Genomic DNA, 243,793 nt, shown 5'->3' with positions numbered 1-243,793 from the left:
TCTTCTTTTGCTTTTTTTGTTTCTTATTTTCTAATTGTTCTTTTAATGATGTTAATGTTAAAATGGTCGAGTATTGAGTTCGCCTGCTTCTAGTTTTTGTATAACTACTGACTGGTAGTGCCGATAGAGGGCATAGTTCACTGAAAGATATACGAGATAAGCTTTCATTTTTTAGCTGCACAGATATATCCTTAGCATCGCTCAGATCGATGTCTGAAACTTCCTCTAATTCTGATTCAGATAAAGAATCTTCTGATGATGGTGCTGATTTTGGTCTCAGTTTTTTTTTTATTTTGGACTCCATTGGGCCCTGGTAGTTTATCTAGGGGAACTGATGTTGGCGATGGTGTTTGATGTGTATTGGACAGAAAAGACACATTATCTTGATATTGTTCAACTACTGGTATAGATATTAATTCTTTTTCACAAAAATCATCGGGATTGAAGGGAAAGATCCCTGTGGTTCGAAAACCATTTACAGCCTTCTCAACAGACGCAGCCCTATTAAAGGCATTTTTAACAAGTTCCGCAGCGTCTGTTGTATTGATTTTCTCATATGTTTTCTGTTTTATATACTTGTCACATTCTTGGTAGTAAGCTGTCTTGAATGGAGAAAAACACATGATATCTAGAGGCTGGAGACGGTGGGAGGTCTGCCCCACTCCGCAGGGCAAAGTGGCCATTTGTTCATAAGTATATGCATTTGTCTTACTAGGTGTTCGCCGCCTAGTTTATATAGCTTAGAGGGGACATTGTCAATACCTGGAGCTTTATTATTCTTCTGTGCTCGTATTGCTTGTTTTACCTCTTCCATCGTCGGAGGTTCTTCCACTCTGTATGCGAAATCCAGAAAAACGGATGACATCTACCAGTAATTTTTTTAAACCCTTCTTTCTATTCGAATTGCCGAATATAGGCCTCTCTTAATTCTCGCCATTCATCTCTGTTATTTGTAAGACGTTTCCACATTGGTCCTGCAGTTCTTTTAATATCATCGCTCCAACGCATTTGCGGTCTTCCTCGTGGTCTTTTGGCTTCATATGGTCGCCAATTTCCGATTTCTTTATTCCACCGGCCATCCTTAAGACGTTCGTTATGTCCAGCCCATTTCTATTTAGCTGCCTGTTCGACAGCATCTTTTCTTCTATTACGAATGTCTCCATTGGTTTTATGATCTTTGAGTGAGATACCCAGCATCTGTCGTTCCAAACTTCTGGGAGTTTTTCTGATCTTCTCCATGTTTATTTTAGTGAATGCCCAGCTTTGAGCTCCATATGTAAGTACAGGTAGGATACAGGAATTAAACACTTTGGTTCGCAGTCTTTGATGTATATTTTTATTTTTAAGTACGTATGAGAGTCTTCCGAATGCTGCCTATCCCATTTTTACACGTCTGCTTATTTCGGTAGTCTGATTTTTTTTGCTTACCTTAACATTTTGACCCAGATATGTATATTCATCTACGTGTTCTATCTCTGTCCCTTGGATGTTTATCATCTTTGTTTGACATTAGTTTAGTTTTGCTGAAATTCATTTTCAGTCCTTTTTTAGAGATTCTGAGTGTAGCTCCTCAATCGTGTCGGCTATTAGTACTACATCATCTGCGTATTTAAGATGGTTCAAGTATCTTCCGTTAATAGGAATTCCCTTATTTTCCCAGTTTATTGACTTAAAGATATCTTCTGGGGCAGCTGTAAATAATTTTGGAGATATTGTGTGTCCTTGTCTTACGCCTCGGTTGATTTTTACTGGTCTTCGATTCCATTACCTGGAGTAGATCCGGTTGTTGACTAATGCTTCTTCTATTGCCCACAGTTCTACGCTATCAAAAGCTTTATCATAATCTATAAAAGCCAGATATAATGGGAGATTGTATTCGTTAGTCTTTTCTATTAGGAGTTTCAAAGTATATAGATGGCCACAGGTGCTGTACTCTTTTCTAAATCCGGCTTGTTCTACTGGTTGATATCCGTCAAATTTAATTGTTAACCTGTTTGTAATAATCTTTGTAAAGTTGTGAAATTGGTCGATAATTATTCAAGTCTGTTGTGTCTCCCTTTTTGTGTATTAGTATTGTTTTAGCAGTATTCCATTGTTCGGGTATGTTTGGGTATACCAGTAATACATATATTTAAGTCCAGAATATATTGAACAAACTTTTGATTAATGCAGTGTTCTTAAATAAGGAGAGAATACATTTCACCTTTTTCATTCTAAAGGTTACAACTTGAAGACTAAGGCTTACCTCCCCCTCTAACACTGGACACGCCACCACACACAACATCTCAATGTTCAATAAAAAAACAACTATATAAATAAATATTTTATTAAAAGCATAGAAAATAACAATCTTCAATAAATAAAATCTTTACATCGTTCCTGATTTATCTGACCATCCCTCAACAAGGCACAATTCAGTTCATAAAATTACAAAAATTCAGTTAGTCTTGAATCCTAGCTAGCACAGCTGCTCTCCTATCAGTATTCTGAAACAGAGCTCTTATGAGCGTCTTCAACTCCAGCGGCTTAAACTGCAGCGCCAACGGACCTTTACTGTCTGCCCAACGGTCACTGATGTCCATTAAACTTGCTCCCAGAACAAAATTGAGCTCATTGAGTTTGTACCATGAGGGAACATATATACTTATTTCTTTGCTGTCAGTGAATAACTTTGGACCCCTACTGAGTATAATTTTTATGAGCTCCACTAACTGCTCTCCTAAATTAGTCGATATATCTTCCAAGCTGATTATAGGTGTGATAATATTGGTACAAAGAGAGTTGAGTATAATACCTAATGTTTCATTATATATCCGGTACGATAGAACTTTGTGCCATACAGTTTTCAAGAGTTCTTGTTGTCTAATGCACTGCCGGACACATTTTTCTGTAACTGCCTGTAATTCCCCAGCTAAAGCAACTTCTTGCAGCCCACTATCTTTCATTATTTCGTTTATTTGTTTCATCTGTCCTTTAACATAATTATTAAAAATTTCAGAGCCCACTTGTCTCAACTGGCACACCTCTAGCTCGAAACCTGTGCTGGAAATGTTGAGAGTAGAAGGTAGCTTGAATAAATACGTCCCATTCCATTCTATCAGCGTGTGAGCTATGTAGAAACAGTTATTATGGAACAGTGCTACTTGTTGTGGTATAGTCTTCAACAACTTATTGTGGTATTCAGGTACAAACTTTGTGTAATTCCTAAAGATATTCTGTATCGTTACCAAAATCCTACCTGCATTTACGTCAGTACCTTTAACAGATTGTTGCAAGATTTTTTCACAAAAATTCAGCAGTTCTATCACATTTTTTGATATACAACATTGTAAAAATTGTCCAACTCCACAATCCAACGGATTATTTGGATTGTAAGGCTCTCCAACTTCTATCATATCATGTAAATCTTTTTTCATTATTTGCTCTGACTGCACACAATACTCGCTACATTTCTTGTTAATGAACAATATATCAATGTTATTTGCATATTCTATTAAAGGTGTAGCATCTTCGGAAAATAGTTTAGAGTCTTTTAAGGCTTTTTCCAGCTTTTCAGTCTCCTCAATTACTACTTTGTAATTTTTTAAGCCTTCGACTGTAGAAGGTATAGTGTCCTGTAAACAATGCTTTATTAGTAGCTCCGATAAATTATCTCGGATATCCAGACCAACACATTCCAACGTTGTTAGTCCATTATCTGAAGTTGTTAATGGAAAACTAAAATGCTGCTCTAAAAAACTTAAAAGAGTCTTTATATTGGAAAAAACTACACCATATTCTGATTTCTTATCAGCTTCTTTAACAACTAACTCTATTAATGAATACTGCCCATTTTGATCTATTTTAATATCTACAATATTATCAACTATAGGAACAAAAAAGTTGTTCCACAAAAACCTATTGAACTCACTTAATTTGGGATTACATTTAAGTGTATCAGTCTCATTATAAAACATAGCCAGTAAGGCTTGTTCTAAAGTACTAATATTTGACGAAATTTTAATACTAGCTGTACTATCTTTATGTTGTGTGATTATATTTTCTTTAAATATGTTTTCGACCTCATGGGCTAGACCTATTGACTTCTCCTTGACTTTGCGTTTTAATTCTTCAATAACTGCCAGTTGTTCATCTTCAGGTATGTCTGCCAGGGTTTTTTCTAAACCAGTAATGATTTGCTTGCATCTTAGGTACTCTCTGTAGTCTAATTGAGTGGTAAACTCAACTAAATTTTCATTGACCTGGGACATTTTCAGCAGTACCTGCAAAAGTAAAGGCATACATCAGTGTTTGCACCAATCACGATGTTACACTTTATTAGGAATATCACACATTACCAACTTAATGACCATGGTACCATAGTGACATTATAGAAACTAAAAATATTGGTGTTCTTTCCAATTGGCAATTATTCAGTTTAATACCAAAGTCATATTTATCAAAAATTGATGTAAACAGTACTTTTAAAGTTAAATTAATACAAAATTTGACCAAAAACAGTTAAGCTAACAGACAATAGAAGCTGCTCAAACTGGTAAAAGCACTTCAAAAAATAAAGAGAAGTAAAACAATTGAAACAGATGATATTTCTGGGGAAATATGGGACAGCTTTAGAAGAGTTTGTTTAATAGAATTATGACACCCAACCCAAAGGTTAGTACAAATCATGTTCAAAACATACTTTGATATGTTTCTATGTATTGTGGACTAATTGTGGAAAGAATGGACTTAAGATGAAGCCTTAGCATTAGATAAACAACAGATATGGAGAAATACACATTTAGAAATTAAATGTTTAATAGTAGCAATCAGATTCTCAATACAAAATAATAAATACAAGGTCCTGGAAACTACCGTTTGGAAATAATTAACGAAACACATTTAACAGTAGATTTTGGGAACTTTTTATACTGCTAAAGGCAACTGTTAATAATCTAATAATCACAAAAGTACTACCTGCAAGGAAAAATCAATGGTGTGTAAACTATCCACATGCTCTGTAAGCTCGTTATTGGCCTTTAACAGTTGCTTCTTAACGGCATTTTCTGCATGCTTTTGCAACGTATTTATCTCGTTTTCAAGATTTTGGGCCGTTAACAACATTTCTTTATTCTGTTTGGGCCTACCACTGTACTTGATGTACACATTCTCTGTGTATTGCACTAATTCACTCTTAAGTTTATCTATAGATAGTTTTAATTCGGGAACCTTCTTATTGATTTCGTCCACTTCGATTTCTTCGGCTGAAGATATAACTTCTGCAAGATAATTCATTGTTACTTTACAGTTTTAATAACAATTACAAACCAATACAAAACAAATCTGACATTTAGGTGTAACGTTTAAAATTGTCATCCTCTTTTTTTTTAAGGTGTACAGATTACGTGACTTGTACTCTGTAAGTATACAGCAATTTATTTTTTTCGTATTGTACGAGAGGTATCTAATATAGCTCGAAGTAACTCGATGAACTATATTCAGACGTTAACCAGGGGCGGCTTTTGGAGGTAGGCAGGATAGGCCGGGCCTACCCAATAATTTTAAGAGCTTTAAAATTGAAAAACATATATTCAAAAATTATTTAATGCTTGTAAATAACTTTTAAATGTACAAAATCACTCAATATATTAGCGTCCGTTCAAACAACTATGTTATTATATTACCACAGAAAGCATCGAATCGCATTCAGGCGTTTTAAATATCATTAATAGGCCCGATCGGAAGTGGCCGACCCAGCTCACATAAGATCCCCGTACAAAAAGCGTTTGAAGTTAAGCAGCTTGCCGGACAACGATTTATATTGTCGTGTTTATGCTTGCTGTTTAGGCACCAGACGATCGGGCCTACGGCTACCATCGTTGTCACTTGTAACGTAATTATTGAATTGTAATATAAATTTCCTTTTAAATTATGATAAAAAAATATGTAACATAATATATAATTGTAACATATTTTTAAACAAACCTTAGAAACAAACAACACAATTGCAACTCTCACACAAAAAAAATATGTATTACACACACTGGCGGGTACAGAAATTTTTTTGGGGAGGTCATGGATCTTAAGGGTGATTACTTTTCTCTGATGCAAGGTTACTTTTAATCTTACCACCAATAGGATAAGTGGGTTTTCAAATATGTTTAACGGGAGGGGGATGGTCATGACTCCATAACACCTCCCTCTGGATCCGCCACTGATTACACATAGCTATATGTAATTTGCTGGCTTGGCCTACCCAAAATTTTACCACACCAGCCGCCACTGACGTTTACATACTAAAAGAAATAAAGTTCAGAAGAAGAAGTGGGCAGGACACATTGGAAGACATTCTGACGTGTTCTGACGAAGGAATAATATCGCTGGTATGGAAAGAAGTCCGTGGAGAATTGGATGGGCAAAGAATGGTTAACGAATGAATATATTTCATGTCCTCAGAATTCTTTTAAGCCGGAACTATTACAGTTAGTTAAGAGGAATGAAAACCCAAAAATAGTTATAGTAGACAAGATTATACATAGTTTTGGACATAATGTGATAAGACTGCCTGTTACCATTGTGAATTCAATGCCATTGAATGTATTTGAGAAATATGCAAAACTTATTACGATAACTATATTGGATGTAACATTTACAGTGGTGCCGCAGTTTTGGAAACATGGCAAGAAGCACTGAATACTGCTATTCCTTCACTATTTACAGTCCAAATGAATATACCGACGACAGTGATGAGTATGGATCTAATTCCTTATTACACTGTAAAGTAAGATGTTTTTTCTCATTTTCTCATTAAGAAAAATTTTGGGCGTTTTTGATATTATTTTATCAGTAAATATTTACCACTATAATTTACGCTACAACCAATATACCAAATCTGTTTTCTAAAGAGTGAAATAAAGCTGGTAGAAAATGGCTTAAGTTATTCCTATGTGGGCATCTAGACGTAGCTAGGCGAAAAGCTCAACAAATAAATATCGTCGGTGTCAACACGTAAAGGCGTATCTCAAAATTTGACGAAATTGAGTTAGGACCGTATTTGATATCATAACTATAGGTCCCATGATGTGAAGAAGTGGCGTAACTAAATCTTATACCGTTCACATTAAAACCTAATGCTTTTACTGAGGCGTATCTTAAAAAGTTAAAAAAAAAATTTAAACGTATGGGAGCATCTTAAGATACGCCTTAAAACTATAATTTTTTAACCGATTTTTGGGGCTTATATTAACATACGCCCTATCGTATTTACTTCATGAAAAGGTAAATATGTTTATACAGGCGGATCTTTGCAGGTCTATGCTTGTATAATTTTGCTATTGGCCGTTTAAAACCGAAAGAAAAGAACAGTTCACCGTATGTACTTATCCAGAGCGGTTGTTTCTTGTAACTTAATACGTTTGTTTTGTGTTCCAAAAAAATCTAAGTAAACATTGGTAAGTACGTGGTTCTTTTATTTAATAAATGACTTTCGTATATTAGGTATTATGAATGAATATTATAACGAGTATTTTTACTTGTTGTTTAGCTGAATAATTGTAGTCCTAGTATTTTAAGTTGATTTGTGACTATTAGAAAGAGAAGGTTTGTTAAAAATAAAAACATCTTACACATTGTAAGTTGCTAAAAATAAAGAATACTAAAAACTAGATAAAATCTAAATAACTACATTTAAAACTATCGTATTCAAAACAAAATTGATTGATTAATAGACGTATTTTAATTACAGGTACACTATGATGGAAGTTTTGGTGCAATGGAGGGATCGCTCAATATGTTTGGTATGTACAAATAAACTAGAGGTGGTAAACAAGGACGATACGTTTAAAAACGGTACACGTGTTAAAATGCTACATAATGAAAGGTGGTATTTTGGAATCATCCTTGATATGAAAGGATATTGTGGTGGCAGTTCGAGTGAAGAAAATGAACCTTTGACAAACACCGAGATTGGATCGGAATCAGATAATACAGATAATAGTGAAAAAAATAATAAAAAATCAAGTGACCATTTAAACAACGGCGATCCCTACTCGGATATAGACTTAAGCGATACAAACGATCCCACTTATACTCAGTGCTGTGAAGTACCAAAATGCAAAGGAGAAGTGTTCAGTTCCTGTTTCCGTTGTCAAATCCTTCTCTGCTGGAATCATTTCATGGAGGATTTGCCTACTTGTGATAAGCATCGCAACCAAGATTCCAGTGATGATTCGTTTGTGTCAAAAAGGAGATATCGCAAAAAAAAGAAGATCGATAATCGAAAGCCCGAAGATTACAACGTAGAAGGTGCATCAAAGGAATATGAAAGGGAAGTCTTGACGAGAACAAATAAAAAGAGAGTTGCTCAAGTTTTACGACGAAGTGGTGCTCAATATGTTTCAGTAGACACCAAAAAGACTGTTAGCGGACGTAAACTAGGTTCATCCTGTAACAGTGAGTGGTGTAAAAAGGGCGGTAGGAATTGCAGTAAGTTTAGTAAAGAAGTTAGGCAATCAATATTTGATAACCTCTATAAATTGGCTAATGTACAACTCCAACGCGAATATATTGCGCGGCACGTTAAACAAGTTAAAAAAAAATTTGCACAACTTCAAATCTCAAATCTAGGCGTGAGAACACTAACTTATTTTTTCTTCCTTTGGATGGAAACACTGTCCAGGTGTGTCGTTCATTTTTTATGAATACGTTAAATGTAAGTGAAAAAGCCATTCGTACTGTACTAACTAAAATGGATAGTACTGGCTTTATAGAAAAAGACAATCGTGGTGGTAGATGTGCTAACGTCGTTCTAAAGGACGAAGCTAAAAGAAAACTAATCGAAAATCATATTAATCGTTTTCCGCGAGTAGAGTCGCATTATTGTCGCAAAGATAGCACTCGGGAATATCTTCATAGTGACTTAACTTTAAAAAGGATGTATGCAATGTTTATTAATGAATCGGGTTTCGATGAAGACAAACCGTCTTTTACGACATATCGCGCAGATTTTAAGGCTAAGAATCTATCTTTCCATAGGCCCAAAAAAGATTTATGTAGTTTATGCAAAACGTATCACGGAAGTTCTAAAGAAAAAAAAGTAGAAATGCAAACGACTTACGATAAACATACAAAGTCGAAAAATGCTATACGAGAGTATAAAAGCCTTTGTAAAATTTCAGCTGAAAGTGATCCTGAAAAAACGGTGTGCTTATGTTTTGACCTACAACAAGTAATACACTTACCTATATCGAACGAAAATGCGATTTTTTACAAAAGAAGACTTGCTTGTTATAATTTAACATTTTATAACTTGGCCTCTCGCGACTGTCATTGCTTTACGTGGAACGAATGCGATAGTGGACGAGGGAGCTGTGAAATATCTACAGCCTTATTTAAAATCCTTTTAAAATATGACGAAAAAAAAGTTAAGATAGTTAATTTATTTGCAGATGGCTGTGGAGGACAAAACCGCAATACCATCGTAGTAGCGGCTCTTTTGTTTATCGTTTCTAAGTCAAATCACATTGGCGAAATTAGCCTGTGCTTTTTTACTGCAAACCACGGCCAAAATGAAGGAGACTCTGCTCATAGTGCCATTTCGTATGCCATTAAAAAAGCGGGCGAATTGTTTATTCCGTCCCAGTTAACACCTGTTATTCGTCTTGCAAGACTTGCTAAGCCCTATGAGGTACATACCTTTAGTTTTGGGGACTTTTGGGATTTTAAAACTTTAGGCGAAAATCTTCGAATAAGGTCATTGCGAATAGATGATCAAGGTAATGGCTTTAAATGGACAGAGGTAACAGAGTTCAAAGTTACTAAAAACGATTTACAAAAAATTTTCTTTAAAACAAGTCACCTAGAAGAAAATTATCGATCAGTCACTCTAAAGCGACAAAATACTCCTTTCCTAACTAAACCACTAAATAAATTAAACACAGAGCCCCGACCTATATCGATGGCAAAATATAAAGATTTGAACACTCTCTGTACCGGTAACACACCAGTGATACGGTTACCAGAACATATTAATTTTTATAAATCTCTGCCTCATACAGCGGAATGAAATTTAAAACTATTTTTTTTTAAAATATGTTTTTGTTTTTAAGACTAAACCCTTTAGCTTCGTCCTTTTAGTTTTAGTCAAGTGTTTAATAATGGTTATTTTGATACAGTTTTTGTTAAATATAAATTTTAGTTTTCTTATTATTGATACTCTTTTTTGTGAATTATAATGTTTTTTTTGGAATGTATTTTCAACTATGTTTCCTTTACAATAATAAATTAATTTTTTATTGTTGTTCAGTCATCTTAAATCCTATTCAATAAAATATATATTATTAAAATATATTTTTTTCATTTCTAAAACAGTTTTTAGTAAAAAACATCCAAATCGACTGGTTGTTTGCGGAAGGCGTATCTTAAGAACCCACATCAAAGCTATTGTTGCTAGCTCTACAAAAGGGCGTATCTCAAACTAACCCCAAAAATAATAATAACAATAATAATTTAGTCAATATTTAAATGATAGAGTACTATTTCTTAGTCATTGTTCTTTACTATCACAAAGAAAGAACTTTATATTCAGTCCAGTTTTTCTGAAATGGAAGCAAATAGAAGTCGGAGATCCGTTTTTTCGCTCTAGTAAAAAGTTGCAAAAATCGAGATACGCCTTTACGGATTTTCATCGACGATATGGCAAGTACAAGCGTATATCAAGTGCCTGAGAAAACTAATAACAAAAAAAGAAGCGTTTAATTACTGTCCCAAGTAGCGAATCATTATCAGATTTTGGTGATGGCTCACTTGACGATGACTAGTGAAAATGAACCTATAAAAAGATCTAAGAAGAGCAGCAGCTGAAGATGACAGTCAACTAATTGAATTAAGATATAAACAGAAAGGCAATACAGTTACAAAAAAAAACAACAAAATGTAATCCGGAGTCTAATCAAGCAAAAACTTCTGACTTTAAATGCTTAAACAGTTCTGCTTTATCTCTCAAATAAAGATTTGTCACCAATACCAAAATTATATAATTCATTCAAAGTTGTCAAAAAATCAAAGAGCAGTGCGACAAAGAAATTAAATAATGAAGAATCGTAGTATTGTTTTCTTTGTAACATCTGCAGGAAAGAAGATATGCGCTTGTGCATAGTATGCTATCGTTATGTTCTCGAGGCCTGTGTAGGACTGCCTAAAGGCGCGTCCACACTGGAGCAACATTTGGCAACTTGTAGCAATTTTATGTTGCAACAAGTTGCTAAATGTTTAATGTATTAAACTTTTGACATAAAACAAACTGTCCTCGCTAGTGCAACAATGTTAATGAATGTTTGAACTTGTTGAATCACAAATTCAGTTGAGTACAACATTCTGTCCATACTGCTGTAGTTTTGTGACATGATGGAGGAAGACTTATTAACTGCTACCGCGTGCTTTCTAATTTTGTGTGGTGATTCACGAAAACGGAAGCGTAAATGTTGGGTTCGTCCAAGTTTGAAGAAAAGGGAAAAATATGGTGGAAAGGAAATATTATCAGATTTAAAGAAAGATGACGTTTTATTAGAACTCCGAACCGATGGGTGCTTCAAAAATTTTTTGCGCATGAGTAGTTCAGATATGGAATTTTTGCTGCAAAAAATTGCACCAGTGATAAGAAAAGCAGATACTAACTGTAGAAAGGCTATACCTCCACAAGAACGATTAGCTGTAACATTGCGCTTTCTGGCAACTGGAGATTCCTACAGCAGCTTGATGTATTTATTTAAGATTTCGAAACAAGCTATCTCAAAGATAGTACCAGAAGTATGTGCTGCGCTAGTAAATGCAATTAAAGACCAAGTTAAGGTAAGTAAACTTTATTGTACTTTTTTATTGATAACTTTAGAAGTTTTACATGTTACTTAATTGAAATGCCTCTGCGAGAATGTTTGAGGAACCAAAAGCAGTAGAGGAGTCTGAAGAGTTTTGTATGTATGTCTCCGGTGGTGATATAGCTGGTGTGCTGCAATACGATGAATGTGATTGTGGTCTCGTGGAAGGTTGCATTGATAAAATTGGCTCATATGTGTTAGTTGATTGTGGCATTCCATAATCATATTTACCCATACTGGCATCGAACAAAATATTACCTAATAAGATGTTCTACAATATTTTGTGAGCAGGTGGTATTCAAATCCCTAATTTTACACGCCGTATGTTCTCCAAATACATCGAATTTGTCTCGCTGTCGTTTATTTTGTATGTCTTGAATTATTTTATATGCCTCTTCTTTTCGAACGTTATCATCGATTTTTCTTGTAAGTGTTTGTGTGACACGTCTAGTTTTATTAGGGTGATTAAATTCATCAAGATTTGTGCTGTTCGGATTTTCCACGGTTTTTTTACGAGGCTCTTGAGAGGATTTGTTAGATGCCGAAGGCTTCTCACAAGCAGCGTTAGATGTTGATGGGTTTTGAGAACCATCGTTATACAAGTCTTTCATGCCTTCGTTGCCATTTTCTGCATCTTGAAATTCTTGGGTCTCATTTCCACCTTCATCACAATCTGTTACTTGTGAATCATCTAAATCCGTTTCGGAGGAAGAGTCATTAAGGTCATCCTGAAAAGAAAAATACATTGTATAAAATGTAAACACTACAAAGTAGGAAAACGCCTAATATTACAGTGATCTACATTTTTAGCAAAAGTAATGATATCTTTGTATTTCAGATGCCTAAAACTGCTCAAGAATGGGAAACAATTACTAATGGTTTCAGTGTTCTTTGGAATTTTCCAAAATGTGTAGGCGTCATGGATGGCAAGCACATTGCAATACAAGCACCAAAAAACAGTGGAAGTGATTTCTTCAATTACAAAACGTTTTTTAGCATTGTTCTGTTCGGCGTAATGGATGCTAATTACCGATTTTTGTATTTTCATGTAGGCTCCCAAGGGAGAATATCTGATGGAGTAGTTTTCGAAAATACATTATTCAAAAAACTATTAAGTCGCTGCAAACTCAACCTTCCAGAATATAGCTCTTTACCAGGACGTGACAAATTAGTCCCTCACGTATTTTTAGGGGATGATGCCTTCCCATTATCACCAAATTTACTGAAACCCTACCCTGGGGCGCAGGACAAAGGGTCTCCCAAAAGGATATTTAATTACCGTCTCAGTAGAGCGAGAAGAATATCAGAAAATGTTTTTGGAATGTTATCTTCGATTTTTAGAATATTTAGAAAACCCTTACTTTTAGAACCAGAAACTGCAGAAGTTGTTGTTATGGCTTGCATTTACTTGCATAATTTTTTAAGGAATAGTTCAAGATCTAAAAATTCCTACAATCCCCCAGGTACATATGACGGTGAAGATAAAGATACAGGACGTGTTTTAGAAGGATCGTGGAGAAGAGAAACTCAGGGTAATACATTTACTTCATACAAGAAAGTTGCACGAAATGCATCAACTGAAGCAAAAGATATTAGGCAAGAGTTTGCAGATTTTTTCGTTACACCTTTGGGGATGGTGCCATGGCAAAATAATTATTGAATTATAATTCATGTATAAATTGAAATTGCCTATTTATTTGTTTGAATAATTAATAACAGAAAAGTTAATATCTAAAAACATTGTGTGTTTACTTACCACGTTCTCAGCTTTACTTTCCTTGCATGGGCGGACTTTGTTTTTGTCTCGAAGAAATACTAATGCATCGTAGGCAAACCACTTGGAATGAAACTGAGCGCCTGCTCCAGATTTTTTCATGCTGCGATATTTTTTTTGCTCTCTATAAAACTGATCCACCAAATTACGGATTTTTCTTTTTGCCTCTTCCTGAGATGAGCACCCTACAGCTGAACAAACTGCATTACATGCATCATTTTTTGATTCTCTGCATTTATATTTAACATTTTTAGGATTCCAAATACATGGATGTTGTCTATAATTGTCAATTAAATTTAAACAATTCTCCGAAGTCCACTTAAACGCCATCACTAAATATAGACGCGGCGGTCTGTCTACTGTCTGTCCACATCGAAGCAATGTTGACAAATGTTTCACTTTGTTTCATATTATCCTTTGATCTTTACCGCTAGAAACGGATTTATACAACATACTACAACTTGTGTTGAATCGCAACACCAACTTTATGCAACGCAACACAACATATTCCAACAAATATAAACATTTTATGTTGTAACAAGTTTTTGTTGTATTATGTTGGAAAATGTTGCTCCAGTGTGGACGCGTCTTAAGGATGACCAAGAAAAGTTTACTTGCCTTCAATGTTCTTAAGTTATATTTTTCAGAAATGTTTGTTACATTTATACTACTTAATTGACTTTATTTTTTAAGAAAAATAAATGTGTTACTTTTAACCGTAGTTCTACAGTGCCTAATATTGATATGGGTGGCAATAATAAAAAATCTGTAATCCTAATATTGCCATTCGCAACATTAATAAAAAAGTATTCTCTATTTAGTTTTTTAATACAATTAAAATATATTATTAAAGAAAATACATTTCTTTACTACTACCCAAATTTGTTTTCATTTATTAATAAAAGCGTAGGATTTATTTAGAACCAAACGTTAAGGTGGCAATATTTGGCTCACTTACCTTAATATTTTTATTAGCGTCGGCAGTTGGCCATTCCACAACCAAGGAAATAGGTATGCTTTTTATTAAAGGCAGGTCGATCGTAGTCCTAGTTTTAGTTTTAGTATTATTTTGTCTATCCTACCTCAAGCATTGTCGCGTGCACGCGATCCCGGCTTCAGTTAAAAATCACGAATACAGTGGCACGTTACAAACATTTCCAATTCATTACATTGCGACGATGTGTTTGTAAACAATCGCAGTAAAACAATAAGAGGTGAGTGTTTTAAATTAAGGGTGGTGGAGGATAGTGGTATAAATATAAAGTTCAAGAAAGTTACCATTTAAGAAGTTTTAAAGTGAGTAATTTTTATATGAGCAAATATATTATACTAGTGATTTTGTTCTGCATCCCAAAGTAATTTTCACATGATAAATATACATTTATGTATAGTTTGTTTCACGAAAAATGGTTGAGTGCTTAATGGTTACCTGAGTTGATCCTATTGTGTATACAAGAGTCTCTCAATAAACTACCGAAGTACACAGGGTCGCACTTCAGAAAGTTTGTTATTTAATATATTTCATTGGTAGCTGTGTAATACACGATTATAAAAATTTATCAAATTATTTCATATGGTAATTTCAGGTTGTTCAAGTGAATATACTTGATAATTGAACAATTTTTAACATGAGGAAAGTAGTTTTTTTGTTCTACGTGAATAATTGTAGTATATGGATCTAAATTCAGAAAGGTACTTTCCTTCACACTTTTTACAGGCTTAGGACTGTCAGCAAAAAACTGGCGTGTTTAAAAGTTTTTGCTCTTCCTAATCGGATATCATTAAAAATGTACAGTAATAATAGTTCTATTTACAGTATAAACATACAAACGAATACATAATGTAGGTACAAAAAATAGATGAATTGAAAAAAAAAAGTATAGAAAAATATATACAAGTTAATATTTACAAAAAAAAATACCCAAAATAACCAAAATACATTTATGAATTCCTAAATACCTAATTCTGTTTCGCTGTCGCTATCCTCTTCAAGATTAATAACAATTGGTTTAATTATGTGATTCAAAGTAACATATGAATTTTCTACGTTCATTACATGGCGTACTGAATTTTTCCAACTTTCTGGGGAGATATCATCAACACATTTCCTTATTAATTCGACTACACTACCACTTAAAGTCGGAGAAACATTTTGTGACCTAACATTTGACTTTAGTTGGTGCCACATATGCTTTATGGGATTAAATAAACAATAGTAGGGCGGAAGCCGTAACACTGTATGTCCCATGTCCTCGGCCAATGCGTCACAAACATATACTTTTTTAATAGAAAATGATTTTAACACTTCTAACAGTTCATTTTTTAAATAACTTTCTTCAAAATATATATCGTTTTCTAACAGGTAGTTTTGAATTTCAATTTTCGTGTTATTTGCACTTGGAGACTTATGTAATTGACGACTGTGGTAACTTGCAGTGTCCATTACTATCACACTATTTTGAGGAAGGTTAGGTATAAGACAATTCTTAAACCATTGCTCAAAAAGCTCTGCCGTTGTATCATCATGGTAGTCCACGCAGGAGTCTTTAATGTTCTTTGCAGAAAGCCATAAGGCATTTGGGACCCAACTTTTTGATCCTCCTGTCCTAAAATTTCCTAAAATACAGGGTGTTAAATTTAAAAAAAGAGCCGATGACGTCATCACTGTAATGTGTATCACCTTGTATAATGAAATTTTATTGTAAAATGTAGAACATTAAATTTAAAAATCGATGTGTTTTAGATTTTTTTAAAAAGGCTTTTCATTTAGGAAATATCGAATTTATTCCATACTTTACGGACACACTGTATAAACAATGCCGCTGAAGAATATTTAATACCCTTGTACAAGAACCCGTTTTTTAATCTCTATGATTTTACTATTCTTCCTAGGAATATCACTACATCAGCGACACATTCAATTAATTCCAACTCGTCCTCCCACAACGATATGTGTAAATAAATCGTATAAACAGGTGTTAAGAATTGTGGTTTTAGTTTTGGTTTTCTAGACAATCTGTAGACTTAAGTCTCGACCTGCTGTCCTCAGTTGTGTTAATAAATAACTTGCTGCTGGCATGAAATCGGGTCACACTTGCACTTTTTAAAGGCCGTAGCGGTGTGTTTTGTTGTAGTTAATTGCACATTTGCGATGTAAAGAAATTTAAGTAACATTATAAATGGTTTTTTATGGTTAGTCACAGAACGAAATATAACTTACTTGCGAAAGTCTATCGTTAATCGTTTTAAAGTACGAATAATGCATTTTGCTATTTGATTGTTTAATGTTTTGGAAGTCGTATATATGTAAACGTAAACTTGAAAACCTAAAAAATATAGTGCAACTTGGTTATAGCGTCATTGAAGGGTCCAGTAAAAAAATGACGCTATATCAGAGTGACGTTATAAAAGAGGTAGAAAAAAATGAAATTTTAACGGGGCAAAATTTTATTACAGCATTATTTATTATTACAGCTACATTTAGGGTAAAAAAAATTAAGAAATAAAACATATCATGTATATGAAACTTACATTTTTTATGAAAAAGTTCTCTAATGCTGAAAAAAGTCAATTATTTTCTTCTGCACAACCCTTTCCGAAAAATAAAGTTTTTCTGTAGTGTCCTTAATAATCTGAGCTGCTTCTTTGGTAGTTGTGGATGCCTACCTGAACTGGTAAAACCTAGATATGGTCTCAGCAGCTTTCATTGCTTCTTGGATTGTAGGACAATTAACGCCGTCTTCTTTTTCTTCTTCATTATCTTTATCAACATCCATTTCCATATTTTGCACTTGTTCCACAATTTCTTTATCACTTAAAACTTGAAATGTTTCTACCTGATCGTCTACTGAAATGTACAAGTCAAAATCAGTTCCAAACTCTCTCTGGTTTACATAAAATTTTTGTATCCACTCTGACAAAGGCATTTCGTCATCTTCGCCAACATCCCGAACATTGGTTCGGGATGCAAATCGACTGCAGAAACTGCAGTCAATTTAGCTTGACGAAAGCACTTACAAATTACAAAAAATTATCTTTTTTTTTTCAACGAGGACTTCAGCAATTTTCACACTTCGCATCCGATGTAAAATCTTTTCCAAAAGGAACCTCATGGTTCCCCAACATAAATTCGTGTCAATGGTCATCGGTACCTTATATTTCCAACCTTCCTTTTTAATCAGATTTAATTATTATAAAAAAAATTTTGACTTTTCTATTCTGTCCTGCCTAAACTATACCTACTTTCATTAAGCGATGCAGGGCGTATAAACAAAGATAAATTTAACAGATGATTGTTAAAGATGTTCCAAATGAGTCTACTCGTTCCGATAAGTAACAGTATAATTATGACACTTTATTAATTTTTTTATTTTCTCAACTATTAGTGTTTATTGCATAGTATATAAATTATTTTTATCACTGAATACATAGTAAGTAAAAAAATAATCCGATTCATAAAATTAATGAATATTTTATGCATACATGCAGTAACAGTTCTTCAAGAATATTTAAAAACTAACCGAAATGTCCATCTTTATTTCGTTACTGCCGACGTCGTCGGAACTCATACAGGTTCGGACACGATTTAAGTAGGTATTATATTTCGGTATTGAAATTTTGTAATTTGAATCGATTTGTGAGTATATTTTTAGTCATCTTGATGGTCAAAGGACAATCAATTATTTTTATGCTTTATGTTGAATTAGCAATTATTTGTTGTGTGATTTAAAACTATTTAAGTATATATTTTTATTTGTATAACGACCACCCTATCTATACGTAATTGTGATTACTGTAACAATAACCACGTATTTCAATAACTGATATTGAAACCAAAAATGTCATCCACTGATTCTGCTGATGAATTGGTTGAAAATACATGGAGTTCTCGAAAACGAAGTAAAAGAAGCCCTCTTAGCGTTGAAGTTAAAGAAATCATTTTAAATGTTTTTAAATGTGAAAGACAAGAAAATTCTGGGTTAGTGGTTAAAGATATTGTGAAAAAAGTGGCTAATAAGTTGGAGTTTGTGATAGAAGTGTGTTTACGGTGATAAAGGAATACAAAACGAATCATCAATTCGCTGGACCAAAAGTATATCTGACCCGGAAAAAGAAGTTTGACAAAATTGATGATTTTGACAAAAATGCCAAAATTAGAAGACTGGTTCATAATTTTTTTATGAGCAACGAAATACCCACCGTTGATAAGGTTTTAAAGAAGGTGAACTATGACCCTGATTTGCCAAATTTTTCGAAAACCATATTTTACCGAATATTGAAAAACTTAATTTTCAATACCAACGTAGGGGAAGAAACGCTCTTTTACTAGATAGAGACGACATTGTGATGTGGCGAAGAGAATATCTTCAAAAGATGAGAGCTTATAGACTTTACATTTTGTTCTGATGACATATTTATAGTACCTACATATGCATTCCCCAAAATTTTCAGATTTAGATAATTTAACAGTGAGTCACGACATATTAATAATTATATAATTATATATAATTATATATATATATATATATATATATATATATATATATATATATATATATATATATATATATACATATATATGTATATATATTATTTCAACATAATTGAGTAATGAGTATTTTTTTGTTATTGTTATTATGAAACTTTTTAGAATTGTACAAACAACTAAGTATAGTAAAAATTAGAAATAAAACTTATATTTTTTGCAGGCACTCTGTACATAAAATTGTTGACAAAAAAAATAAATTCTTGGGTTTTTCGCCCTGTATAAATGGTTCCTATTATCGGATATCGACTAAAACAATCAGGTTCTTTGTCGAGCACTTTTGCAAAATTAAAATATAAATTTCGTATTTTATAAGATAATATATATTCTGACTAAACAAAAAGATAATCCCAAATGCGGCCCTGTTGCAGGCCTACACGTGGTAATGTTTACATCTTCCTGCATCGGTTAATGAATGTTACTATAGTATTTTTGTTATCAGTGGATTTTTCGTACTAAGTCTGATTTCCATAGATAGAAAGCCATATTATTTTTTGTTTTTCTCTTCGTAATAGTTGAGCCCTTTCTGTCAAAAATAGTTGCTTTTTTTAATTGCTTTGGTGTCTCCAACAATAAAGTTTCGATATATATATATAGTACATCAGCGATAGAATAGAAGTATTGTATTATATTATATTGTTTTCCTGTAACATACTGTGACATTTTTGGCACTTTTTAAGTTTGTATAAAATCTAAAAAAAAATTTTAATGTGTTTTTTACTGTAATTTTATTGTAGTTACTAAATGTATTTTTTAACACCTAACCCTATACATTTGACATTGTTTGACATCTCTATATGACTTTACAATCATTAAACCTAAAGAAGTGCAGAAATTACTGCACGAAACGTTTTCTATTAAAAGATTGAAATAGTTTTTTCATAGTTTTTTTCTCCTTGACCGATATCCTCATTTACAGTGAGATTTTAATCTATATATATAGATTAAGATTTGTCAATTTGTAAACCGGTAAATGTGTTAAAATTACGTGCTGTCTTTCTGTACATTTAATTATGTTGCACTATAATATGAGCAACCTGCTTTGTTTATGCTCTAAACTTTCGGTCAAAAAATTCATAGGGGTCTTTTCCTATTGAGGTCGTTATTTTTACACCGATCGATACTAAACGTGTTGATATAAAGTTCAAACTCTTCATCGATTGTTACACCTCGATATGATTCTTTAAATGTTTCCTAAAAATAACATTGTTTGACCACTAAAAAAACATTGTTTGCGTCTAATTTAGAGCAATGTTAGAAGCTAATATTAAAATAGAAGAAACGACAGAGAAATTATGAGATCTGTGTTAAATTTTCCTGGCTGGGAAATAAGATCAAATGAACAAAGTTTACTTATTTATTAGGCTGCTATAATCTATTTCTAATGAGTGTAGAGTAATAAAATCTCATGAAGTATTCAAAAGCGCTACAGGGTAATCCGTCAATAATCCGTCAATAAATTCCGTCCGCATTGCAAAATTCTGTCGTTTCATAAAGAGCAGGTAGGTATCACCCTGTTTTAAGGGATTAGTCCATTGTTATCGACAGATAAACACTGAGCCAGAGGCGCGCTAGTGGGTTAATTGACAAAAGAATATGCATTCTTAAAAATCATATTAAAGGAAATAAAAATGTAATACAGCAGAACAGTGTTATTAAAAAAATATAAAATGTAACAATAAAATATATACGAACCGAAATCGGGAAATACTCACAAACACACACGAATGAACTTTACATATTGAAACACTTGTGGGGAGTTTAAATCAATTTATTCACAAAAACTACAAAAACTTTACTGGATACGTTATTACAATTCTACATCACTATAGTCTTCATCCGAAGAACTGTCATCATCCCCTGGTGTTATAATTATAGGGTCAACCACCTGATCGACCAAGTTGTCCAGTTCCCACATTTTATCTTCCTCTTTTAAAACATGCTGGATTGCTTTTTGCCAGTTTTCTGATGTGATTTCCATAATGGCTTGATCAAACAATACCTTGACATCTTTCATTTTAAATGTGGTATTGTGCCTTGCAACATATCCTTTAACTTGTGCCCATATAAGTTCTATGGGATTTAATTCGCAATGATATGGCGGTAGGCATAGCACAGTTACTTTATACTTTTCTGCTACATCTTCTACGGCATATTTTATGAAGCGAGATTTATGTTGTTTTACTACGGCTAGTAGTTCCTTCTTTATTGAATTCGTCTCAAACTGAATACCTTTATTTGACAGCCAGTTAATAATTTCTTGCTTTCTCCAAGCTGAAGTTGGTACCTTCTCTATGCGCCTTGAATGGTAGCTTGCATTATCCATAACCACGACCGAATCAGCTGGAAGAAATTTTAACATTTCCCCGAAGTAGTCTTCGAAGACATCCGAATTCATGTCCTCATGATAATCTCCCGTCCGACACGACTCAAAGCTTAACAAACCTTCTTTTAAAAATCCTTCTTCGCTTCCAATGTGAGCAATTATAAGCCTCTTCCCTTTTCCCGAAGGCACTTTAATACCCGTCGAAAGGCCTTCTATGAAAGCTTGGCGAGCACTTGTTACATTTTTATCTTGCCACATTTTTTGGACTATATAACCTTCGTTTATCCACGTCTCATCAAGATAAAAAATTTTCTTGTGCTCTCTGCGGTACTGTTTTATAGTTCTCAAATATTTTCGTCTCCAGCAAATGATTTCATCACTTTCCAGTAATAGTGCCTTTCGATTGTGCTTTTCCCAGGAAAAATTCATACTTTTTAAAGTTTTCCATAAAAGTTTTCTGGATATCAAAGGAATATCGTTATCTTGGCTTATCTCCATTAGTATTTTGTCAAGGGTGGGTATTTCCTTTTTAAAATAAAACGAATGAACTTTTCTTCGAATGTCACGTTTGGTGTCTTCACCTAAGATTTTTATTGGTCTTCCTGATTTTCTCTTGCATGGACTTAACTGGCCTGATATCTTTCTTTCTCGCAATAATTTAAAAATCGTGGACTGTCCAATTCCAGTCATTCGGGCACATCGCTCAACACTTTCTTGCACAGACAAACTAGGGTGATCGTGTTTTATGCAATCATATACATTTAAAATTATAACTTTTTCACTAACAGATAGCGGAGAATTTTTTACACCTCTTTTCTTTGGAGTAAATGTCGCCATTTTATAACTTTTTCACTATTTCTATATCACAATATTACTGTACGTTTAATTGGTGTAGTAACAATTACTAACTCGAATATCGAATGTCGAATGATAATAATAAAATAAAAGAGGGATTATAATGAAAGTGTAAGTAAAACCTCATTACGCGTTATTAGTCTTCATGTTGATTTATTTTAGTTCTTAGTAATATTAGGAGGTGCGTCATACCCTTATCAGTTTCTTCTAATGCTTTTATTCGTTCAGTAAGGAAGTGAATTTGTTTTTATAAATAAAAATGTAATTAGCTTTAATGACCATATAATGGAATACGAGTTTGAAGAATAAGTTAATCGAAAAATTAAATAAAATTGGTTATCACAAAATATCCAAAATATGATATTTTGAGGTACATCAATTTTTGACGACGAAGTTGACATCCGTCCATTTGCCTACGCCCATAACGACACCGAAATTCAGGCAAATTTTATGACACTTCATGATTTATTACTCTACACTCATTTGAAACCAATTATAATGTGTGTGTATGTATAGGTGAGTGTGTTCTGAAGCAATTTTCTTGTGGCATCTTAATGTAATTTACTGTTTTTGTTTGGTATAAGTAATTATACAATTTCACTCTAAAATAAGTTTGTTTGACGTTTCGATTTCCACCTCGTAAATCATTCTCAAAATACAAAACATAAATAAATTAAACAAATTTTGTTTTTGTTACTTGGAAAAAAATTCTTCCCTATAATTTAATTTTATCTGGTTCATTTATATTGACAATTCAGACATACTTTATACATTTTAAAGTAGACGAGAATATTATACCCTCTATGCCCACAATTGCCGCGAAATTCCCCATTACTAAAGGTTGTTATTGCGTGAAATGCTCTTACAACGATCCAAAAGCATAAAAATAAACGTTAGCTCAATTAATTAGCTTGAAATGAACAAACCGTTTAAAGAAACTATGTATGCAATATACATTTTATTGACTTATCGAAACCAATAATACATACTTTATTTTATGTATAATATATAAATAGCAAAACGACACACAAACAAAGGCATCACGCCAAAATAACATCTTTATTATCCTTTAATTATCGTTATGTCGTAGTAAATGCATTACATCATGTTTATAATGTGATTATGGCCGGTATATCGACAGGAATATAATATTGTTTTGACTGATTAGATATTTTTATAGATCTATATATTATTCCCCGGATGTTTTCCTCTTTTAATAGTTAAAAATGCTTCGAACAGTCGACTACGCCAAAACTATTTTGGCAAACTTTGTACAGACGGTTCCTAAAAAAGATTAAAAATACTTTTTACAATTTATTCGTCGTTTTTCAGTGTCTATCCTCTATGCATATTAGAAATGACTTTGATCCAGTTACCATTGTTATGTTCCTTTGTAATGATCATAAATTTGGATTTATAATAATTACAAATCTGCTTCGTTGAGTGATCATGTTTTCCTTGTGTTGTTTTATTTCAGTGGATTGGTCCCATTATCAATTTATATTGATACCGAAATATATGAGGAGGTGTCAATCAAAATCAATCATGTCCATAAAAATCAAAAAATGAGTTAGCAGCTGTTTCATAATATAAAGAGTGAATCCTATTCTATGGTGTTTTCGGTTTCGGTTAAAAAAAATCATGTCCTGTTTAAAATGAATACACAATATTAGGTTGCCAAATCAAATGAAATCATGTCCACAGTTGGTTTCAATCATACCACCACATGTCCATTCAGCTAATAGGAGTGCCCCGATTTGGTCACGTGATTTGACCATGTCAACACATTGTCTGTGTTTTCCCTCTAGGTTATGTCGATAACGAGTATTGAGTTTGTATTGCACTGTGGTTTAATTTTAATATTATTATAATAGTTTTTATTAAATAAAATTGAAATTTTCCATGGATGAAGAAAACTTAGTGAGAGTGGGCGATGCCAATGAAGTATCTCGTAAAAATAAAAAGACTGTGGATAAAAAAACTAGAGCCAAGCTTAAGCGATACAGTACTCCAGTGAGATGTCGTGTGTTTGTTCCATGTAAACACATGAACAAAGGTATGAAATGTGCATTAGTTAGGCCTATAGATGCTATTTTTGTTCGAAATATCTTCTACAAAATACCTGACAAAAATACGCAAGATAACACCATTGCCAGTTGGTAGGCCGTCGGCGAAGGCCTAGGCCTACCTCTGAAAAATCAAAGGCTAAAAGTTTTAGTGTACAATATTCTATACTTTCATCAACCGGTAAAGTTATACCTGTGTGTAGGAAACTTTTCATGCATATTACCATGGTGAAGGGAACAAGATTGACTAATATTTCTAAAAAGGTAAAAGAGGGAAAGGCTGTTAAGGATCAGAGGGGTGGCGATAGGAAGAGTCACAAATCTGCTGCGAACAAGGAATCAGTCCGCCTTTTTTTGAGAAATTTAAGAGGAAAAGAAAGCCACTATAATCGAAAAAAATCGAAAAGGAGTTATCTTGGTGCAGACTTAAACATTAAGAAGTTGTGGCTAATATACAATGATTCTGTACTTGATAATCTTAAAGTTAAGAAATCTATGTTTAGGAGAGTTTTCAATGAATTAAATATCGGATTTTCATCACCAGCTTCTGACGTTTGCAGTACATGCAATAAAATAGATCTTCAGCTGAAAATTGAGAAGGCTAAAGCTGTGAAAGACTTGGTAGTGGTCAACCAAATTATGATGGAGAAAAGAATACACAGATTAAGAGCTAATGCTTTTTATGGGCTCTTAAAGGAAAACAAAGAAAATGAGGTTACTTTCTGTTTTGATCTCCAGCAAATTCAAGCACTTCCCAAAACTCCTATTCAAGACGCGTTCTACAAAAGACAATTAAGTTTTTACTCTTTTTGCATTGTAGCATCAAATGCACAAAACCCCATATTTTACGTATGGACTGAAGAACTTGCAGGAAGGGGTGCGACCGAAGTTTCATCTGCACTTAGAAATTTCTTGAACTCCGCTAATTTTTCAAATGTAACAAGACTGAATCTGTTCTGTGATGGGTGTGCCGGTCAAAACAAAAACAATGCCGTTGTTCACACATTAGTGTATTACTTAGGATTAGTGCAAAATGCTTTAGAGGAGATTGTTCTAACATACCCTGTTCGCGGGCATAGCTTCCTCCCCGCTGATCGGGTGTTCGGAAGGGTTGAAAAGTTACTCAGGAAGCAGCCTACCATTGCAACAAAGGAAGAGTACTATAATGTATATAGTTCTGTTGGAGAAGTACGGAAACTTGGAGAGGATTGGGGATTGATTGATGCTAATAGTTTGGCTACACGATTTAAAAACATTGAAATGATATCTGAAAAGAAGAGGATTTTTGTGAGGAAAGAGAAAGCTGTCAACCGCAATAGACAAGAACTTACTGTTATCAAAGTGAAATCGGCACAGAATTTTAGGTTTGAAAGTGATTTTGAAACCTACAACAAGCCTCAAAAAAAAGGCTGGCATTCTGCAAGGTCGTTCTCAACTCCTGTAGAGTCACTTCCACTGAGCAATATAGTGAAAGCAGCTAAGAAGAAGGACGTGGAGACGTTACTTGTGAAAATGTATGGTGATGACTGGCAGAAACATGACTTTTTATCTTGGTATAAGACCATAATAGTGGAAGTCCAGGACGACGAAATTGATGCTGACGAAGTGGACGAATCCTGTGATTGTCTAGAACCTGACATTGGACTACACATTTAAACATTTATATTTTGTGGAAAGTGTCGTTGGTAAATGTTAGCCATTTTTCAAGATATTTTTTGTAACAATACAATAGATATTTTAAGTAGTCTAGAGTTTTTTTATCAACCCCTTCTATCAACGTCCATGAAGTCCAATCAAATAAGAACATGTCCTTTTTTAAAAATGTATTTACAGGTTTATTTATACCTTCAGATTTGAAATATTTACTAAGAGTCAGTTAATTTCAATAAATAAAATGATATATGCTAATTTATCCGATTTTTCATGTAAGCTTATTTACTAATACGTTTTTTGCGATTTCTCTAAAACTTTTAAGGTGGACATGATTGTTTTTAATTGACACCTCAATATGTAGCTGTTTACCCTGTCAACTGGCTGTTGGTTAATCAAAAACTGTGTGTTTAATGGTGGGACCCACAAATGTCTGCGGTGGGACATTTGTTAATGTTTGGGACAATGCGCCATATTCGGCCGAATAAGACGAAGCTTATTATAATTTTTGCCTTCTTTTATAAATGTAAGAAACAGATACAAAATGATATTCCCACTACGTTAGAAAAGTTGATTGACAGAAAGTATGGAGACTAAATGAAGATAGCACAGATGACATAGGACGTATGCCTATGATAGAATTAGCTCTTGTGTCAACATAGAACAGAATATTTAGTCTACCGGACAGAAAGAGAGAGGGCGAATATTTATTCTACGATACAGAAAGAGACAGAAAAGAAAGACAGAGGGCGTCAACTACTTTTTGAAGAAAAAATAGTAAAAACGAAGCTGGAGATAAAGGAATTAATAAATTAATTCTAATTATGAAAACCGTCTTCTTAAATGCATTTACAGTGACGTGTGATCTTTGTAATATAAAACATTATATTCTGCGTTTTTATTCATATTTCAAATGCGTCGTATTTGTTACCACAGCTAAAAATTGAAATTTCATGTCATAGGTTTTAAAGATTGATCTCCAAAAATGAAAATTTTGCTACAACTGGCCAATGACAGTGATCAATTTTATTGATCTCGCGAGAATCGTAAAAAATTGTAAAAATCGCGCCACATTAACACCTTTACAAAAACTGAGTTTATTTTCGGCAAAACACAAAAACTGCATACGAAGGCTGCACTATTTGTCTTTAAAACACATCTTGATTTTTGTCGATAGAATATTTGGATCAAAAGATATCGAATTTTCACCGCCGAGCCGATACAAATTTTATTGAACGTTGATTTCGCGCAAGTAACTGACATGATGCAAAAATCGACGGTCACTTCAAGCGTTGTTTCTAAGAGAACGGTTCATTCCACACAAAAAATGTTTATAAACATTTTTGTTTAAAATTATCTCAGCACCATTTTTTATTTAAAACATTTTTTTCTATGATGTACAGATTCTTGGTAAACGATTTTTTTGTGTTTTTACCCCCCTGCAAAGGGGTTCTAGGGGGAAGCCCGGTGGTAAAAGTGGTAAGCTTTTTTGCATCTTGTCGTCTAGGAGGGCGAATTATTTCAGATTTGTGCAATGTTGACGTGAGCAAATCTTCCAAGATGCAATTTTGGAAAGAAGTATAGAAGATTAGTGAAGGCAAAAAGTCAGTCTCGTCAAATATACCTCCGTTATACGGAAACATACCACTTTTTTAAAATCCTTTAGTGCCGTTTTCAACAGTTGCTACTTTTTGAAAAGCTTTGCAGTATAATTCTACCGTTTCGTATATGGATATTTTGGCCCAAAAAAGCAAAGATCCAAGGGCTGCATTTGATGACTGCAGTGTGGAGGTAATGTTAAAAGAGTTGATATTTTTTCTAGTTTTTAAAACAGCTTCCAGCTGTCTGTGACTAATATGGCAATCCAAGATTAGCAGACTAGATATTCCTGAGTAGGTTTTGCGAATTTGATAAAATGATCAAGATGATAAAATGTTCTTTGTCCATCCAACCATCATACGTAGCCTACAGCACCAGCAAGTGCTCCTTTCATTAGCAGAAGTGACATTCTTTTACGATGGAATAGAAAAAAATGCGAAATATAATTTTCTGAAGCTGATTCGCACCCCTCTGTTATCTTGGAACCTCTTTCAGCACTGATAACAACCTGTTGTTATCAACAGGTCCTCGAAGGCACTTTGTCTCAGGACCATGTAACCTATGTAGTGCCATATGTCGCCATGTTACCAATTCCAACGGTAACTTGAACATCTTAATTTCTAATAATATATAATGTAACATAACTATAAATTAACAACGGGTTTTCACCCGATTTAACGGGTTTTCACCCATATATTTTAGTGGCTCATAGCATGTATCCTTCGTTACACTGATGATGGAATTTACATTCCGAAAACGTTCTGTAATGTACTTGTGATATAGCCTGTTTGGAAATTTTATTATATACCTTTTATAAAGGATTTGAAATATTTTTTTTTACTTATTTTATATTAAAAAGCTAATTTGGAATTGATGGGCACAAGAATGGAATTCAAACAGATCAAAAGGGTTGTTTTATAGTAAAATAGTCAATAAATGGAACAAATCACCATGGTTCAATCAATTTCCTTATAAAGACAGAATGCATATCACCACAGTAATTAGGATGAGAACAGCACATTGCTCCACTCCAGTTCATTTATTCCGTGTAGGTAACCCATACTGTGAATGTGGTCAAATTGGATCTCTGAATCATATTATCCTAGAGTGTCCAATAAACGTTTCTCCAAATTTTGACCTCTACAAAGAATTGGTTAAAGCAAAACTACAAACTCCTATAGAGATTTGCTCTCTCCTATCCAATCTTAATCCTCATAGACTAAATTTGTCGATTACTTTTCTTAATCTAGCCAAAATCAACCTATAATATATATTCCTTTCTTATATTCTACTATAACATAACCTTACAAATTCCTCTCTTTTTTAGACCTGGGTTCTCATCATCCGTTGGTAGCATTTCTAGTATGTGTTCAGCTTGGTTGCTACCCCCAAGCGAGAAAAGTTTTATCCTGTGTTATATTGTATTTCCTATACTAACTATTTGGTCCAAGAAGAAGAAGTTTCAACATAGTTTCATTCAATATAAAATAATTTCAATTTAGTGTTATATGGGGATATTCGATTGTCTAGAGCAAGTTGAGAATATCCCCCTGAATTAGCTGGGCAAATTATCCCCTGGGATATTACCCAATAAAGGAAGAAGAAGAAGAACTAAAATATTTTTATCTATATTTGGGTATCATAAAATGTGCAGCAACTTTAACTTATTAGTTCGTACGATTTTATTATGATTTATTTAAATTTTGCAATGGATTGTTTATTTTATTATCTTTTATTTTGTGATATTGACGATTTATGTAATTTCAATAAATTTTAATTGTTATTGTTATTTCCTGACTTTTTGTAAGCTTTGTTTATAAAATTGTACAATTTTCAATAAAGCATATTTATATAAGATATGTTTAGGAAGATGTCCCAAAGGTCCTAATACTCTTTGAAGACAGAAGACGCAAAGTCTACTATTTTATGCATTTTTCAAAAGGTTTTCTTACTGTTTATTTTTGTAAAATTTTAGGCTAATACAGACTCGTTAAAAAAGAAAACAACGATATATAAACGATTTTAAAGTCGAATAAAACATAAAACTTAGTAGTTGTTTTGTAAAATGTTCTCTCGAGCATGCATCTATAACATAAAATTGACAAGCGGTTATGGAAAATGATTTTCGAATATGTTTATAAATAGCAAAGGACGAAACATTCAAGGTTTAATTTTCTATATGAATGATTTATTTCCGGCAAACCGTGAGAGCTATAATAATTCATACACGGTCCTGTAAATATAAACTATGACCTACTGTTACGTACATTACACAGAATCGGGCTATACATAATACATACACAATATATTATTTGATAAATAAAAAAGAAGTAAATCGCTACACTGCAGTGGCTACCCGTGACTTTTTCTAAAGTATTACCAAAACCAGATGTAAAAAGTCTTATTTAAAAAAATATTTTGAATCTCCCAAAAATTTTTGTTTTTTTTAGGTATTTTTTATTATTTTATGTACTAGATTGTGCAACTGGAACATCGTATGACTAATCCAAGCCTTCTTCTTCTCATTGCGCCGTCTCCTTTCGAAGGTTGGCGATCCAAATGGCAATTGTAGTTTTGGAAACTGCTGCGCGAAAGATCTCTGCGGATGAGCGGTCGAACCATCTCCTCAGGTCTTTCAGCCACGAGTTCTGGCGTCTTCCTACTGATCTTTTGCCCTTTACTTTTCCTTCCAGTATAACTTGAAGTAATTCATATCTTTCGCCTCTCAGCACATGGCCCAAGTATTGCATTTTCCTCTCTTTGATTATTCTTAGTAATTCTTTTTGTTTACACATGCGACGAAGTACCTCAACATTAGTAACTCTTTGTACCCATGGAATCCTCAACATTCGTCTGTATATATACATCTCAAAGGCATCTATTCTTTTTTCTATTTCAGAGTCCATTGTCCAACTTTCACAGCCATACAGTAAGATAGAAAAAACGTAACATCTGATCATTTGGATTCTAAGCTGTAGACTAAGGTCTGATCTTGTAAAAAATGTTTTAATGCTCATTAATGTTTTCCTTGCTTGTTCGATTCTTGATAGGATTTCTTTTTTTGGATTACACTGACTATTGATATTTGTTCCCAAATATTTTATGGAATTTACCTGTTCTATTATTTGACCCTTGGCATACACCTGTACGTTTATTGGTGTCTTTGAAAATACTAAAGTTTTAGTTTTGGAAACGTTTAGATGTAAACCGAACATTTCGCTGTGGTGAACTACCGCATTTATTATATTTTGTAGTTCTTGTGCGTTGCTTGCTATTAAGACGGTATCAACCCTGTCTCACTCCTCGTCGGATTTGTATGTCTTCGGATGTTGTGTGCTCTATTTCAATTGTTGCCGTTTGGTGCCAGTATAGTTCTGAGATAATTCTCAAGTCTTGTTCATCAACTCCAGTTGTTCTCAGAATTTCGATCATCTTTTGATGGTTAACGCAGTCACAAGCAGTTCACAAGCAAGTTAATGCTTTTCGATAGTCAATAAAACATGCATATACATCTACATTCATGTCTCTGCATCGTTGCGTTAACACATTTAAAGCAAAAAGAGCCTCTCGTGTTCCCAATCCGTTTCGAAATCCGAATTGAGTGTCACTCATCTGGAACTCGCACTTCTTGTAAATTCGTGTATGGATAATTCTGAGAAAAGTTTTAAGGACATGAGACATCAAGCTTAATATTCGATAATCATCGCATTGTGAGGAATTCGATTTTTTTGGTAATGCTACGAATGTTGATTTTAGCCAGTCTGTTGGTATTTTACCTGTGTCATATATCTTATTGAATAGTGCTGTTATTAAATCTAGGCTTTTACTTTCGTTATCTGCAATTAGTTTAAGTATTTCGACATTGATATTATCCGGACCGGTGGCTTTTCCATCTTTCTGAGATTTTACTGCATGAATCACTTCTTCTTTGGTTATTTCTGGGCCTTTTTCATTTATTCGATTGTCTGTGGATGGTGGAGAACAAGGTCTATCGTCGTCAAAAAGAGTTTGTATGTATTCTTTCCATCTCTCTAGTTTGTCTTCTGTACCCATAATTATTTCGTTATTAGGTATCATTTTTTAATATTGTTGCTTGTCTCTTTTTGTGTCTACCTGTCATTTCTTTTACTTTTTTATGGATATTAAAGGTGTCGTATTTTTCCTGAAGTTGTTCGATTTCTAGGCATTTTGTTGACATCCAGTTTTCTTTCGCCTCCCTGCACTTTTTTCTAATGATTTTGTTGATTCGCTTGTATTCTATTGGGCTTGTTTTATGTTTTCGTCTTGAGGTCCATGAGGTCCATGATCTCTTGCGTTATCCATTCTTGTTTTTTGTTGTGTTTTATGAACCCGATGTCTTCTTCTTGTATCTTTGTTATTTTTGTTTTTAGAGCAGTCCATGTTACTTCAATGTCTGTCTGTACCAAGTTTTCGATCGTTTTTATTTCTTCCTCAAGCTTGATATTTATTTCTTTTTTCTGTTCAGGGTTCTTCAGTTGTGAGATGTCTATTTTTTTTGTCACTGTTTTCTTTTTGACGTTGAGAAATCTTTTTAATCTAAAATCTATTATAACTGGATTGTGATCGCTATCCAAGCCTACGGTATAAAATTAAACTAATCATTATGCCTAAACTATATATATGTTACGAAAAATGTCCGAAATTGGACAATCCTAGCATTGTACGGAAAATCTTGTCCACTTCTAGCTTTGTACCCCTTTACTTTACAATCTTCGAAATATACATAATCGACGGTCTTTGTATGAAAGAATTGCTGTACAATGTTCGATGCTGTATTTATCTAAGCTTTGCACGAAACTGAAAAAGGTATTCTATTAAATGGTTACCGGCTAAACAACATCAGATATGCAGATGACACCATAGTATTTGCGGACAACTTAGAAGACCTACAAGTTCTTATGAACAAAATCACGTATTACAGTCAACAATATGGACTCAATGTAAACGTTAATAAGACAAAGCTTGTGATAATTAGCAAGAAAAGGATAACAGAAGGTCAACTCTACGTCAAACAATCCCCTGCAGAAAGAGTGACGCACTACAACTACCTCGGCAGCATAATAAATGAAGAATGGAACAAATACCAGGAGATAAGAGCACGCATCGGAAAAGCTAGATCCACCTTCAATCGAATGGGGGCTTTCTTCAAGAGTCACAACCTCTCTCTTAATACAAAAGTAAGAATGCTGCGATGCTACGTCTTCTCTGTCCTTTTTTATGGTGTTGAATCGTGGACCTTGAACGAAGATATGTGCAGAAAACTGGAATCATTTGAGATGTGGCTATATCGGAAAATGCTTAAGATCCCGTGGACTGACCGAGTCACAAATGAGGAGGTCCTCAGAAGAATGAATGAATGAAGGACCGAGAGGTACTGACCACCATCAAATCTCGAAAGTTACAGTTCTTCGGACATATTATGCGAAATGAATCCAGATATGCTCTCCTTCAAGCCATCCTGCAAGGAAAAATATTTGTAAAACGAGGTCCAGAAAGAAGAAGAACATCTTGGTTAAAGAACCTCAGAATCTGGTTTAATACATTATCTGTGCAGCTTTTCCGCGCTGCTGCAGATAAGATAAAGATTGCCATGATGATCGCCAACATTAACGTAACGAAGCGTAACGAATAGTCACATCAAGAAGAAGATACACGTCTTTTGAAAATCTGAAATGTTTCACAAACATCTTCCCTGTATTATAATGTATTACTTATCCCTTGAAGCTTTGAAATGTTTTTCCAACATCACTCTATTGCAGAAAAATTTCTTCTCATTATTTATATTTTAGTTTGACATTGTATATATATATATATATATATATATATATATATATATATATATGTATATAATAATGTAATATATGCTTTTGTCTTTGCCCCCACCTGTTGACTGGTGGTTCCGTTCGGCGTCGATTTCGCTTTCAACATGTGGATTAAGAATGACAAAGGCAGTTTATAATATAAGACATCCAACATATTGTTCTGAAGCTATTTTCTTGTGGCATTTTAAATTAATTTATATTTAAATGGGAATAAGCCACAATTAAAGGTTAAAATACGTTTATTGACGTTTCAATTTCCACTTCGGAAATCGTTCTCAAAATACAAACGTTTGTATTTTGAGAACGATTTCCGAAGTGGAAATTGAAACGTCAATAAACGTATTTTAACCTTTAATTGTGGCTTATTCCCATTTAAATATAAATTAAAGACATCCAACCTTAATATTAAAAAACTTTTTAGCGGTGTACAGCATTGCCATCCAAAAGTAAATAATATTTTTTTATTAATTGACGTTCAACTAACTTATTACTGAATATTACAGTGTTTTTGCTATATTATTTGCCAATTTAAATGAGTTTAATATGTGTCACGTGTTTTGTTTGACCATTTTGTTAATCATATAAAAAATTGCCAGGCAGCTTGTCATGCTTCATCATCATCATCATAAGTGGCTCGACAATCCGTTGTGGATCTTGGTCTGCTCACAAAGAAGTCGCCACTCCTGTCGATTCCTAGCAACTTTTTTCTATCTTTTGACCCTTAGAATCTGCAGGTCTTCTTCCACATCATCAATCCATCTCATACGTGGTCGTACTCTACTTCTTGTGCCCTCTGGTTTTGAAAATGTTAATCTCTTCGTGTATTCGTGATCTGACATCCTAGCAATTGTTCAGCCCATATAAGTCTCTGGATTTTAACGAATTTCACAATATCTAGATCGGTGTATAACTGATATAGTTCGAAGTTGTATGTTCGACGCCATAGCCCATTTTCATTTACGGCCCGAAAAATCTTTCTAAAAATTTTTCCTCCAAAAATACCAAGAAATCTTTCATCATTTTGGGTTAAGGTCCACGTTTTAGCCCCATATATCAAAAACGGTCTTATTAAGGTCTTGTATAATATATTGAGCTTTACTGCACGTTTTATATTTTTAATTTTTAAATGTTTCTGGAGACCGTGAACAGTTCTGTTTGCTATTGGTATGCGTCTTTTTATTTCGTCGCTTTTCGTGTTTGTTGCGTATACTAGCGATCCAAGATATGTGAATTCTTTGACCTGGTCAAAGGTATGGTTGTTAATTTGAATTCTCTGTTGGATATTTTGGGAGTTTTTAGAAACCAACATATATTTGGTTTTTTTCCTCGTTTACCACAAGTCCTAATTCACTTGCCGCGTCCGCAAGCCTTATAAAACACTGCACTATGTTTCTCATTGCATGATATAATGCAGTTCTTTTCACACTGTCATAGGCTGCTTTGAAGTCGACGAAGATATGCTATGTATTTTTAGTATTTCCTCGTTTCATTTTTTCGAATAAACCTTGTATCTCATTGAGAGTATTATGTTGGCATTCCCTCTTCTTACGTCGATGGATGCGTTTTTTCCCTCTTCTTGTCATGCTTATATTTTTAAAATTTAAGTTTATACATAGATATTAATAACATTAACGAATCTATTCACATATAGATTAAGTATTTTATATTTTTTACTATTAAAATCTTAACTGCATTATCACTGTGTGATTCTTTTGATTTTCACGACCAATGTAAAACTGGGTTGCTTTTTACCAACGAAATTTATTACTTCGCATGTAAGTTATCTTTTATATTAATTATCTCTTTCCATTTTACGTGGAGATGTCATTTGTCCAATCGGCATTGAATCTAAATGAACTGTTTTCCTTCTAGGAGCAGCTTTCTTCTTCACAGACATGGACTGATGCTGTATTGTAACTACAAAACGAAACGTTTATGCAATATTTGAATATATATATCGAATAGTTATATTTTAGCTTTTCTTTTCTCCTCACATCTGACTGATATCTTCAAGAGTTACAGTGTGAAAGGCCATTGTTCTTCACTGCTTCCTATCTATATATATATATATATATATATATATATATATATATATATATATATATATATATATATATATATATATATATATATATATACTTTCTGCGGTTTTCCGAGTTTGATTCCGTGTTAAATAATTTTGGCCAGACCCGGAAATCCACAGAAAGTACCTATATATAGCTCCTGCGGATATTTTAAGTTGATCCATGGTTTTTGTAGTATTTTTAGTTTATTGTACTAAGCCTTATTTATTTTTTTATACTGTGTAATATATATTAAATATTCCGATTGTTAATATGTATAAATAAACGATACAGAAAAAATCAAAAACGTAAAATCACTAAAACACACAATTCTCCGAATAATCGTTCAGACAATAGCGAAATCAGTAAAGATTTTTATAGATCCCATCAATTATCGATAAACCCCGTGATTACAATATCAGGCTCCTTGTCAATCTCACGAGAAACAAACGAAAACCGAGCGCATCATCAGCTTATCAAACAATTGAAGTTAACTCCTAATTCATACAACCTCGTCTTAAGTACACATACCAGCGCGCTGTATGAAAAATCATGTGACAGACCGCAACTATATCGCTCATTACAACAGCTGCCTTCCAAGGTGTGGTGATTTAAAAAAACAGTGCTCCAATTTTTTAGTATTAAGGGTGAGTTTTGATAACTACTTTCGACATTAATTCAATCTGTAATAATTTTGACCCAAATGTGAATATTTGTTCATGACCTTTCAACTTTTATCGTCGAGCGAATTCAAAAAACAATATTTCAACTTTAACGTTTATATTTTTGATAAAATAAAAATGTTTTTACGTAATTTAGAAACCGTTCACATCCATTTTTGTTAATACCTCTAGTACTTATTAATTTAACTTTTATTTAAATTCGTACATCACGTGTTTTATTTTCTGTATTAAAAACCGCTCTGAATTATCATATATAATAGTTTTTTGTCTAAATGTGGAAACTTATGTGTACACTTTATTGGATAACATTTTTGAAAGAAGTTGATTATTTTAAAGAACATTTAAGTCACGAGTGATATTGCAATGATCAAGTAATTATATCTTAATTAAATAGTAACTAACAACGCAAAGTCGACGCAGATCTGACAAGTAGAGCAAGGAAATCCACAAGGAAATCTACATAATGTATTGTCGTGAAGAAAAAATTTTGTTAAATGTTAAAAATTCCAAATACAGTACCCGTGCTATTACGATGTGTCTTAATGTTTTGAAAAGTTTCTCGCTCGTCTCCACTACGCTGTAATACCGATGCTACAATAGATACTTGAAGTATTACTTTTTACAATCATTTAACCATCCAAAGGTATCATTTTATTTGTAGTGATAACTCAATCTCCAAACGAATATTCCAAATACTCCATTTTTGTCCTACTAAATTTTAAACATTTTTCCACAAGAGCTTGTCTCCACTGTTCTAGTTTTGTTCTAAATCCCTGTCAGTATTTTCTACTAACACTACATCATCTGCATGTGTGCTCCAGAAAATGTTACCCTGTAGTTCCAACTTTATTACTGGTTGATACTCTTTCATAAATATCTCTTACTATCTTCACATAATCACTTTAGACTACCTTCTTATTAAAAGATCACTACAGAACCTCTTAAAGAGTTCCATCTTCTTCCTCTTATTCTTCAGGTGTCTCTATCTCTTCGATATAGGCCTCTCTCAGTGCTCTTTAGTTTTCTCTATTCTGGACTAGCCGGTACCTTGTTCTTTCTCTTCATGGTCTTCATCTAGTCATATTTCCCTCCAGCTTTCTTCACTTCAAGCCACAAATCAAATCCAGGAGGTGTCTCTGTGATGCTAGGTATGTTTGTATTTGGTTGAGGTGGCGACCATTCATGGATCCATTTGGTGATCATGTTAAACCCTGTGGTTGCAGCTGATTCTGCAGTTTGTATTGGAGATTTCTGGAGCGCAGTCGACTTTTGGTTGCATATTCAACATAGTTATGAATCAGCAGCCCCGTGTTGCTAAGGATCTTGTTATATTCTTTGGTAAGCAGGTTGAGTCGGCGAAGATGTGGTGGTGGAATGTCGCTCAGTACTGGTAGCCAATGTGTTGGTGTAGATTTGATTACTCTAGCGATCATTCTCATGGTGTTATTTAGCTAGACATCTATTTTTTTAACGTGAGCACTGTTGATCCATATTGGAGCGCAGTATTTAGCTACGGAATAAACAAGAAGCCTGAAGACCTGAGTGTGGATGCCGATGTCCCCATGTTGTGCCGCAGAGCTTCTGGATGATGTTATTTCTGGTTTTTAGCTTCTCGGCAACTATAAACTTAAATGTTCTTTAAAGCTTAACGTTTTTATCAAAGTGAACGTTAAGGGTTCTTGACGCCAGATTGTTATTTAGATGAAAGCAGGTTACTTCGGTCTTGGAGGCATTGGGGCGAAGTCTCCACTTCCGAAGTAATTTCCCATAACCTCTAGGTCTTCCGTAAGAATCTCTTCAGCTTCTTCTAGTGACTTTGTTTGGATTAATAAAGTCGAGTCATCAGCACAGCCAAACTTTGTTGATGTTGTTGTCGGCATGTCTGCGATGTAAAAGCTAAAAAGCAGTGGTGCGATTACCGAGCCTTGTGGCAGACTATTTTTGAGTGTTCTATAGGTGCTTACTTCGGATCCTATAGTTACTTGAAATACTCTGTCGGTGAGCATATTTTCTATTAATCTAGCGGTGAATTTACAAAGAATAGTGCATAAGAGTTTATAAATCATTCCTTTTCGCCAGACGGTGTCGAAAGCTGCTGATAGATTTTCTTTGAAAACCGGCTTCTATGTAAGTACATAGAGATAACACCTGGTTTGTGCAACCAGATGCATCCATGGTCTGTGCAACCATTATTCTCATAAAAATTTGTATGTTTTGAACAGGAGTATCTCGGTAATTATCCAGATCTTCTAGATTACATTGTGTGTATACCAGTATGACTATTAACTAATAACCATTCATCTGGGGTGTATTCTCCTGTTAGGCATCTGTTAAATATATTTACCAATACCCTTTTTCCTCTCCTTGGTACGTTCCTTTAATATCTCAGGTACAACATCATCATCCTCTGCAGCTTTATTGTTTTTTATTTGTTCGATTGCATAATCGATTTCTTCTATTTGGATGTCAGGTATTTCTTCAGAGTTTACATTAATTATACGTTTTCTATGTTCTGCACAGCTGGCTTGCTATGTTTCCCTTTCTCTGTATTCTATAATATTTCAATTTTTACCTTTTAGGCTTATAATTTTCTTTTGCGATGTCCTTCTTCTTTTAAAAACCCTCACTCCTCTGTTCTTTTCAATAATATTTTTCACTAGTCTGGTGTTCTGGTGTCTGGTTTGGTTTAAAAATAAACATAAAGAAAACAAAATCCATCGTTATCATTGATAAAGTCATAACAAGGATCCAGATAAAATATGATGATATTGAACAACTGGGCAAATTGAAGTACCTAGGAGTCTGTATTACTGAAGATCTAAATCCGAAATCAGCAATTCGATCAAGAATAGAGCAATCAAGAGCAGTCTTTTTGAAGCTGAGGAAATTTTTTAGTAACCAAAGATTCAATCTGCAAATCCTATAGCTGATGGTAAAATATTATATCCACGCTATTCTTCTTTATGGTGCCGAATGTTGGACTGTTCCGAAGGTGGAAGCTTTTAAGATGTGGCTTTTTAGGATTTTGAAAATACCATCGACCGATCATATTACGAACGAAATGATAATGCACAGAATGGGAAGAGACGAAGAACTTTTGACCAGATTAAATGGAGAAAGACAGCATATTTGGGGTACATACTTAGAAATGATAAGTACGAGTTGTTGCAGCTGATTATGAAGAGTAAACTCGAGCGAAAAGGGGGTCCTAGTAGACGACAAATATCCTGGCACATAGACACCTTTAAGAAAAGCAGAAGATAAAGACCAATTTGCAATGGTTATAGCCAACTTTCAGATGAAGTCGGCAATAGCAGAAGAAGAAGGTGTTGTGGTTAAGTATATCTTGTTTGGCCATTTGAGATACGTTTGAGCTCTGTTACTTGTTTATCTAGTCTTTTGTTCCTAAATTTTAATTCCTACTCCTTTGTTGTTTGTTTTCCTTACAGAATAACATGTGACCGGTTTTTAATACTAGACATTGTTCTTAATACACAAGAACTCTATACCCTTGTCTAACTCTACATCCTTTCTACAATATTCAGTGTCACGTAAACAGTAAATAGTACTTTAAATAAACTTTTTTTCGAAGCATTTCAGGTCTGTCTCCCTTGTTTTTCCTTTTATCAGCTGTGTCAAAACATTAACAACAAAATTTTACTATACTATTTATATTAAAATATACAATTATTTTTATAACGAAGTATATAAAATTATTTATTTGGAATGTTATTAGGTACGAATTTATTGGGTAAATAATTATACTAAGCATGAATATGCAAAAAATTCCTCTTGGTTATTAACATACTGGTATTGTAACCACGAGACGAGTGAAAAATACTCCAATTAGATGCATCAATTAATTGGTTAATTATACAAAAGGCTGAGTCATTCAGTTTCTACCGAAGTATCTAATTTACTTTGCCTTTTTTCTGTACTGTTTTTTCGTTTGTTTATAATATTGCTAAAACAATAACAAAAAATGTTGCGTTTATTAATTATTTAACACATTTTTTTCTATGATACTGTTCCGCTTTCCCACTAATCATTTTTTTCGTAGTAGAACCACTATTTATGTACGTGCTTTTGATTCCTTTAAACAGGTGCTTTGGGTATCCTCTTTTTTCTATAATTTGTAATAATTAGTTTGTGTCTATCGTCCCAGTCGAAGACTTTTTCAATATTTATAAATGAAATATCTATTACAAAACTGTGTTATCGATTCAAATGTCATTTCGGCTTTCCATGGCGTCATCAGACAGTGGGCTGAATACAAAATCATGGTTTTCGTTCATGCCCATCAAAGTAGATGGCACCTTTGAACGCTAAACACTTAAGTTGAAAACAGGAGTGATTCATTGGCCTTTAGTGTTTGATTTTGTATTCAGCCTCAGTATGTGATGAGGGGTCATGACGTCATAAAACTGTGTTCATTAGCAATTCAAATATGATAGATCAACGAATTATTCTCTTACGCCATATACTGGCTTTTAATACAACAAAGCGATAGCAAGCTTTGTCTAGAAGATGTAAACTTTTTTTAAATTTTGCAATACTTTTTGTAACAATGTATCAACACGTCGCGTGTAATCCCTATCGAGCAACATTCAATTATGACGTGACAATCAATTACAGTTTTCAGCAAATCGCTGCTGTTGTCCAAATGAACGCTGTCTACATTCGTTGTCATGACCCGATAGAAATGATCATCATTATCATCAGTGGCATTACAGCTCATTATGAGCCAAAGCCTTCTTCAGAACAATCTTCCATTCGCCCCTGTCTCTGGCAACTCTTCTCTATGGTTTTTACTCCGATGGATTTTAGATCATCCTCTATGTTATCTTGATGCCTAAGTTTTGATCTTCCTCTGGCTCGTCTTCCCACTAATCCTCTTCGGTCGAAAATTTTTCTGATCGTTGCATCTTCATCTCGCCTAATTAGATTATAATTAGAATTAGAATTAGATTAGATTAGAATTAGATAGGAAAGATATGTCATGTCTAAAGTGTTTCACTGAACAATAAGTAGTCATGTAGATATAGTACAAAATAAAGGCAACCTCAGTTTTATGATAAAAAAAAACTAAAAGTGTATACAAGAAATACCTAAACAAAACTGAGTACTTAACAACAGAAATAACGATATACGACAACTGGAGATGCAGGAAGGCACATTATAGAATATCGAGAACAGAAATAACTGGAGAAGATAAATATCATCTTAAGACAAAACGAGGTTTTTGAAGAATACTGAACTAAACTGTGTGTTTTGGAACGAAAGTATTATCAGAAAACCAAAAATTAAAATATATACCATAAAAAGAGCTGTATTACACTTGTAGTTTCGAAAACTGACCAATAAATAAGAAAAACAAAGATGGAATTTCTGAGGAAATATTATAGATTCACAACAAATTCAGAAGCCTGTCAGAAGAGCAGGCCTAGAACATTCTTCTTCTTAAAATGCCCTCTCCCCAATGGAGGTTGGCTACTGCAATTACAAACTCTTTTCCATTTTCATCTGTTAAAAATTCAGCTTCCTAGGAAAATGGGGCCTAGGTATTTGGACAACCATAATTAGAGAAGTCCGAGAAGAAAGAGAAAAACAGGTAGACTTCCAAGATTGTTTACAGATAAACTAGAAGAGACAATGGAAAGAAGAAATGTTCAAGATAGAAATCGACTGTATAGAAAAAACTGGAGAAAAAAGGCCAACAGTGAAAAAATATGAAAATGAAAAAGTAGTAGGAAAATTTTTGGCGAGTCCTTGGTTGTAGGATTGTTGTAATAAAATGCTGTTCAATTTTTTTGCTTTTTTCTATTGAACTTTAATCTTTGAAGGTTGTATTTTGCAAATTCCTCTGCAAATATTCGTTTATTTTTATCATCTTGTAATTGTTGTAAAGTCATTTATTTTACACTATAATCGTTTATTGCCATTGAGGTTACTCGATCTTTAATATATTATAATTATTATTTATGTTTTTATAATTATTACCTGGTATTTATATTGGAAATATAACCATAAAAATTAATCATTATTAGTAGCAATAAACAATTCACTCGAGTCTATATGCAAATCTAATTTATATGCATATACTTGTATTAAAATATTGTTTTTTATAGGAATTATTCGCATTTAACACGCTGTAAATTATGTAAAACCGTCAACATTTTCTTAGTCCTCGTTAAATATAATTCCATCTTTTTTATCAACAATTTCTGTGGTATGTACTACTGTCGACATGTCGATTTCTGTTGTATTAACTTAAATGTACGTACAATTACTTAATTAATTTACAAGTGGTCAAATTGTTTTATTTACTTACTTACTGTGTAGGCCTATAATCCATCGTGGGTCTGGTCTAACTGTACTATCTGCCTCCATTTCTTCCGATCCATCATAAGGTATTTGTCCATCTATAGACCCATGGTAATTTAGTAATGTTACCTCTCCATTTGGTGCGTGGTAGTTCTTATAGTCTTTTTCCTTCTGAGGTAGACTGCCATGATAGTTTCGGCCATCGTCATCTGATTCTTTTTGCATGTGACCTGCCTATCTTAACCTCTGTGCCTTGGCTTCTATTACAATATCTGACTTTACCGTCTGTTGTTATTGCTCCGTTCTTCTTTTTAACCGCGGATGAGCGGTCTAAACATCTCCTCACTTCTTTCAGCCTCTAGTTCTGGCGTTTTGCACGAACCTTTTGTCCGGTACTTTACCTTTCAGTATAATTAGTTGTAATTCTTATATTTCACCTCTCAGCATATGACCCAAGCATTTTTTCCTCTGTTTGATAATGCTTAGTAATTCTTTGTGTTTACTCATGTGCTGAAGTACCTCATGAGTTTTCTGGCTATTTTAAAATTTAGGTCTCCCATTGCCACATTGAGCCATATTCGTTGTCGTCTCGTATTGATTTGTCTTGTGACATACATGTATTTTGTCTTGACATCATTAATGCTCAATCCTATTTTACTGATCTCTCGTCCTAATTTTAGGAATTGTTCTTTAGCTGATTTTTTGGTTTTAGCGACTATGTCAGTATCATCTGCGAAAGCTATCAACTATCCTGGATCGTCGGCCGTGAACATTTAAATCGTAGTTTTCGCTTCTCCCACTGATTTGTCCGCTTTTTATCTAGAGCATTTTTGATATTGCTGAGCCTACTCGAACATAAATCTTGGGGTGGTTCTGAACACAGATCTTAATCAATATAATTAGTTTTTTTGGAATAGATATTTCTGCCATCGCGCTCTAGAGTTTGACGCGAATAATGCTGTCGTATGTTTGCCTGAAATCTACAAACAGATTGTGTATCTGTTGATTGAACTACCTGATTGATTTTACTCCCTTTCTTGTGTATTGTGACTATGACACACTCCTTGCATTTCTCCGGCAATTATTTTTCTTGCCATATCGCAATAATCAATTGATGTAAATGTTGCTGAAGTACATTTCCTTCGTATTTAAGGCATTCTAAAGGTATATTTTTCTCTAGTTTGTACAATATTAAATAACTTGTGATATTCTGTATAAAAACGGTTCTGCAAATCAAGTACAAATAATCAGAGCTATTTTTTATTCCATTTTTTTTTTAATTATAAAAAATATTAACAAAAATATGTATCTGTGGCTTATCAAAAATTTACAAGATTTTAATGCAACATCAACCATAAAGATATGATTTATTTAAGTTAGATAACATTATAAAAGTTTCATTATAAACGTAATAAAAAATGTTCAGATATTACATTCAATTAAATACATAACCATTTTGGGTAATTACTGTTTATTTAATTTGTTTGTGACCCAAATCTACCAACTTACTTGACCTTTATTTTAGAATAGTTAAATAGTTACACCTAATGTAGACGGACTGGATATGGTCGTATTCAAAAAAAAATTTTAATTAATATGGAAGTTGGTGTTTTTGTACGACTTATTAAGCCTTAAGTATACTTGATTAACCATAAAATGGGGCGTTATGGGTCTCTGTGAAGTCAGAAGTGAGGGAGAATAATGTTTTACTCTGAAATCAGGGTGTCAATTTTTCTATATGGGAAACAAATGGCTAGAAAATGCAATAAATTGTGATGTAAGCTGAAGAAACCGAAATTGCAGTGGGTCCTACGAATTCGGACAAAGAAATGAAAATGATGATATGTTTTGGGGTTTCTTAATGTCAAATGGTCTCTTTACAATCATTAGCTTTTTCAAAAAAAGTCACCAAACAAAATGGACCTGAGCCCTTATATATATCTATAGCTCCGAGAACTGCAAACCTAAGGAGGAACGAGAGGCATTTTACGAATAATTGCAAACCATCCTGGATGAAATACCTCATGAAGAACCCCTAATTCTTATGGGTGACTTTAATGCACGAATCGGAAATGAAATAGTTCCAGGAGTAAAATAAAGATTTACTCTGCTATAGCTAATCTCTGTGCTTTGAACGAACTGAGAATCAATAATACATTTTTCGACCATAAGCTCCAGTATAAATATACACTTGAAAACTCCAGGGGGCACAAATCTATGATTTTAGATTATCAGATTAGCAGATTCTAGATATCCGAAGATGATATGGATGATACTCAGTTTGGGTTCCGCAAGGGACTGGGAACGAGAGAGGCATTGTTTGCTTTTAATGTCCTCTCTCAAAGATGCTTAGATATGAACCTAGATATTTATTCCTGTTTCATCGACTTCGAGAAGGCATTCGACAGGGTCCGACATGAAAAACTAATAGAAATACTGAGAAACAAAGATATAGACAGACGAGACTTACGAATCATTATCAATCTGTATTGGAATCAAAAGGCCAATATAAAGATAGAAGAACAAAAGTCCGAAAATATAGATATAAAGAGAGGAGTAAGACAGGGCTGTGTTCTGTCACCATTACTGTTTAACGTGTACAGTGAAGCCATATTCCAGGAAGCGATAGCGGATCTGGGTGATGGAATCTCTGTAAACTGAAGAATAGTAAATAACATAAGATTCGCTGATGACACCGTTATAATGGCAGACACCCTGGAATCGCTACAAGAATTGGTAAATAGAATTAACGATTATTGCATTAGATACGGACTAAAAATAAATAAAAGAAAAACTAAATTCATGATTGTCTCAAAAACGCAACATGGAAATGAAAGATTAATGATAGAGCAAACCCAAATAGAAAAAGTAGAGACATATAAATATCTGGGAACCTGGGTTGATGACAAAAATGACCAAACCAGAGAAATCAAAGTCCGAATTGAAACTGCAAGGCAAGCATTTGTGAAAATGAAGACAATACTTACCAACAGAGACCTTCAGTTGCATCTCAGATTGAGGGCTCTAAGATGTTACATATTTTCTATCTTACTATACGGAATAGAAGCTTGGACATTGAAGAAACAACACATAAGGAAAATAGAAGCGTTCGAAATGTGGTGTTACAGAAGAATATTAAAAATTCAGTGGGTTCAAAGGATTACCAATGCTGAGGTCCTACGACGTCTAAATAAGGAGTTAGAAATTATGAACAGCATAAAAAGAAGAAAACTAGAATATTTGGGTCACATAACCAGAGGAGAAAAATATGAGCTGCTGAGAATTATTATGCAAGGAAGGATCCAAGGAAGAAGAAGCATAGGAAGAAGACGCATCTCCTGGCTGAAGAACCTTAGAGAATGGTTTAACTGTAGTTCACTACAACTTTTCAGAGCAGCAGCTAACAAAGTGACCATTGCCGTTATGATATCGTTAAGAATGAAATTAACACCAAAACATTTTCTACAGGAAATTACCGAGGAAAAATTCAATGTAGAATCATTGTGGAACGACTCTACAAAGGAAATGTACCAAAGGAGGCTAGCACAGAAAATACAGCTGAAACAAATAGACGACATCAAAGATATAAACGCGAGCTGAGAGAAAATTAAAAACAATATTGAAGAAGCAGCAACAGAAGCTCTAGGAAAACGCAAAGCCATACTGAAGAAAAGAAACAAAAACAATACACCATGGTTCAGAAAAGAAATAAAAGAGAAATGTAAGAGAAAGGAGAGGCCTACACAAAGTACAAAACATCAAATACTCCATAATCTCGAGACATCTATAAAAGAATACGAAATGAAATAAAGCAGTTGGTAAGAAGAATCGTAAGAAACGAACGGAAAGAAATGGCAGAATTGAAGGAATACAATAACATACCAGCAAAAGAATGGGAAAGATACCTGACGGAACTCTTTAAAGGAAAGGAAAATAATAATCAACACAATAAGGTACCTGAATTAAGACAAGAAATAGAAATCAGTCTTAAGGAAGTAGAGATAGCCATAAATTCACTCAAAAATAGAAAGTCACCAGGACCAGTCGGAATAATCAACGAACGATCTCTTGATGACACAATATGGAAGAACAAATACCTAAGACAAGGCACAAAAATAAAAATCTATAAAACAGCAGTTAGACCTATAATAACATATACGACGGAGACAAGACCATCTAAAATGACACGACTACTAGAAACAACAGAGATAAAAATACTTTGACGGATATCAGGGAAAAGTCTGTTGGATAGGGAGAGAAGCGAAAACTTAAGAAGTGCATGCAATATAGAAGACATAAATGAATGGGTGACAAAACGGAAACAGGAGTGGAACGAACACATTAGTAGAATCGCAGAGGATAGGATTGTACTATCGTACGAATAGTACGAGATAAGTCACCAAATAGACGAAGAAGTATTGGCAGACCGAGAAAAAGATGGTACGATAATTTAAACAATTTAGGAGGCTAATATTAAAGACAGGCTTTAAAGCCTACATACAGGAAGGAAGACGAAGAGCCAGTTCAGTGTGACCAGGAGAGACCAAAAATGAAATCGATTTTGTCCTTACCATCAACAAAACCATGGTCACAGTCTTTAATAGTTGTTCAGTAAGAAGTGACCATATAATAGTACGAGGAAGGTCATAGGTAATAATCTCCAAAAACACAAAGATACATAGTGATAAAAAAAAAACACCCAACAAGATAGAATCCTATAAAAAAATATCATTTCCTACTAAGAGGAAATTCCAAGGTATCTGGAGATAAAAAATATAGACTATATGAAAAATATACCAAACAAGATGGAATCCTATGGAAAAAACTATGTCCTACTAAGAGGACATTCTAAGATACCTGGAGACATTATAGACGATATGGATGTCAAAACCAGAAACGATAATAAAAACTATCAAGAACGTAAAACTTGCAATAAAAATCTCAGGAAGGATAAGTTGGAGGAAATCAGTCAAGAGACAAAAACACTTGGAGACACGAAGAGAACTTAAGAACAAAAACGATGCGAACGCACGCGTAATCCGGCAACTTAATAAAGATAACAACAAAATAGTGAGAAAGGACTTAAGGCAATATATCACCAAACCGATTATAAAGTTTGTCGAGGAAAATAGAAGTTTAAGAGTGCTGAAGAAAACTCAAGCTCTAGGTAAGAAGAATATTGTTAAGCTACCATATTTAAATGAGCAAAATTTTACATGGAACTATATAGAGAAAAAGATAAGAAAGATGGCATCAAGTTGAGAAAAGTCGAAAATCTGGGATCAGAAGACATTCCAGAAATAACAATTGAAGAAGTGTCAAAGTCATTAAATCAAATGAAAAACAATAAAGCAGCTGGTGATGATCAAATTGTTATCGAAGCAGTTAAAGCAGGAGTAAAGACAGTATTAAAAGCGTTAGCCCAATTATATATTTTTTTATAGCCCTTTTTCTATCCGAATTGTCGAATAAAGGCCTCTCCCATTTCTCGCCATTCATCCCTGTTGTGTGCTAGGCGTTTCCACATTGGTCCTGCGACTCTTTTGATATCGTCGCTCCAGCGCATTTGAGGTCTTCCTCTTGGTCTCTTCGCATCGTACGGTCGCCAGTTTCCGACTTCTTTGTTCCATCTACCATCTTCGAGACATTCGTTGTGTCCAGCCCATTTCCATTTTAATTTAGCTGCTTGTTTCGCGGCGTCCTTTATTTTTGTTTTGTTCCGGATTGCTTCGTTCGTTTGCCGATCTATTAGTGAGATACCAAGCATCTGTCGTTCCATGGCTCGCTGAGTTTTTCGAATCTTGTCCATGTTCTTTTTTGTGAATGTCCAGGTTTGAGCTCCGTAAGTGAGAACGGGAAGGATACAAGAGTCGAACACTTTGGTTCGAAGGTTTTGGGGTATCTTTTTGTCTTTCAGTATGTATGAGAGTTTTCCAAATTGCGGCCCATCCCATTCTTACTCGTCTGCTTATTTCGGTAGTTTGGTTTTTTTTGTTTACCTTGATATTCTGACCCAGATATATGTATTCTTCTACATGTTCCACTTTTGTTCCTTGGATGGTTATCGTCGGTTGATCATCTTTATTCGACATTAGCTTAGTTTTACTCAGATTCATTTTCAGTCTTTTTTTTATGGATTCCGTATGAAGCTCATCGATCATCGTCTTCAGTTCTTTCCAGCTGTCGGCTATTAGTACTACGTCATCTGCATATCTTAGATGGTTTAAATAGTTTCCGTTTATCGATAGTCCCTTCGTTTCCCAATTTAGTGATTTAAAGATGTCTTCAAGTGCGGCAGTAAATAGTTTTGGAGATATGGTGTCTCCCTGTCTTACTCCTCGGTTGATTTTTATTGGCCTCGTTTTCATTCCGTTATCCATCGTGACTACCATTTCAGCGTGTTGATATATATTATGTATTAATATCCTATATCTAGAATCTATTCTGCTGTTGACCAGTGCTTCCTCAATAGCCCATAATTCTATGCTGTCAAAAGCTTTCTCGTAGTCTATAAATGGTGCATTAAGATTGGTAAATTGTATTCGTTAACTTTTTCTATTAGGACCTTTAGTGTGTGAAGATTATATAGCACATGCCTTTCTGAAGAAGTTACGCCTTCTCAATGGAATAAAACTGTTATAGTAGTCATGCAGAAAAAGGGAGATATAACGGAGGTAAAGAACTATAAGACCTATGAGCTTGTTATCTCACATTTATGAGTTGTTTATAAACATAATAACTAATAGGTTCACATCAAAACTAGATGTCTATCAACCTTGTGAGCAAGAAGGATTTAGAGCTGGATACGAAACAAAAGATCATTTGCAAACCATTAAAAGTTGTTAAATCGACTTAACGCGTTTGAAATGTGGACATTTAGAAGATTGTTAAGCATTCCATGGGCAGATAGAGTCACGAATACAGAAGTGTTAAGGAGAATAGGCAGAGGGAGGGAAATGGAAAATACAATAAAAGAAAGGAAATTGCAATATCTCGGACATGTGATGAGAGGCGAAAGATACGACATCTTGAGACTCATAATTCAAGGAAAAGTAGAGGGTAGGAGAAGCGTAGGAAGAAGACGCGTTTCCTGGTTGAAGAACCTGAGAGAGTGGTTTGGTTGCAGCTCAAGGTAGTTGTTCAGAGCAGCTGCCTCGAATGTCAGAATAGCCATGATGATTGCCAACCGTAGTCGCGGAGATGGCACTTAAAGAAGAAAAAGGAGAAAAGTTGTTAATGGAAAAACCATTGAATATAATACCACCAACACAAATCTCTCATCAAATACATCCATAAGCATTCTACAACTAGTGTAACGATTTAACGATTCAACGAGATACTGCGAAGGAGACGTTCGGCAAAGAGACAACATATCTCCTAAATTGTTTACAACTGTTCTAGAATGCTCCTGTAAAACAATAGATTGAGCAGTTAAGTTGATGATCGATGGACGAAAAGAATTTTGGAATGGAGACACCGAATACAAGCTAATAGAAACTGAAATCGACCCCCGACTAGATGAACTGATGACATAAAAAGGGTGACTGCAAATTGGATTCAGATGGCGCAAAAATCGGACTAAATGGAAAATCATGCGAGAGAGTTATGTTCAGCAGTGAATGTTAGAGGCTATAGTCTAGCAAACACAAAAAGGAAATTAGTCATCCAAAATTATGCGTCGTAAGTGGTCAAAAGTAGCCGAAAACACGTGTCAATCATGAAATCTCGGATATTTTGAATTCAATCATTGAATTCAATTCAATTTCAATTGTGTGAAGACAACAGATGTGAAGAGATGAGGAGCGTAATACATTGACAGAACACTAAGAAAAACTAAAAAGATCAACAGAACATTTTAAGGAAAAGCTTGATGGAGGCGAACCCCGATAAATCATTAAACCAAGCAGACAGAGAAAAGAGACACTATTGTTTTAACCTCAACTTTTCACATTTATATTTTTCTGTTAGTACTAGCTTCTTCCATTTTTATTGAGTTAAACAATATTTAACAAAAGCAATATATCGTTAAGCGAGGGCTAAACGATACGATAAACGTACGTGATCCCGCGTATGACTCAGTTTATTTTTTATTTGATGGACTATAGATGATGATGACAATAGGTATCCGTAGTCTATGGTGTTTAGTTCACTAAACTGTTCAATGGAGCACAGACACGTTGTGACGTTAAAGTTCGTGGAGTTTTGTATAGTAAATAATGCCTTTACTGACCCATTGAAGTGACGGCACAGACTTGAGGCCGCAGTGTGATTTATATTTGTCATGGAGCTTTTCTTGGGAGATTTAATGCAGTAGTTTCCCATTGCTTTGTGCTCTCGCACATTGGTACATCGTAATCTTCTTATGCAAAATATTGTCTTATTAAATCGTCTAACTACGCCTTTGTCCTAAGAATCAATAATATGAAATGTATTGATTCTTAGGCCAAATCACTTTCCTATTCTTTCACATAATTCAGAAGTTCTTGTAAATCTTCTAACTTATCTATGAGTATGCCATTGTTATCGTCATAACATATGTTGCTTATAAATATTCCGATTATGTTCTTGCTCATACAGGTATTTTTGACAGTTGAATATCAATTAACCTCCACATTATATGTGCCGTTATACATGTTGTCAAGTAGAAGATTTGATTAAAAAATTAGGGGAGTCATCTAAAACTTATGGGAAGACAAAATACTAAAAAAATTTCTTCACCGTTTATTCAATCGATTTTTTTTTGTTATTTTTCAATTATAAAGACCAATAAATTCACCGTTTATTCGGTTTGTCTACTTTATCAAGCTTAACCTTCCTTTTAACTAAAAAATAATAATTAATTTTTAATAATCTGTAACTACGCAGAAATCGATCATCATTATAACCTTATTACGGTTTGTGGGTAAACAGTTTGTTAAAAATAATTAGGTGAAATTAATTAGTCGCTTTGATAACAGACCAAGCAAATCCACACAAACGTAAAAATACGAAAAAATTTATTATAAGTATAATATACACTGCTCTAGAAAAAATTTCAGAAACTAAAATTTTGTAATTGGTGAAGATAATACATAATTATTGAGATGGTCAATAATTTCACTGATCTAGGTGTATTTCCAGAGAAATTTATCCTTCAATCTGCAGATCTTATATCCAATAAAGCCATGAAATAGCTTGGTTTCGTTAAGACGCATACCAGAGATTTTCGTAGATATCATTCTGACTTTACAATCCTGCGTGGGTCCTAGCCTCCTCAAGAATTTCTCTTTACTCGTCCCTATCCATCGCCTTCCTCCGTCAAGCACGTATTCCCATATTTCTTATGTCTTCATCGATGGTATCAAGGAAGCTTGTTCTGGGTCTTCCTTTTCTTCTCTGACCAATGTGTCTATCGAGGAGCGTTTTTCTAGCTGGGTCATTTTGTTCCATTCGCATTACATGCCCTATCTATCTCAGACGTTCTATCTTAATATGTTTTACAATATCAGGTTCCTGGTATATTCTATAAAGTTCGAAGTTGTATCGTCTTCTCCACACTCCATTGTCATTCACTGTTCCATAGATTCTCCTTAGTACTTTTCTTTCGAAACATCCTAACAGGTTTACATTATTTTTTGTTAGTGTCCAGGTCTCTAAACCATATGTTAGGACTGAGCGTATTATTGTTTTGTAGAGTTTTATTTTTGTATTTCTTGATATTTAAGGGATATTTAATTGTTAATTTAAGGAGGAGATTGAGCCCAAAATAACATCTGTTGGCCGTGCAAATCTCTGCGGTAGTATTATGTTCAGTGTTAAGGAGCGCTTCCAGGTATACAAATTCGTTCACTGCTTTGATGACGTTGTTTTCTATAACAAGTAGTCGTAGGATTTGTTGAGTGCTTATTTTCATAAACTTCGTTTTGTTAGTGTTTATTATTGAACCCATTTTTGTAGCTGTTTCTTTTAATGCTAAATACGTCTCTCGTACAGCGTTATCCGTTCTCCCTACAATATTGATATCTTCAGCGTAGGCCATGATTTGCACTGATATATTGAACCAGTGGTTGTGATTCGTGGCATACGTATTACTTTTTACAGAGACAGATTGAACAGTATACAGGAGAAAGGGTCTCCCTGGCGCGGCCAGGGAGCCGCGCTCTTTGTTTTAAAAGGTTCAGATAGTTCCCCCTAAATTTATACTCTACATTCAACTTTTTCAAGAGTTAGTTTTGTTAAATTTACCAACTGATTTGGTACTTCTAGCTCTTTCATTACTTTGAACATTTCTTTTCTATTCACAGAGTCGTAGGCTGCTTTATACTCTATAAATATGTGATGAGTATCAATGCCATATTCCAGTGTTTTTCCAGCGTAATTCCTGTGTGTTTAAAGCATTCAATTTATTTTCAGTTATTTAAAGTATTTCAATATTCCATTCATTGGGGAGGGATTTCTGTGTCCATATTTCTTTTATAAGCTGCTGTTTATGCCACTATGGTATCATGGAAACCTTCTTTACATAGTTCAGCTGGCAGATTATCTATTTCGGGCGATTTGTTTCTGGCTAGTTGTTTAACTGTATCTTTAACTTCAAGAATTGCTGGTGGTTCCTCTTCCCTCTCGTCTGTTCCCCTTACCTCATCGCTTTCATCTTCCAGGTTTTGTTCTTCTTCCTCTATATTAAGTGCCTGGTTTAAGTATTCCATCCATCTAGTCAATACATCTTTCCTTGTTGTTAATAGGTCGCCATTCTGACTTCTGCATTGTCTTGTAGTTGCGTTGAATTCTTTTCCGTTGATGTTAACTTTCTTATAGAATGCTCTGAATTCTTTCTTTCTGTTGAGGTTTTCTATATATTTAAGTGATTTCGTTTTTTTCTTTTGTGTATCCCCTTTTCTTCTCTTCCCTTTTTCTGGTAATTCCCTACAGTTGTTCTAGTTCATCAAGTAAGCATCTTCCTGTAGGTTTAATTTTTTTCTTTTGTTGCATTTTTGCATTCATTGTCAAACCAATAATTTTTACGGACACAAATTTCTGTTCCTATTTCATCTTTCGCTGCTGCTTCAATGTCTTCCTTTATTCTGGTCCAGTTGGAGTCTATATCTGTCTGGCCTTCTTCATTTACATTTTGATTCCTTTGCCTGTTGATGATGATTTCCGAGTACTGTTCTGGAATTGTCGCATCCCTCAGCTTTTGCACATTCCATTTTTTTCTATCCATTCTATTTTTTTTACTGGTGTTTGAAATTCTAGCCCTCAATGTTGAGATCACTAGGCAATGATCTGAGTCTATGTTTGCGCCTCTATAACTTCTGCAGTTTATTACGTCTGTTTCATGCCTTGAATCTATTAAGATGTGATCAATTTGACTCGTTTTTCTCCCATCAGGAGAGGTCCAGGTTACCTTGTGTATGTTTGTACTGTCATATTTAGTGCTGCTGCTTTTATCAATCGTAATCCATTATCGCTACTGATGTTGTGTAGGCTATGCTTTCCTACCGTGTGCATGAAAACTCGCTCTCGTCCTATTCTTGCATTCACGCAATATCTACAATATTGCATCTCTAAAAACTCTACTAAAACTTTTCTCTTGTCCACTCCTAACTTGAAAATTCAACTGTGATCTGATTTCTCTTTACTCAAGCATGTATCAAAAAGTTAGATAGAGTTTATAATTTCTGATGTACTGTTCTTTTAAATTGCGTAAACCATATTCTTATTCTAGTATGAGGACTTTCATGAATCTGGATTCTCTTTTTACCAGAAGATTAACTTTGACTTATAATTGGAATATTTTGGATTGGAATAGTCCAATCTTTTGAATTGCTTCAGCTATTTTTTTTAAATTCCTTCCCGTTCGCTTCGTCAGAATTCACTCTTTCATGTTCCCCATCGCAGAACTAATGATGGTTCAAATATAGGTGTGGTCCGACTTCTCATGCATCCTAATCAATTACCTCATGAGGTGTATGTATAAATATGTATAAATAATAGTGCACTTATTTACTCTGCGTAGGTATTTCTATTGTTTATGCGATAAAATATTTTGTGAAATTGCTCGCTACCACATTTGAAACCAGCTGTACTTTGAAAAGAGGGAAACATTAAATGGCGAGTATTTTATTAATCTACTAAGAACACTATTAAACTACTAAGTACTGAGATCGACTAAAACATTGTCTACTGGAACCCTGTAAAAAAATACTTCCGCAAGGAGAAAAAAGAATGGATGAATGACGAGAACTCAATATGATGGAACAGCGGAGACAATTTAAAAACAAAGACAACATACAGAGAGATAAACCACAAGATCAGGAAGATGATAAAGTAGGCAAAAGAAAAATACTTTGAAGGGAAAGGCAAAGAGATCGAAGACCTTCAAAATAAATATGATCTGTGTAAACCTACACAAGAAAGTTAAAGAACTGGCAGGACTAAGAAAACAAAATCCCACTGGTGCACTTCTGTATAGACATGGTACTTATATAACACAGACGGACGAGAAAGTACAAAGATGAGCAGAAGCAGAATATATCGACGAACTGTTTGATGATGAAAGGGGAAATCTGGAGCACATAGAACTTACGTCAGAAGAAATAGATCCATATGTTAAAAAAGAAGAAATATTACACGCATTAAAAACAGTAAAGAGTGGGAAAATCCCTGGACCTGACATGATTTCTATAGAAATCCTAAAAATTCTAGATGAGAAGCACATTGATGTTTTAGTGACACTCTTGAACCAAATTTATAGTTCAGGCATATTACCCAAAGAGTGGTTAACGTCGATTTTTATTTGTCTCCCCAAAAAGAAAAACGCAAAAGAATGCAGCGATTGCCACACCATTAGCTTGATGTCTCATGTTCTAAAGTTACTACTAAAAGTCATCCATAATCGAATATATCACAAACTGGACGTAGACGTTAATGATACATAATTTTGTTTTCCCAAAGGCCTAGGAATGCGTGAAGCTCTTTTTTCACTTAATATACTGATACAAAGATACAAAATCGAAGAAGATTGACTACAACGACCTCAAGATCATATCAAATTTATACTATAAACATCGAGCAAAAGTACGTGTTAACGAACAGCTGTCAGAAGAAATTAAAATTAGACGTGGAGTGAGACAGAGATGCGTATTGTCGCCAAATTCTTTTTAATGCCTAATCCAAAGAGATCCTGAAAAATTCTCTTAAGGGGGGAAACAGCTGCAATGAAAGTAAATGGAGTTCCCATTAACAACATTAGATATGCGGACGACACTGTGATCTTAGCCGAAAATATTGAAGATCTTCAGAGACTGGTGACCAGAATAGCGGAGTATGGAAAAGAGTACGGTCTAACAATGAACATCAAGAAGATAAAATTTATTAGAATATCAAAAACTCTAAGAAATAACGAGAATCTTCTAATAAATGGAACCAACGTCGAACAAATGGATAAATGCATATCTGGGAACAATGATTAACTCCACAAATGATTACATTCAGGACATCAAAATCAGAATAGAAAAGGCTAGAGCAAATGTCAACAAAATGTTAAGAGTGCTATGCACAAGGGATTTAAAATTGGAACTAAGAGTTAGATTGGCGAGGTGCTATGTTTTTTCGACTTTGTTTTATGGAATGGAATCTTGGACCTTGAATGCGACATCAATGAAAAAACTGAAATCATTCGAGCTGTATGTGTATAGAAGAATCCTGAAAATATCGTGGACAGAACACTGTCACAGAGGTTTTGGGAAAGATGAATAAAGAAATAGAAATTTTAAATACAATAAAAATAAGAAAATTAGAATATCTCGGACATATTACACGTGGAGAGAAATACACCTTGCTCGAACTGATTATGCAGGGAAAGATCCAAGAAAAGAGAAGTATAGAGAGGCGTAGAATGTCATGGCTGCGCAACCTGAGAGAGTGGTACGGATGTACATCAAATGAACTTTTCAGAGCAGCCGTCTCAAAAGTCCGCATAGCTATGATGATTGCCGACCTCCGCCGCAGAGATGGCACTTGAAGAAGAAGAAGACTAAGAACAACAAAAAATAGAAACGAATTATTTCATACAGAAGAAAGTTGAACAAACTTGTTTCCGTTGAGTTATAGACTTTGTCCAATCCTTAGCCCATGATAACAACAAAAATATCAGACTTTTCTTGTACAATTTTTACATTCTTATTATTTATTGAACGAACTTTATTAACCACAAGGTAAAATTTAAATTACAGACCATCAGTGGCTTTGAACTTAAAATTCTGTCAATCAATAAGTTTAATAATTAATGTTTTTACCTTGATTACTCTATAGCGTACGATTTCATGGCCTCTGTCGGTGAATAATGCAACCGAATGGAAAGTATCTTGGGTCGATAGTTGAAGCGATAAATCTAAACGTATATCGCAAAGACTAAAATATAAGTGATGGATTCGATCGTTACTTGATGGAAGTTTATTTTATCTAAGAATGAAACACTGAAAACTTTTTTAATATTATTATTAACCGCATCAGTCACCTGAGGGTTATTAGCCGGTGGACAAAATACAATAGTTATAATAATTACAATATAAAATTACAAAGTAAATTACAATTTCTGTTGGGTTGATGTTATTTAAAACATTAAAGTTATATAATATTGAGAGGTGCCACTATAGTATGCGGTCTACCCCGAGCATGCGATCTGCCTGTACATATAGCTCTATTATCAATGACGTATAATAAATAGGCCCCGCGGCCTTCTATACTTGATATAAAATCGGGTGTCCTAAAGACCTACTTGAAGGTATTATATTTACTATAGTGTATTTTTATGTATGAGAGAGTAATAAAACAATAAATTATGTATGCAAATCCCTAAACTGTTGATACGGGTGACTCAATGAAAAACAGATATTTGTCAACAAGTTTACAGAAGTATATAAGAAAACAATTTTAAATTGAGTATGACCACCAGGTATAAAGGTTGGAGCAGAATAGAATACAATAGTTGTGAGGCTTAATAATCCCTAAATAAAGTTGCCAGTGTCGGAGTGATGAAGGTTAACAGGTACTAATGAATTTGCAAGAAATGTAAGATGTTTATTTTATTGGTTATATATAACCAATAAAAGTTTAATAAGTACCTACCTATTTGCAAAATAAAGTTTAATTCTTTAGATAAAATAAAACGTTTTATTTTATCTGAAATGAGTGCATTCCACGAAGTAAGGGTTTCAACAATCAAACATTTAATTCTTTAATTCCAGGAATCTACGACAGTAATTGACTAGATAATTACCTTCTAAACTTATTCCACAGAAAATGTGATAGTGGGTTTTTCCGTTTTGTATATAGGAAGGTCCAAGTGGCGTATTCAAAATTCTTAACAGTTCACTAAAAGTAGGTACTTCAGCTGCAAGGTGCAGTTTATTGTGTATACTAGTGTTATGGAAAATTTGGAAGTGCCGTGTAAACGCCGAAAAATTGGTCCTTTAACAGTTAATGAAAAAACATTAATATTTAATTGTTTTAAATCATTTACAGACAAACGTTTATGTGAAAGTGTTGATGAGACCGTTGAGTTAGTTAGCAGTACACTTGGTGTTGGGAAATCTACGATTTACAGAGTTATTAAAGAAGAGAAATGTGGTAGTTTTCAAATGCCACGTAATGCTCCAGGGAAACCAAAATTTCAAATAGAATATCATTTTAAAGAAGGACTTCGACGGAAAGTGCATGAATTCTTCTTTAGACAAGAATTTCCAACATTGGATAAAGTTCTTATCTCAGTTCGAGATGATAAGGATTACCCAGAAATGAGTCGAAGTACGTTATGGAAACTTTTAAAAGAAATAGGCTTCCGCTGGAAAAAGAATCCCAGAAAGTCTATTTTATTAGAAAGAAGCGATATTGTCATATGGAGAAGACATTTTCTAAGAACCATAAAGGAAATGAGAAACCAAAAAAGAAAAATATTTTATCTTGATGAAACATGGATCAACGAGGGTCATACACCAAATAAATTTTGGCAGGATGAAACTGTTACAAGTCAAAGGCACGCTTTTGTAAATAACTTATCTACTGGTTTAAACCCACCATCAGGAAAGGGACGCAGGCTGATAATAGTACACATTGGCAGTTCAGACGGTTTTGTTGAAGGTGGTTTATTAACTTTTGAATCAACTCGTACCGGTGACTACCATGAAGACATGAACGCTGATGTCTTTCAAGAATGGTTCGAACAAATGATAGATCTTCTTCCTAAGAACTGTGTAATAGTAATGGATAATGCAAGTTATCACTCCAGACTTATAGAAGGACTGCCCACAACCAAGTGGTTAAAAAAAGACTTGCAGAATTGGCTGAGTTCAAAAAATATTACGTACCATCCCGGATCTATAAGAAAGGAACTTTATTCGTTGTGTGCCCTTCAAAATTTAAAAAATACGAAATTGATGAAATTGCCAAAAATCGTAAAATGACAGTACTTAGATCCCCACCATATCATTGTGAATTAAACCCGATTGAACTGGTATGGGCACAGATAAAGAGTGAAGTTTCAAGAAAAAATACCACTTTTAAAATTCATGATGTTAAACAGTTGTTTTTGGAGGCCGAAAATAATGTAAAACCTGAAAACTGGGAAAAGGCAGTAAATCACACTATTAAAGAAGAGGAAAAAATGTGGAAGCTGGACAATATTACTGATAAAATGATCGAGCCAGTTATTATAAATCTTGGTTCTGAAAGTTCATCTTCTGAATCTGATTTGGATTTGTAACAAGTAGCTGTAAGTTTTATATTAATATTTTTATTCATCTATTTAACATACCTTAGACGGTTTTAAAAACTCTTTTTCTCTTTTGTAATTTTTAAAAATTAAAAAAAATGTGAATTTTTTAAAACCCTTTTTAATGTAGGCCAGTCAGTTCTAATATAGTGTGTGATAAAAGAGGTCACTTTTGTTTACATACACATAACACTTTATAACACTGAAATAATTCATTTTTTTTTTACAATTATTCAAAGTAATTTTTCAATTAATCTTGAGCACGCCCATGGAGTGGTCGGAGCTACCAGTTAAAATTATGCTAATTACTCTCTCGTTCATAAAAATAAACTATAAAGCACTGCCATGCTCGTTTATTGTAAAAACGCCTTTACTGACTATCAAAACTTAACCTAGTGTTTATAAAAGAATATACATTTCAAAAATGACTTACCTAAAAGTGATGTTAGGCTTTTTGAACTTCCGCGACCACAAACAAAACACTTAAATGGCATTTTACTAAAATATAGTAAATGACCCTCAAAAATTTAAAATAAAATTTGCGTGTCAGTTAAAATATGCAAACACAACGTCACTTCGTAAAAAATCGTGAATTTCGTGCAACTTCGTATCATAACAATAACATAAACGGAGGTATTATATTTAGGACACTTTTACAGCATTTACCAAGTCTATTTATTATACGTCATTATAGTGTGTCTATGATAGTGTACATCTAGTGATCGCAATTTGAAAAATCCTGAAGCACTTAGACAAAATAATGAAATGCAAGAAAACTCTTGTAGAAAAAAATATGTATTCGTAAGTAATAAACATTTGGAGAAAAATAAAAGTAAAATGAAAGAGGACTCTAAAAATTTCCAAAAAAATGCACCCCAACTATTTACAAAATAAATTTATATCTAACCTAATTATTTACAAAACGATACAGCCTAATTATTATTAAAGAAAAATGCATGCAACTTAATTTAAGAGAGAAAAGTAGTCAATCATTCTAATTTAAAAAGTGTTGTTGGGAAATGATTATATGGTGCTATTAATATACTCGTAATAAGAAGTAGTAAAGAAACAAGTTTATTGTATATTCCAGATAATATTACTACTTATCAATAAACATTTTACCTACAAATAGTTTGTTGCCTTTCATTATTGTGTGTAAACCCTTTTGAGAATAGATTATAGTTTTGTTTACCCTAGTTTAACCCTAAAACCCGGGCAAAAAAAGGCCCACATCCTCGAGCACCGAGTTACCGAACTAGGCGTAGCTCAAAGCGAAGACTCAAGGTGCGAGCAGCAATTTCGGTTCGAAGATACGTTAATAGAGAAAGCGGGAAAAAATCGCCTCACGCTAGCCTGCTTTGATTGGATTAGTCCAATTGTTTTCAATGAAAGACAGAGTTAAGATTTGAGAAGTTAACAGAATTTGAGTACCTTACAGTAACAGTTACAAATAGAGAAGACGAAGGCAAAGAAATAGGATAAAAGAAAAATAATATTTTTGTCGCATACTATACAAGCACCACGCTTTTAGCGATAACGAAATAATAATGATGGCTTTTGTCCACTGTGCATCGGAGATGAAGCCTCATATCAAAAAGAGTTAGTCTCAATCTATATTTGATGAATAGTACACTTTATTAACATATTACTTTAGCTAGTAGTTAAAGTATTTTTATAAATCTATATTTGGGTAACACATGCAGCAACTTAAACTTAGTAAAATCGGTAAGATAGTTTCGAAACAAATTCAGATTTCTGCTTTAATCTGGAGCCTTCTAAAAATTGCAAGGCATGGCCAGACGATGATAAAGATGTTAATAGAGACATGGGGAATCTAAAATTTGCATTCCACGATATGTCTATTCATCTAAGCAGAAATCCTTAACGAATTTGTTTCTCGTAATTATACAGAGTAGATCCGAATAAAATGAAAAAGACAGAAAAAATTTGATTTCACGTTCAAAGCGTCTATGTATCTATTATCTATTGATACGTATTTCGACTTAATAAGTCTCATCAGAATAGTTATTCATAGCCGTTCTTAACGTGAAAAATAATCTTCTCTGTCTTATAAGGAAGCAACAATAACATGGCTTCGTTATGGACGCAATAGCGACATCTGATAGAAAAATCGGTAAGATAGTTTCGAAACAAATTCAGATTTCTGCTTTAATCTGCAGCCTTCTAAAAATTGCAAGGCATTGCCAGACGATGATAAAGATGTTAATAGAGACATGGGGAATCTAAAATTTGCATTCCACGATATGTCTATTCATCTAAGCAGAAATCCTTAACGAATTTGTTTCTCGTACTTATACAGAGTAGATCCGAATAAAATGAAAAAGACAGAAAAGATTTGATTTCACGTTCAAAGCGTCTATGTATCTATTATCTATTGATACGTATTTCGACTTAATAAGTCTCATCAGAATAGTTATTCATAGCCGTTCTTAACGTGAAAAATAATCTTCTCTGTCTTATAAGGAAGCAACAATAACATGGCTTCGTTATGGACGCAATAGCGACATCTGATAGAAAAATCGGTAAGATAGTTTCGAAACAAATTCAGATTTCTGCTTTAATCTGCAGCCTTCTAAAAATTGCAAGGCATTGCCAGACGATGATAAAGATGTTAATAGAGACATGGGGAATCTAAAATTTGCATTCCACGATATGTCTATTCATCTAAGCAGAAATCCTTAACGAATTTGTTTCTCGTACTTATACAGAGTAGATCCGAATAAAATGAAAAAGACAGAAAAGATTTGATTTCACGTTCAAAGCGTCTATGTATCTATTATCTATTGATACGTATTTCGACTTAATAAGTCTCATCAGAATAGTTATTCATAGCCGTTCTTAACGTGAAAAATAATCTTCTCTGTCTTATAAGGAAGCAACAATAACATGGCTTCGTTATGGACGCAATAGCGACATCTAATAGAAAAATCGGTAAGATAGTTTCGAAACAAATTCAGATTTCTGCTTTAATCTGCAGCCTTCTAAAAATTGCAAGGCATTGCCAGACGATGATAAAGATGTTAATAGAGACATGGGGAATCTAAAATTTGCATTCCACGACATGTCTATTGATCTAAGCAGAAATCCTTAACGAATTTGTTTCTCGTACTCATACAGAGTAGATCCGAATAAAATGAAAAAGACAGAAAAGATTTGATTTCACGTTCAAAGCGTCTATGTATCTATTCAATAGATAGGTACCTACATAGACGCTTTGAACATGAAATCAAATCTTTTCTGTCTTTTTCATTTTAAACTTAGTAATTCGTAAGATTTTATTATGCAATTTGAAATTTATGTAAATTTTGGAATGGATTGTGTATTTTATTATCTTTTATTTTGTGATATTGACGATTTATGTAATTTTGTAAGCTTTGTCCGTAAAATTGTACAATTTTCAGTGACAATAAAAAATATTTCTATTCTATTCTAACGTGTGGAAGGAATTAATCGATACAGATAACCACAAAACTGTAAAATATACATAAAAAAATAACATTAAAAAATAAAACACAATGGGCAAAAATCGGTTGACAATATAAGAAAACTGAGTACAACTCCTCGTATCATATGTCCATGGTATAAATTGCATTATAATCTTCCTATTAGACATGCATTATTAAAATTACGCCAATCTCATCATTTTTAACAACCAAACAATTATTCAATTTTATTGTCTTACAGCGGAATTTTTAAATATTCACTGAAACTGCCTGAACATCAAATTGTTGTAAATATGACATACTTGATTTAATTTATGTATGATACGTTAAATCTGATATCTCTGATGATAAGGTGTATTGTTTGTTCGACGATTATGAAATGAAGTAAATCATGAGAATGTACCAATAAAACTTACGCATCGTGATTCGAGTTAAGGAATTTAAACGAGATTATCTATCTGTCACTATATTTTTACAGCTTTTTGCAGTTTGATCTTTGATATCGGCATTTAATTCTAATTAGCTTCTTGTTTTATGTAGCGATGTGGTAAACAGAGAAAATTAGGGAGTGGGACCAGCATGTAACATAAATGATTGTTGAAAAACAAACAAAAATAACAATAGATTTAAAACAAACTGACACCAGACAACCAAGAAGATTATTTAAAATAATCTATATATATAAGGTTCTTGAACTCCTAAGTGGAGCATAGAGCTTCAGTGAAAACGCGCCATCGGGTTCTATTTTGCGCTAAGACCTTCACCTCATTCCAAGACTTTCCTTGGCCTCTTATTTATCTTTTTCGGAGTGTGTGACTGATCCAACCCCACTTTCTGGACTTAATTTCATTTTGTACCCTCTTTTATTCGGTCAGGTGTAGCAGATCGTCGTTTCTGATGGTGTTAGGCCAGAATATATGAACAATTCTTCGTAGACATTTGTTAACAAAGACCTGCAGTTTGTCTGTGAGGGTGTTTGTCACTTTCCAGGTTTCACATTAGTAGAGTAGAACAGACATGACATTTGATCGGAATATTCGGATCTTTGTCCTTGTAGTATACTCGCCAGATCTCCAAACAGGGTTGAGCGTGCTGAAAGCTTGTTGAGCTTTTCGTATCCTCATACGAATATCGTCTTCTGTACCTCCGTTTTCTGTTATGACACTTCCAAGATACGTAAAGTTTTCCACATTTTCAATCTGTATATTGTCGATAGTAAATAGCGTGTTGTTCCTTGCATTTATTCTCATGGACTTGGTTTTACTAATATTGATTTTCAAACCTATTTTATTGGCTTCAGTGGAAAGTGTTTCCAATTGGTAAGCCAGATCTTGGAACCTTTGACCTAATAGACAGATATCGTCCGCGTATTCTAGATCGCTTAGGCGTGTGGTTAACGTCCATTGTATCCCTCTTGTGTCGGAGTCTAGTTTGGAGAGAACATAGTCTATAGCTATGTTAAAAAGAAACGGAGAGAAAGCACGCATCCCTGTCTAACTCCAGTAAGTACGTTGAATTCGTCACTGTTGATCCCATTGTGTGTCACGCTGCATTTCGCATCAGTATATAGTGACTTTATAATAGAAATTATTTTTTGCGGGATGTTTCTTTGCTCTTTGCTCTAAAATTTTCCATAGAGCAGCGTGAGACAAGCTATCAAAGGCACGTTCAAAATCAACAAAAACCATGTATAGGGGTGTGTTCCATTCAACCGATTGTTCCATTATTACCCTCACAGTATTAATGTGGTCTATGCAGGAGGATTCTGGCCTAAAGCCTGCTTGATTAGCTCGAAACTCAACCTTGTTTGTTATTCTTTTCAGTATGATGGTCGCAAAAATGTTATTTATTACAGTAAGCAAGGTTATTCCTCTCCAATTTTTGCACAGTGTGAGGTTGCCTTTTTTTGGAAGCTTGATAATGTTACCTTTTTTCCAGCCCGCTGGAATGTGGTTTGTTTCCCACACCTCTCGGATTATGGGGAGCAAAAGTTCAGCAGTTAGATGCGGATCAGCTTTAAGCATTTCAGCAGCAATGTTATCGGTTCCTAATATAAAATAATCTATAATAACCTAATAATAGGTCTAATATAACAAAAATTAAAAAAAAGATATACACTACAATATCTATATTAATAAAAATGAATCTCCTTTCAGAGCTTTTGTGGACCAATGTACATTCATCATTTATACCTCTGTAGTTTTCTGGCTGTTTTTTATCCCCTTTTTTGTACAGTAGAATTAGTTCGCTCGTTCTCCATTCTTCCATTCTTCCGGTATTTGATTGTGTTTTATAATTTTAATAATTAATGTTGTTAATTTTTCTGTCATTGCTGCTCCACAATATTTCAGTAATTCGTTTGGTATCCCGTCGTTACCTGCTGCTTTTCTGTTCTTCGGGTTTTCAAGTATTTTCCGAACTTCCTTGACTAAGTTACTTGCCCAAAATCCTTCAATTTCACAGCCTCCTGTAACGAAAATTGTTATTTACATTTTTATTTGCCTGGCCTAAACATAGACAACCAAACGATATGTAAATCCGGCCACTTTTTGTACTACTACTTCACTATAATCCCCAATATCGCCAAACCTGATAATGACCTTAAAATTGTCAACGAAATTACGGCGAAAGATAAAGAATATTGATAAAGTTGTAAATATTTTGTTTCAAGTTCATTTGTGTGGTTTAGTGGATATTGATAAGAAGTGAGTCGGTGGTAGGAGCTCTTATTATTATTTAGTAACCCTCGCAACGCTAAATAATGCATGCTGAAATCGAAAACAGTTTACCAAGTTGAATCGTCAGTTTGTAAAACTAAAGTTAGTCGTTTCGAAGGTGTTCTAATGGTTTTTGTGGACTGATGTGCTGCTGATAAAAGTAAATAAGGTAATTTAGATAGGTATGTAGACTCAACTATGAAATTAATAGGTTGTACATAGTGTTACATAGTTTTACATAGTTTTACATAACAAAACACCACGTATTTATTAGTCTGTATGTGTGTATGTGTGTGTGTGTGTGTGTGTGTGTGTGTGTGTGTGTGTGTGTGTGTCTGTATGAGTGTATGTATCGATGCACGAACATCTATTGAAGTACAAATCTTCGTCAATTTAGTATGTTTTTATCCAAATATATAACTATGTATATATATATATATATATATATATATATATATATATATATATATATATATATATATATATGAATTAAAAGACTTATATCCAACGTTGGCTTTTCTTTATTTTGTTTAGACTATTAGACCACAAAAAATTTGCAAAAAAGCCTTTTTCGTGAAACTCTTTGATACAGGTATCTAAGAAATGTTTTTGATCCATTTGGTAATAACAATAGTGTTTGGTAATAACAATAAATCTTTTTTATTTATAAACGAGTGTCATGAGAATATCGTTAGTTTTCTGGTCTATATGGTACTCCTGGTACTCGTGGTAAATTCAACATTGTTGTGAGTTTTTTGACTGAAATCTTTATTTCTACATTTGAATTTGCTGATCTTCCCCAAATTTAGTCCATGTGGGTTTTAAAACACAAAAACATCTTGGTAGAAAAACATTTTGTCCCTCAGGATGTCGAAAAAGACTGACATTTCTTTTCATTTCACGAAACGCTGCTGTAATTTGTAGATGGTATTTTTCTTCAAAAATTTTCACATCCGTTCATTTTGCAAGGAATTTTTTTATTATAACGAAGTAATTTCTTGTATTCTTTTTCTCTCTAAATTAGAAGAAAGTCTATACAATTACTATTTTAATGGTAATAACCCCACAATTAAAGTTTCAATTTCAGTGACATTAATTAATGTTTGTATTCTGAGAACGATTTCCGAAGTGGAAATTGAAACGTCAATAAACTTATTCAAAACTTTAATTCTGGCTTATTTTCCTTAAAATAGTAATTGTTTTAAGATACCACAAAAAAATAGCTTCAAAATAATATAAAGTCTATACATTCTAATCTAATACTTATCGTTTTGCAGTTCCTGAGTAGTGGTCAGTCTTTGATTGTGTTCTTTCACTGAATCTTCCATATCATCATTATTTTTTTAGCGGCAAGATTTAGTAACTGTTCTACTGTCTATGTAAACTCAATATTTAACCATTCATCATCATTATTATTCTGGCTGGCTTAACAACCCTGCATGGGTCCTAGCCATCTCAAGAATTTCTCTCCAGTCGTCCCTATCCATCACCTTTCTCCGCCAAGCACGTATTCTCAAATTTCTCATGTCTTCATCGATGTTATCAAGGAACCTTGTTCTGGGTTTTCCTCTTTTTCTCTGACCAATGGGTCTATCAAGGAGCGTTTTTCTAGCTGAATTGAGCTTTTTCTAGATGTTTTACGATATCTGGTTCCTGGTATCTTCTATCAAGTTCGAAAATGTATCGTCTTCTCCACACTCCATTGTCATTCACTGCTCCATAGATTCGTCTTAGTACTTTTTTTTCGAAACATCCTAACATGTTTTCATTATTTTTTGTTAGAGTTTACGTCTCTGAACCATATGTTAGGACTGGACGTATTATTGTTTTGTAGAGTTTTATTTTTGTATTTCTCGATATAATTGTGGATTTAAGGAGGAGATTGAGACCAAAATAGCATCTGTTGGCCGTGCAAATTCCGCGGTTTATCTCTGCGGTAGTATTATTTTCAGTGGTAAGAAGCGCTCCCAGGTATACAAATTCGATTCACAGCTCTACCACTTTGTTTTGAATAGTTAAATGGTTATCGGGGATCATATTTGTCATAAACTTAGTTTTGGACAAATTCATTCTGAGTCCCACTTTCGAACAATTCTTCCATACCATGATTATTTTTCTGTTATTAAATATACAATGTTATTAAATAATTCTTAACAGTTAGTCTAAACCCAATAATAAGCCATTCAGTGAAATATTGATCGGTTATCTAAGCCTTGATCTCTACATTATAGACAGTTGACAATTCTGAGCAATGATAGTTCTGTAAAAACCTCATTTTGTTATTTCCACCGGCTTCTTTTACCTTTTTGGGCTTGATGCTGTGATGTTTTCTTTTGGTGTTCTTTAATTTCTTTACGTTAATCTGTTAGTCAATCAGCCATCTTTCACTTTTGGTTAAAAAATCCAAGGGCGCCCAATAAGGAGGGAAGGCAGTAGAAAGAGGGAGGATCCTCTTCAAAATTTGTGTTTTATTGTGCTTTTCAGGTGTCGTTCTGGTTAAACATACTATAAGGTATTTAAATGGATAGTTACGATTAACACTTCGGTAAGAGCAGGTATAGTTTTGCAAGATTCGAATAGCATCAAACCAATCTTCCTAATGAAAGTACGGTAACCTAGAAGCGATTTAAAGAAATTTTTATACTGGTCCGGTAGTTTATCACTTCGTCACTTTGCCTCTAGGTTGAATTGACTTATAGAGTGCCGAAAGAGCTGCCTAACCACTTTGCAACGGTCTCTATTCAACTCAGTGCTGAGTTGGGTATCTTATCTGTTTGCATTTTTAAATCTTATCATTCAAAGGCGATTGATGTTATGGATTTAATTACATTTCATTCTTGTGTTATGGCAAAACTATACAAACTATTTATAAATTTAAAATATAGTGTTTTCATTTATTAATGAAAATCGTTCGCTATAACATGGTAAAGTTGAGATTAATAAACATTTTTTTCCTTCAATTTCGTTGGTTGCATTGTAATTTGATTATGTTGTATTATGAAAACGATTTCCGAACTAAAAATCGAACTGTTGGTTGGACGGTTCATCTGTGACAGCAACCTACTTTAAAATATTAAAACAAGTACGTATATTTGAATGTAATATCATGTACAAATAATAGGAAAATTGATATTCCCACATTTTATCTTTCAATTTCTAAGTATTGCTCTTATTTTTGCGATAGTGTAATGATTGAACAATACTTGTATTAATGTAATAATTAAAAAATAAATTACTTTCTCGTTATAATCACATTTTGGATTTCCCCTCAACCGACGACAGCAAACACATGGACATAAATTAAATGACGTGACCTACGGGTATTACCATTCACTTTCCTTGAACATTAATAGCATCATTTTTTTCATAATTCCACAAATCTGATCAAGCTACATAAATTGGGTTAAAGTTAGGGTGCGGTGACAAAAAATAGGACACCGAATAGTAACGAACGGGTGTTAGGAAAGGTTGACTCATCGGGGAAACTAGATTTTTGCGTAAGGTGTGTGTATGGATGTTCGAAATAAAAGATGCTATTACACTTTTTTTATGAATGAAATTAACTCTTTGGTTTTGCGTCATTTTATAAAAAGATTTAGTAAAATTGGAGGAAATTCCTAAATTATAAATGGTGTGAACTTGAGATGTTGTTACCTTAATAGTGTTGGTATTTTTCTTTTAGTGTTGATAATGGACACTACGCAAATATCCTTATTCTGTTGAGTGTGTCGTTTATATTGAATATCCGTCTTATTATGAGGCAATAGTTTCTGTTTCAAGGCTTCAAATTTTTACATGTATGGAACGCCGGCCCATAGCACGACCCCATTGTCAGTGTACCATTTCACCCGCTCTTGTCAGTTCCCGACCCAACTTTTCATCCGGATTGGATACCGTATCTCCAATTGGGCTGCTCGCTTTTACAGGAAGCACCAGCGTGAAGGTGAGAGTCTGATTTGAGTAGAAGAGGCTAAGTGGAGTAAACTGGAAGCAACTCCATGTTTTCGCATTCTACCCCTTTACCCGCTTTACCTTTTTATATGATATACTAGCGGACCAACTCGACATCGAGTTTTTTAAATGAAATTTTTATTTTGCGAGAAAAATTAAGAGATCAATACAAACAATATAAGCAAGAATATACATAACATTCATCAATAATAATGCAAGTAAAAAGTGTATTAAATATCACGAAATATTTCGTCGAAAACAATGTTTTTTGTTACAATGTTATCATTTAGCAGTTAATTTTGCATGCTAATCACGAATCCGGTGTCAGATTTGCTCTATCTTGACGTTTTATGCGCGTTTCGGGTCACTTCCGGTGTCGCAACCGGAAGTACATATTTAGATTCGTCTCGACGAGACCTTTCGATCCATATATACATTGTAGGGTCTAAAACTTAAAGTAAATTTTAACTTCCGGTCATCTCAAAACCGGAAGTGAATTTTTGTACCAAAAGTATATCTTGACAATCTCATACGTAATACTAATAATATTCCGAAAAAATATTTTAATTATCTAATATGGTTTTTGAGTAAAGTGGTGGACAAGAAAAGGGCTTAGCGTTTTAGTATATAAGATGCCTGAATGCCTAAAAATAAATGGCCAAAAAGATAGAAAAATGGACTCTGACCACTAAAAGAAATCGAGGAGAACCAAGAAGGTCCCTCCTGGAGAGAAGATGTCGAAGATGCAATGATCGCCAGAGATTTAAAAACTGAATATTGCTTCCACAGAAAACGCTGGAAATTAGGATGCTAGAAACGGCGCCAGCTATAAAAGACATATATTTAGAAGATTATATTTTACATATAATATATAATGTCATATTATTTATTATATGTAAAAAACTGACTTGTAAACACAATTAAGAGAATTTGTTACCTCACCTTGAATTAAACTTATAGTTTTATTAGTCTTACTACTTGATTATTGTACAGGAAACCATAAATTAAGTAAATGGAAACACTTTCAAATATTTGTTTTCATATTAACAATTAAATACAAATAATATAATCGTTTACTAATAAATATTACTCATCAATATTTCTGATCGATGAAGATTTATATAAAAGCCTTAATATGTATGCAATCTGCATTCTTTATCATAGACAATTCAAATAATTGTCTTATGTTCAATTATAGTTTAATTTTATAGATAACAATAAAATGAGATAAGATTGACTGAAATTTGAATACACTTATATTTGTATTTTATAGACAATAAATAAATAAAAATCTTTATTAAATTGTAATTGATTGATACATCAAACAGAATATAATTTTTAGCATATTTTATAGTTTATTTGTATCATATTGTGCTGAGTCATAAATAATGTAAGTTCCTAATATTAGCCAAAGTACTATGTTAAGCAATAATTGCTTTCATCGTGAAATTGTCAAATGTGGATTTCTTCTTCTTACTATACTTTTTTTTTCTATATTTAAGTAAGCTTTGTGCCTTTATTAACGCATTTTTTGTTGCAGACTGTCAAATAAAACCTCCTCAAGATGGGGAGTATGTTTAGAAGTGAGGAAATGGTCCTCGCCCAACTTTTCGTCCAACCAGAGGCTTCGTATTACGCTATTTCTGAATTGGGTGAAACTGGATGTGTACAGTTTAGAGATGTAAGTAATATAAACGTAGATTTATGGGTGTTAAAATTAAAATTCATTTAATTTGGTTTTGTGCAGTTAAATGAAGAAGTGAATGCTTTCCAAAGGAAGTTCGTCAATGAAGTGAGGAGATGCGATGAAATGGAAAGGAAATTAAGATATATTGAAGCAGAAGTGAGGAAAGATGACGTCAACATTCCCGATGTTAGTGAGTTACCAAAAGCACCCAATCCACGTGAAATTATAGACTTAGAGGTAAGTATCTTGTAAATTGTTCAATTTCTTCTTATGGTATAGTCGCTGTAACATATATTGTAGAATGCTTTAAATGCGATGACGTTTGATTCCCTCTTTTTTACAACCGATCGGAGGCCTGTGCGAAACGTTTTAGTAGAGGAGTTTAGATATCTTTAAGAGCAACAAGACGAATGGAACGCTCGCTACTTGGACTGACTCTCAGAGACAGAGTTAGAAACGAACAAATAAGAAGAAGGATAGGCGTCACAGATGTCATAGAGTGCATATAATGGCGTTGAAGTATGGCCAGAATGAATGACGGGCGGTGAACCCAAAAAGTTACAGTGTGGAGATCACGAGCTCACGGAAGAAGCAGAGGTGGACCACCTAGACGATGGACAGACGACGCCAAAAGAATAGCTGGAAATTGGATGCAGGAATCTTAAGACCGACAGAACTGGTAGAAATTAGGGAAGGTCTATGTTCAACTTTTGACGCAGAAGGCTGGATGATGATGATCATGATAATGTTCTACCTACTAATCTAGACATAGTAGTAGCTAAAAGTCTAGGACTACAGACAGAGATCCGAACACTAAACGAAGGAGCAGGAGTCCACAATCCCATACTACTAGAAACAGACTCATGGGAAGAAATCAACACAGCAAGAAAAAGAAAGAACAAACAGTGGTCAAATTACAAAAGACTTGTGAGTTATGGGATCAACAACATCCCAGTGATCAACAATCCACAAGAAATAAAAGAACGAGTCCTAAAGTTTGAAAATATCGTCCAAGAAGCATTAAGAAACCGCACTACTAAAGAAGAACTAGAACTACATATAGGAAGATTGAGAGATATAAACCAGGAAGTAAAAGACAAGATAAGGGAAAGAACCAGAGCCTGAAAAACACAAAACCAGGAAGACAAAACAGGGCAAACCGGCTTAACAGAGAGGTCAAAATGGTACTAACAGAACACAGAAGCCAAAGGTGGAACAAGTACGTACAAGAAATTGAGGAACAGAGTCCAAATATGCAAAATATTGGAAAACTTCAAAGAATATTAAGAAATGACAGAATTCCTATTCCCACACTACATGGAGAAAATGGAATTGTCTACTCCATAGAAGAAAAAGCCGCTGTGATAAGGAGGACTACACTTAACTATTACCAAGATGAAGATGTAGACTTCATCGAAGAAGTTGAAGAAGACCAAGAAACGTCCAAAGAACCAGACGAGATAATCACACCTACGTCTCTACAATGAACTAATCAAAAATAGTTCCCCAAGAAAAGCACCTGGTCCAGATAAAATTACAAACAGAGCTCTGAAGTATCTACCAGCGAGAGCAATAATTGTATTCCTAACTAACATAACAAATGCGATACTTAGAGGCTCATCCCAAACCGATGTAAAGAAACCCATGTCATTATTATCCCGAAACCACGAAAAGATTCCGCAGAACTATAGGCCAATTAGTTTACTTCCAACAGTCAGCAAGATAATAGAAAAAGTCATACTAAGTAGACTCCAATCAGAAACAGATAGGCTAGGACTAATCCAAAAAGGCCAGTTTGGATTTAGAGCAAAACATTTCAGTGAAGTACAAATACTCAGACTAATGTTAGTCAGCTGTTATGTACTAAGACTACATAACAACTGGATTCAATAACAAGCAAAACACAGGAGCAGCCTTTCTGGATTTAAGCAAAGCCTTTTATTAGATTCTGGCCTAAAGTACTGACATAAAAAACTAAAGGCTACAGATATAGCGGGGTTATGACTACCCTGATCTCTTCGTACTCAACCGAAGCTTCAGAATCCGGATAAGACCAGTCGGGATCACAGGGGGCGGTCCTATCACCCCTGCTATATAAAATATACACACATAACACTACTCAGACTACACTACTATGCAGACGACATAGCGATTGCGGCAAAACACAGGAACTTAGATATAGCGGTAAACAATCTACAGACTGCATTGGATAACACATACAAAATAAGGATCCAGTCATGAATTCAGAGAAGACACAAGCGTTGTCTTTAAACAGAGAAGAACAGCTTACAGTGAAAAACAATCACATCGAATGGAAAAGAGAACCGAAGTACTTCGAAATTAAAATGGACCAGTATTGACATTTACGTCCTATCCAGATTTAATAGTCCAAAAAAAGAAAAATGGCCAGAGCTTCAATAAGAAGGTACAAGAAGTAAACTTCGCATGAAAATAAAACTGATATTGATAAACAGCATTATAGTACCAATATTGACGTGTGTACCTCTCGTATCGGGACACATAAGTAACAGAAATAAAAAGATGACACAAGTAGCTCACAATAACAGCCTCAGAGAAGCAGCAAATGTGCCCGGATACCTTGCTGAACGATTGCTGTTCAGAGAACTAAATCAAATAGGGATGATAGACATAATGGAAGAAAAAAGTCAGATTAAAATTCACTGAGCTAGAAAACCACCCAAGTCCGAAACTGCGAGAGATACTAAGGCATGATGTGTTCCATTGATGAAACACAGAAGAACAAAACAGCAAATATTAGCCAACATATAACAAAGTCTAGATAATCGTAACTTTATCAACAAAAGACAACCAGACGTTCAACTCTCAAAAAAATATACAAAAAACACAAAAAATCGTCTTTGGCCAGCAAAAAAATTACAAACATTACTAATAAAAAAGGAGAAAGCCACCAAAAATATTAACAAGACCCAAAGAAGGGCAAGAAGGGCCCCCATCCTGGTAAAACATCGTGTTGGAAGTCTTGTACCCAGAACTTCTACACGACAAGCACTTTGCTGACAGAGAACCCCTATCGTGCACCAGAGTGATATAGGGGGGAAAGGGATGGTCTGGAACATTGGGGCGCGGTGGATTGGATTCCTGTTTACACGAATTAATCCTCCTTGCTCCAAGGAATTACGGCACCCTAGTGTCATTCTAAGAAGTGTACAAGTCTCTCAGGCTGGGTTCAATTAAATTGCTTGCTTGCTACCAAACCATTTGATAAGATATAGCGTGAGAAGGTCACGTACAGTTGAATATGTCTACAAAGCCGTCACACGCTTCACGCTACCACAAAGTTAATATATTGAGAATTATTGACACACAGACATCTATAATATTTTCTTATTCAGTTCAAAGTTCAAAAACTTAAAAATGTCTGCCCACATCAAACCAAAAAGGAACATTCAACTCTCTAGTTAACATTTCAATTCATTGAAACGTATTCAAATAGTTAAATATGCATAATAAATAGAATTACAGCGTATAACCAGCTATCAAAATGTTTATGAGGCAATTAAATGTTTGAGGATTATTTATGAAAGATATGTTTTTATGTAGCAGTTTTAGAGTCAATATTTGAGGATGTTACATGACAGGAAATTGACTTTAATATAGATAAAAAGGGATTAAAATAAGTTGAAGTTCTCGGATGACATTAAAAAACTTACACATTTTACGAGGAAAAGGAAAATTAACGATATATCTTGGAAAAGCTAGATTTATGGTACGTTTCGTTATAGATAATAAATATACATCTCGACAAAAAAATAACCATTGGAGTGGGTATTTAGAAAGGATAACGGTAGTAATAGTAGCAAAGAAACTCATTAAAAAAATCGTGTGAGTCAAAGGAGATCAAAAATAGGGATAAGTGAGTAGAAAAGTACCTGATACAGACATTGAAATCTAGATGGCTAAAACCAGAAACCGATAATAAAAGAAGATTATTATTAATCTTTTGGTCTAATAGATCCATTAAGAATTTGTTACATTATATTGATAACTTAATACAATAATACATTATTTATTTCTTATATATTTGAATCAACTATAATTTTAACTGTATTAAACTGTTTAAAATTTATTTCTTCTTCTAGTTTCATCTCATCTCCTTGAAGGTTTGAGATCGATGTGAAGTTCTGCTTTTTCCTTGACTTCTTGTTAGCTTTTTCTTCCCAATCGGTTGTCCTGTTCGGAAATCCTGTCACCTTGAATTCTCAATCATGTTCCATGATTTTTATTTATTTTTCTCTGTCTTCTGTAAGTCTAAAGCAATGGTTTAGTGGGGCTTCAACTTCTGTTATAATGTAATCCACAGGCATTTTTACAATGTTTTGGAGCCTTTTTGTAACGTACAGCTGTCTACGGATCGACTCATTAGTCCTTCTTGCGGTCCAGAGTATTCGCAACATTCGTCGTCAGCAAAACGTATCGAATGAGTCTATAGTGCGTTTATTAACTTCCTTTCAGGTCCATCATTCAGACAAATGGAGAAGACCGTTGTTTTTGCAAGTCTCATCTTTGTATATATGGTTGTGAATTTTTCATATTTTGATGAGCTTTGTCATTGCTTCCTTGGTCATTGTTAGTCTTTCGATTTCTTAGGTGCATCCTCCAGTCTTGGTTATGAAGATACCCAGATATAAAAATTGATCAACGACTTTGATGTCCTTGATCCTGGAAATTTCTAGCTGGTTGGTATTTCTTCCATCTATGATTATGATTTATTTATAGACGTCCTGCGTTAAAACTCACTCGCTCTGCTCGCTCTAACAGCACCGTCAATTCTTCCAAGGATTCGACGAAAAGCGTTGTATCATCTGCGTTAAGTTTTAAATCATTCTGGCGACAATGCATATGCTACCTTCCCATTCTGAGATTGATTCGAACATAATGACTACTCCATACATGTTAAACAGGATGAGGCTTACCACACCGCCTTGTCTTATGTCCTTACCAACCCTAAACAATTTTGACAGTGCTCTATGTACTCACTTTTACTGAGTTTTTTACGTACAATAATGTGACTAGGTGTCACATTAATGTTCTCTGTAATATAATATGACTAGGTGTTTTGGAGCACTCATTTTCATCAGATATTTCTACATAGAAGCAAATAACGCCTTTCTGGTTCCTAGTCCGATTCTGAGTCCAAACTGACTATCATATATTGTTTCTTCTATATCTAGATATTTAGATATACGACCATGTATCATGTTCAAGAATAATTTGAGCACATGACTTATAAATGATGTTGTTCTGTATTCACCTCAGTCTTTAGCGTTTGTATTTTTATGAATAGCGCAAAATATGGAGAGTTGTTTCGGTATATGTCCTGATTTGTATATTTGTATATTGTAGTAAACAAGTCTACTAAAATGTCTAAGGTTTCATCATTTATGAATTTTATGCTTTCTACTGGGATTAAGTCTGGACCTACTGCTTTGCCATTTATGCTGTTTTTAATACCATTTTAATTTCATCTTTTAATATCCTTAAAACCACACTATCTTCTATTTCTACTTCCATCTGTTCCGGCCTATTGTCCTTGAACAGCTCATTTATGTATTTTATCTATCTTTTAAATTTTTAGTTAGTATTTAACACTAGTTTTTCATTTGTATCCTCAAGTATTCGCTTATTAGCTACTTCGTTACAATATAGTTCTTAAATCACTAAACATTTAAATCTTTTTTAAGGCTCACCTAGAAAAGACCGAAGGTGATATCAAAGAGCTCTCAGAAAGCGCAGTCAACCTCAAGTCCAACTACCTGGAACTGACCGAGCTCAAACACGTTCTGGAAAAGACACAAGCGTTTTTCAACGAGCAAGACGAAGCTAACGGACTCTCGGACTCGGTCCACAAATCACTTATACCTGCTGAAGATCACAATGCTTCCATTAGAGGCCGTCTAGGTTTCGTAGCTGGAGTAATCAATAGAGAAAGAGTTCCTGCTTTTGAGAGAATGTTATGGCGTATTTCGAGAGGAAATGTTTTTCTGAGGCAAGCTGAAATCGAGACACCCATGGAAGATCCCACAACGGTGAGTAAATCGAAATTGTTATTAGCAACTTGAAGCTTATATCAAGTTTCAAGTATCGTACTAAATAATGGCTCTACTGTCGTTAAACACTCCTAAAGTGTTATCTATTTGATTTAGTGGGAATTAGCCACAATTTTAATTGAAATTTAAGTGTTATTTTCATTCAATACAACACATAACACAGGAACGCCTCAGGAAAATAGTCTAAGAACTCCTAAAATGTCTTTGATTAATGAATGCTTTAGATCTGTCTGTATCTATATAAAACACCGTTGTGATCAAATTAAATACTTAAACGATTTGTTATTTATAGGGTATCGCATACAACAAGACCGTGTTCGCAGCCTTCTTTCAAGGAGAACAATTAAAAACAAGGATCAAGAAAGTGTGTGCTGGCTTTCACGCTTCGCTCTACCCTTGTCCAAACACGATCACTGAAAGAAATGATATGCTTAAAGGAGTTCGTACTCGTCTTGAGGATCTCAACTTGGTGAGTAATGATTGTTTTTTAATTAAGACAGTAAGTTCATAGTAAATAATTATGGGGAATATGGTTACCTAAGATAAAAATATACTACGTTTTTCGTCTTTTCCTCCTAGTCCGGTATTATTAGTTTTGTTACATCAGTTTTAACCTCTTCACACCACTTTTTTTTGGCTTCTGTAACAAAAATTATAAAAGTGGCTACTGATGCGGTGGCCAATGTAGCAAAATTAGAAGAAAATGTAATTAGAATCAGAGGTATGCTCTCAACCCAAAATATGTGAGACTTAATTAGGTTTAAATAGCAGGCTATACTTGACAAAGACAAATTGACACTCAAGAAAGGATTCTGATTATTTGCATGCCCGTAAAACACAATTAACCAGAAGTGAAGGTGACAAAAAAAGGTACTGCAGTAAGGAACATCCCCAAAGATGGGCACACATCATTTTAAGCATATCCTCATTTTGGGGGCTGTTCTTGCTGGTAAGATCTTCATTAATTCGATATTTTCCAAAATATTCTTACACTTCTTTAAAATAACTTTATTCGGAACAACAACAATATTACAATACTTGTTTACAATAACTCAATTTTACCTATAAACTTCAAAAACTCAAATGCTACTATAAACTTCAAAAACTATCAACAACGTCTGTTAGGCCTCCCGTCCACTGGATCCGGAAAGCTGCGAAATCAATTTGTCCGAATTCGGTCGAAAACGGACGAAAGATCCAAACACGTAGCTAGGAGAGGAGCGCGTCCACTGGGCCCGTATTGTTCGTACGTTTTCGTCCGAATTCGGACGATGCTGGATCAGATCCCAGCCTGTTGGGATCTAATTGCGAAATAGTGGGAAACTTGAATCGGGTGAGATTGACACAATGGACTGAGAACGGTTCATTTTGCTCATACTGGAGAGAAAATATCTATGGGATCAACGTGAATAGAAGTACCAGATGTGAAATGTACAAAAAAAGTTGTGGGAGGAGGTTTCTACTGAAATGAAATTTCCAGATAGGTGAAGAAGGCTAAGAATGTATTGGAATGTATCCTTTTTCATTCGACAATAGTGAGAAGTGGTATTCATCGTCGACTTGGAGATCGTACCACAATTCCCCAAACTCGTTTCTTTTTGCGTTAATAGGATTTACCCAAACTTTTTTTCTTCGTATATACTGCCTGACACGTCGACGAATCAAAGGAGATTGTTCCAAAAAGAAAAATTCTTCATCAGAATCAGAAAGACCCTTCCGTAGAGCCATCATTATACCATAGGCCTTAGGTATATATTTTCTGACGTTCCAGATTTCATTAGAAATTTTAGGATTCTTCGATGACATTTCGAAAATTCTAGACTTCTTCTTTTTCGTCAAGGGACTTTTTCTGTCTGAAGTAAATCTCACGGAACTTTCGTAACAATATCTTTATCTTCACTTCCTCCCCTATTTCTCTTTTTCCAGTTATCTTCACCACTACCATCGTATTCCGATCTAACTGCACCTGTCTTCTTGTATGCTCCACCACTGTGCATTTTGAACCCTTAAATTTTATACAGTGTCTACTAAGAAAACCTGAATAACACATCTGTTCTTTTTGTTGACAATTGATTATCGCTCTTAATCATCTGTCCAGCGCAAAAAATAATATATTAATTACAGACAAAATATCTTCTTCTTCTTACGGTATCTACCCATTCCGGATGTTGGAGATTAACATGGCTATCATTATTTTGCTGGTAGCTGTTCGAAATAGTCCAGTTAGAGACATTTTTTCAGGTTCTGAAATCAAGAAATTCTTTTTTTCCCTGGTTCTATTTTTTAAAACAGCTTGCCCTGAGGAACGAGTTTTAACAAGCCATATCTCTGCTTATTTCTCATAATATGGTCCAGTAATTTTAATTAAAACGAAACACATTCAGAAGGAAACATGGATAGACTGCCTTCGATCCCTATTTGCCAAAAGTGACGATAATGGACCACCGATAGCAGAGATGACGATAAACGAAGAAATAAATATTGAGGAGGAAGAGGTAAAGGAAGCATTAAGGAAATTAAAAAATAGAAAATCACCAGGACAGGACAGAATACCGAGCGAACTTCTTAAGTATGGAGGACCAGATCTGACCAAACAACTATTAAAACTAATCCAGAAAATAATAAAACAAAACAGAATTCCTCAAGAATGGAGATCAAGCATTATATACCTCAAAAACACAACACTTAAATTAACAACCAACGTGATAACAAACAAACTCAATGAAATTATAGCACTAACAGAAGAACAACAAATAGAGCAAATAGAGCTGCAGATTGCTTGAATGAAACAATGAAGAAATAAAAATATCGGGAAGGAAATGAAAGACAGAATTTACAAAACAGTCATCAGACCAATATGACATAGGCGGCAGAAACACGATCTGACACAGAGAGGACACAAAAAGAATGTTAGAAACAGCAGAGTTGAAAACACTTTAAAAAATAATGGTAAGACACTATGGGACAGGGCTAGAAGTGCAGATATACGACGTAGATGCAAGGTGGAGAACATCAATAACTGGGTAAGAAATAGAAGAGTAGAATGGAACGATCATGTAAACTGAATGACAACAAATAGAGCAGTAAAGACAGCAAGAGACTGTTCACCAATAGAAAGAAGATCAGTAGGAAGGTCACGAAACAACTTACTGGAGGTACATTGAAAACAGACAGAGTCATGTCTACATAAAAAAAAGAAAAAGATGAAAAATTTTAAATAGTAATCTCACATTCTTTTCCCATTCTATTTATAATCTCATTATTATTTACCCGGTCCACCCATGAATATTTTAAGACGCACCTATAACACCAAATAAATCAAGAAGAATCTCTTTAAGAAAAAAATTATATTTTGGAACCACAAACATATTTTCTTCATTTTGGTTAAACGAAAAATTTATCCAGCCCTAGTATTGCTACGTAATGTTATATATTATTGAAATTTATTGGTTAAACAATTTACATTACAATACTATTTTTATCTGTTTAGAATACCTGGAGCTTACCGTTAAACAAATTCTGCCAGAAAATCAAATAAACATATCTGTTATCATACACTGGTGGATTTACTTCTATTTCTAATAATAATATTCCTAACGTCCAACCTTTCAAATAATCCAACAAACAACGTGGTAATTACTGCTTTAACGTTATTTGCGTATGATATATAAAACTGAAGTTATTATTGTATTATCTACATAAAGTTTGGTTAATATGTAATTTGGAACGCGTAATTAGTGGTTGGAATATTTTTTGTTTTTGTTTTAATACAAAACAAATAAAAAGTATATCTGGACTACTAATTTTTTTACCTACGTTTTTTTAAATTCTTAGAATAATTTGATTGAATGTTCAATTTATGAACAATAATGAACATTACAACCTGATCAATCAATAGAATAGAATAGAATAGAATTTATTTAGTCAATATACAAAATAGTTTTGTTTTTGGGAAGTCAAAGGAATAGTGACAATTTTTACATACACGCATATAAATTTTTTGCAAATTTAAACATTACAAACAGATATTTTATATTAACAATTTAAGAAACGACAAACACACTAAATAAAAATATGAAATATTATCATAATAAGCAAATATCCTGACCAAACTAGTACTATTGTGTAGAAGCTGTACTTAGGTACTTCGTTTTTGAATAGAAGCAATGTTTCAAAAAGTGTGATTTGATTTTAAGCTTAAACGATAACAAGTGAAGCCTTTTTAGACTAGGCGGGATCTGTAGAAATTCAGACCATAATGGACATTTTCCATAGGAAGCTATTTTTTTGCTGGAGTCCCTTCAGGATGTGCCCAATATCGATAATCACGATGTGCGCCAGTCGCAAACCCTGTGCTAAATTTTTTATTTAACAATATCTGAAAACAATTGAAAAATTATCATTTTTTGCTCCTATTTTCGTTTATAATTCGGAAAATATTGATCCTAGAGAAAAAATTATAAGAAGTTAAAATTTTCATTAGTCAATTTTACACAATATTTCGTTAGCTAGAAATTGAAAATTTAATGTTTATTGTTGAAAAAATAGCAATAATTGGAAAAAAAGTACAAAAAAATGAAGTTAATCCTTTAAATGTTTTCGACTTTCTAAACTTGACCTACAAGCTCCATATTCCGCCTAGAAAAACCTTTTAATATGTTTAAAACCTGTGCTAAATTTTGTTAAGATCGGTCGGATAGGTTTTGCATAATAATTTTGCCACCCAGCCTACTGAAAAAAAAATAAATTTAAAAATTTTTAAATTTATAGTAGGCTCTAAATAAGGTCCTCAGATAGTTGCAAATTTTTTTACACATAAAAGAAGGCTCAAACTTTCAAACGCTTTTTGTAAAATTTAAATCGAACACTCTCAAAAATTTTGCCGAAAATGGGAATGATTGAGATGGGTCGATAATTTTAAATTTCATCTGAAGCTCCCTTTTTGAACACTGGTAGAATTTTTGTTACTTTTAATACATCTGGGAAAATCCCTTCAGTAGGACAATTATTATAAAGTATAATTAATTTGTCAATAATTATATCGATTGTTTCCATAATTATTTTTTTGTTTAAGAAATAAAAATCCGTGCAGTGTGAATTTTTCAATCTATGCAAAACATTCCTGATTTCAGTATCACTAACAGGTAATAAAAATAAAGAGTCGCAAGGAGAGTGTACATCTTTCAAAAAATCTATGGCTACATTTTCGTTTATAGAATTAAAAGAAATTCTAATATGTTTAGGTACTGAAGTAAAGTAATTATTGAAATCGTTTGATGTAATCGCGCTTGGTCAGACTTTTTTATTTTGAAATTTATTTCTGTGATAATTTTTCGAAAAAAAAATCATAACTCAACATAACGAAACATTTATTTATTAAAAGTACAGTTAGTGAAAGTACAATTATTAAAATTTAAGTTAACATTAGATTCGTTGCTGTTCTCTACTATAGAAGATCTATTACCACGCATAATATTTATAATCTTGTTGTGGTGTTCTTGATCGAGATTCAAGTATGGTTTTATAGAATTCTGATTGCCATGACCAGTAATTTTTAGCAATTGTTGTTCTTCTACACCACTTTTTGCTAATTCGCTAACAGCAGTTGATCTATTCGAGTGATTTGTTATCTTTTTTCTCTTTTACATTCAAGCCAATTGCTTCAGCAGAAGATTTAGTCCATCCATTCATTGTATTTCTTCCAACAGGTACATTATCGTACCATTTGTCAGTTTCATTTTTCCATTGTCGATTTGGTTTTAAGAACAGTCGTGGTGAGGTAATATTGTCGCCTCGTTTTGATATCAGTTTATGAAAAAGACGTACAGGGCATCTTTGTCTCTCACTATTGATAACCAACCATTTACTACTTGCACAGCTTTTAGAACCACCTTGGCACGTTTTACTGAATACCGGATTGTATTCAATGCGAATTGTTGGAGTGTCATCGTTATTTTTCTCGATTTGAAAAAAATCCACCAGACAATCAACTGCCTCTCCTCCTCGCCACGCTAATTCTACAGCAGCAATATGGTAAAATTTACGCATAAGACCTTCAGGGGTATCTTCATCCCAAAGCAGTATTATTTTGTTAATTTCAGACCAATTTAACGAAACTGAACTGGCCTTACGTTTACATGGATCTGCTTGTAGTTTCTTCCTGATTGCATCGCGGGCATCTCGGGCTGGTTTAAACACTATATTGTTAAACAGGTCAATCATAATATTATAGTCATTATAGTACTTTTCTTGCAATAGTTTGCACGAAACGTTCCACATTGTCTTCACCGTTGCCTCTTTGAATTCGTCCCCGTTTTTCTTTCTCATATTGACGGCCCAATCTTTTAGTATCAACGCCAATTCTTCTAAGCTTCTATGTTCATTCAACTCATATTCTCGTCCGCAGCAAAATTCCATGAATATTCCCCAAATATATTTGTGACTGTAGGTTGTATTTCTGGGAATTTTTTCTTTGATTAGCGCATTTATACTTTGAACATTCTCATTGCCGAAACGTGACATTTTGAAATTTATTTGGATGAAGTTGTCAAACTCGATCGTGTTGTCATAGGGATTGAAAATTGTACTGAATGCAATTATCAGTCTAATGTTGACATGATTGGGTGAAATTGTTCCACATGACACAAAATGACGAAATATGAATGGTTGTTAGAACAGTCGAAAAATTATCTGCCGAATATACCTCGGACATTGATGAATGCCTCATATTTTCATGACAAATTTCTCAAGCTCGTAGCTTTCGATTGTCATGAAATTATCTCGTCTGTTATCAATGTCCTAGGGATATTACTACTGATAATTTATAACTTTCCAACTGTCACGAGATATATTTTCTGAATTGGAAAAGAAATTCTCATATGCAAGTTTTTTCATCATCATCTTTGGCTCGACAATCCTCCGTGGATCTTGGCCTGCTCTAAGATTCGTCGCCATTCTGTTCGGTTTCTGGCAACATGTTGCCATCTTCTGATTTTTAATATCCGTAAGTCGGTTTCAACTCCATCTAACCACCTAATTCGCGGTCGGCCTTTGCTTCTTCTTCCTACAGGTGTTCCTGTGGTTAGTTTTTTAGCAATCGTATTTTCTGGCATTCGTATTATGTGTCCAGCCCATCTAAGTCGCTGTGTTTTAATGAACGTTATGACATCTGGCTCATCAAAGAGCTGATACAATTCAAAATTATATCTTCTGCGCCACTGCCGTTGGTCGTTTATAGCTCCAAATATTTTGCGGAGTATTTTACGCTCAAATAGTATGCAAATTTTTTCTGTAATGATATTGTTGATTTATAGTGCTTCTTAAACTTTTTATATTCACTATATTCCTTTGTAACATCAGCAATTATCTTGACTGTGGAAAGATTTTCTCGCATTACTATTAGTTCATCTTCAAATCAAGAAATTGGAGCTTTACTATGAGTTCGTGATTTTTTTATTGGAAAATTCATTTCAGTTAACTTTATACCTATACATTTCGGTAATAAATTCAGCTAATTCTGTTGTTGTTTTGAAAAAAGTAACTGAAGCCCAGTCAACGTTATTTAACGACTGTTTTAACATCGGGATGCCATTACTTGTTATACGTCTTCTGTATGACTTTTTTTAGATTTTATTTTTAAGTAGAGAAATTGACCAAGATGATCAGAAATACACGGGTCCACAATATGGTCAATGAGCAATTTTTTATATCTAAATTATTGCTATAGTGCAGTTCTTAATAGTCGACAGCTCAATCATTATACAGGGTATTCCAAAATGTTTTTAACATCCTATAATTTGAGGTGTAATGAATATTTTTACCTGTCTGAAAATTGGAAAATGTCAATTGGACCTACAATACCATCAATTGATGTACACATGAAATCTGCGACGTCATCACGGGCGTTGTGACTTAATTACAATGAAAAAAATTAAATTGATCGTGGTGGTAAATGTTAGGTCAAACGAAAGGTCAAATTAAATAGAGTACCAAAATGAGGGTATTAATGTTAATAAATAGGCAAAATTTTTAATTTAATCCTGAAACTAGCATATTTTTTTAGCATAAGTTTTTCTTGAGATTTTATTTAAATCGTTTTTTTACAACTACAAATGGTAACAGCTAAAGTTATTTGTTGGGTTCACTCACTAATACGTTTACTGTAACAACGTATACTTTTTTAATACGTTAACAGGTGGCGTTAGGAGCACACATAATAATTTATTGAATTTGTTTGAAATATAAATAATAAATAAATAGTAAAATTACTTTATTAAATCTTAAATATATATAAATTTAACCAAAGGGGAAAACATAGTATCATGCTCCGCGATAGTCTAAAGTACCGCTTTCTGTTATACTTTTTTCATATTTGGTACAAAAAATTTACGTAAACGTTATTACAGGTGCTAAATCAAACCAGAGATCATCGTCAACGAGTACTGGTCAGCGTAGCCAAGGAATTACAAAACTGGAGTATAATGGTGAGCAAAATGAAGGCTATATACCACACTTTGAACTTCTTCAACATGGATGTCACCAAGAAATGTTTAATAGGCGAATGTTGGGTACCAAGCAACGATATCCCTGTTGTCCAGAAGTCTTTAGCTGATGGATCTGTAAGTATATTCGTATTTTAAATGTTTTCTGTAGGAAACTCTAGATGAATGTTCGGAAACGATTTCTTGATCAGTCAAAACTAAGAATATTATTATAAAAATAAATATCAAACTTGAATTCGGAAAGACGTTTGATCTGGGTGGTTTGACTGAAATAGCAGATTGGTTTTTGCGTTAATTTAACGAGGATGTTTTAAAGTAATAGTGAGCCGTCAATTCGTTTGTTGAGACTGTCGGGACGTTTTTCGATTCCAATGGCTCTTACGGATGATACACTGTTTACCTACCATTCTAGTAGAAAAAACTGTTTCAAAATTTAAAAATACACAAAAAAACCTTTCTGTGACTAGTTGTTTTCGATTATAAAACTGAGAAAATCATTATAAACCCAGACGCAAAAAAAAACACAACGGAGATTCAAAGTATTTAAATTTTTTATATATGAACCTCTACAAGAACACAAGAAACAGAGAAAGAACAGATAATATGGAATCAGAAGAGTTTAGAGTCAATGATGGCTTACGACAAGGAGGTGTACTAGGCCCCATCCTGTTCAATATTGTACTAGATGATGTAATGAAGGAAACTAGAGAAGAAACATCGAGAATATTTGTTGGACATAGAAACCTGGAAATGATACAGATAGCGGAGTGCGCATTTGCAGATGACCTCGTCGTATTTGGAAGAAACGAGGACGCACTTAAGAGAAACCTCCAGATATGGAGAGATAAACTCGAAAAACGTAACCTGAGAATTAATGGAAGTAAAACCAAGGTCATGGGTATGTGGGAAAACAGACCAACATACAAACATTAAAATCAATAACTATACTTTAGAACAAGTCGAAACCTTAAATACCTGGGAGTACAACTAGAGAGTAGGGGTACACAAGAAGCAGAGATAAACAATCGAATAGCAAACGCTTCCCGGATATACCACGCAATTAAGAGCACATTCCTATCGAAAAAAGAAGTATCCCAAAAAGCAAAGATAGCTATCTACAACACAGTTTTTGTACCTATCTTAACATTTGGATGTGAAAGCTGGACGCTCACCACCAGACTAAAAAATAAACTGCAAAGTATTTCAATGAAGTATCTAAGAAGAGTACTAGGGGTGACCAGAATGGACAGGATACGGAACGATGAAATAAGAGAACGCCTTAAAGTCCAATCAATAGAGAAGAAAATCGAAGAAGCCCAACTGAGATGGTACGGCCACATGGTAAGGATGGATAAAAAAAGCCAAGTGAAACAAGTGTGGGAAGCGAGAAGAACCTTGAAAACACCGAGGGGCAGACACATGAAGACCTGGGACTGTCATGTGGCTAGAGTACTACACACTCATCACTCTACCATCCAAAGGGTAGTGGAACGTTTTATACGAACTGGAACAACAAGCGTAAAGCGGGAAGTGACAGGAATCTTAAAACTACCACTTTAGATGATCGTTTTATACGAGTCAACGCTTTACATCGTCATTTAACAGTGGTGCAAACAAGAAATCATCTTCTAGAGGTTCGAGGCAATAATGTAAGTGTATTTACAGTTCGTTGAAGATTACATGAATTTGGTTTGCAAAGTTACAAACCAGCAACTGAGCTAATATTACTTCTACGGCACAGAGTGGCTAGACTGCAATTTTCTGTGAAACATTTACATTGGAATTTAGAACAATGTAGTAATGTTCTTTTTACAGATGAGCCGAGATACTGTCTTCACTCATCAGATGGGAGAGAACGAGTATGGCCTCGAACTGGAGAGAGATTTGCGGAGTGCGCTTTCAGTCCCCGCATTAGCTATGGAGGGGGTTCGGTGATGGTATGGGCAGGAATATGCCGAGAGGCGCACACTGAATTGGTGTTTATTGAGGGTTCGTTGATTGCACACCGGTATATTGAGGAAATTTTAGCGAATCACGTAGTACCCTTTTCTCAATATATCGGCGATGATTTTCTATTAATGCAAGATAATGCGGGACCCCACTCTGCAATGTGTGTTACGCAATAATTAGAGGAAGTTGGCATTAATAAAATGAACTGGCCAGCGTGTTAGCCAGATCTGAACCCAATAGAGCACGTTTGGGATATGCTTGGTAGAAATAATAAAGGTCGCGAAGTCGCACCAGCCTCAATTAACGAACTTCGCTTGGCCCTAGAATAGGAATGGCAAAACATGCCGGCGTGTACAGGCACTTATAGAGGCTAAGGGAGGCAATACAAAGTATTAAGTTATTTTTTAGTAGTTTTTCTTTGTTATTTGCGTACTTTGGTTAAGTTACAATTAAGTTGTTTTTTTATGTTTTATTATTGTTATCATTGTTCATTAAAACCAAGATCATGTCGTTGCTTTTAATATCATTCGATATCATTCACCAAAGCCCCTATCCTCGTATTACAAATTAATACAAAAGATAATGGTAATAATAGGAAAAGTCGTAAATTGTGGGTGGCGAAGTCATTTCGCTCCTAAAAATGAACCAGTCCATATTTTCACATGAAACAATAATACTTAGAAGACATGATTGCAACTGAAAAACAAGGTTTTACCAAAATCCGCTAACGGAATTATTCCACAGGATGTTTCAAAGTTAGGATAAAAAACCATCTTTCGATTGACCGCGTATAATAAGTCAAATACAAAATTTTAATAAAAAACTCACTATACTAAATTCAAATTTATAAACTTTTACACAGTGTACTAAAAAAATCATCAAAATAGCGCTAAAAATAAAAAAAACTGAAATACTTTGAATTTTACCAAAATTTTTTCCGTTCCGTTTTTTTGCATCTGAGTGTATATAGAACTTAAGACGCCAGTGCCACGACTAAAACAATAATTTGTTTTCTAGAGTGCCTCCGGAAGCTCAATCCCTTCGTTCCTTAACGTCATCAACACTCAGGAAGCACCCCCAACTTTCAACAGAACTAACAAATTCACCAGAGGCTTCCAAAACTTGATAGATTCCTATGGTGTCGCCTCCTATAGAGAAATCAATCCAGGTAAGATCTAATACTAATATTAAGGTTATAGGGATATAAATAAAAACCTATAAGTATAAGAAAATGCTGTTGAACTGAGTTTTTAAGAACTTGCACTACTACACTTTTTATTATTTTCATCATTCCTCCTGTAGAATAAAAATAGCTACACTATATATTTTATGTATTAAAACAATTGGAGGCATTTAAGGAAGTAATAGAACGAATAGGATAAAAAAAACTTGATTAAAGTCGGAAATTGCAATATCTAGACTATTTATCTTTGGATTATTCATCAAAACTTGATTTTGTCTGGAAACGAACCGGTAAATGAAGCAATTAGTTAAAAGTAGTGCAAGTGTTTGTCGAATTCCTCCAATAATATCTAATATTTTTGTTTCAGCCTTGTACACGATTATCACTTTCCCCTTCTTATTCGCCGTGATGTTTGGAGATTGCGGCCATGCCGTAATTATGTTCCTGTTCGGTTTGTACTTGGTATTATCGGAAAAGAAGATCAACGCTATGAAAAATAAAAGCGAAATATTTGTGATATTTTTCGGAGGAAGATACATCATTTTGCTGATGGGTATCTTCTCCTTCTACACAGGCTTTGTTTACAATGATATATTTTCCAAATCCATGAATATATTTGGTTCGAAGTGGTATGTGAATATTACCAATATGTCCACCGAACTACACGAAGAAATCGACTTTTTACCTAAGAAAAACTATATGGGCACACCGTATTATATTGGGCTTGATCCTGTTTGGCAGGTATGTATTCAAATAAGCTACATATAGCTTAGTCAATTCTTATTTTAAATCAACACCTAAACTCATAAAAAGTGACGATGTGATGTCACCTTAATATGGCATTTAATGAAATGTGAACAATTAGGACGGAACTATTATATTAGATACCACAAAAGATAAATTTAAATAACAAATGTTTTTTTAAATATCCAGTAGTTTCAATTGTATTCAGTAGTACAATTGCAATGTTGAAAACCTTGTCCGACCAAATTTGATTCTTTGCGAACAGACACTCAGAATAATTTAAGCTTCTCGATCTTCCTTATTTAAAATAAATTTTTCTTTGCCAATTAGGTAGGTATTACAAAAAACTGATGCCAACACTTTCTTGACCGATTTCTGAACTCGTTTCGGAGCCGAAGGACTAGGTTCACTCCACTCTTGAGTCTCTGAGAGACCCAAGTCTCACCCATCGATGCACAAAATACACTTTATCCTTTCGAAAACACTCTAATAAAGTCACATTCAAATGTGGTTTTGTTCCGTAGTTAGCGAATGCAGCACCCATTGTGAACATAGCTTTCTGAAACCCAATACTTCAGTCAAAATATTACTTACAGTACCCAATGAAATGCCTAGGGCTTCTACTAAATATCTTTCTGTTGTGTACTGGGTATGTAGTGTAGAATGAAATATATATTACTTGAAAACTACTTTATTTTAATATGTAAGTACTATACTAAAAACTACGAATCTTAACCTTAACCTTGTGCCATGTGGTTGTCTTCTTCTTTTTTTTTCCTATTACCATCAGTGAATTTCTTTATAAATTCATTTTTAGAATAAGTTTACGTATTCTTGAAGATCTACGTAAGGTATGTAGTATCTTTCTGTCTGAACTTTGGTATCAGAAAGCACATCAGTTGTTATAGATGAAGAACCTAGAGCCTCATGGTTAGATGATTCTCCACTATCATTTGTGACAGGCAATGTGTTTGTATTGGAAAGTGGATTTAATTTATTTTCAATTATTTTGTCAGGTAAATTTGCATGAATATTTGTCTCTACTAACGGTACTAAAGGTGTGGACAAAATGGTTCAATTGGAGTTTTTCCCCTATTACCCTTAATTGATTAATGTGCCTTCTCCAAATCCGCATATCACCTAATTCAACTAAATAATGTAAAACATCCAATCTTTTTATAACTATACCAAACTTCCATTTTTCATTAAAATAATCTCTTGCAGAAACTCTGGTACCTAATTCAATATCTCTGATGCATTCATCATTGTAATTCTTATTTACAGTATCTGGTTTTATTATAAGTCCAATCTGGACCTCATCTCTCTCCCAAACATTAAAAATGAAGGTCTTTTTCTTGTCAAAGAATGTGGGACCTTCCTATATTGTAGCAGAAATTTGCAAAGTTCAGGTTCTCTATCCTTTCCCTCTAAACACATAGCTCTTAAACCTTTTTTTTAATCTGTACGTAACGTTCTTCCTGAGCATTTGTAGCTGGATGAAAAGAAGCTGCATTGCATATTTATGAATAATTCCATTGTTTCATAAAATTTCTGGTATTGCTGTTTTTGGACGTTCTTGACGTGGATCATCTTCGAGACTTGTACGACTACGTTTAAAATTCATCAACCCATCTTTTTACTGTACTATAATTTATTTTTATGAACGAGAGAGTAATTAGCATAATTTTAACTGGTAGCTCCGACCACTCCATGGGCGTGATCAAGATTAATTAAAAAATTACTTTGAATAATTGTAAAAAATAAATGAATTATTTCAGTGTTATAAAGTGTTATGTGTATGTAAACAAAAGTGACCTCTTTTATCACACACTATATTAGAACTGACTGGCCTACATTAAAAAGGGTTTTAAAAAATTCACATTTTTTTTAATTTTTAAAAATTACAAAAGAGAAAAAGAGTTTTTAAAACCGTCTAAGGTATGTTAAATAGATGAATAAAAATATTAATATAAAACTTACAGCTACTTGTTACAAATCCAAATCAGATTCAGAAGATGAACTTTCAGAACCAAGATTTATAATAACTGGCTCGATCATTTTATCAGTAATATTGTCCAGCTTCCACATTTTTTCCTCTTCTTTAATAGTGTGATTTACTGCCTTTTCCCAGTTTTCAGGTTTTACATTATTTACGGCCTCCAAAAACAACTGTTTAACATCATGAATTTTAAAAGTGGTATTTTTTCTTGAAACTTCACTCTTTATCTGTGCCCATACCAGTTCAATCGGGTTTAATTCACAATGATATGGTGGGGATCTAAGTACTGTCATTCCACGATTTTTGGCAATTTCATCAATTTCGTATTTTTTAAATTTTTCTTTATGAAGGGCACACAACGAATAAAGTTCCTTTCTTATAGATCCGGGATGGTACGTAATATTTTTTGAACTCAGCCAATTCTGCAAGTCTTTTTTTAACCACTTGGTTGTGGGCAGTCCTTCTATAAGTCTGGAGTGATAACTTGCATTATCCATTACTATTACACAGTTTTTAGGAAGAAGATCTATCATTTGTTCGAACCATTCTTGAAAGACATCAGCGTTCATGTCTTCATGGTAGTCACCGGTACGAGTTGATTCAAAAGTTAATAAACCACCTTCAACAAAACCGTCTGAACTGCCAATGTGTACTATTATCAGCCTGCGTCCCTTTCCTGATGGTGGGTTTAAACCAGTAGATAAGTTATTTACAAAAGCGTGCCTTTGACTTGTAACAGTTTCATCCTGCCAAAATTTATTTGGTGTATGACCCTCGTTGATCCATGTTTCATCAAGATAAAATATTTTTCTTTTTTGGTTTCTCATTTCCTTTATGGTTCTTAGAAAATGTCTTCTCCATATGACAATATCGCTTCTTTCTAATAAAATAGACTTTCTGGGATTCTTTTTCCAGCGGAAGCCTATTTCTTTTAAAAGTTTCCATAACGTACTTCGACTCATTTCTGGGTAATCCTTATCATCTCGAACTGAGACAAGAACTTTATCCAATGTTGGAAATTCTTGTCTAAAGAAGAATTCATGCACTTTCCGTCGAAGTCCTTCTTTAAAATGATATTCTATTTGAAATTTTGGTTTCCCTGGAGCATTACGTGGCATTTGAAAACTACCACATTTCTCTTCTTTAATAACTCTGTAAATCGTAGATTTCTCAACACCAAGTGTACTGCTAACTAACTCAACGGTCTCATCAACACTTTCACATAAACGTTTGTCTGTAAATGATTTAAAACAATTAAATATTAATGTTTTTTCATTAACTGTTAGAGGACCAATTTTTCGGCGTTTACACGGCACTTCCAAATTTTCCATAACACTAGTATACACAATAAACTGCACCTTGCAACTGAAGTACCTACTTTTAGTGAACTGTTAAGAATTTTGAATACGCCACTTGGACCTTCCTATATACAAAATGGAAAAACCCACTATCACATTTTCTGTGGAATAAGTTTAGAAGGTAACTATCTAGTCAATTACTGTCGTAGATTCCTGGAATTAAAGAATTAAATGTTTGATTGTTGAAACCCCTACTTCGTGGAATGCACTCATTTCAGATAAAATAAAACGTTTTATTTTATCTAAAGAATTAAACTTTATTTTGCAAATAGGTAGGTACTTTTATTGGTTATATATAACCAATAAAATAAACATCTTACATTTCTTGTAAATTCATTAGTACCTGTTAACCTCCATCACTCCGACACTGGCAACCTTATTTAGGGATTAGTAACCCACACAACTATTGTATTCTATTCTGCTCCAACCTTTATACCTGGTGGTCATACTCAATTTAAAATTGTTTTCCTATATACTTCTGTAAACTTGTTGACAAATATCTGTTTTTCATTGAGTCACCCGTATCAACAGTTTAGGGATTTGCATACATAATTTATTGTTTTATTACTCTCTCATACATAAAAATACACTATAATTGATGACGAAGAGTCCTTATTCAGTTTCAACAGTCGTTCATTGTGCAAAAATACTGTCGATACTAAATTACTTGTAAACAAAGAATGAGAATTTTACCTAACAAAAAAAAATTGAGCTGGTCGCAACGCCCTCTCTTATCGAATTGCAAAACTTATTGGACAGCCTAGAATCGCACAAAAATCTCTTAACACAAAGAGTTATCAAGTGCTAAATGTTTTTTACGATGTTGAGACAGAAAGGTTAGAAAAGAAAGCGAAAGCATTTTAATTATGGTGTACTCAGAATACCAGTAAAATATCGATAAAATCGTTTAGGCCTTTAGAACTTTAGAAAAAAAAGCCTTATAAATGTCATTTTTTTTAATATGTAGGTACTGTAAACCGTAAACCTATATCACATAACTCTTGTTCCACTCACCTATTCTATTACGCTGTGAAGTTGATTCCCAAAACAATATATAAATAATAAATATTTGACTGACATATATTTTTATTTTCCAGTCGGCCAAAAATAAAATTATCTTCCTGAATTCCTTAAAAATGAAAATGTCCATCATCTTGGGAATAGTGCACATGTTGTTCGGAGTAATCTGCAGCACATTCAACTTTGTGTAAGTATTTTATCTTATTTTAGATACTACTCATTGCTTGACAGCTGTACAATATTATTATTCATTCTTATTTTCAGACATTTTAAAAAGTACTACAGCATCGTCTTTGAGTTCATACCGCAAATACTTTTGTTATTATTCCTATTCATGTACATGGTTATAATGATGTTCATGAAATGGATCTGGTATTCGGGAGAAAACGACGGATGGCTTAATGCACCAAGTAAGTCATTTATTAGAATATTGCTATATTGATTGAGTAATATTAATTGGCGTAACTAAGCCTATGTCTCGTATTTGAGCCACATCAGCTTTTGAACGGCGATCGACCTGTATCTAAACGCTGGCGTTGCATATTTTTCAAAATATTATAATAATAATCTTTTTATGTTTTTTAGTCAGTCTGATTTTAACATTTGCATAATAAAGTTGATATTAATCTTTGTATAGCAAAGTCTAATACGAAATTTATCATTTTTATAGAAGTAAATCATTTTTAAAAACTGTCCAGATAAGGCAGAAACTATCAGTCACGTACGATTTAAAAATACTGAAAAATACCCCCCTTCTTCTTCTAATATGTAACATTATGTGACAATATGTAAAGTTTGACGTCGTACGTTACAATTACGTGACGTTTGACTTAAGATTTGACATTTTATGTGACATTTGATACAAAACGTGACATATTACGGGACATTTTATGTGACACGTGACATTATGTGACATAAAATGTCACATTATAAGTCAAACGTCACGTAATTGTAACGTACGACGTCAAACGTCACAAATTGTCAAGTGTCACATAAAATGTCACATTATATGTCACGTGTTGTGTCAAATGTCCCATTGATTTCAATATGCTAATAGTCATACTCACATTGATTATCTACTTTTGTAGGTATGGTTGTCTACTTTCAGATTCTCATGTCGAGTCGACTCTCGATAGTGTGCACTCCATAAGTTTTGTTTTCCTTTCATTTGTATTTAGATCAAATGCAGCGGCTTCACGTTTATAATCTATAGCCTTTTCACTTAATACACTTCTATTGTTACCTATTTTGGCAACATCATCAGCATATGCGCAGTTTTGAGTGAATCTTGTATGAATACAGCCGTTCATATCTAATAGATGAAGTTTACTGATAATAGATTCCAAAGTTAAATTAAAAATACTTATTTTTATTACTCTAATTTAAAAAATTAGAATAAAAATGAAAAATAACCCTTCTTCTTTGATTATAGCTGACCCAGTCGCTAAGGACGGTTCGTCTTGTGCCCCTTCTGTACTGATTTACTTCATCAACATGATGTTGTTCTCGCCAAGCACCGCCGGAAAAGGTTGCGATATATACATGTACGATGGACAACGTGAAGTTCAAATGGGCTTAGTTCTTTGTGCATTGGTTTGTATTCCCTTCATGTTGCTCGGAAAACCATTATATATAATGCGTCAACGTAAGAAGCAAGCCAAAAATGGAAGCGTACAACTGGTCAGTGTAAGTATTATATAGTTTTTTCATTACCAACTACAACTGTACGTACGCTGTACGTTGTACGTACTGTGTTATTTTTTTCGCAATTCTTATTAACGTTGTAGCACCCTACTTCAGTTGTGTAAGTAGTTACTAGATCTATTCAAATAATTCGTTCCCACCTCTCTTAGTAACAGTTACTAATGATTATTATCAGTTTTAGTTTAATTACAATTAATCTCATTTATGAAATTTCACATTTTATTGTGTGAGAGTGGAAATCTTCTTTGGCCAACGGCATAAGGATTTAGAAGGTAAGGGGAAGCCACTAAATTAAAGATCCACATGGATATCCCTGGAATAATTATCTTATATGTCGGACAAAAGTGAACCAAAGGCCCTCAGTTCCGGGCAGACCTTAGATGGTCCGAGGGTGCTAAGAATCCCCCGGGTTCGACTTAAAGATGTTATTCGTAAAGTAGCGACATGGAACATCAATAGTTTGTGCATCCCAGGAAAGATAGATAACTTGCTCAAAGAAATGCGGCGCCTAGAAGTGAAGATAATGGGTGTAAGTGAATCGAGGTGGTCTGGCTCAGGTATTTCCCATAAAGACAACTTTACAATGTACTATTCCGGTAGCGACACCAGAGATAACTACCACAGACACGGAATTGCAATAGTACTTGATAGTGGAATTGCGATGTCTGTTATAGATTACATACCCATTTCAAACATAGTAATAATAGTGAAGTTAGCAGGCCAACCTATTAATATCAACCTAATCCAGGTTTACGCGCCCACAGCTGATAAACCTGAAACTGAAATTTTAGCTTTCTATAAAGACATACATACAAAGTTGGTAAGGGTAGATGTGGCGATGCGGTAGGTAATTTCGGTCTGGGTAATAAAAATGAGCGGGGAGACTTATTAATTGAATTTTGCGAAGAACATGATTTTGTCATATCCAATACATGGTATCAGCTCCCACCAAGAAGATTGTATACATGGCGAGCACCTGGAGACAGGCCAGGTCATATTATACGAAATTAAATTGATTACATCTTGATAAACAAAAGATTCCGCAACTATATAAATAGAGTGGCTGCTTACCCTGGTGCAGACATTTCATCCGACCACAACCCCCTAATCGCAAATGTAAGGCTTCGACTGGCGAAGGTTAAAAAACCATCAAATAAAAAATATATAAACATGAGAGAACTAATGAGAGATGAAGAGCTTAGAACTACATACGGCAACCACATCAACGAGAACCTGAGAAATATACAAGTAAATTGCATAGAGGAAACCTGCGAGAAAATAAAAATGGCTGTAGCCAATGCGGATGAATCAATCGCAAGTAAAATAAAAAGATATCACAAAAACGAGTGGATGACGGAAGAGATACTTGAGCTAATGGAGCAGCGCCGACAGTACAAAATACATCAGAACCAACGTAAATACAATGAAACTCAACGTACGATAAGAGCACAAATTAAAACCGCAAAGGAAATCTGGATGAAAGAGCGTTGTGAAGAATTAGAATCACTACAAGAAAAGGGGGACAGCTTTGGACTACACAAAAAGGTTAAAGAAATTTCGAATATATACAAGAAACACCACGAGACAAACCTGAAAAATGATCAAGGCGACTACGTACATACCCAGGAAGAACTAGCCAAAATCTGGACAGATTATGCTTCGTCCCTCTTTGCAGACAACAGACCGAATCTGCCAACTACTAACCTATCTACAGAAACTTTGTCCGGTCCTCCGATTATTCGCGCCGAGGTGGAGTACGCTATAAAAATAGCAAAACTGGGCAAGGCCCCTGGACCGGATGGCATTACTACGGAAGCCCTAAAACTGTTGGATGATGACAACATCGACACTCTGGTAACAATCTTCAATGCCATATATGACACCGGCCACATTCCAACGGATTGGCTTTGTTCAACCTTCATAATGATCCCTTAATCACAAAGAGCGACAAGGTGCAAGGACCACAGACTGATTAGCTTGATGAGTCATTTACTTAAAATATTTCTTCGCATACTCCACACAAGAATGTTCAGAAAACTAGAAGAGCTGAGCTGCGAGACACAATTTGGTTTCAAGAAGGGACTCGGGACGCGCGAAGCATCATTCTGCTTGAATACCCTGATACAGAACTGTATGGACCAACGAAAAGATATAGTCATCACATTCCTCGACTACGAAAAAGCTTTTGACACCGTAAAACACGATGAAATAATAAAAATGCTACACAATGCTGATATTGATGAGAAAGATATAAGATCCAGAATCCAGATCCAGAGTTATCCAGAATCTCTATTGGAATCAAAAGGCACGTGTGAGGCTGAACAAATCAACAAACACAGAGGAATTCGAAATTTTACGAGGGGTGCGACAGGGGTGTATTTTGTCTCCTATGCTGTTCAACCTCTATGTGGAGAATGTTTTTGCAGAGGCACTTGAAGGCACTGATTGTGGTATAAAGGTCAACGGGTACCCGATAAATAACATTCGTTACGCTGACGACACCGCAATAATCACAGATAACGAACATGATATGCAGTTGATACTAAATAAAATAAACACCACAGGAAAAACATATGGCCTGAAGATAAATGCCGGAAAAACAAAATGCATGACAATAAGAAAGGGCGCATTTTTCAGAGTACAAGTGCACGTAGATAATGCTCCAATCGAGCAAGTGAAAACATTCAAATACTTGGGAATGATGGTGAATGACCAATGGGATCCTCAACAAGAAATAAAATGCCGTACCGAACAAGCAAGACAAGCTTTTCTTAAATTTAAACCGCTACTTTGTAACCGCAATCTTTCCTTCAATCTCCGTTACAGAATGGTTAAGTGCTATGTATGGTCCATATTGTTATACGGCATGGAGACATGGACGTTGAAAATATCTTCCATTAACAAGTTGGAAGCCTTCGAAATGTGGACCTTGCGAAGAATGTTCCGCATACCATGGACAGATAGGGTGAGAAACGAGGAAGTCCTAAGAAGAGCAAATACTGAGAGAGAATTGCTCAGCTTGATCAAGGCACGAAAGATTGGATACCTGGGCCACATCCTGAGAGGGGGAAAATACGCAATCCCTCAACTAATTATCCAAGAAGAGAGGAGTAGGTCGCAAACAAATGTCGTGGCTGCGAAATATAAAGAACTGGACAGGCGTAACTAACACTGGCGAACTTTTGCATGCCGCAAAAGACAGACGTCTGACCTTAAGATAATTCGCCAACGCACTATAGGTGCACGGCACCATAAGAAGAAGAAGAAGGAAATCTTCTAAAGACCTTACCAGGTAAATCGTACATGACGTGAGTTGGATTCAGAGTAGAAGGAGTACATCCAAACGCAATTCCCCTTTTGAGGTCTTGCCCTAGGATGCATCCATGGTTGAATGCCTACCAACTAAAACCACTCTCGACTTACGCACGTGGCTAGTCTTTCCAGACCATTCTCTCGCGCGAGCAGCCACCCTTTCCTTTTTTTTTTCTTTTTCTTTCTGTTGCTTATGTTACTTATGTTTATCCCTGTTGTCTCTCTCTTTCTCTCTCTCTCTCTATCTTTAAAATCTCTTTTCTTTTAATGATTTTTGTCACAGCCTCCAGTACTTCTTTAAACTCATTTTTCTCCTTTCTTACTATGGTCATAAAATTGTATGCTCCTAAGATACCCACTCTTGCATGTGTAGCTCCACTCTTTCGTCATTGAACTTACTGCGTTCGAACACAGCGTTCTGTTGTATCATTTACTCCGCACTCCACACAGTTAGCATCTATTATCTTGCTTATTCTCTCAAGGTATGCTCTAAATGACCCGTGTCCCTTGTAATTTCATATTAGGTTCATTCTTGTGTCAATAAACTACGTCATACCATAATCCGCTGAGGAATGTGTTGTTTTCATAACTATAAATTAAATACACGAGGCATTGTATTGCATGAAAAAAAGAAACACACGCGTTTTTTGATTGTTTAAGTAGATCATGGTTGGCACAGGTTATTAATTGGGATCAATTCCGATTTGGTGATAAAATTTTAACAATTGTACCTTAGTTAATACGTTAGTCATCGCTATGTGAAATTTCTTTTAAGGTTACTTCTTCTTCTTCCTCTTTATAAGCAATTCTGCTTGTTCATTGGCGGATTAATACCTCTATGGAAAGTTGTCACTCCATCTTTTGCGCGGTCGTCCGATACTTCTTCTGCTGATTGGTGACTTATCTCTTGCTATTTTTACGACACGGTTATCCTCCATTCTGGTTATGTGGTTATTCCACTCTTTTTTTCTATTTTGTGTCCATTCATTTATACACTGTACGTTACATTTTCTTCTAATGTCTTCACTTCTCTTTCGATCTCTCAGCATATTTCCTGTAATTCTTCCCAGTACTCTCATCTCTGCCGTTTCCAGTAGCCTTTGCGTTGTGGCTGTGTCGGGTCTTGTTTCTGAGGCATATGTTATGATTGGTCTTACAGTGGCTTTATAAATTCTTGATTTCATCTCAGTGTTAATGTGTCTGGTTCACCATATATTCATCAAGTCATCCTGCCAGTCTACTTGCTTTTTATACTTGATCTCTCACTCCCTTGTTCAGGTCTCTATAGCTAGATAGTGTAATTCCCAGGTTAATTAATTGAAACACAAAATGGCGACATATGTCAAATCTTCTTTTATAATAGCACTTCTTCTACTTTATCTGTCATTATATTCAAGTTTTATTATTTTTTCTGTCATTTGTGTGTGTAAAACCTTCTTTTCCATATGTCAAATTTCATTTGACCACCAGTAATACACTTTCTATTTAATTAAATAAAAAATTAAGCTAAAAATAAATTCACTGTGTATTTGGATTGAAATAGAAAGCATATGTAATATATCTTATAAATAAAACATATCAAAAAGCTTTAGTTCTTTGTAGGTGTATGACATGTCAAATAAAAGAGGATATGGAACGTAAAAACATACCGAAAAAAAGGTTTGTGAGAAATATTTTCGAAGTGGAAATCAAAGTCTCAAAATAAACATATTTTCGATTAAAACTGTAGTTAATTCTTATTAAAAATGGTAGATAATGTTTGACCTTTCACTCTTATATTTTCTCTTTGATTCTAATATAAATTAAAAAATATTCGCAGATCTTTATCATCAATCTCTTTGCGTGAGTGAATCGTGGCGTATCCTGTCAAAAGCCTTTTTAAAATATGTTTAACAGTCATGTATACCTTGATGATTAACATCCTTACATAGATTTGTGAGTACCTTTAAAGTAAACAGGGCTTCTTAATGTGCCGCTTAGTTCTGCCTAAATATTTTCTGAATCTTTGCATCTCTTTCATATATCTCTATTAGCATTGTGTAATGCTAATATCAAGTTCCAACTATGGGTATATTTTACACACGGTTATGAATGATTTTAAGGAATATTTTGCGAAAACTCTCAATAACAAGATTCTTTGGGAATCGTAATATTCTTTATATTAGCTTATTTAAGTATGATGATGAATGTGCCAATAAATGCCTTCTGTTAAAATGGCCCAATTACCTATTACGAATCTTAAAATTTCACAGCTTACTTCAAAATTGTTGTCGATGATTAGTATGCAATGTATACTAAGTATATTTTTAATGTATTCGATCCTTGTTGCAGAACAATAAAACAAATGGAGACGTGAACCTTGGAATGGAACTGGAGGAGATCGAAAACAACCTTCAAGACGTTGCTGAAGCAGCTGCTCATTCACATCACCAAAAAGAAGAAGAGGAGGAACCTATGAGTGAAATTTTCATTCACTCAGCTATCCATACTATTGAGTACACACTCAGTACAATTTCTCACACCGCTTCGTATTTGCGTTTGTGGGCCCTGTCCCTTGCACATGCGCGTAAGTATTATTCATATGGGATTTATCTTAGATAGATCTGGCAAAAGACTAAGTACGATTTATAATTAAACAACATTCTAAATCCACTTTACACGTTATATTTTTAATTTATTTTAGAATTGTCGGAAGTATTATGGACCATGTTGTTCTCAAAGATTGCTTTGAGAAGAGAAGGATTCATAGGAGTGCCAATGATCTTCATTCTATTTGCTGCTTGGGCCTTCTTCACCGTAGCCATCTTGGTACTCATGGAAGGTTTATCGGCCTTCTTGCACACGCTTCGTCTGCATTGGGTAGAGTTCATGAGCAAGTTCTACTCTGGTGTGGGATACATTTTTGAACCATTCAGTTTTAAGAGGATACTGGAACAAGAAGCAGGAGAAGAGGAATGAAGCGGTAGATAGTGTTTTGTTTTAGACGAATTAAAATAAAAAAATATATAATGTAGCGTTATAAATAAAACTAATTTTTGATTTTTGTTGTTCAATAATAAAAAAAAGCAATGTATAGTTTTAATTTGTTTTCCAAATTAAATACTTTTTATTCACCTTGTTTTTTATTTATCATGTCTCCCCTGTATATAGAGTAATATAAAATGAACTGGTGTGAAGTAAGCAACGTATTCATTTTCAAACAGCAACAGTATGTACGCAAACATGCATTTGCGTACATACTTTTAATGGGCTTGACAAGGCGAGTGAATGAAATGGGATATTAAAAATAATACAAATAGTTTATATTAATAAATGGCTATGCCATCTACAAGCTATATCTACTTTGTAAGGATTTAAATATGAAAATATCGACAAAAAGACGAACGGTAATGGCGTTTCAAGCTAAAAATATGAACAAAAAATTTTTTCTATGAACAAAAATAGTATTTGACGATCATCCACTAGAAGAAGTGAGTTTTTAATTATCTAGGGTGTTTCTAACTCAAGTTTCAAGGAGGATAGAGACATTTATCACAAAATTACCACGTTTTATAAATATGCGCAACAAATCACAGAGCATTTAAAAATAAGTCAAGAAACGATACAATATCTATCTTTGTACTATAATATTAATTACTTAAATACGATTCAAAAATAGGAATACCAGTTGTAACAGACACCTTAACTGTATCCATGTGGTCCTTGCTGTATTCAAAAATCCGGTGTTGAGAAATCTTAAACCTTTGTTTCTCAGAATTCATTATAACTTTTTTAAAATGGTTCTCAAAATGACTGCTAAAGTTGAAGATAATGTCTTGATTAACCATAATGGGTATGAAATATTTGGATGTCTGTTGAATAAACTGACAGTATTGTGTAGGAGAGAAAATATAATCTTTTTTTCGTAAAAACTTTTCTATGACACCATAACAATAGTCAAACGGTAGAAAACTGTGCCCTAGTTCAGGAAAACGATGTTGAATATTCTCCAAAGACATCTTACAAGAAGATGCAGAAACTGTAGTATCGTTGAATTTTTATTTTGAGCTGCAGCATTATTGGAAAAGAGGTACAGTTATCTGACATTTTTTGAAAGGATATTTTTTATGTAGTAATAAAGAAAACAAACAACTTCATTCGGCGGTTTTGCCCGAATGGATACAAAAATTGTAGACCCATAGTTGACGTTTGTAGAAGGCTTCGCCGGCCGGAATTTTTGGCAGAGGAAGATTCTGCTGAAAATCAAACGTTAAAATTTCTATGTCGTAATTTTGTTGGCTCAGTTTTGTCTTTTCTTTTAAGTCTGTAAAAAAACGACTTGCTTTAACCGCATGTACCTACTTTCTTTTCAAGTTGTAAATTTTCCTTTTAAGTATCATCAAGAACTGGACCTTGAAGGCGATTGTGTAATATGTCACATCTTTTGCAGGTGTATGAACGAGGCATCCCAAAACTATAATTAAAATTTGCTTTAAAATACCTAAAATAAAAATCTTAGGTTACTTTAGATTTTTAGTTTTTATCAACAACACTTTCCTGTTCATTCACTTGTTCACAACAGTTATAGGTTTACCATTTATAAATGGATCTGCTTCTTTCTTGCACCAATCGATTCAACAATTTTTTTTTACATAATATGCATCTATAAACTAAAATTTTACCAAAAATGGAGCTGCCTCCTTCTTGCAGCAAGGTCGTCAGTTCCGAAAGGTTTTAGCTAGTAATTACGAATCAGATCCTCTACATAATTAGGACTAAATTGACGACGTTAACAAAAACATAAATAAAAACTTACATGTCGCAAAGAAAACAAGAACTAAAGAAGATAAAATAAGCGACGAAACTAAGCAACTAATGAAGGAAAGAAGACAACTACTAGCGGAAAACCAACGCTAAGAGCTAAGCTAAAAGAACCAAAATGTGACATCAAAAAATGGAACGAGAGCTTAATAGAGCAAGTCATGGAGAACAACATAAAAATGAATGTTCAGACAATTATTAAAATTAAAGACACCAATAATAAGAAAGAGAAGGATAAATATAAAATAACAAAGATAATTGAAGACTTCTACAATACCTTATGAAGCCAGCATAAGGAACCAACAAAAAAGAAAGTCAAAAGAAAAATAGAAAATGTGGGATCAGACCAAATATACAGGGATTCGAAATAGAAAGAGCTTTAAAACAGATAAAAAATTAAAAACTACATTCTAACTACTAATATTTAATAGTTTGAATTAAAATCTATTTGTTACGACTATTAACAAAGTTTTTTCTATTGTCTACGCTCTATTTTAAAATTTCCTGATTTAAATTTGACTGTATTATGGTCTGTTTTTTAACCAGGAGGAGTAATTCAAATTTTCCGCGCCGTAATGCTTGTTTGTAATTGGTCCAACCGCAGGCAAGTTTACTCCACTAAATTATGACATTTTGACACTAATGACATTTGTGAAATTTTAAAATTCAAAATTTATATCGACGATTTTTTGTGTTTTCTGCGTTATTCCTTATATTTTTAGATATTTCGTTTGTATTTATATAAAAACAGTTCTTTTCAGAACTATTTAGCGATATATTAGTGTTATTAAGATAACAATATGGATTCCATGCCAAGTACTAGTGATAATTATTCCTCTCCACTTAAAAAACGCCGTGTAGATTTGGGTTATTTATCTTCAAATGAGAAACAATGCATTATAACCATATATAAACAAATCAAAATTGATAATTCTGGAATGAAAATAACAGCCACGGTAGTAAAAATAAAACAGGCAACAGGATAGTTTTGCAGAATAGTTATTGTTAAAATCAAGACTTACTGAAGTAATGTGCTAATTTTATTAGCACATTACTTTAGCTTGTATTGGAATAGTATGACAGACTGGAACAGTAATATTGTAAAATTCCATTGGATTTTAGATATCGAATATATCGCTTTCGTATACGTTCCGGACGATTTTCTTCTACAATGTGATAAATAAACTCTAAAAATTCTTTAACTTCTTCATAACAGTCCAACATTTTTTTATTGTAATTAGAAATACTAAATAATATATATTGGAAGTTAATTCGAATAATTATTATTCAAACATAAACAATCAAAGTTATGTTAGAATCAACGTGTGAAGGTGTCCGATACTGATTACTGGATTACCGCAAGGCCGAGATAATCAACAAAAAAAGAAGATGTATTTGGCAACTTTTCTAGTAACTTTTTTGGGTGTGAATCTGTCTTTTTAGTTTACTCCTCCTGGTTAAAAAACAGAGTATAGTAAATATTGTCCGCCTATGGTTTTTGTAAATAAATAATTATGGCGAACTTCACGACAGTCAACTGACATCTACGCTTGACATTGACGTTTTTATAAAAAAGAATCCCAATTTTATGACTAATTAAGCAAAAATAATTCTTTAAAAGTTTCATATTAAATTTATAATAATACAAAATGAATCGTTTATTCGGAAAAGGGAAGCCAAAAGAACCAGGTCCAAGTATAACTGACGTTATATCAGGGGTAATTATGTCTCAAAAACTTGATAAAACATTATAATTAGTGCTAATCCCTACTATAATTTTTAGGTGGATCAAAGAGCTGAAGGTGTAGAGAAAAAAATTAATGCCTTAGAAAATGACTTGCGTAAATTTAGAGATCAAATGTCCAAAATGCGAGAGGGGCCTGCCAAAAATGCTGTTAAACAGAAAGCCCTCAGGATTCTCAAACAGAAAAAGATGTATGAAGGTCAGCTAGAGAATTTAAGAGGCCAGTCCTTTAACATGGAGCAAGCTAACTTTGCACATCAAGCATTGAAAGATACTCAAGTAACAGTAGTAGCTATGAGAGATGGTATGAAAGAAATGAAAAGGGAGTTTAAGAAGATTAACCTTGATGATATTGATGTAAGGAACTTATTCAGCGACTATCTTCAATTTAAGCTGCTTGAATTCAGTCATTTTTGATAGTTTTAGACAACTGAGGGATTATCCTTTCTATTTTTTTTGTAGTCGTAGTGTTGTTTCTTATAATCAGTTGTTTAAAAGGCTTTATTTATATAATTTACAGGTTTATTAACTTTATAGTGAGAATTGCTTTGAATTTTTTTAGTTTAACACTCCAAAGGACAGGCTAACATAATTTTAAAGAAACTTATCTTTAGTTAGGTGATTCAATATTCAGAATTGGTTATTTAATTATACAAATCAAACATATATTTTGTAGATCATGTAAGTAATACAATATACAAACTCATTTTATTTCAGGATGTACAAGATGAATTAGCTGATATGTTAGAACAAGCCGATGAAGTGCAGGAAGCATTGGGCAGAACCTACAATACTGTGGAGGTAGATGAAGATGAACTGGCCGCAGAACTGGATGCCTTAGGAGATGAGATGGCTTTGGATGATGATCAGAGCTACCTGGATAATGTTCTCAATGCCCCTGAAGCACCTTCTACTAAACCAGAAGCAGCTGCTATTGGAAATAAAGGAACCAAGGTATAATATAAAGAAAAATGTTTCTGTCAATGACAGATTTAATTGAATATGAATTATTTTTAGGATACGGTACCAGTTGACGAGTTTGGGTTGCCACAGCTGAAGTAGTAAAAGTGCACAGAGAGGTTTATTTACTAAAAACATGTAAAGGACAGTTTGGTTAACACATGTGTACAATATGTAAAGCTTTGGCTTTGATTTTTATTAAATGAAAAATGTATAAATGTGCATCAATGGAAAAAAATTTCTCTAGTAATTAGTAACAAGTTTGCTACATATAGGTACTCATAGACAGATTTGTAAGCAAAAGTGTTTTTAAAACAGCAAAGCGATGTTAAATTTAAAAAATATTTTTATAAATTTATTGTTAAGTCATTACACCCTATAATATAGCTTTGTTTATTTAGATTTTTACTTTTGTTATATCCTTTAAATAAAATGCATTAAACTTTTTGACTAATAAATTTACCCTATTTCTGACAACTCTTGCTTTACTGCTTCCAACCATTTCTTCTTTGGATATCCTCTTCTTTTTTCCCATTTCTTCCTCATTCGGTATTGTTTTAACATTTCGATTCTCTGGCATTCGTATAAAGTGACCAAGCCATCTAGCTCTTTGGGCTTGTATTTTTGACGTAATTGCTGGTTTTCCATACAGCCTCATTATTTCTTATTTATTCATCTTATCCAAATATTCTCTCTCTCTTTATTCCTCCAAAGATTTTTTTGAGCACCTTTCCCAGATCTCTACTTTCTTTTCTTTCTACTGGTTCATAATCCACATTTCACTGGCATATATCACTGTGAGTCTGATTACTGTCTCGTAGACTCGCAGTTTAGCTGTACTGGGCACATTTTTGCTTTCAGTAATGAATTTAGTGACCCTATCGCTCTGCTTCCCTTCATTAATCTTTTGTCTATCTCTTTTTCCGTGTTTGTTATGGTTACTCCTAAGTACAGTATACTCCCTCTTTAATGAACACGGTTATTACGAGGTTTCGCTTATAACGAGGCACATTAGATGTCCCGTGAAATTTCTATTGAACTATAATCCTCTATAGCGAGGCAAATTTGGTTATAACGAGAGAAAATAAGATCGAAAAACGTGTTTTTTACGTTTTTGACCAGGCCGTGGTTATAAATAAATACCCAACTGTCCCGCAATAAACTTAACTGCCGCCCGCAATAAACTTCTTTACAATAAATACAACTGTTTCACATCTTTAGAAAATAATATGATAGATAGAATGATACTGGACAATTTAAAGCAGTCAAATGACAGACTTCTTCCAATTGCAGAAGCAATAGTTTATGTTATACTTGAAAATATGCTTTATACAGATTGTTTGTTTTAACGTATATCATTGACAATAAAAGTAAACAACTGTTTTTTGTTTTAACGTATTTCATTGACAATAAAAGTAAACACCTTTTTTTAGAAAACGGCATTCAAACAATATTTATTAGCATCTTATATTGCTCCGAATGACTTCACTATAGGAAGTTAATGTTTTAAAAAACTACATATTGATATGTATGCACAGTATTATTGTTGTCTGATATAACGAGGTAATTAGTCTGCCATTTCAGTTCTCGTTATAGAGGGAGTCTACTGTATTCAAATTCTGACACTTTTTCAAAACGATAGAGTCTCTGTTCATAAATGGGAGAAATAAGAGCACCATTCCATTGTTTCGGCATTTCTTCCTTTTGCCAAATTATTACTTCTTTCAATTTCTGTTGTTGGTCTCTGGGTTTCAACTAGTTAAGACATGTGATGCTGAAAGACTACTGGTTTAAAAGTAAACCATAATACATTCTCTTAGGCACTCCAGGGTCCGGAACCCTTCTGTGGACTATCAAAAAGCCACATCAGAGAGGAACTCCGTACCTGGGAACTCAATCAACTAAGATCATATTGGTCTAACACACCAGGACAAAGGCAAGCAAAAAGGCTCATAAAAGTGTCGCCTACTGCAACAAACCGCCTTCTCGAAATGTGTAAAAAAGATATCAAAATGGTCACTGGCCTTCACACTGGTCACTGCTCTCTGAGATATCATCTCAAGAAGATGGGCAAATCAGATACTGAGAACTGTCGTTTCTGTCACAATGAAAAAGAAACGGCTGAACATATACTATACAACTGCGTAGCACTGTTCTGCAAATGACTAAAATTCCTAGGAGAAGTCAGTCTGGCATCCTCTGACATAGGAAACAAGTTACCTAGGAAGCTAATCAACGTCATCAGAAGTATTGGCATTTTAGAGTTTAACTAGATTAAGGTATGCACAAATGATCTCTATAGGTCGAAGTGCGGTGAGGCCGCATAGCCTTAATGACCTCCCATAATCTAATCTACTCTTAGGCAGTCTTACCCTCTAATTTTCCTAGTTATCTGCCATCAAAGAAGAATTTAGTGGAAATATAAATCAGGAATATAAATTCTTTATTATCAAAAACAAATATGGAATACATATTTGTCTATAAAAATCTCAAATCAGGTATATAAAAGACAAAGATTACATAAAACATAAATGATGTATGTACATATATTTGTTTCTTATTTAACAAAAGTCTTTTGGATATAACCAGCCTCTTCTTCAGGATAATCAATGAGATCTACCTCAAAGACTTCCTTAAAACTTTCCAGCAAAACTGGTAGAGTCTCTGCAATTGTTACTTCTCTACCCAGTTCTTGGCTGAGACTTGTAACACCCTTTCCTTCAATTCCACATGGTACTATATGATCAAACCAGGAGAGATCGGGGTTGCAATTTAGGGCAAAACCATGTGATGTAATGTAACGGGACCCATGAAGTCCAACAGAACAAATCTAAAATATATATCATTTGAAAAAGAATTTGTTAATTTTACAAAAAAAAATACCTTTTTGTCCTTTATCCACACACCTCTGTCCCCAAGCAGTTCAGCCTCCAATTTAAATTTGTTGCACAAATTGAGGATTGTCTTTTCAATTTTATCAATATACCAGTGAATCCTTGGAGAGAAATAATGTAAGTTTAAAATGGGATATGCCACTAGTTGTCCAGGTCCATGGTATGTTATTAGACCACCTCTATTGGTTCTATAAAATTCAGCTCCTAAAAATAAGTTTTATATAATATATCAGTGGCAATAGAAAGACTAATGGCAATATGAGTGAACTTAAGCAATTGAATATGTAGTTATATAACATATAAATGTTTTCACCTTTTTGCTTAAGCTTTTCTTCTTCACTTTGTGAGTATTTGCTATCGCGAATTCCTGTTGTATACACATGAGGGTGCTCAACAATAATCAAAGTATTTTGATTTTCTGTTGTCGTTTTATGAAGCTGAACAAAGTGTTGTTGTAAGTGTAGTCCACAACCATATTTTATTTTACCGACCTGTAGAAGTTTAACAAGTTGTCTTCCCATTTATGTTCACATAAAACAATAGAAATTAAAACGAATACCAAATTACATCAACATTGAAACCAAACAAGCCCTTTAAAAATGTTGGATTGACAGAACAGAAACAGATGCACCGGTGTTAGTTATGGCTAAAGCTTAAAATAACGAAGAGATATAAATATCGTGGTTTTCTGAAAATATCTTAATACATATAATAAATCTAACTCAGTAATTTAATAAAAAAATTTAATTTAACTTGTTACTTTTAAAGTGTATAAAAGGAATTACAATGCGAAAAAAGTAAATAAAATAAATTATTCTAGCCTGTTGCTGGAATATTATCCATAAACTGTTTAAACATAACCTTAATTTAAATATTTTGATTTGGTTGGTTGTTGGTTGTTTTAAGCTTTTAGTTCAGTTTTATTTTTAGGCCAACAATGTCCAGAAAACTGTTTTTATCATTGGTAATCTCTATAATTCAATTAAATCCTGCCACGGGCTATCAAAATGGTAAGATAATTATTTTACTACTAAATTAAAAAATAATTGGATTCCTAAGAATATAATATATTAATTTGTTTCTAGTACATCATTTGGAAAGTGCAGAAAAGTTCACATTTGATCCAAATGGGGGTCTCGAATTACAAACATTTTGCTATAAAGGCAGAAAGAAATCTATAATTTACACCTGGCAGAGTGTGATGGTATGTGTAAATATAAGGCATCGCAATGGCCCATTTTACTATATTTATATATTCTAGTTTCACTTGGACCATCCTAATGATGACTACACATTATATGAAGGATCCTCTCCAGAAGATGTGGTGCAAGAATATTCTAAAAACAAGTTTTATTGGTCAACCAGCTTATTTCCAGTAAAACAGAAAAGTTTTAAGATTAATCCTTTTAATTCAACCTGTATTGGTGTAAAGAGCAGTGCAAGATACACTGTTAAATTTAATGTTATCAGTAAGTCTTGTTATCACAATTAGTTTGAACATAACTTATAGTTGTATAAAATCTAAAACTAGTACAGAAAATTGAAAAATATTCATAAAGCAAAAAAGGTTAGAAAATTTGGATAAACCCTTTCAGGTCTTAATACCGTTTCTACTGCTAGATATGTATGTTTTTGAGATTGAGCTATTGAATTCCTAATATTGTTCTGAAGCTATTTTCTTGTGACATGTTAAAGTAATTACTATTTAAATGGGAATAAGCCACAATTAAAGGTTAAAGTATGTTTATTAAAGTTACTTTGCTTTCGTTTTTATGTATTGTTGATATGTAAGACGATTTTCACTCTTTTAAAATAACTAAATTCAGTAAAGAAGCTCTTATCCTAAAATGTGGGGTTTTGTTTTGGCAGAGGGAACTTTATATTGAGTTGTGGTCGCTAAGGGTTGGTATCCACTATCGCATCCTCTGATAGTGGATAGATAAATTTTGGAATGATAGAAAGATTTGGAAGGATAGATAGATTTTGGATAGATAGTTGAATGATAGATTTTGTCATTTTGATTTGACATTAGTCGGGGATCACACTTAAAATTTTTCTTCTTATTCTTTAAGTTCCATCTTCTATCCAAGGTTGGAAATCATCATTGCTATGCACACCTTGTTGACTGCCTCTCTAAATAGTTCTGGACTACTGCATTCAAACCATTTCACATACTTTAACATTTAATTGTGGCTTATTCCCATTTAAATAGTAATTACTTTATTGAATTCCTAGATTCATGTTGAAGTTGATTCAAATTATTTTGTTCATCAAATCTGTTGCTAAATAATATTGCCTGTTTGTTTTTTCTGTAAGGTTTTATCTAGCAAAAAGGGAAGTACATCCCTTAGAACTCTCATATAAAAATATAAGCATGAAACTTTCCCTAGTTCTTTTTACTTCATCTGATAGTCAATCTGAGATAAAAAAAAAACTTCTTTTTGTCTTTTGTAAGTTATTTTCTTAACCAAATGATGGTTTCATGAGTACCTTATTTTGCTTTTATCTTCTAGAACTCCTTAGTTAAGTAAACACATCATACAAAACCTAATAATCAAGATTTCTTGGATCTGTCTTTAACATATTGACTTTTTTTGGTCATCTTTTTCTTGTATAATTTAGTAAACAATTTTTGTTTATACTATTTTGTTTTGAATCATATACTTATAATATGTATACTAGTCTGTAAATCAATTGTAATGAGGAATGTGTCAAAATACTTTATATATTTTTAGATATTGATTTCTGGAAAATAATATTGTTAGGAATTGGCCTTTTTGTATACGTTTCAGCAGATACTTTGAGCAAAAACACTTTTTTCCACTACATAACTGGAATTTTCTTTGGTATATGTGCATCAGTCCTGGTGTTAATATATGTTATAAGCAAAGTATTCCCTAAGGTAAGTGTTGTAGTTTGTGGTTAGTTAATAGTAAATCAAAACTAAACAATTGTTTCCATTTTGAAGTGAAGAATATGAATTGTGCAAATATTCGATGCACTTAGCAGCTATGTGCCAAAAGTATCTGATCTTCTTTCATAACTTTCCTTTGCTGGATTCTGCATCTTATAGACGAGTTGCGTTTGCTAAAAATTGTTGCATATGGTTTAATGAATGTGCTGGTGCAAAGAAACTAGTTACCATTCTTCCAAAAAATGGAAAGATTTCTTCTTATTGTAAAGAGCTTCTCACACATGTAAATAATACCCAATTTCTCGGTTATAAGTCTCAAATAACAAGGATTTTGAAATTATAAAATTGCTTTAATAGGAAGTTGCATATTCGTTATTTTACAGTGTTTTACTTGAAGATCGATCAGAACTTTTGAATCATTTGAATAGTGTCCACGCATTTCAACTCTAGGTGAAATCAAAACTTGCACCAAATGCAACGAACAGAAACAATAAATTGTAAATAAAAGCGTGCTTTTACAAACTGCTTGTTCAGCAGTTCCTGATTCCACAGAGGGCACTGGAGCGTTTTGCCATAAAGTTATGAATGAATACTACAATCAGATATTATATATACATACTTAGGATATTTTTGTCACAGATTTTGTATATAGTGTTTTTATTTTTTTAGAAACCTTTTATGTATGGCGTAGTTGGTATGGGCTGGACTCTTGTGATATACATGTGGAAGTTGTTATGGGAAAATATTCAAGTTATTTTGACAGACTACAAGTTTTATGTTATGTGGTACATATTGATTTCAGGGTTTATAAGTTTTGTATGTAAGTATATATTATTTTTCTTGTATATTTTTATATGAAATTTAGAAGGTATCTTTATATATCACATATGTTTATTTAATGAGTAATAAATTCCTTAAAGTTGCTATCATGAGCTGGTTATTCGTCAGACTACTGTCAGAAGTAAAATATTATCAATGAATATAGATACATATAGATGCATATTTCAAATGGAAGTTTGTCCACAGTTAGCATACTCCTTAGATGGCGACTGCATAAACTCAAACCTGATCTATACTTATTTTTTAAATTTCTAAATCTGACACTGTACTTAATAATTTGTAATTTTGAAACTAATAAAGAAAATTTTTTCATGTATGTGCTAAAAAGCAATTCTATGACACTGACAAGATCAAGAATTGTGGCGTTGAAGGGGGGACATGAGCGCTCCCTTGAGTTAATGAAAGAGAAGTAAAATCTTGTGTAGTCAGTATATATATTAAAAAATTATGTGCCCCTATATATGCGTCTATAATATTCGTTGGTATTATACAAAAGGGGGGGGGAACAAAAGAATCTATTATACCAAAAAGATGGCAAAAGAACTGAAAAAATAAAAACTTATTAAATGAAGTCAATTTTTTTGGGTTTTCTGTTTTCTTGAACCTACCAAGCAAAGCTATTTTCAAAGTCGGTGCAAAGTTTGCACACAGTCGACCAAAAACATTGATGAAACAGAATCAATTATTTTAATCAAGGAAAAGCCTATACATTGTAATGTTTTTAAATAAAACAAGCGGTTCGAATCTATATAAATATATTTATTTATAAGTTTACTACACAAAAATATCATATCAAATCTACTCTAACTCAAAAGGTATGCTTATATACAAAAGTCACTATGTACTAGAACATCCTGGAGTAGCCCACCTCTAATTCGCCTATTTGACGGGTTGATCTCTCTCGCGCTGGATACATCTGTCGAAAGTTCTCGGCGCTTTCGAGATGCAACCGTTACATGGGCCACGCGGAATGCATGTTCGTAACCATATTAAAATATCTCTGTTTTAGTATGCTACAGATGGGGGCCCGTCGAGAACGAGCGGACAATTAACTTAATAAAATGGCTCCTTCAGTTTGCAGGACTTTGTTCCATTTATAATAGCAGCGATTACCCAGAAGCTGCTATGGCCCAAATAGTGATATTACTTATTGGACACCATTTGCCTCAAAAGTGGAAAATGGCACCCAGAACTTACTGGTAAGTAAGAAAACCCACTATATAAATATACCTTGACTTCTGGATCAAGTTATTACACGCTCTTGATGAAACAGAACCTTTTCTTCAAAAAGGTAGAATTGATTGAAAATGTTGCTGTGGTTTGTTTATCTCTGCAGCATAAAAATCACTTTTTAGAACACATTATCATGTCACAGAAGACAAATTTGTTTATTGAGCCACTATTGAATTTTTTTTTATTTTCGTCAGTAATAATATTCTTAATAGCCTCTTTTTCAACTATGTATGTAGAATGCTTTCCACTTCCAATTTTTCGAACCATCTCTGTGATTAACTGTAAGTAATTTGTCAAAATATTGTAAAATTTGTTACAAAACAATATTTTTCCAGTAAGTTAACTCTATAACGTTTAAAGTGCTTTTATTTATTGTTTAGGAAAAGAAAATTTCCATAAAAAATGAAACTATGAATACCTATTTAAATTTTATTTGACACAATATGACAAAAAAAATTGTAAATTTTGTAACAAAAAAAATTTTGTAGACAATTCACACAGTACCTTTTAAATCCACATATTTATTATGTTGGAAAAGAAAATTTCCACCAAAAGTGCAACTATGAATGCCCCATCCCATCCATCCAATGGCGCTACAGCCCAAATCGGGCCTTGGCCTCCTTCAACAGGCTTCTCCAACCATCTCTATTTACCGCTGTTCTTTTCCATGAACGCGTTCCCAGGCAGTTCCTGGCATCCTCATCGATTTCATCTTCCCATCTCTTTTTAGGTCTTCCAACAGGTCTTTTTCCCTGCATTCTTGCATTTAATAATTTTCTGGGGATTCTATTCTCATGCATGCGGACCACGTGCCCTGCCCATCGTAATCTCTGCAGTTTAGTATGTTGTGCTAGGGTTGGTTCGCTATATTGCTCGTATATTTCTCTATTGTACCTAATTCGCCAGTTGTTGTTTTCACTTATTGGGCCCAGGATCCTACGTAATATTTTTCTTTCAAACACATCTAATGCATTGGCAGATTTCTGTGTCACCACCCATGTTTCGCAACCATAACTTACTATGGGCCTGATTATTGTTTTATAGACCCGGAGTTTTGTTTTCCGGTGTACGTCTCGCGATTTGAATATGTGGCCCATCGCGAAATAGGCTTTATTTGCCAGCACAAGCCTTCTATTTATTTCCGGTTCTTCTTCATTGCTTGCGACCAGATCCATTCCTAGGTATGTGAATCTATTTGCATGTTCTATATCGTCAATAAAGTGTTGTTGCACCGGTCTATTTGATCTGGTTTGTATGAGTAGTTTTGTTTTATTTGTATTTATTGCTAGCCCTACTGCTTCTGCACTCTGTTTCAACTCAACGTAGGTTTCTTCCGCTGCATTCATTGTTCTGCTCATTATGTTTATGTCATCTGCGTGTGCTGCTAATTGGGTAGACTTGTTTGTAAGTATGTTATTTCCGCTCACCGTCAACCGTCTAATTACATATTCCAGAACAAGATTAAAGAGCGTTGGAGCTAGTCCGTCGCCTTGTTTCAGTCCTTGCGTTATCGTAAACGCATCAGTGATCTGTCCCTGAATACATACCTGTGCTTCTGTTTCTGTCATTGTCATTTGCACTAGTCGTATTAATTTTGATAGTATGCCAAATTCTTTCAGTATATTAGGTAGAATTGTTCTATCTATTGAATCATAGGCTTGTTTAAAATCTACAAAGAGATTGTAAACGTCCATGTCATATTCCCATGCTTTGGCTAGTATTTGTTTAACTGTAAATAGTTGGTCAATGGTATACTTTTTCCAATGTCAATTTGCCAAGTGTCGGCTTTTGAGATTCTTTGATGTCAATGCCGACCATTGGCGTGGAAATTAAGAAAAGGGATCAGTTCATCAAACGCATATTTCAAGAAAAATTATATAATTTTTATTAATTTTTACATAATTATATTCAGGAAAATTTCTCAATTTTTGGGCAGAAATTGTTTAAACAATTTTTTAAACAAATTCAAAATATCACCTTTTGTGCTCCAAGAAATATTTTTTAGGTTTTTGGGTGACTCTAAATAAGATCTATGTCATTTTTCTCAAAAGTTAATAGTTTTGGAGATATAGGCGATTTAAAATCCGAAAAATACGATACCTAATATGCATTTTCGAGGCTTGAAAAATATGTAAATGAGTATTTTTGAGATTCAAGAGTATCTAAACTAAAGTCTCAACATTGATTTTGGTGAGAAATCGGGGCAATATTTTCCGTAGCAGAAAAAGGTGATCTTTTGAATTTGAATTGTTTCCGGCATAAATGTCCGGCACCCTTCAACCTTCGATTTGTTTAAACGGGGCATTTTTGAATAGGACTCTTCAAAGGACAGAATAAGTTTTTTTTTTAAATGGGAGCGGGCTCCCTTTTAAAACGCTCCCGTTCGAACATCGAATATCGAATAAATAACAAATTAATTCTTTCAAATTAAAGCTTGTTAATTTTAGTGATTTATAAGAATATTGGAATTATTATTTAGTTTTTACATAAACCAGAATATTTTTTTACAATTATCTGTAAATAATGGCTCATTCTGTCAGAGGTGTCTTCATCTTAAATGTGACACACTGTATAATAATGAATACTAGTGTTCAAGATGCATCGCGATAGCTGTAAAGAAATTAATTAGAAGGACTAAAAAGAATCGTCAGAGTCTTCTGAAGTCGAATCGTTCCCAGGTTGGATAACTATTGGTGCTATTGCCGGTAAAACAGGATATTCGTTTTCTATTTTTAAAACATGAGCTTCGCAATTTTTCCACACATCGCTATTAATGCCACTAATTACTTCTCGAATATTCTCAATGGCCACTGCGCTTAATGTTGGTGACTGATTATATGTTCGCAATCGTTTTTTTACGGTACCCCAAACCATTTCAATTGGATTAAAAATGCAATAGTATGGGGGTAATCGCAAAAGAGTATGGCCGTGCCTACTGCAAATGGTGTCAATAACGTATTCGTTTTTAAAATTCTGACTTTTGATCATTCTAATTAATTCTTTCTTTACTGGAATCTTTTTAGGAACAGTGATATTTTTAAGTTGCATAAATTTTAAAATTTCGTCCTTTTTCGTGTTATTATTAGGTATTTTATTTAATATGCGGGAATGATACGAAGCATTATCCATAACAATCACTGAATTCGGCGGAATATTGGGCAAGAGTTGTTCAACAAACCACTTTTCAAATAAATCGGCTGTCATATCTTCGTGATAATCGGCAGAAGACTTTGTTATATTTTTGGCCGACAATAGCAATGCATTAGATACAAAACCATCTTTGCTTCCGGCATGAAGAATAATAACACGTTTTCCTCGTGAACACGGTGTATTTAACGCACACTTGTTTGTGTTGTCAACCCAGCCGTACTTGACAACATCATGCGTATCGAACCAGGTTTCGTCTAAATAGATTATGTTTCTGTTTGAATTACGATACTGTTTTATTTTACTCAAATATTCTCGTCGAAGTTCAACAATACGCCGAGATTCCATTATTACCATTCGATTATCTAATTTCTTATATTTAAATCCACAACTTACCAAAATCTCGCGCAGTGTTTCCAAAGATGTATAATTATATTCAGGGAAATCTCTCAATTTTTCACGAATCAGTTCTAAAGTAGGCACTCTATTTTCTTTGTAAAAATTGTAAACTGTTCGCTGAATAACGTCTTTTGCAGCAGTGTCAATCCTACCCAATTTTTTATTTGGTCGCTTTCGTTTTAAGGAATGATCTGTAACAGTGCCTAATTTAATAATTGTATATATCGTCTTATACCCGATTTTTGTTAATATATGAATTCTCGAAACAATTGCATTATCAGCCATCCCAATATTTTCTTTTTTCAAACACTCATACATATTTAAAACTATTCTTTGGGATTGTACGTGCAAATCTTTATTTTTTAATTCCGGGCTGTCATTAAAATCATTTTCATTATTTATTGATAACACAGAAGTTGATGCATCTTGATCATTCGTTTCAAACGGTCTCCAAAATGCCATTCTAGAAAAATATAATATTACTTACCTTATAAACCTCCGCCTGTGATATCTGCTTCCAAATAGGAATATTTTAGGGTGTCACCGAGCCAGACACACAGGTGTTGATTACGATTTATCGCTTTGCGATGCGCTGTTGTCATAATGCATGACTTTAAAATTACTGAATGTAACTTTAATATAACATATTAATATATCTGCAATTTTTCATGTTTCCAGGTAAGGTATAAAATCAATGAAATTTGGAAAAAAATAATACAATTCTTGTAACCGTTTTTGAGAACTTGGATTCTTAAAAGATGTCTGATTTCTTAAAAGTCGATCATTATATCTATAAGAGTATTACCGCTAAATTCACCAACATGGCAACGTCAAGATAGATCGAATGTTCAAATTCTCTCCAGACTACAATGTTGCCGATATTCGAAAATTACTTAGAGCATAAGTAATATATAAACGTTCACGGTTGCTTTAATTCATTAGTGAAGAGTCCATGGAAATATTAGTACCTAGTTAATTAATTTATAGATATATTTTTTGGGAATATGTTCATATCATTTTTTAAGAGTGTCGTTCTTTGACTAGCAATTGAATAATAGCGGATAGAGAATATTTTTTAAATATAACCTTAGGAATTTTAGGAAATATGTCTGACAACCTTGATTTGAAAGGCGGTCTCTTTGATACCAGAATCAGACATGTTTATGTTGGAAAATTATTAGTGGATGTACTATAGATCTATTTTGCCTAAACCCTGCTTGATATTCCCCGATGATTTTTTCCGTGAGAGGTTGTAGTCTTCTAATTAGTCTAATTCTACTATTATCTCTAATAGTAATTCTGACACAACAGTTTGTCTCCTTTTTTATGAATAGGGCAGATTATACTTTTCTTCCATTGTTGGGGAATTTCTTCTTCTATCCATATCTCTCGTATTAGCTGGTACATCTGTTGTGTCAAATTCCTTCCTCCTTGCTTGAGTAGTTCTGCCGGTATTTTATCTATTCCCGGTGCTTTATGGCTTTTTTGTATGTGGATTGCCGTTTGGACCTCCTCTAGCGTTGGGGGTCTAGTTAATTCATTTTCTTCTCCATCTTTCCCCAGTTCTTGTGACTATGAATGCCCACTTTCATTTTATCCATTTTGCTTTGGTTAACTGTACAGTTAATTTGTTGAAATATTGGTATAGAAACATTTTTTTCTAGTAAACTAATTCTGTAGATTTTAAATGTTAATATTTTTTCACTAGGAAAAGAAGATTTCCACCAAAAAGAAAACTACTTACAAATGATGAATACTATCACCAAGGGGTGGTGGAAACAGCGAAAGCTTTGGAATCCTTGAGGGACTATTGTTCAAGCCCAGACTGCAATCAATGGAAGACAGTTTTAAAGCTAAAAGATGTGAAGAGGTGAGTATTTTACATGAGGTTGAATAGTGTACCAAAATATCTGAATATTTTTCTAGGTTTGCTTCATTCGTCGAGGGTAATTCTCATTTAAGTGACGATGAAGTTTTAGAATATGACTCATTTGTCCAAGAGCTGACTGACGATGAAGAACGAGAGGATATGACTGAAGAAGAAGAAGAAGATTATTAAGGAGCTGTATTAAGTATGAGAGATATTAAAACACTTTTCCCAATCTAAACAATCTTTAATAAGGTCTGAATGTTTTTTAATTAATAAATTATTTTTTCTAAATTTTTTGGTTTTAATTTTTTTGTATAGATGAGTTTAGAAGAGTGAAATATGTGAAACGTATATCTCGTAATAATAAAAGGTAAAAATTAATGATTTGAATCATGATCAAGAACATAAACAACCAGTACTATGCTTATTAGTTTTATTGGTTGCCTATGTCTAGAATAAAAAAATAAAATAAATTGTAATTCGAAGACAATTAATACTAATTTAATTAAAAGTATTCTACTATTATTAAATAAACATTTATATTACAATTTTAAATAAAGCAATCTGTTAATAAACTAGCTATTCAACAAAAAAGAATTATTCAAATCATTTTATTGGTTATGTTTACACAAATTTGACAGTTCAAATAAAAATATTCCAATTTATAGTTAATGTAATTTATTTATGTAGCCAACACATCGCAACTAATAAATTTTAATTGCTTATTAAAGTATTCATATCAAAGTTGCAATACACTCAATCAAATCTGGTAATAATATGGATAAAGTAGTAAGAACTCAAGGCGATGGAATTGATAACTCAACTTTTAATAAGCCTCACCCACTAGAATCTATAATAAATCCCACGGCTGCTGCAAAACGCAGCAAACAGATCTTAAACTCATTAAGACCAGTGGAGCCTAGTAGTAAAGTGGTTTATTTAACACCAAAACACAAATTTTCTCCTAAAGTTGCTCCCAATTATTTTGTCCAGAAACAGAAGGAACCAAAATTCGTGCCATGCGAACCGTATAAGGCTGCCGTAGAACCGTTGATATATAGTAAGAAAGTAGTTAATAGAAGCCCTAAAAGAGTAGCTAGGAATGACATGGATTTACAAAACCTTGTGACCCAGTTGTCTGAAACCCGAAAACTTGAGATGGATAAGATTAATGTTATTAAAGAAGTGGATGAAATTGACCATGCGAAACTGCTGTTGCAGTGGAAGAAAGAGAAGGAACAATATGAGATTGATTTACAGAATTTGAGATCATCTAATAATTTATTGGAAAATCAGTTAAAATTCCAAGCTCAGGTTAGTTACTGCTATTTTTTTTGTTAAATCTTCATTATATTCAATATTACAATTATTTAAGTGGTCAGTGACGTTTTGTTGTTAAATATCAGTTCCTTATTCTGTTATACCTTATTTTTATCAAAATGTTACTTCTTTTAGTTCTACCATTTTGTAATCTGTCTTTAAGTAATTCTACTTCTAGTTATTTTCTTCCAAGATTAAGGCTAATAATATCCTCAAATAAGTGAATTTTAACTAAATTCAAGATGGCTAAAAAAGAAATTCTAGATTTCTATAATGCTAATACAAGCAAGGTATTAATAATTCACAATTAGTTAAAATAAAGATGAAATAATCATACAGATAAAACAGTATAACGAAGAATAACTTCAAAAACATCTCTTCTTGTCAGAAGGTGGTAAAGATATAGGTACAATATGAATAAATATTTTATATGCAAAGGCAATGAAAGACAGGTGAAGAAGCAAAAAATTATCAGAAAATAGAAAGAATACTTTCTATAGAAGAAGTCTAAACACAGAAATGATAACAAATAAAGCTAGATAATACACTATACAGTGGCACAGCAGTTCAATAAGCCCTGGTTATTGAACTTAATCCCGTAGTTAAGGTACCACACAACAGATTGTCTAAAATGTAGAGGTAAAACTCCACCAAATTTTATTCTCAGGATTCTATTGTTCTCTTAAATTTAAGAGACTATTCTTCTTGCTTATTAACAAATAATTATCTCCTTTTATTCCTTCCTCTTTGGTTAAATACATTCAAGTTCGGCAAATATTTTTACTGCAGCAGTTTCTCTAAGAGTATGTTATTTTCTTCGAAAACCTTATCCATATAAGTATCATTACAGGCATCATCTTCATAAAAATGTTTGATACAAACTACTGATACATGCTACATTTCCCAATTTTTTTAGAGATATTCTTTAGCTATCTTTGCTTCTAGTGAACCTGAAAATATTGACATGCCCTTCTCAGGTGAAAGCATAACTGTTTGGGCCTGTTGTAGAGAAGGCCATGACTGAACTGATATTTTTTATACCAAGTAACAAATCATTGTTTGTGTTAGGTCAACAGCGAGTTAAAAACACTTTTGGTAGCAGCCGTTGGAGAAGATTTGGAAAACAGAGTACAACATTTAACTGAAGATAAATTATCGTTGGCAAGGGCATTGTTAAATTCCGCTAATCATCTAACGTCACATCAAGAACATACTGAGTGGTTGTCTGGTCAATGTGAGGTGTGGAGGAGCAAATTCCTAGCCTCTAGGTAGTATAAATATTGATTTATAGTATATGAGTATGTGTACAATGTGATATTTGTAGTTTAATGGTGGAGGAACTAGCTAAATGGAAATCTGCTTTTTCGAATAGAACCAATGAGCTCCAAGAAGTGACCAAAATGCTTCTCGATGAACGGAAGAAGATCCATTCTCAATTATTGGAACTACTTAATCAATTAAACAGTATTAACAAACATGTTTTCAAAGAAAATCACCAACAGCCCGTTTTTACTTACGGAACCGTATTAGAAGCTACTCATATCGATTTGGAATTAGCTAGAAAATTGAGAGATTATTTAAAGTTAGGTGATATGGATGATAAAAATATTTTTAGTGCCGTTGGTGTTCAACCAACCCTGGCAGAAAAGAAAGCTCAAAGGGTAAGAATTAAGAATATTTAAGTTGGTGACGTCGTGACGTGGGTCTTTCCGCATGCGTGTTTTATTAAATAAACCAAAGTTACCAAGATGGAACTTTTGACATTATAAAGGCCGTGGCTACTACCCCGACCCACGGCTGTAATGCTTATTTTAAAATAAAAGTATAAAAAATAATAAAAAAAATTGTATAACATTGATACACTATTTTTTTGCACATGTATTTTAAAAAATATATCACAAGCAGTTCAATAACTAGTACAAGAATATAGTGTAACTATTAGTTTACAAAACTTCCGAATTATAACGATCGAATAGCTTTTAATATTCGCTCCGTGCGTGACCATGGTAGGGGTACTTTGAAACGATGCCAGCGTGCGTAGCGGCGAAATATGACAAAATTGGTCCTACCTTTTTACGCATAAATTTTATCAAAAATGTGTGCAAATACATATTGCGTATTTAATTGTGCTAATAACAGCAAAAATAGGTTCCCAAAGATTACATATAAATTAGAGAAAAGAAAAACTTCATTTTTATGCAATTCAAATAGGAAAAATTTAAATAATTTACCTTAAATGATATTTTATAAGGCTTCAAGCTAACTGCAGAGTGCCTGATGACTTTAGCTTTTATATTATAACTTTTACTATTACTGTTTTTAAATATATGCTCTTTCACGTGAAAAACTTGATTTGCCAGTACTAGATTTTTCCCTTTCTTTTCCGTTTGTGGTTGAAAAGATATATTATGATGAATTTTGAGAAACCCAGTTGTTAATACTACATTTATTTTGTACATAAACTAAAAAAATATAATTAGAAAGTTATACTTGGTTCGCTCTTCCCAGTCCGAACTGTCCAGTGAATTTAGTAATTATTTTTTTGCGAAGTTAGTTACTTTTTGGCAGACTAACGGCCGGTTTCCGAAACGTTATTCAAATCTCCAATCATGTAATCAAGTATCAAATTTGATCAATTGTTAACAAGCGACAGGTTTCCGAAACGAAAATTATGGTAAAATTACGTGATCACCGATTATAGATTATTTGACATACGATTTTACATGGAAACAGTAGAATCGATTGTAATCGTTTATTATTTCTGTACGAATTGTTCTTTATCTTGCTCTAAATTAAGAAAGTAATGTTTCTGTTTCACTTTACCATCATTCCTGTTTATGTGTAATCTGCATTCTGAAAATCAACAAACAAACATAACCTAACTAACTAATAATTTTGTGTCGTTCGTTAATGTTTACCAATTTGTCATTTATCATCTTTAATTCTTAAAATGAACCTTTGTAACAATATTTTTGGGTTCTTTCTAAACAACAGCTTTTTATAAAACACCTTAGGTTTATGTATCTTACAACGTAACCAAAGATTTTATTTTATTTACTTACAACCATTGGTACATAACCAAAGATTATAAGATTAATCGTCCAAAAATCTCAGATTACCTGACAAGCTAGTATGACCGGTGGTATGACAGAAGTTTGACATAGATAAAACAATAATTAGCGTTTCGGAAACCCAAAATACTTCTGACAGGCTGTTAATCATCGATTATTTGCTTGTTAGATTAGTTAATGTGTGTTATGTGATTGAAGTTTGATCGATGTTTCTGCAACTCAAAATGCATTTAATCGACTGTTAACAGTAGATTACCTAATTTTGATAATGATCAGCCTTTCGGAAACCGCCTGTAAAAGTGGCTGGAAATTACTATACAACCAAGCACAAGTACTCATAGCCAATATTAATAGTAAACAAACTAAATAGTAAATAAAATAGAACTTTGCGAATTACCGACAATCAATATTTATTTATCTGCACCATATAATAAATAGTTATGTTAAATTATAACAAATAAAATATATTATTTAAATATATACTACCCAAAATTTGATGGGTTTAGTATACACTTATTTAAAATAATTCTTCTTTTTTTTTAAAGAAAGAAGTCTGCAATAGTAGGTTTCTTGAGCTATTAATACTGAGAAGTAGGAATTGTTGTGTTATAGGTTTCCGACAATGAATCTGTCAAAATATGCCCGAGCTAAGCGACTGGAGTATAATTATTAATAATTGTCGATTCCGCATGTATTTAACAATGTCAAACATATGTCATATGTTTAACCTAAAAATTGGTAGGTCCAAAACTGTCAGATGAAGGCGGTAGGTGTCGCGTCAGTCACGCACGGTGCGAATAGAATAAAATAATACACTGTTTGTCACAATGTATAAAAATGTGAAATATTACTAATGGTCCTATAAAGGTTAAAGTTGATGTCCGACTGTCTTTTATGCAGCCGTCTCTTTTGAAAGCATCTAGTAAAACAATATGTTTACTTAAAAACATGCGTTCTTATTTTATTTGTACGACTGCACAAGAGATGCAAAGATGCTAGATTAAACATGTATAATATGTCTTGTCAGGTGTAAATGACGCAGGTATAAAGATCCACGATCCCAACTCTAGTCGTGGGAATCATTAGTACCATATGTTTCTATTTTTTAGTTGCTCAACAATCCTGTAGCAATTAGCAATAAACCAGATGCTCTTTGCAGCGCTGTTATAGGCGCTGCTTCGTCTGTCAGCAGCGAGCAGATGTTTCTACAATATCCCTCTGCGCATCCATGTTGCTCACACTGTAAAGGAGAAATCCAGAACATATGACGACACGCCATAGGTGGAGTATGCTCATATAATTCCACTACATTTAAATAAGCAATAATCTTTTTGATAGGTGTTTTTTGTTATTTAATATTTATACAATACATCGATTAAACCTATTTTGGAAGCGTTTCATTTTAGTAATAGTCAATTGTTATTCCTGGACAGTAAATACTTCCAAAGAAGATACAGTTTCGAGAATCAGTTTAATGATTCTAACAGCTCTATCCCTTAGATGCGTACTAGACAGATATATCACGCGTGTCGAAATAAAAATTCGTTCACATGGTAATCAATGCAAAATATTACGTCCAAATTTTGCATGTCAATATTTTCAATACTTTCTCTCTCAGATATCGACTATAACACTTCGCATATACGTAATTCATCACCGACACCTTTAGGACCTGTGACCTATACATCGAAAATTATGACTAAAATTTCCAGAATATTTAACATTTAACAGTAAAAATGTAACATCAACTATTTTGCCACAACAAGATCCTATTTCCTATCTCCCCAACTCAAAAAAGGTCTCAAATTTATTCTTTATAAGACCAGTTGATAAATCTGAACTGATCCAAACAATCAGTAGTATCAAGAGCAAATCTTCCTGTAGTACTGATGGACTATCTATAAAAATTTTCTTAAATATCCCAAAAAATGTGTTGTCAAGTCCTGGTCTTACTAATTAACGATTCGTTTGAAAAAGGTATATTTCCAGAGTGCTTAAAGACAGCCATTATTATTCCTCTTCATAAGGGTGGTGAAAAATCTAATGTCTGCAACTATAGACCTATTGCCTTACTAGCGGTCCTAATCAAAATTATTGAGAGACTTATAAAAGCCCGATTTGTCCTTTCTCGTTGAAAACAACATTTTATCACAAAGTTAGTTCGGCTTTTCATCTAATAAATGTACCAGCGATGCTATGTTTTCTATACTACATGAGGTCTATCAAGCACTAAAACAATAATCTTTACTGCCACTGTTTTTTGTGACTATTCCAAAGCTTTTGATTGTGTAAATCACGACATTTTGATAAAAAAACTAAATTTCTACGAAATTCGAGGTATTTCTTTGAATTGGTTCCAATCTTAGTTGAGGAATGAGAAACAACTAGTTAGAGCAAATGATACTGACTCTAGTCACAAAAGCATTGTATGTGGAGTACCACATAGTTCAGTACTGGGTCCTCTACTTTTCCTTATCTTTATAAGTGACATCATTTACTTAAAAATCAATGGAAAAATTTTTCTTTTTGCTGATGATACCAGTATTACCTGGAGGAACTCGAATATTTCAACTCTTCATGCAATTTTAATTTCTGATCTACTTAAAATAAAAACCTGGTCCGACTCTAATTTACTCTCTTTTAAAGTGGATAAGACAGTAGCATTATTCTATAAAGGAGCTCTTCAACCCTTGCTTCTTAATAACAGCCAGATCAGTATTGTCGATTCTGTTAAATTTCTTGGTATTTTTATAGACAGCAATCTTAAATGGTCCCTTCATATCGATTTGTTGAGTGACACTAGCCTCAGCCTGCTATGCAATAAGATCTGTTTCGAAGGAAATCAATGTAACATCTTCCAAAATAACATATTTTTCTTTGTTCGATTCTCATCTTCGATATGCCCTTCCTTTTTGGGGATCTAGTACAGCTGCCCAATCTGATGTTATGTTTAAATTACAAAAAAGAGCAATACGGTATTTTTTTGGCCTCAGTAGAATAACACATTGCAGAAGCAAACTTAAAAAATTACGGCAGTTTAACTCTTACCTCTTTATATATTTTAGAAACTGTTTGCTTAATTCGTAAACACCCACATGGTTTTCCAGCAAGACCTAATCATGACTACTCCACCAGAAATTCAACCTTTGATGTAGATTTACCGATCCTGTCTAATAAGTTAGTAATGAAAATTATACAACCATCTCCCATTGCAACTTAAATCTACAACTTCTTTTCTTAAGTTCCGTAAATTGACAAAAGCCCATCTATCTGACAGACCATATTATTCAGTGGAAGAGTTTCTTAACTAAGAAATTACAGTACGTTTACTTACAAGCTACTAAAGTATTTTTATATATATTTGGGTATCACATGCAGCAACTTAAACTTATTCGTAAACTAGTTCGTAATGTTTTATTATGCAATTTGCAATTTAGTTAACTTTTGCAATGGATTGTATATTTTATTATCTTGTAATATTGACGATTTATGTAATTTTAGTAAATTTTAAATTGTTATTTTTTGACTTTTTGTAAGCTTTGTCCATAAAATTGTAGAAGTTTCAGTGACAAAGCATATTTCTATTCTATTCTATCTGAAAACCTAAAGGTTACTCAGGTAGCAAATCAAGGAGAGGGAACTTCAGTTTAACGCGTCGCAAAGAATAAACATCCATTTAAAAAGCATAAAAAACAGCCAAAATCTCGAGTTTGGCTGTTTAGCAGTGCGAGGTACGTTAACCATTATCGTGTTGTATAACGAACACTTACTTTTTATCTCAGTAGGGTGGACCAGTGAACGTAAGTAGGAATAAAGTCCTGACTTTACACGTCCAAACATTTATGCTTCCAGACTCCATCCAGAAGTTATGTAGAATGAGAGCAGAATGGTTCCACGAGAGCTCATTATGGAGTCGTTTCGCTTTTAGCAGCCACTTATCGACCAGAGGAACCCAAACGACAACCATATTACTGAATCTACTTCAGTAGAGACAGGGATCAGCACGTTAGCAGTATTTTTTGGGCCGCTGCTAAACAGTCAAAAAAGCTAATATAGGTCACATTGTGCAATGGAATCGAGATTTCACAGAAAAATCAATCTCCATCTTCCCGTATGTAAAACTCGAACTGAGATTTATCTAATGACGATGATACAAAAAGTGAAGTTTAATCGAGTTGATCGATGTATTCGTCAGGGATTTCATTGCTGGTAGCATTCAACAATTTAGAGGAAAAATGCGTTAGTTTTTTCTTAGGATGTCTGATGAATACACTACCTAGTTATGAAGAGATAGTTTTCAGGGTGTTTTGAGATTCGAACTTTTGGCACGAATAGTTTTTAGAGTGTTAACACCTACCCAGAGAGAAAAGTCTCTCATGAATGATTGGAATGTTAAAAAGGCGATGTATTTCTTTGGAAAAGAATGATTAACGTTTTTATGACATGACTGAGCAGAAAGGCTCTGTACTCATTGTGTATTTGTAGTGAACGAATTCACCCTTTTAGTTTGAGTCCATTAATAGTTTGTGAATAAGTAACTGTAACTATATGCATTCATTAAGTGTGTATGTTTGTGTGTGCGTTTATGTGTGTGTTTGGATGTGAAATCTAAGGTAAAATGAATTGCCTAAGTTTGAAATAAGCACTAAGTACATAGTATTCCAGTGATCAAATTCACTTTTTTAATATTTTTTTGTTATATACCAAACATTTTACTAGTTTTTGTAATTTGTTCTTTTATAAATTTTATAAAACCGATAGTACGCTTCTCTAAAAAGAAGATAAATTAGATGAAATATCTTTGTAAGTGCTAACTTCAGACTGGTATTACGTAAATTGTCAAAAATTGTATATTTTTCCTTAGTAGCTTCCTAAAAGTGCTTAAATCCTATCAAACTAGCTTTCTATCACCTAAATACTTCATGTTACTTTAATCTAGGGCTACTCAATAATTTTCACATAACCTATCTGCATAGTTTTTGACATCACCTTTTAGGCAACATGGCTGCAACAATAGGACGAATTTGTGGAGCTGGTCTTTTAAAACCAACAAACTTATCCTCTGTTGGACAGGTATTGTTACAATTTAATTATCAATGTTGTCTAGACGATTTACTTTGTTCATTTAAGTAAAACTAGCATTTACCTACTTAAAAACTAACTTAAACAAGTGTTATGTCATCTGTTACCTAGACTCACGAAAATTATACATTTCTTTTTTATTTTAGTTAAGTTCATATTCCACAACAAAGGAATGGACTCGTGGAAGAAAAGCAGTAAGTAATAAATAATTGTGAATTATTTTTTATACTTCAGTGGACCTTGACTTTGGGTACTCCCAAAGGTAATTAAGTGCTCTTTGAACAAGCTCATAATTTTAAACAATCTGTGTTAGAGAATGTTATTAAGATATTTAGAGGGTTCATTATATAATTATTTTTTGTTTTACACAATTCATCTAGGGTTATTCATGTGGATAAATGTCAAAGCAAAGGTTAAAGACATTATGTGGATTGTTTCAATCTTATAGTAACAATAAAGCCTATTTGAGACTTTTTTACATAAAAAATTCTCATAAAACATCACTGGCAGATTATATGCAATCTAAACTAAAATTTAAAACTATTATGTATAGTATGCTAGAATTATACAGTAGACTCCCTCTATAACGAGAACTGAAATGACAGACTAATTACTTCGTTATAAGCCGATCTCGTTATATCAGACAATCATAATATTGTGCATACATATGAATCTGTAGTTTTCTAAACCATTAACTTCCTATAGTGAAGCCATTCGGAGAAATATAAGATGCCAATAAATATTGTTTGAATGGTGTTTTTGAAAAAAAGTTATTTACTTTTATTGTCAATGAAATATATTAAAACATAAAAGAGTTGTTTACTTTTATTATCAATGATATACGTTAAAACAAAAAAGCTGTACTTATATTTTTTTCCAACTACATAATGTATAAATCGTATTTTCAAGGATAACATAAAGTATTGCTTCTGCAATTTTAAGAACTCTGTTATTTTTAACTGCTTTAAATGGTCCAGTATCATTCTATCATATATTTTCTAAAGATGTGAAACAGTTGTATTTATTCATTGTAAAGAAGTTTATTGCGGGCTGCAGTTAAGTTTATTGAGGGGCTATTTGAAAAGGTATTTACTTATAGCCAAGACCGGACTAAAAACGTAAAAAACACGTTTTTGGATCTTATTTTCTCTCGTTATAACCAAATTTGCCTCGCTATAGACGGTTATAGTTCAATAGAAATTTCACGGGACATCTAATGTATCTCGTTATAAGCGAAACCTCGTAATAACTGTGTTCGTTATAGAGGGAGTATACTGTACTATTTTCTTGATATGATCTAGCTAATCCTCAATAGATTCCCCAATTATTTTTTGTTTAATTTGTGGAAACAGACAATACTAAACACAATAGTAAATATTATTGAGATGAACTACTCAGAAACTATTTTTTAATAATTTCAAAATAAATTGGGGTTTATAATAATGATAAAAAGTACTGGAATGTAAAATTTGAGGCATAGATGTAATAGCAATAAACGGTGTTACTGGCATTTATTTTTTTACAGTAATAATTCTATTTTACTTACTCTAACTCTATAATTTGTTTTCTAGCTTTTGGGAAGCTTAGGGCTTATTGCTGGTGGTACTGGAGCCTTGCTGTTTGCTTTGGACCAATCAGTTAAAGCATCGGATCTAGAATTGCATCCTCCAAAGAATGTTTGGAGTCATTCTGGAACTTTCAATTCCTTGGATCATGCTAGGTAAAGACATTATGAGTTTTAACTTAATAGTTTTTTTTATAAATTTACTGATATCTTTAAAATAAATTAATAAGTCACTACCATTTTTAGAGACATTGAGAGAAATTGAGACATACATAGTTGTTTTGCAGAGGATGGGAAAAGTTACAGAAGTGGTCAGAACAGTAAAAAATCTCAAACTGGAATATTTTGGCTACCCAGAGAGATATAATAAACTTTATTTATTAATACATGGCAAGATAGATGGATGAAGAGGGCTGGGTTGAAGACGAACATAAAAAAATGAGAGACTGGTTTAACAGATCCTCTGCATCCCTTTTCTGGGCTGCCGTCAACAAAATTAGTATAGCCAATATGAAAACCAACACACAGAATTAAACAGGGCACAGGAAGAAGAAGACGACCTATATAACGAAACTTTAATGTTAAATTTATAGTTTTTGTGCTTGAAGATTTTTTCTGTGAACATTCTTACATGTTTGCCAGATTTGGGTTTTACAGCTGCTGTAGATTTAACTTTATGGATCAATACAGTCACATGAAACTAGGCTAGGCTAATAAAATGCTATGATATATTTAAGAACCAGTGATGATGGCACAACTGTTCTAAAAGTATGGTCTGAAACCTATTCTGCTACTGTTTTCTGATCTTGCCAGCACAAAAGCATGGGGGTTCTGGCCAACTTATTTCCGATCAGCTTAAAGATGATTTTGTTTGAGTCTACTCCCATGGTCACAGTTGTGTTGCAGTTTGTTGTAGCACATTATTACCTGAGCATTGGGCAAATATTTTGGGATATAAATAATAACTGAACATTTGAAAAAATTTACGAATATTGATAATAAAAGATTTTATTTTAACTTTATATAGACATTACAATTGTCAGTTGAATATTAGAAAAAGCTATTACAAAAAATATTAATATATTTATTTTTCAGAATAACAAATATCTTTTTCAGATTGAAAATTTAATGAATCTAAATCTAAACATGATGGCAAATATATTTTTAAACAAAAGCACTATTTTTTTCAAACTAAATAATCATTTTAAAAGCTCATTTTGAAATTGGTGTTTCTGATACCCACCATTTTACCACTTAACATTGTATTATAACCCAAGTGATCAAAAAAAAACTGTGCTGTGGACGAAAACAAATTTTATTTAGGTAGTAAACTGATTGCAGATAAAACTAGTTTTCAACAGTTATTCTAAAACAGTTGCACTATGGGTACTGGACCTAAGTTGACTGGAGTTTATATATGGTTATACAAATATTTAAAATGACTCAATCTTTATTACACTTTTTGTAACTTTCAAAATATCCTCAAAACCAAACAGTAGTTGGGTTTAATTGGATTAAACCATGCCTGAGGTTGTTAAATTATCTGGCAATATACTGATGGACTTAGATTGCCTACAGGGGATATAAGTTCTTTCTCGAAAAAGTTTTCGATATGAAATGTTAAAGAAATGTTAAATTCCAACTCCAACTGTTTTTTACTTATCTTCATCTTTGAATAATATTTATTGTTAATTTTGTTTTTAGTGTAAGACGAGGTTACGAAGTATACAAACAAGTATGTGCTGCCTGCCACTCAATGCGCTTCATTGCTTACCGTAATTTAGTTGGAGTTACCCACACTGAAGAGGAAGCCAAAGCTGAAGCTGAAGAACAAATGATTGAAGATGGCCCTGATGACACGGGTAACTTCTTCAAAAGACCAGGAAAGTTATCCGACTACTTCCCCAGTCCATATCCCAATGAAGAAGCAGCCCGTGCTGCCAATAATGGTTCATATCCTCCAGATTTGAGTTATATTGTATCTGCCAGACATGGAGGTAATGCTTTCATATATAATCATTTTTATTTTTACATTATCGAGTTCAGCTTTGAATATTACATTACATGAACTTGTATTTACATCATTTTATTATATTTGCAACAAGAACTATTTTTGGTATTTGTGAAGTAATTGCTTTGTGTTTATGTGCCTTTCATTGTCAGTTTCTTTCATATCTATTTATAATTTGTTATTTTTTCATCACTTCATCTGACTTATTTGTCTCCTACATCTTTCTTTATGTGCTTTTCAAATAGTTTCATAGTAGTCAAAGTTGTACAGTTTAAAATCATTTAAATTGGTAAAATTGTTTATTAAGGAGACACCAATTTAAGATAATCCACTTTGGTGGGTGGCCAAAAACAGCCATTACCAGAGAGAATATCAAGAAAATGTCCAATTTTTAGCCCCAAAGGCTGTAGACTTCTCAGAAGAATAGTTACAGCACATTTTAAACAAAAAAATTTGTTGAACAAAAAAGAGAAGTAAATCATTTAGCATTTTTTGTCATAAAACTAACTCTTCTGCATAAAATCTAGTGTTTTGTATATCTTATTTGCTTCTATGCTGAGCAAATCTTTGTACCTAGTTGATTTATGTAAATAAATATTTTGTATCCATTAGTTTTTGTCAAATCTTTAGTGCTAAATTCAGTATGGATTTGTTCCAGTTGTCTATTTGGTTCAGTACTGTATCAAAGAAATATATTTATATAAAGATAGGTAATATTTTTAATGCCACAAGAAAATAACTTCTGAGCAACATTCAAACAACCAGTTCATTAGAAAGAGACTTTTTTTTAATTAGTGTCTCACATCAAACTATACTACATTAAGTTTGAATGATTATTTCAGTTGATATATCAGCAGTTTTTAGTTAGTAGTTCAGTGAAAATCACTGATAACTAGAGTAAATGTTGTTTTCTTTGTATATCTATTCTGGTTTTTGTTTTACAGCTATTTTTATGCGTTTACCATACTGAATAATGCTTTTGTTTTAGGTGAAGATTACATATTTGCCCTTTTAACGGGCTATTGCGACGCTCCAGCGGGCGTTGTCCTCAGAGACGGACAATACTTCAACCCATACTTCCCCGGTGGTGCCATTTCGATGGCACAAGCTCTGTATAATGAAACCATAGAATACACTGACGGAACTCCAGCTACTGCCAGTCAACTCGCCAAAGATGTCGCTGTGTTCCTAAAATGGACGTCAGAACCAGAGCACGATGACAGAAAGAAAATGTTGATCAAAGTGATCGGCATCTTTTCTATCCTTATTGGTATCACTTATTATATTAAGAAACTTAAATTTTCTTCATTGAAATCGAGAAAGATTGAATTTAGGCCCAAGAGTAAATAAATAAGTATTGTAGAAGAATTTTAAACAAGGTTTAGCGTGACTACCATAGTTATTATTACTTAAGGTCTAATTTTATTGTACATATTTACGATTTTCCAACTGACTGGGGTTTGCATTTGCCACCTTGGTTTATTTATTTTTTCCAGGCTTTATTATTATTGTGTCACGTTATGTTTCAATAAAAAAACAGTAATAAATATAAGTAGTTTTATTTCATAACATTTTTTTATCCCAGAAAAATTTTCAAAAAGACAATCCAAACTGTATTGAATGGAAATGTGGGACTTCCCGCTAAAAACGTAAACATTTTACAAGTACTGTACAGAGTATAGTTTCTAGTGTTGTTCAGATATAGCTGGAGTTGGAGAAGTAACTATTTATAGACTTTTAAAGCAATGAAAGAGAGGAAGGATTACAGAAGCACCTAAATATCAATAGGGAGAAAACCCATTCATATAGACGATACTGTAAAACAATAGATTCAAAGAAAAGTTTATTCCATTTATTTATAAAAAAGATTCCTACTTTGGATAAACTTTTAGTATACATTAATGAAGACGAGTCTTTGCCAAACATTAAAAGAGATAAATTGTGGAAAACTTTATGTGAATTAGTATTCGTTTATGAGAATAACAATAAAAAATCTGCGCTCTTCGAGAAAGAAGAAATTCTAAAATTGAGGAGAAGGCAAAAATATTTTTTATTTAGATGAAACATGGATAAAAACAGTTTGGCAAGATAAACTGCCTACAAATGTTCGTCAGGCATTTATAGAAGGTTTGTGTACGGGCTTAAAATATCTAAATGGTAAAGGTCTCCGTTTAATTATCACTCATATGAGCACCTTCCCATATTAATTGGCCAAACGTTAGATTGATAGGAAAATTAAATTTTAGAAAACAAAAATAAAAGCGTAGCGTACAGCATTTTTGAGTTTCCTAAGTATAGAAAATATTTTATAACGTAATGAAAACTATTGAATAAACAGAATAATAATAAATTGAAAAATAAGCATAGAATATGTAATATTAACAAAAAAAAAATGAAAGTTTACCACTGAGTTACATCCCCTTTATTTTTATTGACATCCACAATTCTTCGAGGCATAGTTTTTACCAAGTTCTGACAAAATTCTGATTATGCAGGGAAAGATCCAAGGAAAGAGAAGCATAGGGAGGCGTAGAATGTCATGGCTGCGCAACCTGAGAGAGTGGTACGGATGTACATCAAATGAACTTTTCAGAGCAGCCGTCTCAAAAGTCCGAATAGCTATGATGATTGCCGACCTCCGCCGCGGAGATGGCACTTGAAGAAAAAGAAGACAAAATTCTAATGTAAACGAATCCCATGGCCATATATCTTACAATTTTTCCTTCAATTCGTCGAGGGACCTGGTAAAATCTCAAAGCTTTTCATTTCGCGCCACAAAGTCTCTATTAGGGACAAGTCGGGACTGTTAGAAACCCAAATATGTTAATTTTAAATCTACTTTTATTCCATTTTCATGCTATTTTTCAACTAAAAATTATAAAAATTAAACAAAAGGTATTAAAATTCGCCTTATGCGCCATCTATTGCAAATATTCTATTATATTTTGGATGTTATGGCAGATGTCATTATGAATTTAGCTAAGTAATATCAAGATGGTTAGATGGCGCCACCTAAACAGTATTTAAAAATACGTTTTTATTTCAAAATTCCTTTCCATTTTTATTATTATTTTTTTATATTTGTTTACATACTTGGTAACCAGAAATAGGTTTGTTATATGCTCCATCTTTTTAAAATTTATCAGCTTTTTTATATTTTAATTTTCCTCATGAACCGAGCAAGGTTGTTATTGCAATAAATATTTTGTGGGTATGTCTTATTAATAATTAAAATTACTGGATTTATCGTCTTTACTTTGCTTATATCTAAACGGGTGAGCAATTTATGGTTTTTTTTCTGGTATAATTGTTGGATATGGCAATTTGTTCAACCAACTCAACTTCAATTGAGTCAACCTAAAACATCTATAAAAAAAAATACCAACATTTAAATACCTCATTTATTGTCGTATACATAATTAATTACATCTGCTGCGTCTCTCAACCTTACTTTCTTTGGTTTTTATTATGTGTTACTTCTACTAATTTCTTGTTGGCATTACTTAATTGTTTAATATATATTGTCTACCCAATTGTTAGTTATTATTAGTTAACCAACAATTAAGGTAAGGATCGAGATGGCTAGATCAGCTTACATCAAAATAAAAATACGCTTCAATATAAAATTGGAAATAAAAATTGGATATAATAAATTCGATATAAAATTGGAAATAAAAGTTCGTTTGCTAAAATGCTACGTATTCTCGATTCTTTTTCGAAGAACATCAAGCAGCTAAAGACCCGTTTACACGGGTAGAGTAATGATGCAAGTACTTGGTAGAGTAGAGTAACTCTACCCGTAAAAACGCTCAGCACAGTAGAGTAGCAAGTAGAGTGCATAGTACGTGGTAGAGTAGAGTGACTAGCAACATGTGGCAAAGTAACTCTACTCTACTACCACCACCACCGCCAAAATATCCACTCGCCTGCGCACTCTACCCATGGAACGCGGTCAATTCTGATTCTGGTAGAGTAGAGTAGGTAGGAGAGTGCATAGGGACGCTGTCATTCCGTCTGGAGTTGTGTTTTGTGTAAATAGTGAAAATGAAGTTCACCGAAGATGAACTTCATTTCACTTTCACTTTAAAACTTGTAGAGATCTATGGAGAATACCAGTGTTTATGGAATTTAGGTAGTGTACACTACAGAAATAAAAGTAGGAGGCAAGCTGCGGAGGATGAAATCGTCGAAAGAATGGCAAAAGGGGGCTTTGGAGTAAACGAGCTCAAGCAAAAAATTAAGAATATAAGGTACACTTATAATCAAGAGTGTTTAAAAATACAAAAATCAAAAAAATGGGGTTCAGGTTCAGCCGATGTATACGTTCCGAACGTGAAATGGTTCACTCCTATGAAAGCAATCACGAAAGGTGCAAAAAGAAAGAAGAAAACTGAAGGCAGTTTTTATTACTTGTTAATAAAAAATACAATAAGAAATAAAAAATGTATTCTTATCAAGATAAAAGAGCTGAGGCCCCGTGTGTATTCCTTCTTTTAAGCCACTCTCTCATCCACTCTTTTCTTTGTTACAAAGTGACCTCAGTTACAAATGCATTTGCAACAGTAGCTAAACAATTTTGAATCAATTTTTTTTTCTTGAATTCATTTTGTACTAAACAAACACCTACTCCACAGTATACTAGCATAAGTACTATACTTGTAACTCTCCTCGTGTGAATGGTATCAAGCCATTTTTGGTAGAGTAGCGAGTAGAGTCGACTCTACTCGCTACTCTACTCTCCTCACAACTCTACTCGTGTAAACAAGTCTTTAAGAGTTGGTGACCATGTTTATCAGAAACGTTACTGTTACGACGTTCAGCTGCGTTAGAAAATTTGTAGCAGATTTTCCAGCATACGAGTTCAACTATAATTTGCTAATACGGAGATAGCTCCCTCAGAGCTTAATCTATCTGTTTGATACCATATGTATCTGAAAGTTCTTCTTCTTCTTCCTCTTTATAAGCAATTCTGCTTGTTTATTGGCAGATTAATACCTCTATGGAAGGTTGTTACTCCATCTTTTGGGCGATATCTCTTGCTATTTTAACGACACGGGTCTCCTCCATTCTGCTTGTGTGGTTATTCCATTATTTTTTTCTATTTTCTGTCCATTCAATTATACACTGTACGTTATATTTTCTTCTAATGTCTTCTCTTTAGATCTCTCAACGTGTTTCCTGTAATTCTCTTTAGTACCTACTGTTATCTCTGCCGTTTCCAGTAGCCTTTGCGTTGTGGCTGTGTCGGGTCTTGTTTCTGAGGCATATGTCATTATTGGTCTTACACTGGCTTTATAAATTCTTGACTTCATCTCAGTGTTAATGTGTCTGTTTCGACATCATGTTATTAAGACATCCTGCCAGTCTATTTGCTTTTTGTACTTGATCTCTCACTTCTTTGTGCAGTTAATACTGGAATTCTGGAGTTAATACTCCATATAGTGAACAAAGTAAGAGCCGCATGTCTTAACTTAATAATAACATAACTATATACAATATTTTTTCAATGCATAACTTACTCCAAAGACAAACAGTGTTACATTAAATCCGGACTATGGTATGATTAGTCACTCCGTGTTGTAATGCAATATTTATTCTTCATAGGCACCGACAATTTTACCTTTAAACTTATTGTTGTTTTTTTCCCTAGAGTAAAAGGAAGTTAATTATTGTTAATGTCAATGTAAAAACAGTGGCGTCGTTAAGTGGAATGACTAATATTATTTATATAAATTGCATATAAATAGTTGGGCATAAACATAAGCAAAGGAAGAAAATTTCAATTTATTTGTAACGTAAATATTGAATATTAAATATTAATGTCAACTGTCAAAAATAAATGATAGAGGCGATATACAGACGTAAAAAAGACTAGAAAATAGAGAGCTGTCGCGCCACGCCACATGTTTAACATGTCAATTATGTGAGTTTTTATGCCATGCGTCGAATAAAAAGATGTTATCTACGAGCAATAGTTTAAAAGTTATTCTATTTGTTTATAAATCAAAAGTAACCGTAACGTCCGATGTTATAACGTCCGGTACTGATTATTTATATAAGATGCTGGATAATGGCTCTCCTACTTTAGCGATATTTTTGGATCCAGCTAAGGCATTTGACACTGTTAGTCATCAGCAGTTGTTAAGTGCTTTGGTTGATCTTGGAATAAGAGGCATACCGTACTTACTATTTCAAACTTATTTAACAAATAGATCGCAAATTGTCAAAACTAATAACAAAGTAAGTACTGAAAAAATCATTGAGTATGGTGTACCAGTATAAGGAAGTAGCAGGGAAAGAAACCATTCATGACGAGACAAACGATAACGGAAGAAAATTATGATAATATGCAGCAATAACAAACAGTTACATTATAAGCACAAACTTCATGCACAGAAGAGAGCATAAAGTAACATGGTTGATACCTGGAACAACAGATGACAATCAGATAGATCACATACTAATATCCAAAAAATGGAAAGCAATAATGCACGATGTCAGATCATATAGAGGAGCAAACGCGGACACAGACCATTTTCTAGTAATAGGAGAAATCAAAATGAAGATGATTAAAGCAGAGGGAACAAGACAAAACAAAAGAAGATGGAATCTGGAGAAGTTAAAAGTACAGGAACTAAGAGAACAATATGAGACAACTCTAAAGAAAAATCTAACAGAAGCAAATAACACAGAGGACATATGGACAAAGAATTTTGAATTCAGCTGAAGAGGTACTAGGACAGAGGGAGATAAAAAGAAGAAAAGAGTGGTTTGATGCAGAATGCGAAATCAAAATCAAACAGAAAAACCAAGCAAGAGATAAATGGATATCAACTAAAGAAGAACATCATCGAAACGAAAATAAAGAAAAAAAGAAAGCAGCGGATAATTGTTGCAAGAAAAAAAACAGTGGATGGAAGAGCTGTTAAAGGACCTAGAAAAGAATAGTAAAGACAGCGCCAAACTATTTGGATACCTAAAAGCTCAACAAATAAAATGCAGACCAGTAGTTAAAATTGACAATAGATCATGGAAAACACTTTTCACAGAACTACATGCAACAGATGCAAAGAAAGCCCGGAAGAGGAAGTAGGCGCAATGGAAAACATTAGAGATAATGAAATAGGGATACCAACATATGATGAATATTTAGACATCATTCAAAAAATGAAACAGAAAAGAACACCCGGCCCAGATGTTATTCCCAATGAGCTGATTAAAAACGAAGGGGAAAAGTTATTAACAAGCATCTATAATCTAATAGTTAGAATATGGGAAGCAGAAGAACTGCCCGATGATTGGAAAGAAGGCAGAATTATACCAATATTTAAGAAAGGAGAAGTAACAAACTGTAACAACTATAGAGCAATATCTCTACTGAGCACAACATATATAAGTAATTCTAACAGCCCCCATCAAGCCAAAACTCACTTAATTCACAGAGAAAAAAATTGGGGGCTACCAGCAAGGATTCAGAGAAGGCAGATCCACTACAGATGCGATCCACATAGTTACACAATCAATTGAATAATGCCACGAACACAACATAGAACTCCACATCCTCTTCGTAGACTTCAGACAAGGAAGGGTTCATCAGGGAATTTCTTCTTTGTTTATTTGCTAACAGCTATTTGTTTGTATAAAATATTTAACTTAGAATTAATTTGTAATTCTATTATATTGAATTATTATATTGTCACATTGTTTTATATTGTATAATGGGAAGTAAATAAACATTATTATTATAAATTTCCCACATAATTGCTGACGTATTTTCGTTTTTTGCTTCTTTCCGACATATTTCTTTGTTGTGCTCGATACAAACATATAAAAAAAACTTAGAAAGCCATTTTAAAAATTCACCGTACCCACCACTGTCCCAGTAATATAACTCTTTGAAGAGAAGAGTTCAGACTTACATCTTGAAGGACTCCAAGATTGTTTTAATAGTTGTCAGAAGATTTTATTAGTCTGCGATATTATCAGCAGATAAAAGATTAGCGCACATTCAATGCGAAACAATGCAAAGTCTCTTGTTAGATTCATCCCGATAAAAACCAATAGAATAAATTAAAAGAGCAAAATGGACTAATCGTGACAGCACGTTGCTAGTGACTTGTCGGAAGTTTTAATATGAGATATTAAGAATTTTACATTCAAGTACAACTATTGTAAATCTTTTTTGTCGTGCATTAGAATATTGCTGCCTCTTATCAGGGTAATATTTTGTTTCTATATTATTTCATCCAGTTTTTTCTTTTTGTGTTCATTTTCCGTTTTCTTATTAATTATTAGAAGCGAAAGAATGGAGTTACAACATATCCTGGTGCAGATATTGAGTCTGACTATAAACCTTTAATTGCCGATGTAGAGTTAAGCTAAAACGGATAGGGAAAAAATATCAGTTCAAGAATTATTTTACTATTTCAGACTTCAATAAAAGTATAATCGAAAAGGATGTAAACAATTACATGAAAGACAAGAGAAAACTAAAAATGTTTTTAGCGAACATCAAAATACTAGAAGAACACAGTGTAACCAATATGTTTTAAAATCAATAATGGACGAGGGAAGATATACTAGACTTTATAGAACAAAGAAGATAAAGCTGAAGAATGCAGAAGAAAATTAAGAAAAATGGGACAAAACATACGAGCCGCTAAAGAAAAGTGAATGGCGAATTGATGTTCACATATGGAGGAATTAGAAATGAAGCATTACATGTTCAATATGCACGAGAAAGTTCGTGAAGTTGCTGGCCTTTAAAATGAGAAAACCACTAATAGTCTAATAGATAATATAAAAAAAGCTATAATTGATGAATGAAAAATTCTTGAAACATGGAATAACTATGCAATTGTTTTAAAATGTCTGGCTAAACAAAACAAATGCAATGGTACTGGAACAAACGTGCTCAAGACAGGGTCGAAGGCAAATTGACAGACCAGGTGAAGATTATGCAAGGAGTAAGACTTTATGATATTGCCGACTCTTTTCAATATATACTCTGAAGAAATTTTCACTGAAGCTCTCACGAACCTAGAGATGGGAATCCCAATTTACGGAGAGAATACATTAAAAAATACTAACAATCAGCCTAAATGATCTACATGCCGTACTGGGCTAGACCGTTGTATTCTGTACTGAAAAACCTCCAGCAATGATTTAGAATGACCTCCCATGAACTGTTTCGAACAGCGGTTAGCAAAACCGCGACAGCCTCGATCTTCAACACCCGGACTGAAAAAAGACACTGAAGAAGAAGATGATCAAACATGGGCCAATGTAGTTTAGACATCTAGACATCGTTTAGACATCTTGTTTACAATGAGCAGAGTTAACCATAAATTCTATGATTCCTATAGACAGGTAAAAAAAGAATATAATACGAAACTAATAACAAAACGATCAAAGCTATATGAAAACAGGATGTCTGAAGCTGTCAACAAAAATAAATGCATGTGGCAAATTGTTAGTGAAATTAATGGTCAATTAAAAAGTGTAAATTCAATAAAAGTAGAGGGTAGTCCTCAAGAGATTGCTGATAAATACATGATCCACTTAAATACTACTTTAAATAACACTTTATCTCAATTACAATACACTGAATATAAAGACAACATTGCAAGTAACATAAATTCAGTGTTTGTCGCACCTGTGACAGAAACTGAAATTATGGATATAACTAAAAATTTAAAAAACAAAATGAGTTGTGGAATTGATGAAATACCCACTAAAACCCTTAAACTTTGTATAAAGGAGATAGTGAATCCTCTCACTACAATCATAAATAATTCATTAAAATCTGGTGTATTTCCTGAATGCCTGAAAACTGCCATAGTAACACCTGTTTACAAAAAGGGTGATCCTAAATTAATTAATAACTATAGACCAATTAGCCTTCTATGTTCCTTTTCAAAAATCTTAGAAATGACTATGTATAGGCGGATAACAGAGTTTTTAACAAAATGTCATATTATTAATATCATATTAATTAATAACTATAGACCAATTAGCCTTCTATGTTCCTTTTCAAAAATCTTAGAAATGACTATGTATAGGCGGATAACAGAGTTTTTAACAAAATGTCATATTATTAGTGCAAATCAGCATGGTTATCAACAGGGAAAATCAACTCAGACTGCGATTTTTCAATTTGTCTGGGATATTTTAAAATGTACTGAGATTGGTCATATGGCTTTGGGTCTCTTTTTGGACCTATCAAAGGCATATGACTGTTTAGTGCATGACCTATTATTTGATAAATTGGAGAAATATGGTATACGTGGACCAGCATTGAACTGGTTTAAGTCCTACTTGGCAAATAGGAGACATTTAGTAAAAATACATAAAAACACTGAAATAGGCATCTCATCTGAAAGCACTATCAATATTGGAGTACCACAAGGAAGTGTGATTGGTCCTTTACTGTTTGTGATCTATATCGATGATCTTCATGGTCTAGTGGCTAATACTACTTCCAGCATAACAAATTATGCAGATGATACAAACATTTTAGTCAGTGGTAAAGACATGTCTGTTCTAAGCGTTAATGCTAGTTTAGAGTTCCAGAAAGCTAAAGACTGGTTTTCTATGAATAGGTTGGTTTTAAATCAAAATAAAACAGATCTTCTTTTGTTTAAGACAAATTATGCACATTCAGATATGCCAAACAGTATTATTGAAAATAATGACACTTTAAATATTAGCAGCAGTACCAAATTTTTAGGATTATATATTGACAGTTTTTTATGTTGGGATACACATGTTGAATAGTTATGTATGTCTTTGAGTAAAGTGATTTACAGCTTTAGAGTTGTAAAAAAATACATGAATAGTAACTCATTAAAAACAGTGTATCATGCTAATTTTGAAGCAAAATTTAGATATGGTCTAATAAATTTTGGCCACAGCCACAGTAGGGACATAAATAATGTATTTCTGGTTCAGAAAAAAATAATCAGAGTTATGTTTGACTTAAAAAGTAGGGAATCATGTAGAGGGCATTTTAGGAGTAATAATATTTTAACAGTTTACGCTGTATTTATTCAAGAATGCTTACTGTTTCTATATAAGAATAAAATACTCTTTAGGAACTTTGAGCCCAATAGTATAGTAAATACCAGGTTATATAATTCCAATACACAGGTTAAGTATAACAGAAAAAAAAAACGCTCTTTATTGCTGCATCAAATTGTTTAATAAACTGCCTGAACCTATTAAAAGGGAGGAAAGATTAAGTTTGTATAAACATCAAATATTTAAATTACTGGTAGCTCTTGAGCCATATTCTGTGGAGGAATATTATTTGTATATGTAACGGTTAGGAATAAGTAAATAATATTTTCGTTTGTGACACTGTTTTTTTTTTAAATAATTTTATGTTCACGGAATGTATATTATTTTCTAAAAATAAAGATATTGTTATGTTATGTTATGTAAATCAACGACTTGAAATTTTATAGTCTGAAGTTATTAATGGCATAAGATCAGTCAAAATTATGAAAGTACCTCGACTTGATACATCAAGATCACATCAGTGCTCTGATTTAACTTTTTAACGATGTGTATACTACTAGTGAAAAAGAAACAGCGGACAGAAAGATGCGTCGAGTACACATTAATTTGTGTGATGAGTTTTCTTCCTCTTCTTCTTCTTGGTATTTGGGCTAATCTATTCATTGGCCCAAAACATGTTAAAATGCTTCTACGTTTCAAACTTTTTATTTTTTTTTTAATTTTGGTAAGACATTCCGTATATATTCGACCGTTCTCTGCAGTCTGTTTCCACATTATTTTTTACAGTTAGTAAAACGTTCCGTTACTCCTAGATATTTTTTTAGACAAGGCGAAAAGCTCGGAAAAATATTCTCATTAGATTTTTTGCATAATCCCTTTCATGGTAAATCCCAAAATAAGGTTCAAGAGGTCTTCCAGGCGGAAAATTTTTTTTAACATTTTTTTAAACAAATTGTAAAAATAATTTTTTGCGGTCCGGACAAATTTTTTTGAATTTTTGGAATAATCCTTAACAAAATAAGACTCTTGTAGTTTTTCTGCAAACGTTTTCAAGTTATGAATAATATAAAACTGTGAAAAACGCAAAACTACGATTTTCAAGGCTTAAAAACACAAGTAAAAAACATTATTTTTCAAGGACCTAAAATCAAGTTCAAACTTTTTTCTATAATTTTCCGATAAGTATTTTGTGCTTAATTTGTTTTAGAACATTGTTTTTAATTGTCAATGAAGCGCTTATGACAGAACGGGTGCTAGGGTTGTTGCGTATATAAGAAACAAAAACAAGATCTGAGACACAAATTTTCTGGCTCTGCCATATGCGTTTCATTATCAATTAAAAAACAATGCTTCAATAGTTTTTTGAAATAAATCTCATGGGATTTGAAATAACTTCTATTTGAAATATTTTAAATAATAATCCAATTTATGACGTTTTCCTTTTTTTTTTTAAACGCCTATCCACATAAGTACCCTTAGGTACAGATAATTCATCGAATTCAATCTTTATTGGAAGTAGTGTTGTTTCTTCTTCTTGCAGTACCGTCTCCTATCGGAGGTTTGCTACCATCACAGCAATCTTCACTTTGTTGGCTGCAGCTCTGAACAACTGTATTGAACTGCACCCATACCACTCCCTTAAATTTCGCAACCAGGAAATCCTCCTACGTCCCACATTTCTCTCTCCCGAGATTTTTCCTTGGATTATGAGTCTAAGCAGAGAGTACTTTTCTCCTCTCATTATGTGGCCCAGATATTTCAGTTTTTTCGTTTGTATGGTTTTTATGACTTCGCATTCCTTCCCCATCTTCAGCAGAACATCTTGATTTGTTACTCTTTCTGTCCATGGTATTTTCCACATTCTCCTGTAACACCACATCTCGAATGCCTCAATGTTTTTGATGTTTATCTTTTTCAGTGTCCAGGCTTCCATGCCGTATAGCAGAACGGAGAAAACATAGCACCTTAACATTCTCGTTCTTAAGTTTATATTTATGTCCTGGCTGCATAGGAACTTTTACATTTTGACAAACGATTGTCTCGCTATCTCTATTCGCCTCTTGATTTCTCTTGTCTGGTCATTAGTATCAGTGAAGCAAACCCCTAAATATTTGTAGGACGTAACTCTTTCAACTGGATGATTATTTATGGTTAAATTCACATTGGTGTATAGCTTCTTTGTTACAATCATGAATAGTATGGGTGTTTATGTTTTCCATCAAAAACTGTAAATTTGCTAGGTTATCTGTTACTATTAGCGTGTCATCAGCGTATCGTATATTGTTAATTAACTCTCCGTTAATGTTCATACCAATGTCTTGCTCTAGGAGCGGTTCCTGACATATTGTTTCGCTATATATATATTGAATAATAGTGAAGAAAGCACACAACCCTGACGCACACCTCGACGAATCTCAATTTCTTCGGTTAACTCATTATCAACTTTGATTTTTGCTGTTTGTCCCCAGTACAACCTGGATATGATGTTAATGTCGCGACTGTCGATGTTTTTGCTTCTTAGGATTTCATACAGCTTTTGGTGTCTGACTTTATCGAAGGCCTTCTCAAAATCTATGAAACCTACGTAGAGGTCTTGCCTAGTAGTAGTGTTGTTTACCGTCAACTAAAAAAAGGAATTTTTTTTTTGAATTTTTCAATTGGGTAAGTTATATTTTATTTAAATCAAATACTTCTTCTTACTTTTGTATTTCCCGTTTCCTTCGTCTTTTACATATCTATTGTTCATAATTGCGGGTCTCGCAAATCCTTTGTTGACCGCTTATATCTATCTATCTATCTATCTATCTATCTAATTAGCCTTCTTCGGCCCATCTTTGGTATAGGCCTCCCCAATCCTTTTCCATTCTTCTCTGTCTGTCGCTACGGTCATCCACCTAAAGCCCACGTGCTTCTTGATATCATCTGCCCATCTCAATTGGGGCATTCCTCTGCTTCGTTTATATTCCCACGGTCTCCAATTAATAAGAATTTTGTTCCATCGGTCTTCTTTTTGTCTTATATTGTGTCCTATAAATCTCCATTTCAATTTTGCAACTTCTTGTCTAACATTCCTCACTTTTGTTTTCTCTCTTATCCACTCGTTTCTCTTTTTATCCATTAGTCTGACAAATAAAACTAATTCTGATAAACCATTAGCCAAACGAATCACTCTAGAGATAGATACGAATTATGACATACATTTTTGCAAGAGATATATGGACAAAACATATTAACTGATCTAGAATTTGTAGCTGGAGCCATTATATTAATCCTACTCAAAAGATACAGTCAGTCAACACCACCATTATCATTTTTTTGCCTTTATCTTGCGCTATTATTATATTTTTTCAACTTCCTTTTTTTACTGCAATCTGTTATCAATATAACAATAAATAATATGCTTGAAAGACATAAAAAAAGTGACACAGTGGGATCTTCATCCAGTGGTGAACATCCTTTACCTATATTGTGTTTACATTATTAAATTTTTGAAGTTTATACAAATCAGCTAGTTTCTAACGGTGACAGATCTAGAGGATCCAATCTTTCAAGTCTTCTAAGCAGTGGTCGCATCAGGAGGTCATTGGCGAGTGGATTTAGATAAGATGATAGCCTCTTAAAGTAGTTTGTGCACTGAGTGACGGTTGCTTCTTTAAAGTGTCAACATTCAGGCCGTGATGAATAGCATCGTTTGGCATATACCATGGAGCATTGCAAACGTCCCAAAAGACTTTGGATTGGAATCTTTATAGTCTTTGCATATTTGTATTACTGGTAATTTTTCAGATTTAAATCCCGTACATCCATACTGGTCATAGTATTGCCTTGTAAAGAAGAAGTTTGTTTTAAATACTTAAACCTGACTTCCGATTCATAAACCACCACATCTTCTTGTAAAGTATGTCCAGTTGTAGTCGTTTGGACCATATATGTTTTCAAAAGGAGATTATCTATGTGGATCCCGAGATATTTGACAGTTCCTAGCAGTTTCCTTTAACGTGAAGGTGATTTGAGTCGATTTAGTATTATTTATTTTGACACGTCATAGTTTTAATCAATTTTCTAAGTGGTTTAAATGGTTTTGCAAATTTTTGGATGCTAATCTTAAATTCACATGATGGTATCACCTGCATACACATAGCAATCGTAGTATTCTTTGTGGTAGGAATGTCAGCTGTGTACAGTAAATATAGAGTTGGACCGAGTACATTATCTAGAGGGACTCTAGCTGCAGAGATCGAATATACGGGAGTGCAAGCTTCGCCTTAATTACTTAAGAGGCTATCTCTTAAGTAATATATCTGTTATATATGACTGTAGAATTTTGGCTATGGGATTAGGTAGTTGTGACTTGATTTTGGAAGTTAAACCATCATGCCAGACCTAGTCAAATACCTGCGAGACTTATAGGAAGGCAGCTGTAGTGTAGAAGTTGTTTTCAGGGATATTTCTAGCTCCTCTGTATTTTTATCACTTTTTTTTTTATTTTATCTCTCAAGTTGTATTACTGAGGGAACTAGAATGAACAATTACGAGGAACGGTCGACGCATTCAGAAAATTCTGGCATTATACATTTTTTTAGGTATATAAAAATATGCAGATATACGCCATTTCTTGTGAAATATAAAATTTATAGGCAAAATATGCCAGATATGCAGCAAAAATTATTTTGCATATACACTTCTCTAAGAAATTAACGCACCACTTTGAAAAATATTTTATTAGCGTTAATAAAAATTTCCATTGGAACGTTATATTTTGCAAGCCGCTTGTATATGCTATTCGTACACTCTATATTTATTGACTGCGTTTAATCGCTATAGTTTTTTTTTCAACAAAACAAAAAGAAGCACAAAATGTACTAATTCTATAAATATACTAATTTCCACGTGTTCACTAATTTTATTCGGCTACTGTTTAATTGTTGATTATTGGTAATTGTGTTTATTAGGGAGCGTCAATCACGTAATTTAACCCGAGATGAATGTGACCAAGCAGTGATACTGTCGGAAGAAGGTTGGAGTTACCGAAGAATTGGTCTTCCGTTTAATGTGTCCCACATATCCGTCTCACGGGTGTTAGAAAGATTCCTCGAAACAGAGAATTATACTCGCAGACCAGGGCAAGGACGACACCAGGTAACTACCCCTATTCAAGATCGATTTTTAAGAATTTCTGCTCTTCGACAACGTTATTTAACACATCGAAGTCTACATATTCAGCTTCGAGACGTGCATGCTATACAAATTAGTACTGAAACTGTTCGCCAGCGACTTAGGGAATACAACTTAACACCTAGGATTGCCACTCGAGGTCCTCTATTAACTGCAGAGCATCGAAGGGGGAGACTACATTTTGCTAGAGAACACGTTAATTGGTTAGAGGCTGACTGGGAACGAGTGCTATTTACTGATGAATCCCGATTTTGTTTGTACAATAACGACAGACGTGTTCGTGTATTGCGACGACCCAACGAACGATATGCCCAGTGTAACTTCTCACACACCAAATTTTTTGGTGGAGGATCCGTTATGGTGTGGGGTGGTATTTCTTTGACCGCACGTACGGACCTAGTGGTCATATAAAATGGAACTGTTTCAGCTGAAAGGTACATATTGGAGATCCTGGAGCAACATGTAGTACCATTCGCTCCTTATACCAATTAAAATTTTTTACTAATGCAAGATAATGCCAGACCTCACACTGTACAGATCGTCAGAAATTATCTAGAAGAGGTAGAAATTAACACTATGGAATGGCCAGCACATAGTCCGGATTTAAATCCGATTGAAAATCTCTGGGATATCCTTGGTAAGCGATTAAGAGCCACACCGATCCAACCAAACAAGTTACAGGAAGTGGGAGAGAGGCTGATCCAGATTTGGAGAGAACTAGACCAAAATGAAATACGGCAATTAATTTTAAGTATGGGCCAACGATGTGAGGCTGTTATACGTAGTAGAGGTGTAAACACTCGTTATTAAGACTTTTTTCATATTTTAGTTTACTTTTCTTATCATTATTTTTTTAGAATTCTCCGTTTTATTTTTTTTTCTCCTGTACTTAAACATTTTCTGATGATTAGACAAATTGTTATAATTACTAATAAAATGTAGAATAAATCTGGTGAAGTTCTATTTTTTATTCTTTGCCTGTTTACAAATAATATTGATTTATTGAAGTGGTGCGTTAATTTCTTGGAGAAGTGTATTTCGGTCCCAGTTCCGCGTCCCTAAAATAATTATTTAACCTGCATATATGTATCGATCCAATATTAAAAACAGGTTTATTTTATAAATGTTGAGCAGTACAGTAATTCTATTCGTTACAATGATAAGATAATTACAAATCAACCATCGATTCTGATAACTTGCCGGAGTAGTGTACTCGTAGACATATCCTTTCCACAATCGGCAAAGCAAAGAGTGATTTAAAGGAGCTAATTGGTATTCTAAGTACGCGACAACCAGGTACTGGTGGCGCCTGAAAGTCGCCATGAAACAATACGAGTCAAGACGTGATATATAGAATAAATTCTTGCTGCCTACTTCTTACCTGTCCAATGGCGATAATGACGACCGTTCTGCGAAACGGGGACAATTTGAAATAAACAAATTTTTAAAATAGCTGCTGTCATGCCGTCACATAAATGTCATCGAATTTGATCTCCTTTTTATGACATATTTTAGTCAATAAACAGAGTGCTACGTAAAGAACAAACTAAAATCAAAAATACATTCAGGAAAACATATTATTTTTCAGTTTTGTATTAAGCATATTACCCGATTTGTTTCCTTGCTTGTTGTTGTTAATTAATACCAAGGGAAACAGATTAAATTTCTTAATTTTCAAATATTCCACATGCTATCCTGTACTTTACAGCAAGAACAGTAAGTGACAGTAAGCGATAGGAATAGAGACAGAACGGGGTCTAAACAATAGAGGCGACGCTCTTTACTTCCACCAATATAGAAAGTTTTGATTAAAAACTCAATAATCAGAAGAATAAACAATTCTTAAGAAACAAGAACAAAAGCAACACTGAATCCTAAGAATACTTGAACTATCAACAAATATGAACTATGTCCAAGAAATGAATTATCAAGGAAAAGGACTACGACAAGGAGTAGCGAATTATAATAATAAGCATCCAAAATCAAACTTGAATCAAATAAAATCAAATCAAAATCAATTTCAAATCAAAAGTTGAAAACCTGAAAAAAAGAAAAGCAGCAGATAAAGACGGGATACCAAACGAGTTACTGAAATATTGTGGAGCAGCAATGACAGAACAATTAACAAAATTCATTATTATATATATATATATATATATATATATATATATATATATATATATATATATCCGGTATTTTAGGCGTTACGCCCTTCCGGTATGGATCTATGGAGGAGTATCACCGAGCCGCAAGCCCTTATCTCTTGCCGTACTGCTCCACCATAGGCCGATCAGACACCAGCATATTCTAGTCTAAGCCGCAGATTCATCTAGAATTTTAAACTGCTGAGTTAGACTTTTTGTTTTTCTGTACACCGAGCTGGGGACCGAACCCACATCCACTGAACCACTCGCAGTGAAGCGAATGAGAAGCCGGCCGCCCAGCCCGCTTGGCTATCTGACCGACTTAATTAATTAATTAATACAATTATTTAATAAAATTAGACCGACAAAATTAATTAATAAAATTATAAAATACAATAAAATACCGGCAGAATGGAAAACCAGCGATCTAATTCTACTATTCAAAAAAAGAGATAAAAACAGCCGAAAACTCAGAGGTATAAACTTGTTAAATACTACGCTAAAACTTACAACTAAAATTTTACAAGTGCTACTAAATCAGAGGATAAGTTTAGCAGATGAACAACAGAGTTTTCATAGTGGAAGATCGTATACATATGCAATATTCGTTATAAAGCAAATTACTGAGAAATCACTAGAGTATAATAGACCAGCATTTTTGTATCTGATTGACCTAAAGAAAGCGTTTGATAGAGTAAGACTCAAAGATGTAATCCATCTTCTGTATAATAGAGAAGTTCCCCTAAATATTATAAAAAATATCGATAAGATCTACCAAAACAACAAAATGGAAGTTAGAATAGATGGACAACTTACAGTATCTATAGAAATAGGCAGCGGAATAAGACAAGAGAATTCATTGAGCTACATGCTCTTCAATTTGATCATGGATGAAATCATCAAAACCTTTTACAAAGGAAGAGGATATAGAATGGGAAACAAAGAAATCAAAATACTTTGTTACGCAGACGACGCAATATTGATAGCCCAAGATGAAGATAGTCTGCAAAGACTGGTCCACAGATTTAATATAAGAGCAAAAGAATTAAATATGGCTATCTCATCTCAGGAAACTAAAACAATAGTAGCCAGCAAAGAACCAACCAGATGTAAAATAGAAATCGATGGCATCAGTATTGAACAAGTAATGGAAATAAAATACCTGGGAATTACACTGTCTAGCTATGGAGACCTGGACAAAGAAGTGATCAAGTGATTTTTTTGTTTTGCATGTTAAGTGGTTTAATTAAAGATATTTTAGTGAATTACTGAATGAGCAGAATTCAGATGAAAATAAAAAATTACTTATAGAGAATAATGGTATAATAATAGAAGGATATTTCAAGAGTAGGATATGCCCAAAGATTGGACCAAATCTTTATTATGCCCCATATACAAAAAAGGACATGTGAAAATTACGGAGGTGTTGCTCTGTTAATTGCTTGAGAAGGTATTAGACAGGATGCTAAGACAGAGACTCAACAGATTTGCTGACAATAAACTAGATGAGTGTCAGGCCGGTTTTAGAGTTAATAGATCACTGACAGATCAAATTTTTACTCTAAAAGAAATCAAGACTACCTGCTATAACATAAGCTAACTCTTTTGCGTTATTCATAGGTTTTAAACAACGCATGACAGGATAATAAGGAATAAAATGTATGAAGCACTGAGCTCCTTCAGCATAGTCACAAAACTGGTTAGGCTAGTAAGAATGACTCTGTAGTATACGAAATCATGTAGTATAGAGAAGACTCCCATCGGATAGATTTGAAGTAAACAGAGGTCTTAGACAAGAATATTCATTATCCACAGTGGTATTTAATTTGGTATTGTAAACAATAATCAGAAATAGCCGAGTTAAAACGACTGGATCCATACTCAACAATGAACAGCAATGTCTGACCTTTACTGATCATCTTACTATTCTAACGAAAACAAGAAAATAATTACAAAATGTTATAAAAAGATTAGAAAAGGAGGCAAAATATTTTTGCCTAGAAATAAACCAGGAAAAGACAAAATACATGATACTCAGAAATACAGAACAAAAAGAAGGACAGTTTACTTTTATATCTAATGAATCAAGGAAGTATAATTTAGAGAGAGTGTGTTCCATTTTACTAACCTGGGGTTCATTTTAGAAGAGAAAGGTCAGGAAGAATGGGAACTAAATACCAGATTGGCAAAGGGAAATAAAAAGATGGGAAGCCTAAGACCACTGATGAAATCCAAATATGTATCGAGAAAAATAATGTTAGGGATATATAAAACGGTAATAAGGCACAGTGAAGTATGGTAGTGCAGTATGGACAATGAAAAAAGCAAATACGAAGAAATTGAGAAGATGGGAAAGGAAAATGCTTAGAGCTATATATGGAGGCCAAAACACGGTAAAAGGTTGGGTGCGACAAACAAACAGGGAGGTAGAGGAACAGTATAACGAACCAAATATTAGTCGCTTCATAAAAGCACAGAGAGTAACATGGCTGGAGCACGTGATGAGAATGGAAAGGAAGAGATGTCACGATGATTTTAAAACGCCAGGAAATGAATCACGACAAGAAGGAGAGACGACCTAGACAAAGATGATTTGAAAGCGTACAGGAAAATCTCAGAAAATAGGGAATTGATAGTAAGGAAGAGAGAGCAACAACCAGGGATGAATGAAGGATAATGGTAAATTAATTACGTAGGGAAGGAGCATGATTATAAAGAAGCCACCCCACTTAATACAAGTTTTGTGATATATAAATATTGTATTAATTGAATTTTTGTCCTAGGCCTTCAAGGTCTATTGAGCTTTATAAATAAATAAATAAGTTTAATTAAAAATCACGATGTATGTGTCAATGCTAGTGGTATGTTTTGTTCCTAAAGTTTTTACTTGAGGAATTATTTTAAAAAGTTTCTAGAATAATGAGTAATGTCCACCTGTAAATAAATAAATATATAAATAATTATATCAACACAACGAGGTATCGTTTATATTAAGATTGGAGTTTTTTAGCATGAATAGTGGTCTTTGCCCCATATTCATACAAGACGGAAAGAAAGAAGTAAAGTTAGGTATTTTGGAAAATATTTCAACATTTTTAAAGAGCATTTCTCAAATTTATACAAAAGATAGTCGAATAAAAAACTAAAAGATAATTATATACATCATTCCTTAACGCACTGATATTATTACGTGGAAGAATGATGGCGATTACGAAGAAAATCACTTCATAGGCGGGAATAAGGCGTGAACCGGCCATTAGGCGGTGTCCCGGGAATCCGATTCAATTAATATAATTGCGTCTAAACATATATATCCTTAATTAGAATTATGTTTCGGAGTTAATTAAGCATGACTGTCTTGCACTCAGCACGTCATATTTCTACCCTGTTGATTAAAATACGCGAGACAGCCAATGTCACAGTTGAGTGGATTTGGTGCGAAAACACGAGACTGGAAATGGCAACTATGCTCGATTTACGAGAAAACTCAAATTATACTTGACAGGATAGTACGTAGAGGTATTTCATTACAAGATTCTTAACATCATTACCATCATTACAGTTCTAGTTAATGAGGCATAAATATTATATATATATATATATATATATATATATATATATATATATATATATATATATATATATATATATATATATATATATATATATATATGTATTCTCAGCTTATTCTATCGATTATGGTGCAGCTTCCCTTACATAGTCATTCTTGACATAAATAGTTTAAAAATTCATGAAAATTATAAGTTAGAGGTACAGTCGCCACCAAATTATTGTAGAATTTATTATCTGCATGTCAATATGAAGTCGTTACACCACTCAAATACAAATGACTTTGTAATAAGCTCAAGATAAGGTTTTCTTATTAACTAGAAGAACAATAAAACAATTTAAAAACCGATTTTTAATAGAATAAAACAGGAACAAAACTTGAAAGAAAAATATCCAAGCTTCTTTACCTAATATTGTTTCAGTAACTAATGTCTAATCAGAACAAAGAGCTTCATCATTTTCCATAGTTGAACCAGGCACAATCAGTACTAGCTTTAAAACCATCCACATTCGATAATGCCAGACTAAAATGGAGATGGGCAGGACACATAGCCAGAATGACAGATGGGCGATGGACAAAGAGGTTATTGGAATGGAGGCCAAGGGAAGACAAGAGAAGCGTCGGTCGACCACCTACAAGATGGACTGACGATTTAAGAAGACTCGATAAAAACTGGATGAGAGCGGCGCAAGATAGACGGGGTTGGAAACATGAGGAAGAGGCCTATGTTCAGCAGTGGACTCTTGAGGCTGGATGATGATGATGATGATGATGACATTCGATAATTAAAGAGCATGCGAACTATTCGAGGCTGCAGCTAGAGCAAGAAAAATAAATGGCTGCTTCCTTGGTAGTCACGACAGGCAGCAACCGTCGTGCAGTTTCTTCCTCATGATGCACCTAGTTATACCTCTCTTGTTCAAGCTTTATAGATAAGATATGGTCAGCAGCATCTAAATCAGATTTTCAAAGGCAGCTGAAAGTTCGATAACAAAAGCATAGCGAAAATCTGTAAGAATTTCAAGCCGACATTAAAAGATTATTGCATACGGCTTACCCTAGACACCTAAAGATTTTCTGGAACAAATTGGTATACAGGCATTCATAGATGGACTACAGGATGTTGAAATGCAACAGGCTCTTCGATAACATCATCACCAAACGCTAAATGGAACACTACGCTAATGGAACGCTAATTTCAGCCCAGGAGTATGAAAGGGCGAAAAGCATTTCCAGATCTCGCTCAAAATTAAAAGACCTAAGACTTCGAGAAAATGAAGAAGTCTCAACCGCACATAACAACAACCTATTTTATCCCAAAGTTTAAGTAAAATCTTCAACAAAAACCTCAAAATGAAACAGAAGATGTTTTAATTGCGTAAGCCGCACATTTGCAAAACAATTGCAGAAGCCGATCACAAGCAAGGAAAGAAGGATACAAGAATAAGGTCAGAAGGTCGCCTAGATCTAGAAGTGAAAAAGATGCTTTGAACGAATTACAGGTTCAAAGTCAGTGCCAGCTTAAAAAAAAAGAGAATGTATCCGAAAAAGTAAGTCTCTGGAGGACCACAGTTAAACAGGAAATATTGATCAAAATTTCCTGGAAAACTTTAAAAAAAGTCAAAAATAATGTCTTAAAAGTCGTACGAGAATGGCTTAAAAATGGAGTAAGTGCTGTGTGGCAGGAAATTACTGAATTAAGGATTTTACTGGATCAATTATCGCTGAGATATAAAAGATTTTTGTAAGAAATGCCATTTATGTAACGGTAGAAAACACCCTAGATCAAGAAGTCGTGGTAAAATGGCACAATATTTTTCCGGAGAGCCTTTTAAACGATTTGTAGTGGATATTCTCGGTCCACTTCCGGCAACAGAGAGAGGAAACAAGTATTTAACGGTCGCATTGGATTTTTTTTCAAAATGGCCTGAAATTGCACCCGTTTCTAATCAAGAAGTGACTACAGGAGCAGAATCAATCATAACACATGTCGTATCAAGTCATGGAGTTCCTTCAGAGTTACATTCTGATCAAGGACGAAATTTTGAATAAACATTATGGTCAAAAGACATAATGGAACTATTTGCCAATACCTTTCAATGTTTATCGCTGATAATCAAAAAGATTGGGATACTTTAATTCCTCTACTCCTATTAGCCTATAAAAGTTCCGAACCGGTTATTCTTCATCGATGATAATCACCAGAAGATAAATAAAGCTTCCTTAAGATCTTATTTCGGGAAGATTGTTTCCCTGCGAAGAAGAACGTACATCTGACGTACATCGAAAATTTGAAAGAAAAATTGGAAAAAGTCGGCTAATTTGCTCGTAAAAGTTTGAAGCTTCAAAGTGATAAAGCCAAGGTCAGGAAGTTAAGAAGAATACAAGCAGGATATTTGGAAGAGAGAATAAATGAATTAAAGCGAATGCAGAATGAATACAGGAATGAGATGGGAAGATCTAAGAAAGGTGGAGTAACCTGCTTCAGGATCTCGAAAGGGATATTTGGGAGCAAGAAGTCACAGAAGTAAACTCTTTAGTTACGCAGGATACAAAGAGATGGGTGGCACTCATCCTGCTTGACGTCAAGAATGCCTTTAATACGGCATCATGGGACAAAATAATGTCCAGACTGAGAGAATTGGGCGGGAGAATTATGCTCACAATATTTCGAACTCTCTAGCTTCTCGCAGAAGCTCTAGGTCAGAAGTGTTCCTATGATAGTATAACATTTTCTATAACCTGTAGTCATTTAATTTTGTTACTGATATTTTGTTCAGTCGGTAATAATCTTTTGGCGGATGCGACTTTTTTCTCTAATAATAATAAAAAGAAATCCATTCGAAATATTTTAAGATCCTCAGCAAACATTAGAAACTTACTACTTAAACAATTAAAAATTCAAAATACAATTTCTCAGAAAGATGCAAAAATGTGCTGAAATGATATTTGATAGGTCATTTACTAAGAATTAGACAATAAAAATAGCAAACATGGTACTGAAGTAGCCCAAATAATAAACAGAGTATTGGACCAGACTATAATCCAGACCTGCACACACAACTAAATCATTGTAACTCTTTAGCTTTTATTGGTTCTATCGACAGGTTTCCATTATCGTTCACATAGTTTAATAAATTCGCCAGCAAACGACACTTCGAAAATTAGCGATTGCTATCTCTGTTGCTGTTCGACATTCTTTCCCATGATTTTTGGCACAAATTATTACCTAGAAGAAAGGAATTTCCGCACGAGACGATGCATTCTGCATCGCGAGAAGGTAGGAAATTATAATTTGCGATTCACATTAAATGGATATCAAAGAAATAGTTATGTGATGACGTTGGCATAATTAATTTAACATATATTTTGAACAATATTGGCGATATACAACATCCGTCTGGTGATTTAAAAAAAGAACTCTTTTTTAGAGATTGATTCATCATTTGATGGAGCATATTTTGCTATTAACATGATATGCTGATGGACTTTTATATTTACTGTTAGATATTTTCATTAATAATTTCATACGAATAATGTATTTTATTTTAATTCCTCTAAAAATAACAATAAACTTTTAAAAATCTTGATGCTGTATTCTGATACACACCCATTAAAAAACTCTCATTTTCTTCTGGTCCAAATACAACAAAAAGCCAAAAACCAACTTCCTTTCAGCGATCCCTATTGTCAAACACTGAAATATTCCCGACATATGTTCATATTTACCTAATTCTAGGAACTCCAACAAGAGATTTTACATTTTCAGCTCGCAGCTTTCAAGAAAAAAAAAGCCGAGAATAAAGGTAAAAGGTTTATAGAAGAGATCAGAGTAGGCCCTATAAATGACGTCAACAAGTAATTGCGGAATGTTGAAATCTCAGGTGTCCTGGTCCATTGTAAAAATGCAGGTGTGCACATCTCCAACTCTTCTCATTCGGCTTTACCGCAAAGTTAACTGGCTGCGTTGTTGCCGATAGTCAAAACATTTCTGTAAAAGGTCAAATATAAAGAAATGTTTCCTACTATAAAACTGTTAACACAGATTCTCATATATTTATTGGCGATAAAGCATAATTTTAGTTGAATATATATACAGCATCATCATGGCATCTATGGCTTCTTCTTTCTGTATATGGATTTCCATTCTCTAACTCCTATCTGCCTAAGGTCCTCTATTATCTGGTTTTCTCATCACGTTTTGGATTTTCTTCATGATCTACCTGTTGCTGGTTTTCAGTTGGTGATTTTCTTAATAACGGCTTCTGGATATCTCCTTTGATAATGATTACAGATGAAAATAAAATAATCGAAAGATGGGCTGAATACTTTGAAAGTCTTCTAAATGTCCAGGTAGACGCGGATGGAAATAAAGCAAATTGTGAGTACCAAACGGCCGAGATAGAAGTACCCCCGCCAAGCCTGGAAGAAATTATCACGGCGATAGAAACCCTAAAAAATGGCAAATCCCCGGGACTAGACAATATTGATGCAGAACTGATTAAAAAAGGAGGGCACGAACGTAGAACTAAAATACAGCAATTAATGAAAGAAGCCTGGGAACAAGAAATAATGCCAAAAGAATGGAGTGGCTGTATTATCGTGCCAATACATAAAAAAGGCAGAAAGGATACATGTAGCAACTACAGGGGAATCTCACTAATCGGTACTATATATAAGATATTAGCTTCAATTGTACTAAAACGATTACTGCCATATACAGAGGAAATTATTGGCGATTACCAATGCGGCTTTAGGCCTGGAAGATCAACACTCGACCTAATATTTACTATCAGACAAATGCTAGAAAAGTATTGGGAATATAATAAAGAAGTACACCAGATCTTCATAGATTTCAAACAAGCATATGATTCCATAGATCGCTTAAAACTGTGGAGTGCAATGATGGAGTTAGGCGTACCAAAGAAGCTGACCATGATTGCGCGAATGTGTGTCAACAATTCCTTTGCGCAAATTAGAATAGAAGGCAAAACTTCAAAGGCTTTCGGCATAAGCACCGGACTCAGACAGGGAGACCCGCTGTCCCCATTACTATTTAACCTAGCATTGGAATATGCAATGCGAAAAATCTATACCAGAGTCAAACCAGACATAACTGCCAGAGGAGCAAAGATTATTCTCGCATTTGCAGATGATGTAGATGCAGTAGCACAGACAACACTGGAAGTTAAGGATATAGTATCGAACTTTGAAGAGGCAACACTAAGCGTAGGCCTGAAAATAAACGAAGAAAAAACTAAATACATGGTCGTATCAAAAAAGGAACGACAGCGAATAAGACAAAACATTATCATAAACGATCATAATTTTGAGGTGGTCAAAGAATTCAAATACCTAGGAGCAACAATTACCAGTGAAAACACAGGAGAACGGGAGGTTGAAATACGAATACTGGCGGGGAATAAATCATTCTTTGCCATTCAACATCTAATGAGGTCAAAGCTTCTCTCAAGGCGTGCCAAAATCCAAATGTACAAAACCATAATACGACCAGCAGTGACATATGGAAGTGAAACATGGACATTGAGAAAGAAAGAAATCAATAAGCTATTAGTATGGGAACGCAAAATCCTGCGAATTATATATGGTCCTTGCAGGGACAGCGTGACAAATGAATGGAGGAGCAGATACAACAATAAAATAGAGACTCTCTTCGGGAAAGGAAACATCGTAAGATACATAAAAGCCAATAGATTAAGATGGGCAGGCCACGTGGTACGGAGTGATGACGACAGATTGATTAGCAATGTGTTTTGGGAAAGACCAGATGGTAGAAGATCGACAGGAAGGCCTAGAAAAAGGTGGAAAGACGCAGTCAGGGAAGACCTGGAGAAGATGGAAGTAAGGCCATGGGAAATAATAGCACAGGATCGGAATCAATGGAAGGCAATAGTAAATGCGGCAAAAACTCACGAAGAGTTGTAAAAGCCAATGATGATGATGATGATGATATCTCCTTTCCAGATGTCCCATCCATTTTAGTCTTTGATCCCTGATAAATCTGACCATGTCTTCTCAATTTTCTAAATTCACCATTACCTAAGTTTAGTGGGCCTGCTAAATATCTTTTGTTGTTGTTGTGCATATACTATTTAGAAGCTTCCAGGTTTCAGTACTGCTTTTTTCTACTAAGTAGCTGTTTATGTTCGACCTTAAACATCACAGCTGTTTTATTGTTTGTCAATGATATACTTAACTGCATCTGTGTTTTGGTGCAAGTGTTGCACTGTCTAAATACGATTTAAAATTGTATAAAGTAATTTCATGTGAGACTCAAGTGATTGACCATCAGAAAAATTTAAATACTCGGTGTAAATTGACACAAATTTGTCACCTACTTCTATATTAGCGTTCTGACTGTCAAATTTGTGTTTTGGATTTAAACATTTTATGTTAACAAAAGTAGAAACTATCACTTAAAATTGGTCTCGAGGTTTATAATATATACCCCGTTAATAGGTCCAGTTCTCCATCGTTTGTGGGGCAATAGTCCAATTCTCTATCGATTGTGGGGCAACAATATAATGGTTTTCTACTTTTGCTAATATACAGTCAGTATTGGCTCACTTCAGAAACTCTTTTATCAAATAAGACAATTGGTCTCATTTAGCATAATTAGAGCCGCTTCTTTGATTTTTCTCTTTTTACCATTCGTTTTTTTTAGGACTATACTTGAATCATTCCATTGAACCCTATGTTCATTATCCCATGCGTGTTTACATATTTAAGATCTACCAAATTCTCTATTTTTAATATAAAATTGATGTTCACTTATTCTAACATTTAATGGCCTTGATGTTTCACCTAAATAAAACTGATCGCATTCACAAGGTATTTTATAAATACAATTCTTTGTCCTTTCTTGTTCATTGTTAGGTTTGGTTTTAGACAAAATAGATCTCAATGTGTTTGTTGTTTTGAATGTTGTTGTAATGTTGAATTTATTTCCTATCCTTTTAAGTTTTTCTGATAATCCTTTTATGTATGGTATTATTATTTTCCTCGTATTATTCCTTGTGTATGCTGTAGGATCTCGTTCTAAGTTGTTTTGTTCTATTCGGTCGATTGTTTAAAATTCTTTATTAAAGGATAATTATTTTTTAATAAAACAGATGTTAACAAATGTTTTTCCTCCAAGAACAAAATTTCGCTAGAACAAGTAATTTTGGCTCTATGGTATAAGGATTTAATGATTCCCTTTTTAATATTAATATTGTGATTTGATTTGAAATTTAAATATCTGTTGGTGTGTGTTGGTTTTCTATATACCTGAGTCTCATATCCAGTATCGTTCTTAGAGATTAAAACATCCAGAAAAGGTAGTGTGTTATTTTTTTTTGAACCTATTATCTATCCTTCCATTGTTGGATGTAGGTCTCCCCCAGTTCTCTCCATCTTTCCCTATCTTGAGCTGTTCTCTGTCATGTGGGACCTCCTTGTTTCCTGATGTCATCTTTCCACCTCATCTGTGGTCTGCCTCTTGATCTCTTTGCATTGTATGGACGCCACTTTCCGATGGCATTGCTCCATCGTCCGTCTTGGAGACGTTCATTGTGTCCAGCCCATTTCCATTTTGGTGTTATTATACCTATTCATTTTCCATGGTAAATGTTATTGTCTCTTCTTTATTGTTTATATTATTCAGGAATGTGTCCAACAACTCTGATTCGTGAGGCCCGGCCATATTGAGAATACATCATCTACATATCTCCATAAAAAACATATATATTAAAACAAGTTTCAGCTTACAGTTACAATCGACCTTTTTCGACAAAAACCTAATATATTCCCTATCAGAAATTGTAGGCATCCTTTCTTGGCGAAAATCACCTATTTCCAGCGCTATAAAAACCTTGGAGGGACAGTACATTCGATGTCTTTGAAGGGCATGGTCCTTTTATGTTAAAACAACGACCGTAATTTGTACGACAGTGTTTGGAAAAATCGCTGCAATCGTGCTTTTCATGATATCTTAATTTCAGATTTCCAATTCATGGCCGATCTTTGATAAAGCTAATTTTAAGCATTGTTTGTTTGTAAAAATTGTGTGCAAATAAAAGTTAAAAATAACTCAAACTGTAACACTAATAAATATAAAAAAACAAAAATTTAATCAACATTTCTCAGTGGAGGTCTGTTTTTAAGGCACCAATCAAAAAGTTATAACTACTTGATTGAAAGGAAAGTTTAACTACCATATTTTATGGGAACAAAGCACAATTTCAATTAAAATACTGTCGATTTGATGTTTCATTTTATTATTGCCATAAAATATTTGAGTTAAGATTAAAATAGAATAAAATTGGTTCAGAAACATATGGAGATATTTTGGTATCGAATAGGAATTTGCACCGCACCACGGCAACGTTGTAATATATCAGAGTAGTTTATCAAGACGGTGAAGACTCTACACGTGTGTTTCTTATTTTGGATTTCGTTTCAAGAAAACTGGATCCACAAAGAACAATCTCTACTTGTCTATACTGCCAACAGTGTTGGTTTAAAAACATAAGTCGTCACCAATATAAACAAGTGCTTTACAAGACGTTTTATTTGTTGCATGTTCAATTTAAAAAGAATCAGTTTCGTAAACTTTCAAAAAGAACCATAAATGATTTTATTTCACTGTTTGAAAAATAATTTTTCCTTCATATGAACCTGTTAATATCCTAAATGAGATTGATTCTGTTCTAGAAAGTAGCTCAAGTTCACAATTCACAAATCAGTCGTTTTAACAATATTTTTTCCAAGCATCCTACATTTCTTTTTCTTTTCTTTTTATTTACAAACATTGTCGCTTGTCGCATCAACCTCTGAGGTTATTAGCGACATATATAAACTTATACATGAGATAATTTACTTATAAATATTAAATTTAGTTAAGTATATTAACCCTCTATTGCATGAATTTATTTTATTTTATTTTTTTACAAAATCAAATAAATTATATTAAGTTACTCTTAATTACACATTTTTTTTAATGATCCGGTTTTTGAGAAAAAAATGTGTCCATTTGGGAACATAATGTATAAAAACTTTTATTAGAGCAACTGTCATACACATTAGATCGATGTATTGTCAGTATCAAACTATTCCAAATTGTAAAACTTCTTAAAACAGTTACTATGTACTTTTAGAATAAAAGCATAAATGCACCTTACATTTCTCGCACTAGACCCTTGATTTTCCCTTACAGTTTATCATCTTGATCTGTTTGTACATATATATTGGGTGTAGGTTCAATGCATCTTATTTTGGATGGTTGTTCGTGTGTGGAACTTCTAGGCCGACCTACTTTTCTTTTTTGTAAAACACCACTGTTAGTTAGTTGTTAGCTAGAATTGTTTTGAAATTCAGCAGTGGTATAATCTCTTCAGTTTTTCCAATTTTTTTTTTGATTCGCCTGTCTAATAGCCAAGCATTGACTACTGCTACATCCAACATATGATAGAAAATACGGTGGTAACATTTTTTCCTTTTGATTTTGATTGGATATAATTCCAATAAAGAATCTTGCAGATCCACAGCGCCCATGTGCCTGTTACATTGTTGTACAATGTCTGGGCAATCAATTTCTTTCCTAGTTCTTTCGGTGCGAAAGAATCTTTCTACTTTGGCTGTTGTTTGAGTTCCACAATAATCTAACAGTAAAGACACAATTTTGTTGTCACACCACTGGACTGTATGTATTACAGTATTCTCACAAGTACCAGAGTATTCCTGAATGCTTCCCCTTTGTAATTTTTTAATTTCTTTCTTTTGCCAACCTTTATAATTTAGAATTTGATTTGTAAGGATTGGTGCGATAGAATGTATGCCTCGTTTTGACAAATATGATACCAGTGGTATACTTGAAAATAATTATCGTAAAAGAGTTTGTGGTGTTTATTGGACGGTATTTCCCTGCTCAATCGAACTACAACATTACTAGCAGCTTCCATATTTACTTCATTCGGAAATTCTGTGTAACCATCTTTTCCAGCCAAAATTTCAAAATTATATGAAAATCCTGAGATTCTTGAGGGAACCGACATCTTGTATCCCCATTTATTAGGCTTTTTGGGATTGTATGTCTTCATACAGGCATCTGAAAACACGATCTTTTGAAGTTATACTTCTATACGCGCGCTCGAAGTTGGAAATTTGCACGGGAGTGAATCGGTGACATCATTACATATGTAAGATATGAGTAAGAGAGAGACAGAAGATATGTTTTCTCTTTTTCTCTCTCGAGAATAAAAATGTTCCTTTTGTATATATATTTATTATTATATATTATATATATATATATATATATATATATATATATATTATAATATATATATATATTAATATTATTATTTATGTGATATGTTTTGTATTATTTATTAAATGTTCATAATTATTTTATTATTAGATTTCAAAATAATAATTACAATAAATCACTGTATGACCGAGAACTGTCAATTTTAAAATACGTTAGTGTCATGTCTAATTGGCAAATTTTTTACGTGTTTGGTTCATAAGCTGGTATATGTGAGTTCGAATCCCAATATGAATTTCCTTTTTTTATTTTTGAAATATTTAAAAACCTCACGTTAATCTTATTAAATATATGTAATATACACAAAAATGCTAAATTTTAAAATAAAATGAAAATTGACAACATAATCCGAGTTGGTTTTTTATTTTTATCTTCCACAAACCTTTTTTGAAGTTATACTTCTATACGCGGGTTCGACGTTGGAAATTTGTACGGGAGGCAATCGGCAAAATCATTATATATGTAAGATATAGGTAAGAGAGAGACAGAAGATATATTTTCTCTCTCTTTCTCTCTCGAGAATAAAAATATTCCTTTTGTAAATATATTTAATATTTATTAATATTATTTTTTTATTAATATTATGATCATGGTAAATTAAACATATGCGTAAGTAAGTTATGTATGTTGTCATTTGTAAATACTTATGAATATTGCATTTTACTTTGTACTGTATTATTATATTGAATTATGTTGCAGTGTATTGTATTGTATTTTTATATTAATAACAAAATAAACAATGAATTTTACTGCAGAGTATGTGTAAAAATTTTTTTTGCATTCAACTCCTTTTATACATATATGAAAATAAAAATATATATTTTCATTAAAATATTGATTCAATCCTTCATTTACTATACTCCTATTACAGGTCAAATGTTTATATACAGCAAACGATGCACCATATACCTATATACCTAATTCTTTTTCTCTTTCTGCTCTCTCTTACCTATAGCATTACATATGTAATGATTGTGCAGATTGACTCCCATATAGATTTGTAACGGCGAACGCGTGTATAGAAGTATAACGTCTACCGGCAGTCCCACTGGACTGCCACGCCCGTTTTTTTATTTGTTTACTCAGGGGCGAGATTTTATCTAAACGTGTATTGTCTAAATTATTACTATAATGAAGAAACCTTTTGATCGTTTAAAAACGATTGATAGGCATTACGTCTGCAACTTGTGAAATTATTGTTGTCTTAGCCCAATAGCGTCTTGTAGTAGGTTGTCTTATTAGAGATATCCACAGCAATATCCCCATAAAATTTTCAATTTCTACAGGACATGTCATCAATATGACATACATCAACAATATCAGATATGCCGATGATACTATTCGCTCCGTGCGTGACCATGGTAGGGGTACTGTGAAACGATGCCAGCGTGCTTAGCGGCGAAATATGACACAATTGGACCTTCCTTTTCGCATAAATTTTATCAAAAATGTGTGCAAATACATATTGCGTATTTAATTGTGCTAATAATAGCAAAAATAGTAAGTGTAGTTTTAATAGGTTCCCAAAGATTACATATAAATTAGAGAAGAGAAAAAGATAGATCCGTGCTGTTAATATGAAAAAGTAAATATCACATAACTTCATTTTAATGCAATTGAAATAGGAAAAATTTAAATAATTTACCTTAAATGATATTTTATAAGGCTTCAAGGCTACAGAGTGCCTGATGACTTTAGCTTTTATATCGTAACTTTTACTATTACTGTATTTAAATATATGCTCTTTCACGTGAAAAACTTGATTTGCCAGTACTAGATTTTTCACTTTCTTTTCCGTTTGTGGTTGAAAAGATATATTATGATGAATTTTGAGAAACCCAGTTTTTAATACTACATTTATTTTGTACATAAACTGAAAAAATATAATTAAAAGGTTAATTATTAATAATTGTCAATTTCGCATGAATTTGACAATGTCAAACATATGTCATATGTTTAACCTGAAAATTGGTAGGTCCAAAACTGTCAAATGAAGGCGGTAGGTGTCGCGTCAGTCACGCACGGAGCGAATACTAATTGCAGAAAATATGCAAGATCTACAGACACTTTTAGATAATGTAGTAAATGCTAGTGAGGAAAGCGGACTAACGCTTAATGCTAATAAAACTAAATTTATGACAATTTCCAAAACACAACAAGACTTTTTAAACATAAGAGGGGTTCCAATAGAAAAAGTAAAAAAATACAGATATCTTGGTACAATTATTAATGAAAATAACGAGTATACAGAAGAAATAAAAATGAAAATTGGACTAGCTAGAGCAACATTTAATAAGATGAGAAAAGTATTATGCAGTAGAGACCTTAGTTTGCAACTCAAAATAAGAATATTCCGTTTATATGTCTTTTCGGTGCTGCTGTATGGAATGGAGGCCTGGACCTTAAAGAAGGAGGTGAGCGATCGACTTGAAGCATTCAAGATGTGGACCTACCGAAGAATATTAAAAATAAGTTGGGTAGACCGAATAACAAATGTTAAGGTCCTCAGAAAGATGACAAAGGAAATGGAAATCAAGAATACGATTAAGATAAGAAAGTTACAATATCTCGGCCACGTTATGAGAGGGGATAAATATGTGTTGCTACAAACCATAATGCAGGGAAAAATACAGGGAAAACGAAGTATTGGAAGAAGACGCAACTCCTGGCTCAACAATCTGAGAAAGAGGTATAATTGCAGTTCCGTCGACTTGTTCAGAGCTGCAATCTCAAAAGTGAAAATAGCTGTGATGATTACCAACCTCCTTAGAGGAGACGGTACCTAAAGAAGAAGACAGGACATGTGGTAATTGGCTTTTGTGGATTTGTTTGAGCGCTGTATATACAAGTTTGTCGAACTACCTCAATTATAAAATCTGGTGTCAAAAACAATTTGTAAGGAGAATTGAGCTGTAATATGTTGGTTGGAAGTAATTCACTATCTTTAAAATGCAGTTTATCTACATTTCGCACAGTTTTTGAAGGACGCCATGTCATATGACTTTTTTGATAAATTTTTGTTTTGTAGGTAGTTTAGTATCCGATTCATTGGTAGATAAATCATCATCTTCATTGTCAGAATCTTCTTGACTGTCAATGATTACTCTAGCCCTGGTGGTTTGTGCAGCTAACGCCTCAACGATATCTTCATCAGATAGTTCCGAATCTTCAGTTTCAGAAGGAATCTGTCGTAACTTATAGGGCTGAATAGTTTTTGCTTTATTGTTGTAAAACGATGTTGTTGGAATATTTTCAAATTCATTATTCAAAGTTATTCAAACCCGGAAAACTAGGAAATCACATACAAATAATGTATCGACGTTTATTAACTAAAAATTAACAAAAAACCAAAAAAAACTTAAAATATTATGTACGAAAAAAATAGAATCAATTTAATGCTCTCTGATAAACAATATTTTTGTTTTTTTTGTGCCGTGCGTAAATATACAACCGTACCCATCTATTGTCTTTGTTTAAAAAACAATTTTTTTGTGTAGACTCAAACTACATGTTCACATGTTCTTCAACATTTTTAAAAGATCAGTTTACCTTGATGAAAATTACACTTAATCATGGGACCGTCAAAAACATTTGTATGCATCTCACACCATACATAATGGTATATAATAAAACATCATGGTAGTTATGACACTTGCTGCTTTAATCACTTTTTTAGGATTTTTGTTGTGGTTGAATTTTAATAAGTCCAGTGAAGTGCTGAGACGTTTAAGTGGGAATCTACAGGGTGTCTCATGCTCCATAAAATGTGACAAATAATTGACGCTAACACCCTAAATAGCATGCTTGTTTCAATACCATACCAATCTCTTCTTGATGCTTTTTATAATCTTAGTAGCCGTGTTAACTATAATGAATGAAGATAAAGAAATTGTTTAACAATTAAAATTAGAAAATTAACGTATTTTGTGTTTGTATTGGGCCCTCGGAAAAGTACAGTAAGCAAAAATATTGGGAGAAAGACCAAGAAAAAATTCAAGACAAAACTTAAGATAATAGTACGCACGAGAAACAAAATATCTTTCCCGGGTAACAGACAAGTGTTGATCGCTAACGTCTGCTAAAGTGGAAAAGCACTTCAAGAAGAAGAAATATGTAAAGTAATCTTTAGACAAAATTCAAAAGTAAAAATGCTGATATGAAAAACTCCAAAAAGCACACTACAAGTTAGATAATTCAGGGAAGAAAGCACCAGATATCTGCATTGCAAAAGATTGGATCAAAAACTGAGTGAAATTGCAGGAAAATCACCACATATACAAAAATACAGCTCACAGTATCCACACAGCAGCTAGACAATCGCTAGGAATTAAGGAAAAGAGAATACGTCAGAGTATATGACGTCAGAGTATATGGCCAAAAAAAGCAAGGAATAGTCCAAACAAAAATATAAGCATTTAAAAAGTTGATAAACACTAAACAGCAGAGAGATTGAGAAGAATATTTAGAAACAAATAATGAAACCCGAGATAATGCTTATTAAGGTTATAAATGTGAAAATATTGATATCAACTAAACAAAATTTAAATATTAGCGCCATACATCATTTACCGGAAGTTAAGGTTGGTCCAAAATGTAAACTATAAATTGTGTTCACTTTCGGAACAAAATAAAGTTGGTAGTAACTGTATACTCAACTGGTTCGTTTGATTTATAAGTTTTAAAAGGTTATGGTAGCTCAGACCCTTTTTTCCGTCGATAAAGAGATAAATGTTGTATACTAGTAAGTGTTAAGGTTTAAGATAGCAGTGAATTTGGACCTAGAAGGTTTGTCCACGTGTTTAGACGGAACTGAAACCGAAGTAGACAAACAAAAAAAAGCTAAATCCAAGTTAGTTCTTTGGGACCCTTTAACAAAATTGTTTGATGAGGGGTACGCGAAAAAAGTGAGTTCATTGAGAAATCTAATTTCAACGCGATTTGAAGATTGCAGTTCGATGGCAAGATATGCGAACCAAATAGTTGAAAAAGGACAAAAATTGAGTGGAACTAGTTTTAAAATTGACGATGAGTGAAACGGTTCGCTACCTTTGGTGGAATTACCTGATTGTTTTTCACCATTGATAATGGCGATCGAACATTCGGGAATTTTGATTTTTACCGATTCAACCAAAACAAAAATGTTGGACATAGAAAGTGATGTTGGTAACACTTGTTGTGCATTTGCAAGTGGAAGTGGCGGTAGTAGTAACAGATCCAGAACCAATCAGAACAGATCGTTTGAAAATAGACCCAATCACAGAAGAAGATCTGTCGAAAATCAGATGTTATCATTGTAAACAAACCGAATACTATAAAAATAAATGCTCAAAGTTAAAATCATCCGAAAAATATGCGTAAACATCCAAAGTAAAGTGTTCAAGTAATTTGGATTTAACAACTGTCGTTGATAAGAATCATTTTAATATTGTAGTTCAAAATGCTCTTTGTGTTCCAGAACATACAACTAACCTTGAATCTTAAGAACATTTTTTGGGCCGAAGCTGTAAACACAGTTGTTTACTTAAAAAAGAGATCTTTGACTTCTGGTTTAAACAAAACACTATTTTGAAATGTGGACAGATAGTAAATCTGATGATAGTGGCCTTCGAATATTTGTCAGCAGCGTGATGGTACATGTTCTAAAAGAAAAAAGGTCAAAGTGGGAGAAAAAGGTTATATTGCACATTTTAGTAGGATATGCTGAACATAATCCAACCACCAAAGAAATTATAGTAAGCGGAGATGTACAAATTATAGAAGACACAATAAAAGTTTGAACTGATTCATTTTGACTTAAAAGATTAATATGAGGCAAAAGAAACTCTGGATTCAGTGGCGAAATTAAACAAATAACTTAAGTGATAAAGACAAGAGTGGCCAATTTACCTGAAATATTTCCTGAAAGTTACATATCGTACTAGACTAGTGGCTAGGGGTTTTAATCAAACATAATATATAGACTATACAGAAATATTTGCGCCAATAATAAAACATTCTTCTTTAAGGTTGCTTTTTTCATTTTCTATAAAATTGGGTTTGGATATTACTCATTTAGATAGTAAATGGCCTCATTTAGAAATATGTACCCATTTTTAAATGGTCATTAGAAAGAGAAAATATACATACGTGCAATCGCCAGAGGGTTTTGTTGGGCTTTTTGTGCATTATTTGTGTAATGTATGTTTACGTAGATTACATATTTGTGTACTGTGTGTTGCATAATGTATTATATATAGATTGTAGATGTTATGTCTGCGACTTCCATTAATTCGCTAGTGTTGGTATGTTCTTGTTTGTTGACTTTTTCTTTTGAATGAAGTAACTCTTTTTTTAAGAGAAAATACAATTCCTACATGATTCACTTTAAAAATATTCATTTCTGTTGTACAATACTTGTCCTCGACAAATCATCAATTATTATACTCTTTGGTACTATTAAGTGCTAGAGATGGGATTATATTCAAGATTTTATTGGTATTTTCGAACGAAATTTTACAAGATTGTTTCATTGGTGAGAATTAGGGCCTGGAATGAAAAATATACCATGAAATTTAGAATTAAGGAGAGGAGAAAACTATATAAAGAGTGGTTACGAAATAGTGAGGTTAATGTGGCAGTAGCAAGAGTTGAAACAGACGCGTTTAAAAATATAAATACCATTAACTTGATACCGGGGAGGATGGAAAGAAGATCTATAAAGTAACTAAATATAAATATAACTAAATAAAGAAAAAAATGCTCAAATTATAAGCTACGCAACTCATAGAGTTGATCAAAAAGAGGTGCGCACTTTGTAAGAAAGGAGTCCCCGGTGAGCATGGTCTTCCCCTGGCCCCATGGAGTCCTAAGCTTACGGGAGATATATATGAGAAATGCATGCAGTAGGATTAGAGCGGAGTGGGTAGATAATACTTGGATGAATGACTGTAGTGACAAAAAAGGTTCAAAATTAAGAATGATATATTGGGAGAAGTATACAGATGGCTCCAATTGATACAAAAATAAGAAAGTATAGATTTATATTAATCACCCAATAAAAAGCATTGCTGATTTGTAAGGGTATTAAAATTATATTAACGAACAGATTATTTTTTGATGAGAGGGAGAACCAGTCACCAATACCTACGGAAACAGGAACACCTATTACTAGTGGCAAAAATAAGAGCAGCCATAATATCACTAAAAGAAGGGAGAGCTCCAGGATCAGACGGAGTACAGTGTTCGTAAAGATTCATCATCAACTTCTTGATGATGAATATTTAAGAATACTATGTAAAATCTTCAATAATATCTATGACACAGGCAATACTCCAAAAGATTGGCTAGTCTCAGAATTTATTACGTTACCAAAGAAACAAAAAATGTAGAATAGAGAAGGTTAGGAGTGCATTCAACAACATTGCCAAACTCTTTAAAAGCCACAACCTTAATCTGGAGATAAAAGTAAGGCTCCTACAATGTTATATCTTCTCGATATTAGTTGAATCCTGGATACTCACTGAAGCGATGGAGAAAAAACTTAAAGCCTTCGAGATGTCGAGCCAATGTGACTGTACTACGAAGAATGGGAAAAGAAAGAGAAGTGATGTATATGATTAAAAGGAGAAAGTTAGAATATCTCGGACACAGAATGAGAAACGGCACTAAATACAGATTACTGAAAATAATCCTTCAAGGCAAAGTATTCGGAAAACGAGGAATAGGGAGTAGAAGAATATCATGGTTAAAAAACCCGAGAAAATGGTTCTCCACAACAAGAACTAATCTATTTAAAGCATCAGTTAATAAAATAATTATAGCCAGAATGATCACCAATATTCGAAACCAGCACCAAAAGAAGAACCACGATCAGCGACTGCATTAACGAAGCTTGCCTATGCCAAAAATAAGAAAAACAGTAAAACAAAATAAATGCTTTGTTGGAACTCACAAATAACAGCAACTCAAAGGAGGAAAGTTGCATAGAAAATGTATTTATTAGAACAGAAAAGTATTAATAAAAATATAAAAGTTTGATACAAAAAATAAAGTAAAATAAAACAAAGCTAAAGATAAAGGAGATAAAAAAACAAAGAGTGTTCCCTGCAATTTAATTTTAGTCCTAGGATGACCCTGCCTGCGCGCAAACGATGTTTTCTAGTGGTAAGCTTGAGTTGTTTTCACTTTCAGTGTTGATTTCATAGAATAAAGACGGGTTCTAAATAATACAGTCTACAAAATAATTTATTTTATTTTCAATTCTGGAGCAAAGCTATGCGTATAGCCATAACAACGAATAGACGAATAGAAACTTGCGTTATTTGATTTATTGCGCGAATTTGGGAGCCATTAAAATGGAGAAGAATTTTATACGAGCGATAAAAAATTTGAATGAAAACACAAACAAAATGAATTTTCCAACCAATATTACTAGGTATGCATTTGTAGATACTATACCGTTACTATGTAACTGACGGATTCAATCTCTAAACAGTACCACTCATTCTATCCGTGGGTGGTTCTCAAACACACACGTGGGAAATTCGACCATCCACTGCTACACCTGAGTATGCAAGGAGGCGACAACACGGCGCCACCGTACCATTGAATGGTACCACCGAATGGGAATATGCGTCAATGGGTTTTTTAAAGCACCGCAGCGATGACTGCACCAACTTGTAATTTCTTGATTTTTTTTGGGATTGGCTCTTAAGAGTCTATTTGTTTGAATACGTATATATATATATATATATATATATATATATATATATATATATATATGCGTATGAGCATTTTTTTATTTTCGACCACTTTTGTAAAGGAGGGGGGTCCACGAATTTTTACCAAATTTTAGTATATCATTGAAAATGAAAATGAAAAAGACAGAAAAGATTTGATTTCACGTTCAAAGCGTCTATGTATCTATTGATACGTATTTCGACTTAAAAAGTCTCATCATGGATCATATATCATATATCATTGAACCTTAAAAAAGTAACCTATAGCTATTTTTACCCCCCTATGTACCCCTGGGCCTGAGATATGCCCCTCAAAAGGTTCATACATAGCCTTTTTTACCTTATATTTGAAGAGCTGTATCTCTGAGCCCAGTGGATAGATTTTAACTCACAATAATTTTTTTTTGTTATAGTGTCAACTTTTTGATGACATGAATTTACAAAACCGCAAAAGATAAGTTTTATTTTATAGGCCAAGAAAAACAAAAAGAAAACTTTATGATTTTCAATTAATTGTCAAAATTTAACCAAATGAGTAAAATAAATTTAGAAACCGGTATATTAAAGCATTTTTAAATACCTTTTAAACGAGCATTGGTAAATTAAAATCCATCTCGTGGATTGAAGGATACAGCTGTTAGCTCAAATAGTCAGTTTTTCGAAAATCGCTTTTTTATCATTTATAAACTGATAGTACTTTTAAACTGATAGTAAATTTAGATGAAGATAGTTGTATGTGCATATAATAATTTTTACTTAACAATAATGTCTACTTATTGAATTTCTCGGCCCGGGCCTTTAAATATTTTTTTGACCGCCTAAAAATTGAGCTTTTTGCTTTATAAGTAATCCAACACATGTGGTCATTAATGATTTCTCTCATCTGTTTGATTATTCTGTAATATAAAAACTCAACAAATTATTAAAATAGATAACAAAACCTAAATTTCAAGCGTTCAAGGAAGACCCTAGGTGGTCAAGAACCAAAGTTATGGCAGGTTTAATTTTAACTTTAATCTGAGGTATTTTCTGAGTAATTTTCTGTATCTGAGTTATCTGAGGTAACGCACATTCCACAATTTTTTCCTTGTTTGGTTAAATTTTGACACTTAATTGAAGATCACAAAATGTTGTATGTTTTCTATTTGTTCTGGTTGATCTATAAAATAAAACTTATCTTTTGCAGTTTTGTAAAATATTTCATCAAAAAGTTGACATTATAACACAAAAAAAAATGAAACTGAAATTGTGAGTTTAAATCGCTCCACTGGGCTCTTCACATATAACGTAAAAAGGGCTATTTTTGCCCCTGGGCATATCTCAACCCAGGGGCACAAAAAATAGAGCTGTGGGATACTTTTTTAAAGCACAGTGATATAATAGAATTTGGTAAAAATCCGTGGACTCACCCCTCTAAAAAAGTGGTCTAAAAGTAAAAATGTAGTAAAAATATAGTATATATAGACAAAGAAGAATCACCAATAAATTGTACGGAATTTTTTTAACTGGCGACTTTATCTCAACAGCCACCCAGATAAGATCCTAAACGGGAATTCGCATCACGTCGCATGTTCATCCTTTCGAAATAAAGAATCCTTTACCTATCCCCCTTAAAAAAATTGTAGTAGTAGTAGTAGTTCAAGGAATAAAAGAGGCACAAGACTCCCACAGTTCACAATAGAACATAACCTTTGTATAATGAATATCTCCTTCAAAAAAGTACTAATAAATGCCAACAGCAAAGAAACCAAACTTGTAAAAAGGAAAAAGCTAACGAAGTGGATATCGCCAGGAACCTCTGCTAAATTCCCCAGAAGACCCCACAAAACCTAGAAAGTATAGAGCTTGAGGATATAAATATTACATATATATACATATATACATATATTTACACATAAATATAAAAATTTGACATATTAAAATCTGGAGGTAGAAAAAGGCATAACCAATCAAACCTATCATATTAGTATCGTGAAAACAAGGCTATCAACAATATTTTCATCATCTGTCTTCGATTTGACCGTTTTATTACTAATTTTTATGACTTTTGTGGAATTTAACTGCTCGAAGAGTTATGAATATAGGACTAAATAGGAGTTGAGACCGATAGATTGTAAACAGAGTATAACTACCTCGTAAAAATGCATTAATTAAGCCTAATTAAGATATGATTATACGATGATAAATGTTTGAATATTGAAATTAGTTGGTTGGCACATACGTAGACAAAAGTGCTGCTTATTATGAGTTAGGAATATACATATGATCTGTGGTTATTAAGTTCTTAAAAATTTCATCGTAAACTTTTAATTAATCTCCTTGTAGTTTCTTAAAGAATTATTCTTTTAGAAATAATAAATTTATTTTCCTAATATTCTGATTAGGCCAGGGAAGTAAGCAAAGAAAAAGTCACCTGTATGTGACACTAACCGGCCAGGCAAACGACAATTGTTTTGGGCAGTAGATTTTTTGGACAATTAATTACAAAAAGCGGTAAATATATTTTTCGAATTTTTCACATTAAAACTTTTAAGCATTTTCTTTTAGATGAATGTAATAAGATCTCTTAATCAGTGGCGCACCGAGGGGGGGGTTTTGGGGGTTAAAACCCCCCCCAGGACCCTATTCCGACACTGCTACTTACACATTTTAAGGACTCAAAATGGAGGTAACCTCATAAAAAAAATTTTGGTGAGCAACCAAAACCCCCCCAGGGACAAATTCTCGGTGCGCTACTGCTCTTAATTATTATAAACAAAGCTGCTATCAATTTAAAAAAGGCACCAACTTCGTCCTAAAGTGTTTTAGGTCAACTTTTTTTCTTTTAAATTTTTAAAAAAATATAGGCTTTCTAAATATGAAAAAATAATTTTCTTGCAGGTATAGAAGTCAGATCAATTCCGTGGCATTACTAATACAACATCACTTTAGAAAAGAATAACTTTCAGCTGTCACTGATGGTGATGTGAATGGGGGACTTCAGTTTAGAGAGTTTTATGGTTAATGGTTAAGTCACGTTTTATGAAAAACCTTTTATGTAGTAGTACTTTTATGTAAAAAATAAATACAGAAGTAAGGCCGTCTCATTATTTCATTTTAAGAAATCCACCACAGATCAGAAGTGGGATACGCAAAGAAACAATATGCAAGCAGAGGACAATGCCAATATACCGGCTGGCGAAGCCGCCGCTACAGTACCATTACAGGAACAAATTACCGTGGAAGCACTTACTGTTACAGTAAGCCAATGGCTCAGCTTTTTCTTCTAATGAATTTAATGGTTTCCTTGAAGGAGAATTTGTACAATTATCCTTAGTGGCAATAGGCACACCACGTGCGAATGGGCAGATTCAACCGGGTCCTCACTCCGATGCTATCGAAGATGTCAGAGTCCCTCCATAAGTGAGACAATGCTTTGAGAGAGGTGGAATTTGCCGTAAATCATTTTATATGTAGGTCCAGGTAACATACCAGGTATGTTGTTATATAGTCTTAACCAAATTGGTAAGGTTAACGATGTGATTAGACAAGAATTAGAATTGCACAATACGCTAGAAAGAACCCTAAGCGAGCTCAGAAAAAGAGCAGTCACAACTATTATAAGCAATCAGGAAACCAGTGAACAATACTACAATCTAAGACTTAAATCCGCTAAGGAATAGAAGGTAGGAGATTACGAACTCATCAGAAATACTGATGTGACTCCAGGGGTAAATAAAAAGCTTATACCTATATTTAAAGGACTATTTATTACTAAAGCTAAGCTAGATTTTGATAGATATATAGTATCAGACATAGATGGATTTCAGTTGACCCAAAAACCTTTTGAGACTGTGGTTGGTCCTGATCAGATGAAGGCTTGGCTGCATGATCACCCAGTAATCATCAACCTTTGTCATTTTTTTTTCTCTTCATTATGAAAGTCACTGGTTTATTTGTTTATGAAATACAAAACTATAGCACTTATTATGTTGTATTGTAGCATCAGTTTGTTTTAAACATAACCGTACCATTTTGTATCATACTATTTCATTTATTAATTACTATTTAACTGGGAATAAGCCACAATTAAAGGTTAAAATACGTTTATTGACGTTTCAATTTCCACTTCGGAAATCGTTCTCAAAATACAAACATTAGTAAATTAAACAAATTTTGTTTTTGTTACTTAGTGAAAAATTCTTCTATTAATTTAATTTTATCTGACTATATTTGAATGATTCAAATATAGTCCTAAAAGAAACGGATGGTAAAAAGAGAAAAATCAAAGAAGCGGCTCTAATTATGCTAAATGAGACCAATTGTGCCGCGAATTCCTCGGCAGAATGTAGTAGGATCTGGTTACCCATATTGAAAGAGGAAGTTATTAAAAAGAAAATACCAGTATTGGTAAGTCAGTAACATATAGAGAATACATCATTTATATTTTTTAAATAACAAACATATAAAATCGGAATTTGGTATTTATTGAAGGTAAAATAAATGCAAGATCAAATACTTACCATGTCGGGATAGTATTATGAGGTTTTTTTCCTGGTTTTTCCCTCATAATTTACTATGGAATCACTAACAGGAGAATTTTACTGTCATCATGGCATGTATTTGTCTTTTTAAAGACGAATTACATGCTATGATCTTTTCTGACGGATGTTCTCAAGTTAAAGTTGATTTCATGTAATCGAATGAACTATCTTATAAGTAAAGTCGTCCCAGGAACGCAACTCAACAATATTGGCAATATCATTTTAAAGTCGTCTACTTTAAAATGTATAATGTATGTCTGAATTGTCAATATAGATGAGTCAGATAAAATTAAATTAATAGAAGAATTTTTCACTAAGTAACAAAAACAAAATTTGTTTAATTTACTAATGTTTGTATTTTGAGAACAATTTCCGAAGTGGAAATTGAAACGTCAATAAACGTATTTTAACCTTTAATTGTGGCTTATTCCCAGTTAAATAGTAATTAATTTAAAATGCCACAAGAAAATAGCTTCAGAACAATATTTCATTTATATATGGACTATTATGAATCCTGATTATTGCAATATGTATGAGCTATTATTGTAAATTCACACACGTTATCTTATGTATAAAGAAACCCTTTAGACTACTTATGTTTATGCATATATCTATGAACTTTATAAAAAGTTACACTTATACTTATGTTCTTACTTATTATATAAAAATTTATTGTTAGTTTGTACTTCAGTTATGTGCCTTAGGCAACTATAATTATGTTATTTATTTTCTTGTGTACTCATGCAATTATAATTATGTTTCTTATGTTTTTGTATACTTATTCTCGTTGAGACGTCAAGACGATTGTCTTGCCAGGACGATCGACTGTAGAAGTCAGATCTATTCTGTGGCCTTACTAATACAAGGCCACTTTAGAAAAGAAGAACTGTCAGATGTCACAGATGGTGACGTGGATTAGGGACTTCATTTTGGAGAGTTTCATGGTTAATGATTAAGTCACGTTTTATGAAAAACCTTGTAGTATGTATTTTTTTATAAAAAATAAATACAGAAGTTAGGCAATCTTATTATTATTAACTTTTTATTTCAGAAGCTACCCGTATAATTACTCATCATCATCCAGCCTCAAGAGTCCACTGCTGAACATAGGCCTCTTCTTCATGTTTCCAACCCCGTCTATCTTGCGCCGCTCTCATCCAGTTTTTATCGAGTCTTCTTAAATCGTCAGTCCATCTTGTAGGTGGTCGACCGACGCTTCTCTTGTCTTCCCTTGGCCTCCATTCCAATAACCTCTTTGTCCATCGCCCATCTGTCATTCTGGCTATGTGTCCTGCCCATCTCCATTTTAGTCTGGCTATCTTCTCGATGATGTCAGTCACTCCGGTTCTTCTCCTGATGTCTTCGTTGGTTATTCTGTCTCGCAGAGTTATTCCTAACATGGACCGCTCCATTCTTCTCTGCGTGACTCTCAGTTTGGTAGCTGCTGCTTTTGTTAAGGTAAGTGTTTCTGCTCCGTACGTCAAGACTGGGAGGACGCACTGATCAAATACCTTTCTCTTTAGGCATGTGGGCAGCTCACTTTTAAAAGTTTCTCTCAGTTTTCCAAATGCTGCCCACCCAAGGCAGCATGATTCTTCTCTTCAGTTCATGAGTCTGGTTATCCCTGCCAATCATAATTTCATGTCCCAGGTATTTATATCTATCTACGAGTTCTATTTCTTTCCCACCAATACTGATGTTCTGGTTGGGTACCAAATTGGTCATGATTTTTGTTTTCGAGATATTTATATTTAAACCTACACTTTTTGTAGCCACAACGAGTTCCTGTACCATCTCTCTTGCCATACCTAGATCTTCAGCTATTATAAGTATATCATCGGCGAAACGTAAGTTGTTTAGATATTCTCCATCTATTTTTATTCCCTTTGTCATCCAATCCAAACTCTTAAAAGCATGTTCTAGCACCGTATTAAAAAGTTTAGGTAACATTGGGTCTCCTTGTCTAACCCCCCGTTCTATTTTTATGCGATTACTGTTAGTATGTAATCTGACAGTGGTTGTTGCCTGCAGGTATATTTTGTATAATAATTTAGTATATCTATAATCTAGCCTGCATTCTTTAAGCGCCTGTAATATTTTGCTTAGCTCAACTGTGTCAAAGGCTTTGTGAAAATCGATAAATATTAGAACTAGCGGTTTATTGTATTCCACTGCTTTCTCTATTAGGGTTTTTATACTTTGTAGATGGTCATTTGTTCCGTAACTTTTTCGGAATCCTGCCTGTTCCCTTGGTTGATAAGTCTCTAATTTTCTTTCCATTCTCTTAACTAGTATTCGCGTAAACAACTTATATATATGGCTGAGGAGGCTAATCGGTCTGTAATTCTCTAAATTTGCTTTGTCTCCTGCTTTGTGTAATAGAATCATAGTAGCGTTGTTCCAGTCTGTTGGAATATTGGCGCTGTGAAGGCAGATATTGAAAAGTTGTTTAATTTTTCAAGTAATACATCCCCTCCAATTTTTAGTGCTTCTGATACTATTCCATCTTCACCCGGGGTTCGATTATTTTTCATTTTCTTCAGGGCTTCTTTGATTTCTGATTTTGTTATATCGGGCATTAAATCTGATCCTTGGTTTAATACCCCAGTTTTTAGTGTAATTGGAGGTTCCGTATTGTTATCTTTTTTTCTTGATTTATATAACTCTGTGTAGAACTCTTCGACTATTCTTAATATTTCATCTCTGTTCGTTGTTTCTTCTCCAGTGCTGTTTCTCAGTTTGTTAATTTCTATTTTCCCCTTTTGTACGCTCCTCTTCAAAACTTTCATGTTCTTATTTTGCTCTATTGCCTGTTTTGTTTTTTCTACATTGTAGTTTCTTATGTCTTTTCTTATTGCTTTTGTGATCATCTTATTTATTTGATTTATCGCTTCTTTGCTTGTAGTGTTATCTCCTTTCATTTGTCGCCTTAGTTCTATAAGGGTTTTCGTGGGTTGACCCAGTTTTTCATCTTTTTTGCTTGTCGGGCAATATTTAGTTTGAGCCTGTTGCATTGTGTTGACTATTTGTTTGTTCAATAACCCGTATAATTACTATAACTACATAATTTTCTGACTTACGTTGTTGCAAAAAAAATTAATTTGTGATAAACAAATTAAATAACTTTTAAACTATTTGACCGATTGACTTAAAATTTTGATCATATTTTAAGCACTACAAGACTCAACATTGTATATAATATAAAGGGCATAAGTTTATTTTTAAAAAAGTTATTAACATTCATACAAAACCGAAATTTTCAACTCATTTTGCAACTTTCTAAGCAACAAATAAGGACAGGAACATTTAAAACACATCATTATGAAGGTTTTTATATTAAAACGCGAAATTTGACCGTTTTTTGACCTTAATTTGTTAATAACTAATTAAGTCCAAAAAATTTACTGTAGGAAACATATTGGTTCTCGTTGTAAAGGTAAATACTACTCAAAAGAACTGTCGTTTGCCTGGCCGGACGAGTGTCACGAAAAAAAGGTTATTTCACTGGGCTATAAGTGCGAGCAAGCACTATCAACGTTATCGAGCAAGCGACGGATCAAACTTTAAACACCAGGAACACTACTCAGCCTTTATGCAGATGACACAGCAATTGCGGCCAAACACATAAACTTAGGAGTAGCGGTCAATAATCTACAGACAGCATTGGATAACATTGAAGAATGGTGTATTCAATGGAAAATAGCAATCAATTTAGAGAAAACACAAGCAATTACATTCAAAGTGAAAAGAGAAACCCAAGACGAACAGCTTTTAGTGCAAGATAATCCCATCGAATGGAAAAGAGAAGCGAAATACCTAGGAGTCACTATGGACCAAGGCTTAACCTTCACGCAACACGTGGACATAACCATCCAGATGTACCCAGATACGTCGCTAAACGCTTTCTGTTTAGAGAACTGCAACAAGTAGGGGTGATGGATAAAATGGCATAAAAAGCCATAACTAGGTTTGCAGAATTAAAGAATTACAGAATTAAGAATACAAAAGACCAAAACAGCAAATCCTGGCAAACACATAACGTCTAGATAATTCGTAGCTCTACCAACAGAAGAAGCCCCAGTACGTAGCACTGTAAATTTTAATAATTTTTGTTTACTTGCAGGATAACCTTCAAAAAAAAAAAAATAAATAAAGGCTTTGACCACCAAAAAAATACTTATAAAAAAGCGACAGCCATCCAAAAAAATTAACAAAACCCCAAAACCTGGACACGAAGGGCCCACATCCTCGGGCACCGAGTCGCCGAACTGAGCGCAGCCTGAAACGGAGACTCGAGCAAGCAATTTCTGTTCGATGATACGTTATTAGAGAAAGCAGGAAAAGAGCGCGTCACGGTAGCCTGCATTGATCGGGTTAGGATATCGTATTGGAGTTGTTGTACCCAGGACTTCCACACGAAAAGCATTTGGCTGATAGTGAGACCCTATTGAGCATCAGAGTGCTATAAGGGTGAAAGGGATAGCCTGGAGCATTGGAGCGCAATGGAGGGGTTCCTGATAACACGAATCAATACACCCCGCTCCAATGAATTGTAACATCCAAATGCCATTCTAAGGGGTGTGGAAGTCTCTCAGACTGGGTTAATCAAATTGCTTGCTTGGGTCAAACTTTAGACTACAAGTAACCAAAAATAAAGTCGGCATTACTTTTGTCTCGAACTGTAGACCGTAAAAGTGCAAAACTGTAAAAGTAAACAGTTGGCTTCTACGTTAGATATTAATTTAATTATTATCAATTAATTAATAAATCGTTTTCCTGTTATTTAGTTGTCTACTTTAAATTATGGAGTCGTTAAAGTTATTTCATTATGAAAATTTCCAAAAAATTGTCAGTTGTGGAATGTTGTTGATATGAATTTTTGCATGTTGATGTATGCAGTGATTTTGGGAATACGGCGCCACTTGTCATAAAACCAGACATTTAATATTCATTAAAAATGTGTTTTAAAATAAAAAAAATATATAATTTTGATTCATATAGTGTGGATGATTCAGAACTGTGAAAATCTTTAGTTTTAAAATATGTACCTGTTTTCTTTAAAAGTCTGTTCTTAGTTCACACGTGTTTTGTTTTAATTGACACTCATCAAGCAGTAGCAAATGAAAGACAGATTCGGAGAAGAAAGGCAAGATCCTTAAGCAAACTTCCCATTTAATCGAGTAGCGTCGCTAATGCCATCTACTATGTATCTGAACTATTTCTATCACGTTTTTTAACATAGTCGTTAAATAACTTTCTTATCACTCATTTTGAGTTCGCCGTTTCCGTTCTCCACAGCACTCTACACACTTCCCAGTCACCTTCTTTGAGGTCTCTATCAATCATAGCATTTCCTATGTATGTATTCCATTTTATAGCAAGTCTTCGTCTTCGTCTGCCTTCCTTCTACAATTATGTCTGCATTAACTAGACGGCTGGTCCCGAGAAACTGGTACTACTTTTTTAAATAATAAATCTGATAAATCTAAGACACACTGATTGCAAAATATCACTTATTCTAAATGGTATCAACCTAAAACAAGTGAAGAGCATCGACTTTCTTGGCCTAAGACTGGACAGTCAGTTAACGTTGGCAGAACATAGAAAAAAACTAGTCGTATCCTGTTCGTAATTTTGCCTCCAATGTCTTCGAAGTGTTTGGTGCTATTAAAAGTTTCTTACTCTTATTCTAGAAGAAATTCTAATAAGTGTCATGCATTTAAACATTTTAAACAGAAGAAAGAGAAGATATATAAAAAAATTTTTGAAAACGATTTCCGGATTGGAAATGGAAATGTAAAAACAAATTGAAAGATGTAATTCTTAGTTGTGGTTTATTCCAATATAAATACAATGTTTAACTTACACATGCCACAAGAAAACAGGTTCAGAACCCCTTGTATTATTATGATCAACAATTTAACTATATCCATTGTTTAGAAACAAAACTTAATACCTAAAATAATTTACTGTATAAAAACTGCATCGTTAAATACCAACATGCACACCTGTAATCATTTAACCAGCTTATTTTTTCGTGGGTACCTGACAATTATTGAAAAAGATTAAGATAACAAAAAAAAACACAATTACGCTACTTTCTTTTTAATTAAACCTTCTTCTCGGCACAAATCAAATTTATCTTAAATCTTACGTTTCGTCCAAGATATCTTACTTGTATTGATTGCGTCGTATATAGGGTGTACCACTTTTACTCAGCTTAATGAAGTTTTTCAATTAAAAAGACGGTTTTTAATGATTCTGGGAAAAATACTTTTATTATAAAGTATATGACTAGTATTAATGACAAATTTAGTACCCAACCAGAACATCAGTATTGGTGGGCAAAAAGTAGAATCGTCTCTCTCTTGTCGTTTCCATATTACTGAGGATCCTGATTTCTTCCAATATTTCTAACAATTTTTCTCTATTGGTCTCTATCATTAGCTGCTCTGAGAGCTTCGCATAATGAGTTTCTAGCTCAATTCTTTATTTGGTCGGACCATCTAGTTGGTGATCGTCATCTTGATCTTTTCCCCGGAACGTTTCCAGAAACAATTAATCTTCCAAACTCTGTCGTCACCTCTGCTAATCAAGTGACCAAAAAATTGCAGAATACGTTGGAGACATATTGTGCCTCTGCCCCGTATAGAAGTATTGAGAATAAAAGGGCATTCACCAGTTTTGTCTTGATATTTTGAGAGGTTGATATGTCTTTCCAAACTTTATTTAGGCGACTCATTGCAGTTTTTGCTATACCAATACGTCTCCGAACTTTTGCTTCACAGTTACCATCGTTAGTTATACTAGACCCGAGATAGACAAAACTGTCCACTATCTGGTATTACTTTTACATGTTAGTCAGTTGAATAGTGTGGAATCTGTCGACCAGCATTATTTTTGTCTTAGCTTTATTAATTTTCAGACCAACCTTATTGCTTTGGTACTCAACTTATCTCAGGAGATTAAACATTTCTTGCTCATTTGCTGTTATAAGTGTAGTATCAGCAGCGAATCTTGAATTGGAGAATTTCCTACCAGCCACTGTTACTCCGCCGACCCATCCATCTAAAGCCATCCTCATGACATGTTCACCATAAATGTTGAATAAGTTAGGTGACAATACGCATGCTTTCTAACCCCTCTCTCGGTCTTGAATTGGTTTGAGAACTTCTGATCTAGTTGTACTGTTGCTATATTGGACTGGTACAGACTTTTAATTATTGTCATTAGGTGCATTGGTGTACCCATTTTTATTAAAATGGACCACAGATTTATCCAGCTTACACAATCAAATGCCTTTTGGTAGTCAAGGAAGCAGCATATAATCATAGGTACTTGAAATTCTCTAGACTTTTCATTGAGTTGTCTAAGGTTCAAGATTTGTTACCGTGTACCTTTACCCTTTACAAACCCCGCTTGTTCCTGGAGTATTTGGTAATGTAGATAGGTTTTTAACCTGTTTTTGATTATATGCAACAAGATTTTGATAGCATGTATTATTAGTGACAGTGTGCGGTAATTTTCACATCTGGTAGTAGTTCCTTTTTTGCTGCTGCGGGATATAAATTGAGGTACACCAATCAGATGGTCATTTTCCTGAATTTCAAACAGCGATACAGATAGAATGGATGATATGTAATCCTTTGTTACCTAGTAACTGTAGTATTTCACCTGGTATTGAATCAATGTCTGGGGATTTATTTCTTTTTAGCAATTTAATTTCATTCTTTAGGGTAGTCCGAGGGCCATTGATTTTCTGCTCCTACCTCCTTATTTTTATATATCTCGTCACAGTAGTTTCGCCATGTTTCCAATATTTCGTCAGTATCGGTCTTTAGATTACATTCCTTATCTATTACAGACCAAGTTTGAGATGTAAATTCTCTGTGTATGATCTCCGTGGATGATGTTGATAGAACGTGTTTGTAATTGTAAGATGCTGTTATTCACAGAACTCGATTAGACGGTCGCCATTCTCATTTCTCTGTCCCAGTCCATTTTTGCCCAGCACTCCTTCAATATTTTCATTAGATGACCCTACTTTGGCGTTAAAGTCTCCTAAAATTATGATTAGTTCACGATTCGGAATAGCGCTAACAGTTTCTTCTAGACGACCATAGAACCTGTTGATGTCTTCTTCTTGTGCAGCTGTTGTACGAGCGTATATCTGGACAAGGTGTAAGGTATTGGTATATATTCTCATATTAATGGATATTATCCTGTCATCAACAGTATTATATCCAATTACGCAATCGTTCATTTTAGAGGGTACAATTATTACTTGTGTTATCTGGGCCTGAAAAATAGAGGACGTTGCCAGCAGTTGTTTTAAAATACCCTTTACCTCTCCAGTGAGTTTCGGAGAGTCTCAGTATCGAAAGATTATGATCTGGTATTTCTTTTTCAATTATGTGTAACTTTCCAGGATTTTTGATCAATCGTTGGACGTTCCATGTACCAATTCTCTGACATTTTCTTAAATTTAGTGAAAGTTTGGATTCGGTCGCGCAATTTCTGCCAGGTGCCTGGTCCCTCATACTTTTGCAGCCGGTAGCATATTTCACACCATCCGACCCGGAACCGAGATGACGTCAAGCGTGAGTCGGGTCGCTACACATCCCATCTTCATTTACTGAAATTGTCATCGTTATGGGAAGAAATTCTCTTGGGAAAATAGTGCAATGGTTTCCCATTGCCTTCTGCACCGCTGTATATGTGCCGTTTCTGAGGCTATCATTCTCGCTGCATTATCAGTTTTGGAACAGCCAGCTACCACTGTTCAACCTGTCGCCATGTCTGGCTACTGTTTGATCTTTAATACAGTGCACTTACTAAAAAATATAAGAAATAATTAGATACATTTAGGGAACTATATGAAAACTTTTATAATGCCTGAATATCATTTCCACAATAAAATTACCAAAGCAATTTTTTTGGATATCAGACATTTTTATAAACTTGAAGCTAATTTATTAATTAAACTAGCTCCCAATTTAAATTACAAAATAGTTATTCCGTCAAATATTGTAAGACATAATGTTACCTTAGTTTGCAATATGTTTAATGACATTAATGTGAATTGTGCTCCCTATTTTGGTATTGGGTTGTGGTTGAGTACAATTTCTTCATATTTCACGTGTATTTTTTGGACAAGTAAGATGGACAATTAATCAGTATTTCTGCAAAAAAATTGTTTACAAATAATATTTTAAACAATAATAAATTAATTTGGAAGCATTTGATTTGCATTCACTTAAATTATAGCAGCAACAAATAATTTGATCAGTTACACCATGTACATTCATTGAAATCAATACCGATGTCGAGCCAAGATCATAAACCTATAATAAAAAACTGACTTGCAACCATAAATAATACTTACCAATGACCACCTACCACGGTTTCTTATTTATCCGCTCCGCGTATACGATGATAGTCTACAAGATAACATTATAAAGCCAATCAAGGAACAGGATGTTTTATTCAGTTGTTTATTCAATCCAACACTCAACTACCAGCAAAACCATTTTTAATACTTTACACGAGATGTGCGGCCGATTTATCTGCGGATCTATCTCGTTGATAATTGTTGAACAAGATGTCCATCATGGCGATATTCAGAACAGAAATTAATTTTTCTTTTTAATAAAGATAGTTGAGCAACGAAATACGGTCTAGCTTCAAAATTACAAGCAAATGTTTTATTTTAAAATGTATAGTCTAAAGCTATCCATGAAATTACTGGGAATAAGCCACAATTTAAGTTTTAAAACAAGTTTATTTTTGATGTTTCGATTTCCACTTCGGAAATCGTTCTCAAAATACAAAACATTACAACAAATTTTGTTTTTTGTTACTTGGTCAAAAATTCTTCTAATAATTCAATTTTATCTGACTGATCCATATTTACAATTCAACATTTTAAAGTAGACGACTTTAAAATGATATTGTCAATATTGTTGAGTTGCGTTCCTGGGACGACTTTATTGTAAGATTGTTCGTTCGATTACACGAAATCAACTTTAACTTGAGAATACCCGGCAGAAAAATCATAGCATGTGATTCGTCTTTAAAAAGACAACCACATGCAACGATTACAGTAAAATTCTGCTCTTAGTGATTCCATAGTTAATCATGAGGAAAAAACCACGAAAAAAACCTCATAATATTATCCCGACATGGTAAGTAAGCATTTGGTCTTACATTTAGTTTACTCTCAATAAACACCAAACCCTGATTTTATATGTGTTATTTAAAAGTATAAACGATATATCCTCGATATGTTATTAACTTACTAGTAGTGGTATTTTTTTTTATTGATTTTCTCTTTTAATATGGGTATCCAGATCCTACTGCATTCTGCCGAGGAATTTTCGACGCAATTGGTCTTATTTAGCATACTTAATTAGAGCTGCTTCTTTGATTCTCCTCTTTTTATTATCTGTTGTTCATCTGTTGTATCATTAAACCGTATGTTCATTATCCCATGCTTGTTTACATATTTTAGATCTATCAAATTCTCTATTTTTAATATAAGATTAATGTTCACTTACTCTAACATTAAATGGTCTTGATGTTTCACCTAAATATAACTTATCGCATTCACAAGGTATTTTATAAATACAATTCTTTGTCCTTTCTTGTTCATTGTTAGATTTAGTTTTAGACAAAATAGATCTCAATGTGTTTATTGTTTTTAATGTTGTTGAAATGTATTTATTTCCTATCCTTTTAAGTTTTTCTGATAATCGTTTTATATATGGTATTGTTATTTTCCTTGTATGTTACTACAAAGACTTTTTCCATGCTAAAACTTTCAAATTTAAATATTTGGCGAAGGAGTTGGTAAAATTACATAATTGGCGAAATAACTTTTAATGTGTCAAAAAAAATTATCGATAATACATTTATTGATTTTTTCTATAAATATTTTATAATTTTGCATGTATAATGAAAGCTGGAGGAACAAAGAGGAAAAGGACTGAAAGAAATAACGAGACTGAGGTCTCAACCTAAGGTCTCATCGTTCTATAAGATATTTTATTTTATTTTCAACTTGTTCAATTAATTTTTCATTTACTAATATGTTTAAGGAGATTTTGTAGTTCTTGTTCGGTTCTGTCTAATATCTTATTGTCCACATATCATTGAAAACATTGGCATAATTCCAGCCACTAACACCGCCAATAAGCTAGAAGTAAAAGTTGCAAGTTTCCCAACTACACGCCAGAAAAATTTATTCTCAGAAATAAAATGTTTATTCACAAAAAATATACCAAAAAAGCTCTAAAAAATATACACGGGGCATGTGGGAACTACGATTATTTAAATGCTGCATCTTTACATATGCTTTCCTTTTTCAAACCAAAATTATAGAGGATCATCATTCTTGATGATTGAGGTTTAGTATCGACAAACGCGGGATCGGTGGCCAGACCCTTCGGACGACCAGCTGTAGAGGAAAGCAAAGTTTATTTTTCCAAATGGGCAAATTTCCTGGAGAGAGAGTCCACGATCAAGGTCGTTGGCTCGATGGCTGTGTTCACATACGTAGAAGGGCCAAATCAAGAAGTTTTAATATAGCAAATTAAACCTCTTCACTACAACAAAGGGAGTAGTTTAAAAGAGGCCTATGTCCAGCAGTGAAAATAATAAATGAAGGCTAGATAATAATGATGACTACAACAAAGGCCTTGAGGGTGCCATTTTTTGTGGAATCGAAGTAAAATCTAATAAGCCTCCAAATGTTATGTCATATGATTATGGCGACTAGGGATGTTTTCAATTGTGTAAATCTTATTGTGATGATTATAATAACCTATAGAGGGCGATACCCGTTCAGCTGCATAGATTTGGTGGTAAAGTTTTTCAAAGTGGGTTCGGTGGTAAATAGAAGAAGAAATATCCTGAGACAACTAAGTGAAGAAGTCTCAAATTGAGATTTTGGGAACATTTTATATAATATATTTATATATATAGGGAACACCTTTAGATAATATGTTCTTTTTTCTTTTCAAATTAAGAGTATTTATTATTTTAATATATATTTTTTATTCATTTTTTATCATTATTATATCTAGGAAGTGGTTTTTCCAAATCTTCTAAAATTCCATTTTTAAATCTATAAATTGATTCGTTTTAAACCCCGTCGTTGACTGATTCCCATATCAATAGATCAATCTGATCAATGAATGGGAACCACCCCCAATTTTGATTCCCATTCTCACATCTCAACTTTTTTATTAGATTCCCCGACCTTTTCACAATACCCTCGAAACTTTTACCTCGATTATCTCATTGTTTGACAACATTTGGGTTTACGCAACTAATAATTGTCGGCAAATATCAACACTTGAAGTAAACATGCCCATTTCTCTGAGACTGTGATCGTTTCTAGACGAGATTGTAGGTGTCGGCATTATTCTAAGAGTCGCCACAGGTAAAATAGGATTTGCCGCATTCCCCGACATACTGTCGCCACATCTCTATCTTTTTCTCGCTATTCGACTGCCATTCAGGTGTCTCAGTCGGTCACACAGGTGGATTTCTGGTGGGGAACAGGGTCGGATCTGGTCTCCAAGCAGTACCCGTTACATTAAATTTGGTACCGGAATTCTCCCACAACTTAAAATTTTAGTTTTTTACTTTAAAATCTACTTCATAGGAGTTATATTAAAATTTTGGGAATAATAATCATAGAATAAGTATTAGTTTGGTGTTGATACTGTAATTATAAAATTTTGACGAATGTTTAATTTCAACTTAAAAAATGGTAACAACACAAAGCTTTGATCAGTGATCAAGGAAACCGAGCAAGGATCGAATAAGGTCTAACGAACGAACAGGAATGGCATAGATAGACCTCAACTCAAAAGAAGCTCGAGCGCTCGACACGCTAAAGACTCAAAAAAGCTGCAAACATGAATGTAGGCTATACACAAAAAATATTTTTAAGTGCTATATTTTTCTGGTGCATTATCTAAAATAAGTGTAATTTTTCTACTTTCAAAATACTCTGTAGTTTTTTGTTAGTTGAAGCTTTCTGGATAGTTGATACATAGAATACAAGATATAGGTTATATGGGGCGCCTCATTTGTTTTTGTTGAAAAGCCATGTCATACCCAAAAGTATTCTTTAATTACACAAAGGATCGCAGCCACTCAATCCTAGCTGAGCCGGCTTCTTTGTTTCCTCGTGGTCAAGTCGACCCTGAAGAAGAGCCTTCCTGCTGGGATGGACGTAGCTAGAATTGATAGGATATCTCTGTCGAAGCGAGCTATGGTAGGAAACTTATTCTGATTGTCTTTCACCAAGATAAGATGTCCATCTTTCTGTCTTCTCGTTCTTCTGCTAAAGATCGATTAAGTTCGTCGGCAAGACGTATGTGTTTTGTCTCTGTTTCCTCTTTCAAGGAACGGCCCATTCCGATAAATGGAAAAGTTCCAATTTATGACGAGGATCGATTACTAGAGAAATACAGTAATATTCCAAACTTACGCGATATGTGGGACCGAGTGATAACCGTATTAATAATTTCGTATAGCGATAGAGCGATAATAATTTCGTATATGTCTGTATATAAATTATTTTTAATTGTGACCGGAAGATAAAAAAACTAGCAATTTACAGAAAAAAAGTTTATTAATATAATATCTTAGGACATACAAATATAAAATCACCAATCGAAGTTATTTTGATGTAGAAGGCTTCATAAAATCTAATAAAGTAGTTTGGCGAGTCAATTTTTTTCTCCCACAAAACGCTTTCATTCAAGTTTCCAAACCGTCATTGCCAATTGTCAGCTCCTCAATTGACTGCTCCTGATTGTGTAAATCCAACAGTTCTTAAACGTAATCGCTATCCACTTCTAAATTTATTAGATATTAACAACTTTAATCATATTACTAATTTCATCAGGCTCTGGCGTATATCTACCTTAGTGTCAGTGATGAAACAAAGAACAGTTTTTTCCAGACGTCATTTAACGTTTTTTGTAAAATTTAATTCAAGATTTTGCAATGATTTTCACTACATCCAAAACGTTGAATAATTGTTACCAAAAGTCGTTAACAGAGAGCTTGTTGTTTTTCGTATAACTTCATGCCAGTATGAAAATGATCGTCTGATGTAACAAGCTTTGAATGTTTTAATGACTTCTTGATCCATCGGCTGAAGTAAGCTGGTTGTATTAGGTGGTAAAAATTCAACTGTCACATGTGGGTCAAAACTAGTAAAAGTTTTCTCACTCACTTTCAATAGAGTTTGTTTAGATGGGCAATAACTTTCGACTTCAGGTATGAAATGATGACCAAACCAGTCCTCAAAAAGGAAATTTGTGACGCTTGGTTGGTGTAGCCACATTCATTTATCATAACTTTTAATTTCTATGCAGAATTATGCCAATTACAGAGACTTTTGAATCGGTTGAACCAACCGTTACTAGCTTGAAACTCTTCATCTTTAGCCATTTTCCCAGGATTCTCTTTCAATGACTAAAAAATCAGCTTAGCTTGTGAGCACACTGTGTTCTAATCAATAGAACAATTTTTCCCATTTACCTGATTATCACACCCTAACTTTAACATTGTTTTCATCTCGGCGATAATACCGTGACGTGCTTATGAACGATGGTTGAATTTAAAGATTGTGCACTTTTCACAGCTTTTAGAATTTTTTCTTTGTTCTTTATAATTGTTCTTACCGTCGATTCCGATAAGTCAAACTTCTTTTTTAATTTACAAAAATCATTTAAATCGAATAAAGGTATTGTACAGTACACCCAATTTGATTTATTGTAGTATTTGATAATCTTATTTATTGCTGCTATAAAAGAGTTTTTCAAATTGAATTTCTCGTCATTGTTTTGGTCAGTATTAATTTTTAATATTTTTTTGTCGTGATAGTGGAGTAATAAATTTATGTACAAGGCCACATTGGGCAGCGTGACATACTTTTCCCCTCCTAGTAATTTTTTTGCGGATTTTAAGAAACCGTCTATTGCTTTTAGTAAAGTCCATTCTGCTTCATGAATTCTGAATGGTATACATATTTAGTTACTGGGATATTTTTCCATTGCAAACATAATGCAGCCACTTCTATAACTTTAATTGCCAAATCATTCAGATAATAATGAAAATGCAGTTTTTGCCGGACATGCGGGACGTCCCGTGAGACAATGCGCCAGTCACGTTCCGCAGCAAAAATTGCTGTCCCATCCCGTGTCCCGTCCCGATTTATCTACGATTTTTACTATTGGCCGACTGATCTGAAAATGCCATAAAGAAACATATAAATATGGGGCCTTTTCAATTAACGGCTAGTCTTGCTCCGGCTCCCATATAGGGTCTCCTGTAGCCTGCGAGTCCGTTGTCGGGGCTTTTCTCCTGTTCATCGAACTGAAATTCGTGGCTGCAGATTTTCCATTTTTAAAAATGTGTTTTATTTCATTCTTGAAGATGGAACATACACAGAGGGCACTTCGAATGGACTGATCGAAGTCCCTCTGTAAGGCACCGTGGGAATGGATGAGTGGCCGTAGTCTTCCAGGTCCTTTCTTCCCATTTGGTGATCCACACCAGCAGCTAACTGTATCGTCGACCTATTCTGCAGTTAATGACACTGTCCAGTGCTGAAGTTTCAGAGATCGAGAAGTAACCGAAGCCATCAGTCCCAGAAGCTACTGAGGCCCACGGAGTTGCCATTGAGTCACCCCCTGCCCTACTGCATGTGGTACGTACACCACGTAGGTTCAGGTATACCCCCTACTCAGAAAACCGGCTGGCAAATGATTATGGGTTCCTGATGATTTTTTCAGAGCAGCCGCCAATAAGGTATCGATAGCTGTGATAATAGCCAACCTCCGATAGGAAAAGGAACTACAAGAAGAAGATGGTCTAGAGGAGGACGAAGTCATCGAAGAAGAGGGTGCTGTGACAGAAAACAGTACCTGCAGAAGAAGAAAACGACCACCGGAAGCTACTGTGCTGTGTTGTGTTTTATGTACAAATTATTACAGACTTTTTACGGAATTGATTTCATAAACTTTTCTAATTTTTTTTTCTCGTACTAATGTAAATAATTCTATTTATTGCTATAAATATGTTTTTTATAAATTTTTTTCCAGCCATAGAGTCTTCAAAAGAGGGAGGATGTCACCGGAGGCCTTAGTCGTGGACTAATACGGCCGACTAATCTGAAAATGCCGTATAGAAACATATAAATATGGGATATTTTCAATTAACAGCTAATCTTATTCCGGCTCCTGTATAGGGTATCCTGTAGCCCCGGGAGTCCGTTCCGAGTTTGAGTGCTCTGCCAACAAACGGAACATATGCAGAGGGTACTTCAAATGGACTAGTCGAAGTCCCTCTGTAAGACACCGTGAGAGTGGATAGGTGGCCGTAGTCTTCCAGACCCTTCCTCCCCATTTGCTGATTATCAAATTGCGGCACGGAACATCTCGCGTGAATCCTTGCATCCTACACTTCTTTGTGAATTACCAAGAATTAAAGGAAGAACTAAAAATTTACAAATAAAAATATCCGTCGTGACTGAAACAAAAAAAATGAAGGATCCAATAATTTGGACGATTAAAATTACACAACAATAGTGAAGTATATCAAAAATAAAGATCTAGCAGCGATGTAGCTATGTTAATTGGTAAGTCTAGGAGAGAACACATAAGCAGTGGACACCCTCAATATTTGATAGAAGTCATATTGCGGTTTTTCAAGAAAATTAAAAGATAAAACATAAATACCAGAGAATAAAATGGAATCTGCCCTTTATTTTAAGATACACCGGAATTAGGCATCAAAAATGTAAAACAATAAAACTGACTACGGTAAAAAAGAACTGATTGTTTTTTGCTTGTCCTTTACGTACACATAAATAATAGTAATATGCAGAGACGAAGGATAAAACAATTCTAGTTATATTAATTAATAATCTGAACAATTTTTAAAATTCTTACTGAATTTCTTAGCCACCTTGATTTCCTTTCTGTTAAACAACTCTATCGAAAGAATAATTTCTTCCGATAGAGTCTACGGTATTTTAGCTAGTCCAGCACTGGTGTTTTCTGCTTTAGTTTTGCCTTCTTCGGCACACTACTAATAACATACTATATAAAGCTATTCCTTTTTTACGCCTATACAATTTAAACACCTGAGGATTTTATTTCAACTTGAAAATATGGTGTATTGTCGACTGAGATGATTATCTAGAATCTGCAGGACAGAATGTAGTGTTACAAATACATTAAATTTCTCTGCACCACGCGTGAATGGAGAGTAGATGAAGATATTTAATTAGAAAATGATAATACGCTTGAAAAACATTAGAGATAACGGTAAAAATCAGTTTTTGGTAAAAGTTATGGCTTGCAGTTGTTGATAATTATTGTTGACTCTTGGCTCCGAATCTCAAAATAGCGAAACAATCTACTTTGGGTACAGTAACAAAGGATGCTGGATTACCCTCTTATAGCATTGAGTGTTTTTAGTAAATAGAATACAGCTTTCACACAAAAATTACTCTTGAACACAGTGAGGAATAAACTACACAGCCTCAAATAATAGCTACTCTGGTAAAAATGAATGTACTGATAAAATATTCTGAGCATTTAGAGATAGTTATTTGCTCACCAGTAATTTAAACCAGTATTCTTCCTACAAGAACCACGTTGCAGTAGCCTCCTTCTTTGCTTAGAATATTTTAACTCCAATTATGTCGCATCGACTCGAATGACAAGCGTTTCCATAATAATCAACTCAATATATGGTTTGAGACCTTCTCAAACCTGTTCTTTGAGAACACAGAAGTATCAAGGTTAATTTATTATCTGAAAAAGATTTTTCTCAGATAAATTCACTTAAATAGTTTTTGTTGTTCTCTCGAATTGTATGACGCAGATGTTTGTAAAATATCTACAGGATACACAAACGTTTCTAAAGAAATTAAGTAAATGATAAATAAAAAAATATTGTACAATGCGGTACAAAAATGCTATAACAACACTGGTTGATCTAAGCTTCTTATTCTAGCAACATTAATTTCTTTTATTTCTTCTAAACTGATTTAATTCTATTGTAGATCATCATCATCTTCAGTGGTGACTTTTGTTCTCTGTGACAATTCGCGTCCAGTATCCTCTTTTCTTACCATATTACTCCACTAACTGACTTACAACTGTCTCAAGTCCTTCTCCACGTCCATCAACAATCGCTTTCTTGCTCTAACTCTACTCTTTGATATGAGATTTGGTTGATATGAGATTTGACTATAGGTTTCTTATCTGATATTGCTACATTTTGACATTATAAGGATTGTTGTGTGGTGTTCAGTTTCAAATCTATTTGATCAGCTAATTCGTTATCTTTAATGCATCGTTCAATACACTGCAACTTTTGGAGATGTCCATGAAAATAAGTTCGAATTGTAATTTACTTTCAAAAGTGTTATAGGGTTATAATGTTTTTGACACTTATTAATAATATTAAAAATTATTTTCCCAGACGAAATCTGTTATCAGTATCACGAATATCTCAACTTAGGGTTGATAATGGTGCATAATCACTGGCGAACCAGTGTAAGGAAGGTCAACGCTCAACTAGGGCTATAATCCTACTAATGATAATGATGATGGAAAGATACTTTGTGCACAGAACAGTCTATACTGCTTTCGTTCTACGAAATTCTAGATTTTTTCTTCAAGAACCTGTTTCCAGTGGTCCAGTCTTTGTTTTAATTCTCTTTCAGTATGTTTAATTATCACCATATAATCATCATACATTTTTCAAAGTGCTAATGTAAAATGATTTCTAAAGTGAATTTTTCTAATTTCAAATATTATAATTAGTTACGGTTGGTATTATAGAGATAATGCAATTGAAATACTTAAAAAACACTAGGAAAGAAGAATTACAGTAAAGAGACCTGGTGATGGTCAAATGAAGTTTAGACAAAAATAAAAAAGAGCAGAATACTATATAAAAAGTGGCAAGAAATCAGGTCTGATAAAGATTTTCAAAATTATAAGATACTTCTCGTAAAGGATTTCAAAAAGAATTGGAAAAAGAGGATGTCTATTTATTTTTGTATGTATCATTAATGTAATGTATCATTAAATGTATCATCCAGTGTTATTTTTTTATATTTGTTTTTGGGTAAGTCAAAACTAGGTTTTTCTATTACAGCTTTAAAAGATGCCAGTGATCTTCAGTATTATGAAACTCTTGGTCTTATTTACTTAGAGAATCCACATGGAACCTGCGATTGGTTGATATTGGTATATGTTTTGGCTACTTGAACCAAATTAATCTAATATCCACAGTCTTAATATTTAAGTTTTTACCAAAAGATGATCAAAATTATGTAAAAAATTATTGAATCATTGCCCAATATCGCTTTTTTTTTCCCACGCTAAAGTTTATATCCCGACCTGTATTTCAGAACGCCTCGATACCTGCAAGATCTGTCATAACTACAATTTGTGACTTACCTGGAGACATCTTTTCAAGCCTGTACCATTATCCACTTTATTATATACTCTATTATCGATGTGCTCAAATCGACACTAAAAGGTTCGAAATTACTCCAACAATTTTTTTATTTTATGCTTTAAAGGTGGGTGTTGCAGCTCACGTGTATTGTGGATTCATTGTCGAAAGAAAATACTATATTATATATTGTCCAATTTTTTAATTATTTCTTTAAGTTAACAGAGTCATAGGCATTTACAGTTGTAATAATATATTTTTCAGTCCAAATATTTTGGCAAAACTGACTTACAATTTCTATATTTAAAACAAATATGTTTTCCTTTTAAAAAACCATTCTAAATTGAGTTACAAGTCAATTTTCATATATTTCGTGACATACGTATATTTGTATACTTGGGTCTTTCCGCAAGATCAACCAGGAAACATAATAAAGAATTAAATTGATTACATAATGGTGAACAAGAGATTCCGTAATGGATGCCTAAAAGTTAAAAGTTATCTGAAGTATCGTCAGATCATATTCCTGTTATTGGTAAATTTAAGTTTATTTTTAAGAAGGTTACAAAAAAGAATAGTAAGATAAAATGTGATATGAGAAGACTAAAAGATAAGAATAACAAAAGAACGTACAAAAATATTCAGAGACAAATATGAGCAATATGAAATGCCAAAGAAAATTGGTTGTTGGAAGAGTTATTGGAACAAAAACACGTTTTTTTTGTACATAACAACTTCTCTTCATAGCTTTGTTTAAGGTTTAGTACTTAACTGCTGAAATATACAAAAACCTCTATATGTTTATATTTAAACAAGTATGATTAACTTATTTCAAAAAAGTATGATTAACTTATTAATTTTGTTCCAGGCATATCCACAAACCAAGTTTCACCAGGTAATACCTATGATGAGAGTACTCCATCTACCTCCGTTGGATTACATTCACCATCATTAGAAACCAAAACAGACGAAGATTATGAGGACGCTGACGTGTACAATAATTTGTATTTGTCTAATAGTTTAGATGTTTATGAACCATCCCATAAATCGTCATCTGGTGATGAGTTAGTTGAGAATCCTTCCAATACTCGCATAAAAAAAGGAAAAGGAAGAAATGCATTGACAAAAGAAAAGAAAACAAGGAAGAGAAAAAGAAATCCAAGTGGTTGGCAGAGTAATAAGCGCCGGGATGCAAGAAATAAGGGAAACCCTTATTTTCCACATCAAATAAGTTTGTTCCTGAAAAATTTTTAAATTCTGCTTGCTCATGTAAACAGAAATGTGCAGAGATACTTCCAGACAATATTAGACTAAGAATTTTTCAACAATTTTATGCACTAGACGTAAATTCTCAAAATCAGTTTATTGCTCAGAATTTTAATGAAGTTGAAAGACTTCGATACAATCGATAGCCAAGCAAAAGACAGTTTATATATTTTTTTCTAAATAATGAGGGACAAAAAGTTAAAGTTTGCCGTACTATGTTTTTAAATACTCTCGATATAAAACCAGGAAAAATAAAAGTATTAGCTAAGAAGAAAAGAGACTGTACAAGTGGTATCTGCCCTGAAGATCAAAGAGGAAGGCATGAACAACAACAGAAAGTCACTGGCGAACCAGTTACGATAATAGAAGACCATATTAAAAGTTTGACAGATAGGGTGAGACAGATAGTGCGAGAAACGAGGAAGTCTTAAGAAAGGTAAAAACTCAAAGAGAAGACAGAGAGGAGTAGGTCGCAAACAAATGTCGTGGCTACGGAACATAAAGAACTGGACAGGCATAAATAACACTAGCGATCTTTTGCATGAAAGAAGAAGATTAAAAGTTTTCCTTCGTATGTAAGCTATTATTCAAGATCGCATACTGAAAAAAATATTTGTCTCAAGATTTAAATATTTTGAAAAGTATCGGTTATACAAAGATCATTGTAGTTCCCACAATGTACACAGGTTTTGGTGTCTTGAACATAGTATATTTTTTAGCAGTGACTATGTCAGTCTCTGCTTATTAGTTATAAACTTTCATGTTTACTGTTGTGTATTTGGTATTTCTTACTTAAATAAGGTAATAATTAATAATACAACGTGGTTTTATATCATTAACCTTTATTGCCCAATAACTGACTAACTTCATTCCCTTGTGTCCGTGAGCGGTGTTGCCTACCTGTGTTGCCAAGTATATAACACCTCCTCTCTTGACCAAAATTCATAAATACAGATTGAAATAAAGATGTAGGTACTTACAAATTCATCCTCTGAACAGGTTTACATACTCTACTTGAACGTCTTAACACTGGTTTAGCTTCAGTGTGAGCCTCAGGTACTGTTGGCTCTATTGTATCATTTAGAAGTTCTTGTACATTTGTAGGTGGTGAAACGGAATTGGGTTCAGGGACAGATACCTCCCTTGGAACTATACTATGTGTAACTGTATCAGGAATGAAACAAGTTGGGTTATATTCTATAGGTGTATCCTGCCCAATTACTCTAATTTGGTCAATATGACGTCTCCACATCCTACCTCAACTAAATAATGTAATAATCCTAACCTTAGTATAACCTTGCCAAATTGCCATTTGGCATTAAAGTAATCTCGCACTGAGACTCTGGTATCTATAGCAACATTTCTAAGACTCTGGTCTGTGTAAGCATTTTTGTCATGAGTAACAGGTTTAAGTAAATCTAATCTATTTCTAATCTGCCTTCCTAGCATACGTTCAGACGGGCTTTTGCCAGTTACTGTGTGAGGTGTTCTACGATACTGCATTAGTAACTTGCACAATTCAAGTTCTCTGTCTTTCTCTTCACTGTGCATGGCTCGCAGACAATTTTTTAGTGTTTGGACATATCTCTCCCCCTGGCCATTCGTGGCTGGGTGATAGGGTGCAGTAAATTTATGCGTGATACCATTATTCTTCATAAATTCTCTAAATTCATGAGAATCAAATTGTCTACCATTATCAGTAACAAATACTGTGGGTATTCCGAAAGTAGTGAAGATTTTTCTACAAATTTCGATTGTAGTTTTTGTAGTAGTGTCTTTCGTGAAATGTATTTCAGGCCACTTACTAAAAGAATCGACTAAAATGAAGTAATAGCCTCCGTTAAAAGGTCCAGCATAGTCAGCATGTACTCTTTCAAAGCAAAATTTAGGTGTTTCCCAGATGTGGGAATTGTCCTTAACAGGATTGTTTTTGTGCTTGTTGCAATGAAAACAATTTTTACATAAAGATTCAATATCCTTGTCTATGAAAGGCCACCAGCAGTAACTCCGGGCTAAAGACTTCATTCTCACCATACCAAAATGCGCAGTGTGTAATTCCTGCAGAATTTTATTTCTTAATTTCATAGGTATTAAAACTCGTTGTCCTCTCATTATGACTCCAGACTGTAGTGAAAACAAAATTTTTGGTATGAAAAGATAAACTGTTAACATCTGTAGGTAAATTTTCAATCTGATTAAGTTCGAATATGTCTGGTTCATCATGAGTATAATTTTGTTCATTTTTAATAGGTAAACGTGAAAGAGCATCTGCATTAAAATGAGAATCTGTATTTTTGTATCGAATATCATACTTTAGACCTTGTAAGAAAATTGCATAATGCTGCATTCTTGTAGCACTTAAAACTGGTAGACTTTTATCTGGTGCAAAAATCTGAACTAAAGGTTTATGATCAGTGTATAAAATAAAATTTCTAGCATATAGGTAATTGAAGAACTTTTTCACACCAAAAATAATGCTGTATGCCTCTTTATCTATTTGAGAGTACTTTTGCTGTGTAAGGGTTAACATTTGAGAAGCAAATTGTATCGGTCTTTCTGTACCGTCTGGAAAAATATGAGACAGTACTGCACCAACACCATAAGGGGATGCATCAGTTGCAAGGACTAATGGCAAATTTGGGTCGTAGTGACACAAAACATTTTTAGAAGAAATAAGCCTTTTGGCTTTATCAAATGCCATTTGACAATCTCGGGACCATTCAAATTCAACATGATTTTTAAGTAGATTTGTGAAAGGTTTTAATATTGTAGAGGTATGTTGTAAAAAACGTCTGTAATAATTAACTAACCCACAAAAACTTCGGACTTGAGTTTTATTTTCTGGTATTGGAGCATTTACAATTGCATCTACTTTATCTGAGCTACTAGTAATACCAAATTTATTTATTTTGTATCCGCAGTATTCAATTTCGTCTTTTAAAAATTCACTTTTGTCTAAATTTATATTTAAATTATGTTCAGATAATTTTTGTAACACTTGTTCAAGTCTTTAAACGTTGCCATTTGGCAGGAGCACTTGCAATACCGAACATTAAACGGTTTGGGCGGTACAGACCTTTTCGAGTATTAAGTGTAAGTAAATGTTTCATTTCACTTTTTATAGGTAAATGCAAATAAGCTTTTGTAATGTCTATTTTTGAATACTTATCGCCCCCTGCTAACTGAGATAGAAGATCATCAGGGGTAGGTAAAGGATATTCGTCCACTTCAATACAGGGATTTAAAGTAATTTTAAAATCCCCACAAATGCGTATGTCCCCATTGTGTTTGACAACTGGGACAATTGGGGTTGCCCAATCTGAAAATTCTACTTTTTGTAAAATACCCTGATCAACTAACGACTCTAACTCAGCTTCCACTTTAGGACGTAATGCAAAAGCAACTGGGCGAGCCTTATGAAACCTTGCTATACTACCAGGTTTTAAATGAATTTCAGCTTCTAAACCTATAATTTCACCAATTCACTTTTCAAACAAATGTTTGTATTTATCTAATTAACTTGAGACTTTAGAGTTCTCATGTGATATTGTATTTACCTCATGTAGTTTAATTCCAAGGGCACGTATCCATTCTCTTCCAACTAGTGATTGACCCTCACCATCCACCACGTACAACTTTAACATTTGCCTTATTCCCTGGTGCTCAACCTCCACTGGAGTTAACCCTAAATCATTTAAATGATTTTTACAGTATGTAGTTAATTTTACATCAGATTTCTGTAATTGTAGTGTAGAAAAATATGTGTCAAATACATTTTTGTTTACAATGGTAACAGCAGCACCTGAATCAATTTCATATTTTAAAATATTGTTGTTTACTCTTAAGTTTATAAAAAATTTGTCTTTTGAATTTACAGTACTAATCTTAAAAATTTCTTGAACTGAGCAAACTGAAGTTACTTGGTTAGACCTAACATTTTTTGATTTTAAACAAACTTTTTGAATGTGTCCAACTTTTTTACAAAAATTACAAGTTAAATGTTTTTTTGAACAAGAATTTGCTAAATGTGAAGGATCTCCACATCTATAACATACATTACTATTTGTGTTTGAAGAATTTGCAGCAGAGTTATTCTGAAATTGCATCCTATTATTATTTGCACTCCTTGCTTTTGTATTTAATATATTGACACTAGAATTATTATAATTTTGATTATGAAAAAATTGGTTACTGTCCTTTTCTGATGCCTCCATGCTTGTGGCAATCTCAACGGCTCTATCTAGGTCCAGTCCTTTTGATTCTAGAAGTCTAGCTTGTATTCTTTTCGATCGTAGGCCAAAAACAAATTGGTTTCTTATAGCACTTTTAAGATATGTAGAGAAATTGCAGTTAATTGACAACTTTTGTAGTGAATGAAGGTATTCTTGTATTGTTTCTCCTTCGGCTTGCCTTTTTGATTGGAATCTGAAGATTTCTGCAATTTCCAGGGGTGCAGGGTTGTAAAAATTATCCATTAAATTGACAATGTCGTCGTATGACTTGTCTTCCGGGACTTCTGGGGCTAACTTGTCGCATAGGGTGTCGTAGGCCTCAGAACCCATGTAGTGTAGTAGATAAGGTAATCTCATTTCGTCTGGAATTTTAAATACCTTGTAAGCACCTTCCAGCCTCTTTACCCACCTGGACCATTTGGTGGCAGACTGGTTGAAAGATTCAACGGAAAATTGAAATGTAGATACTTGTGTAGACATAATTGGGGATGTAGTATAATAATAATGTAAATAACTGTACTTGAAGTTGAAGTAGCAATGGTAGTAGTCGTAATAATCTCTGTAGTAGTTGTTATTACCATCATATGTATCCCATCCTCGTCGCCAATTGTTGTGTATTTGGTATTTCTTACTTAAATAAGGTAATAATTAATAATACAACGTGGTTTTATATCATTAACCTTTATTGCCCAATAACTGACTAACTTCATTCCCTTGTGTCCGTGAGCGGTGTTGCCTACCTGTGTTGCCAAGTATATAACATTAACATAAAAAATAGTTAGAGATTTGTGATCTCCTTTATTTTAAGGATATTATTATATTTGGATAAAAATTTTTTATCCAAAAATAATCTTTCAATCTAATTTGAAAATCATATAAACACTGAAGAGTGTATGCCTTCAAACGCTCCTGAACTGAGCAAATGATAGTCATGGATAACCAAAACCTAACAGAAGGAAATCTGAATCAAAAATATGGCAACAAACTACCTATTTGGCAGTTACTACTAAATCAACATCTAGTTAAAGTTGTATTTAAAGTTGCAAAGCGATTTAAACTATACAGAGAAATAAATTTCTCAATTTCTAACTAACAAATAATGTTAAAAAAAACTACAAACAATAGATTGTTTTATTGAAATTTTGGGCGACTATTGATACACACAATTAAACTGCGTCTACTGAAAAGTTAAAACTATTACGTTTTTATGATTTTTCATCAACAATATCATACATTTGTGTTAATTAAATCTCATTTAAGTTTTTCGTCTGACTCATCTTCGTAAATTTTCCCACCTTTATAGGTCAAACTTTCCACGACGGATCCATTTCGTCTCTTTCCGCATAATAAATAATGCACTAGCCAATTTCATGATTGGCATTTATAATACACCGCGTCTACCTTGCTCAATGATATGTGATATTTTATTAATAGCATTCAATAACAGCGTTTGGCTTATAATAGCAAATGTCACTTACCAAGAAATTATGTGATTGTAATTGTACAACGGTACTTTAATCAGTTTGATTATTTTTATCAATTTATCGATTAGCTACGAGTTTCTATTGATTCGATTTGGACAGGCCTTATTCGGTGAGAATTAGTTAGGTCGATTTTTCGCAGATTTATCTATGAAATTAAGTCTGATGAAAACATTTTATTAGTTTTCTTTGCTTTCTTGACTTTATACTCTTAAAACACTATAAATCTGAATACCCGTAAATTGCATTTTGAATTATACAATCAAATAATGACTAGGCAAACGTTTCCAAACTCCTTTAAACAAAGCAAGATTATTACAATATTAAAACCTGGGAAAGACCTTGAATTATTTAAGAGTTATAGTTCCATATTTTATGCGTCTGCTACAAGATTTTTGAGAGGATAATCCTGACGAAATTTCACTTTGCAAAGCCAAGTACAAAGCTCTCCCTTTCAGGGAGAGAATAGATTTCAAAAGAATTAGTAGCAGCTTTCATAGACCTGCGCTTATGATACAGTGTGGAGGGAAGGTCCTTTGTTTAAAATATGATGGTACCTTGCCGTTTATTTAATAAATTGATAAACCAAATTTTAAATGACAGACATTTCCAAATACATCTCAATGGAAAGTCTGGTAATTTCAGAAACCAGCAAAACGGCCTACCACAAGTTTCACTTATGTCTTCCCGTCTTTTTAATATTTATACATTAGATGTACGTATAATGAAACACTTGAGATATACAATCTTTCTCTAATCACTTGAGAGTATAATCTAATTATCTTGCAATACTTTTCTTATAAAATGTCATTTATTGATTTATGTTTCATCGAGATAAAAAATATTAGGGCCTTCTGTTCTCATTGTAATATGAGCCTTATTATTAATCTTATATTCCGAGTTTAATTCCTCTTCGAATGGTTTTCAACCTTTTTTCTTCGCCTTTCTTAGCAGTTTTTTAATTGTATTTTGTCCTGTTCTATATTTGTATTCATATTTTTTTTTCTAATACTTATACAGCAAAAGAATATTAGAGAAGATCGCTGAGAATAAAATATTATATCACGATAACATCGAGGAAAGCTGGGAAAAACTCAAAAACAACATAATTAACGCAGCAACAGAACCACTTCGAGAGAGGAAAGTAACAAACACTAACATATCCTAAAAGAAAACACCATCGTTTAGAGAGGAAACTCCTAAAGTATGGAGGACCAGATCTGACCAAACAACTATTGTTATTAACTATTAAAACTAATCCAAAAAAATAATAGAACAAAACAGAATTCCTCAAGAATGGAGATCAATCATCCTAATACCTCTCTTCAAAAACAGAAACCAATCGATCCCGGAAAATTGGAGTGGAATTAATTTATTGAACCTAGCACTAAAATTAACAACCAAAGTGATAACAAATAACCTGAATGAAATTATAATACTAGCAGAAGAAAAACAAGATTTCAGGTCGGGAACATTCGGCATATCTATGTTTCGTGGACCTTAAGAAGGCATTTGACTGGGTAAAATTAAAGGACGCTATTCACTTATTGTACGTAAGAGAGATACCTCTAGGAATAATCAAAACGATCGAAAATATTTACCAAAACAACAGAATAAAAGTAAAAGTGGAAGAAGAACTAACCGACCCTATTGAAGCTGGCAATGGGATAAGACAGAGAGAGTCCCTAAGTCCTTTATTGTTCAACCTGATTATGGATGAAATAAAAAAAGTAAGATACCAAATGGGAGAAAAACAACTTAAACAAGGTCAGATAATAGAACAAGTGATGGAGTTTGAATATCTATGCATCACATTATCTAGCTACGGAATTCTCGAAACTGAAGTGGAAGAATAATTGAATAGAGCGAACAGTGCCGCAGGCTGCCTGAAAGAAGCAATATGAAGAAATAAAAATATCGGAAAAGAAACGAAAGGCAGAATTTACAAAGCAGTCATCAGTCTAATAATGATATATGCGACAGAAACACGACCTGGCACAGACAGGAGAAAAAGAAGAAACAGCAGAGATGAAAACACAAAATTGATGGCAAGACATCTTGGGACAGAGCTAGAAGTACAGATATACGACGTAGATGCAAGGTGGAGAACATCAAAAACTGGGTAAGAAATAGAAGAGTAGAATGGAACGATCATATAAGCCAAAGGACAACAGAGTTGTAAAGACGACAAGAGACGGTTCCCCAATAGGAAGACGATCAGTAGGAGGACCACGAAAACGATGGAACGACAACTTACTGGAGGTACATTGAAAAGCAGACAGAGTCATGTCTACATAAAAAGGAGAAGAAGAAGAAGATAAATTTTTTTTCTGTGCTTTTTTCCTCATTACATTTGATATCTTTGTTTCACCATTTTGCTCTTTTTTCCTCTTCCCCATTTCTGCTACCATAATTCAAATAAGGAAAGTAAGATGACAAAAGTATAAGGATTAGATTACACTATTATTGATACCATATTCTTCAGCGGAATGGTTGTGCTACTGCGATGCAATAGGGCAGGAGAATCAATTGCATAATCATTCCCAAGAAAGTTATGCGTGATGTCTAAGAGAACCTAGGATGTTGTCAAACAGTCCGGGTGACGACCGGCGCTACCTTGAGTCCGGGTCAAGGAGTACACAATTGGCCACGGGCCACGCGAATGTTAGTGATCAAGCATCGTGTAGAAATTCAGCTACCGTCGATTAACGTTTTATAACATTCGTTTAAATAGATTATATTTTTTCTATCGCTTATCTTATCTTCCAGAACTTTAAATCTGAAATCCAAACCAGTTTGCAGAAGAAACTCCCGTTGGGTGATAAGGCCAAAAGTTAGGATGTCCTTTACTTCGTCTACAACCTCTTTAACAGCACTGAAACCTACCTCTGCTATCAAATCAGCAGATCCAGGCTGAACTAATTGATCCACTTGTTTGTGATTCTTAAATGCTCTAAATGAATCTGTTGCACATCTAAAATTACCATAAACCCAAATTAACGCCAAACCACCTGAAGAAATTATATTTCTCTGATGATTTCATACACAGACCAATTAGCCTTCCTTATATTCCATTTACATTTCAGGATAATTTATTTAGGTGATTTATAACAGATTCATTTAGAGTATTTAAGAATCACAAACAAGTGGATCCCTTAGTTGAGCCTGCATCCGCTGATTTGACAGCAGATGTAGATTTCAGTGCTATTAAAGAGGCTGCAGACGAAGTAAAGGACATCCTAACTTTTGGCCCTATCACCCTACGGGAGTTTCTTCTGCAAACTGGTTTGGATTTCAGATTTAAAGTTCTGGAAGATAAGATAAGCGATAGAAAAAATATTCAGCTACTGGTCCACAGAAATGAAAACTCAGAAAATAAATTAATGTTGGTAAATGGAACGTACAAGGGCTAAAGACAATTACAGATAAGCTGTCAAGTATTGAAAGAGAACTGACAAGGTGTAACATTGAAATCTCTGGACTAGCTTTAACGCATTGATTAGAAGAGAGCTATTTTAGGACACATAATGCCATTATGTTCACTTCTCTGGAAGTGAGACCTAGAATTATACAGGTGTTGCTATTCTGGTCTCACCAAGATTCCAAAAGTCTGTCGTTGAATTTAAAACTGGTGAGCGATAGAATAGTTCCAACCAGTATAATAGATGACAGTCGAGGACAGCACATAACAGTCGAGGAATTCTACTGAATATTGGAAACAAAAATTACCAATATTCTAAATAAAGAGCTAACCTTAATATACGGTGATTTTCGAGATCGATCAAATTACAGGAATAGCAAAAGACCTATGCATAAGATAAAAGAAATGACCAAAGACAGAAAACTTTGGAAAAGGACAATACACGATATCACGATGACCATTACACTCCCTCCGGGGGTCAGGATTGAAGAGAGAGAGATTCTTATATTTTAACCACAGTATATATTGTGTTACAGCATATTTTAATCTCGAATCTGAACTACCTGAAACCTTCAAGAACTTTTAAACAAACTGTTTCTCTTTGTGTGCACTGAGAACTCCGGTGAGAACTTATTATGTAAAACAATAAACTTTTTTATTACAATTATTTCAATTGTGCACATTAAATTTGACTCTCTCACATTTAATCCGTGTTGTTAACCTAATTTTTTCTAGTTAAACGCAGACACCTGCGTTGTTGTTTTGTAATGGCTATGTACTACAATTCAAATAGACCAATAATCGTGACAAAAATAATACTAGAAGAACATAATAAATAAAAAAAACGTATTTTTGAAGTTATACTTCTATAAGCGCGCTCCACGTTGGAAATTTGTATGGGAGTGAATCTGTGAAATCATTACATATGTAAGATAACGAGTAAGAGAGAGACAGAAGATATATTTTCTCTCTCTTCCTCTCTCGAATATAAAAATGTTCCTTTTGTATATATAATTTAATATTATATATATTATATAAAGATATATCATCATCATCATCATCCAGCCTGAAGAGTCCACTGCTGAACATAGGCCTCTTCCTCATGTTTCCAACCCCGTCTATCTTGCGCCGCTCTTATCCAGTTTTTATTGAGTCTTCTTAAATCGTCAGTCCATCTTGTAGGTGGTCGACCGACGCTTCTCTTGTCTTCCCTTGGCCTCCATTCCAATAACCTCTTTGTCCATCGCCCATCTGTATCTCCAATATTATAATAATATTATATATATATATATATATATATATATATATATAATAAAATATTTATTAATACATATTATTATTTATGTGATATGTTTTGTATTATTTATTAAATGTTCATAATTATATTAGTCTTTTGTATTTCAAAATAATAATCTCAATAAATCACTGTATGATCCACAACTGTCAATTTTGAAATAGGTTTGTGTCATGTCTTCGGCAGTATAGTAGTCAGTATCCCCGCCTGTCACGCGGGAGACCGGGGTTCGATTTCCAGTCGGGGAGGACTTTTTTATTAATATTATTACATGGTAAATTAAACATATATGCGTAAGTAGAAAAGTTATGTATATTATTGTCATTTTTAAATACTTATGAATATTGCGTTTTAATTTGTGTTGTATTATTATATTGAATTATGTTGCACTGTATTGTAGTGTATTTTTTTATGTATATTATTGTCATTTTTAAATACTTATGAATATTGCATTTTAATTTGTATTGTATTATTATATTAATAATAAAATAAACAATGAATTTTACTGCAGAGTATGTGTAAAAAAATTTTTGCATTTAACTCCTTTCATACATATATGAAAATAAAAATATACATTTTCATCAAAATATTGATTCAATCCTTCATTTACTATACTCCTATTACAGGTCAAAAGTTGTTTATTAATTGTTAGTAAGTTGTTATTAATTCTGTTTCTCTTTCTGCTATGTCCTACCTATAGTATTGTGCAGATTGACTCCCAAATAAATTTGTAACGGCGAATGCGTGTATAGTAGTGTAACTTCCACCGGCAGTCCCACTGGACTGCCACACCCGTTTTTTTTTAAATATACTAATACTTAAATATCATCATACACACATTATTGTCAAGTATTAGGAATGACCTAAATAAGAAAAAACGATGAATACAGAGCGCTATCGAAAGAAATCAGATAACCGTGCCGCAAAGACAAAGCTGATTATATCTCTCGAATATGCAGAGAGATAGAGGAACATGGCTGTCGAAATGATCCGAGGGATTTATTTCAGATCAAACTCCTTACCAGAGAATTTAAATCCCAAACGTGGTCTGTAATAGATAAGGAAGGTACTCTAAAGGCCGATACCGATGAAATATTGAAAACATGGCGAAACTATTGTGGCGAACTATATCATAATAACGAGGTATCAGCAGAACATCAATGGTGATCTGAATACGCTAGAGAACCTACTGTCTTATTCGCTGAAATCAAAGATGCAATTCAATCACTAAAGAGAAATAAATCTCCAGGCATTGATTCAATACCAGGTGAAATACTACAGTTACTAGGTAACAAGGGATTACATATCATCCATTCTGTGTCGCTGCTTGGAATTCAGGAAAATGGCCATCTGATTGGTGTACCTCAATTTATATTTTGATACACAAAAAAGGAACTACTACCAGATGTGAAAACTACCTCACAATGTCACTAATAATACATGCTAGTAAAATATTTGTTGTATATAATCAAAAACAGATTAAAAACCTATCTACATTACCAAATACTCCAGGAAGAAGCGGGGTTTGTAAAAGGAAAGGTACACGGGAACAAATCCTGAACCTGAGATAACCCAATGAAAAGTCTAGAAAATTTCAAGTACCTATGATTATATGCTTCGTTGACTACCAAAAGGCATTTGGGTTAGCCTGAAGAGCCTGGAAACACTAAGACATAGTAACACACCAAACATTACTGGCGATAAATATTACAAACACCAAAGAAACCCCAAGAAAAAAAAAACACTGGATGACTGAGACACTGAACCTAGTAAAAGAACGAAGAAACATTAGAAACAATGCTTTAAATCCAACAGAAACTGAAAACAAGATAGCAAATGTAATACGCATAAAATCATCAAGTAGAAGAGACAAAAATAATCATATTAAAGAAATATGCAAAAAACTACAAGAACACGCCGACCGTCAAGAATCTAGAGAACTGTTTGCCAAAGTAAAATACTTAACTAAAGAGTTCAAACCACAAACGCAGATAATTAATGATAACTTGGGAACGATCATCACCAATCCAGAGGGCATAGCAGCGACATGGAAACAATATTGTGAAATGTTGTTTCATAGTGACCATTAAGACGTCAATCCAGAAGAAATAAATGACGAAAAGAAACCACATATTTTAAAATGGGAAATAGAAACCGCAATCAAAAAATTAAAAACTGGAAAATCTCAAGGAGAAGACGGAATCACGGCGGAAGCACTTAAAGAAATGGGAGACATAGGAATTGAAGTAATGTTCAAACTGTGTAATGAAATCTGGAACACAGGACAATGGCCAGATGATTGGTGTAAACTCACTTTCATACCCATTTATACGAAAGGCTCACCAACTGACTGTAATAACTACCGCACTATAATAGCCCTGATCTCCCACGCAAGTAAAGTTCTGCTAACTATAATTAACGAGAGATTAAAATCAATACTTCTACCACAGATCCCACAAGAACAATGTGGATTTGTCCCGGGAAGAGGCATACTAGAACAAATTCTCAATCTCAGACAAATTATAGAAAAATCTAGAAACATATTTGTGCTTCGTCGACTACTCGAAAGCGTTGGATGTAAAGTGGCATAAAATGTGGGGAATACTGAGAGAAATGGGTACCCCCGAACATCTAATATACCTACTGAAACAACTGTATATCAACAACACAGCAAACGTAAGAGTCAACAATATATACTCCGATAATTTTAAACTAAAAGCGGGTGTTCGTCAGGGATGTATTATCTCTCCCACGCTATTCAATATATATAGCGAACACATCATGTGCGTTGTATTCGACGGATGGCAAAGAGGAATATCAGTCGGAGGCCGAAAAATCAGCAATCTCCGCTATGCTGACGACACTTTAGTACTAGCATCATCAACAAATGACCTTGAAAACATCATGAACAGACTAGATACTATTAGTCGTGAATATGGACTTAAAATTAATGTACAGAAGACCAAGACAATGATAATCGATCGAATTAGAAATAACCAGCCGGAAATACGAAACGTAGCGGGGTTTGAAGTGGTAAGCCGTTTCAATTACTTAGGTTCTGTTATCACAAACAATGGTGGATGCGAAGAAGAGATACGTCGACGCCTTACAATGGCCAGATCAGCAACGGTCAAACTTACTAAAATCTGGAAAGATACGGACATAACCAGGAACACAAAACTGCGCCTTGTACGGACGCTTATCTTTCCTATCGCTACCTATGTGTCAGACCTCGACATCAATACTAGGCTTACCACAATCATCAACCAAACTATATTGAGGTACTTTAGACACATTACCAGACGAATGGAAGGTATGGAGAGGTTGGCGGTTGAAGGTAAGGTAAATGGTAAAAGAACACGAGGAAGATCGCCACTCCGATGGTCAGCATATACGATATAGCATTTAAATATTATAATTAGCCTGTGTTAATATTTAACTAAATATCCATTTTATAATTTTCTTTGCTTTTTAAAGTAAATTACTCTGATAAGTAGTACGATTTAAGTGCATGCGTTGTTTTCAGCTAAATTGCTGTTTAATTATTACTATTAGTGTAACTACCTTTATACAGCCTAATGTTTATTAGAGAGAATAATAGTTAGAGAGGACAAGGACAATTAAATTTAAAAGTAAGCATGTTTAGAAAATTGTTAGTCCGTATTCATTATTGTATGCTTTTAAATTGTTGTTCAACAATTGTCACTGTGTTATTTTTGTTATTTTGCCATACAATATTGTGAAACATTTGTAGAGAAAGGTATTACACGTTGGGGAAAAAAGATGTTGATGAATTTGGTGAATTATTAAATAAACCAAAGAAACCATTCACTTTCAACGGTAATCAAACATATATTTGAAGAAACAGGCATTTCCGAAAGAACAATGTATCTTCTTCTTCTTCTTCCTATGCCGTCCCCATTAACGGAGGTTGGCGACCACATTTTTAAAAGCTTCTCTGTCTTTTGCAACGTGGAATAATTCGTCTACAGTCATGTTTGTCCAGTCTCGAATATTTCGCAGCCATGACTTCCTCTTTCTACCTATTCCCTTTTTGCCATCGACTCTACCCTGCATGATAACCTGCAGAAGACTATATTTATTATTTCTTAGTATGTGTCCAAGGTATGCAGTCTTGCGTACTTTTATCGTTCTCAACAATTTTTTGTCTCGACCCATTCTTCTCAACACTTCCTCATTGGTGACCCTAGCAGTCCATGGGATTCTCAACATTAACTATTTGCGCTTGTAGTGTCCATGTTTCTACCCCGTACAATAGTTGCGACCAGACGTAACATTCAACAAACCTCAGTCTCAGCGCAATATTCAGATTTTTGTCACAGAACAATTGTTTGAATTTTAAGAACGCTGCCCTTGCCATTTCTATTCGTACCCGGATCTCTTGGTCTGGATCTAATTCTGTGTTAATGTAAGCTCGCAGATATTTATATTTTGTCACTCTCTCTATTTGCTGTCCACCAAGAGTTAGTTGTTCATTATTTATTGGACTCCTTGATACTATCAACAATGTATGCTGTACGAAAAGAAAGTTATTGGATTGAACCAGCAAAGAAACGAACAAATGGTAAAGAGCTGTACTATGTCTACATCGCGAGATAAAACCTACGACGAAGGAAACCAGAAGCGCTATCTGTTGAGAAAACCACGAATTTTTTTTTGAAAAACGTAGGTCTTATGTTGTTTACTAATGTATATACATGAGGATGAAGATTTACCACATTTTTCAAGAACAACGCTGTATAGATTGATGAAGGATATGGGATTACATACCAAGGCTACTTACATTATTTGGCGAACTGACAAAGATCAACCTTTATACCCTTTATACATTAATACCGTAGTATATGGAGTATCTTCATTTGCCTTCTTGGCTATAAAAGCTTGACTGCAAGCTGGAATCGATTGTCAATCAAGTATATATAACCCACTAACTTTCGAAATTATACTTAAAGACTTTTAAGTGGGGTATTTACCTTCACGTCGCCATTTTTTGTTTTTTAGTCGACATTTTTATATTAAAATTCTTACTAGATACAGTTTGTAGATGGTTCTTTGTAGCTCGGTTTCAGAACCTTAGATCATTTGCTGATCATCAGTAAAAAGTATTGGTTTTTCCCACTCTCTTAAACATAATTTAAACAATCATTTTGTAAATGAAATAATTCCGTTAATTCTTAAAACATGGTAGATGGATTCTGAATATTGAGCAAAATATGAATATAAAATATAAAAAAGTACCATATAAACGTAAATAAAAAAATTATTATTTAACAAGAAATTGTAAAATGAAAGAATATTATTTTCAGAATCGTTGTCGATTTCGAGTGGATTACGTGATTTGAAAACTACTCTTCGCTTCGTGTACAGGTGTCTTGTTATTCGAAAGGATGTCCACCAAACCATGACAATATGCAATTTTTTTGAATTAGGTAGATCGTATCTTGAACGTAACACATATGTATTAAGAAAGCAGTTTTTTCCATTGTGCAATAGTCTCTGCTCCCGAGGATCTTTTTATTACTGATATTATGGTACTGATGACTCGTTGCGGGGATTTATTACGGAGAAATCACGGCTGTGGACCGTAAAACGATGGCAAATCATATACAATCGACAGGGGAATATCGCACTAAATCTTTTACTTTCTAGGTTATCTGATTCACTGGTAACAGGGTCAAAATAATATATCATTGCAACATTTACTTTTTGTTCACGTGTTTTTCTAATATTTTTTATAACTATTTATTTTTTATTTTCTTTAATTGTCGGAGAACAGCAGGCCCACTGAACTAATACATTTAGGAAACTGATGAAACAAGAAATAAGAGAACTTTTGAAAGGAGAAGAAATCGTCAAATTTAGCAAGGCACAAAAACTCAGATGGATGGGCCATCATGAAAGGATAGATGAAGAGGCAGTTATCAAGAATATCACCAATTGGAAACCAGTAACAGGAAGACCACGAAAAAGACCCAAAATGAGATGGGAGAACCAGCTAGTAGAGAATTTCAGGAAGATAGGAGTAGCAGAATGGAAATCCGTATGCAAAAAGAGGAAAAAATTGAGAAATATGCCATGATTAGTAGTATATACTAATCAAATGCTTTTTGATTTGAATACTACTACTAAGGATTTCCACAGTTTTCACTGTCTTCCTTCACTCAACCGTTTTCTCCAATTTTCCCTGTCATTCCAGTCTCCATCTCGCAGGGTTCTTTTCTCCATAGCCTCGTCGATTTCATCTCTGAATGACCTTCGGGGTCTTCCTCTCTTTCTTCTTCCAATCGGGCTCCATTCTGTGATTTTGTTTATCCAGCGTCCTCTGTCCGCTCTTCTGACGTGGCCGTACCAGGATAGTCTCTTCTCCTCTATATAGTCGATTATGTCTGATTGCACTCCCATTCTCCGCTTAATCTCTGCGTTTTCAATTCTGTCTCTTTTTGTAAGTCTACAGCTTCTCCTCAGGAACTCCATTTCTACTGCTCTTATTCTACCTCTATTTCTCTTGTTTATTGTCCAGTTTTCGGACCCATATGTCAGGATACTTCTTGTCAGGGTGTTATATATTCTCTTTTTTGTCTTTATCGTAATGTTCTTATCCCACAACACTGAGTTTAGTTGTCTTATACAGTTTCTTGTTTGTCTCAGTCTGTTGTTTATATCTTCTTCTGTTGTTCCCTGGTTCGATATTATGGTTCCTAAATACTTGAATCTATCTGTTCCATTTATTTGTCTTCCCTCGTCTATCTCTAGGTTTCTCATATCCTTGTTTTCTGTTGTTAGGTATTCGGTTTTCTCTAAGTTTATTTCCATTCCGTTGTTTTTATATTCATCTTCTAGTTTTCTGAGCATAAAGCTGAGATCTTCTTCATCTTGTGCGATGACTACTTGATCGTCGGCAAAACTTAAGGTGTATAGGTATTCGTCTCTTACTGGTATGCCCATTCCTTCGCACTTTCTCCTCCATGGTTTGAGTGTCTTTTCCAAGAATATTTTAAACAGAGTAGGGGACGTAGTAGAAGTCCTTTTGTCGTCTTAAATGGATTGTAGGCTTTATTTCCACATTTAATAGCTACTTTGTTTTCTTTGTATAGTGCTTTAACTGCTTTTATTAGTGTTTGTCGGATTCCGAGATCATTCATTGATTTGAATATAACTGCATTATTACAAAAAAAAAATCCAAGCCAGTTTCATTCTTCTGTTTATTTGTGGGAGTAAGGAACTAGATTTATGTATTAATTGTTCCAGGTATAGTACATACTCGTCTACTGTCTCAAGTGCTGTGTTGTTTATTATACATCTTGGTCACCCACTATAAATTATATTATAGCTCGTTGTACGTGGTTTTTGTTTTTGTCAAGTTCACTTTTAGGCCAACTTCATCGCTAGCTAAATTTAGATCGCTTATAAGTTCTTGTAGGTTTGCAGGATTATAAGGGATCAGAACAATGTCGTCTGAAATTCTTATGACGGCCCCACACTTCGCTATGTGTTATTTGTTATGTGGGTTCACTGTATTCGCCCAAATATTAGGTATTCGTCAGCGAATTTGTCACCACTGAAGAACTCCAGTGCAGTTTACCGTGCCTTTTTCTACAACGAAAGGTTTTCTGCGAATTCCGTTAATCGTTTACAGGTGTAAGTTGGTTGAATGTATTATAGTTGTAGTACTGTGTGATCTGTATAAGACAGTGTAATCCGCTGGAAATATCAGATACATGACTGTTTCCAATAGACTTCCTTCTGAAACACAGACTTGAAATAGGTAAAGAACTAAATAACATGTTAATATTGCAATCCTTATTTACTGGAAGCATTCATACCTGTTTCTTATATTATTGGAGGTATTATTATTAACGAAATAAGTGTTTTTTTCTTTTTCTATCAAGACGGACTTAGAACTGACTTTGGCGAGAAACGAATAGACCTATTATATTTTTCTTTAAGAATGGCGCTAACTGCTTAGTGTATCCCTCATTTTATCGTATATTGCCCTTGTTTTGTAACTAATCATTAAAATCCGAACAGTCATCATTCAAATAGTAACTGTAAACAATACGACCTCATTCATGATTAAATACTTTCGGAGTATCTGCTTACAAGCATTTTAGCAGGTTATTACAGAGGGGTGAGATCAACACCCTCGGCCCACCCTGCCATTTATAAACCCCACGCCCATTATACCACCCCTCTAAAATCATATCTGATTCACAGTACATGTACAAGATCCGGTTATTTTCAGGGATTAACTCGGAAATGTCTATTTTATCTCAGTGAGTGACTAAACAAATTGCTTTTTTAATGATTATATCTGAATTTACTCTGGAATGTTAGCAGTATAAAAAGATAACGATTTGACAACATAAATATGATTAGTGTTGTTGATCAGTTAAATAATTCCTTCGTGCAGCGCCGCTGATCATCGCAGTCACGTTCACCGATGAATCCCCGGTATCTCCCGAGAGAAATATTCATGAAATTATCCTAAATGATAGCCGAAGTGATCTTCTCAGGTGGATGTGGAAGAGGACACCTGTATGCACAGGTGCGGGCGGGGCATAGGTCAAACGAGAGAAGATCTTAAGCCACGAGAATGGAAACTTAAAAATTTTAAAGTATGTACATAAGGATACGGTGCGGCGGCATTCATATTTATATATGGATGTATGAAACTATGATGTATTGCCTTATACAGCGTTACAAATGGTGCGGGTTGGTTGGTACAAATATGAGGAAGTGATTAATAAAACAATTATTCAAAGTTTTGGCTCCAAGATGATTGAATCTGACTAGAATATTTCAAAAATAACTGCCCCCATGCTACAAAAATAGTACACTCACTTAAGTATTTGGTTATCAATTTTTTCCAGTAGGATGGATTGGCGTAAAATTTAAACTATAGCTAGGAGATGATGTGTATTTAATTGTAAGTTTCTGTGTTGCTTGGCAACTTTGCGTTGGGCTGTCAACGGCGACAGATGACAGGTAACCAGAAAATGGAAGCAAGCTCTTTTCTCATCTCTGTATTAGATATTTCAGAATAAAGTAACCAAAGTATAATTTAGTATTTGTATCACGGGCTCAAACTTAACAGGAGGTAGCACAAGAAAAAAAGTAATATATTGCCAATATGTGGTTTTACCGTTTTATACCTTTTTAAGAATTATACAAAACCGACTATTCGTTTTGTGCGAATGTAGAAGAAATCCCACAGGCATCCCACGGAGTAGAACACGATACACTACGATACATATATATACAAGGACTTCCACAGTTTTCACTGTATTCCTTCACTCAACCGTTTTCTCCAATTTTTCCTGTTTAGCCAGTCCCCTTCCTGTAGGTTTCTTCTACTCATTGCTTCGTCCACTTCATCTCTGAAAGATCTTCGGGGTCTGCCTCTCTTTCTTCTTCCTATCGGGCTCCACTCTGTTATTCTATTTATCCACCGATTTTGGTCTGCTCTTCTAACATGTCCGTACCATGTTAATCTCTTCTGTTCGATGTAGTCTATTATGTCGGAGTTCATTCCCATTCTCCTCTTAATCTCCATGTTATTTATTCTATCTCTTCTTGTTACTCTGCAGCTTCTCCTTAGGAATTCCATCTCTGTTGCTCTTATTTTATTTTTGGTTTTCTTATTTATTGTCCAATTTTCACACCCATAAGTGAGGATACTTCTTGTCATCGTATTATATATTTTTTTCTTTGTTTTCATGCTGATGTTCTTATCCCTTAGTACCGGGTTCAATTTTCGTATGCAGTCTCTTGTTTGTCCTAGTCTATTTTTTATCTCTTCCTCCGTTGTTCCTTTGTTTGATATTATGAAGCCTAAATACTTATACTTGTCTGTTCCTTTGATTTATTTACCTTCGTCTATTTCCAGCTGTATTTTTTCTGTATTCTCCGTTGTTAGGTATTCAGTTTTCTTTAGGTTTATTTCCATCCCATTCTTTGTATATTCCTGCTCCAGTTTTCTCATCATAAAACTGAGGTCATCCTCGTCTTGTGCGATCACTATTTGGTCGTCGGCAAAACTTAGCGTATATAGATATTCGTTCCGTACTGGTGTACCCATTCCTTCGCACTTTCTTTTCCATGGTTTCAGAGTTTTTTCCAGGAATATTTTGAACAGAGTGGGGGATGTGGATCAAACCCTGTAGTAGTCCCTTTGTCGTCTTAAATGGACTGCATATTCTATTGCCCGTTTTGATAGCTACTTCGTTATTCTTGTAGAGTGCTTTTACCGCGTTTATTAATCTTCGTGGAACTTCGATGTCTTCCATTGCTTCCCATAGTTTCGTTCTAAGTATTGAGTCATATGCCTTCTTAAGATCAACAAAAGCTAGATGGACGGATCTATTTTTGGCCATTTTTTTTTCTATTAGTTGTTCGACCGTGTAAATGTGATCTAAGCATGCTTTCCCCGCTGTGAAACCTGCCTGGTCTTCTCCGATTTTATCTTGTATATATATTTCTAATTTTTCCTTTATGGTCTTTCCATACAGCCTGCCTATAGACGATATAATGCTGATTCCTCGATAGTTTTCGCAGTTTTTTCTATTTCCTTTCTTGTATATTGATGTCATATATGCTTGGGTCCATTCTGCCGGTAAGTCTTCTCTACACTACGATATAAGACTCTTAATATACTTATATTACAATCAAGTAGTCTCTATCCCAATTGGAGATAGTCGTACTAAAAAACTACTCATCAAACGTGGAGTACGACAGGGTTGTGTTTTGTCACCCAGTCCTTTAGATCTATTTTCTAAAGAAATCTTTAGCGAGGCTTTGGATGACAGAGACAAGAGGGAGTAAGACTAGGCGGAGAATTAATCAACAATATCAGACACGCTGATGATACAGTCATTCTTGCAGAAAATTTACAAGATCTACAGACATTAGTAAATCACTCAGACAAGCAAGTTATGGGAGAGAACATTTTAAAGAAAAAGTGGACGGCGGTTAGAAATATTAATGTAGATCAAGGTCGGCTTTCGCTTAATGGAGAGGAAATAGAACGTGTCATTTTAAATATCTTGGAAGCTGGTTAAATGTAAATTGTGACTCTGATTTTATGTGACAGAACCTGTCGATGCATATTCGCAAGAAAGTCCTGAAATATTACGTGTGGTTTATCCTATTATATGGTTGTGAGACATGGACATTAAAAACCACAATGCTTAACAATTTAGAAGCATTCAAATTATGGTCGTATCGACAAATCCTATAAATATCATGGGTCCCACACACTTCCAATGAAGATGTTTTTAAAATGATGAATTCAGAATGTCTGCTCATAACTATCATAAAGAAGAGAGAGAAAAAACAGATTACTTCGACCATATAATTATAGGACCTCAATACCATCTAACTCGCCTTATAATACAAGAAAAAGTGCAGGGAAAGAGATGGACTGATCGAAAGAAAATTTCATAGCTGCGTAATAATAGACAATGGTGATCTAGACAATAACTAGATCTTTCGTGTCTATGCGTTAACAATTTCCAGTGGAGCTGTGACAATTTGATTACCTATTTTGAGATTAGATATTGGGAGTGACTCCTTTTTGCCAGAAATTGTAAGTATTTTCTTCCATACTTCTCTTACAGGAGTGAACCTGTTAATGTTAGAGACATATTGGGCCCAACTGGATTTTTTTGTTTGATTTATTAAACGTTGAGCATTAGTCTTAATTTTTTTGTAGTTAATTTTTTTTTTTCGATCGTTTTATGCTTCTTAAATCCATTAAAGGCTATTCTGCTGGCACTTACTGATATATGACATTATTAAAAGCACCCAAATAATCATTTATATTGTCATTCAGTATGAGATTATTTAAAGCCTTATCTATATAATTTTCAAAATCAATGCACTTAACAAAATTTATACTCCATTTGGGTAAGAAAGATTTTGGGCAAAGCTAACCTGGGAGATTCTTAATGGTAATAGTGTGATGGTTACTACCGTAAGTATACTCGAGAATAGTCCAAGAGAAACGTGGAGCTAGACCTGGATCACACACATCAATCTATCACGGAGGATTCTCCAATGCAGACGTTAAATCTTGTAGGTGGTCCATCATTTAGGAAATTTAATTGAAGATCCAGCATTACCTTTTCTAGGAGTTTTCCTGTGTGATCAGTTTTTAGAACCCAAAATAAAGTTGTGACCATTAAAAACATCTACGATAATTCTAGTAGAGGGTATTTGTTCGATAAGGCTTATTAAATTTTCTTACGTAGCACAGTCATCTTGTAAACATATTTTACAATATTTAACATAAACTTTTTGATGGAAATTGTTAGAAAAACATTATGATTTAAACTGGAAGAATATTAAAGAGTTTTAAACACGTTTTAGAACGAGACAACTTTGGAAAACATCCACTTGCAGACAAAGTTCATAAATAATTAGTTTACTTTCAACAACAATACTAAAAAAATAACAGGTTCCCCAGTTTTCCTGATTATCAACGCTATATAAATAAATATAAATAGTCACATAAAAGAATAAAAATTAAGGGTCTCGGGAGAAAACCATGAATGTCACAAATTAACTAAAATTGAGTTAAGTACGCCATCTAGTAAGTTTTGTTAATATCTATGTTTGGACATTTCAAATAAGGAAGAAAACAGTGCGTGTCACGAGTTATTACAGTTTTTAAATACTCTATATCGGTAGAAAACCATGCATGTCCGCGCGTAAAAGTCTGAAACACTGAATGTCCACTCAGCAGCGCCAGAAAATGTAATTGGCATCCTTGTCTTGCAAACGGTAGTGTCAGTGTAGTAAATACATCGTTATAACCACGTGCCTGTGCAGTTCTGCTTGGTTAGTTAATTTATTTAAAACAATTATGGCAGATAGTGGAAACATATCCACTAAAAAGATAGTGAAAATGGGCAGGTTATACAAAGTCATGAAAAAAATGAAGCTTCAGTCACATGAGTTTGGGGAATTCTGCAAATGCAAAAGCTTGAAGTGTTGTCACACAGTAAATGAAATGAATAGACAAATAATTTTAAATCATTTTAATTCATTGATATTTCATAATGAACAAAATGCGTATTTGTGTTCTCTTATATCATTAGTAAACGTACAAAGGCGGCGATCTAGGGACAAAAATGTACATAATGCAATATATCATGATGCAGCCTATGATATGTACAGGGTCAGAGTTCAGCCAATGTCAACTGCTAATGCTGAGGATGAGAAAAAACATTACGAAGAAGTACAAGTTTGTGCCAAGTTTTTTCGTGCAGTTCATGGTATTACAGGGGCAAAACTTCAACATCTACAGAAAGAGCTAAAGTAGTCTGGCATGGCTCCTAAAGATAAAAGGGTCGAAATAAATTAAAACAAACTGAAGCCGAGTAATGTTTACGAGCATATCCAATCATTTAAATCAAGAAGTAGTCACAATAGCTTACATAATAATAAAGGTAAAACCTACTTGCCTGAAACTCTAAATATAATGAAAATGTTTTCTCTGTTTAAAGAAAAATATCCGGAAGTTAAAAATTCTTATCAAAGTTACAGAGAAATTTTTAGACAAAAATATAACGTTAGTTTCGGTTATCCGCGATCGGATACCTGCAGTCAATATGACGAAATTACTGCAAAAATTAAAGCAACTGAAACAGACCAGAAAAGTGGACGTACTGAAATAACCAAATTAAAAGCACTTAGAGACTCAAGCTTCGTACGACTCAAGCTTTTTATGACAGGAAAAAGAAATCAAAAGAAGGGAACGAATAGAAAAGAATTATGAAGCTATAGCTACGGACTTCCAAAAAAATGTTTCCTTGCCGAATATATCCACCAATGATGTATATTACTGCCGACAGCTCTCGATTTACACTTTTAACATCCATGTGATATCAAACGCTGATTGATTCTTATTTTTATACATATCCAGAGTTTATTGCTAAAAAGGGATCAGATGAAGTGTGTTCGTTTCTTTTCGAATTTATTATGCATCATTTGTCTTCAATTGTTCAACATATACACATTTTCTGTGGCGGCGCAGGTGGACAAAACAAAAACTATACAGTGGTAAGGTTTATTCATTACATAGTATCAGTAGTAAAACGTCTTCAATCCATTACAATAAGATATCCCGTTACAGGCCATTCGTACCTTGAGTGCGATAAAAATATGGGCCTTATTAACTTTAAAAAATAATGAAAACGCCTGCTGATTGGGAGGAAAATATTATAGAGCTTCTCGCACAAAGCCTGTCCCATTTAATGTAATTTCAGTATCTCAGTGTTTCATCAAGGGATGGGCTGAAATTTTTAACGATAGATATGCCAAAAAAGCTCCTTTTGCTATGCAAAAAATTAAAGAGGTGATGCGTGTTAATACTCATGTTCGCACTGTATTTCACCGAGATTCATATAATGGTAGCAAACTTGAGGACACCATTCGTTCTTCCGTTCAAGCTAAAAAGTCGCATAAATTGTCACCTTCGGAATTTGAACTACCCATGCAATCATACTTCAACTTTATTGCTATTAACGAAGACAAGTTCAAAGACATAATGTTTTTGTCAAAGTTTTGCGAATCCGAACAAGCAAAAGAAATGTACGAAACGAAGAAAAAAAAACACAACAAAGGAACTGTCAATAATTCAAATCTTGAGGAATTCAAATCTTGCCTGTTATAATGAAGAAACGTTTGGCTCAGCAAAGAAACGCACCTGGACTTTCATGATTTTCTTCCATAAAAGATTGACACTGACTGATGTTTTCCTATTTTTTACAAAAACTGTTTGTTTCATTGGTTTAGTTTTAAGTACTAGTTTTTATTAGTACATGTTAATGATAAATGTTTTGGAATATAATATATCAGGCATATATTTTAGTTTTTACACGATATTTAACTGTAAAATTCATTTTGACGTGACGTCTTAAATTAGGTTGTGGCTCGGAGTCATTTAAGAAAAAGTGTAACGCCCGCTCACGTCTGTTACAGTGAGTCGCCGAACGAGAGAGAGGCCCGCCGGACCGGCGAATGCCTTGCGTCTCTCTCCCACTCAAACATGATCGGTCCGCTGCGCGCGGCACTAGAGAATTAGGCGCGTTGAATCGCTAAAGTTGAAAATCGTTGAAAGTATCGTCAGCTGTGTCTGTAGTGAAAATGTGGACTGCTTAGATTCGTCATTTACAACAACTACAACAATAAAGGTAAATAATTGTACACTAATATTTCATTATCGTAAACTATAATTGATTGATTAATTGTTAGATTGACACAAAAGTTGAGAAACTGAGTTTATAGGTTATGTCATACTATTGACAAATGTTGATAGTGTTAAGTAAATTATTAGTTTAAATCACTCTGCAATCAATCGTAATTCAGTCGATTGAGAAGAAACAGCGCGTATTGCTAGTCAAACATTTAAAATAACAAATTATAACTTCTAACCTGTCAAAACAGGGCGACCAAACAAACGAACTAAACCGACCAATCACCACGCGCGGAGTTAGAATTTAACTGTGTTTAGCAAGAATTTCAAATTCCAATTTTAGTAAATGTTTTAATTTTCAACTTTACCATTTACATTTACAAATTTTAATTAATTTCATATTTATTTAGCAAAAATCTGAACCTTCGATCTGAATAAGTGTTTTGATTTTCAAATTGATTCTTTAAAATTAAAAATATTAAAATATATATAATCAGAAATGAACGTCACATAACATTATCTGTACTTATTATTATTTAATATGTAGGCAAATACATGTGACCATACTTGGTAGACACAATTGGAAATAGTAATTTTTTATAACTGAAAAAAATAAATATATAAAATACTGGTAGCAAACAATAACTTCAATGATCGATATCTCCGCAACTAATTGATATATCGAAAACATTTTCAAATAAATTTTGTAGAAAATAATAAGATCAATAATATAATATAAAATAAATAATATATAAAATAATATATAAAAATATAATATATAAAATATAAATAATATATAAAATAATAATATAATAATATATAATATATAAAATAATATATAAAAAAGACGTTGTCACGTAAAATCTTCGCCCGTAAAACCGACTTTACAGGCAACCGATTTTTTTTTCAATAAAATATTTTGTGACATTCATGGTTTTCTCCCGAGACCCTTCAAATATGGTTTTCTCCTGGTATAATACCAAAATATAGTTTACAAGTAAAACAAGCAAAAGCAGTTAATGTTAGAAAAACATTATGATTTAAAATGGAATAGTTTAGAAGAATTAAGCTAATTTAAACAAGTTCTAGTACGAGACAACTTTGGAAAACATCCACCTGCAGAAAGAGTTCATAATTAATTAGTTTACTTTCAACAACAATACAAGTAAAATATACAGGTTCCCTGGGTTCCTGTTTGTTTACGCGATATAAATAAATATAAATAGTCTCATAAAAGAATAAAAATACGGACCAGTTTTGTCCTGGTATAAATACCAAAATATAGTTTACAAGTAAAACAAGAAAAAGCAGTTGATATTAGAAAAATATTATGACTTAAACTGGAATAGTATTGAAGAATTAAGCTATTTTAAACAAGTTCTAAAACGAGACAACTTTGGGAAACATCCACCTGCAGAAAGAGTTCATAATTAATTAGTTTACTTTTAAAAACAATGCAAATAAAATAAACAGGTTCCACTGTGTTCCTTTTTTACCGATGCCATATGAATAAATATTAATAGTCACATAAAAGAATAGAAATATGGACCAGTTTTGTCGTGGTAAAATACCATACCAATACATTTCTTTGTAATAACTATAAATTGAAACTTCTTTAAATTTTTATAGCTGAATATTTGTGATATTTTCCATATTGTCACGCGAAATTAAATGTTTCGGTGCATTTTTAGAAAAGTTATCACATTGTTATCGCTAAATGTATCAAATACACTTGTTAGATACCTGCCTTCATACGACTTGAGCCTTAGAAGATATTTTTTTATTTACACCAATATCACTCTAACTTCAAACTTGCCTTCCATTTGTTATTTTCATTTTTCTGTTAATATTTTTTGAATGAAATTTTATATTACTTAGTTCACCTCATAAACAAATTTTTCTCTAATTAAAATAAAATCTCACGTCGAGCCCAGAACTGGTTCTACAAATAAGGAAAGCGATTTTTGCCAGTTTTTAAGAGCGTTTTTATTACCCAACCGCATACAATGCAGACTGAAGTCAGAAAGATTGAAGATGTAGATAATTGAATCGAATAAGAGAGTGCGCTTGGGAACAAAACAAGTTATAAAAACGCCGAAAAGGTTATCTACCATCTGTGAGATCAAGAGCTGAAAAGTTGAAGAAGAATTACTACTGGGGACATAAAAAAACCTGCTCATTATTCGCTTTTATGGTTTTGTTATAAATGTCAACCTTTAATTTGTATGGGATTTATGTCACCTGAAGAATTTAGCAACGAGAAAAATGCAAAATAATCGATACTTTTATCGATCTAAAAATGTTTGCAAAAAGACCTGATAATTTATATATATTTTTCCTTTATTTACATCAAATGCTTGAAACCAGTTTCTTGAAATCTTGACCAGACAAAAACTCTTCTTTTTAAAATTTCGTTGATGCTAACTACCTAATCAGAAATTTAAATGATGACAAAACGATTTTTTTTTTACTTCAAATCACTTTATTCGATCGCCTTTTCTTCCTCGATCGCATGTTTTCTTAGAAAATGTTAGAGATAAAGTCCGAATAATTTAGATTGGAATAGATTTGTGGTTGCTAGTGCAGCTTGTTGTTGCTTGTTTCTATCAGCTACCAATTTAGATAAGAAGATGCTACGATCGTAAATCTATCAAGGACGTTATACCGATCAGTTTAAAATAGAGTTTTTCGTATTTCCTATTTGTGTTATCTGTAATTCGTATTCATGTTGTGTTAATTGTTACAATTTATTTACAATGTTGTAATTTCTTGACCTAAGCATTTGTTGGTTTTTCATATAGTTGCACGTATATACAATTCGTCAATTTCCGCAATTTGTCCTCGTAATAAGTCTCATCATCAACATTCTTCTTCTTTAATCCTCCAGTACACGTGGTCTATTTTCTTACGTGACTACTCGCGTGAATTACATTATTAATCCATACGTACCTACTGGAGCTTTGGAAAAGCAATATTATTTGAAAATAGTGTTATTGTTTTAATGAGGTTTTAATAAGAGTTTCGGGAAACATCATATTGTGCACACAACTGGTCAACCAGATCCACACCGGATTTTGTTTTGTTATAATCCGTTATTATTTCGGGTTTGTTCTTGTTTTCTGTTTCAGTATCAATATTGTCATCATGGTGCACGGTTGAAACAGCTAATACATTTTTCTTGGAGGAATTCAAATAGTGAAGAATGTATGTCTCTGTTTTTAGACGTTATAAATTCTTGTGGTAGCTCCCTCTTATTTTTACGAATTGTACCAACAATACTTAATCGCTTTTGAAGCAAGTCTATGGCTAAAGGTATACTGGTAAACCAGTTATCCATGGTTACATTTCTGCCCGTTCCTTCTATGGGTTTAACCATTCTTTAAACAACCTCTGCGCTACTCCAATCAGTTTCAAAAGGACCAGTTGGTTGTGTTCCACACTAAATCTCCATATTATAGGTAGGTATATGCATATTTGCTATCTACTAAAACAAATATTTTTATACCATTTGGATGGTTTACTGGGGATGTATTGACGGAATTGACATTTTCCCCTAAAAGCAAGTAATTGCTCGTCAATTATTAAATAATCTGAAGGTGTAAATTTTTTTTGAAAATTTTCAATAAAAAGTTCAAAAAAATTTTTTCTTCATCTTCTTCCCCTTAAACCTCTTTATCACAGTCTTGTTCCGATTCTTGTTCTGCCGATCCACCAAGATACCGAGGATGCACGAAATACCCGTCTCCGTTCTAGAAAACCACCAATGAAAACGGCAAGAATGATACATGAGGAGTTCAACATCACGAATGAATGGTCCTAAGAATGGAACGAATGGCAAAATAACATGTCCTGCATTACCCACAAGCCACCAGGTTTTGATCTTCCACGCAAAACATGGTACACTCTAAATAGGATCCGAACCAGACATGGCAGATGTGCATACATGCTACATAAATTAGGAAAGAACCCATCTCCTCAATATGACTGTAGGGAGAACCAAACCATCGACCACATTATTGAAGAGTGTTCCTCAAGATCCTACAATGGTAGCCCTGAAGACTTCCTGTTTGCAACTTTAGAGTCAATTGATTATATCAATACACTTGATGTTTGTTTGTTACTATTTAAAGTTTGTCATATACCTATATTACCAGTGTTTGTAATTTTGTTCTAAATGTGTTGTAATTGTCATACGATAAATAAAAATAAATCCGATTCTTGTTCAGACATGGTACATTCTTGTTCTAGAAAATCATCAGATACATATTGCTCAACATTATAGTCATCTGAGCAGCTTTCGTCGTCACTATCATCTATATTCAGCTCCTGTTTGATCTCTATTTCATTATTCCATTCCATCAGCATTTTTTTTTTAATTAGAGTCGCCGAATCTTACTTTTTTTTGGTCGGGACATTGCTGATAACTAAAACAAAAATAAAAAATAAATATTTGTTACTCTTTTTCACGCAGAAAACTTACCTTAACCGACGAATACAAAATATAATTTGGTTTAGGGTTACGTAAGTACACGCGTGGATTACAATGGTAACAGAACACAATACACACATCAAGCGGCAGTCGCATACTAAAACAGTTCCTTATACTATGCCCTCAAGGTATAAGGAGATAGGCAACTTTATATACAGTATAGTCCGAATAGCAATATTAGAAAATTCAATGGATTACGTATGTAATCCGTGCGTGTACTGGCCGTCGTAAGTGCTGTCTGCCAATAGCTATGTTCACACTGCGTACCTTTTTGCGTGCGCTTAAAGGCTTAGACGCATGCCTCTACGCATGCCGCAGTGCAGATCTGGTTATCGAAGTGTATGAGCTAGGGCAGAGTTTCCCAAACTTATCTAAACCGCGACCATTTTTTGCTAAACAATTTGTTCGCGACCCCTCTATTTCCCCCCACTTATTTATTCAATATTATTTGACAGAAATAGCGTGCCTAATTTACAATTATCTGATGGTTTCTCAAATTTAATTTTACTTTACTGTTTAAGTTTAAATCAAAAACAATTATTTTATTTTAATACAATTATTTTAATGATTGCGATCTGTCCCACTAGTAATTAGTAGTAGGTACTTCTGCCAGAATAGCATTTACAATAAAAATAAATAATAAGCAGTCGACTGCACATTGTACACCGCGACATATTAGCTTGTGTCTACATCGCAAAACTCTTCCGTGATAATCGCGAAAGCGCTCGCTACTAGATGGCACTCTGGAACGTTCTCGTAGCCTCGTTTTGGCTTTCAACGAAACCCGAAACCTCAGTTCGAATCCAAACAGCCTATGGTGGCGAACGCGGTGTTGAGTAATGAGTAAATATTTTACGACTTACGTATTCCCGTTTACGTATTTACGTCTACGATAAATTATAAATTATGGATTTTTTAAAAAGAAGTGCAGAACATCTACGTCTGAAAGTGGCAGTAGCAGCAATAAAAAGAAAAACAGATTCTACATTGATAAATATCTTAAATATGGTTTTACCGTTATTTCCAATAAACCATAATGTGTTATTTGTGGACAAGTCTTGTCAAAAGAAAGCATGAAGCCATCAAAGTTACCTCGACATTTAAATAGCAAACATTCAGATAAAAAAGACAAGCCCGTAGAATTCTTTGAAAGAAAGCTGAACGTCCTTCACAAACAGCAAGACAGTTTTCCCTTGGCAACCACTGCTAATGAAAAAGCATTATTAGTAAGTTATAAAGTTGCTTATCGTGTTGCCAAAACTAGTAATCCGCACACAATTGCTGAAAATATGATTTTTCCAGCAGCTGTTGAAATGGTACATATAATGTGTGAAGAAAGAGAGGCTGCAAAATTAAATACAATACCTCTGTCAAATAATACTATCCAAAGAAGAATTAGTGATATGGCAGAAGATATTCAAGCGCAAGTTGTGGAAAATCTTAATAAATGCACGTACTTCTCTCTTCAAATTGACGAATCCACAGATATATTTAACTGTGCCCAATTCATTACGTTTGTAAGATATGTTACAAATAATGGCATTCAAGAAGATATTTTATTTTGTTCCCCATTGGAGACCAATACCACTGGAAAATATTTACTCGACACTTTTGTGAAACGTACAAGTAAATATGATATTGACTGGGGTAAATGTATTGCTATATGCACAGATAGCGCTAAAGCTATGACAGGCCATAAATCTGGTCTTGTCGTCAAATTACAAGAAATAATGCCTAATGCCAAATGGAGACATTGTTTTTTACATCGAGAAGCTCTTGCGTCCAAAGCTTTACCTCCTGAAATAGACTGTGTTATGACAACCATCATTAAAGTTGTAAATTCCATTAAAGGAAAAGCTTTGCAGACCCGTATTTTTAGAAAAATTTGCTAAGACATGGGTGCTTTATTTGAAAATCTTCTCTATCACACCGAAGTAAGGTGGCTTTCAAGGGGCAACGTCTTAAAAAGAGTATTTCACTTAAGAGTAGAGCTTTTAATGTATTTGAAAGATGAGAAGTCCCCATATGAAAATCAATTTTCCGATCCTATTTGGCTTCTGAAACTAGGTTTCCTTCCTGATATTTTCGAGCAATTAAATATTTTGAACAGTAATTTACAAGGTTGCGACATTAATATAATTACAGCCACAGATAAAATTAAGGCGTTTCTAAGAAAAATCGATTTATGGTCGATCTCACTTGGCAAAAAACAACTCGATTCATTCCAGTGCCTTCAGGAAATTATGGAAAATGTATCCAATTACAGTGCTACAAATTTTGAACAAGTTTTTGCTGACATGCATGTTACTTTGCTCAATTTAAAACAACATCTCTCTGATTATTTCCCCGAAGAAATTCAAAACAGTTACAACAGTTGCAGATGGGTACTAAATCCGTTTTTAGCCGATTCCTTCCAGCATGTTGAAATACCAATAAACATGAAAGAAAAACTTGAAATTGAAAAGAAAGAATTGAAAAAGAAAATTGAAATATCAAGTGATGGAATGTTGAAGCTTCAAGTTTTTTCCCAGAACTCGGACCAATTTTGGACCGAAAAGATGCAGGAATACCCCCAGTTGGCGAGTGAAGCTGTAAAATGTTTGGTTCCATTTGTAACATCATATTTGTGTGAGTTAAGTTTCTCGTCTATGACTGCCATTAAAACAAGAGTTAGAAATCGTCTCGTACTTGAAAATGATATAATTGTGTGTGTCTCAAATACACAGCCTAGATTTGAAAGATTAGTTTCACAGAAACAGGCGCCTAGCTCTCATTAAGATTATAATATTTGACTTTGTTTTACTCTTTTATTTTTACGGACTTTAATATTTAGTTTTTTATTGCGTTGTTTATTTACGGCGTTGTTAAAATAAAAATACATGATCTAACAAAGTGGTGCTTTTGTCTTATTTTGGAAATGTTCGACGACCCCCCTAGTACCGCATGGCGACCCCCCAGGGGGTCGCGATCCCCACTTTGGGAAACACTGAGCTAGGGCATGCCTGTTTTGTTTACAGTCCTAGACCCGGTTTTTCATAGCGCACAGCGCAGCGCACGTAGTTCCACCGCAGTTTAATTTCTTTGCGCTTCAACGTGCTTACATTTACTATTTTTCATTTTGGTATGAAAAGTAAAATTTGGTATAAAATTAATAAAATATTGAATGTATTGTTATGATTGTTTATTTTGACTTTAATATTAGTTTATTGAGCCATAGTTTATTGAGCGGGCCTGCGTAGCGCAAGCGGTAGGATGCTTGCCTCGCAAGCCGGTGGTCCGGGGTTCGAATCCCACCGCCGGCAAGAACATCTAGACATTTTAAAAATGTCTATAGGCCCCAGGTCGACTCAGCCTGAATAAAAATGAGTACCTTGGGTAAAACCAGGGGTAATAATAGACGGTTGAAGCGTAGCACTGGCCATGTTACCTTCCTTGTATACCGTAGGCCCTAGATATAGCAGACTACCCTGCTATACTCCCAAAGCTGCGACAGCGGTATAAAACGGGAGACTATTATTATATTATTTATTGAGCCAATAAAAAAGAATTATAACTTATTTGTTATCAAAAGTAAAATAATCCTTATATTACCTGTGTTCGATGGATTCAAAAGATCTTCTAGTTGTCTTTTATCGGGATAGAGAAGAAAGGATAAGAATAAAAAATATATTATATTACAAAAATTTACGTTTCTTTATTTTATATGAACGAATAAAACAATAATCAAATTCTGTCGTTATCTTATCAATCAGCATACAAGAATATAAATCAGATTTTTATAATAATAAGATTTTAAATCTACATACATTTATACTACGTTAAAACCAATTTTACTTAAATTTTTCTTTACTTGAAACAAGAAACAACAAAACTTTAAACTTTTGATTAGCCTAACAAAACCTCAGTTCTTAAATTTGAATGCTAATGACCATGATGTCAAAACGATCCTTCACAGATATAAAATTCAATTGTACAAACACTTACAGCTTATTTTCTTGTTGAGTTGTATGTTGAAACATACCCAGAAAAATCCAGTCTCTTTCACGATGTGATCTCTCCTCTTTGGCACCTCGGCTCCTTCCTAACGTCTCTGCAAACCTCCTGCAGACTACACAAAAAACACCTGATTCACTTCTCCAAACTCAGCTACTTATTTATGACACAAGGACCTCTTTTTGTCAACTTTATGCCGTACAAATACATTCACATATACTTCACAAAATGCCCACGGTAGATACAAGGACCTCTTTTAATCTACTTGTTATCTCCTTCTGTAAAACTATCCACTTCTTTTCGTTACGCCGGTATCCAAACTCACGAACCACACTCTATCTGGAAACAAACTACTTTTTCTTTCGATGACCAAATTATCACTAACTTCTCCCGTCTCATGATCGGCTCACAAAATTCCCATTTAAAAACGACCGTCCAATCAAAAGCTCAAATTGTGTTTACTATGATTTTGGAAAAGCCTAATTTCGGTTTCAGAGAAAAACTAAATAGCTTACTTTAAAATTGGTTTTTTCAATACATCATTTATACATATTTCAAAAGATTAGAATATGATCATTTAATACTTGACTATACAAACAATGAAAAGATTAACTTACGGGTAAAATGTCTTCTAATTCTAAACAAAGGTTTTTTTGATAATTTTGTTTGAAACGGAAAAAGGTCGTTTGCCAAACAAATTTCTATTCTTATCTACACTAAATCTTATCTTAAATTACTATATACATTTTTGTTTATAATGATATCTTAAAATTTTATTCCGATGGATATTTTTATTTATTTTTCTTTGGTTGGGAAAGAAAAAGTATGACAGTATATAAGTGTATCATATTATATTATATAATATATACAAACTTTGATTTTACTATTTTTATTCTATACTAAGTTTGTAATTTATAATTTCTAATTGTATATTTTGAGCCCAAGGCCTCCAAGACATGTTTAACGAATTAAATAATATAAACTTATATACAAAATACGAAACCAGATCGATATATTTCACGGCCTGATTGATTCCCTATCTTAAATCACAAAACTGTGTGAAACATTTAAGTAGTTATTTCCCATCAGTAAACGAGATAAACGCTTACTAATACTGCCAATAAGCATCCAGGATGTTGATCCTTAACGCATACTAATTAATACATATATCTAGATGCAAATTGTCTGTAACTTCATTTGCACATTAATTGAAAACTTGTATAATATGTGTAACACTTACTGAAACCACTAACTATCTGTATAGATTTATTGGGGATAATTATACTCATGCTGGTGGGAATAACAAAGTTAAGTTGTTTAATAAATACTCATTTATTACACAATATGAGATCTCTTAAAACGTTTGTAATAATAAAAAGTATCTCAATAATGATGTGATTGTGCAAAAAATAAGTTTATGTTGGGTAATCATCTTATGGGCCTTCCTCAAATAAAGTCGTTCAAACTACCATATTGTAAAAAATGTTTGACATATCTGCTTCTATAATTTAGTTGATAAATGGTGGCATAATAAAAATTCTCCCACTTTAGCTATAGCGTTTCCTAATGTTTCTTCCTATTTAGAAATTCCAGCTGAAACTCATTTTGTCCAATCTAATTTCAATATTTCTTATTCTCAAACCAAAGTATGTTTCCCAACTGTTGATGATTACAACGCTTCTATTCTTTAGGAATAACAAGTTCAATAAGTAATGTAGGATGTTCACAGATCCAATTTAGAAGATCAGTGCTGAATATATCCAAAATAACCAAGAACATATTATGTTTAAATTAAACCAACAATGTTCCATTTATTCCGCAGAACTGTTTGCAATACATCAAGCTCTAGAATGTAGTGTTAAGAAGAAAATTTCTGATCCCCAAGTAGTATTCACGTTAAACTCAAAGTCTGCGTTATCTGACTTGGAAAACTCGCATAAGTATTGTTATGATTCATTTTATCAATCAAAGATAGAATAAAAATTTGATTTTGTTATAGAACGCGGACACATAAATTTCCAACGCCCTGTACATCGATTTGTAAATATTTGTTATAAGTAGTTTTAAGCAGTGGGTTTATCCATAATGAGTTTTACCCTGAAGGACTGAAAAACATTAGTAAATACTTTAAAGTGAATAGACAATTGTTTCCCGGTATTTGTAGATATAATATTTTAAAAGCCTTTGTTTGTTTTGTTTCGCTGGAAAGGCCAAAAGCCGCCAGGTACCTAGTTATTATATTTAGAAAGTAAGTAAGATGATAACACCGTTATCATTTTCAAAGGAAGTTATTTACAAGCGATGCTTGGGTTTTTCTGATATCAATTAAGAGGCGGGATATAGAAATTTTCTGATTGGTTAGCGAGTTTGGAATGGGAAAAGAGAGTGAATGTTTTGAAAGTTTGGAGAGAAAAAAAAAGAGGATTATGTGATGGTGATCGGAGAAAAGCAGTTGAAGTTTTGTGTAGTCAATTGCCAGTAGTTTAATAATTAGAAGTGATTGGCTGAAAGGTGGAACGAGAGATAGATCCAAGCTGAGAAGTCGAATACCTCCTGGATTCTATAAAGTCCAAGTGAAAGATTGTTAGTATATGAAAGAGAGGAGAGAATTTTGGAGTTTGTTGAACGAGTACTGGTAAAAGAGGCCTGCTCGTGTTTTTGGAGAAAGAGTTTGCTGATATGCTGACAGGTGGACACTTAGAACGGAGAAGGCTTTGATTGGTAACCTAACATAATCAACAGGGGGGAGCTGTTCTGGTCAAAAGAAGACATCGTCGTGTGTGAGTTAAAAGGTCAGTCAATATTTTTTATGACATACTTTTTTTTTGCATGTTTCAAATAAAAGACTCTATACGATCAGAAGAACAAAAATTATCGCTATTTAAGATACCATTAAGTTTATAAAAGTTTTTTTTACTTCAAAGGATAATTATAAATATTGTGTAATAAATTTAAAAGGTTTCTTTTTATAATATTCAAATTTGTTTGTACAAAAACATATGAACAAAAATTGTAATATTTAAAAATTTTCATATTATTTCTTTTGATAATAAAAGATATTTGTATTTGTATATTTATGTTATTTCTATTTATTTCCTTTCCTTATTTTATACCGAGAAGCAACAATTAAGAGATATTTGAAGCCACGAGAAAATATAAGTATAACTATTATTTTTATAAAATGGCACCCTGAGATTGTTTTTTATATGACTTGGGACACTTAGATAATTAATTAAATAATGAATTAAAGTAATTAAATAAATAAAGAGTTAAATAAAAAGTAAGAAAAGGCAGGTCATAATAGTATATATACAAAAACGGTATTATTGTGAAAACCTTAGAAAATCAACCAAAGTTACTTGAAAAAAATAATTCCGTCTCTTTTGTTTGAGTAAAGGGACACGTCACTATCTCTGGCAACACTAAAGCAGATTATTTTGCTAAGGAAACAGCTTTTAAAATAATTAGAAATTAGTTGGCTCAATAGAAGTTGAAGTTAGAATTTATAAGAATTAAAAGAAAACTTGGAAATTAAATGGAATGTTTTTTCCAATCAAAGTACCAAACAATCTTTGTTATTATGTGGTTATTCCATTCCTTTTGGTGTCCATTCATTTATACACTGCACGTTAAATTGTCTTGTAATGTCTTCGCTTCTCTTTGGATCTCTCAGCGTATTTTCTGTAATTCTTCTCAGTACTCTCATCTCTGCCGTTTCCAGTAGCCTTTGCGTTGTTGCTGTGTCGGGTCTTGTTTCTGAGGCATATGTCATTATTGGTCTTACACTGGCTTTATAAAGTCTTGACTTCATCTCAGTGTTAATGTGTCTGTTTCGCCATATAGTGTTATTAAGGCATCTTGCTAGTCTATTTGCTTTTTGTACTTGATCTCTCACTTCTTTGTCCATGTCTCAGACCATAGCTAGACAGTGTAACTCCCATGTATTTTCATTACTTTTTCAATACTGATGCCATCAATTTCTATTTTACTTCTGGTTGGTTCTTTGCTGACTACTATTGTTTTAATTTTCTGAGATGAGATTGTCATATTAAATTCTTTTGCTCTTATGTTAAATCTGTGGACCAGTCTTTGCAGAGTATCTTGAAGAATCTCCTTGTTTTATTTCGCTGCCTATTTCTATAGGTTCTGTAAGTTGTCAATCTATTCTGACTTCTATTTTGTTGTTTTGGTAGATGTTTTCGATAGTTTTTATAATATTTAGGGGAACTTGTCTATTATACAGAAGATGGACTACATATTTAAGTCTTACTCTGTCAAACGCTTTCTTTAGAAAAACCGAAGGCATGTTTTGTCCTTAGTCGTTGTGAAGTGAGTCCGTTGTTCGGAAGTGTCGTCCTATTTACCCACTTATGAAATATTCGGTGACCTAAAAACTGTCCGATCAGCAGTGGCTTCCGTTGTGGAGAGGTGTTCGTTAACAGAAGTTTTACTGTATCTACATTTACCTCATATCTGTTTCCTGTCTTGTCTTATAATAAAGTCGCTACGAAAGGCAACTTAGCGTGAAAAGTATCCTTGTGTAATCCCTTGTTGGTATTAAATATTCACTTTAAGCTGGATAGAGCCCTGAATGTAACGACAGAAAGAGTGTTTTCTTCTTTTCTTGTCAAACTACTTCTTGTCAATCTAATGTTTACAACATATTTTTAATTTATGCCTATGATAAACCCACAAGTCAATTATCATGACTGAATGGACCAAGTTACCCAAAGCAAAAAAAAATGGTACCTCGATTTCATTGAACATTTTTTTAAGGCATTTTTGTCAAGATCCGTCATTGTCCTTTTTCTACCTGTAAACAAACGTCAACACATTTTAACATACACTATCATAATCTTTTAACTTGTCCTTGATATCTACTTCTGCAAAAAATATTAGCAAAAACCTAAATCTCCCGCGTTATAATTTCATCAGAACATCAGATAATTCATTGACGTCATAAAGATGTTTAACCATTCTATCGTATGCATAAATTCGAAGGATCTAGGAGATTTCAATATAAATTTAACAAAGAACAGGTGATAGATTGAACAGACAAGATCTTTAGGGTCATAACATTGATGACACCTATAAAAAATTGGCTGACGTCAATAAATACTAACGAAATAAAAAGAGAACACACGCAGCAATCTTTTGTTTCTGCATTTTCGTATAAATTTCTAATTGCTAATTTTTGTCATTGTTTGAAAGTTTTTATTTGTTCTTTTTTTTTGGTAAGGTAGTAAAATTGATTAACTGACTGAGTAATCCTTTTAGTAAAAAGACTGGATTTTTCAGAAAATTAAAATAAGTCGATATGGGACTACAACTCACCTATTGTATTGTATTAAATTCGTACACAACTGCAGAAGAAGAAAAAGGAAAACAATCAATGGAAATTGATGGATGAATGATGGATGTTTTCTACAAGCCGTTCTAAAATAATATTCAACTGAATTAAATGCTCTCACAGGAAAATGTCCAGATTAATCATCACGCACATTGACAGAGATCATGGTTTTGTGGATAATGGCTTACGAGAGGTTACTATTTATATTTCTGGCCTAACAATGAAAAAATAAAAGTATTTATGGTCGAAATGGCTTTATTTCTTTTCAAAATATTCTCCTTGGAATTCAATACACTTTTGCATGCGTTTGAAATAAGTTTCGAAGCACTTTTCTACTCACATTGAGGTAACTTCAAAGCGTGGATTTTAAAAGATTCAAGCGCTTCTTCGGGCATCGAAATTCGTTGACCACACATTTTATTTATGATGTGCGGAAATAAAAGAAGTCACTGGGTGTCAAATCAGGACTGTACGGCGGATGATTCCGTTAATTCGATGTTTTGGCCGGTCAAACTCTCCGCTGTGTGTGCTGATGTGTGTGAGCTTGCATTGTCATGGTTGAGGATGATTCGTTTGTTATTATTCTTTTTCCGAATTTCACTGAAAAATTCTGGCAAACAAATAGTTGTATACCATTCAGAATTGACCATCTTGCGTACTTGTAACGGCACTGTAGCTACATGACCATTTATACCAAAGAAATAAGCGACCATTTGTTTCTTCCACGAACAACTTTGGTTGGATTTGGTTGTTGTAACAGCCATACGGTCGATGGCTATTTTGTTTCGGTGTTTGTTTTGTTTGACCTTTGGTCAAATTATGTGGGATCCAACGTGAACAAATCTTTACAGCCACATGTTCATGTAATATCTTATTAAATATAAGGTTGAATGCTCGAATAAATGAACTTTGATCAAATAAAAGGCATATATCGAGCACAGTTTAATTTAATTTTGCCCAAGTACTTTCGATCCCTAGATCATCTTCAGGGGCATCTGAAATAAGCCAAGAAACGTTTTTTATAACTAAAGAAATTGATTAACTTCGATAAAAACTCGAAGTTTATGGTTGATAAAGAGTTTTTATGTGATTAACGTTTATAGACTTACTTCGTCAATTGCGGCCTATACGACAAGAACAAAATGTCATAAACATACAATTGTACATCACACTACACTACAAAAGGACAAACAAACACTTTAAAATTATTGAAGAAAAGCTACATTGCGTGCAGAAGCCGGAGACAGAATGGCTCCCGATCTAACGGAAATGTTGGAGTGACATGTGACAAATGACAGCTTGGATGAGCAGTCACAATCATAGATATGTGATCTGCACCTTTTAAAAATTCTATGAAACTAAGTATTGACCAAAAGTCCAACTGACACTACTATAGGAGGTCACTGATGAAATATAAAATTATATAGAATATTTTGTAAGTAGATTGAATAATCCAGATCTCACACAGGTTATGATCCTAACATTATCTATAAGCTTCTAAATAGAGCTAAACTAAAAATTGCAGAAAAGCTTGCATATTCATCACAATGTTTTCTTCAACCTACTGCTTTAAATAACACCAGATATTTCTCCTTCACTTACATTAGCAGCATTTCCAATAAAATATCTAAACTTTTTACTTCTACAATTGATAACATTAAAATTTCCTTCAAGTCACAGAACCTTAGGTTCCTTCTTAATCAACACCAAAGATAAGATGAACACACTTGACAAAAGTGGTATTTACAAATTAAAATGTGATGATTGTGATGCCTCTTATGTAGGTAGAACCATTAGAAAGTTATCCACTAGAGTTTCAGAACATTTGAAAAGACCAAACTCTTCAAGTTTTTGTCAACACTTATTATCCAATAAACACAATTTTAACATCAACACTGGTACATCTATCTTACATGACATTAGTAGAAAGAAAAACTATATGGAGTTGGATTTATTGGAAGATTTGGAGATTACAAGGGAAACAAATGGAAACTCTCACTGTCTTAATACTCAAATGAATTTAAATTGTACTAAATTTAAACCTATTTTTAAAAACTTTATTACAGCTTCACCTCGTAGGGGACCCAGCTCGACTGTTTAGACTTCCTGCACTGAGCACATCCATATTAATTTTATAGTTCTACCATTGACTGTGGGTTCAACTGAACTACTTGGATTACACACCATTTATATACTTTGCTTTCAATTTTGATTTTTAATTTTTAGTATTTTAATTACATAGTCAGATTTCTTCCTTTCTACATTACAGATAGTGCTTGGTAGACCATTTTATTGTAGTCAACTACCCACTGTCTAATATATTGTTTAGTCTTTTTCTTGCATTCTTACTTTACGTCGACTTCAGTTGCTCTCAAACTAACACCCTAATTATTATAGACATGTTTGAGTGTGAGATCTGGATTATTCAATCTACTTAAAAAATATTCTATATAATTTTATATTTCATCAGTGACCTCCTATAGTAGTGTCAGTTGGACTTTTGGTCAATACTTGGTTTCATAGAATTTTTAAAAGGTGCAGATCACATATCTATGATTGTGACTGCTCATCCAAGCTGTCATTTGTCACATGTCACTCCAACATTTCCGTTAGATCGGGAGCCATTCTGTCTCCGGCTTCTGCACGCAATGTAGCTTTTCTTCAATAATTTTAAAGTGCTTGTTTGTCCTTTTGTAGTGTAGTGTGATGTACAATTGTATGTTTATGACATTTTGTTCTTGTCGTATAGGCCGCAATTGACGAAGTAAGTCTATAAACGTTAATCACATAAAAACTCTTTATCAACCATAAACTTCGAGTTTTTATCGAAGTTAATCAATTTCTTTAGTTATAAAAAAACGTTTCTTGGCTTATTTCAGATGCCCCTGAAGATGATCTAGGGATCGAAAGTACTTGGGCAAGATTAAATTAAACTGTGCTCGATATATGCCTTTTATTTGATCAAAGTTAATATCTTATTGATGCTTGTCGTACTAATACCCAAGAATGCCTCAATCTTACGGTATGTCTCATGACGATCTTAATCAGTTTACGCACAGTATCGATGATTTCTGGTATAACAGTCGATTTCGGAGATCTTCAACGAATTCGTTCTGGAGAGAGCACCAACCACGACTGAATTCATTGGACTCTTATCTTGATAATCTACGTCGAAAGTTATGATATATTATCGCACGAAAAAAAAAGATACATTTTTCAAGCCACTGTAAACAACACAAACATTGCTCATACTTCAACACGTCTGCGCATATGCTTAAAAATGTCAATATTTTCGAGGGCAAGTGTCAGATGTCAGTTGGCAGTACTGCTAACTGCCAGTTGGCAGATGTCATAAATAAAAATAGCAGTGTCGCTTTTGAGTTAGTTTCAAAATCCACTAAAGATTACCACGATGAAATGAATTGCAGGGCAACATAAATCGTACTTTAAAAAGTGTGTGTGATGTCAGGTAGCTTTTATTAAATTCTATAAAAAAAATAACGAATCCACATCACAAAAGAGGAAGAAAGATTATGGACTCTCGATAATAACATTAAATAAGTTTTTTAGCGTATAATAATTGTTCCTGTCAGACCGGAAAACAAAACTGATTTAGATGAAGATAAGGAGATGGAAGTCCATAATTGGTAAGTTTTTAATTTATTAGCATTAAAATTAATGTTATTTACGATATAATCTTTCTCCTAAAAAATATGTCCATTTGGATGTTCCGACACTGCTCCTTTATTTTCATACCTGAATTAGGTATATAAACATGGGTTTGTATTGTAATTTCTATATGCACAGGGTGAATTATTTGAAAAATAATATCAAAGTATAATTTCAACAGAAAAGGATATTATTTAGATTGATCTAGCTGTAACCGTTTTAAGATTTGTGCAGATTTGCATTTTGTCAATTGTAACAAATATACAATAAGCATGTTTTATTCGGAATTAACTATTACCTTAATTTTCTCCTAGTAATTATCCTAGCGTAAAGTCCGTTCATCAAATGTCGCATAAATAATTACTTCTCAGAACATCGTACATATCTATTACATAAGTTAATATTAACATTCATATTCATAAGCGAAGAAATGAATCGCCAGCGGGGTACCAAGTACAGTTGGCTACTGGATTTGCATTGCTTCCAGCTAATTGTCACTTTTTATTTCGGCGAGATTTATAAATAACGTATAATACCGTTAGTTATAAAGAAAAAAAAAAGAAAATTTACACATAATGTTGAAGAGTATGTGAAACTATCATAGCATTGTAAATATGTACTTATTTAGCAGAAACTTAAAAAAAATATCTGCTGTTATCGACAGCAGTTTTAAATAATGATGTAATCGATGTCCTCTACCATCTTTACCTATCATTTTACTTTATACTTTATTTGAAATATGTCTCTTATTGAAGACAACCTTTATAGTCCATTCACGCTACAATAGTTCCACCTAACGCAGCCTTTTCGCCAAAACCAATATATTTTAATATTAATCGAATGTTAACTGAAATGGTAAATGCAATATGTGACTCGGTTGTATAACGTTAAAACTAGGAAATTAACAGCCCGTGTAACAGTTGGTTTACACAAAAATTGCCGAACATATGTGACGAAAAACCATATTAATTAGGCATAAATTATTAATTGGAACATATGCTAAAAAATGTAGTACAGTTAGGAGATCTCTTTTATTTATTAGATTAACAAATTACCGTTCGTGACAGATGCAAAAATATTCAATATGAAAATAATATTGACTTTTTTCGCAAAATGTCTTCAAGGATTCGTTTATATTGATTCTTATCATTTGAAATCAGAATGCAGATGAGCTGAAAGGGTAAGACTCATAAACTAATCACGCTGAATTAGTAGATGGACCACCAAACCGCTAGTACGAGAGTCGATTTCACAGAAAAATCTTTCCTTTTAATAAATAAAGACTTTTTTAAAAGATTTACATTAAGTAAACCGACATATTCTGAGAAAATATTACAAATAGTTGTTAATAAATGATTATAAAAGTAGGTGTATACATATTTTCATTTACTTAGTTTAGAGATTCAATATTTTTATAATCTTGATAATTAAAATATGGATTATTTAACTTTTTTCAAGAGATATTGGTGCTATTGATTCAATAATAGTAGTGTCGGATTCCAAAATAAAAAATATGCCCATAGTACCTAGGTTATCAATTTCTT

The 243,793-nt window shown here is 33.6% G+C and overlaps 7 protein-coding genes across 10 annotated transcripts; 5 read left to right on the top strand and 2 right to left on the bottom strand.

Annotated features, from left to right (window-relative positions):
* Positions 1-2,310: 2,310 nt before the first annotated feature.
* On the bottom strand, positions 2,311-5,352 carry Zw10 (Zeste-white 10 kinetochore protein). Its single transcript, XM_072522147.1, has 2 exons — positions 4,957-5,352; positions 2,311-4,262 (listed from the first exon to the last, which is right to left on the bottom strand). Exons 1-2 carry the CDS (start codon positions 5,272-5,274, stop codon positions 2,442-2,444), a joined length of 2,139 nt encoding a protein of 712 aa, XP_072378248.1. The 5' UTR covers positions 5,275-5,352; the 3' UTR covers positions 2,311-2,441.
* Positions 5,353-14,817: 9,465 nt separating this feature from the next.
* Vha100-2 (V-type ATPase subunit a family protein Vha100-2) lies at positions 14,818-102,125 on the top strand. Of its 4 annotated transcripts, none has more exons than XM_072522146.1 (13): positions 14,818-14,840; positions 71,006-71,146; positions 71,213-71,389; positions 76,876-77,220; positions 77,534-77,710; positions 85,647-85,859; positions 88,710-88,860; positions 89,243-89,616; positions 94,074-94,183; positions 94,261-94,406; positions 95,429-95,682; positions 101,344-101,578; positions 101,696-102,125. In XM_072522146.1, the coding sequence occupies exons 2-13, from the start codon at positions 71,030-71,032 to the stop codon at positions 101,968-101,970; spliced, it is 2,574 nt and encodes an 857-aa protein (XP_072378247.1). In that variant the 5' UTR covers positions 14,818-14,840; positions 71,006-71,029; the 3' UTR covers positions 101,971-102,125. The 4 variants fall into 4 exon arrangements, with proteins under 4 accessions (XP_072378247.1, XP_072378244.1, XP_072378246.1 ...); XM_072522143.1 differs by lacking the exon at positions 14,818-14,840 and adding an exon at positions 36,046-36,220; XM_072522145.1 differs by lacking the exon at positions 14,818-14,840 and adding an exon at positions 65,500-65,683.
* A 3,225-nt stretch (positions 102,126-105,350) lies between these two features.
* On the top strand, positions 105,351-106,974 carry Vps60 (vacuolar protein sorting 60). The gene is made up of 4 exons (XM_072521193.1): positions 105,351-105,530; positions 105,596-105,913; positions 106,274-106,510; positions 106,574-106,974. The coding sequence occupies exons 1-4, from the start codon at positions 105,462-105,464 to the stop codon at positions 106,616-106,618; spliced, it is 669 nt and encodes a 222-aa protein (XP_072377294.1). The 5' UTR covers positions 105,351-105,461; the 3' UTR covers positions 106,619-106,974.
* Positions 106,975-108,944: 1,970 nt separating this feature from the next.
* On the bottom strand, positions 108,945-110,075 carry Lipt2 (Lipoyl(octanoyl) transferase 2). Its single transcript, XM_072522142.1, has 3 exons — positions 109,724-110,075; positions 109,400-109,614; positions 108,945-109,346 (listed from the first exon to the last, which is right to left on the bottom strand). The coding sequence occupies exons 1-3, from the start codon at positions 109,929-109,931 to the stop codon at positions 109,074-109,076; spliced, it is 696 nt and encodes a 231-aa protein (XP_072378243.1). The 5' UTR covers positions 109,932-110,075; the 3' UTR covers positions 108,945-109,073.
* Positions 110,076-110,264: 189 nt separating this feature from the next.
* Positions 110,265-120,104, top strand: Nemp (Nuclear envelope integral membrane protein). Its single transcript, XM_072522141.1, has 8 exons — positions 110,265-110,420; positions 110,496-110,614; positions 110,672-110,879; positions 112,146-112,312; positions 112,994-113,144; positions 114,174-114,363; positions 119,652-119,813; positions 119,870-120,104. Exons 1-8 carry the CDS (start codon positions 110,348-110,350, stop codon positions 120,000-120,002), a joined length of 1,203 nt encoding a protein of 400 aa, XP_072378242.1. The 5' UTR covers positions 110,265-110,347; the 3' UTR covers positions 120,003-120,104.
* A 344-nt stretch (positions 120,105-120,448) lies between these two features.
* LOC140434107 (golgin-45) lies at positions 120,449-125,588 on the top strand. Its single transcript, XM_072522140.1, has 4 exons — positions 120,449-121,127; positions 122,202-122,401; positions 122,458-122,794; positions 125,314-125,588. Exons 1-4 carry the CDS (start codon positions 120,591-120,593, stop codon positions 125,470-125,472), a joined length of 1,233 nt encoding a protein of 410 aa, XP_072378241.1. The 5' UTR covers positions 120,449-120,590; the 3' UTR covers positions 125,473-125,588.
* A 3,415-nt stretch (positions 125,589-129,003) lies between these two features.
* On the top strand, positions 129,004-134,404 carry Cyt-c1 (Cytochrome c1). The gene is made up of 5 exons (XM_072522139.1): positions 129,004-129,277; positions 129,433-129,480; positions 130,858-131,006; positions 132,555-132,847; positions 133,850-134,404. The coding sequence occupies exons 1-5, from the start codon at positions 129,206-129,208 to the stop codon at positions 134,209-134,211; spliced, it is 924 nt and encodes a 307-aa protein (XP_072378240.1). The 5' UTR covers positions 129,004-129,205; the 3' UTR covers positions 134,212-134,404.
* Positions 134,405-243,793: the final 109,389 nt, after the last annotated feature.

This window comes from Diabrotica undecimpunctata, chromosome 2 (genome assembly GCF_040954645.1).
Source record: "Diabrotica undecimpunctata isolate CICGRU chromosome 2, icDiaUnde3, whole genome shotgun sequence".
Lineage (NCBI taxonomy): Eukaryota > Metazoa > Arthropoda > Insecta > Coleoptera > Chrysomelidae > Diabrotica > Diabrotica undecimpunctata.
Note: the sequence above shows the minus strand (reverse complement) of the source record. Positions and strands in the feature narration are given on the sequence as shown.

Excerpts from the sequence above, each read along its gene's own strand:
- Cyt-c1 (XM_072522139.1), top strand. The coding sequence starts at position 129,206 with ATGGCTGCAACAATAGGACGAATTTGTGGAGCTGGTCTTTTAAAACCA. Across the intron at positions 129,481-130,857 it reads GGACTCGTGGAAGAAAAGCA|CTTTTGGGAAGCTTAGGGCT; the intron begins GTAAGTAATAAA and ends TTTGTTTTCTAG. Across the intron at positions 132,848-133,849 it reads TGTATCTGCCAGACATGGAG|GTGAAGATTACATATTTGCC; the intron begins GTAATGCTTTCA and ends CTTTTGTTTTAG.
- Vha100-2 (XM_072522146.1), top strand. The coding sequence starts at position 71,030 with ATGGGGAGTATGTTTAGAAGTGAGGAAATGGTCCTCGCCCAACTTTTC. Across the intron at positions 77,221-77,533 it reads CCATGGAAGATCCCACAACG|GGTATCGCATACAACAAGAC; the intron begins GTGAGTAAATCG and ends TGTTATTTATAG. Across the intron at positions 95,683-101,343 it reads GAAGCGTACAACTGGTCAGT|AACAATAAAACAAATGGAGA; the intron begins GTAAGTATTATA and ends TCCTTGTTGCAG.
- Lipt2 (XM_072522142.1), bottom strand. The coding sequence starts at position 109,931 with ATGGGAAGACAACTTGTTAAACTTCTACAGGTCGGTAAAATAAAATAT. Across the intron at positions 109,615-109,723 it reads AGAAAAGCTTAAGCAAAAAG|GAGCTGAATTTTATAGAACC; the intron begins GTGAAAACATTT and ends ACTTATTTTTAG. Across the intron at positions 109,347-109,399 it reads TGTGGATAAAGGACAAAAAG|ATTTGTTCTGTTGGACTTCA; the intron begins GTATTTTTTTTT and ends TATATATTTTAG.
- Nemp (XM_072522141.1), top strand. The coding sequence starts at position 110,348 with ATGTCCAGAAAACTGTTTTTATCATTGGTAATCTCTATAATTCAATTA. Across the intron at positions 110,615-110,671 it reads ACACCTGGCAGAGTGTGATG|TTTCACTTGGACCATCCTAA; the intron begins GTATGTGTAAAT and ends TATATATTCTAG. Across the intron at positions 113,145-114,173 it reads AGGGTTTATAAGTTTTGTAT|TATGCTACAGATGGGGGCCC; the intron begins GTAAGTATATAT and ends TCTCTGTTTTAG.
- Zw10 (XM_072522147.1), bottom strand. The coding sequence starts at position 5,274 with ATGAATTATCTTGCAGAAGTTATATCTTCAGCCGAAGAAATCGAAGTG. Across the intron at positions 4,263-4,956 it reads CCATTGATTTTTCCTTGCAG|GTACTGCTGAAAATGTCCCA; the intron begins GTAGTACTTTTG and ends TTACTTTTGCAG.
- Vps60 (XM_072521193.1), top strand. The coding sequence starts at position 105,462 with ATGAATCGTTTATTCGGAAAAGGGAAGCCAAAAGAACCAGGTCCAAGT. Across the intron at positions 105,914-106,273 it reads TTAACCTTGATGATATTGAT|GATGTACAAGATGAATTAGC; the intron begins GTAAGGAACTTA and ends ATTTTATTTCAG. Across the intron at positions 106,511-106,573 it reads TTGGAAATAAAGGAACCAAG|GATACGGTACCAGTTGACGA; the intron begins GTATAATATAAA and ends AATTATTTTTAG.
- LOC140434107 (XM_072522140.1), top strand. The coding sequence starts at position 120,591 with ATGGATAAAGTAGTAAGAACTCAAGGCGATGGAATTGATAACTCAACT. Across the intron at positions 121,128-122,201 it reads AGTTAAAATTCCAAGCTCAG|GTCAACAGCGAGTTAAAAAC; the intron begins GTTAGTTACTGC and ends TGTTTGTGTTAG. Across the intron at positions 122,795-125,313 it reads CAGAAAAGAAAGCTCAAAGG|TTGCTCAACAATCCTGTAGC; the intron begins GTAAGAATTAAG and ends TCTATTTTTTAG.